Below are 229,173 nucleotides of genomic sequence, written 5' to 3' on the forward strand. Positions count from 1 at the left end.
GATTTTTCAATGGGGAAGAGAGATTGTATTCAATTTCATCTCCAGCATGACCATGTGGAGATTTGTAACCAAGGAGCATGGTTGAGGTCAGTGGAAGGAAAATCACTAAGAGGAAACATCAAGAAAAAGGATATCTAGAAATAAGATGTTGGTTCAAGAGTTTGGAGAGAAAGTTAGTTTCATTTGGCTAAGTCCAAAATCATCAGAATGTCTGGATTTCTGGCTAAACTGGCTTGACGGTATTATTACCGAAGGCAGACCAGGGTGGGCAGTTTCCAAGGATGGGAGATGGTCACTAAACTGACTTGGCAGGATTCTTGCTCGTACCAGATTCTACAGGGACAGGCAGGAAAGCCCAAGTTTAGATCTAGGCAAGTAGAGGACTCAGAGAAGCCTGACTCAAATTTTGGTCAAAGAGAGTCTTTGGCAATATTTTAATAAATGCTAAAGATAAATATTAATGTCCTTGATTCATCAATTAATAATATGTTTGCATTTCTGAGCTTTGATGTCATAGTATCCATGCTTTTGCTTATGGTATGGAGACTGAATGTGATCAAGGGATAATTTCACATACCGTATTAGGAAACTTTGATTTAATTGATTTAATTTTCTGTTTGGTGATTTTGATAACACAATCCAATGATGACTCTATGTTTGTGAGTGATCTGGAGTCAGGTGCAAGGGGAGGTGTAACATAGGTGAGGACTGTGCAAATAGAGAAGATGGAGTCATTGGCATCTACCTGCATCTGGTGGTCAGTGTACCTGCCTCATCCCAGAGCATCCACCTCTGGCTGTCCGCCTGTGTGCACCACATTGCTGCAGGACTGCAGGCTGGAGTGGCCACTGCTGCTCTCCCTGGAGGAAATCTGCAATGGAATGTGCCAGTAGTCAGGGAAGTCCTCCTAAGAACAACATGTGACCTTGAGTTCACGGCCAGCCCTGTTCTAAAACCACCGCTACAGTGGACTACAGTGCAGAATCCAGTTTTATTCATCAGCTGTAATGGAGGTTTAGATGTGTGTGTGTGTGTGTGTGTGTGTGTGATTATATTAGGTCTATCAGGTGATTTTGGCCTGATTTGCCTAACAGCAGAACTTCTCCCTTTTTTTCATACTATTAATACAGGTTTCTTTTCCTTTTCCTCCTCCTCCTCCTTCCCTTCCTCCTCCTCCTCCTCCTCTTCTTCTCCTTCCCCTTTCTCCTCCTCCTTTTTTCTGTTTTGCTATTCATTACCTTATAGCTGTGATACTTCTATTAAAATGTTTCATGGTGGTGCACGCCTGCCATCCCAGCTGCTGGGCCGACTGAGACAGGAGGATTGCAAGTTCAAAGCCAGCCCCAGCCCCAGAAACTTAGCAAGGCCCTGAGCAACTTAGTGAAAGACACTGTCTAAAAAAATTGGGGGCTGGGGATGTGGCTCAGTGGTTAAGTGCCCCTGGGTTTGATTCCTGGTACCTGCCCGTCAAAAAAAATATTCTTCAGTTGTCTTTGAAACAATTTGGAAAAGGAAGGTCAATATATAAAGAATAAGTCAGAAAAAAATGTCTTTCTTCTTACCATTTCATTGAATGTTTATGGCTAAGTAGAGAAAGAGTAGGCAGAGACAAAATTCATCCGAAAACTGTGAGTATATTTGTTTTAAATTTTGGCAGCCCAGAAGGACTAAATAGGGAGATTCTTTTTGTTTGTTTTCTTTTCCAGAGCATCTGGGCATATGGAAGGTTGCTGTTCCCGAGGCCTGGAACACCTTCGCTGCCCCTGAAGCTGGCCACCTCCCTCCCAGGCTTCATGGCAGTCCAGGCCCCACTTCGTAGGAAGTCTCTTCCCAAAACCAGCCCTTCCCCCTTCTCCCTTCTCTCCAACACCTCATTTCCATCCAGTGCAGCCCGTAAGCATTGTCTTTCTCAGAAGGTGTCTCTTTTTCTCTTTGTTTGGTTTATGAGCCCAAGGATAAACGCCACATCACACTTCTCTATCCTCTCTAATTACTTGAGCCCGGCACGTGTAAAACAGCTAACCCAATAGTGATGGTTGTCCCATTCTGGAAGAAAAAAGACTCCCCCACAGGAGGTCTCCCATGTGGGTATCCAAAGGCCAGACACGACATGCGTGTCCCCACACGGGCTTTCTCTTGCTCACCTGCCTACCTGCTGGTTCTGTCCTGTTGCTGGGAACCTGGAAAGACTGGAGGGAAGTAAAAATGATCAAGAAGGTTGGCCAGCTGTGTCGACAGTGTGGAGGCTTCCCTGGGGGAAGTGGAGGGTGTTGAAATGGGCCAGAGCATAACCAGGCCTGTTGTGTTAAGGTCTCAGAAATTGACAGGAGAGGTGGGCTGAGAGGGTGAAAATGGAAAGGGGCGGGGGAGGAAGAAAAAAGAGTTCAGTAGCATCTTTCTGTGAAGGGAAATGAGAGAAATTCTCAGTTTCTTGTATTTTAGGGTCAAGGCCTGAGGCTTTGGGTCTTGGATGCCCTAAGACAGGCTTTGTTTTAACGCTTTGTGTTATCAGCCACCATCTCCCCCACTGTTCTAGAACATGAGGGAGATGAAGGGACTGAAGACCATTTGAGTTCTTTTTACCACAAATAACTATTTGTGACTGTAACACTAATATTATATATTACTATATATATTAATATTATATATTACTAATACTGACTGTAACACTAATATTATATATGTATATATAGATTTGTTTCCTTTAAAAATAAATTCAGAACTCTTTCTTAAAAAGATAGGACTTTTGCTAAATCAGAAAAAAATTTAAAGCCATTTAAGATCCTTTAGGAACTCATGGTGAGAATACGAAGTTTGCATATCAAAATGTTTGAATCAATCTCATATAACCCCGGCTTCAGCCAGGTACGGTGGCAGCGCATGCCTAAATTCCAACAGCGGGGCAGGGAAGTGAATGATGAGGCAGAAGGATCAAAATTTTGAGGCGAGCCTGAGCAATTTAGCAAGATCTCGTCTCAAAATAAAATTTAAAATGGCTGGGAGTGCAGCTGAGTGATAGGTAGAGCACTCGTCTGGCACGGACAAGGCCCTGGATTCAATCCTCAGCACTGCAAAAACAAACAAACAAATATAACCCGGGGTTCTTTCAAACCTGAGATCATTTAGGAGGTATCAGATTTACCTGAGGCCTTTTAGAAGCTTCCGTGGTTTATTTCCTTCTCTCCTCTACCCATGCACAAACGTTTTAGTTTAAAATCTGGGTTTTCCTAAAGGACGAATGATCTCGCTGATAAGTGGATGATGACACATAAGGGGGAGGGTGGGAGGAGTTAGTGTTACTGTTAGGGTTAGGGTTAGGGTTAGGGAGGGGGGCAAGAATGGTGGAAGAAAGGACTGTTTAGAGAGAAAAGAAGGGTGGGAGGGGTGGGGGGGAAGGGAAAAAATAATAGAATGAATCAAACAACATTACCATATGTAAATTTATGATTATACAAATGGTATGCCTTTAACCCATGTACAGACAAACAACATGTATCCCATTTGTTTACAATAAAAAAAATAAATAAATATAGCACATGTAAAAAAAATAAAATAAAATAAAATAAAATCTGGGTTTTCCTGTAGCGTTTTCAGGTTTCTTTTCCGGCTCTCTGATAACCAGCTCTATGTTCAGCAAATGACTGACATGGCCCTGCTGAAGGAAGCCATGTCTGCTTTCATTTGGGTGGGTGGGATTTAACCTGCAGCCAATTTTGGAGCTGTCATTTGGCTTATGATGATGAAGGTAGTGATAGTTAATAATAATGCCCTACTATACAGTGCATGTCTTAAGTATGTTCCAGACTCCATACCAGGAATCTTATACAAACTGTATCATATAGCCATCCCAACACAATTATTATCAAGACTGCCCCCAAAGTTGGAGATCTGGGTGAAGAGCACAAATAGAACCCTCCTCTCCCTCCATGGACGACCCTCTTCTTTCCAATTCTCCCAAATCTGAGCTCCATCCACACTCCACATCCCCAACAGCTACCCCTTGGCTACACTTGTCCTCCACAGGATAGGCCTGGTGAAGACTACCTCTGAGGGCTTGGAAGTGAGGCTCAGTCTAAATGAAGGCAATTCTGGAGCTCCAGGTATAAGGAGTATGGCTTTGAAGGAGATACGTGGACACAGCTCCTGGCTCTGGGGAAGAGTTCAGTTGGAGGAGACCAGAATGAAGCTCTCTGAAGCACCCAATCCAGGCCAAGGGGTTTGACTGACCAAGTCTAATTTTAGTGTGATGACCACGGAGAAACCAATCCAGAAAAAATATGCGTAGCTAGTGAGCAGAGGAATTGAGAATTGAACTCATGCTAATGTGCCTCAAGGCCTAAGCTAATTGCCTTTCCATGTACCAGTGACTTGTTTTAGTTGTTGTTTTCAGATGTGTTTATCTCTTAAATTATACATTCCTCATAGCAGGTCCAATGCCATGTTTTGTTTTGTTGTTTTAATTTCCACAAACGCTAGCACCGTAAGAGTCTTCTGTGTCCCTATCAATCCTGAGAATCTTTGGTTCTTACAGGAGTTCTAGTAAATTCCAGTGTATTGGTCAACTGATTGATTCTTCAGCCTCACTCTAATATCTCAGCATTTAACCAACTGTAAAGGGCTGTGTAATTCTTGGTTCATCCATTTGTGTGTAGACTGCTAAGACAGCAGTAATGGGTAACTGTCCAAGGGGACCGAGTATTTCACATTCCCTTAAATTAGAGAAATCGTCTGGAAAATGGCTCATTTACTCTGATGTTTGTCCTTACAACATCCATGTATATGGATATAAGATGTTCCCCAAAAGTTCACATGTGAGACAGTGCAAGAAGGTTTAATGGAAAGTGATTGGGTTGTGAGAGTCTTAACCTAATCAGTGAATTAATCCCTGATGGGATTAACTGAGTGGTAACAGGAGGCAGGTGGAGTGTGGTTGGAGGGCGTGGCTCATTGGGGGTGTGGTTATGGGTGTATATTTTGTATCTGGAGAGTGGAGTCTCGCTCTCCACTTTCTGATTACCATAGTGAGCTGCTTCCCTCTGCCACCCTCTCCCGCCATGTTGTTCAGGTTTACCTCAAACCCCAACGATTGGAGTCAGCCTTCTATGGACTAAGACCTCCGAAACTGTGAACCCCTAAATAAACCTTTTCTCCTCTGTGGTGGTTCTGGTCAGGTTTTTTTAGTTACAGTGGTGAAAAAGCTGACAAAAACAATGTATATAGCACAACCATTACAAAACCGATGGAGTGATGACTCTGACGTACTGAATCTCTACCGCATGCTGGCATTTACAGGGGTATTTCATTTATTCCTCATGGGAATAGGAAAGTAGAAAAACAGGGGCCAGGGAGGATGAATAACTTGCTGAAGTCCATACCCCATCTAAGTGGTCAAGCTAAAAATCAAGTGTGTGGACTTCAGAGCCCACATTGAACCATTGGCATAACTCCCCTCAAAACCAAGTAGAGTCCAAGTGTTGGAATTGGAAGGAAACCTGGAGCTCATCTTGTCCATACTCTGACTTTTGGAGAGGAGGAAATGTGGCCTACTGAACTTTAGCAGATAAAATACAGTTTTCTTAATCTTTCACTCAACAAGATTAAAACAAAACTTGAAGTTAATGAAATTATTTTCAGTGAGACATGGTACCTAGGTTTTCTTTTTTTTTAAATAGAGTTCAGGAACCATTTGATCTATCTGTTATTTCTATAGATCTGCTTGTCCTGAGTATTCATATAAATGGAATCACATAACATATGGTCTTATGTGACTTGCTTCTTTAACTCAGCTTAATGTTTTCCAGGTTCATTCATATTGTAGCATGTATCAGTGCTACATTTCCTTTTCATGACCAAATAACATTCCATTTTATGCGTATATCACATTTTGTTTATCTAACAATCCATTGACATTTGGACATTTGGGTTGTTTCCATCTTTTGGTTATTGTGAATTGTGCTACTGTGAAGACTTATGCCAGAAATTTTTGTTTGAACACCTATTTTCAATTCCGTTGGTTATATTCCCAGGGGTAGGATTGGTGGGTCATAAGGTAACTGTATGTTTAACTTTTTGAGGAACTTCCAGATCATTTTCCACAGAGACTGCACCATTTTACATTCCCACATTCATAATGTATAGTTTCCAATTGTTCTACATTGTCACCAACACTAGTTATTTTCTGTTTCGAGGGTTTAAAATATTATTATGGACATCCTAATAGACATTAAGTGGTATTCCATTGTGGTTTTGATTAGATTTTTTCCCTAATAACTAATGATTTTGAGCATCTTTTCATTTGTCTGTTAGCTATTTGTATATTTTCTTTATATTCAAATACTTGGCCCATTTTTTTAAATTGGGTCATTCTAGTTTTGTTGTGTCGTAAAAGTTCTTTGTATATTCTCAATTTTAGAACATGATTAGATATATGACTTGCGAATATTTCCTCACACTCCATGAGCTCTCTTTTTGCTTTCTTGATTGTATCTTTTGGTGCATATGATTTTTAAAATTTTGATGTTCAGTTTTTTTCTTTCATTGCAAATGGTTTTAGTGTCATGTTTAAGAAATCGTTGCTTAATAAAAGGTCACAAAGATGTATGCATATGTTTTCTTCTAAGAGTTTTATAGTTTGAGTTCTAACACTTAGTTCTTTACTCCCTTTTGAGTTCATTTTTAGTGAGGGATCCAGATTCATTTTTTTCGAGGTAGGATCTAGAGTTGTCCCAGCATCGTTTGTGGAAAAGACTCTTCCTTCCCCAGGAATGGTCTTCACATTTTGGCAAACTCAGTTGAACATGGGTTTACTTCTGGACTCTGAATTCTCTTCCGTTCATCTGTAGTCTACCCTTATGCTAGCACTTCACTGCTTTGATTACCATTGTTTCGTGGTAAGTTTTGAAACTGGGAAATGTGAATACTCTTTTTTTTTTTGTCCTTTCTCAAGGTTATTTTGGCTATTCTGGATCTCTTGAAATTTTATGTGAATTTTAGAATCAGAATTTATCAATTTCTACAAAGAAGTCAGTGGAGATGGAGTATTATTTTTGCTTATATAAATTTAGAAAAGGAACTAACATTCCAGGAGAGTAGCTCCACTGAGCGAAAAGTAATCCGAGTGACATACACAGTAGCACATATTAATACCTTATGCTATACAACTGAGGCTTTGATAACTGAATCTCAATACCAATTCACAGTGGCATCCAAAATGATGGTAACCATAGGGTGATGTTGAATGTGAGGGAACACTAAGGACATATTGATTCCTTACATTACTTATGTGATAGTTTAAATTGTATTCAGAATCATTTTCCGTTCTGGGATTTAGTGAGGTGGGCATTTATTGTCAGTTGGTATTCTTAATAAGGTCAATTAGATACAAAGCAGGTAAGAAATAACTTGCTCAAAGAGATAAGCCAGAAAGTAGGGTAACTAATCACAGTAATCTCCCTGAAACTGAGGGTCCGAAGACCTTTGGAGCTTAAACTGGGAGAGTCCCAGGGAAACTGGGCCAGGTCAGTCATTCTACTAATGGGTAGTAGAGGCTGCACAAGAAATCAGGCTATTTAATTCTTGGCTTAGCACTTTTCCTATTATGATGATCTAATCGAGTAGGCTTGTCCTTCTCTGCTTTGGAAAATTCTACTTAAAACCCTCTCTTCATGCATCTTTTCTTGACTAATCTTGTCTGATAAATCCGTCACCCCCGCCCTCCAGCAATCTCTTGTTTTTGGTGTCCCAGCCACAGTGGATTTTGTATTTTCTCCTCTGTGGGTTCTAATAGTTGTTCCTTATATTCATCTTCCCCCTCTCCTTTAGACTGTAGGAAGATGGAAACAATCTGCCTTCTCCCCAGACGGGAGTAGATACTCCTCCATAAATACTGTTGCCTGACCAACAGGAAGTAAGTGGACATTCAAAACACCTTTCAGGGTCAGGTAAGTTGTCTAGGAGTCACCAAAATGAGCTCAATTATTACTCGAAGCAAGAGCCACTTAGTGCCAGAAAAAGTTTGTTTATTTATTGTTTCTCTGTGTGATCATAAAGAAAAGCACAGTCTAATACAAATCGATGACCCGTCGCAGAGAGCCGACTTTGGCGTCCATGGCACCCCAGTCGTGGTAGCGCCTGTAGTCTCCGGGTCTGAGCAGGTACTGCCGCCCCCGGTAGTTGGGCATCTCGTAGAGGACCCAGCAGCCCTCCAGCACGTGGACGGAGTAGATCTCATTGAGACGGTAGCGATCGTGGATGCAGGAGCAGTCTTCAGTGAGCTCGGACACCAGGCCTCTGTAGTCGTCTCTCTCATACAGCCTTATCCTGTGCGAGCTGGTCTGTTGTGATAATCAACAAAAGAATAAAAATAAACAGCACGCAGGGGTAGTGTCAACAATAGTGACACAATCAGCTTCATGGAATGAGCTTTTCAGACCATCCTGTAAAATGTTTCTCCCTAATCCTACTCCTTGCGTGGTGGTTCTAACAAATTAGGAAGAGTATTAAAATAAAGCTGACCTGACCAGTGAACTGGAGATCTTGCAGGAGGACTAGCACTGAAGCACAGAGAGTAGAAGAGTTTCCTTTGTAACCAGCCACTCTGCACAGCCCTGGTTAATGTGTCTGCAGAGAATTTTAACTCCCATTTGCATTTTGGCTCCATACAACTGAGTCCTATCTAGTTTGTTTTAAAGTTGCATTTTGCATTCATGATGTACTATTTACTCTAGTCTATATGTCTTTTCAAAGGATATTTTGCTGAGTGATTTGTACAATTTGGGTTTCTCCTCACTTTTATCTCTGTGCATCTGAAAATTTTTCTAGCCTAAATTTCATTTATTTATTTGGCAGTTCTGGGGATTGAACCCAGGGCCTCTTTCCATTCTTGAATCTCTTTGCAATGCCCCATGGTTTGGTGCCATTAGAAAGTATAAACATGTTTCATGTGACAAAGAAACGTGAAGCAGCACTTTGATGAGGACCAACTCCCATGAAATCCTAATCATTTATCTATCTGTGTCCCTTTAAGAAACTACTTGAGGACCCCTGGAAAGCCACAGGTGCTGAAACACATCCCAGGTTCTGGATCAGTATGTCATGGAGTGTAGTGAAGAGAATCACCAGCAGAGTCAGAGGCATCCTGCCTCCATGCTCTCGCATGGTCTGTTAACTTTTTATCCTTAAAAAAGAATTATATGTGTGGGTTTTTTTCTTTACTAAACAAGGTATTTTTTTTTAATTAGGGATTGCCTAGATGCTTCCAACTTTACATTTATTTTTAAAGTTTATTTTTAAATTGTCAGATAAATTTGTAATATTTATCATGCTGACATGATGCTTTGAAGCATGTACTATATACATTATGGAACGGGGAAGCTAGCTAATAAAATGTGTATTGACTCATAGTTATCATTTCTTGTGCTGAAAACACTTCACATCCACTGTCTTAGCATTTAAGAATACAGGGTATAGTTGGGCACGGTGGCACGTGCCTGTAATCCCGGCAACGTGGAAGGCTGAGGCAGGAGGATTGAGAGTTCGAGGCTCTAAGCAACTTAGGGAGACCCTGTCTTCAAAAAAAAAAATATAAATGGCTCTGGATCTACTTCAGTGGTAAAGCACTCCTGGGTTCAATCCCTAGTACAAAAAAATAAATAAATAAAAAATTAAAAATTAAAAAAAATACAACCTATAATCATTAACTGTCGTCATCAACTGTATAATAGCTTTCTGAACTTATTCTTCCTACCTGTGATTATTATGATTATACATCCTTTGAACATTTCCCCAAACCTTCCCTCCTCACCAACTGCCCAGCCTCTAGTACTACCATTCTCCTCTCTATAAGGTCAACATTTTAAGATTCCACTTAGGAGAGATCACTGGCACTTCTTTTTCTGTGTCTGGGTTATTTCAGGTAACATAATGTCCTCCAGGTTCATCCATGTCTTTACCCATCACAGAATTTCCTTCTGTTTATGGATGGATGACATATAACTCTATTCAGCCAACTTTAATTTAAAGGTTATGTTGTAATTTCTTATGCCCCCAAATAACGTTGAGGTCCTTAAAGAAGAAAAAATAAAGATTACTGTTCATATTAAAAAGAAAAAATATCCGAAGGTCGGATCTTGCTGTTTTTACAGTGAACTCTAGTACACTATTGGGAGCAAACGGACTGGAGCTGACCTCTCGCATCGGTCAGGTGCAAGCAAGACTCACATAAGGAATCGCGCGGCAGGAGCGGATGGAGTCGCTGAAGCCCATCCACTTCTGGTAGTCGGGGTAGTCCCCCCGCCGCAGGAAGTACTGGTAGCCCTGGTAGTTGGGGCGCTCATAGAGCATCCAGCAGCCGCTGTCCACGCGGATGGAGTTGCAGCGGCTGAAGTAGGGCTGCAGGTTGGAGTGGTCGCTGCTGCACTCGTAGCAGCGGCCCTGGAAGCCCCGGTCCTCGTAGAAGGTGATCTGTAGTGGAAACAAGGTGACAGCACCTGGTCAGCAGGAAGGTCCACATTCCCACAGAGGAGACACTCGATAGACTTGGTATGGCACCACGATTGGCTCACCTTCCCCATAGTTGTGGACAGCGAATGATCAGCGTCCAGTGTGATGGGGACAAGAGTGGCAGCTGATATATATAGCAGGATGGCTGCTGTGTTGGCAAGAACTACACAAAAGGGACATGGGGGGAATGCGTAAGGGGATTTCTGTGTTCTCTCTTTTTTTCATTTGGGATCATGGGCCAGGGGCTCTCTTTCTCTCTGGCATTTTCGAGTAGTCCTCACGAGCTCCAGTGAGAGGAATTAAAGTCAGCAGAGCCATTATGACCTTGGAGACAAAGGGCGCACTTCTCATCCTATGCAGCTCTCTAGAAATACATTACATGCCCAGCATTTTGCAGTTGGCCTATAGAAACTGCTGAGATGGAGGTTGGTGGCTCCATCCAAGGGAGCTCACGGGCATCATATGCGCTCCGGAAGGACTTGAGATGCAAAGGGCTAACTAAAAATCTTCAACTATCCTCTCATCAAAGGACAGTTGCATTTCTTCATCAGTTATAATATGGTTTTGGTTTTTAAAAACTTTAGCATGTTTAGGATAAAAAGATTAGAACTGTGTATACACTAAAATGTCAATCATGGTTATGGGTGAATGGCAAGATTATAGGTCTTAGTTTTTATGTATTTATTTTTATTTGCTGCTTTCTGTTTCCTTAGCTTCTATTATAAACATACATTGCAATTTCATGGGATAAAAAGAGTCACATTAATTTTTAAATGTATGCATTTGAGTTATTGGTGAAAAGCATTTTTGGAAATAGATATATTTTGTCATGAGAGTAAACACTTCTCAAGCTAAAAATAAAGTCATCTCCCAAGAGTCTGAGACACTCAAAGAGCAGGACAATACTCAGGATCCTTCCCCTCCTGCCACTGCCCTTCTTTTTTTTAATTTATTTTTTATTTTTTTTTTAGTTGTCAATGGACCTTTATTTAATTAATTAATTTATTTATATGCAGTGCTGAGGATCGAACCCAGGGCATGCCAGGCAAGCACTGTACCACTGAGCCACAACTGTAGCCTGCCACCACCCTTCTTATGGGGTTGCCTTTTGTTTTTAAAATTCACATTGTGATGTGCTTGTGTCACTGAGTCCAGGTGACTGCCTGAAGAGCCAGCTACACATTTGAAAGCACCCCTCAAATATGCAGGGATTGAGGACAGTCCAAACCTCAGGTGGTCCTTTGTCATCCCATCCCATGAGCATGTGGTGTGATGAAATCAAACACCTTTGTACTTTAGACCCACGCAGGGACTCCAGAAAGATATCTGACTATGGCTAGAAGCACATTCGCAATGCTATTTGCAAAACCCCTCAGGCAACACTTGCAGTAAGAGTGCAGATGGCAAAAGGAGAGACAGTAACAGCCACAAAGAAAAGATCTTTCTTCATAAGGCGCAGAGCTTGTTAAAACTGTGCAGGACCAGATTGTTGTGGTTCCGTGGGAGAGTGCTCACCTAGTATGTGTGAGCACTGGGTCCTGATCCTCAGCACCAATTAAAAAAAAAAAAAAAAAAAAAAAATATATATATATATATATATGTATGTATATAGAATAAAACTGTACAAAGTCCTATGCTAATCCCCTGGCAGTGTCTGCAGCGACCACTGGTCACTAATTTGTACTTCTTCCTCACTCCTAATGTTGCAAGTCTCCTGGTAAATCTCAGAAACAACTATAATCAAACCCAGTGTACGTACCCTGCTTTGGCCTTCCCAGCCATAAGCCCACATGGAAACATACCACCATTTTCAAAGACCCCACACCCCATCCTATTCTGCAGAAGGATGGCGTACCCAAACCTTGAGAAAGGTATGATCTGTGCTGACGTTCTTTTGATCAAATTGTTATAACAAATCTTGACAGGCTAAACCATGTGCCTAGTTAGCATTTTGAAAAGATACTGAAATAATAGAATGTTTTCTTTTCCTAGAGTCATTATATTCTACTGAGAGAAAGTTTGCATCCATTTTTCTTTTAAAACTATATTGAGGGGCTGGGGTTGTAGCTCAGTGGTAGAATGCTTGCCTACCACGTGTGAGGAACTGGGTTCGATTCTCAGCACCACATATAAACAAATACAGTAAAAAGGTCCATTGACAACTAAAAAACATACATAAAAAAGAACTAGTGACGTTAGGCTGAATGTGGTGGCGCATGCCTGTAATCCTAGTGACTGGGGAGACTGAGGCAGGAGAATTGCAACTTCGAGGCCAGCCTCAAGAACTTAGGCCAGACCATAAGCAACTTAGTGAGACCCTGTCTCAAAATTTAAAGCATCGAAAAGGGTTGGGGATGTAGCTCAGAGGTAAAGTGGCCCTGGGTTCAATCCCCAATACCAAAACAAACAGACAAACAAAAAACTATATTGTTGCAATTTTAAATATTTTTTATCTTAGGACATAGTAAAGTCAATCAATGACAGATTAATTTTATTTTGCATTAAAACTTTGGAAAACTGCCTCCTACTGTACCACCTCGCAATATTCGATGCTGCACATTTGTAAAATGTGCTGCAAAGCCAGCCTGACATAGAAATATTAGGTACTTTCTGAATTCTCCAAGTCTTTTAGTCAAAATGAAGTAGTATAAGATACACACATTTTTGTCTTTTACCAAAATGTAGCTGTGCAATATGCTTCTAAGAGAAGCTTGAAAAAAAATTCAGTGCAGTCAGAATCAAAAGCCAACTGTAAATTAAAATGTGCCAGCAAGAGATGCAATTTTAAGATGATGTTTCTTGTTTGCTTCCAGAGGCTGTATTATGAAGTTCCATGGTACAAGTCCAAGTTTCTAAGTGATCTGCAGAATAAAAGGATGATTTGGGTATCAAGCACGTCAATAGAATATGCACACAAACACAATCAATCTATAGGAAGTTAAGGTCAAATATCAGATACCAACTTACTGACAAAGATGTATTAGCTACATGTAGGTATAAAAGAATTTCCACAGAACTATTCTCATATATTTGGAAATTAGTTATATTTCTCAAAATACAATATGTGATCTCACACTGGATCCTGTACAGAAGGAAAAAAATGCTTAAAAAAGACATATTAGGTCAGTGCACAAAATTGCTATATAGGTTAAAAGTATCAGTGTTAGATATTCTGAAATTGATAATGGCTATGTAAGAGCTTGATCTTGTTCTTAGAAAATACAAACTGATATATTCAGGGGCAAAGTGACAGGGCGTGTATAACTTCTAAGGAAATATTATACATCTGCAACTATTAACATACATGAACTCACACACATACAGAGGTAAGAGAAAATGACAAAGCAAATGAAATAAAGTATTAACAATGGACAATCTAGGTAAAAGGAATGTATGGGTTCCTTGTGTTATTCTTGCAACTTTTATCTAGGCTTGAAATTATTTTCAAGTCAAAAAATAAATAATAAAGTTATACTTCTTTTGACCAACCCTGCCCACAGCAAATCATTTTCAGCCATTATGTATTGTGCTTAGAGTATATTATTTTTAACTTTGTATCTATTGCTTTGAATTTAAACTTAGGTGCCCCTTCTCTGTCTAGTTTCCTTCATGACCATTTCTCCTTCTGGAGATGGCCCACCTTCTCCCTGGAATGTGTATTTCTTACTTCACCCTGAGAGATGTCTTCCTTTTTAGATAACCCACGTTCTCCCTTGAATACATATCTGCTTTCCTAAATAAATCTTTGTCTCTGACTGGCATGTGCTGAAATTCTTTTCTGTTATGTATGCCAAGGACCCCGCTTGTCCTGAGTCGAGGTCTCCACGCCCTGGAAAGCTCTTCTGGTGACAGTTGTAGAAGAAAACATATGGAATGAAACCATATTTTCAAAATAACATGATCCTGGCTTGGTGGTGCACATCTGTAATCCCAGGGACTAGGGAGTCTGGGCGGAGGATCACAAGTTCAAGGCCAGCCTCAGCAACTTGTCGTGTCTGTAAAGGGCTGGGGAAGTGGCTCAGTGGTTAAGCATCCCTGGTTTGATCTCCAGTACCAAAACAAAACAAAGCAAAACAGCACTGAATTAATCTTTCTTACATTCTCATTACACAGGATCTCTATATGATCCAAACAGGTATAGGAATCCATGTTTCAGGGATCTATTTTTGCATGATTAAGTTGTCTGGATTATCAGTCTGTGCTTTTGTACATGTGTGTAGGGTGTTTGTGTGTGCTATTTCTGGAGTTCTCACTGGTTTTTATTTCTTGTCTTGTTTTGCATTCTACAACTAGTTCTCTCCAAAAGCCATGTAAAAAATGACCTCATCTGACTTTTAAAATTCTTCAGAAGCAAAGATATGGTTCTAGAAAACCTGTACTCTCAAATCTCATTATAGCAAATACCTTTAAAACAAAACTCAACACGGTGATGGTTTTTCCATAGAGCAATCACTCTATTTTTATAATAATGCTTATTAAAGCCCCAATGTGGCTAAAGAATTCACGTAGTTCCTAGAGCAATTTCTATGGTAAGATCATGTTTCTAATCAATAGTTTGCCTCCAGAACCTAAAGAAATCCTGATCCCCATGTGGCTCAGTTGATTAGGAGGTTCACATTTAAAAAATTCTCATTATAGCAACCAAACTAAATAAAAATGCATATCGAGTTAAACTTATGCTTCTTAAACAAACCCATTCATATCTCAATGTACAATTTTCAAAATTCCCTTCTCTCTTTCCTACCTTAGAGCCTTAAAATATTCCAGCCTTTCCCACTTCTCTGATTCTCTTCCCATTGTCTTTTGTTATGTTGGCCCTTGATCCCTCTAACTTCTTTTTGAACTTGTGTTCACTGTGCACATTAAAATTTAGGACCCTGAGCTGGAAGAAAAAGAATCTCCTTTTTTCCATTCCAGCCCTGTCCACCTCTGACCATTCTGATTCCACAACACAAAAATGGGGAATCAGATGCCCAGGGCAAGAGCAAGAGAGATGCCAAGCAGGAAAAGATAACATTTTCATAAGGAATATACTAAACCTCCTCAATATAGTTATTTGATTTAAGAGTAACAGCCAATTAACTTGCAAATAATATTTTTATTTTCTTTTGGCACCAGGATTGAACTCCGGAGCGCTTAACCACTGAGTCACATCTTCAGCCATTTTTAAATTTTTATTTTGAATTAGGGTCTTGCTAAGTTGCAAAGGCTGGCTTTGAACTTGCTATCCTCCTGCCTCAGCCTCCCAAGTCTCTGGGATTACAGGAGTGCACCACTGTGCCTTGTACACATAGTACTTTTCAAATGCTGAAAAGATAATCATGGCTAATATTTACTTAGAGTTAACTGCCAAACACTGTTCTAACCTCTTAATATCTAGAATCTTCAGTTAGTTGCCCAACAACCATAAGAGATAGGTACCACTATTCTTCCCATTTTGCAGAGGAGGACACCAACACACCGGGAGATTAAGTAGCCTGCCTGAAATCACAGAACTTGTAAGCGGTGGGCTCTAGATTCAAATCCAGAGCATCTGACTCCAAAGGCTCAAGGGAGTCACAATATAAGCAGAGTCTTCCCCAAACATCCCATCTCGGCTTGATCCAATTGATTGGTTTTAGACCTACTGTGTTCTTCGGTGATGTACATGCAAAACACTTTGATGACTTTCACTCCCTGTCCTTTGCTTCCTTGGTAGAGCTGCTGGTGGCGTTTTTATTCATTGCTCCCCTTCTTAACTTGACACCTGCAGGCACATAGATTACCATATCTGTATATAAAACTTTTTTTAAAAAAAATGTGTCCCTCACAGTTTCAGATCTTTACTTTCTGGACCACTTTGCTCCCATCACCAAAGGGTCTGACAAATAACACATTCTGATTTTGGTAATGTGGGGGAAGGGGATCAGGCCATTAAAAGTTCCTGGTTCTTGGTAGACGGAAACTGAATTACCATGTTGATGTTAACCTTTGCTTGTGAGTCCACGCCCTATTTCATTGAAATGGCTCTAAGAGGATGGAAGTAAACAAACTTACTCTGCTTGCGGGCATATTCTGCTGCTTTGGGTGCCATTAACATGGCAAAAGGGTGCAAGGAGAGGCGGAACAGTGGAGACCGGGAAACCTGCAAGGAAACAGTCCTACTTTTAAAAGCTGCATGAGCTTCAAGTGGTTAACACCTGCTAGTCATAGCTCTTGGTTACACTGTATAACCAACCCAGGGTGCTTAGATGCTAATAAGGTCCCCCAACGAGGCACACAGAACATGGATGAACACGAACTTCTCGCACAGCCTTTGCTCTTGGACTTGGTTCCCGTGGCCTGGAATGCCCCTCACACCCTGACATTCTGCATAGTTCCTTTTCCTGGATAGCCCTTTCTTCCTTTTCTCCCTGGAGGCTCCCACTTTTCTTTGAGAACAATCTCCTTTTCTGAGAAACTTGCCCCAATGTTCCCCCAACCCCAATGCTGAGTGATCTGCTCCCTCATCTCTGAACTTGAAGCATGCAAGCATGTCCCATAGAACAAGGCCAGTGTGTGGAAGTCGGTCATGACCCTGGGGGCCTGCACTCCACTGGAAACGTCTTCAAAGTTAGGACTGGCCCTTCCTATAACATGCGTGCTAGGGGCATCTGCCATGGGCCAGGCATGCTTTAGGAGCTGTGGTTTGTAGGGCAGACAGGACTCCTGCCCTTCTGGAGCTGATTGAGGAAAGCGAGGAGAAACAATAAACTAGTAGACAGCAGGGTAATTACACTACACGTGGGGATGAGCTCAATAAAGGCACTAAACGAGATGATAATCTAGGGAGTTACTGGGAGCCTCCACTTCAAACAGAATGGCCAGAAGGATCTAGGAGGAAGTGGGGTTTCAGCTGAGGCTTACAGGATGGACAGCAGCCTGGCACGGAGGAGCTGGAGAAAGTCAACACGGGCAAAGCGAATGGGAAGTTCTTCTTGAGATAGGCTCATGCTTCCCAGACACAGGAAGGATGACAACCAGGTGGGGAAACTTGGGCGAGGCAGCAGCAGATCATGTAGGTCTCTGTCAGTAAGGTGCAGGGATGGGTGTTGCTACCAATTCCAGCATGCAGTGGGAAGCCAGTGATGTCATTTTAAGCAGTAGTGTGACAAGATCTGATTTAGGTTTATAAAAAGATCACTCTGGGCTGGGCACAGTGGTGCATCCCTGCAATTCCTGCAAATGGAGAGGCTGATGCAGGAAGATGTCAAATTTGAAGCCAGCTCAGCAATTTAGTGAGACTCTGTCTCAAAATAAAATAAATAAATAAAAGGGCTGGGATGTAGCTCAGTGGTGAGGTGCCCCTGGGTTCAATCCCCTGTATGACAAACAAACAAACAAACAAACAAATAAAAAACTCCAGGGATCACTCTGGGCTGCAGGCATGGTTCAGTGGTAGAGCACTTGCTAGCATGTGCCAGAAAAAACAAAATTAAATCAAAGATCTCTTTGGTTGCTATGTGGGGAAGAGACTGGAGGGTGGGAGGAAGGAGGCCACTCAACTTATCCTGTACTTTAGGAAGTGCCTACCACATAGTAGGCCCTCATATATCATTGACTAGTTGAATAATTGCCATTCTAGTCAAGGGACTGGTGGTTATCAGTATGGATTTTAGTGCCCAGCTTGCTGTGTTTGGAAGCAAGCTGCACCTGGGGACCCACTTAACTTTTCTGTGCCTGCTTATTTATGTGACATTAATAACACTGACCTTGTAGGGTTCTGGCAAGGGTTAGAGTTAGCATATATAAAATGCTTAGAAAAGTGTCCGGCACATAGTACAATACTGTATATTAGATTTAATGATGATGATAATAATTATTTATATTTACAATCACCATCATCATCATCATCACCATCTTTTCCTGGCTCAGACATTGTATGGAAGAGCCCAATGCAGTTCTTGGGCCGCCATTTCCTCTTCAGAATCCTACCTTATCTACTGGACAAAGGTTGAGGGAATTGCTGACCTATAACTAAACAGAGGCAGGAAACCTAAACTTTATGTCCCTTTTCTTGCAGAATCAGCAACTTTTTGCTTTCTTATCAATAGAGACTTGGTTTCATATTTACAGGAAGAGCTCTTATTTCTAAGGAGTACAAGATGTTTACACACCTTATCTTTGTGTATGCATTTCAGGAAATGTACCATTTCATTAATAAGACACTCTGAATTTGATTGAGGCAAATGATGACAAGAAAATAAATGTCCATTTTTAGATTTCCAGGCCAGTGTTTTTCTACCTGATCACCCCAAACTTGCAATGATCACGTTGGTAAAGGTCAAGTACCCGTTAAATTGGTGGTATCCCTTCAAAGTAGGTATAAATCTGCATTTCCATAAGAATTGTAGCTACAGATACTTCTGTGGTTTATGTAGTCTAGTGAAAGAGACTATATTTTCATAGTATTTTGCAATTTGCAAAAGAATATCAGGGCTCTTTTTTCCTGCCATTTGTTTTTTTTAATGCATGCACCATACTCCATCTTACAAAAGTACACAATGCATGTAACTGTTTTTCAGTCAATGCACTTTGAGATTTTGTTCAATTGTTTTTATTACAAATAAGTTGCGAGGGAAAGATGCAAACATCTTTCCCCCATATCTAAGCACAAACTAAATTCCTAGATGTAGAATTGTGAGATTTAAGGGCTATGCACTTTTGTTAACTTTTTAAAAATATTTTTTTAGTTGTAGATGAACACAATACCTTTATTTTATTTATTTATTTTTATGTGATGCTGAGGATTGAACCCAGTGCCTCACATGTGCCAGGCAGGCACTCTACCACTGAGCTACAACCGCAACCCCCACTTTCGTTAACTTTTGATGAAAGAAATGAATATATCATAAATATGTAGCTCAATGGATTTTCATTAACAGAACAACTTACGCAGAGAAAACCCAGGTCACAAGCACCCCTAAAGCTCCTCTATTATTCCTTGACATCAATATCTTTCTCTCAAGGAAGAATGTTATCCTTATTTCTAACAACTTAGATTATTTTTGCCTGTTTTGTACTTACTCTCAATGGAGTCATAGAATATTTACCTTCCCCCGACTTCCTCGATACCTGCTATGCCTGCTACTTTTGTTTTTCTTTTTCCAGATTACTTTGGTTATTTTTGGCTAATTGTGTTTCCTAGTGCATTTTATAATCAGCTTGTCAATGTTCGAAAAAAGAAAGCAGTGGGGTAGAAGGGACAAAGGGAATGAGATCCAGCTTCTGGGATGTTGCTTGGGTTGAGTCTCTAGATTTATTTAGGAGTGATTTTTCTTTAGGAGTGTTTTTATTTAGGAGTAATTGAGATTTAAATGATACTGCATGTCTAATCCATGAATATGTTGTATCTCTTCATTCATTTGGGTCTTCTTTAGTATTGGTAACATGCATTTTTTATTAGATTTATTCCTAAGTATATTTGTGACTATGGTCAATGGCATCAACTCTACATTTTGTTTTCTCTTTATTCCTGACACACATACATAAATTAATATTTCATATTGACCTTATATCCTGCAACGTTACTAAATTCACTTATTAATATGTTAGTTTATTGGTTATTTTGGAATTTCACCCCACTATGTCATCTTCGAAGGACTCCCGTCTTCTCTTCTTCTCTCTACTCCTGTCCTGTCCTCCCCTCTTCTCTCCTTTTTTTTTTTTTAACCCTTTCTAGTACTGGTGATTGAACCCAGGGGCACAATACCAGTGAGCTACTTCTCCAGCCCTTTTTATTTTGAAAGAAAGTCTTGCTAAGTTGCAAGGTCTTTGAACTTGCAATGCTCCTGACTTAGCCTCCTGAGTAGCTGGGATCACAGGTGTGTACTGCCGTATCCAGAGATACTTTTATTTATTTCTATTGTCTTTTAATTTTATTTATTTTTTTCTTATTTTTCCCCACAGGCTAAGACCTTTGATGCACTGTTAAAGAGGACAGATGCCTGGTGTGGTGGTGCCTGCCTGTCATCTCAGTGAGTCATGAACAACGTGATGTTTTGAAGTATAGACTGCATACATTATGAGCTGGTTAAGGCTAGCTAATAAATATGTGTATTGCTTCACAGTTATCATTTTTGTGGTGAAAGCACTTAACATTCACTATGCTAGCTTTCAAGAATACCATGAGTAGCCAGGCGAGGTGGTGCACACCTGTAATCCCCGCAGCAGGGGAGACTGAGGCAGGAGGGTCTTGAGTTCGAGACCAGTCTCAGCATTTCATTGAGGACTTGCCTCAAAGAACAAAAAGGCCTGGGATGTGGCTTAGTGGTAAAGTGCCCCTAGGTTCAATCCTTTGTACTGAAAAGAAAAGAAAAAGAAAGAGGAGTCATAGCAAGTTTCTGTTCTCTTCCTCGTCTCAGGGAGAGTATTGTCATTAAGTAGGATATTTGCTGTAGTTTTCAAAATATTTTATTGGATTAAGGAAATTCTTTTGTCTTCTTGGTTTACTAGGTGTTTAGAATTGTGATAAGACACACATAATGTGAAATTCAATCACCTTAGCCATTTATGTTTTTGAAAGATTAATAGCCTTTATTATTAAGAGCAATTTTAGGTTCACAGAAAAACTTAGGGGACTGTCAATTCCCATCTACCTCTGGTCCCTACACATGCACAACTGCCGCTATCAACGTGCTGCTCCTTAGTGGTACCTTACAACCCCTGAAACTACAGGGACACACTGTCACCTAGAGTTCAAACTTGTTGCTTTCTAAAAATAATGAATTGACACTGAATTTTGTCAAAAAAATTTTCAGAATATATGTCTTTTTTTCTGAAAACATTGATTGATTCTTTAGTGTTAACCTCCCCTGTTGTATTTGCAATAACCTTCCTTTAATTACTGGATTTGACTTGCTAATATATTGTTGAGGATTTTTGCATTTATGCTCAGAAGAAATTAATCTGATTTTTTCTTTCTTTTTTGTTTGTCTTTTGATGGTTTTAGCAGGTTCTGAAATAAAGACCATGCTGGTCTCATATAGTGACAACATAATCTCTGGAAAAGTTTGTGTAAGATGGACCACATTTTTTTCTCTCCTGCTACTTCCCATGCTGAGACATGGTGGTTTTTAGATAGTAAAATTCCCGATGGATGGTGAGACAAGATCTGCCTACTCTTGGCACTGCATAATGAATCACTTTAAAGGGTTGAAATTCCTTCAATCTATTGGGAGAAGAATTAGAAAAACAAAACTTTTGTTCACAGAAGACTGATTTAATCTTATGGCTGGGATAGCCTAGGAAATGTGCCAGAGGTTGCGAGCTGCCTCCCAGGGGCCATCTTTCTCCTTCTGATTTTTAGTTAGATGTGCTCTTCCCAGCTAAGGTCTGTATCCTTAATCCTCCCTTCTTGCTAGGTGTGACCATACAGCTAGGTGCTAACCAATGGTATATAGGACCAAGTGTTCTGTGAGATGCATAGCACATTTCCTTAGAAGAAGGGAGTCAATTCTTCTCATGCCTGAAACATAATGTGATGGCTGGAGCTGTAGCAAGCATATTAGACAATGAGGTTGACAACCACACTGTTTAATGACTTTTGCAATACAGAGTCTCAATTTTTGGAAGAACTACTACAGACCTGAAAGGAACCTGTGTTCCTCATGATTTGTGCAAATGTGGTACTAACTCTGATCTGCCCACTTCCCATATGAGAAGTAAACTTTTGTATTTCATTATCACTATGGGTTTTCTGTTATATCATATAGAAAACATAGACTAAACAGAAAGTGAAGTTGTGTTCTTTTTTGTTGACAAAACAGTTTATAACCCCCTTAGCCAGGGCACTGCTAAACTTCACCTTCACATTTTATTGGCAAATAATATGGCAAAAATATTTATTGAGAATTACTTCAGGGGCTGGGGCTATAGCTCAGTTGGTAGAGTGCTTGCCTTACTAGCACAAGGCCCTGGGTTCAATCCCCAGCACTGCCAAAACAAACAAACAAACAAACAAAAGCACTTGAAGTTACTTCACAGCACTGTAAATAATTAACATAAGTGTGAACTCTGACCTCCAACCTCAAGAAGCACATAATCTATTTAAAAAAGATGACCCAAAAACACAGAAATTAAAAAGAAGGCTTTCTATCAATATGGGGCTCTTATGGCTGTGATAACAGCCCTACAGGGTAATGTATGCCAGGTATAAGGAAAAGGAAGTGACTAATAAATCACTATATTTTTTTTGAGACAGGGTCTCACTATGTTATCCAGGTTGGTCTTGAACTAATGGACTCAAGTGATCCTCATGCCTCATCCCAGTAGCTGGGATGGCAGATGTGCACCACCAGACCCAGCTTTCATATGCCTTCTCCAGCAGTTCTTCACTAAGTAGATGTAGGACTGATGTTTTGTATGCTCGAGTTTCCCTGCCCACGAGGGAAAGTAGGATCTGAGAATTTTAAAGGACAATTCCAGCTGAAATCGTCTATGAATCTTTCTGAGTCCTGATAACCTTGTGACTCACACAAAGCCACGAATTTAGCTTCCAGTGCTTCAGAAAAGATTATTTTCAAAGTAGGATGAAATTTAGATCCTAATCTAGAGTTAGTCATATTCTCTTTTTAACTCTAAAGCTGTTGACTAATGTCTCCATTGTCTCAGTGTAGAAGACTTATTATTTCTCAATTCACATACTAATTGAATGCCAAAGCACATTCATCAAACATTTCTTCTAGCTGGAAGGCTGAGAGGAGAAGATGAGGGTGTGTACAGGGATATAGGAACTTGCACAGCGGAGGCCTGGGAAGGGGTGCATCATTTGGGAAGAAGGGCATAGATAGTAATCATCGCCTGCCATTCAGTCTAGACCTGCAACTTTTTAAAACATCATTATGATCATCTCCAGGATGGAAGGTGGAGAGTTTCTGACCCTCAGTGTCAAAGCAATTGGACGTGTGCTTACATCAGTGAGATTTGCCAAAGTAAAAGCAGGCGCGTGATCTGCAAAGATAGCTTGTATGCTCCTAAGAAGTTTTGCAAATGTGATTCGGGTGTCACAAAATTATACTTACTAAACATTTTAATGCTTATGAAGACAAAGGGCAAATTTCAAATGTGGTAAGTATTGGCAAATCTATGACTTGACTGATTCTATCCAATAGTAGTTTTTCCAAAAATTGAAACTTTGTATTGCAAAAGAGAAAGACAAATAACTTTAGAGAAAGATGGACAAAAGACTTTAGCAGGCACTTCACAGAAGAGGAAATGTAAGAACAGCTGTCCATCAGGGATCAGGAGCAGTGAAACATCACATATTTAACAGACTGACAAAACTTTAAGTCTGAAAGCACCAGTGTGCATAACCAATGTTGCTGATCACATGGGAATGATCATTTTGGAAAAAAAATTTGATTTTGTATGGAGTGTTGAAGATGCTCATACCTTACAATTTAGCAATTTCTCAGGCATACACCACACAGAAACTCTTGCCACACAATGGAGATATATAAAAGAAATAACCCAAATGTCTAAGACTGCAAAAATGTGCAAGCACATTGTGACATATTGCTAAGGTAAAATGCAATAAGCAATGATAATAAACTATGGCTACATTAATGACATGGGTAAATTTCTGGAATGCAAGGTAGAGTAAAAAAAGAGCCATAGAGAAACACATTTGCTATTATTCTACTTATAAAAAATTCAGACACTGTGCAAAATTAAACAATATATTGCTTAGAGATTCATCTGTGGTGAAACTACAAAGATGTAAAAGTAAATAATGATTCTCTTGATACTGTTCCATTTCACATGCTTGGTCGGTTTGTTTGCTTTGTCTTTGTACTTTAAACCTATATGATAAGTATGTTAATATTGATGATCTATTGATGATCTACACTACCCATAATTAATATTGAAAGCATATTTTTTAATTCCTCATTAAGATTTGTTAATATTGATCTTTTGTTGAAAACAAAGGTCCCTCTCCTTGTCATGAATTCACTCTCATTTCTGCATGACTCAGTCTGAGCGTTCTTCAGGAGAAGAAGACACTTGGCAGCTTCTGTGTAGAAGACAGGCCTTTGGAGGGCAGAACCAGCCTCCTCAAGAGGAAGGAGGTTGGGGCTGGGGCGGTGGCTCAGTGGTAGAGAGCTTGCCTAGCACATGTGAGGCTTGGGGTTTGATCCTTGGCACCACATTTAAAAAAATAAGCAAAATAAAGCTATTGTGTTCATCTATAATTAAAAATATGAAAAGAAGAGGAAGGAGGTGGCCATGCTAGTGGAGGCAGACATGGAAATATTAGCACTGAGGTTGAAGGCTCCCGGTGCCACCATCCTGTACTTGTAGTTGGTCATTGTTCATGACACCATGTACATCGTGGTCTCAGTTCTCAGGAGCACCTGATGTGGTGGGGTGTCAGCCTGCCTTCTCAGGCATGCTTGTTTAAAACTAGGGAATTGGGGTCAGGTGTGGTGGTGCATACTTGTAATCCCAGCAATTTGGGAGGCTGAAGCAGGAGGATTGCAAGTTTGAGGACGACTTCAGCAACTTAGCGAGACCCTGAGCAACTTATGGAGATCCTGTCTCAAAATAAAAAATAAAAAGGGCTGGGGATGTGGCTCAGTGCTTAAGCACCTGTGAGTTTAGTCCATGTTACCAGAGAGAGAAGAGAGAGAATGAATTGGGGATCAAAGTTGTTAAATAATTTATCGGCGGTCATACAGATATTGGAATGTGGCTTCAGGAAGAGAGAAGAAAGCAGGGTGATGATGGTCTCTAATTCCATGCTCTCATGTACTCACTTTTACTTTCTCTGCTTCCTTTTCTCCCCCTGACCCTTCTCCATCAAATGGAGCTGAAGAATATTTTTAACACTTGTTTTATTTTTTGAAGGAAAATTTATGCCTTTCCTTCAGTTTAAATCAAGTAAAGCACCTTCTATTTATCAGACGCTAGCTGTAAAAAGCCCTGACTTACATAAGGCCCTTTGTTGAACTTTTGCCCAGTCCAGAGTCCTCAGAAGAAAAAAGTTTTTTATCAGCAAAACACAGCTTCCTCTCAGGAAGTCGTGTTGTGCCTGTGATGCCTGTCGGTCACCAGGTGGCAGCAAAGAGCCCTGGAGAAAGGGATCAAACCAAAGTACAGAACCCATATTGTATGTTCTGAGGCCCATTTCAGTTGCAGGAAATTCTACATAATCTGATTAGTATTCAACTGGGTTTTAAACTTAAGCTTGGGAAGGATTTTAGCTGTTGCTTAGGAGACATTTTATCTAAAGGAATCAAAGGTCGTTTAGCTATAGGAAGGAGTTTCTTCTTTTCAACAACTCTTATCTCCTAGTTAAAACAATTAAAAGAAAAAATATATTAAATCCCAAAGGTCTGTTTTAAAACACTCTCACAGTCTCATTTTTGAAATGCTACATTTCCATTCAGAGGCCCTGCTAATTCCTTATTCAAGACATGAAGGATGCCCCTGAGTGGAGTTAATGTGTAGCCACCAGAGGAAGGCCTGAGGTGGCATTTTGGATGCAGGGAAGAGCTTGCGAGGGTCACAGGGATCCATCCTCAGATTCTTATATTAGTTCCTCAAATCATACCCTTTGTTATAATTAGTTTTCCAAAACAGGCAAAGTTCACATTGTGTTAATAATACACATAGATGCTTGATTAGCTATTAATTTTTGTATAGAGTGGTGTTTCTAAACCAGATGTAATTTCATCTCTTAGGGGACATTTGGCATCTGGAAACACTTTTTTTTTTTTTTTTTTTAATGGTCAAATTGGAGAAAATCAACTTTCATTCAATAGCTAGAGTCCGGATACGCTGTTGAACATCCTACAATGTACATAAGAATCCCCAGCTCCAACTTCCTACACACACAACGGAGAATAATGTTAAGAAATCCTGATATAGAGGGACACCAGAGATATGTAATACCCAGGGCTGGGGATGTTGTTCAGTGGTATAGTGCTTTCCTAGCATACCTGAAGCCCTGGGTTCAATTCCCCAGCATAAATAAATAAATAAATAAAAAGAAAGAAAGAACAAAGAAAAAAAGGATCAGATACCCAGCCCAGTCCATGAGTACCAGAACCTTGATCCTAGCTATTATTTAAAGGTTACCATATGTCAAACACTGGGCTTTGTTGGTACTAACTTACTTTGTGTCCACACAAACCTATATTCTTTTCACTGCTTTTACAAATGAAATTGAAGCAGGTAGAGGTTAGGAAATATGTCCAGGGTTATTCTGCTTGTAATTGGCACAGTTGAGGTTCAGAGTCAGACAGCTGAGGCTTTAGAATCTTAGCATTTAACATTTCGACAACTGCATTTCACATATAAATCGATAAATGATCCTATCTCTTAGCAATAAACAAATGCTGGCCTTAGAAAAAAACGTCTCCCACTAGGGAGACATTGTCTGTTTCTATTCTAAACTGATCCTTTTGTAGTGAATGCATACATCTGGGCTTCTGAGCATTGGTCACTGATTGTGAAGATGGGGAGTATGTATTCCTGTACAGAGGATTTTTAACAAGTGAACGAGTGATGAAGTGAATGGGGCATATCAGCTGGTTCACCTCCAGACAGCATGTCTTCCTCTTCTAGCCCCCTGTATGAACCTGATTAACTCAAGCTACTCAAACATCCACATTTGCAACCCTTGATTGATGGCCCAGACAAGACAAGGGGTTCCCAGTGCCATTCCCTCCAGAATGAAACTTTCTATATTTGTCCTCTGGTCATGTGAATTGGAATCAATTTGTCAAATGTGTCTGATGCCTGCTCTAGCTTCCCCAGGCCCAGAAGATGAGGGGAGAAAGAAGAATCAATCAAAAATTTTCAAAATGAAGGAATCAATAAGTCAAATTAAAAATTCATGGGAAAGCGTCACCAACAGACTAAGACCACTTGGAAGACAGAATTTCAGGCAATGAAGACAAAATATATAATCTTGAAAATAAAATTGGTCATGGAGAAAAATGTTAAGACACCATGAACAGAATTTTTAAGAAATAGGGGATAACATTAAAAGGCCAAATCTAATATTCACAGGGGTAGATGAAGGCTCTGAAGTACAAACCTATGAAATGCACAAACTTTTCAATGACATAATAACAGAAAATTTCCCAAATTTTAAGAATGAAATGAAAACTCAAATACAGAAGTTACACAATATTCCAAATATACAAAATTACAAGAGACTCACTCTTGCCTAACACTATGAAAATGCTTCTCATACAGAATAAGGATAGAATTTTAAAAGTAGCTAGAGAAAAACAAATGGTCACATTTAGAGGTAAACCAATCCAGATTGAGCCAATTTTTCAAGCCAGACCCTGGAAGCAAGGAGGTCTTGGAATAATATATACCAAGCTCTGAAAGAAAATGAATGCCAACCAAGAATACTATATCCAGCAAAATTAAGCTTCATATTTGAAGATGAGGAAAAAAATCTTCCATGGTAAATAAAAATTAAAAGAATTCACAACCAGAAAGCCAGCATTACAAAATATACTCAATAAAATATTTCATTAAGAAGAAATGGAGACTACAAATGAAAATCATCCAAAGGTGAAACTACAATGGAAAAATTGAATATCAAAAGAGAATCCAATTCAACTTAAAAACTAGAAATAAATCAAAATTTCAGGAAATAAAGCATCTCTTAAAAATAACACTGAATGTTAATGTACTCAACTCATTAGTCAAAAGACATAGGTTCAGTAGAAATAATTGGATCTAACTTTCCTGTTCATATATGAATATACCATTAAAATGAAACTCCACATCATGTACAACCACAAGAATGGGATCCTAGTTAGAATAAGTTATACTACATGTATGCAAAATATGTCAAAATACACTTTACTGTCATGTATTTCTAAAAAGAACAAATACAATTTATAAAAAAGATACAAGCTGGCAGATTGGATTAAAAAACATGATCCAACAATATGCTGTCTTCAAGACTCACCTCATAAGCAAAGATATCCACAGACTGAAAGTGAAAGGATGGGGGAAAACCTGTTGTTTACATGGATCTCACAAACAAGCAGGGGTTTCTATTCTCATATCTGATAAAGTGAACTTCAAGCCAAAGTTAATCAGAAGAGACAAAGAAGTTCATTTCATACTGCTTAAGGGAATTATACATCAATAAGACATATCATAAATATTTATACTCCAAACAATGGAGCATCTACATACATCAAACAAACCCTTCTTGATATCAAGAATCAAGTAAATCACAACATAATAATTCTGGGTTACTTTAACATGCCTCTCTCATCACTAGACAGATCATCCAAACAAAAACTAAATAGAGAAGTTACAGAACTAAAAAATACAATTAATAATTTAGACTTAACAGACATATATAGAATATTTCATCCATCAGTGACTGAATACATTTTCTTCTCAGCTGCACATGGAACATTTTCCAAAATAGACCATATTTTAGGACACAAAGCAACTCTTTACAATACAAAAAAAAAAAAAAAAATAGAGATAATATCCTGCATTATGTCAGGTCATAATGGAGTAAAATTAGAAATCAGAGATCCAAGATAGTGGACTAGAGGGAAGCTGCATTCCTCATCACTCTGTGTCTTGGGATTCAATCAGAGGAAATACTGTTTTTCTTTGAGGCAGTCTATGCTGCCTACCAAAACCCTATAGTTTATCCTCCGTTTATCCGCCATGACTGTCTGCCCTCTGCCTGCCTTTTGAGTGCAGATCACTCACTGATTACCTATAATCTGCCACTTGCCCATTTGCCTGCCTCTTGCCTGCTCATTGACAACTTTTCACCCACCCATCACCCATCACCCAATGTCCACCGGCTAACCATCCATCATTAGCTTGCAGACCGCCAACAGACCACCAGTGGATCGCCTGCTGCCCACTGTTGCCTGGAAGCTCATTGCCACAGTATCTGCAGGTTTGGTTACACGTGGCTGATGCCATCTTAGGACACTGGCCAGGGCCTGCAGGTTTGCCACTGCTACCACTGCCATCTTGGGGCATGGCCACAGGCCATGGTCTCGAGATATATTGGGGTACCTGCAAGTCCGATTACACCTAAGGTCTTCCTGTTGGGGGTGCTAGTGGCTGCCATCTGGCTGCCTTTTTTCAGGGTCCCTCCTTTGTGTGAGCACATCCCTGGTGGACTTTCTGCAAGTTGAAAAGGCATTAAGATCTTGGGACTGTAGCAAAGCAGGACCTGGGGAAGCTGAAACCCAGGTCCGTAAGATTGCAGCTGAGTTTGTGTGGGCCAGTCTGGGACTGGCAACCCTGTACAAAGCCAGAGACTAGGTTGAAGAATCTGTAGAAAACTGGACTCATTCTAGCTCAGTGAGTCCTGAAGAGTGCAGGGACATAAGGGGCCAGCTACGAGGGGTGGGATGACTGGAAGAAGGTGTGACGGCATCTTGCTATTGGCTCACCCACACAACCAATCCAGCACCCACTAAACTGGAGCTAACATCAAACTTCAGAGAACCCAGCCTATTGATGGAAAATGGAAGCTGAGAACATTTTTGAAAGTCAATGGAAGCAATCATTCAATTTTTCCATTGAGAGCCCCCCCCTTTTTTTTCCCACCCTCTCTCACATCTCTACCATCTTTGAATCCAAATATTTTTCATGCATCAATTTATTGAGGAATGGGATATCTGAATAGCATATTACAGTTTTGCTGTGCATTCTTATATTTTTACTTTAAAAAAAATCAATATATATTTTTTCTCTCACCTGTCTACCTTGATTTTCTTTTTCACTTCTCTCATACTAACAGCCTACCTCTATTAATTCCTCCTTCACTCTTACTGTAAATTTTTACCTCTATCTTCTCTCCTTCTCCCTCATAAACATCGTATCTTATGTTACTTCTGTTCCCTCATTGTCTATCATTTGAAATGGTAAACCCATTTAGCAAACTTACTATTTATATTGTAGACAATAATTGAGCACTTCATTTCTATTTATTGTGACAACACTGTAAATACCTTAATAGGAACCATTTGGTTTAAGGAGGTATATTGTTTGCATTGGGTGCTGTTAATATTGGTCTCCCCCTTAAACTTGAGGTATGGGAAGCCTTCAGGGAAACTCTAAGACTACAGGGTAGAAACCATACTGCCTCAGACCCATACCCCTAGATGGGAAGACACACAAACAACATGAAAAAACAAGGGAACACAGCATCTCAAACAAACCACGATGTTCCAACAATAGAATCTATAGACAACACAGTAGAAGAAATGTCAGAGGAATGTAGAAAATACATAGTAAGATTGATCTTTGAAATAAAAGATGGTATCAGAAAGAAAATACAGGAAGTGAGAGATCACTTCAATAAAGAGGCAGAGATCATAAAAAGGAATTAAGCAGAAATCCTTGAAATGAAGGAACCAATAAACCAAATTAAAAATTCAATGGAAAATATCACCAACAGACTAGACCACTGGAAGACAGAACCTCAGACAATGAAGATAAAATAAATACTCTTGAAAATAAAGTTGACCACATAGAAGAGTAAGAAACCATGAAGAGAACTTCCAAGAAATATGGAATGACAAGAAAAGACCAAATTTAAGATTTATCAGAATAGATGAAGGCATGGAGATACAAATCAAAGGATTGCACAGTCTTTTCAATGACATAATATCAGAAAATTTCCCAAATCTAAAGAATGAAATGGAAAATCAACTATAAGATGCTTACAGGACCCCAAATGTACAAAATTACAGTAGACCCACATCAACACACATTATAATAAGAACATACAGAATACAGATAGAATTCTAAAGACTGTGAGAGAAAAAAAAAATCAAATTACATATAGTGGGAAACCAATTCGGATCTCAGTTGGTTTCTCAACCCAGACCCTGAATGCCAGGAGGTCCTGGAATAACATATATCAAGCTCTGAAAGAAAATGAATGCCAACTGAGAATTTTATATCCAGCAAAACTAATAAAAAGCCTTCCATGATAAACAAAATTTAAAAGACTTCACAACTAGAAAGCCTGCATTACAGAACATTCTCAGCAAAGTATTCTATAAGGAGGAAATGAAAAAAGAAACAAAAAACAACAAACAAACAAACAAAAAATGAAAACCAGCAAAGAGAGGAACTACACTAAAGAAAAAGTCAATCAAAGAAGAAACTAAGTCAAGTTGAAAACCAAAAATAAGCCAAAATGACCAGGAATACAAATCATATCTTAATTAAAACACTGAATGTTAATGGCCTACACTCATCAATCAAAAGACCTAGACTGGCAGATTGGATTTAAAAAAAAAAAGACCCAACAAAATGCTGTCTTCAAGAGACTCAACTCCTAGGAAAAGATATCCACAGACTGAAGGTGAAATGTTGGAAAAAAAACATATCACTCACAGGGACTGTGTATACAATCAGGGGTCTCTATCCTCATATCAGAAAAAGTGGACTTCAAACAAAAGTTAGTCAGAAGGGATAAAGAAGGATATTTCACACTGCTTAAGGGAATCATACATCAACAAGACGTAACAAGTGTAAATATATATGTACCAAGCAATGGAGCATCTATGTACATCAAACAGACCCTTCTCAATTTCAAGAATTGAATAGACCACAACACAATAATATTAGGTGACTTTCTCAGCACTGGATAGGTCTTCCAAACAAAAACAAAACAAAGAAACCATAGACTGAATAATATAATCAATGATTTTGACTTAATGGACATATATGGAGTATTTCATCCTTCATCAAGCAAAAATACTTTCTTCTCAGCAGGACATGAATCCTTCTCCAAAATAGACCATATGTTATGCCACAAAGCTACTGTTAGCAAATAAAAAAAAAAAAAAAAAAAAAATAGAAATACTACCCTGCATTCTATCAGATCTAATGGAATGAAACTAGAAATCAATGATTAAATTAAAAATAGAAGCTACTCCAACACCTAGAGACTAAATAGCATGCTATTGAATGACTAATGGATAAAAGAAGAAATCAGGGAGGAAATTAAAAAAATACTTAGAAGTAAATGAGAACACTGATGCAACATATCAAAATCTCTGGGTCACCATGATGGTAATGCTAGGAGGAAAGTTCACTGCATTGAGCTCATACATTAAAAGAATAAAAAGTCAACAAATAAATGACCTAACATTACATCTCAAAGCCCTAGAAAAAGAACAAATCAACACCAAAAGCAGCAGAAGACAGGAAATAATTAAAATCAGAACTGAAATCAATGAAATTGAAATAAAAGAAACAATTGAAAAAATTGACAAAACAAAAAGTTGGTTCTTTTGGGAAAAAAAGAAAAGTGGTAAGTCCTTAGCCACACTAACAAAGAGAAAGAGAGAGAAAATTACTAAAATTTGTGGTGAAAAAAGAAATATCACAATGGACACTACTAAAATACAGAAGATAATTAGAATCTATTTTGAAAATTTATGCTCAAATAAAATAGAAAATCTCAAAGACATTTACAAACTTTCTAGAGACATATGCTGTACCCAAACTAAAGCAGGAGGACATAAACAATTTAAACAGATCAATTTCAAGCAATGAAATAGAAGACGCCTTCAAAAGCCTACAAATCAAAAAAACCCAGAACCAGACAGATTCTCAAGTGATTTCTAAAAGACCTTCAAAGAAGAATTAACAACAATACTCCTCAAATTATTCCATGAAATAGAAAAGGAGGGAACCCTTCCAAATTCATTCCATGAGGCTAGTATCACCCAGATACCAAAACCAGACAAAGACACATCAGTGGAAGACCAATATCCCCAATAAACATGGACACAAAAATTCTCAATGAAATTCTGGCAAATTGCATACAAAAAAATATGAAAAGATTGTGAATCACAATCAAGTGGGGTTCATTCCAGTGATGCAAGTTGGGTTCAATACACAAAAATCAATAAACAGAACACATTACATCAATAGACTTAATGACAAGAATAATAAGATCATCTCAATAGATGCAGAAAAAAACATTTGATAAAATACAGTGTCTTTCCATGTTCAAAACACTAGAAAAAACTAAGATGGAAGGAATCTACCTCAACATTGTAAAAGTCACATATGCTAAACCCAAGGCCAACATCATTATAATAGAGAAAAGCATTCCCTCTAAAAACTGGAACAAGATGGGATGCCTTCTTTCACCACTTCTATTCAACATAGTCCTTGAAACTCTATCCAGAGCAATCAGACAGATGAAAGAAATTAAAGGGATGTGAATAGGAAAAGAAGAACTCAAACTATCACTATTTATTGATGATATAATTCTATATTTAGAAGATCCAAAAAATTCCATCAACTTCTGGAACTCATAAATGAATTCAGCAAAGTATAGGATATATAATCAATACCCATAAATCGAATGCATTTCTGTGCATAAGCAATGAATCCACTATAAGAGAAATTAGGAAAACTACCCCATTCACAATAGCCTCGGGGGGGAAAAAAAAAAAAAAAGACCTCTACAATGAAAATTACAGAACACTAAAGAAAAAAATTAAACAAAACCTTAGAAGATGGAAAGATCTCCCTTATTCTTGGATAGGCAGAATTAATATTGTCAAAATGGCCATACTACAAAAGTAATATACAGATTCAATGCAATTCTTATTAAAATTCCAATGACATTCTTCATAGAACTAGAAAAAGCAATCATGAAATTCATTTGGAAAAATAAAAGTCCCAGAATAGCCAAAGCAATCCTTAGCAGGAAGAGTGAAGCAGGAGGCATCACAATACCAGACCTTTAACTATACATAAAGCAATAGCAACAAAAATGGCATGGTATTGGCACCAAAATAGACATGAAGATCCATGGTACAAAATAGAAGACACAGAGACAAACCCGCATAAATACAGTTATCTCATACCAGACAAAGATGCCAAAAACATACATTGGAGAAAAGATAGCCTATTCAAAAAATGGTGCTAGAAAAATCCATATATAACAAAATGAAATTATACCCCTATCTCTCAGCCTGCACAAAACTCAACGCAAAGTGGATCAAAGACTTAGGCACTAGACCAGACATCCTGCTCCTAATAGAAGAAAAAGTTGGCCCAAATCTTCATCATGTCAGCTTAGGACCTGACTTTCTTAACAAGACTCCTAAAGCACAAAAAGTAAAATTAAGAATCAATAAATGGGATGGATTCAAACTAAAAAGCTTCTTCTCAGCAAAGGAAACAATCAATAACATGAAGAGAGAACCTACAGAATGGGAAAAAATTCTTACCACACGCACCTCAGAGCAGTAATCTCCAGGATATATAAAAAAACTCAAAAAAACTTAACACCAATAAAACAAATAACCCAATCAAGAAATGGGCTAAGGAACTGAACAGACACTTCACAGAAGAAGAAACACAGTCAATCAACAAACATATGAAAAAATGTTCATCATCTCTTGCAATTAGAGAAATGCAAATCAAAACTACTCTAAGATTTCATTTCAGTCCAGTCAGAATGGCAATTAACAAGAATACAAGCAACAATAAGTTTTAGTGAAGATGCGGGGGAAAAGGTACACTCACACATTGTTGGTGGGACTGCAGATTGATGCAACCACTTTGGAAAGCAGTATGGAGATTTCTCAGAAAACTTGGAATGGACCCACCATTTGACCCAGTTATCCCACTCCTCGGTTTATACCCAAAGGACTTAAAATCAACATATTACAGTGACACAGTCACATCAATATTTATAGGAGTTCAATTCACAATAGCTAAACTATGGAACCATCTAGGTGCCCTTCAACAGATGAATGGATAAAGAAAATGTGGTATATATACAAAATGAAATATTACTCACCCTTATAGAAGAATGATATTATGGCATTTGCCAGTAAATGGATGAAACTAGAGAATATCATGTTAAGTGAAATAAGCCAATCCCAAAAAACTGAAGGCCGAATGTTTTCTCTGATAAGTGGATGCTGATCCATAGTGGGGGGTTGGTAGGGAAGACGAAGGAACTTTGGGTTGTGCAGAGGGGCGTGAGAGGAGGGATGGGGTGGTGGGGATGGGAAGGACAGTAGAATGAGACAGACATTATTACCTATATACATATATGATTACACTACTGATGTGACTCAGCACCATGCATAGCCAGAGGAATGAGATGTTGTGCTCCATTTGTGTATAATGTGTCAAAATGCATTCTACTGTCTGTGTAACTAATTAGAACAAGTTAAAAATTTTTAAAAATGCAAAAATTGTTTATAAATGAAACAACAAAAAAGAAATTAGAAATCAATAAGATAAAAAATAGAAATTACTTTAACATCTGGAGACTAAATAATTCACTATTAAACAATGAATGGCTAGCAGAAGAAATCCAGGTTGAAATAAAAAAAATACTTAGAGGCTAATGAAAATAATGGTACAACATATCAAAATCTCTGGGTCAGTAGGAAGGCATTTCTAAGAGGAAAATTCATATTATTGAGCTCATACATTAACAGTATAGAAAGATACCAAATAAGTAGTCTATCAGTACATCACAAGGCCCTAGAAAAACAAGAACAAATCAACACCAAAATCAGCAGAATACAGGAAATTATTAAAACCAGAGCTTAAATCAACAAAATTGAAATTTTAAAATGATTTAAAAATCAATGAATCAAAATTTGTTCTTTGAAAAAAAATAAAATTGATAAACCCTTAACCAAGCTAACCAAGAAAAAGAGAGAGAAAAATGCAAATTACTAATATCTATGATGAAAATGGAAATATCACCACAGATACTACTGAACTATGATAATCAGAAGCTGTTTTGAAAACCTATACTCCAATAAACTAGAAAATCTTGAAGACATCAATAAATTCCTAGAGACATATGACCTACTCAAATTGAACTATGAGGATATAGAAATTTAAACAGATCAGTTTCAAGTAATGAGATTGAAGAAATTATCAAGTGCCAACAAACAAAGAAAAGCCCAGGACCAAATGGATTCTCAGTCGAGTTCTACCAAACCTTTAAAGAAGGACTAATATCAATCCTCTTCAAAGTATTTCTTGAAATAGAAAAGGAGGGAACTCTTCCAAACACATTCTGTGAAGTCAATATCACCCTGATACCAAAACCAGATAAAGACACATTAAGGAAAGAAAACTTCAGATCAATATCCCTGATGAACACAGACGTAAAAATTCTCAATAAAATAATGGCAAATTACATACAAAAACATTAAAAATATAGTGCACCATGATCAAGTGGGGTTTATTCCAGGGATGCAAGGTTGGTTCACCATATTTCATCATATCAATAGACTTAAAGACAAGAATCACATAATAGCTCAGTACAGAAAAGGCATTTGACAAAACACAACATCCATTCATGATTAAAATACTAGAAAAAATAGGACTAAAAGGATCATATCCCAACATTGTTAAAGCTATATACGACAAACACAAGGCCAACATTATCCTAAATGGAGAGAAACTAAAAGCATTCCCTCTAAAAACAGTTCTATTCAATGTAGTCCTCAAATCTCTAGCCAGAGCAATTGGGCAAAAGAATGAAATAAAAGGGATAAAAATAGGAAAAGAAGAGCTAAAACTAGCTCTGTTTGCCAATGACATGATTCTATAGTTAGAAGACTCAAAAAAAAAAAAAAAAAACACCAGAAAACTTCTAGTACTCATAAATGAATTCAGCAAAATAGCAGGATACAAAATTAACACTTATAAATCAATTGCATTCCTCTACTCCAATGACGAATCTACTGAAAGAGAAATTAGGAAAACCATCTCATTCATAATAGCATCAAAAAAATAAAATACACAGGAATCAGTGTAACAAAAGAGGTGAAAGACCTCTACGACGAAAATTACAAAACACTAAAGAAAAGAATTGAGAAAAATCTTAGAAGATGGAAAGACCTCCCACATTCTTGGATAGGGAGAATTAATGATGTTAAAATACCATACTACCAAAAATGCTATAGAGATTCAGTGCAATTCCCATCAAAATTCCAATGATGTTATTCATGGAAATAGAAAAAGTCAATATGCAATTCGTTTGGAAAAACAAGAGGCCCAGAATAGCTGAAGCAATCCTTAGAAAGAAAAGCGAAGCAGGCGGCATCACAATACCAGACCTAAAATTATACTACAAAGCTGTAGTAACAAAACCAGCATGATATTGGCACCAACACAGACATGTGGACCAATGGGACAGAATAGTAGGCACAGAATTAAACCCACGTAAATATAGTTACCTCATACTAGACGAAGGTATCAATATAACATATATGTTGGAGAAAATATGGCCTCTTCAACAAATGGTACTGGGAACACTGGAGAGCCACATGTAGTAGACTAAAATTTAACCCCTGGTTTCTCACCCTGCACAAAACTCAACTCAAAGTAGATCAAGGACCTAAGTATGAAACCAGAAACCCTGTACATACCAGAAGAAGAAAGTAGGCCCAACACTATGGCATATTAGTACAGGAACTGACTTCCTTAATAAGACCCCTAAAGTGCAAGAATAAAAATCTATAATCAATAAGTGGGATGGCCTCAAACTAAAAAGCTTCTTCATAGCAAAGGTATCAATATAACATGAAGAGAGAGATCATGAAGAGAGAGCCTTCAGAGTGGGAGAAAATATTTGCCACTTGTACCTTAGACAAAGCATTCATTTCCAGGATATATGAAGAACTCAAAAAACTAACATGATGATGATGAGGATAATGATGATAATAATAATAATAATAACAACAACAACCAAATCAATAAATAGACAAAGGAACTGAACAGACATTTCACAAAAGAAAAAATATGAATGGTCAACAAATATATTTTTAAAAAGTTCAAGGGCTGGGGCTGTAGCTCAGTAGTACAGCACTTTGCCTAGCATATGTGAGGCATGGAATTTGATCCTCAGCACCACATAAAAATAAGTAACTAAAATAAAGGTATTGTGTCCATCTACAATTAAAAACATTTTTTTAAAAAGTTCAACACCTCTAGCAATTCGAGAAATGTAAATTAAAACTACACAGTGAAATTCCATCTCACACCAGTCAGAATAATAATTATCAAGAATATAAGTAACAATAAATGTTGGTAAGAATGTGGGGGGAAAGCTACATTCATAAGCTGCTGGTAGGACTGCAGATTGGTGCAACCACTCAGGAAATCAGTGTGGGGAGTCCTCAAAGACTAGAAATAGAACCACCATTTGATCCAGTTATCCTGCTCCTCAGTACATACCCAAAGGACTTAAAATCACATACTACAGTGATGCAACCACATCAATGTTTATAGCAGCTCAATTCACAATAGCTAAGCTATGGAACCAACCTAGGTGCCCTTTAATAGATGAATAGATAAAGAAATGTGATATATAAATATATATATATATATATTTATGGCTGAGTAATACTTCATTATATATTACTCAGTCATAAAGAAGAATGACTTTATGACATTTACGGACAAACAGATGGGTTTGGAGACTATTGTGCTAAGTGAAATAAGCCAATTCCAAAAAAACAAAAGTCAAATGTTTTCTCTGATAGGTGGGAGCTTACCCACAGTAAGGGGGCATGAGGGGAAGAATAGAAGTGCACTAGCTTAGACAATGGGGAATGGAGGGAAGTGGGGGATAAGCAAAGGAAAGACAGTAGAACGAATCTGACATAGTTTTCCTGTTACATATATGAAAACAACACAGTGAATCCTACGACTGTGTACATCCATAAGAATAGGACTCTTTTCATAAAAATTTTATTGGTTCTTTTTAATTATATATGACAGCAGAATCCATTTTTATATCATTATACAAGCATGGACTATATCTTATTGTAATTAGGACCCCAGTCTCGTGGATGTACAGTGGTGAGATTCACCATAGTGTAGTCATAAATATACAAAAGTTATGTCAGATTCATTTACACTGTTTTTCCTTTTCCTATCCTTCCCTCCTGCTTCCCTCCTCCTGCAGGCTCACCACCTGCCTTCCATTTCCTCTTCTTTCCTTCAGAGGTGTCTAGAGCTAAAGCAAATTCTAGCTCACCTCTAATAGCAGTCAGCTGCTAAATTCTTACTGAATATTCATTCATACATTCATACCTAGCAACTAGCAACCACTGAACTGACCTAAGGATCATTTAGAACACTATCTCTTTTTCTTAAGATCAGTATATGGTGGCCCAAAGAGGGAAAGGGGCCTATCCTGGGCTCTGCAGGAACAGAGTCAGAGCTCAGACCCAGTCTCTGGATTCCCCGTACTTTTCTGGTGCTGGTACTACTGATGACTTCCAAGGAATCTCAGGAGTCTCAAGGGAAAGGGACAGGTGATGGCAGTAAATGAGCTTCTGTGTCTGGAGAGACACAGAATGAGACTTGGAGATGGAGTCCTAGTCCCAGCTTACACAGCTCATCACAGTGTGGCTTAGCAGATCTACATTACAAAAGGCAGGAGGAGAAATTAGGCAGAAAGAGCCGCTTCTGGACTCCAAGTCTGGTGCTCTATTTGCTGCCCTATCAGGCCTTACACGAAATACACTCATTAGAACTAGATAATCTGCTGTTCAAAAGCACTTTACAAACACGTTACTCAAATGAATGTGATTTTGTGCATTTTGATATAAAACTGTTATTTCATAACTAATACCTGAAAATACATAATTATAAACGTATAAGCTAAATAATCTCTCTTTCAAAATCCCTTCAAAATCTCTTTCAAAATCCCAAGTTACTCTTACCTTGGTAATACCAGCATTGGCAGAAGAATCAGCCCCGTAAATTTTAAAGACTTCCTCAATTGGGATACTGTTCTATTAAATAAAAACAGCAATATCAATGTATTGTTATGTCTTAGCTTTTATTTTATTATAAAACAAAGCTTTATAGCTCATTTGTCTAGTGCTATGTTTGGTAGCATAGGCACTAAATAAATAACTTTCTGAATAAATGAATAAGTTCATCTTCCAGATACCAATTAGTTACCAATTATGTCCCTCATTTTTTTGTTTCTTAAATAAATGTACTTGCAATACAGTAAAGAAGCCAAAATCTTTTTTTATTATGTCATTAAAAAGGAAACATAAAATATGCAATGGAGAAAAGATAGCCTCTTCAACAAATGGTGCTGGGAAAACTAGAAAACCATATGCAACAGAATGAAATTAAACCCCTATCTCTCACCCTGCACAAAACTCAACTCACAATGGATCAAGGACCTCGGAATCAGACCAGAGACCCTGCATCTTATGGAAGAAAAAGTAGGTTCAAACCTTCAACTTGTTGGCTTAGGAGCAGACTTCCTTAACAGGACTCCCATAGCACAAGAAATAAAAGCAAGAATCAACAACTGGGATAGATTCAAACTAAAAAGCTTTCTCTCAGCAAAGGAAACTATCAGTAATGTGAAGAGAGAGCCTACAGAGTGGGAGAATATCTTTGCCACTCATACTTCAGATAGAGCGCTAATATCCAGAATCTATAAAGAACTCAAAAAACTCTACACCAAGAATACAAATAATCCAATCAACAAATGGGCTAAGGAAATGAACAGACACTTCACAGAAGAAGATGTACAAGCAATCAACAGATATATGAAAAAATGTTCAACATCTCTAGTAATAAGAGAAATGCAAATCAAAACTACCCTAAGATTTCATCTCACCCCAATTAGAATGGCGATTATCAAGAACACAAGCAACAATAGGTGTTGGCGAGGATATGGGGAAAAAGGTACACTCATACATTGCTGGTGGGGTTGCAAACTAGTAGAGCCACTCTGGAAAGCAGTATGGAGATTCCTCAGAAAGCTTGGAATGGAACCACCATTTGACCCAGCTATCCCACTCCTTGGCCTATACCCAAAGGACTTAAAATCAGCATACTACAGAGATACAGCCACATCAATGTTCATAGCTGCTCAATTCACTATAGCCAGATTGTGGAACCAACCCAGATGCCCTTCAGTTGATGAATGGATAAAGAAACTGTGGCATATATATACAATGGAATATTACTCTGCCATGAGGAATGACAAAATTATGGCATTCGCAGGCAAATGGATGAAATTGGAGGATATCATGCTAAGTGAGATAAGCCAATCTCAAAAAACTAAAGGACGAATGATCTCGCTGATAAGCGGATGAGGACATATGGGGGGGGGTAAGAGGGGTTAGTGTTAGGGTTAGGGTTAGGTTTAGGGTTAGGGATAAGGAGGGTGGTAAGAATGGAGGAAGAAAGGAATGTATAGAGGGAAAAGAGGGGTTGGAGGGGAGGGGGGAAGGGAAAAAATAACAAAATGAATCAAACAACATTGCCCTATGTAAATTAATGATTTTTAATTAAAATAAAAAAAGGAAACATATACTATTAGTGGATCCTAAATATTTATAAACATTTGTCAAAAAATAACATACATGCACATTAACATATAAATGCACATAATAGATAAGAAATATTCATACATGCAAACTGTTCCTTACCATTAAGATTCCAGCATAAGATGATAAAATCATGGCTTCTCGTTCTCTGTGGTTTGGGTATCTGGGCCGTCCATGAAGTGGCATTTTCCTAAGGGGGAATATGAATAAATAAGACACTAAGTCTGTGGTAATAATCCATAAATAATATGCACTGGCCGTGTGCTACCCACTTATTGATAAAAATCAATGTGATTAACCCTCCATCAGTGAAATCCACTTTGAATTTTTAATCTTCCAAAGCTGGCGATGAATTTGCCCTCTTAATCCGTGTGTTCATAGCTATCAAACACTGGCAAACTGGCTACAGTGGTAGATATTTGGGGTTTTCTACCCAGTATCCTTTCTCCTGCTTGTGGCAATTTGCATGGGGTAAACTGCCTGACCCCACTGTAAACCTATGTGCTTCTAGGGAAAAACACCCCTAGACTCCAAGCTAGTCAGTATGTCCCCTGCCCCATCCACCCAGAGCAAATGGGGACAAGAGGCAGGTCCCAGGGACAACAATTGAGTTTTGAATGAAACTCTGCCAAACATAGACTTGTTTACAGATCTTTGATAGAGGCAACTTTCTTCCCTCTTAAGTTTGTTCAAATTGAATTTTCTGATTATTACAACCAAATTGCTACATTTCCATTCAGGACCAGATAGTCCAAGACCATGGGACAGAAAAAATAACTGGCCTCTGGAATGGACTATTTGATCCTGACCTTGATAGTTCCCTCTCTTATCATCTGAGTATCTGTGTGATGCTACATGTGGAAGAAAACGCTTATAATCCTGGAAAGAAAATTGTTTCACAATTCAAACAGCTTGGCTCAGGTACATATCCGCTTAAATTCTCCAGAGATTGTGTTTGACAGTCCTTAGGAAAATATTGCAGGCTCCACCCCTGAATTGATCATCTTCAAAATCGAAGCATGGACACAATAAAGCATGGTCATGTTTCTCAGGTGGGATGTTTATGCAAAAAAGTTTATTTTTTAATCCAACAGAAACCAATTGGTAGAAATGCAAAATATGTAAACACATCTCTGACTTTATTAAGTTGGCAACTATGGGGTTTCTTCAGGTTTCTAGTTGAGGGAGGACAGTTATCCTGAAGTGTATTCAAATCAGAGTGCCTAATGGTAGAAGAGGCCAGATAGGGCAGGAACTTCCTGCACCATTAATTCAAGACATATGTTAAAAAGAAAAACAACAAACGCATTTCAACTTACACTTCTTCCCACTTCAGCCAAGTTAAGTCTTCTGAGTGATCCAGCCATTGCAAAGCAACACTGATGGCCAAGTCATAGTGTGCCTGGAAGAGGGAAGCACAGACAAGAAGGGGGAGGGCTGAGGCATTGCCCACAGGACTCCCTGGGCCCAATGATAGTGGCACTGCTAAGCCTGCTCTATTTTGTCATGTTCAAAAGGGGAAGGATCATTAACTAAGTCTCATAACCTGATGCTCGGCTAGAAATTCTTCAGGCATTAAATTCATCTCCCACTAGAGCAATTATTTGATTTGTGTGGTTCAGAAAAGAAAGAATAGATTAGTGGAAAGAATATTAACTCAGGAATCAGAGAATCTGAGTTCAAATCTAGGTATTGCCAAAAACTCAGCATATCCTTGGAGTGAGTGATCGATGCTCTCTAGGCCTCGTTTCCTTAAGTTTTAAAATAGAAAAAGGTAAGGGTGAGGGAAGAGGGCCACGGAGAACATCTGATTCTCTGTGATGTCAGAAATGTGCTTTCGAGGTGTAGGGGAAGTGTTGTGGGAACTTGGAGGGAGGACCCTTGTGTCTACCTGGGCAGGTGGTGCAATCTTGGGAGGCTTCAGAGAGGAGGCATTCTCAAAGTTGGAGCTTGAAGGATGAGGACAGTTCCTACAGATAGAGAGGGACATTCCAGTGGAGGGACCAACATGAGCAAAGGATAGGAGGAGGACCTGATTAAGTGACACACAGGGCCTCACATACCGCATAAAGCTGAGGGACAAATTTGAATGCTCATTTCTTTCATAACCATGACCTTTCCCTGGTAATTTCTAAGAGTTTTTCTGTTTAGTAAGTATATTTGCTATTTATCTCTCCTCTCCATCCCCACAGAAAAGGGAAGGTTGGTTTTGATTTTGTTTATTTTAGATGGATTCTAAAGTTCTAACAATTCTCCAAACAACAGAATTATTTCTTCCAGGCACTGAGCCAAACTGAAACGTGAACCTAAATAAATAAAAAGGGAAAATTGGATGGTGCTCGGTTTTGCAACCTAACCCATGGTCTGATGCCTGGATCAGCAGGATTGGATTGCTTTTATACTCATCAGAAATGCAAATTCTCAGCCTGACCCAGGCCTCCCAAATCAAAACAGCATTGCAACAAGACCTCATTAAAGTTTGAGAAGCACAGTTCTAATCTGTTTAATTTCTCTGCTCAATGTGTGTCCAAAGAGAATCAGACTGAACCCCAAACTTGGCTCCAAGGAGGGTTTGAAAAGACAGGGAGCTTTGCTTTAATCAGAGTTGGAGGAAGAGGGGTGGGGGAAGAGGGAGAGATCCTTTCTTCCCTCTTAGTGCAAAGGTAGCAAATGGGCAGCAGGAAAAGCAGAGGGAATACGAATTTCTCTTGCATTAGTGCTTTCTACTAATTTCTCTTGGATTAAATCTTCCTAATTTCTGTGACATGAACTTTCAGAACCTAACCTGAATCTGGGTTTCAACTTGAATAACAAAGGATTCCAGGATTATACATTGCTTTGGTTTACCACTCCCACATCATGCAAATGATAATGAGTCTGTTTGAGAACTGCATGGTAGCTAATTTTGTCAAGAAGTTTTTAACATCTTGAATGCAACATTTTACTTGGCACTATTTGCTTTTTCATCCTTTCTCCCCTAATAGGACTTTTATTTTCTCATTCTGTGTTTGCTTTCAGCTTAGTGGGTCAAAACGACCATACAGACAATGTCAGGATGAGGAAAAGGATGTGTGTTTGCGCGCGCACGCCTGGTTCACTGTGTAACCTCAATCCTGCTTCTGCCCCCTTAATACACATAGAACACGAATGTGAGTCACGTCAGCATGCCTTTCTTTACCATATCATCTAGAAAGGTGGGTTGCCTTCTTCCTTTTGGGTCAAATTCATTTTCCCGAAGTCTGATGCCAATATAATCTCTCCTTAAAAGCAAGAAAGCAGCGTTGATTGAACCATTGTGGGTGACATGGGACTCAGTCTGCAGAAGGAGGCTTCTTCCCAAACCCTCCCTCCCAGACTGAGATGCAGCAGCAGTCAATAATGACCTGGTGGCTGACTTAATATTCAGTTTCGATTTACACAGTAATCTTGCAGTGGTGCAGGTTTAAGAGGTCTAACCATAATTAACTTCAATCACATTTATCTAAAAATTAAACTCATTGGAACAGAATTTACAAGAAAGCAGAAGTATACCAAATATCCACACCCAGAAAAGCTTTCTTGAGAGAGTAGAGTTGAGGCCCATTATTTAATATAAAGATTCCTTTGCTGTCCATGCTAAATACACAGAACATCCAAAGCTGGTAGATTCCAGACATATAAAATGTTATAAAGATATATTCTTCTACACTAGGTCTTTTCTCACTGGAATCCAAATGCCCTTAGGAGGAGTTATGCATAAAATTTTTTTAGTAATTCCATATTAGTGTATTCTTACCACATTCTTTTCTAACCATGACTTTTAATAAAAGGAGGTAAACTAAGCACCATGGGGAAAAAATAGAAATGGGTACTACTGTGGGAAAGTTGGAGAGAGGAATTGGATTCAGGAAATTCTTGAATAATTTTTGCTGTGATATTCCAAGTTACCTTTCAAGTAGCCTAAATCTATTCTTTGAATTTAAAATTATATCTATGTTAGTTTTGAAATTCCAATTATTTGAATGATATATGGAGAGGAGTTGGCATTCTTGATTGTGGCTTGTTTTTTTATTATTGTATTAACCTTCAAACGCATACAAGTAAATGTATGTAAATTCATATATGGCTTGTTCCAGCATTTCTGAAGGACTTAGTAAAAGACAGTTAACTTAGAAGGCAGGGAAAGGACATTTGAGGGGATCTGGGACAAGATCTGATGAAAAGTGATTTTTATTGTTGTGCCTCTAATACATATGAAATAGAACATAATATTTTCCCAGCTTCTTACGTGGTCTCTGATTTTCCACCAACATTTGTTAAGTACCAAGTTAAAAAAAAAAAAAATCTACAGAAGAGGGAAAAAATTTCATGGCAGACTTGAGTTTTCTGTGGTCGTTTTTAAAAAACATCAGTTGTCAAGAAAAAGGAAATGAATTATTTGGTTGATAAGGCTGGCAATAAATACTGCAGAGGCTGCAATTTAAATGCTGGGTCCTGGGATGCTTTTTCCAGTAATCTTTCCTATGTCTTTTACCAGCAGGGCCAGCCCCTTTCAATGGTGCATACCGTCACCATAGGCGGATAAGGCTGTTACTCGGCTCTCGGGCTTTAGAATGGGGACGCCTCTGATTTGCATGCTGCCAGCAGAAACATTCTCCCGAGAGATTCAGCATCCTGCTTGCATCACATGTGAGGTCTCTCTGGCAGAAGACAGGCCAGATCATCTTTTGGCTTTCTCCTATAGTGCAGGAATAGAGTCTTCCTAAGCTTTTTACCCACCTGCCAATACCCAGACCTTCTATGACAGCCCATCAAATGCCAAGTGTCATAAAAGTTATTCTCAGTCATACTTACAGTAGCTTTTTCATTTCCTTTTTTACAAGCCTTCTTTCCATGATTAAAGGCTTATCCAGCTGAGCGAGTACCTGCAGCTTACACTGCACCTGATGTCTTTTGGGAAGATCCGCCTCTCAGAGCCTAGAAACTACAGCAGCAAATCAGAGAATTTGAATTAGGAATGCTGTCTCTCCAAATACCAGTCATGGAGTCCTAGGTTCAGGAATGGATAGCAGAGTGTGCTGAGTTTAGACCTCTTGTCCAGGAGGCTTCGGGTCAGAAAGCTGTCTGAAGGCAAGTGCACTGTATCTTGTATTTATCGGACAACTTCTATTCCTTCCAAGATTTTCTTATGCTTATCATGTACTTTCCTTACAATTAGCCAGCAAGTGAAACTGGAATGGCTATTTTGCCAGAACCATGCAAACCTGGATGGCTTGTGATCTGAATATGTTGGAGGTTTTCTCTGTGTGTCAACATAATGACTTCAGGGTGTTCACCCTGGTGGGGTGGCTCCTAATGGCGTTTTCTTAAACCCGTTCATAACCACCTACGGCAAGGAGGTCCTTGAAAGGCCATGTGGTTGTGGTAAAGGTATTTTCAGTTCCCAGCCTGACTGAACCAGAAATTAAAAGTCAGTAGATGGGGTCAAAATGGGTCTGAAGTCACAAAAAGGAGTTTCTACAAACTCATCACTATTGAATGGGGTACTAAGGGAGAGTTATAAATGGGAATCAACTTTGTTGTTAAATAATAATGAAGTTTAGGGCTGGGGATATGGCTCAGTTGGTAGAGTGCCTGCCTCGCAAGCACAAGGCCCTGGGTTCAATCCCCAGCACTGCAAAAAAAAAAAGTTTATCTTGATTCCCAAGTCTTTAAAAAGATTCGAAGTACATTGTGGTGGTGCATTTTATGTTTCAACCTGGTTGGGCCACTCTGCCCAAATATTTGGTCACACATTATTCTAGATGTTTCAGTGAAAGTAGTTATTTTTTTTGGGGGGGGAGGTGGTGAGATTAACATTTAAATTGATGGACTTTGAGAAAAGCATTACCCTTTATAATGTAAGTCGACCTTACCTCCCTCATCAAGTGAAGGCTTGAGAGACTAAAAGACTAAGATTGATAGCCCACCCACCTCAGCAAGAAGGAATTCTGCTAGCAGGTGGTCTTTCTGTGCTAACCACAGCTCTTTCCAGGGCTCCAGCAGGCTCATCTCCCCAGCAGATTGTGAACTGACCAGGCCTCCACCATCCTGTGAGCCAATACCTTAAAATAAATCACTCTCTCTTTCTCTCTCTCTCTGTACACACACACACGCGCACACACACACACACACACACACACGTTCATAGGATATTATTTGTCCTATCTCAATTCCTCCACAGGAAAGGGGCTTAATTAACTTTAAAGCTTAAAATGTGAAAGATTAAGCATTTAAATTTCCTTTGAATTTCAGAATTATAAATGATAAAATTTGCATCTCTGGGTTGTTGTTCGAACCCCTCCCTCCGTTGAAGGTGGCATAATATACAAAGTCTTAAGTATTAAAAATATGAGCCTCTCCCACTCCCAAACCCTAGGCTGGAGGTCAGGAGAACCTGTTAGGCCACCAACTAGCCTCACAGTCAACTAACTTGGACAGGTGAATGTACCTCCCTGTTTATTTAGATGTCTTCCTCTGTAAAACATTGAACGATGGGAAATTTCCTTCTAACTATAGAATTTAGTGCTTTACATGCATTTAGCAGCCAAGCCTGGTTGAGAGAGGGACATGTGCAAAGATTATTCAGTTAGATTTGGATTTTGTCCATCACCCCTCTTTTCTGTTTATGGAATTTCAAGGAAAACAAGACCACCAGCTGGAAACACACACAAAAGAGGAACTGGAAAGATGTCAGCTGCCTCAGGCTTTAGTTCTTTCCTAGGAACCAAACCCCCAGAAGTCACAGCCCCATATTCTATCGGGCTACAGGCACTGAGGAGTGTATGTACATGCCAGCCCTCCCTGCACTGTGCAGCTGTGATCCAGCTCTCCTGCTGGGCTCTGTCTTAACCAATTCCCCTTCAAGAATCTCTCACCAACTGGAGCTGACTGCAGTGCTTTTGTCCTTTCTCTGCTTCTGGAGGCATATGTGAGCATCGGCAACACTGCAGCGTGGGCTGGTGCTCACCGACAAATCAGGAAAACAGATGATTTTTCCTGGTTGCTAGGAAACTGTGACTGAGTGCAACTTATGGCTTTAAACCGCCCCCCTGCACCCCCTACACCCTGAAAGTGGGGGAGGTATTCATATATTGGAGACAGGATTGTGATCCTGACTTGAAGTTCAAGTATCTTTTTACCTGAGTAGGCTTATGTGTCCCATCTAAATGATTAATCAGAAAAGCGAGCTGACTCGAGAAGATGCGAGGAGTCTGCTTCCCCCAGGGGTTTTATAGCATCTGGCTGCAGACATAGGAGTCAACTGACCGAGCAAAGATTACTGGGGAGGTCAGTGAAATAAATACTGGTTCTCAATACATACAGGGCTCCCAAAGAAGCACAAAGGGTGAGTCTATTCAGTGACTCCAGACAGAAAGCCGTTGACAGTCCTTAGAAGCCATCACTCAGGTCCAGCCTCCCCTCCCCTCTTGCTAAGTAGACACCCTCTTCCCACAGTTGCCTCCTTATCTTAAACCTTTGCCCCTTGCATAGAGTCTGCAGAGGGCTTCCCATTCCATTTAGAACAAAATCCTAGTTCCTGACTGTGAGCTGTAAGTGTCTCTTCTACATTGCGGGACAGAGGCTGAGCTTGTTGCTGTGGCTGACCTGGGCTGGGTGTCTGATATCAACGGTGCTTACTCCTCATTTTTACTTCTCTCCATGTAGGAGAGGAGAGGAAAAAAATGTCCTTTCCTCCATCTCTAGGTTCGTGGCTGAGAACTCTCTAACAATAGACAGTCTGACCGAAAACAAATTCAAATTTATTCAATCTAAGTTTTACATGACATGGGGGCCTTCAGAAAGAAACAAAGACCTGAAGAAACAAGCTACCTTGTCTACCTTTTTTAATCTTTAGTTTTGATAAAGGGTAGGCTGTCATTGTAAATTAGGAGCCCCAGGACGTATGAACTCATGATAATAAACTGTGGGAAACTTAAAAGACCTGTTTGTTCAGATGCTTCTCTGTGTCTCTGTGTCTTTGGCTCCTGTCTTCCAGGTGAGGGAAGTTACCTCTCACATGGGTGTCCCTGGGTCTGCTTTAGGGGAAGGTTAGAAAATCCTGCTAGGTCTCACGGCCTTCGTCAGGGGAGAAGAGGGAGGAAAGGTCAGAGTAAGGATCTTATTTCTATTGCTCTCTCAAATGCCAAGGAGCCAATTTCTTCATTTCCTTATGAACGCTCGCATGTCATGTAAAACTTGAATTAAATAAATTTGTATGCCATCCCCTATTTACCCTTGTTAGAAGGGCTTCAGCCTTGAACCCAGGATTGATGCAGAAAAGACAGTCACCTTCCTAGAGCCAGCTGGTAGTATTTTTGGTATTTGTATTTGGTAGGGGGCAGGCTTCATGCATAGACAGTAAAAAATAAAGTAACCCATGTGGGCATAGTATTCTTGCATTAAAAAAAAAAAAAAAAAAAAAAAAAAAACAGATGTGATTTAGTTAAACTTCTCTGTGAACACAAGACACTAGGCATTCTAGGGTAACAAGGTTAAGACTATGCTCACTCTCAGATATACACGTCTGGGCACACCTGGGCAAGTCAGGGCTGTGGGATTATCAGGATCATATTTGCATTGGTGGTTCTCAACATTGGCTGTGCTTTAGAATCACCCCAGGAACTTTAAAAACTCCCCAGAACAGTTAGTTAAGAATCTCTGAGAGTAAAACAGAACCATCCTTATTCCTTAAGAAATTTCTCCAGCGGTTCTAGTATGAAAATAAGGTTGATAACCAGGGATGGTCAGAGAAACACCCTAAGTGATGCTCCATTATTGCAGCTGCTCTAATCTTTAGCTTGGGAGAAAGTTTTCTTCACTTATTAAAATAGACATGAGAAAAAGATGGCCCACTCTTTTTCTCTGGTCGTTATCATACTAGATATGGTACCCAGCAATTGATAGTCAACTAATTGCCAGCCTGAGGATAAAACTACTATGTGGATGAGGGGGGAGTCAAAGAACTTCCAGGTATGTGTTTTTATGTTTAAGCTTCTTTTGTTTAAAAAATAAATTTATTTTTAAAGCCAGTTCTAGTTAGAGATTGACAGTAATTTTAGCCAAAGTTGTCCTAAGTGACATATTCTTCCAAATTCAACCTTGAAATTCATGGCAGGGTCCTCAGTAGAAGGACACGAATAAAATAAAATAGTGAATAAAAACAAAGTGTTTTCTTTTTTTTCCTCCTGTGATTGTAAAATCAAAACTTTTGAGATAGAGGGATCTCTGACATAGTTTATTGAGTCTTTACAGATGCTAGTGAGGAAAGGGTCAGGTCCTAGAACAAGTGCCTGCAAATTCCATCAGCAAAGCTAAGTAATAGTTGGAAAATGTCCACCAGACCTGTAAGTCAAGAACATTTTTATAATGAAAATCTGGAGAAGGGAGGCAGAAATTTTTGCACTGAACCTTCATTGGCTATAGATAAAAGGGGCAGGAACACTAGCAGACAAAGCATGGGGATAGAAGGACAGTCATTATGGGGAAGGACTTGTTGCTTTTGGGTTGGTCACAGCTGAAGCTGGCTGCCCCAGTACCTTGTGGCTCAGCTGCCTGCAGTTTTTTAAATCAGGGTTTGAAACACTCACCCAGGAATGTGGTGTTGTTTTGTTGGGATTGCTCTTGTTGGTTGGGCCTGAAGCTGTTAACTGATTTATTTTCCTTATGTTTTTTCCCACAAGTATTCTTTTTTTAAAATATATATTCTGGATATTGATAGACCTTTATTTTACTCATTTATTTATATGTGGTGCTGAGAATCAAACCCAGTGCCTCACACATGCTAGGCATGCGCTCTACCCCTGAGCACAGCTCCAACCCCACCCTTCGATATTCTTGAGGGACAAATTGGCAGCAACAATGGCACCACAGCTTCTGTCATGTTGGGAGACAATGTCACCAGCTATGTCAGTACAAGAAGAAGGCCCTCTTAACTTCCAACAGCAATGTCTTGGACTCAGCATCACCAGCAGGGGGGTGCAGACCAGGAGAGGTGCTGTGAGAGCTACAGGGGTGCTCTCTTTGGTGGGCATAAGCTGTCCTCTTCTCTTGGGACAGAGTCACTATTTTAGGCTCAGACAGCAACAAGAGACATCATTTTAGGACACATGGTTGCAGGTAGTAGAAACCCCACCTGAGCTAACTTACATACAAAGAGAGTTTATGGTAAGGACACTGAGAAATCTCAGGAACATAGCTGGCTAGTTGTGAGGACTGAAGCTGGGTGTGTAGTACTGGGGCGGATCCGGAAGTCCTTGCTCCTTTTTGCTCTTCTCTGGAAGTCTGTTTCACTCCTCCTGCTCTTAGTCTCTGTGTTGGAGTTCTTCTTTTTCCCAGCTTCCAAGCCAGAAAATGTCTGCTTGACAGCTCCCGGGTTTGCATGCTCCACCCAGATACACGGACACATTGCTCCCTCTTTCTCACTCTTTGACTCTGTTCCAGTTCTGAAAGTTGTCCAGAAGATACCGTGCAGATTGCTTTGGACCTGCTGCTGGCCCCATCAATTTCTGGAGAACAGGGTGTTCCTTTGGGAATACTGAAGCCCATTGCAGCCAAATAGAGAAAAACAGGAAGGTCACTCCTAGACAAGGTGCTCTGGCTGGAGTACACTCCAGCCCCACCCTGCCAAGGAGCTGCTACAGGAAAAGAAACCGGTGACCCATGCTGGGTAACCTAGAGACTGGATTTAGAGATCATACATGTGACATCTGCTAGCAACTCCCAAAACCACGTGAAAGGAGTTCGAAGGATCCTAAAGCTGCAATGAGACTTACACAGTAAGAGCCTGAGAAATATGAACATGGACCGATCCAGCCACTTAATTCTTACCCTGTGACTAGCATGCCCAGGAAATCTGTGCCACAGCTAGAAGCATCTGTCACATTCCACCTACTATCCTTACCACTGGTTAGAAGCAATTCCTTTCACCCTTCACCTTGAGACCCGTGATGGAGCAGGGATCAGCAACAGACTGCCACAGCACAATTTCCTCGAACATCGGGCTCTTCAGACCATCTGGACACACTTGGGGAACACTGGAAAGGCAGCATATCTGGTGCCCCACATATTCATTATTTTTTTAGAAAAACTTCTGTGAAATGATTTTAGAGTTACAGAAAAAATACAACAGGGATTCCCTGTTTACCCCTCAACCCAACTTAACCTCTTAAATGACTGCAGTAAAACTATCAAAATCAGAGAATTAACACTGGGACAATATGATCAACTTAACTAGGGGCTGGGTTTGAATTTCAACGGATTTTCCACCAATAACATTTTTCTCTCCAGGACCCTGTTTAGGATCCCACATGGCATTTACTTTTTTCTCCTTAAACTCCAATGTGTAAAAGTCTCTGTCCCCCCTCTCCCCCGCCCCTTTTTTTTGGAAAACCGGCTCTTTGGAAGAGCAGACTGTGACTCAATTTTGATTCGTCTGATCAAACCTATGATTTTGGAAAAAAATATCACTGAGATATTGTGTCATTCTCAGTGCACTGGACAGTAGGGTTTGGGGTGTTCCCAAGTCTTTTGTTGGTGACATTAATGGGACCTAGTGAAGGCAGGATTGTCCTCCACTGTAAAATCATTTTTCAGAGTAATCATTTTTCACACAGTAATGTTGTGTTCAATAAATCTATTGGGAGAGATATTTTCAAAAGATTCAAATCTTGTTCTTTCTCAAACTTTTGCCCTGTACTTTTAATATCCATCAGCAGATCCAGGGCAACCATCATTACTATAGCATTTAACTAACGGTGATTCTCTATTTCCCTCTTCTCCTCTGTTTTTGTCAATTGGAATTCTACCGTAAGGAAGAGCTGTCCTGTTCTGTTTCCCTTGTTTACTAATTGATTATTTATATCAGTATGGATTCATGAATTTCGATCTTTCTATGGGTTATAATCTTGTACTATTGTTATTTTTAAAGAAAAAAAAAATTTACTTACACTGTTATAGTTTGACCATTAGGAGCTCCTTTGGGAAGGTTTCTGAATCAGAAAAAAATTTCCTTTGGACTGGGGGTACAGCTCAGCAGTAGAGCACTTGCCTAGTATAAACAAGGCTTTGGGTTCAGTTCCCAGCCTGTAAAATACATAAATAATCTTGTTTTGCACTGAAGCCTTACCATTTGCTGGCTGTGGCATTAAGCAACACGTGATGCATTTCTACATAATCATTGGCAGGTTGGTAATAACAGGTATGTGAAGGGTGAGGATCAACTTAGGCAATGAGCATAGTGTTTGCAACAAAATCTTCACTTAAGTGGCTTGAATCCAGTCAATCCAATAAACACCCATGTGTGAAATGTGTTTCCTGTAAAGAAAGAGTTCTCAGAAGAAAGCAAGGGTCTTGAGGACAAAGGTAAAATCTGTGACTTCCTGGAGTGTTCCAAGGTAAAACTTGCAGTATTTGCACTTAAAGACACCTTCCTGTCCTGGAAGGTGCTGCTAGATGCTGGGAAGTGCACTGTCTGTGAAATATCTGAATTAGGGATGTCCTCTGCCCTAATGCTTATACTAAGTTCTTGAGGGTGGAATTCCCCTTTTATTTTTATAGTAATACTTGTTCTGAGATAAGAAAGAAATGGTAACTTATGTAGCACGGTCTTTCATTCCATCCAACAGGATTAGTAAATTATTTTCTAAGTCATTTTGTTGCTGTCGTTGTTTTATGGAAGATATTTGCAAGGGTAACATTTCAGGATGACTTGTCCCCCTTAGTTTGTTGAGAAATAAGAGGACTGGTTTAGTCCAACCACTACCATATATCTAAAATATGACTTGGAAATAAAACACAGGTGGCGATAATAGCTGTTTTTACTTTGCTGTGTGCTTCCTAGAGGCAGAATCCTTGCCTTATGGATTTTTATTTATTTTTTTCCTGCAATGCTGGGGATCAAACCCAAGGCCTCACACATGCTAGGCAAGTGTTCTACCATGAGCTACACACCAGCCCACCTTATTGGTTTCTATATCCTTTATGAGAACAGTGAATAGATGCTGTAAGCATCTTTCAGGCTGAAGCTAAGAATCTCCACCTTTACAGACTTGCAATATAATAAAAAAGAAAAAGAAAGAAAGAAAAAAAGTCAAAATTGGCTTATAAAACCTGCAGAATATTTTAAATGTTGAAATGAAATACTGAAAATACTTGAATTTTTAGCCAGGGACGGTGGCACATGCCTGTAATTCCAACAGCTTGGGAGGCTGAGGCGGGAGAATCGCAAGTTCAAAGCCAGCTTCAGCAACTTGGTGAGACCCTGAACAACTTATCGAGACCCTGTCTGAAAATAGAAAAAGATATGAATCCATGATGATCTATAAATAAGATATGTATATAGACTAGTGAAGACTTTTTGATTGTTGGTTTTAACTCTGAGTGTTGATAAAATGAGAAGTGACGTCAATGTGGGGTGAATGGAGTGGAGCCAAATGGGCCCCACCCTGTTCCTCTAGTCCCATCTCCCATTGAAGATAGATCTAAATTATTGGATGCTGGGGTCCAGCCCTAGCAGTGGTTGGGGGTCCTAGGTGGATGGGAGGCGTGGGCGCAGTGGAGAAACAGCACACACAGACACCAAGTGTTCTGAGGTTGAATCTGAATCTTTATTGTTCACATAATCTTTTTGTATGTTTTTTCTTTGGTATTGATTACATCATTTCATGGTTAATACAAGGAAATGTTAAGTGAAAAATCTTTAAGAATATAATTAATGATCTTACTCAAGAAACATGTTCTTACTGCATGACAGCTTAAATAAAAAGAAAAACAGTTCCAGCAAGGTACCATGCTCCATTTAATTTCCCTAAAAGAATATGTCATTAAGTTTTTATAGAAGTTACCCTTTCCGAGAACTCTAATGTTAGTTATTAACAGTGGAAAGTTTTTGTTATTACTAACAGAGAATAGAGGAATCAGCTTATAGTTAATATTTATTCTATTTCATGTACTCGGCAAACTAAAACTCTATTTTGATCTTTAAAGAACTAGACATAGGAAGAATACAAATTGTACTTATGATTAACCTATTTATTTTTTATTAAGTGGGAAAAATATCCTTAAACTTAATCATAATCACTAAGAAAGCAATGAAGACCAAACACCACATCAAAGCTCAGAGGAATACATTCTCGTATATCTTTATATAACTTTTAGAGAATTAGTATACTAAAAGAAATCACAGGCTCCCTACAAATTTGAGCAAATCCTAATTGCTTATTTATAATTTCATCTAAGTATTAATATTAAACTTCATTGTATGTTATTTTGTGTCCCAGCACCATGCAATCTCCCCAGTATTCTCTATAATCTGAATCTAAGGATATATTGATTATTAGTATTAAAAGCAACTGCACATGGAGACCTGCTATGCCTATGGCCCCCAAGAGGGAGGATGATCTTTCAACAGAACCGGGTCAAGGGTTGGAGTGGTAGGAAACAGATGCCATAGTTGAATACACATACTATTAAAATTTTTAAGATAGAAATTGTATGTTATGGAAATTGTATGCTTAAAATATTGCCTGTTAGGTATAAACATGAGTATCTATGTTGTCAACACAATGTGTAAAACTAGACTGATCTTATCGATACAACTTAAAACTGTGGCTGTCTTTGTACCATCTGCTTTGGCTGTTGAGGGAACCCACTGACAGAGGAGAATTTGGACTGTGTAGGCAGACAAGTAGTCACGGTATCTTGAGTTAGAATCATGGAATCATAGGCTACAAGAATCAGAAGGAATTTGAATTTATTCGCTAAACTTTTCTCTGACTCAGGAGATAAAAAATGTCCTTAAGGCCACAGATAAGACAAAGTCAGAAGCGAGGCCTCCTGAGAGCCCAAGAGGCCTTGTTTATACAAACAGGCTTTAGAAAGCTTAACATGAAGCCGATGCTCCAGAATCTGCTTATTAATGAAGCAGAATAATCAAATAGTGCTTCCTCATGCATTTCCCTTCTTGGAATAAATTATAGCTAACTTTGCCATTTGTCCTAGATATTTGACACCATGAAAGGCATGCCTTGGTGACGCTGAAGAGAAGTGAAATGTCTGTGTTAATCTTGTGAAACATTTCATTCTGTACTCATAAATTCTCAAAAGCAAATTTATGTCAAAAGTCCACTTATGTGTCTATCAAAAGGTATAAATGCATTCTGCTGTCATGGACAATAAGAAAAAAAATTAAAATAAAAAATAATTAAAAAAAAGCTACTAGGTAAGCTATATGTAGGTCAGGATGAATTCTGTTAACGGGGAGGGTGGAGTGAGTCAGCATATAGAACACACAGGACCTAATTCATATATATAAAGTACAAAAAAGTAAAAGTGACATAGTCTGTTAGAAGTCAAGGTTCTGGTTACCAAATCTTTGTGACCAGGGTAGTAAATGGAAGCAGGCACAAATGGGGGTTGCCAGAGTCTTGCTCTCGGGCAGCTTAGAGGGTATGCATAGTCGATCAAGGTCTATGCTTATAGCATGTGTTTTTTGGTATTCTGATAAACAGTTTCACAAAAGGAGGGAGGTAATAATGGGTCCACTGTAATGTGCCCAGAATGAGCAACATTCAGAAACAGGGCTATTTATCATCTGTTCTTCTATAGACCCCATCTCTAGAGTCACATCTAGAAGCATAAAATCTACTTACTTAACTTTCTTTACTGCAAGAATAAAATGGCTCATTTTAAATAAATTATTTGGTGCAATCTCAAAGAGTCCTTCTTATAATTGTGGTTGGAGAGAAGAAATTTCCATTGTTCTTCCTGCTCCCCAAATGAGTTGGTTTGTGAGTTACAGAAATTTGTGCTATCAGCTATTACAAGATCTGCAAAAATGGGAACGTAGGAGAGAAGACGAAGGAAGGGTGGGTAATAAATGACCTGTGGAATCTCTGCAGTGAATTCTCATATGTCCATTCACTCTGGACACAATATACCTAGCCTATTCATTCTTTCTTTTAATTTGTTCTAATTAGTTATACGTGACAGTAGAATGCATTTTGACCCATCATACATAGATGGAGTATAACTTCTCATTTGTCTGGTTGTGCATGATGTAGTTACACAGGTCATGTAATTATATATGCACCTAGTTACCCTAATGGCTGATTAATTCTACTATCATTCCAACCCCAAACTCCCTCCTCTCCCTTTACTCCCCTCTGTCTAGTCTGAAATACCTCTATTCTTCCCCCACCCTGCCTTATTGTGAATTAACATCCACATATCAGAAAGAAAACATTCAGTCTTTGGTTCTTTGGGATTGGCTTATTTTGCTTAGCATAATATTCTCCAGTTCCATCCATTTACTGGCAAATGCCATTTCATTCTTCTTTAAGGCTGAGTAATATTCCATTGTGTATATATACCACAATTTCTTTATCCATTCATCTGTTGAAGGGCACCTAGGTTGGTTCTATAGCCTAGCTATTGTGAATTGAGCTGCTATAAACATGATGTGGCCGTGTCACTGTAGTATGCTGATTTTAAGTCCTTTGGGTAATATACCTAGGAATGGGATAACTGGGTCAAATGGTGGTTCCATTCCAAGTTTTCGAGGAGTCTCCATACTACTTTCCATAATGTTTGCACCAATTTGCAGTCCTACCAGCAATGTATGAGTGTACCTTTTCCCCCACATCCTTACCAACATTATTGTTGCTTGTATTCTTGATAATTGCCATTCTGACTGGAGTGAGATGGAATCTCAGTGTCTAACTGATTCATTCTAATGACAACTGTCAGAGAACTATTTAAGCATCTGGCTTGAGTCACATTCCGATTTAAGATCCTTTTTTCCTTTCAAAAATGGATTGTCATTCAAACCCATCTTCTTGAGATATATTACTATTCTTGGATGCTAACACAACATGATTATAATCCCTTTTATTTAATGCCTCTATTTAATGTATTCATCCAGTACAGTCACTTAGTGATTCTCGTGGACATCTCTGTGCACCTATGTGTGAATGTTGTGAGAGTGCATCCCCCACTGGACTACCTGATGGGTAAGTTTGGAAATACCTTGTGTGGCTCCTCCATGACAGGTTCAAGCCCCACTGGGGAGGCCCGTGGTACACAGCACTGCCACGGCTGGGTGGTGAGCAGGCCTCAGTAAGAGTCAAGTATTAGCATATCTACATGGCTGGAAATCCAAGCCATTCCTTTAATGTCAATTTTATTAGTAATCAAACTGACATTTTCTCTGCCTGGTGTCTATGCTGCCTCATAATGGTTCTGAATTTGGGCAAAGAGGAAAAAGTGGATTTTATTTATTAGCCCTTTGAAAGTCTGACTCTATACAGAGTGTGGAGATGGGCTAATGAAACCCTACTCTGGCTGTTTATGGCTGCATGAGTTGCATTTTCTGTGCCTCATTTTCTTATTGAGAAAGCAAAAATCATTTTTTTTTTTTTTGGTACCGGGGATTGAACTCAGGGTCACTTCACACTGAGCCACATCCCTAGCCCTTTTTTGTATTTTAGAGACAGGGTCTCACTCAGTGTTTTAGTCAGCTATTTCACTGCTGTGACTAAATGATCTGACCAGAACAATTTTAAAGGAGCAAAAGTTTATTAGAGGGCTCATTGTTTCAGAGGTCTTAGTCCATAGAAGGCTGGCTCCATTCCTTGGGGCTTGAGGTGAGATTGAATATACAGGCAGGAGTGTGTGTCAGAGGGAAGCCCCTCAGTGAGATCAGGAAGCAGAGAGAGAGACTCTACTCTCCAGATACAAAATATATAACCCATAGACATACCCACAATGAACCACTCCCTCCAGCCACACCCCACCTGCCTCCATTTACCATCAGTTAAGCCCATCAGGGGATTAAATCACTGATTAGGTTAATATCATCACAAACCAATCATTTCTCCTCTGAACCTTCCTGCATTTTCTGACACGTGAACTTTTGGGGGATACCTCACATCCAAACCATAACACTGAGTTGCTTAGTGCCTCACTAAGTTGCTGAGGCTGGCTTTGAACTTGGGATCCTCCTGCCTCAGCCTCTGAAGCCGCTGGGATTACAGGCATGTGCCACCACACCTGGCTGAAAGGAAAATCTTAATGATATGGACTTCAAAAAGCTGTTACAAGAATTAAACAGTTTCATTCATCTATTCGGCTTTAAAAAGTATTCATTAAATGGATATGATTTATATTATTTTAACCAAAATCTCTATCATGCTATTCCTTTGTTTCAGTCAACCACACAGCATGGATGCCTTTCCCTGTCCATAATGCACTTCTACATGATTGTGACTAGTGGCTGCCACATAATTCATCTGATAAAGGTTCTACAACTGGTCTACTAATCCCTCACTGACCCTTCTTTAAACACATAGCTTGAAATTTTGAGGAAAAGGGTGGAATAAATTTCAGCTATTAAACCTCTTCCAAATATTAACCAAAATGAACTAAAGATAAAAATTAAAATAGAGAAGTTTTCATTAGCCATAAAACCAGGAAATGGTACCAATGTCATTTCATAAATGTTGAATATTTTCTAGATACAGTACAGCTTGACCCAGATTAAAGAAAACATCTATAATCAACTTTAGCATACTGTTCTGAGTATTTGACAAAAATTAATGAAGGTTATCCAAAGATCTGAGAGATAAAATAAGCAAGGTTGAGCTTCGTGTTCTCATAATTTTTAGACCATCCCCCATTCCAGTAAATTCAACCATCCCATCTTCCTTAAATATTTGTATTCTAAAAACAAGGTTTTTGCAATATTCCCCCAAGTAAAGTGACAGTGTGACATAGAATGTGCTTTTGTCAAACAATATACCTCAGCTCTCTCCCTGCATCTCCTTTCTCCTTATCCTTTACCTCAGTTGAAAATCCCCAGTGTGATTAATAATTATATATCGAACCCTGAAAGCAGAGGATACACCTCCTTCTCCAGCTCCATGGAACATTAAATGAAATTATTATGAAAATTATAGAGTCAAGAAGGGAAAGAATTTAAATTTTCTTCTTTATTTTGGTTCAGTCCCCAGCCATTGGTCACTTCCCTTTCCCCTTCCTGCTCAGGCTCCAGTTTAAGTATTAGTTAAATGGATTGAAGATTTCAGAAATGTACTATGACTTCTAGGATGGGCTTGGTTTTTAAATATAACTTGGGTTTCCACAGGCATATCAAGCTAAGGGCAGAGTTCATAGTAGTGTTTTGATAATAATAACAAGCAATATTCATATCCTGGTTCTTTTCATTTGTATTGTAAAATTGTTAAATGATTTGATCATCAATAAAATTATTTCCATCATGAGTGGTGTTTTGTTTATATGAGCACTCTATAGACCTTTGGGTCTGTCTAATGTAGGAAGTTCATTGTTTAGCCTGGAATCCCAGAGGCTCAGGAAGCTGAGCAAGTTCAAAGCCAACCTCATCAACTTAGCAAAGGCCCTAAGCAATTTAGTAAGACCTTATCTCAAAATTTAAAAAGCAAAAGAGCTAGGGGTGCCGCTCCATGGTTAAGCACCCCTGGGTTCAATTCCCAGTAACAAAAAACAGAAAAATCAAAAGGAAAAAGAAAGGTCATTGTTTTTGTTGGTGTTAGAACTATTGACCTATTACTTATTCTCAGCATATTTTTGTGCAAAGTAAATATAAAATTTATGTACTGTCCAAATTATTAAAACTTACAGTATTTTTTCTCCATGCAACTCCCAATTTCAGCTGTTTTTTTTTTTTTTTTATTTTTCTAGTGGAACTTTATTTTATTTTATCTATTTTATCTAGCTCTATCGAGGTGATTAACAAATAAAAATTTTATGTATATAAGGTATGTGCAAGATATTTTGGTACACACATATGTATGTGGTGAGATGACCACAAACTAATTAACATATCCATCACCTTATAAAGGTAATTTTGTGTTTTAGAACATTTAAGATCTCTTGGCAAACTTCTGTTACACAATACCATATCATTAACTATAGTCACCAAGTGATACATTGGCTCTCCAGAATGTATTCATCTGTGTAACTGAAACTATGTGCCCTTTTTTTTAAAAAAATTTTTTTTAGATGTTGATAGACCTTTATTTTATTCATTTATTTATATGATGTGCTGAGACTCCAACACAGTGCCTCATACATGCTAGGCAAGCGCTCTACCATTGAGCCACAACCCCAGCCCAACTATGTCCTTTAAGCCAGGCTTCCCTACTGCCCCCAGACCTGGTAACCACCCTTCTACTCTTTGCTTATGTGAGTTCAACTCTGTAAGATTCCACATATAAGTGATCATGGTGCATGATCTCCGTTAGTGTGCTGTTGAATTCAATTTACTAGTGTTTTGTGGAGAATTTTTGCCAATATGTTCATGAAGAATATTGGTCTATAATTTTCTTTTCTTATAAACTCCCTGTCTAGCTTTGGTATCAGAGTGATACTGTCTTCACAGAAGGCATTTGAAAGTGTTCCCTCCCTCTCAATTTTTAGGAAGAGTTTGAAAAGAATTGGCATTAATTTTTCTTTAAGTATTTGGTAGAATTCAAAAATGAAGCATCAGATCCTGGGCTTTCTTTGTTGAGATATTTTTGATTACTGATTCAATCTCCTTACCCATTTTTGGTCTGTTAACATATTCTATTTCTTCATGATCCAGTCTTGGTAGGTTGTACAGTTTTAGGAATTTATCCATTTTTGCCAGGTAATCTAATTTGTTGGTTTATAACTATTCAGAGTAGCCTTTTAAGATTCTTCACATTTCTGTGGTGCTTGTTGTAAAGTCTTCTTTCATCTATAATTTTCTTTATTTGAATCGTTCTTTTTTTCTTAGCTGGTTTAGCTAAAAGTTTGTCAGTTTTGTCTTTTCAAAAAAGCAACTCTTAGTTTCCTTGATCTTTTCTATTGTATTTTTAGTCTTTGTTTCTCCTATTTCTTTTCTTATGTCCTTCCTTCTGCTAACTTTGGGTTTATTCTTCTCTCTGTAGTTTCTTGAAATACAAGATTAGGTTGCTTATGTGAGGTCATTCTTTTTCCTTCATGCAAATTTTATCACTATAAACTTTCGTCTTAGAGCTGATTTTTCTGCATACTCTAAATTTGGGTATAATACTGATACCACAGAGTTGAGTAAGGCTTCCCACAAGGCCCCCTCTAGAAGCTCACAGTATTCCATGTATTCCTCCCAGCCATCTTGAATAGTTTGGTTCTCCCACTTCTGAGGTTACCCTCATGCTCCCCAGCCCTGCACCCTTCACGGCCAACCATTCCATCCCCACACCATCAATCTGTGTGGCTTGGAACTCAGGCCACTCTCAGCTTCTTGGGACTATATTCTAACCTCAACCCCATCCCATGACCCAGTCTTCTGCAGTCAGCCCTCTCAGGTGTGAAGAACCCACCTCCACTCAGATTCATTCATCTTTACAGCCTATAATGCTCTGCAGTTGCTGCCCTTGGTGGCTCACCCATCCTAATGATTTAGGTTTTGTTCTTTGGCTTGTGTTTTAAACAACCTTCTCTCTCACCTTTGGACTGCACTGTACTCACCAATCATCCAGCTCTCCTTTGTGTTGGTTCTGCAGGGTGCTGGAACCAAGCTTAACCAGTTTTGCTTGTCCCATGGTGTGAATTCTTTCTGGGATTCTCCTCCATTCCTGAAGCAGCTAGATCCCAGAATCCTGAGTATATATGCTTAGGAAAGCCTGGACATCTGAATTTGCATCAGGCATGTAATTTAGATTTTCTCTCTGAAATCCCTGCTTTATAAAGGAGGGCTTTGTAGATAAGCAAACAAGATTTCAGGAGAATATTCAAAGTAGTTAGTTTAGTTCTTTTTAACAGTAATTAATGAAAATGATATAAATAATGCCCAAGTACATGCTTTTTAAAAACTCAGATGGTGTTGCAGTAATATTGAGTAGCCTCTCTCTATATTCCTCAGCTCTATATTCTAAGTAGTATTAGCATCAAGTATGTATCACTCAGAATGTGACACTAAACTTTTACATATACATGTGAATGTGAAGCTCTCAAAGAGTTTTGTTTTGCTTTTTGCAGTGCTGGGGCTCAAAACTAGGGCCTCATGCATGTGAAGCAAGTACTCTACCACTGAGCTACACCCCAACTGTTTTAATGTAAAGGGATGATAGTAATGTTCTGTACAGTTCTCCTGTCCTTAAAAATATGTCTTAGAGAGTTCTCTTTATTGGAGCTGGGCACGCCTGTAATTCTAGCAGCTTGGGAGGTTGAAACAAGAGTATTACAAATTCAAAGTCAGCTTCAGCAAAAGGGAGTTGCTAAGCAACTCAGTGATACCCTGTCTCTAAAATACAAAAAATAGGACTGGGGATGTGGGTCTGTGGTTGAGGGCCCCTGAGTTCAATCCCCGGTAGCCCCATTCCAAAAAAAAAAAAAAAAAAGGAAACTTCTCTTTATTGGAACATAAATCTACCTCATTCTTTTTAACTTCAGTGAATATTTCTTAGTTTGAGCATACCATAATATATTTAACTATTTCTTCATCAAGAGACATTAAGGTTGTTTACAGTAGTTTGCTACAATAAGCAATTCTACAATGACTTTTTTGTAAATGTATATTTGTTTTGTGCAGAAGTCAAAGATGTTCTTAAGGTAGATTTCTTGTAGCCAAATTGCTGAATCAAGGGATGAGTGCATTTAAATATTGATAGAAGCTGTGAGACAGGCTGTATTGATGTCTCTCTCTCAACAGTGCAGTTGTTAGAGGTTATTAAGTGATTCTCCCTGTACAACTGGGGACTCACCAGCATATGCATGAGCAGCCAAGGAATGGTTTTGGCCTAATTTATTTTTAGAGTACGTACATTGGACTCTTCTGTAATTGAAAACAGACCTTTGATTCCTGAGTTGCAGATTCTGACCAGAACGAGAATGAATTGCACTCCATGTGCACCTGTGGTTCCTGAGGTAAGCATTTTCTTTCACGTCTGTGGGGCGTCTTTCATAATGCAGTTTCATTAATAATAATTTTTGTGTTTTTTTTTTTTTTGCAGTACTGGTGATTTTTTAAAAAATTTTTTAGTTGTAGGTGAACACAATGCCTTTATTTTATTTTTGTGTGGTGCTGAGGCTCGAACCCAGGGCTTCACACATGCAAGTTGAGCATACTACCACTGAGCCACAACCCCAGCCCAGTACTGGTGATTGAACACAGGGCCTTGTGCATGCTAGGCAAGCCATCGACCCCTGATCTACACTCCCAGCACTTTTTGTTTTATTTTGAGTCTTACTAATTTGCCCAGGCTATTCTTGAACTTGCAATCCTCCTGCCTCAGCTTCCCAAGTAACTGGGATTACAGGTGTGTGCCAGTGAGACTGGCTATTATTAGCGCTTTCAAAGCACATTTTCTAACTCAGCAGGAGTTTGTGTGTGATTATAGTGTGGTTACAGTTGTTGGTAGCTCAGCTGTAACTACCTGACCTGTATGGTACTGAGAAAACCTTTTCCCTCCTCATTAAAGACTAAAGAGAAACTAAACCATGTTAAAAAGAAAAACAAAAACAAAACCTCAAAATCACTTTTTGGCTTTCTCAAAGGAAATAACATAGGAAAAGAGACTTATTAAACTTGTAGCTTATCTCCAGTGAATAGCTTAATTATTGTTCAGTTTTTAAAGGATAAATCCATAGTTCATATTCAGCTCCTGCTAAACTGCTCTAATTATACTCTCCTATCTTGTCCCAAGGATAACCCTAGCGCTCAATTTTGCAGGACTCCCCATGGCTTTCTTGAACTGGGGAATTAAAATGCCATAGTCTTTAGGACATGTTAGGGCAATTCGTAATAATAAACTATCTTAAGTAGGGAAAAATCTGTGAAAATGAGCATTTGGTCTCTATATTATGTACAGTTGAGTGGTACCTTGGTCTGAATGTTGGTCCCTCCAAAATTCATACATCAAAATCTAGTCACCGATGTGATGGTGTTAGGTGGTGAAGCCTTTGGAAGATGATTAGGTTGCAAGGACAGAAACTTTTTAAAATAGTCCCCAGAAAGCTGCTTTCCCCTTCCAACATGTTAGGACACAGCTAGCAGGTGCCATCTGTGAATCAGGAAATAAATCTGCTAACACCTTGATTTTGGATTTCCAAGTCTAAAAGTGTAAGAAATCAATGTCTCTTGTCTGTTAGCTATACAGTTCGGGTATTTTGTTATAATAGCTTAAACAGACTAAGACAAGTGGTGATAGGGATGGAGAAGGCAGCTAAACAAATATTTGGAACTTTAGATATATTTTAGATTTAGAAGCAAAGAGTAAAGGAGCAAACATGCCAACAATTTAAGAGAATTAAGTAGAGGACATCATCGTGTTGAGCTCTTGCTAATTGCCTTATGCATGTATTTATTTCTAAGCCCCATGACAAACCTATGCAGGAACACTATTTCTTTATTTTAAGATGTGGAGACCGAAACTCAAAAAGGCTATCTTGCATGTCCAGACCCTTGTGACTAGTGAGTAGGTAAAGATTCAAACCTGTTTGTCTTTTTATAAAAATTTTAAAATTTGTTATTTTTAGATATACCAGCGAGTAGAGTGTATTTTGACAAATACAAACTGTTGGTCTTGTTTCAAAATCTTTGCTTTTCTCATGGTAGAGTACTTTGTACCAGTGAAATTTGAACTTCACATGAATAACAATTCAATTTTTTTTCAGTGTTAAGTGTGTCCCAAATATTCCAAGGGTACCTACTTATACAAAAAACTATTGATCATTTCTCAGAAATTCAAATTTTATTGATGTCTTATATTTTTTGTTAAGTCTGGCAACTCAAGACTCCCTAGCCTGTTAGAACCAAGAATAGGGTTGAGGCAGGAAAAAGACTGGAAATCTCCCTCCCTAATCTCCATTGTTCTTTTCTTTCTCTCTGTTCTTCCTTTGCATCTCTTCCCCTGTATTCCTCAGTGAGCATGGCCCATAGCTGGTGATATTTTCACCTACATCCTGGGTATTCTTTGAGCATATGTAATGCTGGGGATCTAACCCAGAGTCTCATTCATGTTAGGCAAGCACTCTACCCCTGACCTATATTCCAAACCCTACACCCTAGATTTTGATAACAGCGTTTAAAGAGAATGTGTCTAAATCAATCTGCCTAGTGAAGGCTCATTGAATCCACTCCTATTTTCACTTAAACACCCATGTTAAAGATTACCAGTCTCTGTTTTAGATAATACAGAAGAGATGTCACTCAGGATCAGTTGTCAGATTTTAACTTAGAAGATACCAAAGCTATCCTGAGGAGAAGATAAGGGAGGAGGACAATTGTTCCCAACCTGATTAGATCCAGAGCTGTTCTGCCAGGACAGCAAATCAACCAGTTCCTGTGACCACGTGGCAGCACTGTCTGGTTCTCTGCAGGATACAAAGATATTGTCCTCCTCTTGAGACATTTATAACATAAGATACAGCTGCCAAAAGATAGAGAAACGTGTGGAAATGCTGCCTTTATGAAGTTTGAGAACGTTTGTGGACGCCAAGCTGAATGCTCTGACACACCAAGACTGGGACATCTTTCAATTGCAGCTCTGGATGTACAAGAAATGATGAAGTGATGTGACAAACCCATGTAGTCAGTCCACAAACATAATACAATTGTCAAAGTTGTGGAAGTCGTTTCTGTTTGGCGTTACTCACCTTTGTGATTACCTGGACAGGTTTGCATCTGGCTGCTCTTAGCTTCGTCGCAGTCAAGCCCTGCAAGGTCCAAGAACTGTGTTATCTACTTACTGTGCCTTTTCAGTAACAAGGGGTGTTATTGTAACTCTGGGGTGTTACTGTAACTCTGGCACAGTGGACCAAAGGACTTGGCATCCAGCCAGTACTGAGAGCCAACCTTCAGGAAACTCGTGAAACAGGAACTTGTTCTTTGACATTGTCTTTTTCTCATGCTTGTCCTCTCTCTCTCCAAGTGTCCAGAATAGCTGTAACATCTCTATCTACTCCCTTCAGACACCGAGCTAAGTGAGAGCTTGTCACAGAAGGCAATGGCTTTCTATCCTCTAACATAGGACTCTCAGGAGTCTGTGCAACCCACAGGGAGGCCTTTTTAATGGTGGAATTTTCAATTCCCATGATGCCAATGTTGGCAACCTGTGTGCCATCCTTTAACTCACTTCTGCTGATACTGAACACAGCAGAAGTCCTAGGTGCCTGGGTTGCAGCTGTGTTCCACAAAGACACTTTTGTCCTTCTTTCAATATTCCTGCCAGAGCTGGCAATGATGTGTCCAGCAATGTCAGTGGTATTAAAATCTGCCATGGCGTCATCTTGGATGTGCTTAAAGAGTTCCAAAAGTCTTTAGAAGGTGAATAACTCTAATAAGTTAACCTCCTTAATTTTTTGAGTCTGTATATCTTTGCTGCCTGAAAAACTATCAGTAGAGGCAATATTTCTGGAGTTATGATACAAGTGAACTGGTGAATGAACTTTGGTACATGGTATGGTTATTAAAGGAGTCTTGAAATGACATGAAAAATGATTTGACAATCTTGGGTAGTTGATAATAGCAAGATATTTGGGGTAGTCTAGCTTTAATTTATTTTCTAGTGATAGAATTAATGTATATTCACTAGAACACAGAAATTCCTAAGAAAAGTTATATCAATGAAAACTTTTTGTTCTTTAAAACCTTTGTTTGGAAGCATAGAACAACCATCCAAATGCCTTCCATACCTGTATACTTAACCTAGTTAATAGTATAGAACAAATAAAAAAAGAAAGCAATATATGTAAATGCTGGAATAATCTTCTAGATAAAAGGAGAGTTTGGTTCCTTTTTTTCTTTAATGGTGAGTAAATTTTGATAAATAAAACACTCTTATCATTTGAATAGAGGAGAATGTTGTATTTGAATCACAACATCTGTAAAAATGAAATTTAGAATTTATGATTGGCATGTGATGAAACTTCGACCACTGACCTCCAAAGACAATTGTTTTCTTCAAACTAACAACCTTGGCACTAATAATAACCTCATCACCAGTAAACCTGTACTTTGAAAGTACTAGTTCAAGAAATAACGATGGGACTAAATTTCAAATTATTTCAGTCATCTCTTTGAAAATGCTATGCCAACTCCATCAACAGACCACAAAGGAAATTATACAAGATTTATCGGAATGTGTGTGTAATAATGGCAGTGTTAAAAATAAGTTCACAGTTTCTCTAGGCGATTATTTGAATAAGTCCTGCAATGTACTCTTTCAGGTATTTTTGTTGTTTTTAATTACTCTATTAACCAGTTTTGCACCACTATAACAAAATGCCCCACACAGAAAAATTATAAAGTAAAGGAGGCTTATTTAGCTCACAGTTTTGGAGGTTTAAAGTCCAGGACTGGGTGGGGGGGAGGAGCCAGTGGTTTAGCCTGTGGTGAGGGCTGTGCTAATGGGAGTGTGCGTGTGTAAGTCAGAGAGAGATACGTGGGTCCCACAGTGGTCTCTGCGGGCATGCCACGAAGACCTAAGGACCTCCCACTAGCCTGCCACCCCAAGTTTCTACCTCCTTTTAGCAATGCCATTCTGGGACCAAGACTTGAATCATGATGGGCAATTGGGGGTCCCTAAGACCATACCCAAACCATAACAATCACATTACTTAATTTTCTACATAAAGCTGCTTTATTTTATTTTTGAATTATTTTTCTGATTAAAACATGCAGAACATTCTATCTTGTCAAATGCCATCTCCTGGAACATCCTGGTGTGGCCCTTGACCACGATTCTTGCAGGATTCTGTTGGGGTTTTTCTGAGCAGCTGATCTGAAAGGTCCACCACAGCCTCTCCCTGCATCTTTTCCCCTGATAGATTGAAAGTAACTTTGATCTGTCAGAGTTATGACCAACTGATTTTTGTTATCAATATCTGGGTCTTTTGTTGGAATATATGCCCATGAGCAGGGGGACCCTTTTGCTCTCGTTCTGTACTGCTTCTGTGAGACCTGGAACAGCCTGACACATGCTAAATTCTCAATGAATGAATTTCCCTGTTTCACACCAGTACCTCATTGTTTGTTGACTAATTAACAACTGCTGGTTCTTCTTCTTCCACCAAATTTTCTTGACTGCTCTTTAGGGGTGCCAGTCTAGGTCAGGTGCAGGTAAGGGCCACAGAGTCAAGACCCCCAGACTCTGGGAGTTGGGTGGAAGCAGGCTTGTGGCAATCAGCCTGAAAACTCATTTATTGCAAGAACAGGCATACATTTTATAAGTTTCTTGCCCAATCACAATGTGCCACGGGGGATCAGATCACCAGGCTCCTATACAGGTTCTCTTGGTAACACTAGGTCAACTTGGGGCAGTTGTTTACATTCCTAGGTGGCCAGAGCAGAATACTCCTCTCTGCAAGTTTACACACTTGAGACATTAACTACTTCGAGCCAAGAACTAGGATTTCTCCCAACACTGCCATTCCATGTTCTTTTACCAAACAGATTTTAACTGTTTTTTTTTTATATAATTTCCCCTCAATCCCATTTGAATTTTGACTGAAAATGCACTACACTTTTAAATTTGTGAACAGTTGGCATACTTTTAATAGTGATTCCACATCTGCATACTCTGCTGCTGTATCTCTCTGTTTGATTAAAAAAAAAAAAAAAACTTTTCCTTAGAGCTCTGAGCTAAAAAAAAAAAAAAAGATTCTAATTTGTCATTGTAAAATGATTGGCACTAAAATGACTTGAAGTAATTTTAATCTATAAGAGACTAATACATTCAGGATTGGAAGTCTGGAGTCTTCGGTACTGGTTCCAGTTGAACTGCAGCTTGTGCGGCTTTAGGATTCTGTCCAAGGGTGATCAAAATCCAAATTACCTAGCTTATTACTAGGGGTTGGGAAGATGGGATGGTAAAAGTGGAGTCGGGTGTGTCTACAATATCCAGACAAGTTCTAGGCGACCATTATCTTCTTCAAAAACAGATGAAATACTACCTACAGGTGTACAATTCCTCTTCAGCAGTTTTAAAATCTGAAAAGTTACTAAAGGCTGAAATTATTTTCTTTCTCGTTATAACCTGATCTACACTGACACAAGGCTGTAGTCCTTACGTGTTCCATTCAGTGAGAAGATTCATCTTTGGCTGTGAAAATATCCATGTGTTCAAATACAGGGAAATGTTCCTGCTCCAGATCCTTCTGAAAGGGGTTGTAATGTGTAGAAAGTTCCATTGCTTCCTTTCACCCTTCTGAAATCTGACTCAGGTTTCACTTAGAGATTGTCAAACCCATGCATTACTAGATGGCCATGTCTTAAATCCTAGGATTTTGTTTTTTAAAAACACTATTTCTGGGCTGTTTAGATAGCTCAGTCAGTAGAGTGCTTGCCTTGCAAGCACAAAGCCCTGGGTTTGATCCCGAGCACCGCCAAAAAAAAAAAAAAAAAAAAAAAGCACAATTTCTGGGAATAGCTGTTGCTTGGCTGTAAAATGAAAGATTTTATTAAATGAATGAATGTCCTTCAATGTGGAGTTTGTTGGAGTCAATGAACTAAGTATTTTTCTGAACACAGGCTCTAATTTTTAGTGCTGATAACTGCTGAAATTTGTCTTTTTATATAAAATAAACATAACACCAGTCTATTCATGCCTCCACAGTTTCTCTTAGAATTTATTCTGCATTCTGAACCATATACTGCATGGGACAGACCTTTTGAAAATGTATAAAGAACTTTATTCAGAAAGAGATGATAAATACTATAAATCTCTTCATCACAGAATTTAGAATAAAGGAACTCAGTATTTTAACCAGTATAACATAGTACTACTATGCAGATTAATCTGAGGAAAATTCAAGGAGGTTAGTGAAAGACTTTTTTCCTTGTCATTTCCCTTTCTTTAAGTTTCTAATGAAATAGTCTTTAATTTATCATTACTTGATTTGTTTTTGTTTTTGTTTCTGTTTACCCAGGGTGTTTTAAAGTGAGCTATATTTCCAACCCTTTTTTATTTTCTGTTTGAGACAGGGAGGGTCTTACTAATTTCCCAGTCTGGTCTTGAACTTAAGATTCTCCTGCACAGCCTTCTGCACCGCTGGGAAGCTGGGATTACAGGTGTGCGCCATTGCTCTTGGCTAAATTGAACTTTTTATTACCACTTTTGAACAGGGCTTAGTCTCATTCTTAACCAAGTTCTAACTTGGTGAAAGAATGGGGTTGGGGGTGGGAGTTGTAGGTTATTTTAAGAGTACTTGGCCTTTTGTAGAGAGAAACTGATGCAGCTCAGTGATGGGCACAAACCCTGAAGGAACAGTCTTGGATTCTCATTCTAGGTCTGCCTTTTAGCACCCGATGGAGAAAAGAGGGAGCGCAACCACGAGTCTATTCAAAGCCCTGACGTGTCTGTTGGGGAAAGAGTCCACTGTTTCCAGCTAGCATCTTGATACTGTCAGACAGGCAAGGGGCCTGTCCTCCCTATTTCTTTATCTGTACATCATGGGTAATAGATGAAGTTAGTCTTGCCTAACCTGTCAGGGTCTACTTTCAGTTTTTCTTAGATATGATCAAACATGCTGGGTTTTAAGAAAATGCTAGCAAACCTAGCTTTGTCTGCATGGAAAAACTGGTTTGAAAGAGATCATTCTGATGAGCTACTTGTGCATAAAAATTTTTATCTGCACAGACCCTGTGGCAATTTCTTTGCAGCTTTTAACATTTCTCAGTTCTGAGAAAACACTGTCAGAAGCTTATGAAGATAAATAAACACTAGAGAAACAAGTGAAAGTGCAGGTTTAAAAGTGTCAGATTATAAACTCTCACTCTTGAAGAGCATGAAACTGCCAATTTTTCATTTTTGTTTGTCTTGGGATAGTAACATGATATCCGAGGAATTTAGTTATTTTTCACACTGGACCTCCCAATTTATGTGGCTCAGAAGAAGCTCCACTTTGATATTTCCTCAGGCACTTCACTTTAAATGAAGCCCAAGCTGAAATCATCATCACCCCCTAAAATTCATTGTGTGTGTGTGTGTGTGTGTGTGTGTGTGTGTGTGTGTGTGTTCAGTGTGTGGCATCAAAGTTTATTCAGTTGCTCAAGCCTGGAGATGTGGGGTCTTCTTTGATTCCTGCTCTATCTCAACTCCCCCGTCGAGTTCCAAAGCATCTTGCGAGCTTTGCTTTGTTTTCCATTCACCCCACAGCCACAAATGTCATTTTGGATCTCCTTCCCTCCTTCTATTTTTGCAAGTCTCCTCATTGGACTTGCTGACCCTAATACGGCCCATTCATCTCTTACCCACCTGCACCTACTCTTTGTTAAATTAAAAATTTTTCCAACAATACTTGTTAAAGCATGGTCAGGAAGGCTTTAATCCAGAACCACCTCAACAGATATAGGGATCACTGCAACCAGGTCTAGCAGTGAGGGAGGAAGACTGGGCTCAACCCCAAATACAGCATGGGCAACTGGGAATTTATAGCCAAGGAGAAGAGTGGGGCCAGTGGATGGATGTTGGGGGCTATGCCATGCGGACTACGCCAAGATGGCGCCCGGCAGCCAGCCAGAAGTTGTTTTGGTCACATCAGCGGTGAGGAGGTCGGTTAACATAAACACACTCAGGTGCTTTACTATTGGCCGTGTTCAAATAAGTCCACGCACACAACGCGTGCACAGGTGTTCCCAAGTGCTCCTGCTCGGGCCTGCTCATTTTGACCTTGCCGTGATTGGGCAGCTGGCTCTTCGCCTGATCTTCGCTTAACTGACGTGGCCCTGCCCTCCACCTCCTGGAGGGAATATAAGCGGTCAGTAGGCGAAGGCAAGAGGCAGCAGGCAGCAGGCAGCAGGCAGCAGGCAGCAGGCAGCAGGCAGCAGGCAGCAGGCAGCAGGCAGCAGGCAGCAGGCAGCAGGCAGCAGGCAGCAGGCAGCAGGCAGCAGGCAGATCACAGAGCAGAGAACTAAGAACATACCTCTATGTTGCAGATCACAGATTGCAGTACGCGGGACGCATCACTAAGAAGCACCTTAGATAGACAGCACCTTTAGCACGCACTCTAGTATGCACCTTTAGTTCACAGGATGTAGGACGCACCTCTAAGAAGAAGCAGCAGAACTCTAAGAAGAAACAGATCTCTGATAAGTGTAGAAGCCTGTCTTTCTCTAAAACTTCCTTTATAAGCAAGCCTATCTTCCTCTCAAAGCCTCTCTTCCTCTAAAATCAAGTAAGCCTCTTTTCCTCTATAAGCTAGAGAATAAGCAAGCAAGCAACGAAGCAGCACAGGAATAGAAGTAGTTTATTTCCAGTCCACCTCCGATAAATACCCACACAATTGTTGCTGCAGGCGGTAACAAATATCTGCAGGATTGTTGCTGCAGGCGGCGACAGATGGAGAAATTATTAAAAGGAAACATCAGAGGTAAGGGGATTGTGGCTCAACTGACCTAAGAGGATTCTTGCTGAAGGCAGACAACCCCTGGGGGAAGACGGAGGATGAGGAATCTGATCGTATATTGAGGATGAAGACATATTGAGGTTGGGGGATTCTAGCTAAATTGACTTATCAGAGTTCTTGCTAAAACTGTTTTTTACAAGGACAGGCACATATGGGTCTAGCAGAAGATTCAGAAAGGCGATTAATGGTTCATCAAGGAGAGAATCTTTGTCACCTTGTCAACAATTTGTTCTCCAGACTGCTGTTAAAGTAAAATTTCCAGAATGATCAATCAGATCAAATTCCTCTAGAACGCATATTTCCTTAATGGTTTAGATTTGTTGTAGAAAAAGACTCAGTACCCTTAGCAGGACCAGGCCTGCTGTGCTGCTTGTATGAACTGTGCCCTGCTCTGGGCCCAGCCAAACTGAGGGGCTTCATCTGCTGAGGGGATTATAGTGGATTGTATTGAGTCTCCCCAAAGACATGTCCAAACTATAACCTCTGGTATCTGCAAATGTGGTTTATTTGGCCACATGATCTTTGCAGATGAAAGTAAGTAGAGGGCCTCTAAATGAGACCATTCTAGATTAATGGAGGAAGGGCCACACAGCTTTTACCTGTCCTTTTGGGATGCTGGCTTTTAGAGCCTAGCACCAATGCTATGGGGAAGTTCAGGTCACATTGACTGTACGCCAGGTTCTGAATGAAAGCCCATCTGAGGTCCCAGCCATAGCCACCATCTAACTTCAATTCCACGGAAGACCCTAAGTGAGAATTGCCTCACTGAGCCCAGTCAATCTCCAGAACCGGTGGAGGTAACAAGAAGGTGATTATTGTTGTAAGCCACTACATTTTGAGATAATTTATTTTGCTATAAAGGATGATCAGAATATCATAAATGTCACCTGGGCCTCTCTGTACCTCAATTTTTTAATTTATGAAATGAAGTGCCACACAAGTTTACTACAAGCCTGAAACAAGTAATCAAGTAAATAACCTAAGGAGTGATTAATATGATTAATAAATGATATAATAGATTATTAATTAATAAATGTCATTATCATAGTGTATTCAAAGTATTAAAAAAGGGCAGGGAAAATATGGAATAGCTCACATAACTCTGAGTCAATTCCAAAATGACACTGAATGACTTTTTGCCTCTTGTCTCCACAGATTGAAACTAAGCCACAAGAACTTGGCAATAGAATGGATTCTATCTTGGGCACATCCTTAGATGACCTCTATCTCTTGGTCTGCCTACGGGGTAAACATGCATCCTAAATATAAATGATGGTCCTATTAAGATGTCCCCTACTCCTCAACCCCAGAGGTAGTAACCTTTTTTTTTTTTTTTTTCTTTATGGGTAAAGGCCTTTAGGGTCAAAAGCACACACAGGTGCTAATATGCCCCTGGAGTCAAAGGACATTCTTTCATAGGAAATATCTATTACTTTTGCTATTTTGGAAGCCCATTATTGTAATACACAGCATTATAAAAGGTCTTAATTCTCTTTTTCCAAGGTAGCACTATGTGCTAAATCAAGATACTTTTAAGGGTCCCTTTTTACTACACCATTTATGGAAAAAAAAATATGATTACCATACAATTTCCATTATGCTTTTACTTCCTGGAATCATAGTTATTGTCAGTGCCTCTATCAGTAAGATCAGCAGAAAGCCTTTGGAAGGAATAATAGGCAGAAGGGAAGGCAGAATTAATTAGGACCCTGGGGTCCAGAGACCACCCTCAGGGATTCTGCATTTCTCTCAAGGGCTAATGCCTGGTCAGAAATCAAGGATGACTTATTGTACCTAAAGATGCTGACTGCAGCTGCCTGGAAGGGCAGGCACGCACATTTGCAACAGAAGACTTCAGGCAGCATTTGGAAAAGTACCTAAAACTCTGGAAAATGCCGAATCATTCATCCTTAGATTCTGGTCTATGCCCCTCATCTGTTATGTTTTTTGGTGGTTGACTAGGAATCTAGATTCACCATGACTGACTCAGCCCAAACCAATCTTGTTGGTAATATTTAATCTCTAGATAGAAACATAGAGAAAATTGGTAACTGGTGTGTGGGACGGGGGCAAGTTAAAGAGGGACCTAAGGAAGGCAGAGGTCTAAACACACACACACACACACACACACACACACACACACACACACCTGCAAGATAGAATATCAATTTAAACCCTTTATCTGAAACTTTAGACAACAAACCGGGCACAGTAGAGCTTCCTGCTGCAGGGGGACAACATTGTTGTATTTCCTGGTTCATTTGTGGTTAATGGCCTTCATGATTTTCACATTCAAAGTGGCTTTAACTATGAATAAGCATTTTACCCAAAAGATCCTAAGGAAGATGTCACAGACCTGCCTGAAGACTACAGCAAATATCTTGGCAGCTATGGAACCAAAACCTCTTGATTTAACAAATGATTCTGGTTTACAAAGGGTCATAGCAAGTTCTGCCACTCTCCTGAACTCACTAGCGGAATTCTTAAAGGAACAACATTGACACCAAACCCAGTTTAACCAATTGAGGTTCTGAAATGGAAGGAAAGCAGTTGAAAGCAGTGACTTAGAATAGCAAGCCTCAGAGAAAGTCTTCTATACACAAAAAGTCGCTGATGGTAGCAAGGAATAAATAAATGATACAGTTTATTGTCCTGCCTTAAATTGCATGCAATGGAGAGTCCTGCAGTTCCTTATCATCATTGTGTTAGTCTGCTTCACTGTGACCAAAATACCTGACAAGAACAACTTACAGGAGGGAAAGTTTACTTTGGGCTCGCAGTTTCAGAGGTTTAAGTCCATGGTCCTTGATCCCACTGTTCTGGGCCTGAAGGTTAAGCAGAACATGCTGGTGGAAGTGCATGGCAGGGGAATCCTGCTCAGCTCAGGGCAGCAGGGAAACAGAGAGCTTAGGGTGCCAGGGACAAGCTATATAATCCCCAAGGCAGGCCTCCAGTGATCTACTTCCTCCTGTCACACCCCACCTGCCTACAGTCACCACCCATAATCCATTCAAATTATTAGTCCGTCGAATGGATTAATCCAAGGACTGGGTTACAGCCCTCAAAATCTAATCATTTACCTCTTAACAGTCCTCCATTTTCTCAGACATGAACCTACTGGGGGACACCTCATATTCCAGTCATAATAATCATCCTCTTTAAAATGGCTGATATTAGCCCATTAGGACTTTGTGGAAATTTACTCCATTTGGTAGCTTCACCTTTCATGGTTCTCAAACTTTAGCTTTCCTAGAAATCACCTGGGGATCTGATTAAACTGGTGATTCCTGGAGGTCTGACTTCAGAATGATTCAGTAAGTGGAATTACGGAATCTGCATTTGAAAATGCAATTGGAGGTTTCCAATCGAGTTCTCTAATTGAGTGCTCTGCTTATCTATGGTAAATCTCCTGTAGGTAGCCTTGTTCAGATTTTGGAAAGATTTATCTAAGACACATTGAGAAAACAGTAGCTTGACCTCTGTTTTGCTGCTTGGCTGATCCTGAGTAAGTCATTTCTATTTTCTGGGCCTGTTTCCTCCTGGGTAAACTGTAGTGATGGACTGTGGTGGAAATTAAGTGAAAGTACCTGTGAAGAACTACCTATCCAAACATGGGTTCCCTCAACCTTTACTCTACTTAGAAACTGAAGACTTACTACATTGCTTTTCTAAGAAATTATGTATTAGTGTATAACTGGAGTCTCTGAATTTGGAAAAAGTTTTACCTGTATAAGGCTAACCTTATTTACAGATCTTTTGTCCCCAAACCAATTTACTTTCTAATGCTATAGACTGTCTGCACAAATGCTAAGGTCCATAATTTTACAGCACTCAAGCCTGTACTCTTCCATAACTCTAATTTACTTAGTATAAGCCCAGTTGTATATCCCAACCACTCCAATCTATGTCCAGAGTTTGTCATCCTCGCTCCATCTCAGGACTCTGCAGGCATTTATTCTTCCCTTTTATTCCTGTTTCTCATCTAGTTCACCCTCCCCAGACAGAATGTTATTAGCTAATTTATTTCCATGAGATTTAAACAGATCAGATTAAGAAAACAGTACACAGGACATTGATGGTCCCTCAAGATTTATACACAGCAGATGAATAAAATAATTTTTAAGATATTACCATTTGAGACTAAAATTTTTAAAATTCCTACACACTTTACATCTGGATAGACAACAAAACTGGGTCTCTTGGGAATAATTGATATGATTGTTGAAGTAGTGGATTTCTGTTGGGAGAAATCCTATTTCTTGGCTCGCAGCAGTTAATGTCTCAAGTGTGTAAACTTGCAGAGAGGAGCATTCCACTGAACACCTAGGAATGTAAACAACTGCCCCAAGTTGACCTAGTGTTACAAAGGGAAACTGTATAGGAGCCTGGTGGTTTGATACCCCATGGCACATTGTGATTGGGCAAAAAGTTTATAAAATGTATGGTTTTTCCTGCAATAAACCAGTTTGCAGGCTGCTCGCCCAACTCCCAGGCTCTGGGCCCTGACTCCGTGGCTCTTACCTGTGCCTGAGCTAGCCTGGCACCCCTGCAGATTTCCACTTGATTTACCAATGTTGCCTATATAATTTGTGTACAAGGCCCCTAAATGCTGATCCAGAATGACTATAACCTCGCCAGTCTGCTTCTCTTTTTGGTAGTATGTAAAAGGTGTAGTATTAAACTTTGCCGGGCAGAAGCCAAGACTGATTCACCACAATGTGCCAATTGGCTAGCCACTGCCTAGCACACATGGATCACCCTCATTCCCAAATTTTTTTAAAATATTTTTTTTAATTGTTGATGGACCTTTATTTTATTTATTTATATGTGGTGCTGAGAATCGAACCCAGTGCCTTGCACACGATAGGCAAGTGCTCTGCCACAGGGCCATGAATCCAGCCCCATCATCCCAAATATTTGTTGAATAAATGCATACATAGGTTTGGCGTTTCCGTAGGAGACAAATTTCTCTTAGAAGCTTAATCAATTGTCTACTTGATATCCTGTATTTTGGTTTTTCACTGATAATTATTTTATTGCCTTTGTTTGAGGTGATTCCTAATCAGGGGGTGAAGAGGATCAGTCCAGGAGATGGGAATGTGATAAGCTTCATATAAATGTGTCAAACATTTATTTAAAAAACTTAGGATTTTCATACGGGCTGCAGTGTCTCCTGCCACAGTTCTCCAGTGTCTGAGTAGTGTGTTCCACCTAGTCCTTCTTTCTTCCATCGTGTCATTTTTGATCACTGCCTCTTGGCTGCTTACAGTCACCATGGAGCAGGGCTGGCCCATTGGAATGGTCTCCCGGCAAAGGTGTACTCTTCCTTTTATTCTGATCATAAACACTGAAATCTTACTTCTGGGTAGACAATATGGAAGCTAATATACTGTCATTCTAAGACATCCTGATTCTTAAAACTCTCCCCTGCGTCTTGAAGAGAGTCTGTGAGGAGCCACATCTGACTGACACTTCCAGTAACTGTCTGAAGAAACTAAGTGCTTAATGATGATGCACCTACACTACTGAACTTTACCAGTTAATCAAGAATGGAAGCATTTGTAGTGCTGAAAAAGGTGTTGCTTAGCCTGCTTGAGGACGTTTGAAGAAGGTGTTCATGGAAAAAATAGACCCACATTAACTCCAAATATATTCTGAAAGGCATTCCCACTCTAAAAATAATCATACTAAAGTGCAACAATGAACACGATGACTCAGAATCCATACTGTTTGGAACTTGGCACTGGTTCAACTTGAGTACCTGGTATGGTCTGACCTGAAAGGGAAACACCCTCTGGTAGAGACTGTAGGTTCTAGGGGGCACTGATTTCCCCTGAGAGTGTCAGGGTGAGAGGACATACTCAAACCCATTTGTGGGATGATTTGGGTTCAAAAATATAAGAAAGGAAAAACCCTCTCCCATAAAGATGGAAAAAAACAAACTCAAAAGTTTGGTTGAGATCCAAGTTATAAGTCTTCATGGAATAGTACAAGGATAGGGCAACTAATTTGCAGGAATAAAGTCACCAAAGTCCAGGCTATTTCAAACAATAAAAATTGAAATATGATCAAAGGAAACATGAACTCACTGAGTAATTCTAGTAAAAAGAGTTGCAACTGGAAACCATGGAAATTTTTAAATAGACAAGAACTGCTGTAGGAGATCAGAACAAAAATACAGATGATCAGTTTCCATCATACAGTTTAAACATTTTGGAATTCATAGCATCAAAACCATGTAAGTACTCAAAAATTCTTATAGTAGGAGAAAAGCAGGAGAAAAATTTGAAATCTGTAAAAATTTCATGACTTGAAAAACAGGAATATTCAATTCAGTTAGAATAAGTCTTGAAGCTTAATCTCTGAACATATAAATAATGTGCAAGACATTTTTTTCCAGACAAAACAAAGCAAGTTCAACCAGGAAAATAATTATTCTTGTGCAGAAATCAAGTGAAAACTTTAACCCCAAATGCTCCTAACAAGAAAGCATCGTAGCTTCACCAATAGGGAATGAAGGTCCATAAAATCAACCCCCAGAGGTCCCTATAAATAATACTTAGTGTATAGTCCAGTCAAAATTAAGGGAATATTCCAGTTGGAGGGCAGAGCATTTTCTTAGAAACAATTTTCTGGTTTATGTTTGGAAAGATTAAGGATGATGGGACTGGAATTGTGTCACTCTCTCAAAAGCAAAGCAAAGGTTTGTCAGGAAGGTAAACCAACCCTGGGGAGAATGTTCTGGCCTTTGTCCCACCAGAACATAGTTGTGTGCCAGGAGCTCAAAGGGATTCAGAATAGGTTTCCTAGTACATTTTAAAAAACTTTTCATCTAGAAGAAAGAGATACAGTAAACCACACAAAATAAAGGTATAGCTTAATAAATTATTACAAAGCACTCTGGTAATCATGACCCTTGTCAAGAACTAGAACTCTGCCAACTGCCCTGAAGCCCTCCAGGGCCTGTCCCAATCCTACTCTGCTCTGCTCCATGGATTATTACCTAACCATGCAGTCCACAGATGCTAATTCAGTCTTACTGATAGAACTCTAAAACAGATTCCACATCTCTCCAAAGGTTCGGGAACTGGTGGCCCCAACACCCTAGTACCCTCATATGTTTCTAATCCAGGCCTGCCTTTTAATGCTACCTTTAAGTTTTTAAATAAGTCTCTAGTCTGGAGGTCCAGTCTTGAAAATGGCAATCTCCCAACAACAATTTCTGCTGAGCCACTGGGGTGGGGCTAGTGGAAAGGTCAGATCTAGAAGGAAGGCAAGGACAAAGACATTTTACCGGTAAAAGAGAAGATCATGCATGAAAGTCCCTTTCAGAAGAAGCCTCAATTAAGAAAAGTGGGTGGTGATGTGAGGTGCCCTAACATAAACAGACCATTTTTCTCTTGTCAAATTAACTGCTTGCAAAACACTTAATGTTACAGTGCTGACAGGACCCTACTTGATGGGATTTGCACTGGCCAACTCTGAGGCAATTTAAGCATCAAAATATTTAATGATGGCGATGGATTGCAGTTCATGGAATAGCATGGGAATCTGTGAGTACACACTAATGTCAATGAATGAATAAATGGATGAATAGAGGGAAGAAAAATCTGTTCATTACAATAGAATATAAACACCAAATATAATTATATCATGTAAAGCTATGGGTGAAGTCTGATGGTGCATGCATGGCATCTCTGCCTACTACTTATGTTTACAAGGGGAAACAGTAAGTTCACAGTGGAGAATCAACGATTACCTCAACCAGTGGAGCAAAGGTAACTTCACCAGTATTGGTGCAAACCAATACCATGCACCCTTCTCCCTTTCTCCCCACCATTACACACTAAGGGTGCAATATTGCTTCAGTGCACTCTGAAAGTTCCTTTATCTACCTGACCCGATCATCCAAAAGAAAAGCACAATAATTGTCTTTAGTCTTTTTACTGAAATATCATTAACCGGAGAAAATTAAACTCATATGGTGGGTGTAAAGTCTGTCAACACTTTTGAGCAGAATTTTGTCACACACCATTGTCCTCTACTTTGGACCCACAGAGAGTCATTTACAATCCATTGTCTCTTCTGCAGGCTGAAGGGACTATGTCCCAGGTCACTGCATGTTCTCCAAGCCCATGGACTTTGTGTCCCTAAAAACAGTTCACTATTGCCCTGCCATTCTTTACCTCCATCCCTATAAGAAAAGAGGATATAGGTTTCTGAATAATGTTGGCCTAGTGGATTATCTCATTCCTGTGATTTTTCTCCTTTTGCACATTGACAAATTTGCTTGCCTTTTCTCCTATTTAATCTATCTTTTTCAGTTTATTCATGTGAAACTTCCAAGAGCAGATGGGAAATTTTCCTTCACCTTACACTAGCCTATATTATTTAAAAAATGTTAAGGTCTAGAAAGACAAAGAAAGACTGAGAACCTGTTTTAGACAAGCAGAAATCAATACTGACAGCTTTTGAAAATGAAGTGGAGGGAGGGCTAGTGTTGTAGCTTAGTGGTAGAGCTTGCCTAGCAGAGAAGACCTGGGCTTGATCCCCAGTACTGCAAAACACACGCGCGCGCACACACACACACACACACACACACACACGAGGATGGCATTAAGAAGGCAGGACTTGTGCATCTCCAGTTGCTGCCTGAGAACCTGGGAATGTGAACTTTGGTCACCTCCACCCTTTGATTGCAGGCATATGGAATGACCAGAGGTTTTAGTCAGCTTTTTCAATGCTGTGACTAAAGGATCTGATCAGAACAATTTTAGGGGGAGAAAGTTTATTTAAGAGTCCACGGTTTCAGAGGTTGGCTCCATTCCTCGGGGCTTGAGGTGAGGCAGACATTGTGTAGGAAGTGTGGCAGAGAGAAGCAGCTCACATTGCGATCAGGAAGCAGAGACTTTGCTTTCCAGATATAAATATTTATCCTAAAGCCACGCCTCCAATGTCCCACCTCCTCCAGTCACACTTAACCAGCCTTCAGTTACCACTCAGTTAAACCCTATGAGGGAATCAATTCACTAATTGGGCTAAGGCTCTCACAACCCAATCATTTCTTCTCTGAACCTTCTTGCATTGTCTCACGTGAGCTTTTGGGGGACACCTCACATCCAAACTGTAACACCAGATAATTATATCATGTCCAGAGACTCAAGATGCATGTCAGGAGGTTACTGGCCTTGTGTTTCATGGATGTTTTTTCTTTTTCTTTTTAAAATTTTCTTTTTAGTTGTTGATGGACCTTTATTTTATTTATTTATATGTGGTGCTGAGAATCGAACCCAGTGCCTTATGCATGCTCTGCAAGCACTCTACCACTGAGCCACCACCCCCTCCACATGGATATTTTCACTACACATACATTCTTTTCTCTACCTTCTACCCATGCAGCCCTTGTTCTTTCCAATATCCAACAGAAGTTTCCTGTGTAAGGTTTTTTTGCCATTTTGCAATAACTCAGCCCTGCTTGCCCAGGGAGGCTCCTTGCTTCTTCTTCTTTGAAACCCTGATTTAGAGATATCTGAATCTGTTTACCAAGTTGCATTTCCTAAGACCCCATAAAGTATTTTTTACAGTTTCTGGTTTTGAACTGATCAGTTAGAAGCATGATAATTACATGCAATGTGTGATCCTGGAGGCAAACAGGGGAAGCTGGAAAGATTATTGGAGTAGTTGTTGAGATTTTAATAGAAACTGTAGTGCATTGTATTAATGTTAGAGTTCCCAGTTTGGATAATTTTACTGTGTTTGTATAAGAGGATATCCTCGTGTTTTTAAGAAAATACACACTGATGTCTTTAGGGGCAAAGGACTAAAACATCTTCAAATTAAAGAAGCTCAGGGAATAAGAAATTAATAAAATAATAAAGTAAGAAAGAGAGAGAGAGTGAGAGAGTATGTGTATGTTTGTGTGCATGGGGCAGAAGAGAGAATATGATATATCAAATGGTGGAATAGAAATTTTCTCATATATTGGAATTTTTCTGTAAGTTTAGAATAGCATCGAAACTAAAAGTTATAAACAATTCTACAATGTCTGCAAATTTATCCTCCTGCAGAGCCTGAGATATCATTGAAATTCAGTTGTTTCTTTTTTCCAGAGAAATTAGCAATTCAGAAGCTTTTCTCCTTAATATTAAAAAAAAAAAAAAAAATAGGGACTATGGGAAAAAACTCCAAAAACAAATATTGAGAGAAGTGATAGAGCTACAGCAATTTTACTGTAGTGTTGATATAAATATCAAGCCTTCATTATTATCTTTAGATTAGTTTCTAATCCTATCTCTTTAATAGAAAGAACTAAGACCCTTAGTTTCAGGTTAATTTTTATTATGTAAATGTTCAAGTGGGAGACAGAAAGTCATTAGTTGGTGTCTTAGGAGGTTTTCATATAACAGACGAGAACACAGGGGATAGCTGTAATTCTAATTTAAGATTAACACTTAAATATGTTCAGTCAAAAATTCCTCTTAAGGAAGAATCTCTGCAAAAATTTAGAGAATTCCAAAGTCTGGAACATTTTTCCTTTCTTTCCCTGGATCCTCCTACTATCAATGTTTTGCTTAAGAGCACATTTTCCGGGTCAATAATTCTGACCCTCCAGTTATTACAAAATAAACCATTAGCCTGAGGATGTATTGGTTCGCATCTACTCATCTGATTATTTTAGAATATTAAGTGGTTCTTGGAAGATGCTGATCCTGGTGGACGTTGGAGCAGCACTCATCAACTCCCAGGATCTGTGAGTGCTGGAGGGACTTAAAGACCATCCAATCCCATGCTGTCCTTTGCTGGCAAAAGAAAATATTCCATATTTTCTTCTTCCACCCAAACCTGAAACAAGCAGATAGTGGAAAGAGCCCAACTTCAATTAACAGGATTCCTGAGCACTGGTCCAAAATGGCTATCAATGTATTTTGCAATCTGGACCAAAGGAAGGCCCCAATTACCTTCCCCATTAAGCACTGAACAAAACATAGGCTGCTGTGTAGAGCAAAGGGATAATAGAAACACCACTATTTTGTGGTGCTGGGGATCAAACCCAAGGCCTCATGCAAGCTGGGCAACCATTCTACCCTAAGCTACTTCCTCCCCAGTCCTGCTTTTTTAATTAGTTCAAATCCTACCAAGGGGAGGGGAAATGGGCTTCTAATAGTTATGGAGGTTTTACCACTAAAAAATCTGAACAGAGGGTGATAAGTTTAGATGAGAGGAGGAGAGTGCAAATATGTTTTATTTGACAACTTTTTTAGATGTAAATTTAGATGTTAAAATAATTTGAATTCTATGAAAGGTCAAAGGTTCAATAATCTGAAGGAACACTAAGTTTCACCAGCTTGTTGGACATCTAGGGACTTTAAGGAAATATCAGCTCCAACTCTAAGTTAATTGGTCTATTTTCTGGCTTCTCATTAAAAATCCATTGCACACAGTCTCTTAAGACTTCAGTGAGAATTAAATGCAAGTATGGAATTACAAAAAAGAACTGATGTTCCTTGACCTTCTAATCCCAATCTGTCTTATTTAAAAATATTTAAAAGCATTAACGCTACAATGAATTATTGGCATATCTTTTTATTGGGACAAATACTAGTCAAAAAATAACAGCTCACAAAGCCAAACAAAATATCATGACATGCTTATTCTAAATTTTGCAGAATTTTTTCATAACTATAGATACAGATGAGTTAAAAAAGTTTTTTTTAATTTTTTTTTTTAATAAAATATCTTAAAATCTGTATAGGAGTTGAAAACATTTATTGCTTTTTTGAATAGTTTTATCTGGATGCAATGCTTTTTTACCTATTGCCTGAGTGACCTGGTTGATCTTATGAGATGAATGGATACCCCATTCCCCCATCCCTCAGGAGAGCTCATGTGCTTGCTTTCTAACTTCAGTTTGGTTGGGGATAAATTGCCTAAGCCACAGGGCCTCATCTGCTTCATGGTGTTATTCTGGTAAGAGGGCTGTTCAAGGCTCATGAGCTTAGATTGAGGGTGGCAGTGAGGAAACTGGGCCAAATATACATCTTGAGTTAGCTCTACCCCATAGGATTCTGAAAAACTCCATGTTTTATTGGGCCTACAAGGGGGTGTGCTAAGGAAGTATCTGTGGCCTGACTCCAAACTTACCAGGAAATAGCCAAGATATCCACCCCTACTCACTGAATTCTGAGACATGAGAGTGCAAAAACTCATAGGGCCTCCCTATCAAAGATGCTGGGATGTGGACAGCCTTTCTCTAAGTGTGGTACCAGAAGCTTGGGAAGCCTCCTTGTTCTCCTCCCTCAGCCCTCATGTACCTGGCCAGTACATATTCATCCACTCAGCATATCTCAGGGATCCATCTAGTTCTCAGTGCGAATGCTCCAGCTGGGTCTTCCCTATTTCCTACCTGCAGTAATCCAGCAGTCTCCTCGCTGGTCTTCCTCTCTTTATTGTGCCCACCATTCTACCCCTCACCACCCATTCTTTTTAAAGAGCTGTCCTAAGTGTTACTTTTTAAAATGAGAATGTGTCCCTTCCTTCTTAAAAGTTTTCACTGGTTCCCTAATAACCTTCAAGATAATGCCTTAACTCCTCCACATGTGCATGGACAGAACCTATTGTCTAATTACTCTTTCAGTAATGACCTTTAGTCATCCTCATTCCTTTCGCTGTAGGATCCACCTCTCGCTGTTTACCTATCCGTTTCCCCCACAGTAAATTCTTGAGGGCAGAGATTTTTTTTTTTTTCAGATTAAATTCCTATGGCTAGGGGGCAGAATGTGCTTGGCATAAGCAATAAGTACAAACACAGAAAACAGTCATTAGCACGTGATTTTAATTAAAATTAACAGTTCAGATGAAGTCTGGACTAGGATAGTGTTTAATACCAATCTCTGGGAAATCACATTTATATAAAACAAATGAAACAGGCCAGCAGAAGTCCAAAAAAGGTGCAGCTTATGTTATTGCACATGGATGAAATGCTATTTAGGGTAACAAAATCCTCAGGCCAGATGAGGAGGAGGAAGAGACAAACACAGAGGACAAACCTCCAAGAAGTATTTATTTTGCATTCTGAACTCTCCAGTGGCCTCAAAAACATTTAGTATTTTGGACACTTTCAATACTCTCTTAAAAAAAAAAAAAAAAAAAGACTGCAGTATTTTTCAATGTGTTTTAGTTACACTTACACCTTTTGTTTTAGTCATGTGCAATTCAATGTATAGCTACCTCATATACTGCGACATCTGTAACACCAGAATTCCCAGTGCCCACAGTCACGGGCAACAAGGGAAAGGAGTAAAGTACTATTTTATACCTATTTTAGGGAACAATACTGTGGCTATTGTTAACCCTTTTGAGCACTCTTGATTTTGGTCATTTATATTGGAACATAAGAAAGAATAACAGTGAATATGAATGAATACTAAAGTAACTCATAGACTGCTTCTAGAAAATAAAATACAATTTAAAAAGAGTTCCCTGCCACACTCATGGAAGGTGGCAATTACTGTATATATAAGAAAAAGGCTGTAAACTTATAGAAAAGATCAACTCTGGTTTTTAAACAAATTACAAAATTGATTTTGTTTTAACCTGCAAGTGTAATATAAAAAAATGTAAACCTGTAGACCTAGTTACCAAGACCATTTATCTTCCTAAGCCCAGGCATGAAATTAAAGTTTGGCTTGAGCTAGTTTTATCTTCAAGTTTTCTCCAAGTTTGTCCATGAACTCAAATGTATTCAAGTAGTCAGAACGTTGTACACTAGAAGAGGAGGAAAAAGAAAAGGAGGAAATTTAGTTTCTAATGTGGTAGAAGGTAAAGAAAAAAAATCCTAGAAATGCTACTTAATAGTATTCTGTTTCTAGAAGTCAGCTGATGAATGTTACAAAGCTATAAGTCTACAGACAATGACTATGTTCCCAGTTCATAGGGCTGACCCAGACTTGGGGCATCCCATGGTGGAGGCTCATGTACAAACATTCACAGTAGGTTCCATGTCATGTAGCACTGAGGCTGAAACTATCAAGAGTTTTGGTTTAGGGCTGGGATATAGCTCAGTTGGTAGCGTGCTTGCCTCATAAGCACAAGGCCCTGGGTTCGATCCCCAGTACTGCAAAAAAAAAAAAAAAGTGTTTTGGTTTAGACTAATCCGGTAAGACTCGTCCCCTTTCTTCATTCTTAGAAATAACAAAACCTATTGAGGGTATAGTCATGCCTTTACTTCCTTCTCACTTATAGTTACATGTTCTTAAAAAAGCTTTACTGTTCTTATTTTCATCAGTGTTCTACTTAAGAAAAACAAAAGCAATGGACTAACACAATCCTTCTATTTCGTGCCCATCAAGTAGGCTGCAAAGATCCTATAGATACTACATGTACTATGCAGATAAGAACATTTCAAACATTGTATTCTTGATGGAAATCCAAGTTAAGAAATTTGCAGTGATTGAGTATATCCACTTTATTGGGGTATACTGAAATCTCTGAGGATATACCAGTTGGGACATGGCATTAGTGTTAAATTTTTCTAGAATTTCTTGTGATGAGTCCTGGTAATTAACTCTTTGAGAGAGGTGTCTTATTACCAGCTAATGCAGCTAGGATACTGGTTACCATGTCCTCAGAAAAGTCCAAAGCAATGCACATGACTTTGAACACTGCACTGAAGGTTACTGACACTTAAGGAAGGGACTGTAATCAACTGGACATCTTATACTATACTACTTGTTTTTCTCATTTGTAAATTAAAGAAAACAATGGGGTGGAATTAACTAGGCTATCCCTTTTTTCTAACAGACTGTCATTTTCTTCTTAAAATAAAACAGAACCTTTTCATTCAATTATTGTTAACTAGATCAGAGGTCAGCAAAGTATAGCCCAGTCCATAGACCAAATTTAGCCTGCAGCCTGGTTTTGTACATGAAAGTATGATTGGCAAGCTGCTGTGGCCATGCATTTCTGTATTAGTTATGACCACTTTCCTGCCACAACAACAGATGCAAAGTTCAGTATTTGCATAGTTCCCAAAAGACTGTATGTCCCACAAAAACTAATATGCAGTTGGGTTTGGTGGCATATGCCTGTAAGCCCAGCTAATCAGAAGGTTAAGGCAGGAGGATCACAAGTAAAAGGCAGCCTGGCAACTTAGCAAGACCCTGCCTCAAAATAAAAACATAAACACAGGTTGGGGATATAGCTCAATGGTAGACCATCCCTGGGTTCAGTCCCCAGCACCACACACACACACAGTCTGAAATGTTCACTGTCTGACACTATGTAGATAATGTCTACACTGACCTCTGAAAAGAATGGTGACTATCAATTCAGAAAATTACAAAAAGCACTGGTGTTTTGAGCCAAGTGAGGATGAATGGAAATCTGACCAGAGTTCGTTCTTACTTGGGTAGGCCTTTAATGCAAGCAGCCAAGTCCTTGGTCATGAAGCCAGCCTCGATGGTCTCAATGCAGACTTCTTCCAAAGCCTTTGCAAAGAAGCCAAGGTCATTATTGTTATCCAGCTTTGCTCTGTGGGCTAACCCTCTGGTCCAGGCAAAAATGGAAGCTAAAAAAGAGAAACAGTCATTCCAGCTCTAGGAATTCACAGTTCCCCCAAACAGATCATTTTTAAAAATTTAGGTTGTGGTTTTCATTAGATGATATCCACATAGGCTAGAAGTTTTAGGAAAGCGGGATGTACTTTACCAAATAGAAACTAAAAAACCAAATAAACCCAGCCCCCCAAACCCCAAAACCCCAGAGGAAAGGGACCAGAGGGTGGTGGGAGGAAAGGGGGGGATGTGCTATGGAGTGATATTAGCCAAATTATGTTATTGTATTTTGTGCATGTACAAATATGTAACAACAAATTCTACTATTATATACAACTATAATATACCAATAAAAAATATGGGAAAAAATTAAAACCCTACATTTTTATGGTGTGGTACTAGTGCTTGAGGCTTAAGGCATTTATTATCTTAGAAAAAGTCTCTCTTATCTTTTGTCTACGTGGGTTTCCTCGTTCCAGACTGCAATCTCTTTTTACAATGCTGTCCTTGACACCTTGTGGGGATTGATCCATGTCACTTTTAGATGTGTAGCATCCAATGACATTTCACTGCCCCAGGGACAGTTAGATACATTTATTGATAATATTCCTTTCTGTAATGTATATTCTTTCCACAAAAATAGAAAAATGCATTTTGAGTATATTATTGAGCATATTAAAATAGCTTCTATTAGTAGAACGCATCAGCTACTGGCTGATGATTTTGCACACAAAACACTGAGTAGCCTGAGGAACATGTCTGAGTTCCTTTGGAGAGCTCCTTTGGAGAACACTCTCTGGTCAGAAATCAATGCAGAAGTAGACACCATCTTACCAATAGGATTGGTGGACGTCTCCTGTCCTTTCTGGTACATGCGGTAGTGGCGTGTTACTGTCCCATGGGCAGCCTCTGCTTCTACTGTCTTGCCGTCAGGACAAACCAGCACACTGGTCATCATGCCAAGGGAGCCATAACCTGTAGGTGGCAGAGCCTTAAGTACTGGTTCATTTGAGAGAAGAGGACTGGTCTCTCAGCTTTGAGAGCAAAGACTCAATCTTGTCAGGTCTTGGTAAACAAAGCATGAGCACAAGGAGTCATCAGTAGTTCTTCTGCCTTTCAGAAAAGGAGGTATCCAGGTCTCAAACAATTCTCTTCCAGAGATCTCTATGCAAACATTCACCTGGGGAGACCCAAGTTTCTACAGCTACCACAAGTAACTGAAACTGAGCAGCAACTTGGTGCTGAGGAAAACAGGGCAAGGACAATTTCTGTTGATTTGGCCAATTACCCTGGCATGAAGTACCTGGTTCCTGGAATTTCTGTCAAAGGATTTGGAAAAGCTGTACTGTTTCTCACTTATCTCAGGGTACCTGCTTCATCATGGCGGATTCAGGATCTGACTGCCTGTATCTCACCCTATTCTGTGGCTTCACAGCTGCCATGACTCAGTTTTCCTACCTGTAAAATGAAAATAATAAAAGGACCTACTTCACTGTGTTATTGTGGGATTAGATGAATATACATATAATTTGTGAATACATATTCATATTTCTCAGAATAATACCTGCCACAGAGTAAGATTAAAGAGTTGTCTCCTGCCCTCAAGCTACTTATAAACTCATGGGGATGGGGAAAAGGCTGGTAAATACAGGATGGGTTGGATCCAGGAACATTCCAAGTGTTCTTCCTTGTTCTCTGTAATACCCTCAACAAAACAGTTCTCTTCCACGGTTTCCTATTCAGAGAACCATATTCCAGCAGTTAAAATCCATGCACTTGATTTTTTTTTTTTTAATGCACTCTCTTTCACTTGAATTCCAGGAACCTTTTCTCTATTTCTGCCACCTCCATGAGCTCCTGTGAAGTCAATAATGTAAACTTACAATAAATAAACAAATGGCTACTTTTGTGTGAGAGGAGACCAAGTGGTTCTACTCTAATTTCATTTTAGTTTTTGGTCATCTTCAAGCCCAGTTAAGAAATTTCTGTGTGGAATTAATAGCTCCTTCCATATAACTGCATTTCTCTGAGGTTTCATAGATACTCAAATATTGATTGATTAGAGAATTCAGGGCCATATCATGTGAGTTTGTCTACTTATTAATATTAGGATATTAGCTTGTGCTATTGTCAAAACTGAGGACATAAATAAAATAGCCTGAGTCCAAAGTAGTTCATATCTCTAGATAAGAATGAACGAAAGGACAGCTGGGCTGCTTTTCAACTGGTTTAGCTGAGATCACCTTATCTACAGGTTCTGGTCTTGAGTAGGTTTCTTATCAGGGCCCATTGTACTTCAGATCTCTCACTTCACAGTCCTTTAAACTTCTTTAACTGGACATTTACATCTGGAATGTTTCTCCAGGTACACTCTTGTTTCCAGGAGAACATTTAAGAACAGAATGACTTTGGGCCCCTCTCCCAGAACTCTGATGACAAGGAATAGCTCACCTTGTCCCCCATGGAGTCACCACAAAGCAGTGCACCTTTCTGCATGCACTCGGTACCAACCACCAAGGATCTGGAGACAGATGGAGTGGGGTGGTGGTGGTAAAGAGTTGTATAATTCAGTTATCTGACACTGAAGTAATCTCTGGGCTGGTATACTGATTTTCAAACTGATTAGAGATGTTTAACTTTCAAAGAGAAAAAAGTACTTCCTGGGGGAAAATAAACATAATTAAAGCATATGCAAACATTCATCTGGGGAGACTCAAGTTTCTACAGCTAACTGAAACTGAGCAGCAACTTGGTGCTGAGGAAAACAGGGCAAGGACAATTTCTCTTGATTTGGCCAATTACCCTGGCACGAAGTACCTGGTTCCTGGAATTTCTGTGAAAGGCCCTGGACTTCTTTGCTCAATATTTCTTTGTACAATTCCCTTTGAGTTGAAAGCTAAGCAGTAAACTTTAAAAAAAAGAAAAGGAAAAGAAAGAAAGAAAGAAAGAAAGGAAGAAAGAAAGAAAGATGTATGTGTGTGTGTGTGTGTGTATGTGTGTATGTGTGTGTGTGTGTGTGTGTGTGTGTGTGTGTGTGTGTGTGTGTGTGTATCTCAAGGCTGGCAGTAGGAGCATGATCAGGACCTATCACCAGATGAATAAGCTCCTGGAGATATCACCCTTGGTTGTCAGACAACCCAGGGGCCACTCACTCTATTGCTCCTGCTTGCCTGATTACCCTTGGGTCTCACAATCTCACCAGAGGGAAAATGAATTCAGGAAAAGGTGGTGATATTTGGACCAGGTAGTTAGCTTCCTGTTGGAAGTTTTAAAACTTCATGTAGGGAAAAAGGATGAGATGAGTTTAACATAAGGCTGGAGCCAGCAGTGTCAACCCCTACTTATTTCCTCTGTGACCTCAAACGATTCACTTCTCCAGTCTGAGCTGGGGATGAAATGATGGGCCTGGATGCTTTATAGCACTAGCATCTCATGGTTCTCTAACTAAGGACTATGAAATCCCTCTTCCCAAACTAGAGATCTACCATGGAATGACCTCAGGGCTAGCAGCCAGGCTCCACCTCCACCCGCTGCTCTGGCTCCTTACCTTGGGCCACGGAGTCTGACTGCACATCACCATCATAGTTTTTACAGGCCCAGATGAAGCCTCCCTCTGATTTCATAGCTTGAGCCACCATGTCATCGATGAGCCTATGCTCATACCAGATCTTTTGGGCTTCAAATTGGGATTTGTACTGCCTAAGAAACAAGAGAAAAATGAGAACAATCAAAAAGGAAGTTGGCTTTTCAGGGATGTCATCTGCTTCTCCCAAAGGTTTGGAAGGCGGTAGGGAGCAAGTAGCCTTTTCAGTAGACATGGCACAAACTTGGGAACACAACACAGGCTAAATCTCTGCCCAATAATTTTCTGGCTATGAAACCCCAATTTGGCCATCTGTCACAACTTGTAGGGAAGGTATGATACAGTAGATTGTCCCAACTATTGCTTTAATTTCTAATTTTCAATATAGTACTGATCAGATTCTTGAGACTCGGATTCTTTTAAGAATGTAGCAAAGGAAGCTGGGTGTGGTGGCCTATTCCTGTAATCCCAGCAACTAGGGAGGCTCATGCAGGAGGATTGTAAGTACTCAGCAATTTAGCAAGATTCTCAGCAATTTAACAGGACCTTGTCTTAAAATGAGAAATAAAAAGGGCTGGGGATATAGGTCACTGGTAAGGCACCCCCAGTGCTGAAAAGAAAAAAGAATGTAACAAAGGAAAAAATAAGATATTCCAGTGGCTTGATATCATTCAGGAAACCAGACATACTACTGGACAGTTTCTAGGCTTAGTACAGATGGATAATTGGAAGAGGGAATCAAAATGCCTTCAGAAAGATTTTTCTGAATCTGCACCTGACAGGACATGATGCCAACTGAAGAGGTAACACAGGCTCCCTTCAGGGGTTGTTGGTCCCAAGGTTGTTATAAACTTAGACTTAAGTTCAAAAACCCATGTAAAGTAGAGTTTTCAATCCTAATAATGGTTTTCAGAAAGAAGAAAATGGGCCTGACTCATAAACTCAGATATTTGACAAATCGGAACTTTATATTACTAACAGGGTACTTTATTCAAATACTATACAATCCTGGCTCTGCACAAAATTAATGATGGACTCTTTTTAAAGAACACGTTTACTTTCTGAAAGCAACTCCGAGTGGTTTTGTTTCACTCCTGCTAAATCTTAGTTTTGTTCTTATCTAATTTAAGTATTAGTGAAGATTTTCACTTGATTTGTCACAGAATCAAAGGGCTAAGGAAATGCAAATTCTATACCATAAATGCCAGCCTACTTGAAAACAAAAGAAAGAAAAAGGAATAAAGAACTGCAGTTACTTGTCATATATCTCCTGAAAGATATCTTTAAAGCGCCCATCATATTTCTTCAGAATAGTGTTTTTGGTGCTCAGATACAAAGGCCAACCCTTCGATAGAGCCATCTGGAAGGAACTGTGTGCAAAATCTTCAACTGACTTGTCTTCATTGTACATTCCCATAGCAACTCCACCGCCCACTGCAGAGAGCGATGAGAGAAGAAAGAAAGTAAACATGGGATAGCTGGAACAAGGTTAAAGTCATCCACCACAACCAAAGGACCAATTCTTGGCTCCCCTGGCTGAGCCTAGACTTCAAAAGTCCTTGGCAGCCTTTCAAACTGAATAGTTCAGGAGTTTTTGAGGGACAGGATAGGATAAAAGTCAGTTCTAGATAAGGATATTCTAACTTGTTTTGGAAGAGCCATGTTAATAAGGTCTTGAGGATCCCAAAGATACTGAAATACCAAAAACTACTAATATGAACCAGAAATACACTCAAGAATGGGCAAATAATTTTGAATCTGTTTTTTATGTACTTTAACAATTTCCAACATGTATTTTAAACTTAAGAGTGTATTTAGTCCTTAATTATTGAGAAAGATTTGCATTTTAAATACTAAATGAAAATTCTTATAATTTCCTGAAGGATACTAAGCATGCCTACTGTAATTGGTGGAAATAATTACACTACATGTAATCACTGGTGTTTCACAACTTTTATTAGTTGAACTCTGTTATTACTGAAAGTCAGAACTTGAACCCATGCCAACTCTTAGGATTAACTTGGACTCAGAAAGTGAGAAGGGCTGAAACTCACAGAACTAGATTCTATTAAGATAACATTAAGGGATATGGGGAAAGGAATGAAAGTAGAGTAAAACAGACATTATTACCTCATGTACCTATATGACTGCATGACCAATGTCATCCTACAATATGTATCTATCAAAATGTATAAATGCATTTACCTGTCATGCACAACTAATTAGAATAAATAACATAAAGAAATCTTAAAAAAAATAAAAAAAGAAAAAGAAAAGATATGTAGATATTATCTTTTTTGTTTGTTTAAATGAGTGCTTTCAACAACTTTTCGGTGAGATTTGCCCTAATGAAACTTTGAAGCTGTGAGGGTAGAAAAGACAAAAAGTAAATGTTTCACTGTCACAGGATAAATTCCCAGAAAGGCAAGGAGAAAATTTTAGCAAATAATGCAACCATTTCCAAATACGAACCCCACCAGAGGAAAGGGCAGGATTGCTTGACAGGTGATTTGGGGCTACTAATGTTTGATTTATACCATTTGTACAATAGATTCCTGCCAACCTTCCCTCCATATTTTAAGACAAATGCATAAATGTCTCTTTGTTTTTGCCTATATGCATTTCCAGTTAAGTGACTAAATGCTTCATGCTTTATCCATGCCATTGGAGAGCATGGAACCAATTACTTTTTTAGGTTAGATTTTGGGTTCTGTAGAAGTTACAATTAGGATATATTTTTAGGCAGGCATATAACTAACCTAAAAAAAAAAAAAAAAAAAAACAGTAATAATGTTTTCTAAATCATTTGTTAAAAAAAAAAAAACATAGCTTATGATGGATTCATACATACCTTCAAAGTTATGTACCAGGTATGTCATCTTCTGGGTTCCATCACTTGGTGTGTAGGTTATCTCTACTTTTCCAGGTCCAGGAACAACAAAATCAGTTGCTCTATACTGTGTAGGTGAGAAAAAGGTATCAAAAAAATAAAAATACGCCAATAGGAATTATACAGAAATATATATTTGTATATATATCTGTGAGGGAGAGAGAGAGAAGGGAACACACACACGTGAGAGCAAGAAGACACCTATACAAACAGGAGAGTATAGCCTGACCTTTTTTTTTTTTGGTACTGGGGATTGAACTCAGGGATGTATAACCATTGAGCCACATTCCCAGTCTTTTTTATTTTACTTTTTATTACTTTGAGACAGGGTCTCCCAAGTTGCTGAGGCTGGCCTCGAACTTGTGATTCTCTTCCACCTCCTGAGTTGCTAGAATAACAGGCATGTGCTACTACACCTGGTAGATCTTTTGTTTGAAGAGACAGGGATGAAGAGGATAGTCCAGAGAGTTCCTCTAGTTAGTGGTAGTGACTAAAAAGTCAATCAGTATTTATTAGATGGCTACCATGTATGGGACAGTTTTATGGACACTGATACAGAAAGCACAGATACTTTCCTTTAGGAAGCTTAACAGCCTAAAAAGACAAGCCTAAGTGAGACAGACAGACAGAAGAGGGTTCAAATGTTGGAAAAGGCATAAACCAATAAATCAATAAAAATGCTGCATGGTGATGGAGAGATATGACCTGGACTAGGGGCTGGGGAAGCTCTCCTGCAGGGAGGATTATAATCCTAGTTGTGCTGAAAACGATGATGGAGTTGATGCTTCGTCTTTACTACATGCCAGATGATGATTTCATTTGATTCTTACATCAATCTAATAAAGATATCACTGTGTTAAAATGGAAATAATGCATCCCAAGTCCAGAGGCTTGGGATCTGGTCCTTATTTAGATTCTCAGGGCTCCACAGTTATCCCTGTTCGTAACACCAGGCCCAGGACTTGTCCACATGAAACAATCATCTGGAAGCAACTTGACAAGTTGATGACTTCCCCCCAAAAAAATCCAATTCAAAAACAACCACCTCCCTCATGAGCCTAAGCCACTCCACTGGAGAAATGTGCCTGGTACACATGTGGCATTCACAAGTCATTGGTGCACAGAAACTTACTCAGTGACTTGGGTTAAATGGGTCACTTGGAGTTAGGAATTGGCAAGTGCCAGTCATACCTATTGGTTTAGAGTAATACTAACAGTAGGTAAAAGAGCAGTCAGATAACAAAAGATTCAATATCTACTCTACAAAGAACACTTCTGACATATAAAGTCCTTTACTATGGGTTGCTAATTTGTTCTCATTTCTCAAAAGGAAGAACTGAGGCATTAAGGTACTGTGAATTATTTATATAGAGTTTATGCACATTAAAACAGTGAATCGACCTGGCATTTAAAAATTATAATCTTGAATTTAAACATCAGAATGTCCATTCTTCCAAATGACTGATGCCACAAATATTAAAAAAAAAAAAAAAAAAAAGACAGAATTGCTAAGAACTTAGGGTGGTGGTCCCAGGTGTAGGGAGTTTGTACTCTTGCCCTCCTTCCTTGCTTGGGTCTCTGGAAGGTACCTGTGAAGGGCCTGGTCAGGATGAAGGGACAGCATGAGCCACAGGATGGAACAAAGTTAACTGACTCCTCATGGACTGAGCAGGCAACCTTGTCCCCAGAAACAGAGATATTTTCTCAGGCCACACTGTTTTTAGGGATGACTACACAGAAGTGTGGATTTTGGATTTTAGCATTAGGGAGTCCTGTTTTTAAGTATTTTTTTTTTTTTTTTTTTTTTTTTAAAGACATAAGCTACTTTCTGTGAAAATCTGAAACCTGTCTCAACACACAATTTAGAATTTGTTTAATTGGTAGTTTTTTCTGCTTAGTTTGGCAATGAGTCTATTTGTACAGAAATATAGAAGCCATTTTTGTTTTTCAAGCAGGAAGAAAATGTTCTAACTAGACTGCTTTTGACTACTGAGCCAGTTATCATTTTTAATATGTTTGGTGGTTCTCAACCCTATCTGCACATTAGAATCACCTGGGAAACTTTAAAAAGCCTGAGTTCAGATTTCAACTGGTGTAGGTGGGACTCAGATATCGGAATTAAAACAAAGACACAAACCAAGAAAGTAAAGTCAAACCAAACCAAACCAATGAATGATTTATAAGTGAATCTTACTGTGCTGCCAGCATTGAAAACCACTTATCTGGATGGATCATAGGAAATTACCAAAAGAAAAATGGCCACATTATATGGTATAAATAGTAAAAGGATTAAAAAAAACATGTTTGGAAAGGTGTTGAGATGTCTACCTACTGTAAGTTCATCTTTATTTACCTCTATCTAAATGTGGGCAAACATATAGCTATACATATCAGAATTTCTCAATTTTGCACTTTGCTTAATGGGAATAGACACCAAAAGATAAGGTTAAAACATATATAAATTGAAACAGCTGGGTTGTGTAAAACTACATGGAAAATTAAATTATGCCAAAATGACTTACTTGGTCCCCATAAGCATGACGGCCTATGATGATGGGTTTTATCCATCCACTCACAAGTCGTGGGATATTTTTGCAGATAATTGCTTCCCTGAAGACAGTGCCACCCAGAATATTTCGAATGGTGCCATTTGGTGATTTCCACATTTGCTTCAATTTGAACTCCTCAACCCTCTTCTCATCAGGGGTGATAGTAGCACACTTGATGCCAACGTTGTATTTCTTTATAGCTTCTGCAGCATCCCTGGTGACCTGGTCATTGGTGGCATCACGATTCTCTATGCCTAAGTCATAGCTAGGGAGGGAAAAAAGTATCAGTACAACTTTTCAGAAAAATGGATAGGTTATAACCCATGACCCTAGTGATGGCAGACAGAGGTTGCTGTGCAGAAGGTGAAGGCCTCAAAGACACCTAAATCTCTCAAGTTTTAGTACTGATGTACCCTAAACACAGAAGAGGGCTGACAAGTCAAGAAGGAAGTAAGAGAGTTTAAAGGACTGGGCTAGTGGGCAGCTGTCTATCAGGAAACTGAATGGAAACCAACGAACTCTGCCAAATTGCCTCCTGTTTTTCACCATCTAGAGGCAATAACAACACATGAGCAACCCTTTGGCCTGGTTTCCCTCCATATGATTAGCATACAAGTTAAACCTAACCACCACCTTATTTTTCCCTTAGTAAATATTGTGCCTGAAACATAAAGGGGTAGAAGGCTTAACGGATGTTTTGTATTTTGACATTAAAGTGGTAGAAGATAGATATGACTGTCATGCCAAAAATGCTAATAACTTCTTCATTTATGCCAGTTAGTCATAAGGTAAACCTTCCCCTAATTCTTGGGCAAGTCTCTTTGTTCTGGAAACACGCCTGCAGTTTATTGGATAAGTAGTGGAATCCATCAACGGTTTTGTATATACCACAGAGTTTTAGCTTAATGTACACCAACACCCAGACTGCAGGTCATTCAGAGGTGAATGAATGTTGGTTATTCATGGAACATAAAAACAAGATTGCAAAGCTTTATTTCAAGTATGCAATAGTTTGTGGAAAGAAGTAAAAACAAAATAATAGAATAATTTATTTTGTTCTCTAAGAATTTAAAATTTTTCAGATCTCAAATATTGCTAAACCAATAAATCTCTAGATTTCTGTTCTTAGTTTTTGGATCTTCCTTTCCTTAGATATCCCAACTGCTGATGCAAACACAGAAATAGCAATTTTGATTGATTTGCAAATAAAAAAATTACTAACGCTTCAACCTTAGATAATTCATATAAACCTAACAAAGCCATAAACTTTCTTATCTTCCTACCCAGGAAATGCTGAATATAGATAAATATCTAATCCCAGCTCCACAAGGATGGCCAACAGTTTTCATGTTCCTAGAAACCATTCTCATCAGAAGAATCTACCAGAAAATTAGTGGATTTTCTGCTTCCCTTAACATTTCTAAGAGAAAAGAAGAAATAAATAGCCAGGACTATTACTGAGCCTCCACAAAACAAAACCAATCAATCACTACATTCCTCTCAAAAAGAAGCAATCAGAAATAATAGCAATTTTGGAACAACTTAAAACTTCTTTGAACTTCCAGGAATTTTTTAGTCCATAGCCACTGACTCTTTTTCTGTCTAGGCATAAAGACGCCTCTTTAAAAGGACTTATGCGTCTCAACTAAAGAGGCTAGCATTATTATTTTGGACCCTGTAAAACCCTGCAAGTTCACATATTGTCTTGCAAAGTTCTGAAACAGGAGAGAGTTTGTGAAAAGCTTCAACTGACTTAGAAGCTGTTTTTATGCTTTGTTCCCTGTATGTTTGGTGGACTTCTGCAAGCAGTCTTTACACCACATGGTGGTTGCAATACAGACATTATTGGCAGCTTAATTTTAGAACAATTAAAAAGGGTGTCTAATGACACCATGAGAACTGAAAGCCTAAACCAAAGCAAGTTAACAGGTCCTCAGGACACGTTCTGAATAATTCTGGATGGAGGCAAACACTTAACAGTTGCCAACAATTTGTCTGAATGTGTTGCTCAATATCATACCACTCCAGGCGTCAGTCATTTCACCCTTTTAAAAATTCTGCCTCTCCCTAGTTTGAATGTATAAAAAGTAAGAGCTGCTTATAAAAAACATAGGAAAACAAATGAGAGAATTATGAATATATTTTCACATCTCCCCCCAAACACTACAAAGTCAGGGTAAAGGGACCACAGATGATCTAAGGGAACTGGGACTTGAAGGTAGGTCTCAGTAACTACAAGGGTTCTTTCTATACAGCAACTGTATGAAAAGGGCAAAAGGCCAAGAAAGAAAAGGGAAAATACCCACTGACTGATTAAGGAGAGTGACAGAAAATTGGGCTTGAAAGGACAAAATTGTGTTCAATACTTTTAGCCTTCTGTTTCTTACATCCTCTAATTTTTTCACTTCCACAAATAATACATTGTACTACTCTTGGGCACTGATTTATTACAAATAAAACTATCACTGAGTTGGTCCGCAGGTGGTGGGTTATTGTTAAGTTCTTTAACAAACAAAACTATCACTGGACACAGGGTTAGAAAGCCCTCAAAATTTGTTCCCCTTATAATTCTTGAGTTCTAGATAATGATGAATCCAGTTTTTTTAGTAGTACACTAAAATTAAACTAAAAGGTTTATCTGAATATATTTAAATCTTGTTCACAAAACAGGGCTATATTTATTTTTAAAAGCCAACTGCACCCTGAAATAACTTAGATTAAGCTTTCTGAGTCTGCTAGTTTCATTGAGGAATAATTCATTTACCTATGCAGATCCAATTCCACATAGGGAAAAATGAGTTTTTCTTTAATCAGTTCCCAAATGATCCGTGTCATTTCATCTCCTTTCATCTCTACCACAGACCCGCCATGGATTTTTTTGGACATTTTTACTTAAATAAATCTAAAAAGAAAAACAGATCAGATATATGCCTCATTATTATTTCATTATAAAGTAGAAATATAAGCAATCTGGTGACTACTAAAAGAATAGCTCATAACAGTAGTTAAATGCAAAGCGAATAACAATTATATTTACCATCAGAATTGAGCACATTCTCTGTATAAACCATTGTGTTGCATGCTTTACAAGTGGTTTGAGTCAGTCCTATCAGACATTCCTATAAGATGGAAATTGTTTTACCATTTTACCTGCAGAGAAAACTAGCTTTGCCAAGGCCACCTTGCTAAAGGGTAGGAGTATCTGCCTTGTACATGCCCTTAATAATGCAATCACTATTCTCAACTATTGGTTTGGCTTATGAAATGAGATTATTTTCACAATATCATGCTATTTGAACACTTCTGTCCAATTCCAAATTTAACTGGGCCCACAAGATGAGCAGAACGGCAAGTGCTACTATTTCTCCTAAGAGGCTGTTTTGGTTAAAATAACTACCATGGAGGAGATTCAACAGGTTCTTGTGACCCATATTCTGGTTAACTTTAAAAGTACAAGACAAAGAATTCCTGGTGGACCTCTGCTTTCCTAGAGACAATACAGGCTTCAGAGATGTGCAGCTATATACAAAATGACTTCTCAATTAGAGAAATCTGAATACGAAAAGTCCCTTGCCCAGGACCCAAGCATGTCCCAGTCTTGTTCCTCAGTATCCTATATGGTTCCTCTGGCTGTTCATAGGCAAGGGAAAGCTGCTAATGAGTGGGACAGGGAAGCAGCATTATTTTAGAGAGACATGGCACTTTAAAAAGTGGAGTGTGGGGGTAGAAAATACCAATTAATCTGACTTCCGTAAAGGACAAAGTTGGATCCTTTGGAAGAAATGAAACTGTGAGCCTTCAAAGAAGACCATGGTTTCTGCTGTTTCCCAAGAGAAAGAGGCCTTGAGCCTGCTAAAAGAATCTGTTCCTTATCATGACACTTTAATAGAAACTTTTCCCCCAGCAACACAACTGCAAATTGCTTTTAACCTCTTAAGTTAGAGCTGAGGACTGGAAAAGTCAGGAGAAATGAATTGAAAAAACAACAACAAAAGGTTAGATAAGAAGCTGAAAAACAGTCTCTCATGAACAGTTGAGCTAAAGCATTCTGGTCTTTAAATACAAAATTATAACATTGAGTAGGTTGTAAACTTCAGTTTCTTGTGATAAATGAGGATATAATCCCAACCCTCAGGCCCACTTTTACTTCCCAAATTTGCAATTCTAAAATCCTGCTTTACTAGTGTTCAGGAGATTTCCTAGAACAAACCGGGGAACATAGAACTCAACCAGAATAACTTGTGGATGGGTTAATTACTTCTATCAGTAATTTCAAGAACATTTTATAGTATAGCTTAAAGTGTATAATACAGTCATGCTTAATCCTATTTTCATATTTGTCTTTGCTTTAAAACAAAACAAGAGACGCAGCAAGCTTATCTTGGTTTTGATACTACATTTTCATAGCCATGTTCTTACATAGTATTATGCAACAGTTATGACTTGGCTATTTTTCCTTGATGGTAAATACAGTTAATGGATCAGACTCTGTACTTAAAATGTCAAAACTAAGGGATAGTTTTTTTTTTTTTTTTAGTTCATTATTTCCTTCTCAGTGAACGCAAATATAGTCTTCAATAATTTTTCTACATGTTATAATGCATTACTGAATATTTTAAGTTTTCCCCATGTTCTTTATGTATTAAATTTTTACCACCTTTTAACAACAACAAAAAAGCTTTTTTGTTACTACACTATAAGGCATTAGTGTGTTTCTTCTGAATTTGATTTTAATATCCTAGTCTTTAGGTCTCACTGGATTCACTGCATTCTTGAGCCTCTGATTTTGTCTCCACCCAACCCCAACTTCTGAAAGAAGGGCTGTTCCAAGCCCAATAAATGAATAGCAACCAGTTCATTTATTTAATCTGAAGGTAGCTGAATTCCAATCTCCTGACATAGTAGTGCAATTCCAGAAAATGAACTTGGAATAATAACACAGGGTAGCTTAAGCAAAAAGAGTCACTTGCTCTTTTCACTTAATTTTATTTCTGTTAACCTCAAATTTTTAGCCAATTTTTAAAGGCTGTGTTTAAGAACTACAATAATTGCTGGCCAAAAATAGTCTCTTGCAGATCAGAGAAGACACTAGGCTAAAAGAAACAAAGCGGTTGCAATTTATCACTGGAAATATTTTTGACTTGCTCCATTGCTCGCCCCCAAGACCAATTAAAGGCAGTATGGCCACATCAACGAAAGTACAGAAGAGGAGGAATTAGGAATTCTCACCTTTATAGTGAATCAACTTCTAGTCACCCCAACTCCTCTCAATCTTGCAGCCTCAATTGCAATTTATCTCCTAAAACAAAACAAAACCGAGAATAGAAAGTCTTAACACACACACACACCCCCGTCAGGAGGATTTAGTTGTTTTTAATACCAGTCAGAAAGCCCGGTTTATCTGGTATAAAGTACAGTGCTGAATACCCAGAGGAGCAAAGGGCAGCTCTGGGTCCACAGGCACCTTCCAAATAAAGGTCAAGGGAGTACAAATATTTCTGCGTGCACACATCTGAGGGTGCGTCCGAGGGAGTGTCCCCGGTCTGCAGTCTGTCAGCGGGTCTAGGGGTTTGTACGTCCTCGGGTGACGCTGTGAGCTTTCAGATGTCCCTTTGGTCGTTGTGCAAGAAGGCTCCAACGGAAGCTGGCCGCGTTCCTCTTTCCAGATTTCCACTCCTGCTGTTCCCTATCTGGTGCCGGGACCTTTAATCCCCAGACACTCGGAGGGGGCCGGGTAACGCCCCTCGTAGAACTCGAAATCCAGGCCGAAGGGGGAGTGCTTTCCCAACCCCCACCGCCTCCCCGGGGTAGCTTAGGGAACAGTTCTCCCACCCAAGCCAGAGCTCCGCCCCCTCAGGCCCCCAAGCGGACGCATTAGTGTGCCACAGCCAGTCCCCGCCGCCTGAGTTCGCTGTCCACGCCCAAGTCCTTAGCTTACACTTCTTTGCACCCAGTTCCCCACTGTCGCATGTTTTCTTCATACTACATCAAAGACGGTCTTCTGTGCATCTTTGAAACCTCCTATAGCAAGATTTTCCTTTCTGTGTGCAGATCTGGTCTTCCACCTGTCACTGCATCCAACTTCCTCGGCGCCCAATTTCGTCCTCCCATGCCCAGGAGCAGGTTTCCATACATACATGCACCCTCTTCCTCCTATTTTCCCTTTCCCACGCCCAACACCTGGATTTGTCCCTCCTGGAACTCAGGCCTTGCCGCTAAGTTCCTTCCTCCATACCCAAGATCTGAGCTTCCTTTCTTTTCCACATTCCAGCCTTTCATGAATTGAAGCCTCCCACAACAGCCAGGGACCTGGGCCGCCCCTCGAGGCCTGAGTTTACCTGCAGGGGAAGGTACGTTGGCGAGCAGCCGGAGGCGCCACAGCTATTCACACGCTCAAACTCACACGCACACACAGGCAAGCCTGACTGGGCCCCGGCTGTTTCAGCTTCTGACACCACCTCCGTACAGCTCCAGGGACCAGTGGGCGGGTCAGGGCTTTTCCTCTTCCCGGCTTTTGTCCCCTCCCAAGCCCCACCCCCTCAGCCCACCTCCCGGAGCCCCGCCCCAGCCTCCAATGGCCGCCTGCCGACTCCCCGGGTTGGGCGGGGCCAGAGCCTAGGGGCGGGCCCAGGGGAGTTGGGCTTAGTCCTTAGAGCAACCTCCGCGCGCTCCAGGTGGGGGAAGGGGCCTTCGTGCCCCTGGAATTCCGCTCCTCGCAGAATGCCACCTGCAGGCCGGCGAGCTGGGCAAGCTGGGGCTGCGGCACCCAGGGCCAAGTAACAATCTTGGGCGCTATGAAGCGTGTTTTCAGGTCGACAGTAAAGGCAACCGGGGGCAGAGCACCCAGCCTGGCACCCCGGCGGGTCCCCTTCCCGCCGCTGCCGCATGTTCTGTAGACTGGAATGTGCCTTTGGAAGGAGAGTGTTCCAGCCAAGCGTGGGGTTGTTTTGGGGGACTCTCGGCGCTGCCAGAATGCAAAGGATGCAACAGATACACAAGCAGCCTTGCCACAGTAAATTAATTCCCACCACCACCAGTAAGGTCTTCAGGGTTTGTGCACCTATAATTCCAGTTTCTACCACATACTAATAAATAAACTCCATTTACAATTTGCACTGAAACGTAATGAAAGAGATCATTATCCCGGTTTCAAGGAAGCTGGACTAAATATATGAAGTCTTAGAAAACAGTGAATTTTTAAAAATCCCATTTCTTCCAGATATTTATTTTGCGTGTGTATTTCTTAGCCTCGAACACATGGGGAAAAAAAGGTATTTTATGTTGCTATTTGTAGGATAGTAGCATGATCAAGATTCAATGTTCGAAATTTTATTTTTTAAAATAGTCTCTCTCATTGGATTATAATTGAAGAATTAACATGCAGGGCAAAATGCTCAAGGTGCATTTTGGACGCTAGAGGGCACTGACATTTTTCCCACGAGAAAAGGGAGCAGAAAGCAGAAACCAAGCCAACTTTTTAGTTTTTAATACGGATTAATGGATATTAGCATCCGCATCCACTTGTTCCTGAAGAAATGATTACAGAAGCGTGTGAGGGTGCATTTGCATCTCAAATCTCAGGTTCTTAGTCACCTTAGACTATAAATCTTATTCCATATCACAATGGGTTCACATTGTCTATTACCCCTTGCTGATTGTTAAAAGTAAGTATTCATACCCATTCTTGTTCTAGAAAGGCTATAGGGCAGCCTTCAAGATACCTAAAATATAGCTCCATAAACACTGTTAATTACACATGAGGAAAATGAGGTAAAAATAAAATAAACATAATATATAAAACCAAGATGAGTTTAATCATAAAAATATTCCATTAAATCCTAAAAATTTGCTAAAGGGCTGCAAATTTGCCTCAAAATCAATGTGATAGGAAAGATGACACTTACGAGAATCTCATAAAACAGTGTTTCCTAAGCCAGTAATATATGAACTGTTTTTTCACTGAAAAAAATTTTCTTGTAGATTTCAGGAATTGAATTACTTTAAAATATTATTAAATATATATTGCAAAAAACAGTATAATGCACCTTATGCCGATAGTTCCTACACAACTTTAAAATAATAAATTTATAGATAAAGTGGATAGCAATAAAACTACAAAATAATAAATTATCATTAATACCATCAATTAAATTTAACAATGGATATTTTACTGAAATTAAATTGCTGCTTGAAATGTGAATACGAAGCTCCCTGCTAACATGAAGGCTCTTTTGAATTCAGCTGGCCTATTCTACTGGATGCCACATGGTGATTAATTTAGTCCACTGCTTTTCCCAGTTCGGTTAATACTGCACACCTTGGCATCATTTGCCCTTCATTTGGCCAATAAAAGAATCAATATTTTAATAACATCTGATCCCAAATAATGTTATGAAAACAAATGGAAATCTAGGTCATGAAATCTGTTAGCATATGGTTATGATATAATCATCAAGATAGGTATTCTAAAGCTCTCATAAACATTCTAAAGCTGTTATATTTTCATTTTACTGATCTTAGAGAATGTGAATATGAATGGGGCTTGATCACTGCTTATCTGTGATTATGGGAGAGACAGCAGTGAAGGTGACTTCCTGGATTTAGAGTTTGGGTGATAGGATACCCTTCAACAAAGAAGAGATAAAGATAGAGTTATAGATTTGGCAACAAATATAATGAGTTTAAAGTTTGTTAAATTTGAAATGCCTGTGGGACAGCAAGATGTTGATGTTTAGGAGGCAGTCAGCTGTATCTGGAGTTCAGGAGGGATGCCTAAGCTGGAGAAGGAAACCTGGGAATCTTTAGCATGTACTGATAATAGTTGAAGACAGTATATGAGATCATCCAGGAGTACAAAATCAGTAGAAAACCTGTCTCTGTGAGAACTCAGAGGAAAACTTATATCTTTAAGGGCCAGAGAGAAGAAAAGGGGTTCCCAAAGAGAATGAGAAGGGAAATCTGGGGGGGGGGGCAGTAAGAGAATCAGCAGAGTCCCATGTCATGGAAAGTTTTCAAAAAGCAGGAAGTACCATAAACAGATAAGAAAAGACAGTCTGAGAATAATTTTGGTAAGTGAGACTGTTAGAAATCATAACATTTAGTAGAATGATTCTAGGGCAGTGATTCTGATAGAAATCATACTAAAGGAGATTGAAATATGAATGGGAGGTATAAAAATGGATACATAAAAAACTTTTCAAGGAAGCTGTGAAGAAAAATGCTTTATAAAGCTTTAGTAAACATAATTTTCTTTTACACATATCACATATCATTCATCTTAGAAGAGATTACATTAATTTCACGTTATTTATGTTGATTTGTGTTGCTTCCTTTTATTTCTTCAGTTTATTGTTTAAATTACTATGAAAAACAACTTTAACTTACCTTTTTAAAAACAGTTGAATCATTTCTTTAGGCTACATTGCTAGAATTGGAATGAATGGATCAAGGAATTTTTAAGGCTTGTTAGATCCACCAGATCATTTTGTAGAAGGGATATAACAATTTATATAGTTACATGCAGGGTAAAAGGGAGCTAATTTTATTGTGTCCTGGCCAGAAATGAATTTCATAATTTAAAAAAAAATCTTTGCAGCCAGGTGCTATAGTGCACGCCTGTAATCCCAGTGACTTGGGAGGTTGAGGCAGGAGGATCCCAAGTTGCAGATCAGTCTCTGCAATTTAGTGAGATGCTGTCTCAAAATTTAAAAAAATAAAAAGAGCTGAGGAGGTAACTCAGGGATGTAGTGACAGAGCACTTCTCTAGTATGCACTAGGGTTAGGGTTCAACCCTCAGTACTGCAAAGAAACAAAAAAATCTTTGCATTACATATTGAAGTGAACTAGAGCTCCTTAGAGAACTGATTGACTTCAGGTCATTGGACAGGGTCAATTCAAGATGAACTTGCTAGGTCAGAAAACAAGGAAGTGCTTTCAACAATAAGTATTGTCTGCCATCATACTCAACAATGAAAAGTTCAAAGCTTTTCCTCTAAGATCAGGCAAGGATGTTTACTCTTGCCACTTCTATTCAACAAACTATGGAGCAATTAGGAAAGAAAAAGGAAAAAAGGCACCTAAATTGGAAGAAAGGCTTAAATTGATCTTCTTTGCAGATGACTTTATCTTACATAGAGAAAACCTTAAAGATGTCACCAAAAAACTGTTAGAAATCATAAACAAATTTGACAATATTGTAGGACACTACATCATCATGTAATGATCATTAGCATTTCTACTCTAACAAAAAATGCTCCTAAAAAGAAAATTTAAATAATCTCATTTATAACAGTTACAAAAAATTAAATACTTAGGAATATATTTACTTAAAAAGATGAAAGACCTGCACACTGAAAACTATAAAACACTAATGAAAGTAATTAAAGAAGATACAAATAAATGGAAAGACATTCGAGTTCATGGATTGGAAGATTTTAATATTGTTAAAATGTGCATGTTACTCAGAGCAATATACAGAGTTACTGCAATCACTATAAAAATTCTGACTTTAAAAACCAAAAATAGGGGGGGAAAAAAAAAAAGGCAGTCCTAAAATTTGTATGGAACATGGGTCTGTAAAAGACCCTGAACAGCCAAAGTCATCTTGAGCAAAAAGGACAAACCTGACTTCAAAATACACTACAAAGTTATAGTAATAAAAACAGCATGAAGTCAAAATACACTACAAAGTTATAGTAATAAAAACAGCATGAAGTCTAGACCAATGGAATAGAATAAAGAGACCAGAAATACATCCATCCATTTATGGTAAATTGATTATTCAGAAAGTTGCCAAGAACACACAATGGGGAAAGGACAGTATCTTCAATAAATGGTATTGGGAAAACTGAATGTCCACATGCATAAGAGTGAAATTAGGCCAAGTGGATTAGTGGATTAAATATCCAAATATAAGATCTGAAAATGTAAAACTACAAGAAGTAAATGTATGGGAAAAGGTCCATGACATTGGTCTGGGCAATAATTTTTTTTGGTTATGAACCAAAAGTTTAGGCAACAAAAGCAAAATAGACAAATGAGATTATATCAAACCAAAATGTTTCTGCAAAGCTGGGCAAAAAAGCAACCTATGAACAAGAGGCTATTTGCAACCTTGCATCTGATAAGGTGCTATTATCTAAAATATACAAGGAACTTAACCAATTCAATAATAAGAAAATGAAAAAGAAATTATAAAATGGGGAAAGGATGTGAATAGAGTTGTCAAAAGATAGCATACAAATGACCCATAGGTATGAAAAATGCTCAGTATCACTATCAGAAAAAGTACAAATTATAACCACAGTGAGAGATACTACCTCACACTTGTTAGAATGGCTATTATCAAAAGATAACAAGCATTGGACAGATGTGTAGAAAAGGGAAACTTGCTTATTATTAATGTGAATGAAAATTGGTACAAGCATTATGGAAAACAGTATGGAAGCACCTCCAAAAATTTAACATATAGCTACTATACGATTCAGCAATTCCACTTTAGGGTATATATTCAAAAGAAATGAAATCAGTATGTCAAAGAGATATCCGCACGCCTATGTTCACTGCAGCGTGACTTACAATAGTTCAAACTGAAATCTACCCAAGTGTTCATTGAGGAAGGAATGGTAAAGAAAAAATCTGGTAAATAGACTCAATGGAATACCAATGAGCCATAAGAAAGAAAGAAATCTTTATGACAACAAAGATGAACCTGGAGGACATTATGTTAAGTGGAATGAATCAGGCACAGAAAATTGATAAGCATCCATATTGATACTAATCAATATAAAGAAAGAAGGAAAAGCTCTTTTCAGCAAAGTGCAACTAATACATGGGAGGAATATAAGTATAGTACTAGCACTAATCAATTTAGCAAGAATCATAAATGGATACTAAGATGAAAGTTTTCTGGGAGGATATTTACACAAATCATCTCTCTACGGATAAAATTCATCTGGAATTACTTTGGATGTTCAGTATGAGGTAAGAATCTAAACTGATTTCTCCACCAACCACCAAATAGTAGCCAGTTTTTCACTTTTTTCCCGCAGAAATTAAACTGTGAGTGAATACAGATTTTAAACTGCAAAACTTCTTGAAGACATGGACTAAAGTCATTTCATAGCTTTATCCCTATCATAGAGCCTACCTAACACACACATTGCTGATGACTCAAAAAATGTTTGTTACAGGACCTGGTGGCACTTGTCTGGAACCCTGGGTATTTGGGAGGCTGAGGTGGGAGGATGAAAAATGAGTCCCGCCTGGGTAACTTAGTGAAATCCTGTCTCAAAACAAAAAATTAAAAGGTCTGGGAATGTAGCTCAGTGGTAAAGCACCCCTGGGTTCAATCCCCAGTACTGGGAAAAAAAATATTTTGTTGAATAGGTGTTCCTTTTACCATACAAGGAATTTCTATATACATTAAGGTCTTCTTGGCTGGAATGACTATTCTGTTCATATGATCTCTGGGTTTGTTTTGTATTTTATTGTAGGTTTATGAAATATTAATACCTGGTGGACTGATTTAAGAAAGGGTTTTTTTTCCTAGAAGGTAGAGACTTGAACATGCTCATAGGCTCAGGAGGAAGAGTCACTGGGAAAAGATTGGTTGAAGATAACAGTGCAAGATACCAGGGACAGGCGAGTAGATTGGGTGCCACCTGGACTGAACTGGGAAAGAGCAGAGGGGTCTAGGCAGGCCAGGGTAGATGTGGGTATGTGGATGCAGGAAAAAGTTGTGATGGGGGTGGTTAGGTTGTTAAGGGTTGTACCCAAAGTAACCTTGGCTTTTTCACTTGTGCGGATCAGATTCTCTGTTGAGAACACTAGTCAAGGTAATGTGTGTGTGGTGGTTTTGGCATAGCAGTAATGAAGAATGAGAAGGGGAAGTTGAATACAGACTCTAGAATGATTGCTGAAAGGCCCAGTCGAGAGTAGTGACCAGGATTTGTACTAGTACAGGTTTCTGTGCTATTCTCTAAGAGCTGAAAAGAACAACTCAAAGAAAACTTGAATGGGCATTTGCAAAAACTCTTGCGGAAAAGAATCCCAGAATTGAATTTAAATAGAACCTCCCTTTATATTTATACTTTTCTTTCCGAGCTCCTCTGCCCCACAATTTCAGTCAGCAGGTTTTGCTATGTTTTCTACAATTAAGTGCACAGCACTCTTAGGATAATAGCTGGCCAGGCTGAGAAAGTTAGGGCGTGGTAACTTTATTGACCTTAGCATTTGCGACTCGAAACCTGAATGAAAAGATTATAGAGCCAACATCACCAACTGTGGGTCAGGCACTATGCCAATTGCTTTTCATGAACTGTTTTACGTAACCTAAAAAAAAAAAAAAAAAAAGTATGTGAAGTGGGTACTATTAACTCCATTTTACACACCAGAGGTCTGACGCCTACAGAAGTCAGCAATCTGTCCAAGGGAATTCGCCAGTTTTTGTCGGAGTCCTGCAAGTCTGATCCCCGCGTCTCCGCTCTTACCCCCGGATCCGCGCTACACAAGTGAATGCCCTGTCACAAGAACGCCGAGCGCGGTAAACAGTAAGAGTGCTCACGGTGTCGAACACATACGGTAACTGCGGCCTAGCCAGCACCCGTCCGGTGCCCAGGGCACCAAGCACGCATCCGGTGACCCGCACGCGTGACGCTCACGCGCGCTGTGGTCCTGGCTTCCTCAAGAAAGGCTGAGGCGGCATAGCCAAGGCCAAGTTGTGGAAAACGACGCTCTCTGGGCTGGACTCTTTCTGCCTGAGCGTCCGATCCGAACGTCGTGCGGGCTGGGAGGAGGGGGCGGGGTCGGCCTTCGGGCACGATTGCGGATTGGTGGAAGGAGGAACGGAGGGCGGAGCCTTGGGGGGAAGCGAGACGCCGCCTCAATCGTGTAAGCAGCTTCGCTTCCTGCCGCAACAGCCGGCGGCTCGAGTACCCCTTCGCTGCGCTCCGGGGCGGGCTCCCTGCACCTGAGCGGGGTGAAGCTGGGGCTGGGGAGGAGCGGGGCCGGCGGGGCCGGGGCCGGGGCGGGAGGAGCAGGTAAAGGAGAGGCCTAGGGTGTGGCCAGCTAGGGCTGAGAGTGGGAAGAAGGCCGGCTTGGGGAACTGCGGACCAGAGTGGTGGGGGAAAGCTGAGGTGAGGGCGAGAGATGGGGCTCCTTCACCGGGCTGCGGCAGAGGCTGGGCAAGAAGGGCAGAGAAACTGCCCCAAGCATTAGCGGGTCTTCTGAGTCCTCTTGTCTGGCGAACGGGAGCCGCGTAGGGCACTCCTTGAAGAGGGTTCCTTGAAACATTTGAAGTTCCCTTGCCCCTCTTTGCCCCTTCATGCCCGAACTCCATCACCTCTTCCCTTTGATGGAGTCCGTGTGTCAGAGGTGTATCCTTAGGCTGGAAAAGAAAGTTCATGAGCTACAGACCTTGGGCTTCAAGTACACACGTAGCTCCTTAAAAGCTTGTTTCTGCCATTGGAGGCGATTTCATTTCAACTCCTTTCAGAGTGTTTTGGGGAGACTTGATTTCCTAATTAGTATTTCCCTTCTTAATGTTTTCTTAACAAAAGGGTGAGAATGAAATGGGTGAATACTTTTAGGAATATGGGGTTTTCTGCCGACTTTAGAGTTTGTTATTCTTAAGGCATTCAAGAATGAAGAGAAACGTTAGAATTCTGTATAAAGCGGGTTATTTCTGTGTACCTAATGTGTGTAATACGTTAAATTATCAAGGTGTTGATTCAGTACATTCTGCTTGTAAAATTAGTACAATGACAAGAGGTAGTTTCTCGGCATATTTGCCCTGTTTTATTTCTGATACTTTTGAATCTCGTTTTCTGCCTCTCCAAAACTTCTACTCCGTCATTATTCTTACAAAAAATATTCTGTTGCTTGAGTTTGGGCTTGTGACAAGATTGGGCAGGTTGACCTCTGAGGCAGGACTAATTTCCTGCCTCTTTCTTTCTGGGAAGAGTAATATGGATCATGTTTGGTATTCTTTTAGTATTTCTGTTGATGGATTTGTCAAAAATTGAACAACAAAAAACCCTTTCTGATGGAAGCCAACACTACTAGTAGTCAACTGTCCTGCATTAGTAGATAAAATTTGATATTAGATAGAATTTGAGTATTTTTTAAAATCTACTTAGAGATGACTAGGCTGATACTTGGATGTTCTTCCTAAAATTTTGATATTGGCTGGTAGATCTTGTCTACATTTGATATTGATATTGTCTACATTTTAATAACCACATTAGCCTAATGAATGGCTTCACTAACAAGATTATGTGTAGTAGGTCTTCATATGTTGCACTAGCCTGGAAAGGAAAGAGGTAGAGTGTTGGTGATACATGAGAGGTCTTTGAATAAGTTGATAAATACTTCTAATTACCTGTCAGGAAAGAGTCCTAGTTTATATAATAAGCAGTTATTAAGTTGCTAAAAAATAAGAGTTGTAGTGCAGTTTTTTCAGGATCCTGGTGTCATGTAATTATGATAATTCCCTATGATTGTATTTATGTTGTAGAGACTACACTTGCTATATATTAGCACTGTAATTTTTATCTTCATGTTTCCAAAACCTAATAAAATATTTGTGTTTAGATGACCTTTACAAGTAATTCAAAGTAGTTCTAAGACTAAGTAATTCTAAGACTCTTTAAGCAAATTTTTAACTCTGCTTCTGATATTTTGTGGAAGTAGAATATAGGCTGTTTTCTGAGGCCTGAGGTTGCTGTTATCATCACATCCTCTCCAGTGCTCTTAAACAAACAAACAAAAACCCAAAAAACAAAAGCTTGAGTTTGTACTTGATCAGTCACCATCTTATTTTCCAAGCCTCGATGCCGAAATGTGGATTGCCATGATACTTTGGAAGGTTTATTGACTACTTTCCCCAATAGAAGATGATATTAGAGACCTTTTCCTTTTTCCTTCCTCCTCTTCTTCCCTATTTTACTCCCCCCACTTCTAATATATTGCCAAAATTCTGTTTAAGTTAGTGGTTTCATTTCTGCTGTAATTTATAAGTCAATTAAATTAATCAAGCAAAGTCTTGAGTAGCTAGAGAATGCTTATAGGCTAGACTTGGAGATCTGGGAAGAGCTACAAAAATAATTTCAATCTAAAGAATTTTGTGGTGAGATTAGATACAGGTTCCCTAATTATCTCTCTGAACCCTCAAGAAAGTGATTTTAGGTTCAGAGTACCTTGGTTGCCTTGAAGGTAAAAATGTAATGAGGACTGCTTTACATACCTTCCAGGATTGTTGTAAAAATAAAATGAGATGATGCATGTGATTTCAGAAAAGTGTTTTACAAGAGTGTAATGTCCTCTTTTTAAAAGTGTAGATTATATTAGAAACTATAGCATTTTAATAACTAAAATGACTAGATCTCAATTATTCTGGTTAAAATATAAGTCTAAATGGCAAAAAATAAATCAGTGCTTTTTCGTAACCTCTGTCTTGTGACGCGGTTAGATTTACTGCTTTGGCTGAACTATGATTTTTGGTAATTTAGGGGAAAAAGCCCTTTAGGAATATCTTTATCTTAGTATTTATATAGAGGTTAGGCTTTAAGGGGTGGGGGGAACCAGATTCACATGTCTGGGAGGAAACATGATAGCAGCTTGTTGATTTGAATAATTGTCACAGGCAATAAGGTGTAACTTGAGCTAATTATTGAAATTATATAGAAATGTCATTAGAGGATGACATTTCTTTTCTTTGGATATGTATAATTTTTTTAAAAGGGAAAAGTTGAACTAAATACATAAGATGAAGGAATTTATGTGTTGGTGTAAAATCAGTTTCCCCCTATAATTTTGAAAAGTTATTAAGTACCCTTTTTTCCAAAAAAATTCCTACAGATACAAAAATATTTTTCCTCTTTGCCTACTCACATTTATGCCTTACCTGCAGATTTTTAATTTTTAATTTTTAAAATGATATTAATAGTTTAATAATATTTGAAATTAGATTGACTATCAGTTTTAGGCATTGAGACTTCCTCTTGATCTAGGTAGCAGTGTTTCTAAGCCTTAATTTGAGTATGCTAAACTAAATTTACTTACTCTTTGGTTTTCATAGCTAACTTTCACAGAATAGGATCTTCCAGATGTATGCATGTTGTTTGGAATTAACTTTTGACTTCTGAAACACTTGTTTTTTTTTTTTTTTTTGCAGACTCATGAAATGGCCACAGATGATAAGACTTCCCCAACACTGGACTCTGCTAATGATTTGCCTCGACCTCCTACCAGTCCTTCTCATCTTACACACTTTAAACCTTTGACTCCTGATCAGGATGAACCTCCTTTTAAATCAGCATATAGTTCTTTTGTAAATCTTTTTCGATTTAACAAAGGTAAGACTTAAGCATCAGAAAACTACAGTTTTGATTCTTTGCAATTCCTTATTCAGCTTTCATGCTGTGTCTTTGAGAGAGAGTGAAATATTAACAAGGTAATAGCTTTACTCATAGGTCACCAGAGTTTTCTGCCTAAGAAGAAAAAGCTAAGTTGGGTATAGTGATGCATGCCTATAATTCCCAGCCGCTCAGGAGACTGGGGCAGGAGGATATCAAGTTCAAAGCCAGCCTCAGCAAAAGTGAGGTGCTAAGCAACTCAGTGAGACCCTGTCTCTAAATAAAATACAAAATAGGGTTGGGGATGTGGCTCAGGGGTTCAGTACCCCCTGGGTTCAATCCTCAGTACCCGCCTCCAAAAAAATAAAAAGAAAGAAAGAAAAAGCTAGAATTTTTTTTTTTTTTTTTTTTTGTACTGGGGATTTAACCCAGTGGTGCTTAAATCCTGAGCTACATCCCCAGCCCTTTTTATATTTTATTCAGAGACAGGGTCTCCCTGAGTTTCTAAGTGCCTCATCAAGTTGCTGAGACTGGCTTTGAACTTGTGATCTTCCTGCCTCAACCTCCCTGAGCTGCTGGGATTAAAGATGTGTGCCACCACACCCGGCCTCGGTAGAAATTTTGATAGTACTAATTAAATTTTATTAATGGTTGACTTTAAAGTGCTATAAAAACTTTGTACATTTTTAAGATAATAATTAAAAAAAATAAACTTCCATTTTTTTAACAGTTTAGATTTATAGAAAAATTGGGAAAATAGTACAGAATATTCCCATGTACCCCTGCATTTAGTTTCTGCTAGTATTAACATCTTACATTAGTATTACTGTGGTATCAGTATTACTGTACTGATGTAAGATTTTATAATTGATGAATTATTGATATATTTTCATTAACTACTATATGTATCTTATTCAGAGTTTTTAAAATTTAACCTAATGTTCTTTTCCTGTTGTAGGATCCCATCTAAGATATTACACTGCATATACTCACCATAAGATAGTGCTCTTTTTATTTATACAGCAAATGTTTATTGAGCACCTGTTATGCTGGACACTGTTTCAATAGTGTAAGGGATCTTTCTCATGAAAAGACCAAAAATTCTGGGCCTTTGTGTCAAGCTTGTATTCTGCTTCCTCAAATTTCAAATGAAAAGGAAAACAGAAAATCACATATACCAGTGGTATGATTATTGTCCTGTAATTTGCTCTATTCTTTGAATTTCTTTCTTTAAAGAAAACCAGAAGCCTAATTTTAAATTATGCATATAATACTTTTACATATACATACATAAATATACACACACACACACAAACACATTTATGTCTGAAAAATTTCATATACTGCCTTCTCTTTGCTGAAATTTGGAGTTTCAGTTTTTCAAATAATGCCAACCTTTCCTTTCCTACAGAGAGAGGAGAAGGGGGCCAAGGAGAGCAGCAGTCTCCGAGTGGAAGTTGGTCCAGCCCTCAGCTCCCTTCAAGGGCACAATCTGTGAGGTCACCTGTTCCTTATAAAAAACAGCTTAACGAGGAACTTCAGCGACGCTCTTCTGTGTTAGGTAAAACTGTTCTTACTCTTTTAAGATTTTTCCAGTCATTGTGTTCCCCAGGTTGTTTATTGACTTAAGTTTCTTGTTGTTTGAAATGGTCAGGTACTCTCCAGAATAAATAAAACTGTTAACCTGGGTAGTGAAAGAATTTGTTGATACCTGAAAAAAAGTTCTTAAACATGTTACTAAAGTTTGATTTAGGCAAGCAACAGACCTCTTGGCTGCTTTTTGATTAATTACTTGCTTGAGTTTCAGCAGAGAACAGTTTGCAGCATCCCCAGGAGAACACAGGTTGGTTTTAGCCTTGTGAATGAATTCTGCATCTGTATCTGGGTGCTAGTGAAATGTGATGTGCATGCCTGTGGCTTCAAAATACTTCAACTCCATTGCTGGGCTGCCACTTGCTTTTGGCCTGTGTCCTTTGTGGAGTGCAAACTGTCAGTGTGGCTGGATAAGCTAAGCTCTTCTTGCCTGTTTATTCTCCATCCTGGTCTACTACACAGTCATCTCCTTCATTTTCATGCTCTTCTGATGAGTGCGTGCTAGAGATCAGTGTCTGAAGTGAATAAAGTAGAGAGAGTAGATATTTTATGTTTTATTTCTGTTAAATTGGTAAATTAGTGGAATGGTTTGCTCAACTCAAGGTGATAGAAAAAGGGCAGTGGGAAGTGGTGTAGTAGAGGCAAAGATTCATCAGTGAGAATCAAGTGTCCTTGAACACCAGATCCTGTCTGGTCTGGACAGTCTTCCCCATGAGGCCCTAGAGTGAAAAATAGGTGTAAGTAATGGTGTTTAGCAGAAGGATATTTTCTTGCTAGTTTAGATTTGGTCTATAGGAAGAGACGAGAGAAACTAAGCCAGAGGAACTACTACTGAAGAACGGGGCCAGAGCTGGCTATGTCACTCTATAGGTCTTCTTGGGCAGTGAGCTTTAGCCCAGGTTAAGAAGAATTGGAAGATGGGCAGAGGGAGAGAAGAAAGGAGCTCTCCTTTTATTCTAAATCATCTCCACTTTAATCTTTAACATCAATAATCTCTCCTTAGGTCTTATGCCTGACCCATGGCTTATAGTCTGTTTTTGTTGAGGGAGCTCTTATTAAATCCTGTATTGAATTAAGACACTGTCGTCTGAAAATTTCAATTACTGCCTTCTCTTTGCTGAATTCTTGTTCTTTTTCTGATATTTTTGAGTAGTAGATGGACACCATATCCTTATTTATTTATTTTTATGTGGTGCTCAGGCCTGCCTCACATGTCCGAGGCAAGCGCTCTACCACTAAGGTACAACTCCAGCCCCTTTGCTGAATTTTTGAGTCTTAGTTTTTCAAAAATACCAAACTTTGCTTAGCTACAGAAAGAAGAAAAGGAGACCAAGGAGAAGGAGAGCGGCATAGGATTTCTTCACTTGTTCAACTGAGGAGGAATAGAAGCTCATCTTTTAGTGGTGACAGATTGGTAGTCTCCATAACTTTGCCTTTGGTGTTATGATAGAACTGAATTTAAATATTTCTAGGTGGAGTTTCTTATGTCTCATTTGTTACAGTGTCCACCTTTTCTTACTGCCTTTATTCTTGGATTCTACCTTGTATGTGTTTGAACTTCAGAAGCCTGGGACTCTTTGACCAAATAAGTTTCTTTCTCCGCTAAAGGATTGTAATTATTTACTGACTTCCTGAACTTAGGAAAATAATTTAATTTTCTAGCATCTGTTTTGTGAGAGAAGCAGCTAAGATTATTTGCCTAAGGGCAAAGAGCTAGACCAGATTTTTCTCAGTGTCTTTCATTGTTATTCGAGGGCACTAGTGCTCATGGTTCCAGGAACGCCTCACTCATCCTTTTCCAGTGAATGACGCTATTAATACTCTCTTATATTCCCAAGTACTTAATGCAAGGGGCTTCACAGTTTGTTACTGCCTATACATGGAGCATTGCCACTATAATTCTGATGCTAAAGTTAAGATCTAACTATTTACAGAAAGATTAAAGTTTTCAAAGTTTTTAAAAATAAAGTACAGTTTAGATATAGTGATTATTTCATTAATTAAATTGTCTTAGGGGATTCTTCATAAATTTGGATTTAGTTATCAACCTCTCAATTCTTTGTAATCTTTTCTTTCCCACCCAACTAAAATAAAGAATACCTGATGCAAATCTGGCAAATAGTTTGAGGCAGATTCGGGGTGGGATATTTTCCATTTCATAGTAGTTTCCCTTATCTGCAGAGATATTCTTTAAACCTCCCCCTCTTCCCCGCCCCAGTAGAGGCTTGAAACCACCAGACCCTGTGTTTTTTCCCTATATATACACACACCTATAATAAAGTTTAACTTGTAAATTAGGCATAGAAAGAGATTAACAAAATAACTATAACAATATGTTAAAAGTTGCGTGAGGGGCTGGGGTTGTGGCTCAGTGGAAAAGCACTCACCTAGCGTGTGTGAGGCCCTGGGATTAATCCTCAGCACCACAGAAAAAATAAAATAAAGGCATTAAAAAAAAAAAAAAAGTTGTATGAATGTGGTCTCTTTCTCTTGAAAGAATCAAGACAGATGTTAATATTTTTAGACTGCAGTTTACTGTGGGTACCTGAAACTTTGGAAAGTAAACTCCAGACTATTTAGGTTAGTGGGGTCTCCGTGGGTTATTAGACTGATGTGTTTAAGCTAATTGGGTATTCATCTTTTTTGTCAAACTACCTCCTTTTCACCCTTAGGTTTTGAAACAGCTGGAGTGTCTTAACTTTTTGTCATTGTGACCAAAATACCTGATAGGAACAACTTGTAAAAAAAGTTTATTTTGGGTTCACAGTTTCAGAGGTTTCAGTCCATGGTCAGCCAACTCCATTGCTATGGGCCTGAGGCAAGGCAGAATGTAATGATATAAGGAAACAGTAGAGGAAAGCTGCTCAGCTTTTGATAGTTAGGAAGCAGAGGGAGCAAGTAGCCAGGGACAAAATATAAACCCTTAGGGTACACCCCTAGTGACCTACTCTTCCAACCATGCCACAGCTGCCTATAGTGACCAACCAATAATCCATTCAGTCTATTAATCCAGTAAGTGGATTAATTTCTTGATAAGATTATAGCTCTCATAGTTTAAACATTTCACCTCTGAACATTCCTGCATCAACTAACACATGACCTTTTCAGGGACACCTCATATCAAAACCATAACACTGAGCCAGGAATAGAAACTTCAGTTGTTGTTTTGGTTTAAAAGGTACAGTTAGTAGGTGGTACTTTTGGTAGGTATCTGCCATTCTGGCTACAAAACTGGAATCTGGGCTTATTTTATTGTAGATAGATTTGTGTTCAGTTTTGTTGTCAGTTCCAGTGACCCTTTCAGTTTGGAGCTGCAGGGTTGGGGTAGGGGTAATAGGGAAGGATAGGACTGGAGTTTTAGTATATTTTGGCAGTTATAATATTCTTGGACATTGGTCAGATTTTACCATGGCCAAATCTACCATCCTGGATGTTTTGAAATCTGTCAGAATCTTCAGGGTTGAGTTATTTCTTTCTGATGATGACTCCAAAACTGAGCCATTTCATCCTAGTGCTTACCAGTTTGACTTTAGAGACTAAGCTAGGTTAACCTTCTGGAGTTGCTTTTTCTTCTGTTAAATAACTAGCATGTATTTATTATAGGTTGGGACCAAAGGGCAAAAGAAACCATTTTTTAATTCAGGCCGTGTAAATGATGCTGCTGTTCTAGGCCCATAAAACCATCAATCATCTCAAATAGTTCTTGTCTTAGCTTTTACTTGCTTGCAAAACAGTGTTGTACATGGCAATAAGAAATACTTTCAACAGTTTCTTACCCGTATAAAGACTACCCTTAACTCTCAATCCATATCACTGGGTGGGAGAACACAAGTAATAAAAGCACTTCACATCACATAGATGCAGTGTTTTATATAGACATGAAAAACCATTAACAAGATTGCCTTTGTTTTTTTTTTTTCATTATGACTCAGATACAAGAAGGAAAACAGAACCTGCCTTTGGAGGTCATGATCCTCGTACAGCTGTTCAACTTCGAAGCCTCAGCACAGTATTAAAACGTCTCAAAGAAATCATGGAGGGGAAAAGCCAGGTAATATTTAGAGGCTTTGGGAGATTTCTTATTACACACTTTTGGGGATCGTACTATTTTATGAACAATGACATAATGTGACTTGAAAGAAAATTTATTTATTAAGCTGGATGCGGTGGTGCATGCCTGTAATACCAGGGACCCAGGAGGCTGAGGCAGGAGGATCCTAAGTTTAAACCAGCCTCAGCAACTTAGTGATACCCTGTCTTAAAAAAAATATAAGAAAGAGCTGCAGATGTAGCTCAGTGGTTAAATGCCTGTGGGTTCAATCCCCGGTAGCAGAAAAAAAAGAAAGTTTATTTATTACATGTTCCAGCTTTGAAAGCCACATTTCTTTTGTACATAAGTTCTTAACTTTAATGTGGTTATTAGGTTTTTTTTCTCCTTTTTTTTTTTTTTTCTCCTTTTATATCTGGTATTTTTGAAATAGTTTTGTTTAAGTGTAAGACCAGAGTCTGTAGATATACCCCATGATTCTTTTTAAGAAGCTTTATTATTTGTATGAATAAATATGGTCAAACTTCCTTTTATCCTTATGTATATTCGGATATAATGGACATGAGAATAGCACCTTAGTTTTTGAAAAGACCATCTGTCATCTGTTGTACTGTAAATCTCATTATAAAAGTTCATGTACATATCAGTGTATGATAAGCTGCTCTTTGCTGTTCCGTATCTCCATTTTTTTATCCTTGCACCAATACTGTCTAAAATTATGTAGCTTTAGAACAAACCTTGATGGATGGTAATACAAGTCCTATTTTATTTTTCAGGATTATTCTTGGTCATCTTGATCTTTTGAATTTCATATGAATTTTAAAATTCTGATTTCTGCAGAAAAAACCTTCTAGGATTTCATTTGCCATTACAATGTAAAAATTGGTATTTTTCATGAAGCCTTCATACATTTTTATTGTTATAGGATAGTGACCTGAAGCAATACTGGATGCCAGATAGCCAGTGTAAAGAATGCTATGACTGTAGTGAAAAATTCACAACCTTTAGGCGCAGACACCATTGTCGACTGTGTGGGCAGATTTTCTGCAGTCGTTGCTGTAATCAAGAAATCCCTGGAAAATTTATGGGCTATACAGGTAAATGCATTTTATTGACAGTATTACAATGTTAAAGGTCATAAGTATAAAATAGTTATAATACAGGACCAACATTAAGACAATTTTTAGTTTGGGCATTAGGTGTAAGGCATGGGGATGCAACAGTGAGGGTGACAGCTCATCACAGTCAAATGATAAAGTAGATGGAAAAGTAAAAAAACTAGAATAAAAGACAGTGTATCAAAGATACTAGCAAAAACTCTAGGGACATTAAAAGTTATCAAATGATGGTTAAAGTAGATTTCTACTTTATATTATTATGAGAGTTTTTATTTCTAAAGAAAAGATTTTTCTTAAATGATATCATGTTTTTGCAAATTGTATCCTACTCTTATTCTTCCTTAAGAAACATAGTCAAATTTTAGGAATACTGAAAATTCAAATTATTTGTTGAAACAGAAAAAGCTGACAATGGTTTGTGGATTTACATAATGATTAGGGAGTGAAAGGTGAATTGAAATTACTCAAGAAAATGCTCTTGACATCTCTCATGTTATTTTTGTTATTGTACAGATTTTCCCTTTGCTTTCATTCACTTGAAGAAAAAGAACCTAAACTGCGACAGAGTCAGGGTCCCATTATCTTTCACCCAGATTATGACTACAGCTTTTTTTTTCTTTTTAAATTAAAAATCATAAATTTACATAGGGCAATGTTGTTTGATTCATTCTTTTTTTTTCCCTCCCCTCCCACCCCTCCCACCCCTCTTTTCCCTCTATACAGTCCTTCCTTCCTTCCATTCTTACCATCCTCCTTATCCCTAACCCTAAACCTAACCCTAACCCTAACGCCAACCCCTCCTACCCCCCATTATATGTCCTTATCCGCTTATCTGACTACAGCTTTTAAAAGACTTTCTTACCCCTAGTTTTTCCCTATCTTGAATTCATTTTTCATATTCAAGTCAGTTTTCTTTGTAGAATGCTAATTGATCATGTCAGGTTATTTCCCTGCTTAGTACTCTTAGGATAAATACCTTTTCAGAGCTACCATTACCCTTAGGATAAAATCTCTCTCATAACATTGGTGTATTGATTTCTTTCTTTTTTACTGGGGTACTTTACCACTGAGCTGTATCCCCAGTCCCCCCCGCCCCCCCGCCTTATTTTTCATTTTGAAATAGGGCCTTGCAAAGTTGCTGAGGCTAGGCTATCCTTGATCCTCTTGCCTCAGCCTCCTGAGTTGCTAGGATTTTAGATATGTGGTTCCATGCCTGGCTGGCATGTTATTCTCTTAGGGCTACTATAACAAAGTACCATAGGGTGAGTGGCTTAGAACAATAGAAATTTATTGTCTTACAGTTCTGGAAGCCAGAAGTACCATAATAGAGGTTAGGGAACCAATGTATGGATTTTGCCAGTTGCTGAATATGTCTAAATCAATTATATATTCCAGAACTGAGGAAATAACCTCAGCATGGGCTTTGGGAACCCACTAACCTCACTGTCAAATGTACCTGAGCTTAAGTTCCATCAATTGCCACACCTCCCTAAGCCTCTACTGTGACTGGTGAACCACAGTGATGTTTGAGTCCCTGGAATTACTGTTAGTTTATAGAGTTAGTGCAAGTAATCCATGAAAAAGTTGACTGTTCCCTTGCTTTCATTGTGTAGTCACCTTAGTAAAAGGCCATAAATCCCTTTGGTCCCTGACACCTCTGGTTCCAGTTTTCCCAATTGCATTTGATTTTCCTGATTTAGTGGCAGCAGTCCCTGCTGTAATTTCTGACCTGCAAAGAACAGCAACCACAATAGTAGTCAGAACTCTTCAGCGATTCTGGGGCTCAGCTCACATTTATTTTTCATGGTTGTGCTGAATGGTACATCCTTCTGGGTAGGCAAGCAGGTCTTATATGGCAAATCCATTCTCTTTACTTTTTATGTATGCCCAAGTAAGATTTATTATGGACAAATTATAGAAAAAGGTTACTAATATCCATAGATAAATTCCTTAAGTCATTTATAAAGATCATTTTTAAAAGTTTAGTTTTCTGTTGAATCAAACACTACTATCACTTATAACTGGATTTTTTTTATTCTTTACAAATGTTAGCACAGCTAGCATTGCCTTATCAATAGTCAAATCATAAACAATGTCCCAGTGGTTGTGTCCCTATCCAGATTATTCAGGTGATCAGGAAGAAAGTCTTCTATTTGTTTGCTTTAGCTTTTAGTTCCTGGTGATAGCTCCAAATACAACAGATATGAGAGGCTTCTGCTGCCATAAATATAAATGAGTATCTTGACCAAGTAAACCCTGTAGCTATTAAGCAGTGGATTGAGCTGTACTGAGTTCCTCCCCAGGTCTGGCTGTTAGCCAATCCAGTACACACCAATTCCCATTTCATAATTGGCATCCAGATAAAAAACTGTTTGGGTTGATTATGGAGGTACAAGGACTAGGGTCCTCTTCTGGTGATGTCTTTCTTGCTAGCAGAGCCCAAAGATCATGCAGAGCATCACCTAACAAGAGATAGGGAGTGTGGGTATTGTATGTGCAAAATCAACTTTGAACATTCCTGCTTCCTTGAGCTTTTGTATTCTTTGTTCTGTAGTATATCAGGGCAGTTCAGGCATTTTAGCTTCATTTAACATAAGCTGCCTTTTAAAGGTTCATATTTTAACCAGTCAACTAAATAGACTTGGATCTCCTTTTAATCTCTCGAGATGCAAGATTAAATCTGGAATCTCTGCTTAGCAGACCCATATTGGTAAATTCAACTTGAGCCAATTTTCTTTCCACTGTCCTCAGTATCCATTCCAATTATTCCCTGAGTGTTCGTCTGTATTAATTGGAAAAGTCATGTGGTTCTTCTGCAATGTAGTGTACATCCTCATGGGTCATACTTTGTACCTTACCTTCAAGACCTGGTGGACCTTGCCATGGGATGGAGGTACTAGGAACAGATCCTGAGGGGAATTAGAAGTGTCTTGCAAGGTAGCTAACTAAGGGGAGGTCATTACAGATTCCTTAAGCAGAGTTAATCTCAGATGGCATAGAAAGGCTACTTCTGACAAGAGGCTCAGGTTTTGAGGGATCTTTATCTGTAGCTTCACTTGGCTTTTTCCATATATCTTCATTCTAATTTTCAGGATCCCATTTCTTTGCAATCAGTGCCCTTGCTTTAATAGCAGACATACTGCAAGGTTGGCAATTAAAGTTATTTTATTTTATAAAGCTTGGAATCTAAGTGTGAACAGGGTTGCTTCCTTCTGGAAGTTCCAAGAAAGAATTTACCCCAGGCTTCTCTCCTAGTTTCTGGTGGTTGCTGGCAATCCTTCATGTTCTTTGGCTTGTGAACAGATCCATCACTCCTGTTTCTGTCTTTGTTGTCATGTGGTGTTTTCCTCTCCTAGTTTGTGTTTTAATTAGGCCCCTTGTATTTTGTATATTGGTTAGATTTTCAGCAATCTTAGCACTGAGGCCGTAGGAGCTAAGGGATTCTTTTAGGAAAGACAGAAAATTTGAAGTAATTAGTACAGTTTTGACCTGGGAATTTGAATCCTAAGGTCATCCTTTTCTTTCTCCACTTTCTGTAGTACAATTAGGAACAGTAAGTTTATCTTAAAATATTTATTAGTTTGACAAAAATGTTCTAAGATATTAAATACATAGTGATGAACAACCTGGCTTCTTAAAGTATTTGGTTAGGAGTATTCATAGGTGATATTTTGCATGTTTGTATTGCCAAGCACACCATAGACTATCATTATTCTCTTTGCTGTTAGAAATAAAATCATTGGTGCCTTTCAATCTAGTCAGTTAGAGAACCAATCCCAGAAATATGAAAGCCAATTTGGAAAAGTTGTCCTTAAAATTCTTTTCCTCTAGTACTGTTCTTTATACCACTTTTAGTCATTTTTGTGTGGCTGTGACCAAAATACCTGACAAAAACAACATGGAAGAGGGAAAGTTTATTTTTCACTCTTGGTTCCAGAGGTTTAATCCATGGTCAATTGAGTTCACTGCTCTGGGCCCAAGATGAGATAGAGCATCATGGCATAAGGGAGTGGTAGAGGAAAGCTGCTCAGCTCATGGTGGGTCAGGAAGCAGAAAAAGGAAGGACATGCCCCTTGAGACCTACCTCCTTCAGCCACATACAACTTACTTACAGTTACCACCAGTCTATTTAAACTATGGTGGACTGGTTAGGTTACAGCTCTCACAATCCAATCATTTAACCTCATTACTGCATTAACACAGGAACTTTTGAGGGACAGCTTACATTCAAGCATAACAGTACCAAAATCTATATTAGTGAGGATTCTCCAGAGAAACAGAATGTATGGAGTACAGACACACACTGAGAAAACGAGTTAGAGAAGTTTACCTGTATTTTAAGGAATTGGCTTAAGTAATTTAATGATTGTGTGGGCTGGCAGTCTGAAAACGCCTACATAAATTTTGCTTTGCAGTATTGAGACAGTACTCCTTTTTTCTTCTGAAAACTTTAGTCTTACCTCTTCAGACCTTTATCTGATTGAATGAGACTCACGTGCATTATGGAGGGTAATTTGCTTTACATCAGTGTTTGTAAATGTTAATCTACTCCCTGCCCCTCCGCCAAACCCAGATAACTCTGTTTAGATTATATGACCAAACTGCTGCCTAGCCACATTGACCTAAAATTGACTATCACAAATGGGATAATATGTTTAGTGCACAATTATACATCAAGACCCTGAATAAATGTAAAATACCTGGAACAATGTCTGATACATATTAAAGGATCAGTGACTATTAAGCAATTATTGTGGTGGCAGTAGAAGTAATATCATTCATCATGTGCATTTTAAATTATATACGTCTATCACTTCCAGTGAACTATGAGTTCTGTGATGACAGGGCTGTGCTCATCGGCCTTTATTTTCCCATCATATAATACAGTCATATGCTTAGTGGGCCTTTGCTAATGAATGCTCTTCATGAAATGAAAGTTTTCTGATCAGGCTTGGCTCTCTTTTTTTTGATTCAACAGTTTTAGTTCTGAGAGTTGACTGGTTCAGGGAGATTTCCTTTTCTAGTGTAAGAAATGAACCAAGCCTTTGTTATGGTAACTGTAAGTCTTTCAGGAAGGAAGTAAAGGAAGTAATTTTACTTCCTCACTGTAATTCTACCCTGGTCAGTTGATGGTAGTTATCCTAGTGGTTTGATTTATCCTAGACTGGAGTTCACTTTGTTGTTACTGTTTTCTGGGTCCTCATTGAAGTGAATATAGATATATTTTTTCTTCACAGTTTTAATAGACTTTATCTTTTAAATTGTGGTGACAGAAATTAGTAAGACAACAAGCGACGTTTTATTTAAGTGATGTTTTGATTAAGAAAACGTATAGTTTAATAAAACTTATATAATAGTAGTCTTAAAACAGGCAATTATACTTGGTAGAAATTATGGCAAAAGCAATACAGTGAACTTTTAGAACTCTTCTGTCGCTTCAGATTTTTAGTAGGAATGGTAAAAAATAGTAAGGGAGAATTGTTAATTTACATGTAAAGTTAAATACAATCTTGTGTTGCTTACTGATTGGTAAGTTGTGAGGTATGCATTACTTAGGTGATTTTGTCCTTGTGTGAACATCATGGAATATACTTACACAAACCTGGATGATACTGGTTAATCACCCAATATGGCCCTTTTTTGGTGGGGTGGATTGGGCTCTTGGGGTCTTCTAGTTGCCCAGGCTGGTTTTGAACTTGTGGCCTCAGGTGTTCCACCTGCCTGAGCCTTCTGAGTGTCAACATGGCCTTTTGAGCAATTGAGAGACCAAATAGGAGATCTGTGAGGCTACTACTTATATAACATGATATAGTATTTTATAGTAATTTTTTTATAAGTAGAAAGTAGTATATTCTAAAATAATGGTAAAGTGTAGAATCATAAAGACATAAGTCAGTGACAGTCATTTGTCATCATTATCAAGTATTATGTACTGTACATAATTATATGTGCTATGCTTTTATAAGACCCGCAAAGTAGTAGGTTTATTTATATCAGCATCACCACAAACATGAGAAATGTGTTGCCCAACAATATTATGATGGCTACAACATCAGCAGGTGATAAGAATTTTTCAAGGGCTGGAGTCACAGATCAGGGGTAGAGTTCTCGCCTTAGAAGTGTGAGGCCCTGGGTTTGATACACAGCACTGCAGGTGGGGGGAACAAAATGGAGTTTTTTTGGCCCCATTATACTCTTATGTGACTATTATTGTATTATGTGGTCTATTGTTAACCAAAACATTATGTGACACTTGACTGTGTTTTACCTTTATCCCCCGCCACCCTCCCCCCGCCCCAGGCCAATTTTTATTTGTAATCTCCTGATCCAGCTAGGACAGGAATACAGAGAACCATACCTCCATTTTTAATACATTAAATTGTTATGGAATCACATAAAACAATGTTCTAGAAAAACAGGGTAGAAATTAAAACTTATTTTTGGGCAGGACTACATCCTAAAAAAAAAATAACAGTTAGTAGTAATAAGTAACCTTGTTTCTTCTCCCAAGAACATTTTTATTTTAACTTTCGCTGATAGAATTTCAGCAAAGTTTATCTCAACATCTCATATTGTATTTAAGGCCACTTAATTAGTTTTCAAAATTGCTCCTTCTGTAGGCCACTCTTCAGGGCTTCATAATAGAAACTAATTTCCTCACTTGATGCATAGGGAAAATGTGTTGTTTACATTTGCATTGGTATTCAAATTTTTTCTCTTTGAAATTCCTGTCTCATACATCCCTTGCTTCATTTTTACAACTTTGTAAAGATGGTCTTTTAAGCAGAGTTTTCTAGTATTATTGGGTCAAATTTTCTTACCTTGTTACAAGTATTTGAAGTAACTTGGACACCTGGATGAATTTATTATAGTGATGATCTTAAAATATTTAACAGAGCCAGCTAAAGTATTTCACTTCTTTAAAAAAAATTTTTTTTGGGGGGGGTAGTCTTTAATTAAGACTTGAAGAAATTTCCCTATTATTAGATTATATATTAACACAAGGATTTAGAATATTTTAAGTAATATATTATTGCTACTTTTGACTTTTTTTTCTTCTTTTTTCTTTTTTCTCCTAGGGGACCTCCGAGCTTGCACCTATTGTAGAAAAATAGCCTTAAGTTATGCTCATTCCACAGACAGTAATTCCATTGGGGAAGACTTGAATGCTCTTTCAGATTCTGCTTGCTCTGTGTCTGTGCTTGATCCCAGTGAACCCCGAACACCTGTTGGAAGTAGAAAAGCCAGCCGTAACATTTTCTTAGAGGATGATTTGGCCTGGCAAAGGTACTATCACTTGAATATAATTTTATTTAAACTTGAGAAGTACTAAGTTTCCTGACTTATAAGTGCTTTTGGTTGACATTTATTCTTTGACTTGTTTCCTTCAAATTTTCTGTTTTCTCTTTCTCCTTGGCTTACCTCCAGAAGAATTACAGATGTTTATGGGTACATGATAATTGAGTATAATCTCCATAAGATGAGAGACTTTATACTTTTTTGTTCATTCACTGTTTTACTGTTAGTATTAAGAATAGCACATGGCATGCATATGGTCTTCATGATATTTGCTAAATAGGCAACAGAAGTCACTGAGATTAATAATTCCTAATGTAGTCTTTTTTAAGGAGAATACTCATGCGATTTGTATTAATATTTCTAAATGAAATTAGATTTTTTTTCCTTCCAAAGATAAATTTCATCTTTTTGCAGGACTAAATATGCTGGTAGTGGAGAATGTTCTTAACTCTTTCTTGGAAGTTACTTAGAATTGTTTGAATTAGTGTCTTAGGTTCATCAGTTTCTGATTGCTTAAGCATAATACCAAATCTGGCCATGTCAGCAGGCTTAGAGTTTTAACCAACATTTTTCTGAAGGAGGTATTTTCTCAGTTACATCTTAAGGAAGTGAGGAATTACAATACATTGTATTTAAACAAATAAAAATAAACTAATTACAACTACAGTTCAACATGTATGAATCTCAGGGACATATATGAAATAGAATGTGTCACATAATCATACATCCACTAACCTTTCATTTATATAAACTTCAGGAATACATGAAATAAATACAGATACCTGGGGATACCAATGTGGTAAAACTTAAAGGAAGACAACGATAAACATAAAATTTGTGACAATGATGTCATTGAAGGAGGGGAAAAGAATGGAATCAGGTTGGGAACTCAAACACTTCAAAATTAGTGGTAGTGTTCTTTTTTCTTAAATTACTTGACGAGTCCTTCGATGTTTATAGTATCTTGATTATATCTTACATACCTTTTATAAATCTAAAAAATTGATTCTATATTTAATAATACAATACAAAGTGTAGAGATTCTTCAATTCTTGCTTACTTTAATTAGTAATACCTTTTAATTATGTACAGTCTGACTATATAAGCCTAAAATTGGCAGGTGTGATTTAATAAAACAAACCAGGTATGACAGCTTTCTGAGAGATATTTGATAGATGTCAAAGGTAGAATAAAAGTTTTAGGCTTTGTGCTAATTATTTAATATTCATTCTCTTTTAGTCATTATACCTCGTTGGTAGGCCCGGTTTTCTTCTTCTGACAGTTGTAAAAGCTGAGGTTCAAAAAGATTAAATAATAAGCTCAGGGTCACACAGCTAGTAAGAGGTAGAGCCTGCTCTTAGACCTAGGTTTGCCTCTTATTTTGCTATTCCAGTGGGCTCTGGGGACAGAAAATAAAGTTTTAGAACTCATATTTCCCAAATCACTTCCATCTTATATATGTGATATGGAAAGTTATTCTGTAAGTCACCAATCCAACCAATTTTATTATTTTATTGGTGTCTTTAATGTTCAGTATACTTAAAAAATCTATCATTCTTTTGATATTTGATATGGTAACCATGCACAGTTTTCACCTTCACTAAAGGAAGAGCAAAAGTGGCCCATAATTTCATTATTGCAGGGGAAAAGATTTAATTTGCTTTTAAATGTTAAAGCACCTCAATGAAATTGGATTTGCCTTTTACTCTTCCAAGTGATCTCAGTATTTTCCTGTTTTCTTTATAGTTTGATTCATCCAGATTCCTCAAATACTGCTCTTTCAACAAGACTTGTATCTGTTCAGGAGGATGCTGGGAAATCCCCTGCTCGAAATAGGTAAACTGCTATATGAAAACACCGTATTCTGTGTCTGCTTTTTCTTTCTTGTCATAGTAATAACAGCAAACATTTAAAAAGGTGATTACTTGTTATAATTTCTTAGCTCTAAAGCTGAATTAAACTGTGATTTCCTTTTTGCTGGTCAGCTCTTACTTTCATTCTTTGAGTGACTCTTTCTAGTATTCTCCAGTGGCTTTAGATATTGGGACCTACACCATCCTGTGTCTTCCAGTTTAGTAAAAAGACCTGAAGGATGTAAGAGAATGAATCAGGTGGACATTTTGTATACCATTGAGCGTATACCAAGAAAACAAGAATGGCAAGTTCCTAGCAAAGAATAACAGTCTTGTGAGCCTGAAGTAGATCAGTTTTATAGTTAATTGTCAGGTCATTTACATTAATTGTCATTTACTCTGAGTGAGATGGGAAGAGTGTTTTTTCTTGAATTTTTAATTCTTTTGAAAGAACTTCCAAACATGCAGAAGATCTGCAAGAATAGGAAAATAAGTGTTCATATATTCTTAAGATTTATTTATTTATGTTTTTGCCTGTTTCTTTTGTCTTTATATATATATTTATATATACACACACATACATTTTCTCTGAACCATTTGAGAGTGTGTTTCAGACATTGTTATCTTTTTTTTTTCAGTTCATTGAATTTATTTTTTATAGAAGTTTTAGGCTGACAACAAAATTGAGAAAGTAGAGAGGCCTTTTTTCTTTGTTGTGTGTATGCTCAACCCTTCACTACTATGAATATCTGAGACCACAGTCAATGAACCTACATTGACACATTATCATCCAAAGTCTGTAGTTTACATTAGGGTCTACTCTTGGTATTGTACATTGTATGGATTTAGACAAATGCAAATGATAATGTATCTACCATTGTAGTATCATAAAGAATAATTTTACTGCCTTAAAAATCTGTTCTTTCTGTTCATCCCTCCCTTCCCCTAATCCATTGTAATCATTGATTTTTTTTTTTTTTATTGTCTTCATAGTTTTCCTTTTTTCCAGAATCACATATGCAGAATGTATGTAGATTTTTAAGATTGACTTCTTTCACTTGGTAATGTGCATTAAAGTTTTCACTAAGTCTTTTATTACGTGATGGCTTATTTATTTTTAGTGTAGAATAATGTTCCATTTTCAGTTGTACCATAATTTATCTATTTACCTTCTGAAGGGCATTTTGATTGCTTCCAAATTTTAGCAGTTAAAAGAGTAAGATTGGTATAAATACCTGTGTACAAGTAATTTTCAGTTCATTTGGGTAAGTACCAAGAAGCATGATTGCTGGATCATATGGTAAGAACATAATTAATTTTTGTAAGACATTTTCAAACTGTCTCCCAAAGTGTCTTTATCATTTTGCATTCCTGCCAGGAATGAATGAGAGTTTCTCTGGCTCCATGTGATACCAGTATTGGTGTTGCCAGTGTTTTAGGTTTGGGCCAATGTTATAGGTGTGTGGTGGTATCTCATTATTGTTTTAATTTGCCATTTTTAATGACATATGTTGAATATCTTTTTATATGCCTTCTTGCTGTTTGTATATCTTCTTTGGTGAGGTATCAAAATCTTTTGCCCATTTTGTAATTAGTTTGTTTATTTTCTTATTGTTCACTTTTAAAAAATTGGAAGCAATTTGTTTTATTTTAGAATACAGCAAAAACATTTTGTTTTTTAATTCTTAATATTAATTTAAAAAAACCTTTTTTTTTTGCATTACTGGGAATTGAACATCAAACCCAGGTGCTTTACTGTTGAGCTACATCATCAGCCCTACTGCCCATTTCTTTTTATTTTTTATTTTGAGGCAGTCAACATGCTGAAGCTGGCCTCTACTTGTGATCCTCCTTCCTCAGCCTCCTGAGTTGGTGGAATTAGAGGCATGTACTACCACACCTAGCATATTGTTGCGTTTTTAGAGTTCTTTGTGTTTTGGATAATAGTCCTTTATCCAGATGTGTCTTTGGCAAATATTCTCTCCCATTGTACAGCTTGTCTTTTCATTTTCTTGACATTGTCTTTTGCAGAGCAGAAGAATTTAATGAAATTTACCATATCCAGGATCATCTAGGTTTTCTCTTGTGTTATTTTCCAGGAGTTTTGCATTTTACATTTAGGTCTATGATCCATTTTAAGTTAATTTGTGAAGGGTTTCAGGTCCTTTTCTAGATTTATTTTTTTTATATTTGGGAGGATAGTTGAGTTTTCAGATTCAAAACTTGTTGAAAAGATTATTTTTGCTCCTTTGTATTACTTTCGTTCCTTTGTCAAAGATCAGTTGACTATTTATGTGAGTCTATTCTTGGGCTCTTTTATGTTTTGTTGATCTATTTGACTATTCTTTTACCAATACTATTGTCTTGATTATCGTGACTTTATATAGTAAGTTCCTAAAGTCAGATTGTATCATGTTTCCAACTTTCTCCTTTTATATTGTGTTGACTATTTTGGATGTTTTGCCTCTTCCTTATAATCTTTAGAATTACTTTTTCAGTGTCTGCAAAGTCACTTGCTGGGATTTTGATTGGTATTGTACTGAATCTATAGAGCCAAATTTGGAGAAACTGACATGTTGACAATATTGAGTTTTCCTATTCATGAAATATCTTTCCATCTATTCATTAATTTCTTTTATTCATGTTTTATAGTTTTCCTCATTTAGTTCTCATGCAAGTGTTGTTAAACATTCTTGCACTGATAATTCCAACACTTGTGCCATATCTGATATTTTTCTCATATTTGTTCCATATCTCCAAACTGGTTTCTTGCCTTTTAGTATGCCTTGTGGGTTGATAGCTGGACATGATGTACTAGATAAAAGAAACTGTAGTAAGTAGACCTTTCTTTAGTCTTGTAATAATAAGGCATGAGGTGAAGGGAAGTATCTTTATACTTTATACTTTCTTGATTGTCTCAGTCTTTCGGTGAGCTTGTGCCCTGGGACTGTAAACTTTGTAAGCACTTCTCCATCCCTGTCCCTCCATCCTTGTATCCCCTCCTTTGCCCTCCTTAGGTGGAAAAGGGTGGTTGGAGGAGTCTAGAGTTGTGTATTTCTCTTCGTCTACATGGAAGATTTAGAGGGGACTGGAATTGGGTATTTCTCTTCCCCTGGGGTGGGGGTTAAGCTCTGAAATTTTACTAGGTTAGGCTCTAATAAAATAGTTTCTCCTCAAGGTAGGCATTATTAAAAAGATCTGGCACATGTAAAAATTGTTATTTTTTCCCTGCTCGGGGGAAACTGGAGGACTTTTTCTTTGACATTCACCATGAGGACCTGGTAGAACTCCTGAAAGTGAAACTCACAAATGCATGCCCCATTCCCTAATACTTGGCTCGCCTAGAGTTTTCAAGTTTTCAGGCTTGTTCACACTGAGCTGCCTGGAATTTGTCAGTTATAGTTCAGGTTTTTCTACCTAAACAGTGTTCTTTTTCAGGAAAGTTTCTACTTGTGAGTTTCTGCTCCAGTAAATTGTGATTCTGTGTATGTACCTGTCTGTCTCATGATTGGAGCAGCAGTTTGTCATGTGATCTCATTTGTCTGACAGATCTATGAAGGGTTGCTGACTTCTCAGTTTGTTTAGCTTATTGGTTATTAGGACAGAGTAAAGATTTCTAAGATTCTTACATGTCAGACAAGAAAGAGGAAGTCTCATTCTTTATTAATATTTAAGTGTGTTTCCTTAGAACAATTAAGGTCCCTTACATAATCATGTATAACTTCAGAACATTGTAATGGTAAGAAATTTCTGTTATCTAATATCTTGTATGTATCCCGTGTTTTTGCCAGTAGTCCTAGTAATGACCTTTGTACTAATTTCCCTCAGTCCGTGATATAGTCCAGGATCATGCATTGCATTTAATTGTCATGTCTTGATCTTCTTTACTGTAACAGTTTGCTTTCTTTATTTTTCATAGTGTCAAAAAATAAAAGGCCCATCTGTTTGGATTTGTCACATGTTTCCTCATGATAAGATAATAGGTTTGTGTGTGTGTTTGGCAATTGAACCCAGGGGCTATTGGCCACTGAGACACATCTCCATCCATTTTTGCATTTTTATTTAGTGACAGGATCTTGCCAGTTTGCTTACAGCCTCTCTAAGTTGCTGAAGCTAGCTTCAAACTTGTTCCTGCCTTAGCTTCCCAGGCCACTGTGCTTACAGGCATGTGCCACACCACCTGGCTAGGCTATGCATTTTTGGGAAAGCATAGAAATACTGTGTAAGTGGTGTGCCCTAAGTCTTGCATGTTAGAAAGGATAATGTCACTGGTGATGTTGACTTGATTTCTTGGCTAAAGTTGTATCCTAAGTTTTTTCACTATAAAGTAGTTACCATCTTTTCACTTGTAATTAATAGGTGATATGTGGGGAGCTACTTTGAGACTGTATAAGTAGTCTGCTTTTTACATGTCCTTCATTCATTATTTTAGCATCCATTTATGGTTCTTGCTCAAATTACATGTTACTCTGATCTTTACAAAATGATGACTTTCTAGTTCCATCATTTCGTCTACAATTATTAGTTGACCATCTACTTTATAAGAGTAGAATGAATGGAGAGTTTTTTGAATGGGAAGATGGGAGGATGACACGATCTTAACTATTTTGCAAGGAGCATTCTGGCTGCTCTGTTGAGTAGGTTGTAGGACATAAGAGTAGAAGCAGGTAGACCACTTGGAAAGCTTGTAGAAAGAAAATTGATTTAGATAAGTATAGGAGTGGGGGAGGGGGATACATGAGAAATAGATTCTAGATACATTTTGATTGTAGACATAACTACATTTGCTGTTCAGTTGAATGTAGACTACAACAGAAAGAGAATTCAAAGATGACTCAGATTTTTTACTTGAGCAGTTGGAATTGCTATCTATTGAGATAGAGGAAGACTGGGAGTAACAGTTTGATTTTATTTATTTTGGTACTGGGAATTGAACTCAGGGGTGCTTTACCACTGAGCTACATTCCTGGCCCTTTTTATTTTTTATTTTGAGGAATGGTCTCACTGAGTTGCTGAGGCTGACCTCAGACTTGTGATCCTTTTGCCTTAGACTCTGGAATTGCCAGCATTATAGGCGTGTGGCCCAATACCAAACAGTTTGGTTTTAGACATACTGAATTTGACAGACCTTCTAGAGATCCAAGAGAGCTGTCAAATAGACAGTTGGATATATGAATCCAAAATTTAGGGAAGAGATACAGGCTGGAGATATAAATCTAGGTGTCATCATTATGTGAATGGTATTTAAGATTGTGAACCTGGATGGGGATCATCAGTAAAGTGAGTGTGAAAAGAGAGGAAATAGGACCAGGGACTAAGAATTGGGAAGTGAAGACGACCAAGAAAAGGAGAAGGAGATGGTGAGGCCATTGAGGTGAGCGGAGAACTAGGTCAGTGAGTGGTGTTTGTGCTAGTAGACAAGTGAAGAAAGGTTTTCAAGGAGGGAAGAGTTCAATTGCTGAAATGTTAAGTACGATGAGTTTAAAGCATAATAGTTAATTTCAGTGGGTTGGTTGGTGTTTAAAATAGGATGGAAAAATAATTGGAATTGGGAGTTTTGCTATAAAGAGAAGGAAGGAAATACAGCAGAGGGATGTGGAGAGTTTTAAAAAGATAATATAAATTACAGTATTCCTGTGGGCATGTACACAGTCAAAGAGATAGTTGTGTAATTTACAATATATTTTCATGTGTTTTGAAGTAGTACTAAGATTAATGAAGGTCTTTTGGAGAGATGTAATTTATTCAATGAATGGCAGCCCTTATGCTTATAATTTTCATCAGTGTTCTTGCCACTAGCATATTAATTAGAGCTTTTGACAGCAAAATTAACCAATTTGCTTTTATTCTTACTGCCACTGTAATAGATTATGTGTTTAGAATGTTAGACAAAGGCAGAATGCATGAACCAGTGCCACCATTGGAAAAGAGATTTAAATCGAATACGACATAATGATAATCTTTGACCTAAAAGAATATACTAATAAGTGAATACCTGATTATTTTAAAAAAAATGCTTAAAGGTTATTTGATATAGTTGTTTCCCATTGACAATTAATGACTTTCTGCTAAATCTCTGAATAATTTCTTAAGTTATTAAAAAATATTTTTATCTTTATACTGAAAAGAAGATGGTTTGTCTTTTGAGACCTAGTTTTGAATGGCAGTTCTTATGCTTATTAGCTGAGTTACCCTAAAATTGACTAAAGGTCTGAATCTGGATTTCATTATCTATAAAATGGAACTATAAATATCTACTCTATACAATATCGTGAGGATTAAATAAACCCATTCATTGCCTTAACAAATGGGTTACATAGTCTCTAACACACAGATGCTTCTGCCTTTTATCCTTTATTTGTAAGCTAAATTTAAAAAAAAAATTTCTAGATAGAAGCTAAGTAAATTTTAGCTACATATTTTTTTTAAATAAAAAACTTGCTTGATTCTGTTGATAATCCACTTATAAGTCATTTGTCTGGTAACTGCCCAGAGGCAAAATTAAGGATGAAAGTCATGAGCAGAAACAAATATTCACTAGTTTTTTTTTTTTTAACTGATGAAATGAAAATATAATAATAACTGGGGCACTATTTTAAATATAGGTTTGCTAGTGAGAAAAGAGGAATTCTTTATTTGAACATAGCATATCACCTGGGGTTCAGAATTGTTGTTCTCTATGCTGTACAAAAACAGGAGGCAGGGTGAATTTGATCTCTGAACTCTAGTTTTTTGACCGTGATTTGTAATATTATTTCTACATTTAGTTCTCATTCTTTATGTATCTCTATAACCCCCCCAGTTTCTAACATTTTTAACAAGAAGCACTTACATCCACTTCCTTTGAAATATTACTGATATGTGAACTATATAATTATTTTCCTGTAATCTTTCCATAATTACTTTCTACTCTCTTTTACTTTCAAGTGATTTTAGATTCACATAGAAGTTGCACAGATAGTACAGTTTGAGTATCCTTTTCCTATTTTTCCCAGTGGTGATGTTGTACATAATCATCATATCTACTTTTAAAAGTGCCTTTGAAAACTTATTTGGAGGTTCTAGGAGGGCAGTGCAGCTACTAGTGTACCCTTTACTGAAGAATTGCCCTCCTCTGTTGGGGAAGGACATCTTCTTTGATTGATGACACAATGGAAAGGACACACCAAGAGTGGTGAGGGAGTAAGGGGGCACCCACCTAGACAGCCAGATCAGCTGAATCAACCCTGGTGATCAGTAGGGAGACAGATGTTGCATTTAGATTGCCCTTAAATCCATAAATGGGATGGCATCGAACTAAAAAGCTGCTTCTTAGCAAAGGAAATAATCAAGAGTGTGAAGAGAGAGTCTATAGAATGGGAGAAAATCTTTGCCATCTGCACCTCATTTAGGGTGTTAATTTCCAGGATATACAAAGAACTCAAAAAACTTAACAGCACAAAAACCAAATAACCCAATCAATAAATGGACAAAGGAATGAACAGATATTTCACAAAAGAAGAAATATGGTCAACGATATATTAAAAAGTGTTCATGGGGCTGGGGAAATAGCTCAGTTGGTAGAGTGCTTGCTTTGTAAGCACAAGGCCCTGGGTTCGATCCTCAGCACCCAACAACAACAACAAAAAAGTGTTCATATCTAGCAGTTAGAGAAATAGAAATTAAAACTACACTGAGATTTCATCTCACTCCAGGTAGTTATCAAGAATACAAGTAACAATAAATGCTGGCATGGATGTGGGAGGAAAGGTACACTCATACGTTGCTGGTGGGACTAAAAATTGGTGCAACCACTCTGGAAAGCAGTACGGAGATTCCTTCAGAAAACTTGGAATGAATCCACTATTTGACCCCATTATGCTACTCCTTGGTTTATGCCCAGAGGACTTAAAATCAGCATACTACAGTGATGCAGCTACATTAATGTTCATAGCAGCACAATTCACAATAGCTAAGCTGTGTAGTCAACCTGTATGCCCTTCAACAGATGAATGGATAAAGAAAATATGGTATATATACACAATGGAATATTACTGAGCTATAAAGAAGAATGACTGTGACATTTGCCAGTAAATGGGTTCATCTGGAGATTATCATGCTAAATGAAATAGGCTAATTTCCCAAAACCAGAGGTCTTTGATATGTGGAAACTAACCCACAATAGGAGGGTAGAAGGGGAGGAATAGAAGTTCATTGGATTAGACAAAGGGGAATGATAGGAAGGGAAGAAGGATAAGAAAAAGACAGACAGTGGAATGAATCTGACATAAATTTCTTATATACATACATGAATACACCATAGTGAATCTCACCATCATGTACATCCTTAAGACTAGGGTCCTAATTTGAATAAACTACATTCCATGCTTGTATAATTATATCAAAATGGATTCTACTGTCATGTATAACTAAATAGAATCAATAAAAAAATAATATTGCACTTAACATTGGCAGGTAAGCATTTAAGTATGAATATTCACTGCAATCCTATTTATAGATGAAGAATTTACAACTGTTATTTTACTTTTTATTTTTGTTTCCAGATCAGCCAGCATTACTAACCTGTCATTGGATCGATCTGGTTCTCCTATGGTACCTTCATTTGAGACCTCTGTCAGTCCCCAGGCTAACCGAACATATGTGAGGACAGAGACCACTGAAGATGAACGAAAAATTCTTCTGGTACCAGTACACTGTCTTTGACCCATTGCTAGTTTTCATCATAAAGGATGTTTACCTCTCTGAAATTTTTAAAGAAACATATAAATGAAATAGAATATCAATTAGACAGAAATAATTACTTTAAATTTTTACTCAAATCACCTGAGAAACTGGTGCAAGGATTCTTTCTCACTTACTGCATTAATATGTTCTTTATGCCTTTCTTCTGGCAAGATCAGAATTCAGTTTCTTATATAATAAGAGAGCTTAGCTCTTAGATTCCAGCTTGCTGTTTAAACTTTGAAACATGTTTCTTATACACGTGGGAAGCCCTTCAGACATTTAATTCTATGTTTATGTAGGATAATAATTAGTTTCTTCCATTTGCTTATCTATAAAATCCTGTGTTCAGTTCTCAGAGTGATTCAAAGAAATAGAAGATATGATTTCTGTCCTCAATTTTTAATTGAGGAGGTAGAAATCAGATCAATGGGAAGGTTTTTAATGGTAAAATAAATAGATGTATATCTTAATACTAAAAAAAAGTGTCATGAATGATACGGCTATATGTTTTATAAAATTTTAAAAATTGGTCATTAATTAGTGAGGGTGTAAGAAAAGGTATTGAGCTGGATGATTTGAAGGATGGAATGGGTTTGGAAAAAAAGAAAGTGAATCTTATTTTAAAGGTGTAAGGAAAGGTATAGAAGTAAGAATAAGCATGGCATTTTCTGTGGACTAAATAAAGTAGGATTTATTAACTGGGAGAGAGTTTAAGTTGGAGGCTGTGGATAGTGAGAATGGAGTTGTTTGGGACTACCCAGTGAAAGGCAATGAATTCCATCACTGAGGTTTAGATTTGAACCTATAGTTGCTGAGAAATGTTGATAAAGTTTTTATTGAGTAGGAAGTAATTCACTGAAGGCCTTTCTTTAGGAAAATTTACCTAGCAGTTGGATAGAACAGAGAAGTATGGAATGAATCTGGTGGAAGGAAGGCTACTGGGAATGGTTATCCTCGGTTATTGTGATTTGCCTGTTGTCATCATCCACCCTTATCCCATTTCCAAAAAAGAAGAGTATATTTTGTACTTAACTAAGAGATGGATAATGTGTGCCATTGATCCAAAAAAGTGGTACTTGGTTTTTAAGAGAAAAAGTTATGCTTGGAATTAGATGAACTGAACTCAAGCTGTTGCCCATGTATGCATCATTTATATTAAATCATACCAGTTAGCTGCTTTAAAGAAATCCAAATCAAAGTTCCTTTTATGAATATGAAAATCACAGGAAAGCATCTGAAAAGGTAGATAGTATCTTTCTCAGGAGTAACACTTGCTCTTAATGAATTGCAGGACAGTGTTCAGTTAAAGGACCTGTGGAAAAAAATCTGTCATCATAGTAGTGGAATGGAGTTTCAGGATCACCGGTACTGGCTGAGAACCCATCCCAATTGCATTGTAGGAAAGGAATTGGTTAACTGGCTAATCCGAAATGGACACATTGCTACCAGGTATTGTGCTCTTAAGAAAGAGGTTTTGATATTATTTGTTAATTTATTTTGAATGAGAACACATATTTGAAGATAGAGATAACACATTTCTTTGTGAATAAGATTTCCTTTTTTTTTTTTTTTTTTTTTTAAATGTATTTGACTTTTGACTTTTTTTTAATGTATTAACTTTCCTTCCAGTAGAAAATAGTTGCAGGGGGCGGGGGGATGTCAGTTTATCTTATTAAAAATAGGAGCATGCAGTAATTCCCCAAACATAGATCTCTTTAGTAAAGCAAGATTGGAGAATGTAGCTAGATTCTAAGGTCAAAAGAATTTTCTGTTACTGTTCTGTAATCTAGACATTACAACCTGTATTGAGAATTGGATTTATAAGCCAAGCCTGGAATAACACAAATCAAAAGAATAACAGAAAGGACATATAGCCTTTCAGATTAACATATTCCCCTAGGTTTTACAACTTGCTCAGATTAGCTGCTTCTCCTCTTATAAGAAACAAATGTCTAAATTAGTAAAGAGAGAAATAGCTTTAAACAGTGTGAAGCATTGGATTCTAATTCTTGGTGTATCTCTGTAGCTTTGTGCCTTTAATTAAATTATTCAATCTTTTTGTGACTTTGACCCTTTAGTTCCAACATGGGAAAAATATCTTGGTCCTGTGAATAAACTGGGGGAGAAATAAAATAATGTTGACTAAGTGCTTTATAAACTGAAATGCCACATAATAAAATGTGTTGATTGTGTTTCTTTCATATACACACACATATTTTTAATCTATATTTGTAATATTTAGTGTTTTCTCATACAGACTATAAGTTCTTTACAGGAGTCATGCTGTTTTTAGCATGTTTTTACTCTTCCATTAAGGAGAGGGGTGTGTATGCATTTAATTACTTGACTGTAATTAAAATTAGGCTTTTCTAGGACTGCGTTGCCATAGGTGCTTATCCTTTACTATGGTATCTTGAGGAATTTTTTAATTTGCCTACAGTCTCTTGTTTTATCCTTTACCTATCCAAGGACAATTTGAAATTCCAACTCTGATTGAACTTAAAAAAAAAAAAAAAAGGATTGTGTCTTGTTCTGTAAAATTATTCTGACTGACTTTTAAAATATTTCATTTTTGTTGCTGTTGATTCAGGGCACAAGCTATAGCAATTGGACAAGCAATGGTTGATGGACGTTGGCTAGATTGTGTTAGTCATCATGACCAGCTTTTCAGGGATGAGTATGCGCTCTACAGACCACTGCAGGTAACTTTCATTGTTTACTGCTAATGAGAATGTAACAAGCTTGTTTTGTAGTCTTTCTTCATCAGTGAGAATAAAAAGTAATTGAATTAACCAAAGAAACTTTTTTTTCTAATAGATTTTCCCTGCTGTTTAAGGAAAGTTACAACTTTTTTTGTACTGAGCTATACGAGTAGCTGTTTTTTCCTTTTTATATATCCTTTTTTTTTAAGTGGGTAATAGTGATGAAAACCCACTATTAGGATTGAATACTTTATTTGGTGTGGCTTTGCTTAACTTGGCTTTGTAGTATTATAGTTAACTTGTCATTTAATGGCTTTCAACTATACTGTTTGTGTTTTTAGAACTAAGAGGGAGTGGCATGTATGTAACAAAATGATTGAAAAATTGAAAGTTAATAGAAATAGATTTTGACTCTTAGCACTATTAAATTGTGTGCTAATGGTAAAATAATATATTTTTGTAATTCAAGGGAAATGAAAATTACTTAAAGATAGAAATTTTAAAAAATACTTTATTCTTTATTTATATAGCTATATATGTGTATTTACATATATAAAGTACATACACATACACTAAATGTATTTGTTGTGTGTGTGTATATGAAATAAATAACTTTTTCTTTCTTTTCTTTGAATTTTTTTGAGGTATTAGGGATTAAACCCATGTCCTTACCCCTGCCAGGCAAGTGGTCTACCACTGAGACACACTTCTAGCACCTAAAATTGGCAACTCAGTAGTTAGAAATGACCCTTAAGACTGGTGTGTAATTTATTAAAGTGTGACAGTTATTTTTCAGGATCTGTTCCAGAGCTTGCCCAGGGTTAGACTAGATGCTAGGCAGTCTTCACTCCGAGAACTAAAGGATGATATAAAACCCTGTAAAATCTATATCAAAGTAATATTTTGTTTATGACATACTACCTAAGACTTCTAATTAACAAAAATTACAATTTTAACAGTGGAATTACCAGTATAATATTTCATAGCTTATTTTTTATTTTTTAAGATGAATTTATTCAGTTGTTAGGTTTATAAAAGTATTGGGTACAATTTATCTGTTATGTGATACCCCCCAACATCATTACCATTGAGGATCAGTTGCTTGGATCCTGTCTTGATGTTTTCAGAGTACAGAATTTTCTGAGACACCTTCTCCAGACAGTGACTCGGTGAACTCTGTGGAGGGACACTCTGAGCCATCCTGGTTTAAAGACATAAAGTTTGATGACAGCGACACAGAACAGATAGCTGAAGAAGGTGACGATAATTTGGCTAGTGAGTTTGACTTTCTAACATTTTAGTTTTTATGGATCATTATGTGTGTATGATAAAATGTGTGTCTTGTTTATTCTGTTAAAAAAAATTCTACTTTAAAAATTTATGGCTTCAATCAGATGTAAGCATCTAGTAGCAATCCTTGTCTTAGATACAGTATTTTCTTGAGATACTAACTTGTTAGGCAACTGATGTTTTCAGATTTTACTGTAGTCTTTAGTTTGCAGCAGCTTAAAAATAACTCTGAGCAAATAATATCGCAGCAGACAACTTTCTCACCTCTTCCCTATGATATCAGACTTTCTTTCTGCAGAACCTCCAAAACTCATTCATTTTAAAAATTGATTTTGTATTTAATTTGTTCAAATTTTATAAGTCTACACAGAAGTACATGAAAATACTGTATCCATTTTGGTATTGCACATTGGGCTTGTATATTAAAAAAACATTTTTCTCCTTTCCTCCAATACCCTGATAAAACCCATTTTTACTCCCCTCCTCTCCCTATATTTCTTTCCCCTCCCCAACACTAAAAGATTCTGCCAGTCCTAGCAAGCGCACCTCAGTCAGCAGTTTCCAGTCCACAGTGGACAGTGACTCAGCTGCATCTATCAGCCTGAACGTGGAGCTGGACAACGTGAACTTCCATATCAAGAAGCCCTCCAAGTACCCACATGTGCCCCCTCACCCTGCTGACCAAAAAGGTAGGAGGTAGTCACCATCTGGAATCCAAACAGGCTGGAGAGCTGGGCCATAGGATCTCATGCCAGCTTGTCCTTCTGGCTTCCTCTGTCCCAGTATGGCTGAGGGGATTTGATGTGGGTTTTGTTTCACCCTTTCTCATTTTCCCCACACCTCCTCCCTACACCTTTTTGGTTCTTTTTGTTTCTTGTTTTTTCCCTCAGTACCACCATGCCCAGTTTAAAGCTTGTAGTCTTTAAAAGTCTACATCTGACTGCTCTTCCCATAATGTGCAACTTCCAAGGTGGCATTTCTTTGCATTTATAACATGGATGTTCTGCTCTATTCTTTTTTCTTTCTTCATTTAACATTTTAAAGCCTATTTGCCTATGCTATTTTGTAATAACATAGTATGTCTCTAAACCCGTTTAGATGATTGAACTAGATTGGGGGAAATTATTCACACATTTAAAACATCTTTCTACTACAGTTTAAAAGGCCTAATATACATATGGTATATTTATTTGAAAAATCTAATAAAAAATGAATTCATTTGTTATTTTTAGCTATCTTATTTGATGTTTTAGTCTGTTGATTTAAAAACAATAATGGCCATATTCTAAAGACATTTGATATAAAAGGAAAAATAAGATGAACTATTTCTAAAATCTAAGATAGCAGCACATAAGAAATAAAATGCCTTTTTAAAAATGCCTTTTAAAAAAATGGTGAGGTTTACATTATTGGATATAATTTAAAGCAATCTAAATTATAGCCCTAACATGGCATTATGTAAAAGTAAATAAATGAAAAAAAGTAACTGTGGGAGTTTATCATGTCATAATAACTGAAAAGTCATTATTATAAAGATAAAATACGTTATTCCACGATTTTACCTGAATTTGAATTTTAAACATTTAGTTCTCTAAGGTTGAATTGTCTCTGAACTGCTTGCTTAATTCTTTGCTCCTCTCTGTTTTGAACTTAAAAAAATACCAGAAATGGGAATTTCTGAACTTAAACCACCTATATTAAAATAATTTGAAACAAATTACATTTCTAAAACACTTTTCTCTTGTCAAGATGTGGTAAATTGTCTTTAAGAATTACCATAATAAGATGTATCTTATTTAAAAATAAGAAATTTAGGCAGTGGGAAAGATTTGCCTAGCAATGAGCATAAGTAAGGAATACATCTTTATGGAAATCCTCAAAACAGAAATTGGAGAAAAGATGGAGAAAATTTGGGTGAGTATGAAAGAACAGCAAAGCAGACATGACAGTTGTTTGAGAATTAACTGTCACTTGGAGGATATTAAGATGCTTTTGAATATTAATTTACAGATGTGGGTTAGAGGCAGAATATTCCAGTTTCATTACACTAAAAGAATATAAAATATATTTGAGATTTGCTGATGCTTTCACCTCTTGGAAAGTTAAAGAAGTTTTGAAAATCTTGAAGAAAGTGATCTATCATCATAGAATTCATAATGGCAAAGGACATAGTGCTGAGCACAGTCACACATGTACTTTAGGAAACCTAACTTCAGAGTGGTGAGCGGGGAATGGAACAGGAGGTTCCAATAATGACTTTTTAATAGTACAACCTCACATTTTCCAGGGAAAATAAAAGGACACACCTGCAGTTGAGGTCATTATACTCCTATGAAACTTCTTTGATCTCAAACCTTTAAAAAGATTGTCTGCAAAAGTTGTGAGTGGCAACATTACTATGATGATGAATCTGAAAGAGGGACCAAGCACTCTTAAAAAAAATGACAGGATAGCAGTCCAGATGGCACTAACAGCTGGAGAAAATGCCTGGGATATCTGAGAAAATATGTACTGCCGTAGCAAGAAAGAAAAATTAAGCAGATTATTTAGGGAAATCAACATAATATTGATGACTGAAAGAAGCTTTTCTTTTTCTTTCAAGATTTGTCATGGTAGGAAATAATACATGGTTAAGGGGAAAGTAAAGCCCAAGAGAGAAAAGAGATAGAGAATGTCCTACTATTTTCAGTTGAGTCTGTTGCCAAGTGTAGGCAGACTACATGTCAGATTATTGAAAGAATTTGGGTCTGTGATCATGGTGCCAGAGATTATTATTTTGTATGGTAAGAAAGAGTCTAGATGACTCCATTGATAGATGAGTTACATTTTTTAAAAATGTAGTTTCTTGATGTGGTATTGGAAGTTGGAAAAATTGTAGGACAGTTTAGTGAATTGTGTGTACTGTGGTGTTTTGAAAAGGATTGGTGGTAAAGGGTAGCTGCATTGGTTCACTAAAATAAATCATTTTGAAAACAACCCCATTTTCATCTTATGTTAATATGAGGTCGTAGATGAGGAGAATATCATAGATACTGTTTTATATGATGTTAGGCATTTGATGGTTCTCAATAGCTTTGTAGACAACAATGACAGTTTTGCACTTGAAATGTATTAAAGAAGTAGTTGAAGGCAGTGATCATATTTACTCATTTAAAGTACTGGTTTTGGAACTTTTCAAACTTGTGAATTGACAAATTATAATTGTATGTGTTTATGGGGTACAGAGAGATTTATAACATGTACACAGTGCAATGATTAAATCAAATTAATTAACATATCCATCAACTCATTTCCTTATCATTTTTTTGTGGTGTAAACCTTTAAAATTTACTATCTTATCAATTTTGAAATACACAATGCACCATTATTGACTGTAGTCATCATCCTGTGTAATAGATCTCAAAAAACTTATTCCGCTGTTTAACTGAAACTTTATATTCTTTGACCACCATCTCCTTCACCCCCTAGCACCTCACATTCACCATTGGACAATGGACTTTTTGTATGAGAAACACACAAAAAGCATAGTATGTTTGGGGAATGTAGGAGCTCAGCAAGGCCATTATTAATATTAGCACATTAATTTATAGCTTATTTTAATGGTGTGCAAATGTTAAAAGGATATTAGCAGCAGGAAGAGGATGCTCCTAAGTTATACTGTAGGGCTTTGTCTATTTGTAGTTACTTTTGTTCAACACTTTCAAGTTTACACTCTGCTGGAATTGCAGATGTGTGCCCCTGTGCCCTGCTTTTCTTAACTAGCTTTTAGCATACTAACAAGAATTATTTTTCCATTTGCTTTATGAAGTTGAAATGTTACAAAATATTTTGCTCTTTGTTGTTAAAATGAGTCTATCAGAAAGTAAAGATTTCTAAAATGAGCTGGTCATGATAGTGCAATTGTAATCCCAGGTACTGAGAAGACTGAGGTAGGAGAATCTGAAGTTCAAGGCCAGCCTGGGCAACTTAGTGAGACCTTATATAAAAATAAAATAAAAAGAGATAGAGATATAACTCAGTGGTAGATGACTTACCTAGCATGTGTAAGGCCCTGGGTTCAATACCCAGTGTGTGTGTGGAGGGGGGGGAATAAAAGGGTGTGAAAGATTAGAATTCTTCTGCCTGTTTTCATTCCCTTTAAATAAATACAAATGGGATTGACTACTTTTTATCTTTTTCATTGGAATTAAAGGCAGTGCTTATTAAATCTTTATCAATTATCCTCTGTCTTTTATGACTGAAGAAATTGGATTTATAAAATATGTTGAAATAGCTACAGTTAAGCTATGATCTTGATTTGATTAATTTTTCACTATTGGTTTTAGAGAGTTGTACAATTGAAATGTGTTTTATTATGTGTTGCAAGCAGAATTCTGAACCACGCTTGGAAAGTTATCCTAAGTACGACCTAGAGAGAAAAGTGAAAATGATGGCTCCCTTGAGCCTCCAGATATAATTTCCCATGTGTAGGAAAACATGGAGCAGTGAAGCAGGTTAAACATGAGGAACAGTTGTTCAGATCCACTTGTGGAATATTGCACAGAGACAGTTGGCCTGGGTTGCTTAAAAATTCTTTATCATGGAAAGGAATAAAAGTAGGAGATATGTTCTAGATTAAAAGAGAATGAATAAGCTTAGCAGCCAAATGCTGTGCATGAACTTTTTTGGTTCCATGTTTGAGGACATTTGGGGGGACAGTTGAGTAAATTTCAGTATAGACCAGGTCTTTGATATTGAAGTATTGTCAGGGAGTGGGCATATAGTTCAGTGGCAGAGCCTAGCATGCATAAGGCCCTGGATTTGATCCTCTGTGCCATAAAAACAAGATATTACCAGTTTTCTTAAGTCTGTAAATGGTGGTGTGGCTACAAAGAAGAATGCCCTTATTTCTAAAAGGTGCATGTTGAAGTATTGGTAAAATCTGATATGTGTGATTTTAAATGGTTAAGGAAAAAAGCATATGTATATGTAAAGAGAAAGCAGATATGGCAGGTCCTTAGCAATTGTTGAATGTAGGTGGGTAGTATGCAATATTTTCTGTATACTTAAATTGTTTCATAATAAATTGTTGGGGAAAATCCATCATTTCTGGAATCTCCTCTGTATTTAAACTTTAGAGTGAAAAGTAAGACCTGTAAAGAACAATACATTAGTTGAACTAACAGGATTTAGTATTATTCATTTCTGCAAGGAAAGTATAGAAATAAAGCATAGCATTGTCTTATTTATTGTATTTGGCATGGTGCACTTGAATTTTCTAAATAAAATGCTTTCTCTGCTTACTGGTTGGGAAGGCAGTCATATTGGCTTATAAACAGTTCCTCTTAAAGCCCATTTGTGTATAAATGAACTTGGAAATAATTTTGTGTAAACTTTCACCTTAAAGGCGTTAAACTGTGTTGTGACTTACTTTGCATAGTAGAAGGAACCTCACTTGAGCTATGCTTGGTCACCTACCTTAGAGGAAAGTTCAAAGGGAAGTAAAGAGAAATAAGTTTCACTTATAAATGGTTTCAATAAAAAGTTTGATATTTTTAAATGCACTCAGAGCCTGTTCAGGAGTTACCTTCTGGCAAATGGCAGTGTTGGGTTAGAATTTTTGAAAAACAAAATCTAATTCAAGAATAATTAAAAACCTAATGAGTTATATCTTTATTCTTTGCCAATGTCACTTTCATATTAATTTGTTTTATAGCTTATATTCTGCAATTTAAAAAAATCTTACATTGTTTTCTAACGTGGCTTCTCTGGGAACTACCTTGTGTACAGTCATTATTATAATGTATTAAAATACAGTTGTATATGAGAAATCAGTGTAATATTTTAGGTTTATTATGCAAATTACTAAAGATTCCAGTTTTCATAAACTTTCAGTTTTGGTATCTGAATATTTACCATTGGAAAAATGATGTTAAAGATGATTTTATATTTGAATGAAGGTGAACTGTTTCATGGTTCTATTGAGTTATGAAGTTTATTAAGTTTGGTACAAAGTGCATAGATAAGTATAAAAAAGCATTTTAGCCTGAAGCTTTCTTGAATTTGCAGGGCAGTGATGAGTTTAGTATGAGTAATACATTGTTGCGTGTGGGTGTGTTCTCTGTATAATTATACTGGCCCATAATAGTCATATGTCTTTCTTTTCCTTCCTCCTCTCTGTTCTCTCCTTGGTATGCAGAGTATTTGATTTCTGACCCTGGAGGACAACAGCTCTCAATAAGTGACGCTTTCATCAAAGGTAATTTTATCAATAGCTATCTATGGGATGGTGTTTCCTTTGCTCAGGAAGGAATCCTTGGGGTTTAGCACATTGATTGACAGAGAAGTGCTGAAAATATGTTTGATCAGTTTAGTATCATGAACACGGTTTTTAATGTGTATAATGACTTTGAAAATGTTGAAAGACAAATGTAAACTTAAATTTGGTTTGAGAGAAGGATCTGAAAAATAATTGTTTAAAAACTTTAAAAATTTTTGAATTTTATTCTTTTAAAGGCATTGGAAGCTTATACTTTCCTACCTCATGAATGCAGTATTAAATATTAAGTAATATCATCACTAATTGTCAACTTTATCAAAAAGCCCATTGGCAGATCTCATCCACTTGAGGATGCTGCTTTTGCATGTAGAGTTGGGAAAAGAAATAGGCAAAAGAGGCTAAAGAACTAACTGTGCTGATCAATTTCTTGGGGAGAAAAAGAATATAGAAGAATATAAGCCTTTTCTTACCCCTTCCTTATTTAGCTTACTGTAGAGTAAGAACATACCCAGTTAGCCCACAACAATCTGTGATTTAGATCTTGGTTGATGGAAGAAGTTCCCTTTCCAGAGTTCTGGATAAAAGAGAATTCTGGTAGGGCAAGTTAGTACTAGGGAACTGATCTCATCACTTGGCAGTCCTTCTAAATTCACTTCCAAGCATCTGGTTCAACTGGAAGTTCATAGACTGGCTGTTTACATAATTGAAATGTGCAGGTCCTGTACCTCCCACATCATGAACAGATGCTTTTATGTGTTGACTGCTGTACTGCTCGGTGAAAGTTTTTTGTTAGATTGGTATGCTTTAAAAGGGAAAGGATTAGAGGATTTTTGTAAGCATTACCTGTCTCCTTGCTTTCCATTTATTTAGTCACTTCAGTTATTTAGAGTGAGCATCTTTTCTGTAAAGCATTTATTATCTGTTGAATTTCTCTCAATTCATTTTCACTCTTTAAAAATTTTAGTGATTTTATAAATTTCGTGTAAATAGTTATATATCATGTTTTAATATTTCTTTGTAGTTTATTTTCAGGTCTCTCTTGTTAAAAAGTTTGTTAAAAAGTCTCTGTCAGTATTGAAAAAGAAACACCCCGAAGGATTGTCTGTATAGATTTCTACATTGTCACCTGCTGTTTTGGGATATCTGAGTTGAGCTTCTTTCTTGAAAGTTTAGTGCCCACACTATTATATATTGCTCTGCCAGTATTCGGATTTCAGTTGAATGCAGTCAGTTTATAATTCTGTAGGGGAAATTAACATACACAACTAACACACACTCACACACACACACACACACACACACACACACTCTCTATCTCTCTCTCTCTCTTTCTCTTTCTCTCTTTCTTTTGTGGTGCTAGGAATCAAACCCAGGGTCTTACGCATGCTAGACAAGTGCTCTACCACAAGCTATGCTCTTGAATTCCTGCTTCTATATTTTTAATATATTTATATATGTACATAAATATTTATTATTACATATTTTATGTAATTTTTGTATTTATTATATATCTTTGCCCTTTATACCTTTATTTTATATTGGCTAACTTAAAAAATTTCCAAAAAAGAGTTGGTAATTTCTATATATGGGAATAGATGGTATAAAACATGTCAATGAAATAATAATTTCATATTTTATACTTTACTTAGAATCCTTATTTAATCGTCGGGTAGAGGAAAAATCCAAAGAGCTACCTTTCACACCTTTGGGCTGGCATCATAACAACCTGGAGCTTCTGAGGGAGGAGAATGGGGAAAAACAAGCCATGGAGAGATTGCTGTAAGAGCTTTTAAATTTTAAATGTCCGTTTTTACATTCAGTAACTTAGGCATATGTGTAGTTCCTCTTCCTTATAAAGCAAAAAATACAAAGATTACTGAGAAGATAAAGCCTATTCTGATTTCTAATGAAATATCTTATTAAAAGGGACTTATCAGTTTGCATTTTAATTTATTAAAATTTCATTTCAGCAAATTAATGGGGATGTGTTAATTGGACATATTCACAGGTTTTATATATGTACAAAATCATTAAGGTATAGCTACATTGAGAAAATAAAATTGATGTAGGTCTATCTGTGAGCTGTAATTAAAATGCTTTCTTTGTAGACTGCTTTTGTGTCTTCAGAATTATGTATCTGGTAGTATTAACTATAAAAATGTGTCTGACATTTTTGTAGTTCAGCTAATCATAACCACATGATGGCACTACTCCAGCAGTTACTCCATAGTGACTCATTGTCACCATCTTGGAGGGACATCATTGTGTCACTGGTCTGCCAGGTCGTTCAGACAGTCCGACCTGATGTCAAAAACCAGGATGATGACATGGATATTCGTCAGTTTGTACACATTAAAAAGGTGAGCTCTGCTAATACTCTGCCAATCCTAGTAGTGAGGCAGGTCTGGTAGCGTTTGTGTCTTAATGTAAAAAGTCATTACCCTGAGGGTTGCTGGGTGATTTAGTGGGAGGTTTGGTGTCTACTCTGTTAGCAGTGTACTTAGGGGTCATGAAAGCCACTCAGAGGAAGTGAGAGGTGGACTGAAGGTGTGAGTTAGGTGAATAACCCCCAAAATAGTTTCTTTCTTTCTTGCTTCCTCTTCTTAAGAAAGGAATCAGTTATGAGGAAAGCCTTGTCTCAGATTATTGTCACTGTTGTGAGGAAAAGCAGTGGGTAATTAGTTTAATTAGGTAGTAATGGAAAACTGTGCACTTTTCACTATGCTATTTAAAATAATAGTTTTAATTGTCAAAGCAACCAATTTATTCAGTGAGAATGCTAGAGTTCCAACACTATATTAGAAAGTAGGGAATAGGATAATAGATAATCATGCTGAGGTGCCATTCATCATTAGTTGAAAGGAAGATTTATATCCTGGAACAACTTGTCCTCCATATATATTTGGATATATATGTAGTTAAAGTAAAAAATGTACAGAAATATTAGCATCCATCTGGCTGGATACTAACAATTCATCACTGAATTTTATTTTGTGTTTTTAAATTATTCCATTAGATCCCAGGTGGAAAGAAATTTGATTCTGTGGTTGTCAATGGCTTTGTTTGTACCAAGAACATTGCACATAAAAAGGTAATGTGACATAGTTCACCAGTGAAGTTCAGCAAACTATGGCTCTGTGCTCAGCTAACAAGTCTTTCTGAAGCATAGAAGAAAAGAAGAACGAATAGACATTGAGGGGCAACTAGTAGTGTTTGCCGTAGGGGTGAAAGTTCAGAGGTTTCTTGGAAGGTCCCCAGAGCTGATGATGAATGGATTGGAATTTGGATAATGGGCATTTTACCAGTTGGAAGGAGGCTCACTCAGGCTTCCATACCAGCAGAGTGATATGATACTGGTATCATTTCTTCCCAGGCCTTGCCACATCTCTGGTTCCCCCAGGGATACTAAAATCTGAGGATACTCAAACCCCTTATTTAAAATGGCGTAGTATTTGCATTTGACTTATCTCTAGATTACTTATAATAATCAGTACAATGTAAACACTAGGTTAATAGTTGCCGTACTATATATTTTAGGGAATAATGATAAGAAAAAAAAATCTGTGCATGTTTAGTATAAGCACAGTCCTCCTACCCATGAATATTTTCTGTCTGTGACTGGTTGAATCCATGGAGAGGAAACTCATAAAGAGGGCCAATCAACCATAAGGCATTTCACGTACAGAAAATTGTTACTGATCAAAGATAAGTAAAAGTTGCTTGAATTCAGTATTATTTCATAACAATGATCCAAAGTTAATATTTCCATATAGACTCTTACTAAAACTTACCTTTTAAAGAAGTGTTTTAAATCAAATTAAGCGGGGGGTTTTTGGTTGTTGTTATTGAATTAAGAGGTCAGTATGTCATGCTGTTTTCAGGAACTGAAAAAAACCGTGTGTAGGTGTGATAGAAACATGTGAGCGAGTGACCAACTTGTCCAACTGACCATATTTAGCGAATCTTTAATTTGCTGTTGCTAAAAGAACCTTGAATATAGTTCCCCAGCTAGTGAGTCACTGTTCTCAGAAGTGTTTGCTAGTTTGGGGTGTGTAAGCTTGGTCAGTCTGAAACCTTGATTAGAAGACTCAGTCCCTTCTGCCTGTAACTTTAGTTGCATGGTTAGCCAGACTGTGTTAGGACATGCTTGAAGACTTTTTCTGTTTACTTCATGTTTCCCAGTTCAGTTTGCCAACTTATGATTATTTAGATATTTATTCCATTATAAGTATTTTCAGGAGGCATTTTAATTCTTTTCTTCCTTTTCGACCTCTCTAGAATTTTATAAAGACTGAAATATGCTTTCAAATTTGCTGATCTCTTTGAGTTTGTCAGATAGCCTGTCTGTAAGACCCATTCCCGCTCAGTGCAAGATATCTCTTCTTAGAATATTAGGGGAAAAAAAGTTAAGAGTATAGAGGAATGGATTCAATTAGTATTACAAAAGAGTAAATTTTTGAAGAATTTGCATTGATCAGAACAGATTACTTGTTTTGAAAAAAATACAAAAGAATAACACAGAAGAATTAAATTAATACTGATATAATGAGATATTTTAAATTAGTAGGAATTAGGAACCATGTGAACTTGTGAAGTTGTGGTTAAAGAAGGTCTATAGAGTACAAACCTTTAACATCTTTAACAGTCTACTTACTTTTTCTAGATGAATTCTTGTATTAAAAACCCCAAGATTCTTCTCTTAAAGTGTTCCATCGAGTATCTCTACAGAGAAGAAACTAAGTTTACCTGCATTGATCCTATTGTGCTTCAGGTAAGCACTTATTACTGAAAGTGGTAATTTGGAGGAATCTCAGTTATTTTGAAAGGAAACTTGTTGCTCTTGATGTATTTAAAATTTATTTATAGAAGATACTTTTATGTATTAAACTTTACAACTAGCTTACCAATCTGTACTCATTATTTTTAGTTTCAAAGTGTTAAAGGGAACACATGACTGGGAGTATCTGGAAGAAAAAGTGAAATCTAAGTATAGCTTTTCCACTTGGACCTTTGGGAGAGTCTCACTGACTTTTCAGATTTCTAATATAGTCACTTTTACTAAAACATGTTTCTAGAACATTGGTTAGCTTGTATGTAGTTAGAAATCTGGGGAATAGTGTCAGATGGAAGCTGTGCTGGTTCTGTGGCTGTTCCTAAGTATGGGGCCCCAGAATAGCTGAGTAAGATTATAACTCTCATCTTGGCTGCCACACAAGCAAGAGGCCTCTCAGCTTTATTTTAAGAAATTAAAAGTGAACATCTGCTGCCAAGACTGTAGAGAGGTGCATCCCCTAGCCCTGGATGGCTGTTGGTAGCTCTGCTGCTCAGAGCTCCATTTCTGATTGTACTGCTACAGTTTTTGTGCATTTAAAATTTCCCTTTTCCTTTTGTGCATTTAAAATTTCCTAAGATTATAACTCTCATCTTGGCTGCCACACAAGCAAGAGGCCTCTCAGCTCTATTTTAAGAAATTAAAAGTGAGCATCTGCCGGCAAGACTGTAGAGAGGTGCATCCCCTAGCCCTGGATGGCTGTTGGTAGCTCTGCTGCTCAGAGCTCCAATTCTGTTTGTACTGCTACAGTTTTTGTGCATTTAAAATTTCTCTTGAGGCAGCCTTTAACCATGCTGAACTATGCACCTGGCTGTTCAATTAGTAATTTTGTATTGCTGTGGATATGAAGTTGCATGGGTTTTAAGTTTTCTGCCCCAACTCTTTTCTCCCATGAATGCTATAAATTTAGTTGGTGGTCATTCAAAATGGAAAGTTTTCACCAATGTAAATACAGTGTTACAGGGAAAACACTTATACCCAGTTCAAGAAACACTTTGGAAAAGCATTTCTTAAAAATTCGTAGATAATCACATTTTTTTCCAAGAGCGATAGGAACAATTATTTTTATACTGAATTCATAGGTATCACAGCAAAAGTGAGAAAGTGAGTTGTGGTCAAAGGCACAGTGCTTTTATTTTATTTTGTTCTGTTTTGTTGTTTTGTTTTGTTTTGTTTTTTGTTGATTGAACCCAGGGACTCTCAACCACTGAGCCACATCCCCAGCCCTTTTTAATATTTTATTTATTTAGAGACAGGGCCTCACTAAGTTGCTAAGGCTGACTTTAAACTTGCAACCCTCCTGCCTCAGCCTCCCAAGCTGCTGGGATTATAGGTGTGTGCCACCGCACCGAGCACATAGTGCTTTTGAAACTTTACTCTTTTACTTAATAAAGTTTGTTATCTGGAACTCTGTCAACATTGGAATTTAGCTTTGTTTTCAGTAAAAATAAGGAGTTTTGACTACATTTATACCAGTCTTTCTAGCTCTGATTTACTGTGACTTTTGAGAACTTAAAGGAAAAACACAATTATTATTGTTTGTGTAATCCAAGACGCTTTGATGTTGGGTTTTGGGTGTTTTTTTTTTTTTTTTTTTTTTGGTGGTGGGTGTAGGATGGTGGAGTGTGCAGAGGATTAAACTCCAGGCCTCACATTTGCTCACCACATCCTCTACCACCAACCTATACCCCCAGCTACTGCCCTGGGGGTTATGTTGGTGTCACAGAAGATGCCAGCTGACTTTCACAGGATCTGATCACAGCTGCATTGATTATAAGATGTATCCTGTTTGTGGAGGTGTTTAGATGTGTGGAATTGTATGACTTGGATTGATGAACTAGTATAATTGAAATCTACAGATATTGTTTATAAAAATTTTATACTTTATCTAATTTTTATAATTACAAAAATTATACTAATTTTTGTTAGTATTTCATTCTTTCACATTAACTAAAGTCATCATGTTAGAGAGGTATGCTCTGGGCAGATAATGTAGTTAAGAAACATGGGTTAATTCAGATAACTCTAGAAAGTATCTTATCTTGCTTATCAGTGCTTTCAAACATAGTTTGTGATACTTCTAACATTTTAGTTTTGAATTGATGGAAAGAAAGTATTAGTTGATACAATTTTTTTCCTCTTCCTTCTTCCCTCCCAATTCAATAATGGAATTGCTAATCAGAGAAGCTGAAAGGTAGATAGTCAGAAAAAGGAACATACAAAGGTGAGAAGATAATTAGGCTGTGATTTTATACTATCTTTACAAGGCCAGACCCACCAGATCTGATGGTTTGCCACACTCCATTCTGTGTTTACCTCTTCTTACTCCTTTCTGGCTGAACTTGGGGCAGACCCCCTTTTTAAATGGTGCTTCATGTACATTTATTGTAGTTTGAACTTGGATGAATAGGAAATTTATTTGCCATTCCTGTAGAGAGGCAAAAACTTAAAAGATCTATTTATTTTAATTATGCTTTATTCTAGCTTTATAAATAAAATAAGTTTAAATGCTATTAAATTATAATTTAGTAATCAGAGTAGAAAATTAGCACATTTCATGAAAAAATATTTCATTTTGTTAATAATGGGAGAATTTGAAAATATATAAGACAATGGACTTTCTCCTGAATTCTTTTCAGCATAATCTTTCAAAGTAAAATTAGTTGGAGAATGCCATTTCTCCTAAAATTTTTTTCAGCACAAGTAATAGTTCAGAATGATTAATGAAATTCTTGGTTGTGTTTGAATTAATTTGGTTATAGATTTATTTGTGGAAGAAAAATATTTAGGCTGAAATCAATATTGTCAAATTATCCTGATATTTTAATATGTCCAGGTCTTGAATTTTAACAGGTGTAATATTTCTGATTTATTTTACTTAGGAAAGGGAATTCTTGAAGAATTATGTTCAGCGAATAGTTGATGTTCGACCTACGTTGGTTCTGGTTGAGAAAACAGTGTCTCGGATTGCCCAGGACATGTTACTGGAACATGGCATTACTTTGGTCATTAATGTAAAGTCAGTGAGTTCTTATTTTTTTATTTAAATGTCTCTTAAGTCCACAGCTTTTGCTTTATATGTGTGCATGGTAGGTGTATGGTTATCTTTATTTCTCTCCTGCACCATATATATTGAAAGTGAAACAAGAAGACTGGTTACTATTTCATTATTAAAACTGTAGAATCTCAGATTGGAAGAAAATGTGATTGATTATATATAACACTTACTAAATGTGTCTATAAGACCAAAGGTAGAATGCATATTAGGTAATTAGTAAGTATTGGTTGGTCCTTCATTTTGAGTGGGGAATTGTACAAGCAGTAAATGTTCTCTCCCTTGAAAAGATTACCCTCTGCAGAATAGAGGCCAATTCTAAGAAATTTTTCGTTTTTCCTTTCCTCCACAGTAGCTTGTGATAATGCATGTTGCTCAAATACATTTTGATAATATTATTAGTATAGGTATGGTATTTTAGTGGGCATATTCTAATTACTTAGCAACCAAGTGTAGACCTAACTCTGATTATTGCTTGTAATATTCATTTGCTTTGAAATATAGAATAAAAAATTGACATTAAAATTAAGAAACTTTGCTATGAGGGTAAGATTTTTATTTTCTTCTAATTTTGTAATACAGTGTTTTTTTGTCGTAGCAAGTTTTAGAAAGAATCAGTCGGATGACCCAAGGTGATTTAGTGATGTCAATGGATCAGCTTCTTACAAAACCACACCTGGGCACTTGTCACAAATTTTATATGCAGATATTTCAGTTGCCTAATGGTGAGTGATCTTTGGCATAGTTTACTTGAGATTGGGGTTTTCAGAAATTGAATTAACTCCTCAGTACTGCAATATTTACTTAGTAGGAAATATCAATTAGTGGTTAAGTGAATGTAGGTAACTATAGTCTTATTCCTGGAAGGGTTTTTCTTTTGTAGACATTAAGGCAGTGAATTAATTCTGTCAGGACTTCTGGATTATTGCCTAAGCCTTCTTTTTTTTTTGTTTATTTGTAGAACAAACCAAAACACTGATGTTTTTTGAAGGCTGTCCGCAGCACCTAGGCTGTACAATCAAGCTCAGAGGAGGCTCTGATTATGAGCTGGCTCGAGTTAAGGAGATCCTAATATTTATGATCTGTGTAGCCTATCATTCTCAACTAGAAATCTCCTTCCTTATGGATGAATTTGCTATGCCTCCCACATTAATGCAAAGTCCTTCATTCCATTCTCTGATTGAGGGACAGGGGGAGGAGGGGGCTGTGCAGCAGCAGTACAGCAGAAGCTCCCTCCCCCGGGATCCTGACTGCCCTCCTGAGTTTCTGCCCTCTGATGATAGTACTTTGCTGGAATCCAGGATTGTGTTTGAGAAGGGTGAGCAGGAAAATAAAAGTGTTCCACAGACTGTTGCCTCTTTGAAGCATCAAGAGTATGCCACCTCTGCTTGCCCAGCTGGTGTCCCCTGTGCTCTTTTCCATTTGGTACCAGAATCATTGTTGCCAATTCATGTGGATCAACAGGATGCTGTCAGCACTGAACAGCCAGAGATTTTGCAGCAAATAGATGAGCAACAGGATCCCAAAAGCCAGATGAGAACCTTTAGAGACCCTCTACAGGATGACACTGGATTGTATGTTACTGAGGAAGTCACCCCCTCTGAAGATAAACGAAAGACATATTCTTTGGCCTTTAAACAGGAGTTAAAAGATGTGATCCTCTGTATCTCCCCAGTAATTACATTCCGGGAACCTTTCCTTTTAACTGAAAAGGGGATGAGGTGCTCTACTCGAGATTATTTTCCAGAACAGATTTACTGGTCTCCTCTTCTCAATAAAGAGTTCAAAGAAATGGAGAGCAGGAGGAAGAAACAGCTGCTCAGGGATCTGTCTGGGCTTCAGGGCATAAATGGAAGTATTCAGGCCAAGTCAATTCAAGTCTTGCCCTCGCATGAGTTAGTGAGCACTAGGATTGCTGAGCATCTGGGTGATAGCCAGAGCTTGGGTAGAATGCTAGCTGATTATCGAGCCAGAGGAGGAAGAATTCAGTCAAAACATTCAGACCCTTTTGCTCACTCAAAGGATGCATCAGGTACTGCAAGTGGCAAATCAGGAAGCAAAACTGAGGGTGATGAAGAGAGAGGGCTGATTCCAGGTGATGCAGTGTGGTCAACAAAGGTAAGCCAGGGCACTAGCTTTAAACTTTGCATTGTTATTTAGATATGAAAGTGACCTTTTCCTTTTGTCTTCTAGATAGAAATTAAAGATGATTTGTTTGTGGGCATATGACTAATAATGGTAGTAATTAATGAAGAAATACACTTTTAGATGAGAAAATGCGGTTGCTTAATAAAATAAACCGACATTCAGCTTCATTCATTATCAATGAATAAATAATATTGGCAATGCTAAATAATAGTGGCATTAAATAATTTTTTATTTGTGGCAAAAGATCCATGATTAATGAGGGTGTGAAAATTTATAGAAATTTATAGAAAGTGATAGGGAGGTATCTTAAAGTATGAGTACATTTATATGCCTTTGACCCAGCCCTCCTACTCTTTATAATCTGTTGCTGAAGAACCAATTAAATGTTTGTGTAAGGATGCTTGCTTTTGGTAAGAATATATGTACTAGGATATTTATTAAAGCATTGTGTTCAGTTGTTTGTAGTGAAAACAATGATTTGGATCTCATTTAATGACCTGGATAGAATCTGTGATACACTTTTGTATTTGTGTGTGTGTGTGTGTGTGGTGGGGTGGTGGTAATGGTGATTGAACCCAGGGATTCTCTATTACCAAGCTAATCCTCATCCCCCACCTTTTAAAAAAATTTTTGAGACATGGTCTAGCTAAATTGTTGAAACTAACTTTGAACTTAACAATCTTCCTGACTCAACTTCTTGAGTCGCTGAGACTAGGCATGCATTACCACATCTAGCTTCATGATATATTGTTATGTGTTAACAAGAAAGTTGTGTTTTAACATATGTAGTCTCATTCCATTTTTATAAAACAAAATCACCTGTGTGTACATACCTATGTGGGTATTTGTGTGTGTGTGTTTGAGAGAGCTTGCAAAAAAGAATGGACACATGTTTTTAAACTACAAGCTACTCAGCTCGAGGGGTGGGGTAGCAGACTTCTTCTCAGAGAAGCAGTGGCTTCATGTATTTCATGAACTTCTTTTTGGCCTCTATAGTGTTTGAATTTTAATAGGTAGCAGGTGCTACCTGGTAGAGATCAAAAACAGGCATAAAGTACAGGTGAGAAATAACCTTAGAATTCTGGGTATCTCTGATTATTGTTATATTCAGTTATCAAATCAGACTTTCATATGGACATTTCAGTTTTATTTTTTCCCAAAATAATGTAGTTCTGAAAGAGTATTTAAGAAAACAAACTATTTAGATACCTTTTTGTATTTTAAGTTTAGTTTAGACTTTTTAGGTTGTCTTCCTCAAAAATCAACTGCTCTCTTTCCTTCAGTGTAGTTTCTTGTAGTTTTAAATCCTCAGAAAAATCCTTACAGTGATGATAGGAGATTTTACCAATAGAGGGGAATGTATTGAGTGTTAGAAGCTGGTGTTGGAGTTAGTGTATTCTGACTCTAGTGGCTCCTGTGTTCCTTCTCCTTCAGGTGGACTGTCTGAATCCTGCTAACCATCAAAGACTGTGCGTGCTCTTTAGCAGCTCGTCTGCCCAGTCCAGCAATGCTCCCAGTGCCTGTGTCAGTCCTTGGTAGGATTCTTCTCCCTGTATACTATTGCTCTGAAGAACAAATTCTAGCAACTAGAAAAAAAATAATATTGCCATTAGGAACCGTTTTTATGTATATGGCACATTGCTGGTCATATCTGAATTGATAGAACTTTGGAACTTGTAAATATGTAATTTGTTAATGGGTAGAAATAAACGAGAGTACCTGAGCTGAGAATGAAAAAAAAATATGTGGGGGATAGAAGAGAAATTTGAACTTAGAGAAGAGAGAAGTTGACACACAAAAGCTCAAATATAAAAATTTTGATGATAACATGTCCAAGTTAGGCAGGTTTTCCTTCAGGTATCATTTTTATAAAAGCAGTCAGCCTTTTGCCTTATAGTTTTTATTTTTGGTGCTGGGGATTGAACCTAAGGGCTTTGAACATACTAAACATGTGCTCTATCATTGAGCTATACCCACAGCCCATCCTTTTGCCTTATTAGTGGCTTTTATTCTGAAACTTAATTCTATGTGGATTGACAGAAACATTTTTTAATGTGTAAATTATCATTTCGAATCATAGTCACATGAACCTCACATAGACTACATAGTTTTACTTGACATAATTTACCTTCAGTTTAACATGTACCTTGTAGCTTAGTGGTAGAGTGTGTGTTTATCATGTATAAGTCCCTGGGTTCCATCCCCAGTGCCACACACACACAAAACAAAGTACTATAAGAATATAATTACACTTCCTACAGTATTATTTCCATGACAGAACACTCATTTCCAGAAGTGATATTCTGAAAGCGGTATAGCTCTAGCAGACGGTTTGGGACTGGGAAAGCCCACAGGAATTTTCTCTGGGAGAAAAGGGACTCCTTAGGTCAAAACTTGAATAAGACATGGGTTTTTACAGGCATCTAACTAAACTCTCTTGTTTGTGGGCATTTGTGAATAAGATAAAAGTTAGCAGTTGACTCCTTAACAAGAAGAGCTGCTATTAGGAAAGGTATGGAATAGAGAGCAGAAGTCCCTTTTTATGTTAACAAGGCTTAAGGTTTTGTAAAGGAAACTTTTACCTCTTCTTAACTCAAGTCAGTTTCACTCAATATTACTGTTTATGTATCCTCATTAAATAATTTCATGAGATACTATGATACTGTGGACTGGGAGTGGGAAATTGGTATAGTGTGGTTATTCCAAACTTGTTTTACAAGATGATGTAAAACCTGTTCTATGACAATGTCAGATGTTACCATCTTTAATACTTCATTATAAGCACATTTAATAATCGGAATGTGTGGTCTCATGAAGTGTATTTGCTTTGTGGTAGTTAATGTTTTTAAGAAGTAATCTCTTCTTTTAGGATTGTAACAATGGAATTTTATGGAAAGAATGATCTTACATTAGGAATATTTTTAGAGAGATACTGTTTCAGGTAAGAGCTAATTTCCTTGTGTTCCATTGTGCCTTTATGAAGACTAGAATTTCAACCTAAAACAAACATGAGTTAGGTGTCAGGTGTTATGTGTTCCTTTAATACCATATAAACTATGCCATGCAAAGAAGTAATCTTCATATTCAAATTGGGATATCTTATATAGCATGTTCCTCATATATTTGCCCATCTAATAACCCTGCCGTCCCTAGGACTTTTTCAGATGTCTTGACTACACTGTGCTTCAAATGAGAGGCAAGAGAGGTTTTGGAGTCAGCTAGACAGCACTAAACCTCAGTGCTGTCATTCCTACTTACATGACACAGGGCAAGTAATTTAATTTCTACCATCCCCTTTTAAAGGGAATACCAGTCCCCTTGGATAAAATGAATAATCTTAAAATTGTTTGGCAAGTAGAAGCAACTTAAATGGAACCTGTTACCACATAGTAGTTGAAGACAGGGGTTCAGTTACAGCTCAGAGCAGCAGGAGTGCCTATACATATTGTTCACTGGTCATCATTCCTTGAGCAAGAATGCTGCTCTTCCTTGACAGTGGTTCTGAGTAACCAGTATTCATTATTCTGGGCTTCTATGTTTCATGCTTAATATGAGAAGGGCTCTTTTGTTTGTCAAAGGCCTTCTTATCAGTGTCCTAGCATGTTCTGCGATACCCCCATGGTGCATCACATTCGGCGTTTTGTCCATGGGCAAGGCTGTGTGCAGATAATCCTTAAAGAGTTGGATTCTCCAGTACCTGGATATCAACATACAATTCTCACATATTCCTGGTGCAGAATCTGCAAACAGGTAAATACACCTTGGTACTATAATATATCATATGACATTTATGTGTTTATTTGTATAGTGCTTTTGGGAGGTGGGTAATATTATTATTTTGAAACTGGTCATAATTGGGCTCTTATTTTACCCTTCTTTGCTGTATGTTCAATATATTGTTTATTTTTTGAAGACTTCACTTCAGGAATATATTAGTCATTAAGTAAAATTCAAGGGCTTTGTTCAGGAAATATATTGAGACCATATCTTGACAATTATCAATTATTTTGTTTATTCATTCAGCAAACATTTATCTAGTACCATCCATATGTCAGGAGTACTATACTAGGTCCTAGGAATGAACAAAGAATACAGAGACCTTTAAGGGGATGAGGCAGATTTACAAAGTAATTTTTGCAGTATATCAGGATGTTTGCACAATAAATTTGAGCCTATATGAATATTTCTGTCTGAAGAGGTATAAATGACACTAAGTTGAAAGTGATCCCTACTACTTTTCACATACATTCTTGAGAAAGACATGAGTTTTATTTTTTTTTTCTTTCTTTACTTTTCTAACTGGGACAAATTTTTGGCAGCATTATCATGTTTTTAATACGTATTTTTTTTCCAAATTGCAGTGACTATGTATCCAGTTTAACTTCATTGTTACCATGGCTTATTTTGGAGTTTATTTTTTGGAAGGAATATATGAGAATTACAGAGAAAATAATAGTTTGACCTATGTTAATGTCTGCTATCAAAAGCTAGTTCCTTCTGCAGCAGTAAATATACCAGCCTGAAACCCAATTATCAGTCTTACTTTCATACTTGTTCTTTAGTTCCCATTATTATTTAGTTCCGATAACTGGTAATATTTTTATGAACTCTGTAGATTGATCATTGCCTTAAATGAATAACTTGAATTTAAACTTTATATTTTTCATGCTTGGATATATGTACTTTATTTAAAAGACAAAACTTTCTGCTTTGGGAATTCTGATTAAAAGATAGTTTTGTTACACAATAAGTTACAACTTGAACAAATATATTTAATATTAAATTTGTATAAACCATGGCATTAGAAAAAATAGGCAAAGGACATGACATAGCAGTTTAATACAAATGGGCAGTAAATGTGCATATAAATTTTACTCATTAGTAAAATTTCAAAATAGCAGTGAAACCAGTTAGAAATTAAATAAAATGACTTGTTTTTAAAAAGAAATGGCATTTCAAAGATTTATAATTTCTAGCATTGGTAAGAAAGAGATTGGCATTCTTAAATACTGTTGATAACTGGAGTTTTTGTAAGCTAGTACACCTGTTTTGTAAGACAGCGTGGCAAAAAATATCAAAGACCATATAAATATTCATGCCCTTTGATATTTTATTAGTTTATTCCAAGGATATAACTATGGATATTTCTATGTATGTACAAGGATGTTCAACACAGCATCATTCAAATAAGGTGAAAATAAAAATATGCACATAAGTAGGAATTGGGTTTAATATGCTTATGTAATAGGATACTCTGCACACATTTAAACAGTTGTAAAGATTATCTTATGAAAATATTCATGATTTATTGTTCAGTAAAGAATAAATGTTATAAAAATTATAGGAAAGTTTTTACAAGTAACACTGGCTATGTAAATATGTATTCATATATAGAAAGTAAACATGCAGGTGTATTGCTGTTGGTGATGTGATTATCAGTTATGTTGCTCTCCCTCACAACCCCAGCTCCACCCACTTATAATCTTTTTGTTCTTCTCCCAGTTTTCTGCATTCAGAATATATTAGGAAATACATTTAAAAAACGAGATTCTCATTGTATGATTAGATAAATTATTTTTGTTGAATTCTAGGTGACACCAGTTGTTGCTCTTTCCAATGAATCCTGGTCTATGTCATTTGCAAAGTACCTTGAACTTAGGTTTTATGGGCACCAATACACACGTAGAGCCAATGCTGAGCCATGTGGTCACTCTATCCATCATGATTATCACCAGTATTTTTCCTATAACCAGATGGTGGCGTCTTTCAGGTAAGGAGTCAAAGGTATCTTGTGCATTATCACATTCCCTGAAGGTTTTGTAACATTTCTACCTTTACTACATTTAATTAAATTGTATGTGTCATTCCCCACTTCCACCCTTGCAAATGCACAGAACCACACTCTGCTAAGAGCTATTAGTTTAACTTAATCTGCTGAAGAACTAGGTATTAATATCCTTACTCACAGAGTTCATAGACCTTATAAGTGAGAATAATAATTGTGTTCATTTATAGAACTAACAAGTCCTTTGTTGTGATTTGAACCCTGGTTGACCTTCTACTATGGGTTTCACTCTATTTTGTAAAAAAGTTTTTTATAGTTATAGGTGGACAGAATGCCTTTATTTTGTTTATTTTTATGCAGTGCTAAGGATTGAACCTAGTGACTCACCAGTGCTAGGCAAGCACTCTGCTACTGAGCTATAGCCCCAGCCCCTCAATTTTACTCTTACATCATTCTTTTGGCATCTGAGAAAGTCTGTCAGAAGTTTTGCTAAGATATTAACTACCATAAAGATAATTGAATGCTTGTGATAAAACTAAAATTCCAAATTCAAAGAGTAAATAGTCACCACTGTGATATTAAATGATTTGAAGAAGGCTTCAGGCTCTGGCTTCAGAATGTATCCAGGATCTGAACTGTTCATTACCCTCAGTACCTCAGTAGCCTCAGACAATTTCCTTGTGGACCTTTTCCCACAGCCTGTGCTCAGTGTGATCCTGTTAAAGGAAAAATCAGCTCAGGTCATTTCTCTACTCTAGATGCTACAAAGGGTTCCTGTTTCACCCCGAGTGAAGGTCAGAGTTCATTTACTGGTCTAAAAGCCCTCAAGCTCTATCTGCCTGAGGTCTACCACTGTCCCCTCACACACCTGCTATAGCCTTGCTAGCTCTGGGTATCACCTGTGTCAGGTAGATTCCTGCCTGGGAGCCTTGTGCTGGTTCTTCTTTCTCTGAGCTACTCATTCCACAGATATCTGCCTGCTGTTTACTTAATTTGTATGAGTCTCTGTTCCAGTTTTCCCTGCTCTTATACCCTCTCATGCGTGGTATTCCCCTGCTTCTCTTTCTTGCTTTGTATTTCTCTATGACACTTAGCACTTGATATATGTGTTTTAAATATTTATTTGTTCTGTTTATTTCCTGAATCTTGTTTTTCCTGAATCATGAGGAAGTATCTTCAGTACCTAAAATGGTATTTGAGACATTTTAGACTCTCAGGAAACATTTTTAATTGGAACTTATTTCTTTTCTTAAGCAAGAGCTTTAACCATGAATATAATGTGTAAGTGGGGCATAGCATTGACTAGGCAGTACCTCAGTTGGAAAGGAAATAAAGACTTATGAAGACTCCTCAGGAGTGAAAAGGTAAAGTATATCTATATCTACACTAATTATAGGAAGGAGTCTCTTTCATCACTCACAGATAATGTTTATATCAAAATAATTTTTGTTTTTAAAACAAATGAGGATAACTTCAAAAGGCTACATGATGGCATCACAGTGCAGTGATGAAACAATCTACAATTGGGAAAGATTTATGATTGATATTATCTTTATTAACTTTATGATTTTTTAAAAATACTATTTTATAGAAACTTTATTTTCTTTTATGCCTTATTAGGATTTAATCGACCGTCTGGATATTATATTAATCTCTGCTCAAGGTACTAAAATATTTACTTGTATTTTCTTCTCAGTTATTCTCCCATTCGGCTTCTTGAAGTATGTGTTCCACTTCCCAAAATATTCATTAAGCGCCAGGCCCCATTAAAAGTGTCCCTTCTTCAGGACCTTAAGGACTTCTTTCAGAAGTAAGTTTCAGTTTTGATGATCATCCTTTTTTTTTTTTAATGTCTGTGGTGTATAGGTGTTCTGAAATATCAAGATTTGTTCATTTAACTTTCTTTGAAAATGTAGAAAAGTTTTTTGAATTATATGTTACAGATGCTCTGTGGAAAAAAATGTAGATAATAAGGGAAAGCATTTTTAAAAAAGTCAAACTGACAAAGCAAACAACTGTAAAAATTTTGAGGTATATCCTTTCAGGCCCTTTTTGCTTTGCCAAATTATGATTTTTAATTAGATAATACTTTTTTCATTTATGGTTTTGTGTCTAGTGTCTTCTTTTTTCCTATTTATGTGAAGTGGAAAATTTGATTCCACCTTCTCTAAAGTGTGCACTGTTGTCTGTTTTTAGAGTTTCACAGGTATATCTAGCTGTTGATGAAAGACTTGCATCTCTGAAAACGGATACATTTAGCAAAACAAGAGAGGAAAAAATGGAAGATATCTTTGCACAAAAAGAGGTAGTTCATTTTTTTTAATAGAAAATCAAAAGGTCAATTGTTAACTTGCTAGAAATTTTTTTTGGGGGAAGGGTTATCTATATAGTGCCTGTTTACTGAAATCTTATCTGTTATTTGCTAGATGGAAGAAGGCGAGTTCAAGAACTGGATTGAGAAGATGCAAGCAAGGCTCATGTCTTCCTCTGTAGACACTCCTCAGCAACTGCAGTCAGTCTTTGAGTCACTCATTGCCAAGAAACAAAGTCTCTGTGAAGTTCTGCAAGCTTGGAATAACAGGTATAATTTTGCAGTTTGGTTAATATTATTGCCAAATTGACTCTGTCCATGACATTTGAAAAATGTAAAGACCTCATTAATTATAAACATTTATTTTGTTCTTAAGTTATAAAGAAGCTTTTTTTTTTCTTTCTCTCCTTTCCCTGTTTTTAGCCTTTAAAATGTATGGTCTCACCTTTAGATTGCTTGTGAGAATATAAAAACAAAGAAGGGAACAACCTTCAGTGTTGTTTCAAATATGTATACTCCTGAATGAAATTGGACAGAATTAGTGTGCCATGAGTAATAATTGACTTAGGGGTATTTTAGTCAGCTTTTTTGCTGCTGTGATCAAAAGACTGACAAGAACAATTAGAGAAGGAAAAGTTTATTTGTTGCTCATGGTTTCAGAGGTCTTAGCCATGGATGGCTGACTATTGCTGTGGACCAGACGTGAGGTAGAATATCACAGCAATATGGCAGAGCAAAACACCTGAGCACATATATCCAGGAAGCAGAGAGAGACACTTCTCTAACAAAGGACAAAATATATACCCCCAAATGCATACCCTCAGTAACCCACCTCCTCGAGCCACACTGTACTGGCCTACAGTTACCACCAAGTTAATACCTATCAGGGGATTAATGCTGGATTAGGTTAAGGCTCTCATAATCCAATCATTTTACTGAACTTTCTTGCATTGTCTCACATGTAAGTTTTTGGGAGATACCTCAAATGTAAACTATAACAGGGGGCAAGAAATTAAAAAATATTGTATTTATCTTATATCATTATTTAAACATTTATTTTTAGAAATATTTTTCTTTATACTAATTTGCTATTCTTTTGTATTTATAGTCATATCATGAAGTGCTCTTGGTTAGTTCGTTAGATATGACAAAAATTTAGCCCTAAATATGTACAACTTTAAAGTCTATTACAGTCCAAACAGGAAACTTTAATTTTTGTGATTTCAGAGTTATAAAGAGAAAATTTGTAAATATTCAAGGTTCTAAAAAACAAACCATATTCTTTGGCTGTAGGTTGCAGGACCTTTTCCAGCAGGAAAAAGGTAGAAAGCGACCTTCAGTTCCTCCAAGTCCTGGAAGACTGAGACAAGGGGAAGAAAGCAAGGTAAAAAAATAAAGTCTTGTCTTTGGTCCTTCACTGATAGAGATGTAATTGATTCCATTTATGACACTTAGAAGTGGTAGTTAAATACATATAATTGATTAAAATTGAATAGATTTTCCATCTTGAAGTTGTGAGGTTTCAAGGAGATATAGGACGTGGAGTACTTTTAAGCCCTAGCCTGAAATAAATGATCTGTTCTGATTCATTTATTGGAAATATTTATCATAAATCTATTCTACATTGGAGTCACTGAGATGCTATCATGGTGACAGCAAGTGCTACAAAAGAAAAGATGTGGGTGCTCAGAGTGTATAATAAAGTCCTTGTTTGTTTTACTGTGCAGTTTTGAGTATTTTATCTGTGCTCAAAATGAGAAGGTCTTCTTAAGGTGTCTGAACTGGGTAAGTTCTACACCTTAATTTAATTGACTTTTTCTAACTGAATTAGTTTTCTTCTGCTGGGGAACAAATTGTAGATTTAGTGTCCAAAAATACAAATATATTATTTCACAGTTTCTGTGAGCCAGAGATCTGGAATGCATGTCTTGGTTCTCTGCACAGAATCTCACATAGCTGAAATGAAGACTGGCCAGTGCTTCTATCTTACTTGATGCTCAGGATCTTCTTTCAAGCTCATTCAGGTTACTGGAAGAATTCATTTCCTGGTGGTAATAAGACTGAGCTTCCCTTCTGTTGGTGGCTGTTAACTAGAGGCCATTCCTAACTCCTAGAGACTGCCTGTATTCCTTGACAATGCAGTCTCATCCTTGTTCAAACCCTGCAACAATAGTTAAATCACTCTTGTGTTTCAGATCACTTACTTCCTCTATTAGTTTTAGTGACTCATGTGATTATATCAGGCCTACCTGGAATTTGAGATTTTGAGGTCAACTGACTTGGGATTTTAATTACATCTGCAAAATTTCTTCACAGCAGTACCTAACTCAGTGTTTGTGTAATTAAAGTATACACCAGGGACTGGGAACCATTTTAGAATTCTCCTATCATGCTACCCGAATTTCACATGAATTTGTGTCAGTATATTGTAAGGGCCTCATGCTTTGATATCACAACAGCTTTTGAGACTATGTTTTCTTTTTATGTAGTGTTTAATATTTGTAGAGGAATACTTTCATGCAGTGATGGATTCAAGTACTTGAAATAATTTTGCTGTTTAGTAATATATAATGATTTTTCCCTTTTGTTTCTTAAAAAATCATGTAGGAATTCTGCTCCCTAAAGTTTAGGTGAGAGTTAGAAAAAGGTAACTAAAGATGATTTAAATGTTAGTATTTGCCAGCTAGTTCAGGGCTGTTAATAAGCACAGACCCCTGGTGATCTTTCCATTTGCCCACTGAACACATTGCAGAGGTAATGGTGTAAAACCTTGAGATTATAGCATGTTGATACAGAGTTGAAAATATAACATTGTTCAACAGAAGGTCATCATTTTGAAAGATTAAAAATTGATTTGAAATTCTGTTGCACTGCCTTTTTTTTTTTTTTATTGTAAACAAATGGGATACATGTTGTTTCTCTGTTTGTACATGGCGTAAAGGCATACCATTTGTGTAATCATAAATTTACATAGAGCAATGTTGTTTGATTCATTCTGTTAGTTTTTCCCTTCCCCCCACCCCTCCCACCCCTCTTTACCCTCTATACAGTAGTTCCTTCCTCCATACTTGCCCCCCTCCCTAACCCTAACTCTAACCCTTCCCTCCCCCCCATTATGTGTCATCCTCCACTTATCAGCGATATCATTCGTCCTTTGGCTTTTTGAGATCGGCCTATCTCACTTAGCATGATATTCTCCAATTTCATCCATTTGCCTGCAAATGTCATAATTTTATCATTCTTTATGGCTGAGTAATATTCCATTGTATATATATACCACAGTTTCTTTATCCACTCATCAATTGAAGGGCATCTAGGTTGGTTCCACAGTCTGGCTATTGTGAATTGAGCAGCTATGAACATTGATGTGGCTGTATTTCTGTAGTATGCAGATTTTAAGTCCTTTGGGTATAGGCCAAGGAGTGGGATAGCTGGGTCAAATGGTGGTTCCATTCCAAGTTTTCTAAGGAATCTCCACACTGCTTTCCATAGTGGCTGCACTAATTTGCAGCCCCACCAGCAGTGTATGAGTGTACCTTTCTCCCCACATCCTCGCCAACACCTGTTGTTGCTCGTATTCTTGATAATCGCCATTCTAATTGGGGTGAGATGGAATCTTAGGGTGGTTTTGATTTGCATTTCTCTTATTACTAGAGATGTTGAACATTTTTCCATATGTTTGTTGATTGCTTGTAGATCTTCTTCTGTGAAGTGTCTATTCATTTCCTTAGCCCATTTGTTGACCGGACTATTTGAATTCTTGGAGTAGAGTTTTTTGAGTTCTTTATAGATTCTGGAGATTATGTTGCACTGCCTTTATATTTAATTATTTGATAAATAGTTCTCAAGTGCTCATGATGTGCTGGGAACTTTTCTAGGTTATAGTGCATGCGATTGTGAACAAAGTCCGTAGTTACTGTACTCATGAAACATTTTTCTAATGAGGAAGAGACTGATAGTACACATGTGAACCCATAAATATTTTAACAAATATAAAATGGCTCTGAAGGAAGAAAGATGGGAGATAGTTTTGCTGAGATAGTAGGTTATTTTATGTAGGGTACCCAAGGAGGTCTCTCTGATATGGTGATCTTTGATCAGTGACCTTAGAAATGACTTTATGGAAATCATATGTGTGACTGATAGTCATTCTAAATATATATTATACACAGATAATTAGGACTTGAGAAGGTTCAGTGAATAATAAAAGTTTACTAGCTTAATGATAATCTTAAGTATTCCTAGATTCCTTAATGCCAAGAAGTAAGTTCCTATTTAGCACAATATTCTCAAAGTGTGGTTCAGGAACTACTGAGGACCCAAGACCTTCACAAGGCTTCTGTAACTTTCTCTTTATTAACCACATGTCTGTGTGAAGCCAGAACTTTAATCATAACAGTGTATTCAGTAGATTAAATGCAGAAGCCAAATAGGAATCTAGCTAGCTAGATACTAAAGATATTTGTGAAAATGTAAAACAGTGTCACTCTTTTACCAGTTGCTTTTTAATTTTGGAAAATAGGTATTTTTGATTTAATCAATGTTATTGTACTCATGCTAATATTGTAATGGGCTTATTATCATATTATTATTTTGGGGTGGTAGAGATTGAACCCAGGAGTGCTTAACCACTAAACCAACAAGCCCTTTTAATTTTTTATTTTGAGACAAGTTCTTGCTAAGTTGCTTAGGGCCTCTCTAAGTTGCTGTAGCTGTCCTTAAATTTGCGATCCTTCTGCCTCAGCCTTCCAAGTCACTGGGGTTACAGGCATGTGCCACCAAGCCCAGCTTAGGCTTATTATTTTTAAATGAATTAATAAATGAGTATTGTAAAATGTTCTCAGGTTTAATTTCTAATAAGGAAAAAGCTATTTTAAATTATTAAGGTGGTTCTTAGTTATTTTTAGTATAAACAGGTCCTGACACGAAAAAGTTCAAGATTCATTTGGTTAGACAGTTTTAAAAGTGTGTTGTTAATATTTTCTTAAGAATAAAGTATTTATTTCTTTACAGATAAGTGCAATGGATGCATCTCCACGGAATATTTCCCCAGGACTTCAAAATGGGGAAAAAGGTTGGTACTTGAGTCTAGTGACCACTTGCCAGTAGAAAGTTGGCATAATTTGTTGTTTTATAACTGTATAAATTGATTTTAACCACTAATTTTAGCATTTTTTCCTAATACAATTGTTCAGAGACTGTAACCACCTAATTATAGGTCATTTGTAAATCATCTTAAGCTTATCATATAATACACTGTAAGTAGACAAGTTCGGATACAGAGATACATGCAATATAGAGAGCACTGCTGTTGGAGAAAGAAGTAACAGAGAACAGGAAATTGAATTTCTGTTTTGCTTCTTTCTGAATCCCCAGGTTTCACTACAAAAATCTTGTAACATTTAATTTAAATTTTTAATGTCACTAAAATATTTTCTAGACTTATGGTATCTTTCCCAGTATGTTATTGGATAACTTAGTGTTATTGTAGAAACTTTGTGGGAAAATTTACATAGACTATTTTTGATGGTCAAGAACTTAACTCATTGTTCTTGGTATTTTTCTATAATAATTATGATCTAATACCTTTTCTCCCCCAAAATGAGCATCTGATTTTTCCCATAGTGTCCTAATTTCATTCTTTATTAAGCTGAATTGTTTAGGTAGACATTGTGTTATAGTGGAAAGAGTATTGTGTTAGATAGGAGTCAGATTTGGTTGATGATTATTGGCCCTTGAGATTTGATTGTGGTCAAGTCATATATGGAATTTTGTGTCCACTCTATGACATGAGCTACATGACCTTGATAATTTTGAAAAAGCTAAAATTCTGTGTTTTAGTAATTAAAAATATGAATTGGCATTTAAAGACATTAATATTAGATAGAAATATACTTAATATTTTTAAAATGACTCTTGGGACTACATTTTTCTTTAGAGGATCGCTTCTTGACAACATTGTCCAGCCAGAGTTCTACCAATTCTACCCATCTCCAGTTACCTACTTCACCTGAAGTCATGACTGAGCAGTCAGTGGGAGGGCCTGAACTAGATACAGCCAGTGGTTCTGAAGGTACAGTTTAAGTCACTTTTGTTGTATTTCATTGACTCTAAGGCTAATGGTCTCTTTGGCTTATATGGTTTTCTGAGAAAAAAAAAACATTGCTAATTCTTTGACATAATGCTATCTTATCACTTCGAATATTTAGTTTATATTTAAAGTGATTTTTAAAATAGAGCTTTTCATTATATCACTTCTTTGTTTAGTTTCACTACTTGACATGTAAGTACCTTGTGGGGCTCTTACTTTCTCAAGTTCGTTCCATAAAGTACAGGGTTGCTGCTTTGTTAAAAAATAAGAAAATTGCTGCCATTTCTCCCAACAAAAATATTTGCTTCCTAATAATAAATTAATGCCTGGCTCCTTTCTTTCCTTGCTTTCTGTTTAAGTAGTAAACTGCTCAATATAAACTTTGGAATTACTTTACAATTGCTACTAATGTCAGGTGTAATAGCCACAGTGCCCATACTGAGTTGAATCTGAACTTTATCACATGAATAGCTATAATGAAGTTCGTGCACACTCAGGCAGTAATACCCTTATGGCTGCTCCCTGGCTCCTGCAGTGGAAACCATTGGTGTTAGAATAATCTCAATTTCAGAGGTACTAAAATGTAAAGAAGAAAACCCATCCCTAGAGTCAATAATCTGTATGTTTCACTGTGCTTTCTCTTTCATTCCATAAGAGTAATTTTTTTCTAGATCAGAATTTTAAACCACTTCTGATAATTATGATGTTGTATTCCCCAAGGGAAAAGAAATAAAGTTGACACTTTAATTTTGTATTCTTCCTGAATGTTAGTATGTAAGTGGAATATTCTTCATCCTAGATGTGTTTGATGGACATTTGCTGGGATCCACAGACAGCCAGGTGAAGGAGAAGTCAACCATGAAAGCCATCTTTGCAAATTTGCTTCCAGGAAATAGCTATAATCCTATTCCATTTCCTTTGTAAGTATTATACAAGCTTGCATCTTTACTCCACTCTAAACTCTACCGTGTCTGTTTTTTTCACCATTGTTAATTTCTCACTTATATAAAATGCTTAATAATTGTTTTCCTTAATATCGTACCCTTGCACATTAGGGGCTCAGTAAATAGTACCTAAATAAAATGAATGAATGTGCCTTAACAGTGCCTAGAGGAGTTAGAGTCTAAGTGAGGGGAGCAAAATTAGGTTGAGAGGGAATCAACAGTGAGTTTCCATGTGATAACAGTAGAGTGGCTGGGTTATTTTTTATTGGACTAGTAGTATGTCTTCTCCATAGTTTCTAGAAGACTTTTCTCTCAAGCTTATATTGGAACAAAGTATTTTAAACTTTTTCTGTTCTTTGGAAATTCTTTTTGTGATTAATATGACCGAAGTTTTGGTGTTATAGAAAGTTTTTTTGGAGTGACTATTTTGTAATCCTGTGATTTGAAACCTAATTCTGATAATTTTCCAATTGCCTTTAAAATTTTTTTCTTGATTTTTTTTTTTTTTTGTTTCTTTTTTGACTTGAGTTTGTATCATCTGCATACATTGTGGCTTAATTAATTATATTCTGATTGTGCAGTATTTAATTAAAATTGTCCTGAGATTTACTTGGAGTGTGTTAATGGATTTTTTATTTGATTTTCTGCTAATTTTATTCTCATTTATTTAATGCATCTAAAAAACTTAAACAGTGATCCAGATAAACACTACTTAATGTATGAACATGAACGGGTGCCCATTGCAGTCTGTGAGAAGGAACCCAGCTCCATCATTGCTTTTGCTCTCAGGTACTGTTCATGGAACTTTTCCCCCTATGGTTGTATCTATGTATTTTATATATGTCTATTAATCCTATTTGTGGAATTGTTCACATAAAGCAAAACAAAATGATTAAAAAATATTTTGTTTCAGCATGGTAGTCTGTTCTCTTTGTACCTGAAAACCTTTTTGTCCAAATAATGGAATGTAGCATGACTCTTAAGTAAGTTCCTAATAACTGACCTGACTAGACAGTTTATCTACTCCTCCTTGAATCCTCTAACTGTTCTGTTTTAATTTGTACCCCGTATCCTTTACTTTGTTTTACTTATTAAAACATAATACATAGAACATATTTTCCTAATAATAGGTGAATCTTTTTTTTTTTTTTTGTATTCTGCACTCATTTCTTTCCTGCTTCCTATACACACTAAGTAAATTTTCCTACCTTGAGAATGCTATTCCCATGCCTTACCTCATAGATACGTTTGACTTTCTGATGTAGTTATCATGTGTCTTAAAGAGGCAACCCACTTTAAAAATATCAATGTCTAAAAACCTCATCTTTTTAATCATAAAAGTATCTTGGTAGTGGTTCAACTTAGTTTAAATAGAATCTAAGGTGTTGAATTACTTTTTTTTTTCCTATTGTAAGGCTTTAAACTTTTCCTTTTGGATATTTGTTAAAAGTTGTCCATTTATTCAACAAATGTTTGGCATTGTATATACAGGGGTAAACAAGCTTTTTTTTTTTTTTTTGGGTACCAGGAATTGAAACCAGATGCACTTAACCACTGGATTATATGCCCAGCCCTTTTTATTTTTTATTTAGAGACAGGGTCTTGCTAAGTTGCTTAGGGCTTTGCTACATTGCTGATGCTGGCTTTGAACTTGGGATCCTCCTGCCTCACCCTCCTGAGCCACTGGGATAACAGGCATGCATCACAACGCCTGGCAAGATTAACATGTTTCTGCCTTTGTGGTATTTAGCATTTACTGTTAGGCTAATAAGATTTTTTAAAAAGATTTTATATGATAATTTAAAAAATCTGCCTTTTAGCCTTTGTGAAGACAGTATTTTATTCTCAATTTATTGATTAATCATAATACATCAGTAGATAAGAAAGGTGCCAAAATGAAAATTTATTTTGTACTATTAGGAAGAACATATTCTAGTTAAAGACATTTTCTTTCAATATCTTTAAAAAGCAATATACCCTAACATGCCTTTCTTATTCTATGACATTTGATTAGTCTAAAGCATGACTCCCAGACTGCTAGTCCAAGAGTCTGATTTTTTTGAGCTAATGGAACATTTAGAAAGTTGGGGTTTTTTTTCTTCAAATTTAGTACCTTTAAATAGAAAAATACTCTTAAGTCCCTTTATTTTCTATTAATGAAATCCTGAGGATTTATTCTTTTAAATTACCTGTTTAGTACCTGAATTAATTTGATTTAAATTTTGGTAACTAGGTTCTTTTGATCATTGCTAAGGTTCTTGGTACTAATTAGGGGTCAGTGGGTCCTTATTTATATTGTTCTTTATAAAGACCATCGACCTTCCTCATGAAACTTCTACTTTGATCACTTTATTAATTAACTTAAGTGCATTTGATTAATCATGGATACTTAATAATGGTTGTGTTTCTATAATGCAAAACTTATTCTAAGCTTATGATTTATTTTTAAAGAAGAGCTTAACGTTTAACATTTTTTTAACCTATTTCTACCCTAAGTTGTAAAGAATACCGAAATGCCTTAGAGGAATTGTCTAAAGCAACTCTGTGGAACAGTGCTGAAGAAGGGCTTCCAACAAATAGGTGATTCATGATTGAGTAAACTGTATTTTAATTTAGTTATGTTGTCACTTCTGTATCCTTGTACTGCAGTTCTATTGTAGCATATTGTCGGAATAAAAATTTTTAGAATCCAGATAATGGCATTCATTTTAGCCAGTAATTGAGGCAACAAAATTCAAGTACAACAAAAGGCCTTAAACAGTCCCTTAGAATATAGTTTTCTATCAGTTGCCACAATATTCAGTGTGTTACAGATACACACTTCCCAACCTTTTTTTAAAAAAAATGAAAAAAACTACTGTTTTTTCTTAAAAATGGTAACTTGTAAAAAGTATACCACTGCTTGACTTTGTAATTTTAAGTGTTTGTGAATTTTATGTACCTAACAGTTAAAAACAAAACAAAAAAATAACCAACAAAACCCCAAACCAGTTCTTTTCGCATGTTCATTATTTTACACATTTAAATAGAAATTGTCATAGGCTCATTACTGAAATAGGTTTTCCAACTTTACTAATCTGGTAAAATTTGCTTGAATTATCACTTTTGTGAGTAGAATGAGACAAATGAAATTGTTATTTTCTGTAATTGGTGATAGATGCAAATCTTGCTCTAATGAACTTAAGGAAAAATTTTATAAAAGTCTGTGACTTTTGTACATTTTCCATACATTTTTATAGTTAAAGGATTTTACTTTCTTTAGTAGATATTTCAAGACTTTTCGTTCAATGTTCTAACCTTTGTTTATAAAAATTATTGATCAGATTTCTGATTTTGTGGGTGGGCTTAAGTGTACAGTAGTTTAGTGTAGGAATCAGAATACTCTGTGTTCTGAATAGTTTAAATTAATTTTTCCTTTGTCTTTCTTTTTAGTATTTTTGACAACAGGCCGAAGAGTAGCAGTCCTATTAGATTACCTGAAATTAGTGGAGGACAGACCAACCGCACAGCAGAAGCAGAACCACAACCAAGTACGATCACAAATGGAGAAGTATTTATATTTGTTTTATTTGTGATTATGATTTGAAGAAGAAAACACAAAAATGCCATTTGGCCAAGGATTTACTACTTCTAGTATTTGAAATATAATATGGATTTAACATTTTTTAATATCCTCTTTTATAGATGTGATTCTTAGATGTAAGTTCAAGTTATTGAATTTTAAATTCTTGAAAACTCCGGTCTATGCAGAAAGAAGGAGGATCTGCTTTCCTGGAGCTTTTAATTTAAAATGTACAATCTACAATAAAATGTGAACTTAAAATTTTTTTGATTTTACTGTATTAATTGGCACTATGAAAATTTTATGTTGTTTCCTTTAATCTTCACAATAAGCTTATAAAGTTATTTGACATCCCTATTTTCAGAAAGGAAGTTATGGTTTAGATTAAGTAAGTTATTCAGACAGTGGTGGAAATGGGATTTGAACTTGGGTTTCATTGACTTTATCAGTTAGGAATGCATTCAGCTACAATAACAGAAAATTCAGTTCTCTAAGGGCTTAAACATACCTATTTTTCTAAAATAGCTTAGCTTGGAGGTGGGCAGTTGCTGGCATTGGTTGAGCTGCTCAGCATTGTTATGATAATTGAGGGATAGTTTGTCTTGGATACTCTTTAGTTTTCCTCATGTTCAAGAATATTCCATTTTGTTTGTCTTTGAGACAGAAAGAAGGGTGGTGGAAGCTGCAGTTATTCTCTTATTCAGGAAGCAGAGGCACCCCCTTCAGTCTCATTGGTCAGAACTGAGTTTAGGGCCACCTCTAACTGCTGAAAAAAGTAGGGGGAGCATTGTACTGGGACTGCATACATGACTGCCTCCCCCCTCCAATTTTAAGTTCTGTTAGCAAGGAACTGGGTAGTAGTGGTTATTAAGGAAGCAATAATAGTGTCTACCACTTTAAGTGAGCACTTTCATGATTGACATTTTTTGTTGATTTTGTAAATGGTAATTTTTTTTTGTAAATAATAAATTTACAGTATTAGAATCATACATATTTGTGATATAATGAATGAAGCTCAAACCAGAATAAAAGAACAAGCTTTAGTAAATTCTTGGCTATCCTATGGTATTTATTTTTTGCAAGATACTGCAAAACAACTTGTCTATTTTCCCATTTTTAAATTTTGCAACACAAAAGATGAAAAGATGTTACCTTTAACTCTGAATTCTTTTAGCTTGTGGAGTTATTGTTTTAGTTTAATTGACTATATTATAAGAACTTAGCTATAATTTAATCTTTTAGCTTAAGATATGACGATATAATTGCTTTTGAAAGTCAGTTTTGAAAGACCATCTAGAGAATGTCTCACATTTTGACAGTCAGTTAGCTGACCATTGCTTTCCTTCTGTGTTTCTGATAGCAAGGATGATTGACTACTCAAAAACAATGACAATATCTTATAGAATAATAATCTGTGCAAATGAAAGTATCTGTTACTCAGATTTATTAGCCTTAAAAATGGTTACTGCTAACAAAGGAATAAGTTGAAGATTTTTATTTTCCACTTGCAGTGACCTGTAATTAAAATTAATATGTTACCTCTTATTTTTAGCTAAAAAGGCTTCTGGAATGTTGTCCTTCTTCAGAGGGACAGCAGGCAAAAGCCCTGATCTCTCTTCCCAGAAGAGAGAGACCTTACGTGGAGCAGATAGTGCTTACTACCAGGTTGGGCAGACGGGCAAGGAGGGGACGGAGAATCAAGGCAGTGAGCCTCAAGGTGTGTTAAGTAGACCAAATGTGCTTGTTCCAGGCTTTTATTTATTTATTTTGTTTTTTTACGTTTCTTATGGTGTTACATAGGTAGTTCTTGTTACTAAAACCAAGGCATATCCTCTATTCTCACTCCTCAGCATGGTAGTAGAAAAAACATGGCATTTGAGGAGTCCAGCTGGTTTCAGATTTTGTTGTTATCATTTATTGATACAATCAGAAATCTTTAGTTGCCATACCCATGAAGTGGTTTACTGAGGACTTAGTGACATTACACATGTAAAGCATCTATCCCACTGTGTTAACTCAAATACTCATGTTTTCATTCCACTGCCCCTGTCACTAAGATGTTTTCTTTCTTTTCTAATTACAGTAAAATTGTGCCTATTTTTGTTCATCTATATTTTGGTATTTTAAAACCATGTCTATCTGATTGTTTGTATATGGGTTTATAACAGTATTTGACAGATATGTTCATCTGTTTTTTATAAGGTTTTTCTGGAACATAGTCAAATCCATTAGTTTACTCTTGTCTGCTTGCTTGCATTAATAAGTTGAATAGTTGCAACTGTCCCTTTTACTATCTGTCCCTTTAAAGAAATTGCTGGGTGACCCCTAGGTTAGATCATGAGTTAGTAGTTAAAATATAACAATCACTGTAACAAATTTTGGTTAGCAATTAAGAGATCTATTTAGTACTCTGTAGGCTGCAGTTGGGCTGCAGATGTTTATAATGTGTTCCTTGGAGAGTCTGAATGCTTTGGAAAATGATTTTGAAATGTGAAAACTTAGGGGATAATTTGTTCTTCTTGATACTAATATGTATTTCACGTATACAGTAAACAGTGGATCTTGTAGTAGGTTTACCAGAAACATCAGTCAAAAGAAATTCTGAATTAGATACTAATATATGGGAAAGTATTATTTTACACACGTGGAAAACTGGTCATTAACTGATAAAGAAGCCATGGAAGTTCTTTGTGTAAGAACTGAGTTTGTTGTAATAGGAGAGACAAGTAAGAAAAATTATTCCAACTGAATTCTGTATTTTTTTATATATTGAAATTTCAGAATAACACTTTATTGTAATTGTTTACAGAGTTTATTCATCAATCTAACGCTTGCTTTGTAGTGATTTTACTAGGTTATTTTTCTTGTTGATGTACTCATTTTTGTTGTTATATCAGGAAAAAAGGTAAAATGAATGGATAACTATTTAAAAACTTTGCCTTTACTAATGATATTAAACCTTTTAGATGAGGCAGATGGAGGAGATTCACAGAAGAAACAATTCACAAATCCTCATGTTGAACTTCGTAAGTATAAAATAATATGTTGTCTGCCTAGGGACAGAGACCATAATTAAGCAAACTCTGTTACTTGGGAATTCTAGCTTTATACTAGTTAAATTTTCTGTTTCTTGAGATGAATATTAAGTCTGCCGACATGAGGTTTATTTATGTGTAATTTAGTTTCTAAAATATATATTGTTCAATTTATAATTTAATTTATAAATTTAATTCTAAAATTTCATAAATTTATAAATTATACTTTAGTTTCTAATATTTAAATATTTTCCTACTATATAATGGAGCTTGACAAGCATTTAGAATTGTGTATATGGGTACTAGAAACTTACTGTTCAGAACAGTATCATATACAATAAATTTTGTGATGTTTATAAAGAAATTCTGTAAAAGTACAATGATTAAAATACAGTAACCAGTGTAAAGGTAGAACTGGTTCTATTTATTTTTATTTTGTTTTAAATATGTAATAGTGATCATATGAATATTTTCTTATCTCCCCTGAAGATAATATTGACTGCATTCTGATAAACAGGCATTTCAATTTAACATGAGAGATGCTTTTGTGGAGGAACCTACATGGTTGCATTTAATGGTGGGGAAGGGAGGGAAAAGATATTTCTTGATTCATAAAAGCTTTTTTTAAAAACTTTTGTTGTAGAATTTTCTGATGCTAATGCCAAATTTTACTGTCGACTGTACTACGCGGGGGAGTTTCATAAGATGCGCGAAGTGATTCTGGGCAGCAGTGAGGAAGATTTCATTCGTTCCCTTTCCCACTCATCGCCCTGGCAGGCCCGAGGAGGCAAATCAGGAGCTGCCTTTTATGCAACCGAAGGTAAGACTTTTTAATCATTTACTGGTTGAGTAGTCTTCATCTTTTCCCCTAAAACGATTTATAATACTTGAACTGAGGTAGTACAATATTGGCTATTGGCAAATGATGTTTTCTTTCATTTTATCTTAAGAGGATTTAATAAAATATTTAAAAGAATATACCTCTATGTGTTTGTAATGAGACTGAGACTCAGGCATTGATCAAGTCCTTACCTTAGTAAACTCTATAGTTCTGAGCTTTCCAAAGGTAACAGAAAGAATACTTCTAGAAAGCTCAAAAGGGTGTCTCAGAACTGATAAAAATGAAAATAGAAATATTTAACCTGAAAGTAGAAAGACCAAGTTCTTAACCTAAAAAGCTTGCAGAATATGTGACCTTGTGTTTTAGATTCTATTTGTTTTACTGAAAGCAAAATTATTTAAGAGAATACAGCTGCTGTTTGATAAGAACTTTCATAACTGTGACAATGCATCATGAACAATGGAGTTTTTATAACTTTATTTGATAGTTCTAAAAATTAGATCACCTAGCAATGAATTTAGTTGTGGTACTATCAGAGTAGAGAACTAGTGACTACATAAATCCTCAGGATCTCTTCCAGCCCTTCAATTACTTGGAAATTGTGTTCTGATCAAAATTTTCATGGTAACATTAGAAAATATCTCTTGAAAGCATAAAATAAGGATGATTTGGGATCTCTGGAATGATTTACTATAGAAGACAGTAGATATTGTGATTGAATAAATACTTGAAATTTCTTCTTTTTAGATGATAGATTCATTTTGAAGCAGATGCCTCGCCTGGAAGTCCAGTCTTTCCTTGACTTTGCACCACACTACTTCAATTATATTACAAATGCTGTTCAACAAAAGGTAGAAATTCCAAATCTTCAGTCTTGGTCAACGTTCAGTTTATTGGGCTTTCTCCTATCCTGAGGGTTAGTACTAATGATAGTTCTCCCTGTGGCAAGATCTGAACAGGACTTGACTGGATGCTTTTGAGGTCTGGTGGAATGCAGGATTTCACACTGTAGTTTTCTTATCTCTGCCTGTGAGGAATCAAGTGATCTTGAGTAGGGTGTTTTTAATTAGTATGTATGTGAAAGTCAACTTAAGTTTAACACTGATAAAATTAGCTTCACATCGAGTAATTTGTAATTTTGTTGAGACAGAAATTTGAAACATGTTGAGAAATCAGGTGATGTCTCCTTTAGCTAGAAAAGCAGGAAGCCATTGGCCCAGGTTTGCATACTGATCATGAGCAATGCCTACACTCCTTCCCCCCACCTCCATAAAATTATGAAGAGTTTTAGTGCTTTTTTAAAGTTATAGTTCATTGTGTGTTTTTAGAAGAAACTAGATGTCATAATAAAGTACTTGAATTTGAACAACTGTGAAGGATTTCCCTTTGGAGATGCTAAGTGTCTAATATTTTCATTGGCTTCATTACCACACTTACTTCTGAAGATTCAAGGATTTGGGTTTCTTTTCAGGGACCTTTGGCTGGGTATATCAGCAGTAAATCATGTTTTTACAACATGTGGATATCTACAGAATATAAAAATTGGTAATAAAGTCACAAATAATCCCTTTTATAATAGTTTGCTTTTATCCTTTCTTGATTAGAGGCCCACTGCCTTAGCCAAAATTCTTGGAGTTTATAGAATTGGTTATAAGAACTCTCAGAACAACACTGAGAAGAAGTTAGATCTCCTTGTCATGGAAAATCTTTTCTATGGAAGAAAGATGGCACAGGTAAGGCATTGAACTATGTGAAGCATTTAGCTATTGGAACTCTTTGTACTTTTAGTTCTTGAATATCATGAATCCAAATAACATCTTATTTTATAGTAAATATTTAACTTTGGTTACTAGATAAAATTGGGACTTTTTTTTTTTTTTTTTTTTTTTTTTTTTTTGCAGTGCTGGGGTTTAAACCCCGGGCTTTGTGCTTACAGTGCAAGCACTCTACCAACTGAGCTATAGCCCCAGCCTGAAATTGGACTTTTTCCACCATCTCACTTTTTAAAAATAAATTTGTTGAGGCCCATAGAAGTTGAGTAACTTAGTTATTTTGAGATCTTAGGTTGGTCTAAATTCTAGAAAAGTGCTCTTCAAAGTTCTGGTTCTTAAATTATTTCCAGTCTTCAAAGTGTTAAGGAGCTTATGCCAAACTGTGATTCAGGGTACTGCTTTCTTCATGGACAAAAATCTTCATCTGAGAAACATGTTAACTGAACTAAACTGTGTGCTTAATGATCTAATGATTTACATTCTGTCACCGGCTCCTTAGCATCATCATGAGCCAGGAGCAACTGACCAGCACTGGTGTATAAACTACACTCCAGGTCATACTGGTTCTAGCATTCAGGTTCTCTGACCTTTGAGTGCACTGCTTTCCCTACTACCCAGTTATTCCTAAAATTTTGCTGTTTCTTCTCCATTGCCATAGGTAATTGTATGGTTTCAATATCAAGACTAAGTTTCCTAAGAAAGATGATTTGCATCTCTTTTTATACTGCTTTATGATCCAGTAATATATTTTTGGAGTTATCTGTTCATGTACCATAAAGTTGGTTAAACTGATCTGAGTATTTCTGAAATGTTTTAGTAATTGAGTACCTAGATATTAGTTTCATATGATATATTTATATCACCAGGGTTAGGTATTGTACACTTATTTCACTATGAATGACTGCTATAAATGTTATGATTGAATTTTAAAATTAAACTTCAAAGTATGTAATTGTAGCCACTACAAAGAGTCTATTTGTCTGCCCTTTTAATTTAATTTCATTAATTAACCATTGTAGCAACTCATACATAAATGACAAATAATTTTTCTTTCTACCAGGTATTTGATTTGAAGGGTTCACTTAGGAATCGAAATGTAAAAACTGACACTGGGAAAGAGAGTTGTGATGTGGTCCTGCTGGATGAAAACCTCTTGAAGATGGTTCGAGACAACCCTCTGTATATTCGTTCTCATTCCAAAGCTGTGCTGAGAACCTCCATCCATAGCGACTCCCATTTCCTTTCTAGCCACCTCATTATAGATTATTCTTTGCTGGTTGGGCGAGATGATACTAACAATGAGTTGGTAGTTGGAATTATAGGTAAGTTAATAAGTATATCCTACTTATAGTTCATGATTGAAAGAGAAAAAAATTATAAAATTCTTTTGAACCTCATCAGGTTTATTGAATATTTTAACAAACTTTCATTTGAAATTTTAAAAATAATAGTTTTTTCATTCTAGTTCCTCCTGTCCAGTTTCCTCATCTCCTTTTTCATTATTTTTTATCAAAAATACATAATTTCAGGCTGAGTTTGGTGGTGCCTCCCTGTAATCACAGTGACTTTAGTGGTTGAGACAGGAAGGTCACAAGTTCAAGCCTAGCCTCAGCAACTTAGCAAGATCTTGTCTCAAGATAAAAAATAAAAAGGGCTGGGAATGTAGCCTAATGGTAGAGTGCTTCTGGAGATAGATGTGTATGTACAGGTACACACACACACACACACACACATACACACACACATATACACATATACATATACATCTACATCCATATACACACAAAACTATATATTCAAGTCATTTGCAAATTAGGCCCTGTGTCATTGTTTTAAGGATTAAGCAAATTAATTTGGAGAAAACCTTTAGAAAGCACATGGTATATTGAATTCTTTCAATAAATGTTAAGTATTATAGAAATAGTAGTAGTAGTTATTTACTATTGTCATTTGCTTATATTTATTAACATACCTTGATAGTTAATTTCACCTGCCTCTTTCAACCACCAGATTATATTCGAACATTTACATGGGACAAAAAGCTTGAAATGGTTGTGAAATCAACAGGAATTTTAGGAGGACAAGGTGAGCAGAATTTTTGTTCTGTTTACTCTTTAAGTTGTTCTCATATATTCCTTATCATTTAAAATTTAAGAACTATTAAAAAATTTATGAGCTATTAAAATTGTAAAAAAAAAAAAAAAAGTGGGGTTATCTCTGACTTCATTTTCAGAATGGCCAGATATTAAGGGAAATTGTGTAGGTAGGAAATGCTGGGTTTAAATTTGTGTTAAAATGCCAAAAATTCTCAAAATAAGAGTTCAAAAGGAAGAAAAAGCTAGTGGTTCTGAATAAGAGGTTTTCTCTAAATAAACACTTGATATTTTCTAGTTCTTTGGGCACCCCAGTCTCATTTGTCCCTCTAGCCATCTCTCATCTCTTGGAAAGAAATTGTCTTTAGAATAAAAGCTTCTACTAGGAAGGAATCCTGTTGCATGGCAGGTGGCACAGTTGGTAACCCTACCTCCTCACTTAGACTGCTCTGCTATATGTGTCTTTATGGAAGTTTATATGAAAAAACATATTTGGTTGAAAACTGATAATCAATTATATGTATAAAATGATTTTTTTCCCTTTTCTCTTTCATAATTTTAGGTAAAATGCCAACTGTGGTCTCTCCAGAGTTGTATAGGACTAGATTTTGTGAAGCAATGGACAAATATTTCCTAATGGTACCAGACCACTGGACAGGATTGGACCTGAATTGTTGAAATCAAGCACATTTTTTTGAAATGGACTGTGAAGGAAACAGTCAGGAACAAGAGACCAAAAATAATTGACATGTTTTATTTCTTCATCACATTCACCTGTGTGCAGAAGGCTTTCGGTTCCTTGGTTCTTTAGATCGTCCATGTCTGAAGGATAAAAACTTTTGCACTTCGGGTTTTGATACCTGTGAATTAGAAGTCTGGGCTGGGGATTGGGAAGTTGCATGAACATTTCTTTATTTAAGCTAAAATACAGATATATGAGGTATGAGAAACTGAGTTATCGTATTTGTTAACTTAATTGAAGAAGAAAAAACCATGTCTTATAGATTGTGAGTTATCTTGGCCTTAGAGTTGCACATTGTTTACTTAAAAAGCATTTTTAGTGCTGTTGAATTTATTTGTGTCTCCTATATAATAATTTAATGTTACCTATAGTCAGGATTTCTGAAACCATGAGAAAAATTTTAATTTCATTAGTGGCCAGACAAGCAGGTTTGCATTTATTTTAATTGCATTTATTTTAATTTAAATCAGGAATCCTGCCATATTCTGTATCTTCCTAATTTACTTTGTTTTCAGGTGTTCAGTTTTATAATTCTGCCTTCTCTGTTGGTGACAAGAGGATGCAACCATTAACTTTAAGCATTTTTTAGAATACTTCTTAAGCTTGTTTAAAACTTTTGAGTAATCATTATGTTAAACTACACTCATCTGTTTACGTTTAGGTTTTAGGTACTCCATTTTCATTATTAGTAAGTTAGTCTACAATCACGGAATTTCTAAAGGAAGAATTATTAACAAAGAATTTTTAAGTGTAAAAAATAAATTAGATCCAATCCAAGAAATTGGATGAGGAGGAAACACTTGGTTGTTTTTTATAGGGGTGAAGTGTTTCAATATAACCAGCAAGTTAGGCGGCATATATTTCCAGTGTAGACATTCCCATTTTACACTTTGCTATACTCTGACCAGTTCTGCTCCTGAGACATACTAAGAGATAAAGTAATCTTACCAAGGCGCTTCTTTTTTAATGAGCAGCAATTTTAAAAGGTGTTTTAAAAGGTGATTAAGAGTATTCAACTTTGATGAAATTCTGATCCCAGAATGTTTCTTGTTAGCTTCTTTCTATTGTCCTCCATCAGGGGACAATTTGGGGATTTGTAAAATTTTTAGAATTTCATTCTTTTTCAGACTTCCTTTAAAAGCACATTAATTTTCACATTAAAAAAAAAAGGAAGATGCATTCAGTTACAGACTGTATAGTAAGTACACAAATAGGAACATTTTGGAAAGCTTGCTTTAAAGAATGAAAGCATTGGTTTGTATTTGGTGCTTATTAAAAATATAGTTAATTTTGAACTGGAAGCAAGTTGACCAGGAACTTAAGACTTAACTGATGTTAAGCTTCCTCCCCTACTTACGTATGTATATGTGCCTTTTGAAGATACAGAAAATATTGATGATTTTAGTTTTGATATAGACGACTAGTAAAGGAGATGTGCAGAGGAGGAAGATGTGTGGAACATCATTAAATTTTTAGGTGTCCAGGGAAAAAGAGATTTTGTGTCTGATTTGAAATACCAGTACTGTTTTGTCTCTGTTCATTTTTTCTGTCAGGATACACAGTGTTATTTATCCTGTCAATTTCCTATAGAAATAGAAGATGTCCCCCAGTAGCTATAATCAGGTTGTTTCTTTCTTTTTAGTTTCAATACCATGTACACAACTGGAATACTCCATGGGAATAACTCCCGACAATAATGTGGCATATTGATTTTTCTTTACCCTTGCCCATGACTTTAAAAATTATTTTTTTAAAAGCACTTTTTAAAAAGCATTTTTTAAAAAAATATTTTTTAAAGTACTCCTGCCTCTTGGGTAATTTAGTGGTTAAACATTCTGAAACAGGAGTTGCTGCTTTGTAAGGACACTTTGTCCTTATAAAATTAATGTCTGGGCTCTGTTAATGAAGGGAAAGTACACAATTTAACTGTTTGGTTTGAGTGGTACAGATAAATGCCTAGTCCCTTTAGGCCACTATCAGAGATATAAGTTGCTTCAGAATACTGTGCTGCTCAGTTTAAGCATTGAATGACTATTTTCCTTTCTTGAATTTCCTTTCAAAACCTAGAGTATACTAATTCTGGAAAGTTAGAAATTAGGAAGAAATCTTAGTATTTCCTTCCTGAGAATGCAGTATGAATCCTGAAAATAATTAATAGTAACATGAGAAAACTATGTCAACATGTTGCTCTGTATAAAAATCTTATTTATAAATGTGAAACTTTTTGATTCCATCAAAACATAATTGAAAAATAGAAAGGATTTACTTTATTTCTTATCTCAGCCTAAGAAAAATAAGCGGAATAGCTAGTACAAGTCCTTTTGTAGTCTGTTGAGTACCTTAAATTTTTAGATATTCAAAATTTCCTACAGAATGTCTTACGATTTTTTCCTTGATTCAGCAGTGGGTGGGTTTCTAGCTTTGGCTTTTATTGGGTATTGTAAATAGTAGGGCATCAGCTTTTGTGATGGTTTTGTGGCCATCAGATTTTGGCATTTTGCCCATTAGCAGTGGACTTGAATGAAACTTCCAAGGAGAATAAATCTACCTGTAGAAAACTGGCTCAGTTTGGAGGTGAATGAGCCTGGTGGAGAATCGGATCAGGCCGTGCATTATCCCTCAAGGGTTAACACATTGACTTTGCAGTATTCATACCATCTAGTGCAATGCCTTTCTTTTCTTTTCTTTTCTTTGATAACATAGGTGCAGTGTATTATAGAAAAAATAAAATTACAATCATGAACAGTTTTATTAATACTGCTGTGTCAGTTTTGTAAAAAAATGTACATTAAGTCTTTTGACAGGTTGAATTTTAAACTAGAGAAATAATGTAAATAATAATAGCCTCTTTTAATTTAATATGAAAAACTCATTTAACAATATTGAAAGTACTTAATGTATTATAATGTATATATTTCTCTACTTTGGTTCCAGCTGTTTTGTATGATTGATATGTTATTTAAAAGATAACTGCCTTGTCCTTTTAGAGACTTGTACTGTAAATAACGAAGACTTACAATAAACTGGAATCTACTTACCCAGTTTTGAATCTGCTTACTTACTCTTGAATCCCCTTGAGGAAATTACAAAAGTAAAGGGTGTTTGATGTTCAGGCCTTCTTTGCTGGCCTGCTGGTGTTGTCTTCTGTTCACTCTTTGTCTTTTATGTTTTCAGTGGAAGAATTAAATTCTTTTGCTGAAATCTGCAGTTAATTCTGACCAGTAAGGGGCATGGCTATATTGATTTTCCCATTCTTATATTTTAGCTTTCTTGATAGGGCACTCAAAGAAGTCAAGCTCTTTACTATGTGGGATTGACTGAATTTGCAGGTGGGTGGGGATTTCTCAACTATAAATTTCTTGCATGGCGTGGAGTCAAATCCCATGCTATCTGAATTGCATCCATCTTGTGAGCATAAAACCATAAGACCCATCTTTCACCTGGATTCATGGTGAGAGTGGCTAGACAGAGGCTGCCTCTGAGTGTGCCCAGAAGTTGCTGGGCTATGTAGGAAAATGGGTGCCTGGCACAGATTGGCAAGGGTCTTGCCTCTGGCTCACTTACCTCTTTGTTTTTCTCTTGCAGGATGGAAGAAGTGGATGGTAGGGGAGAGGCACAGTGAGTTCTCTAGTCCCTATTAACCTATAAATCTCTTGTGTTGGAAATTAATCATCTTATAAAATTCCTGAATTAATAAAACTAAGAGTTTTTTTTAAATGAAATTTTACTGTAGTTAAAAAAATGTATAACAAGATTTAGCACATTAACCATTTTCAAGTGTATAATTCAGTTGTGTTAATTATATTCACATTGTCCTAAATAAGATCTTCAGAACATTTTCATCTCACAGAACACCTGCCATCCCTTCAAGTCCCAGGTAACCACAATTCTGTTTATCTTAATTAATTTGACTACTTAAGATAGTTCATCATATCATAAGGTGTTGTATTTTTTGTTTTGTTTTTTTTTTTTGCGGTGCTGGGGGTCGAACCCAGGGCCTTGTGCTTGCAAGGCGAGCACTCTACGGACTGAGCTATATCCCCAGCCCTTTGCCCTTTTTTTTTTGCATTTTAAAAAATTTGTTCTGTTTAGTTGTACGTGACAGCAGAATACTTTTCGATTCATTTTACACAATTGGAGTACAACTTTTCATTTCTCTGGTTGTATACAATGAAGAGTCATATCATTCAGGCAGTCATACATGTACATACAGTAATGATGTCTGTCTCATTCCACCATCTTTTCCACCCGACCCTCTCCCCTCCCCTTATTACCCTCTGCACAATCCAAAGTTCCTCCATTCTTCCCTCACCACCACTGCCCCCCCCACCCCCCGTTATGTATCAGTATCCACTTATCAGATAAAACATTTGGCCTTGGTTTTTTGGGATTGGTTTATCTCCCTTACCACGATATTCTCCAACTCCATCTATTTACTTACAGATACCATAATTTTATTCTTTAAGGCTGAGAAATATTTCATTGTATATATATATCCATTCTCTTTATCCATTCATCTATTGAAGGGCATCTAGGTTGGTTCCACAATTTAGCTGTTGTAAATTGAGCTGCTATAAACATTGATGTGGCTGTGTCACTGTAGGATGCTTATCTTAAGTCCTTTGGCTATAGGCCAAGGAGTGGGATAGCTGGGTCAAATGGTGGTTCCATTCCAAGTTTTCTAAGCAATCACCATACTGCTTTCCAGAGTGGTTGCACCAATTTGCAATCCCACCAGTAATGTAGTGTGTACCTTTTTCCCCATATCCTCACCAACATTTATTGTTGCTTGTGTTCTTGATAATACCCATTCTAATTGGAGTGAGATGAAATCTTAGAGTAGTTTTGATTTGCATATCTCTTATTACAGGAGGTGATGAACATTTTTTCATATGTTTGTTGATCGATTGTGTATCTTCTATAAAGTGTCTGCTTGGTTCCTTGGCCTATTTTGATTGTATTATTTGGGGTTTTTTGGTATTAAGTGTTTTGAGTTCTTTATAAATTCTGAAGATTAGTACTCTATCTGAAGTGCATGTGGTAAAGATTTTCTCCCATTTTGTAGGCTCTCTCTTCACGTTATTATTTCCTTTGCTGAGAAAAAGAGTTTGAATCTATCCCACTTATTGATTCTTGTTTTTATTTCTCGCACTTTGGGAGTCTGGTTAAGGAAGTCTGGTCCTAAGCCAACATGATGATTTGGGCCTACCTTTTCTTCTATTTGGTATAGGGTCCCTGGTCTAATTCCTAAGTTCTTGATCCATTTAGAGTTGAGTTTTGTACAGGGTAAGAGATAGGGATTTGATTTCATTTTGCTGCATATGGATTTCCATTTTTCCCAGCACCATTTGTTGAATAGGCTATCTTTTCTCCATTGCATGTTTTTGGCACCTTTGTCTAGTATGAGATAACTATTTATGTGGGTTTGTCTCCGTGTTTTCTGTGACATTGGTCTGTGTGTCTGTTTTGGTGCCAATACCCTGCTGTTTTTATTATAGTAGCTCTGTAGTATATAGTTTGAGGTCTGGTATTACGATGCCTCCTGCTTCACTTTTCTTGCTAAGGATTGCTTTGGCTATTCTGAGTCTCTTATTTTTCCAAATGAATTTCATGATCGCTTTTCCTAGTTCTATGAAGAAAGTAATTGGGATTTTAATAGGAATTGCATTAAATGTATATAATGCTTTTAATAGTATGACCATTTTAACAGTATATTAATTCTGCCTATCCAGGAGCACTGGAGGTCTTTCCATCTTCTAAGGTCTTCTTCAATTTCTTTCTTTAGTGTTCTGTAGTTTTGACTGTAGAGGTCTTTCACATCTTTTGTTAGATCAATTCCCAGGAATTTTATTTTATTTATTTATTTTTTTGAGGCTCTTGTAAATGGGGAAGTTTTCCTAATTTCTTTTGCAGTGGATTAATCACTTACATATAGAAATGCATTTTATCTATGGGTATTGTTTTTTTATCCTACTACTTTGCTGAATTCATTTATTAGTTCTGGAAGTTGTCTGGTGGAATTTTTGGATCTTCTAAATATAGAATCATGTCATCAGCAAATACTGATAGTTTGAGTTTTCCTTTACCTATTTGTTGTTGGGGGCTGTGCCATGTTGGCGGCGCCAGGATGGCGCCTGATCACATCGGCAACGAGGAGGTTGATTGACATAAGCACACTCAGGTGATTTTCTCGTCCACGCACACAATGTATGCGCATGTGTTCTCGATCACTAATTGCCTGCACTAATTAGCGTCTCTCCTAATCTTTGCGTAAGAGGCGTGGCCCTGCTCTCCGCATCCTGGAGGTGATATAAGCATAGGCAGCCCGAGACAGAGATATAGCAGCCATTAGAAGCAGCCAGAGGGAAAAACACAGCAGCGAATAGGGGCAGCTGCAGAAGGCAGATTGTGGAACAGAGAACTGAGACGCATTACTAGGGCACCTTAGGTAGACACACCCTTAGTTCACAGGATGCAGGACTTTAAGGCGTGGCAGGCCTCTCTCCTTCTAAGCTCTAAGAAAAGCCTGTCTTTCTTTCAAAGTTTCTCTCTTAAGCAAAGTTTCTTTCTCTCTGATAAGCGGGGTCTCTCTCTCTCTCCTCTCAAAGCAAGTAACAAGCAAGAAACAAAGTCTCTCTCTCTCTCCTCTCAAAGCAAGTAAACCTCATTTCCTCTATCCTCTGTAAACAAGCAAGAAAGCAGTGCACCAAAGAGAAAGATAGAAGTGCCTCAGTTTCCACTCCACCACCCATAAGACCCGTGCAAGTTGTTGCTGCAGGCGGTGACAAATATCCATGGATTTTGGAACCACAAAGAGCCAGCGACAATTTGTATACCTTTAATTTCTTTTTTCTGTCTAATTGCTCTGGCTAGAGTTCCAAGGACAGTGTTGAATAAAAATTGTCAGAGGGCATCCTCGTCTTACTCCAGTTTTAAGAGGGAATGTTGAGATACGTTCCTAATATCATTACTTTTTCTAATTCATCCTTTACGTTGCAGATCATTTTATGTACATTCTGAACTCCTTTTCTGACATTTCTTCTACCTTACTATCAGTGGATTCTATTAATGTAGAATCTTGGTTTGTTTGGCTCATTTCTTCCCTTGTTTTTTCATGTTGTTCATATGTCTTCCCCTCTAGCAGTGTGGATCTGAGATATTACAATTTCCATCCTATAGCTTTGTAGTGTCCCTGCAGGTTTCCAATACCTCATCTTTAAGGGGGAGATCAATGTTAACAGCACCCAATGCAAACAATATGCAGCCTTAAACCAAATAGCCCCTATGAAGACATTAGCAGTTTTGTTGCAATAATGGAGGTGATGTGTTAGGTTATTATCTACAACATAAACTGTAGGTTTGCAATAAGGTCTACAATTATTAATGGTGGACACAGAGAATGGGGGAAGTATAGAGGATATGATGTTAATGAGGTAAGAGGTGAGAATAGAGAGGTACTAGATCATAGGAAGAGTGAAAGAGGAATCCAAAGAATTTGGTTGTTAGCAGGAGAAAAGAGAGAAAAAGACTCTGAAAAAACAGATAAATAAGAGGAAAACAGAATGAGTAATAAAAAAAAAGAAAGAAAAAAAGATGTAAAATAAATAAGGAATCTACAACAAATTGAATATACTCTTCAAACCTCCCAGTCCTCGGTAGACTGATGCATGAAAAGTATTTGATTTTAAAAATGTTGGGAATATGAGAGCAGGGAAAGAAAAGAGTCTTAAAGGTAAATTGAACAATTGTTTCTGTTGAAGTTAAATATCTTCTCTACTTCCCTTCTCTTATGATAGGTGGGGTTGTCCGGAGTTTGCTGGTAACTCCACCCTCAGGATGGTGAAAGTTTCTACCGTGGGAGGATTACACTTGGAGGCTGGACTCCTGGAGCAGGGTACACCAATTGCCAGTCCCACTGGAAGACTATACCCTGGAACTCTTCCTTGGGGTCCACTCATGTGACACAGGAGTCTGGTCTTAGCCCCTTACCTCCCTTGTGGACTCCACAGTTCCTGGTCTCTAATTTAGTCTCTAAATTGTATCTCTCCTGCCTCCACCCTTCGACTTCCCAATCAGGAACCTCCCTCCCCTGAGGTCTAGAGGACTGAAGGGATCTGTGTGCCTGTTGTGAGAAAACTGTTCTGTACTGGGCAGACCAGGACCAGTTGTTGAGAGCTGTGAGCCAGCCATGTAGCTGCAAGTCCTGGGCCATGTTGGTAGCTAGGGGGTGGTTGGGAGACCGGGGATTGAGGAGCTGGAGGGCCCTGTTGATTGCCAAATTGGCAGGAGTAGGTAATGGTGGATGCTATTCTGGGGGGGGGACTTGTGGACCAGGTTGATGTTGGGTATCAGTATATGCTGCCCAAGTTGTCTCTGAGATCCTGGTGGGTGCTGGGCTGGTTGGCTGGACGAGCTGGGATCAAGATGCCCTCACACCCTTTTCCCACTTCACGACCCCTTGCAAGTCTCTCTCCTGCCTCTGTAGGAAGATGGTGGCTATTCGCACACCTAGCAGGGATACCTCAGATGTAACCAAGCCTGCAGAGACCTTGGTGATGTTCTTTCAGGTCTTGGCTGTTATCCCTAGATGGAAATGGTCATGTCCCTAGTTGGTGGTGGCAGTAGCAGCTAACCTATAGGTACCTTGATATTTTGCTTCTAGTCTCCAGCAGGTGTCCCAAGATAGAAGCTGCCCCAACTAAAGGTGGCGCAGTGGAGGTAACCCAAGATAGTGGTGGAGGTGTCCCAAGATGGAGGCTGCTATGCGTTGGTAGAAGGGGAGTCTCAACAAAATGCTGAGCTGGCATGCAGCAGGCAGCCCAGCTGGATCCGTCGGGGTGGGTGTTGTATTTTTGTGACTTTCTTCTTCATTTAGCATAACTCTTTGAAGTTCATCTGTGTTGTAGCATATGACAGGATTTTCTTTTAAAGACTGAATGGCATTCCACTGTATGTACCATATTTTGTGTATCTATTAATCCTTCCACAGATACTTAGGTTGTGTGATGCTTAATTTTATGTGTCAACTTAACTGAACTAAGGATGGCCAGATACCTGATTTCCTGGTCAGACATTATTTCTGGGTGTATCAGGGTGTTTCCAGAAGAGATTAGCATTTTTTTTTCAATTTCAGATTTTCTTTTTTAAATATTTAAAAAATTTTTTTTCAGTATATATGACAGTAGAGCATATTTTGACATACATACATGGAGTATAACTTATTTTAATTAGGATCCCAATTTTGCCATTGTATACAATGTAGTGTTACACTGGTGGTGTATTCATACATGAACATAGGAAAGTTATGTCTGAATCATTCTACTGTCTTTCCTGTTCCCTTCCCGTCATCACCCTTTGTCTAATCCACTGAACTTCAAGTCTTCCCTCCTGCCTCCTTATTGTGTGTTAGCATCCACATATCAGAGAAAACATTTGGCCTTTGGTGTTTTGGGATTGACTTATTTCTTATCACTGAATAATGTTCCATTGTGTATAAGTACCATATCTATTGAAGGGCACCTAGATTGGTTTTGTAGTTTGGCTATTATGAATTGCACTGTTGTAAACATTGATGTGGTTGCATCACTGTAATATGCTGATTTTAAGTTCTTTGGGTATAGGCCAAGGAGTAGGATAGCTGGGTCAAATGGTGGTTCCATTCTAAGTTTTCTTAAGAATCTCCACACTGCTTTCCAAAGTGATTGCACCAATCTGCAGTCTCACCAGTAATGTATGAGCGTAACTTTTTCCCCCACATCCTCACCAACATTTATTGTTGCTTACATTCTTGATAATTGCCATTCTGACTGGAGTGAGATGGAATCTCAGTGTGATTTTAATTTGCATTTCTCTAATTGCTGGAGATGTTGAACATTTTTTCATGTATTTGTTGCCCAGTAATATTTCTTCTGTGAAGTGTCTGTTAAGTTCCTTTGACCATTTATTGATTGGGTTGTTTTTTTTGGTGCTCAGTTTTTGAGTTTTTTATATATCCTGGAGATTAATGCTGTGAGATACAGGTGGCAAAGATTTTCTCCCATTCTGTAGGCTCTCTCTTCTTGTTGTTTTGTTTTTTGAGGGCTGGGTGGGTACCGGGGATTGAACTCAGGGGCACTCAACCACTGAGCCATTTCCCCAGCCCTATTTTGCATTTTATTTAGAGACAGGGTCTCACTGAGTTGCTTAACTAGTGCCTTGCTTTTGCTGAGGCTGGCTTTGAGCTCATGATCCTCCTGCCTCAGCCTCCTGAGCCTTTGGAGTTATAGGAGTGTGCTACCTCAAGAGCTCTTCACATTCTTGATTAGGAATTAGCATTTGAATTGGTAGACTGAGTAGTAAGACCTTCCCTCACCAGTGTGGATGAACTAGAACAGAACAAAAAAGTAGTGGAAGGACAAATATTCTCTCTCTCCTTGAGCTGGAACATATATCTTCTGCCCTTGAACAGCACAGCCCTGAGATCTTGGGCCCTTGGATTCTAGGAGTTGCACCATTGGCCTCCATGGTCCTCAGGCCTTCAGATTCAGACTGGGAGTTACACATAGGGGTAGTTCTCAGACCTTCAGACTTGAACCGAATTAAGCACCAGCTTTCCTGGTTCTCCACTTGCAGAGGGCATACCGTGGGACTTCTTGACCTGTATAAGCATATGAGTCAGTTCTCATGATACATCATCTCTTATCTTTCTTTGGAGAACCCTGACTGATCAGGATTGCTTCCATTACGTAGTTATTGTGAATAATATTTCTGTGAATATGAGTAGGCAATACCTATTCAACATTTCACTTTCAATTCCTTTGGATAAATATCCATAAGTTGGATTGCTGGGTCATATGGTAGTTCTAGTTTTAGTTTTTTTGAGGAGCCTCCATACTGTTTTCCATAGTGGTTATACCATTTTATAATCCTACAACAGTGCCTGAGAATTAAAATTTATTATTTTATTTGTTTTTGATAACAGCCTTTCTAATGGATGTGAAGTAACATCTCAGTGTGGTTTTCACTTGTGTGCATTTAATTTTTGGTGATTTTGAGCATCTCATGTTTGATCATCATTTGAGGAAATGTCTGTTCAAGACCTTTGCCCATTTTTTAAACCAGGTTATTTGATTTTTTTATTATTGAATTATGGAAGTTCCTTATATATTGCAGATATTAACTCCTTAGCAAGTATATGATTTGAAAATATTCTTTGCCTTTTTTTTTTTTTTTTTAGTACTGGGGATTGAACTCAGGGGCACTTTACCACTGAGCTTAAGTCCCCAACCCTTTTTATTTTGCATTTAGATAGTGCCTCACTAAGTTGCTTAGGGCCTCACTAAGTTGCTGAGGCTGGCCTTAAACTTGGGATCCTCCTGCTTCAGCCTCCTGAGTTGCTGAGATTATAAGCGTGCATCACTGTGTTCTTGTGTTCTTTGATGCATAGAAGTTTTTGATATAGTTCTTTTTGTCTATTTTTGTTATTTTTGCCTGTGATTTTGGTGCCATACCCAATAAATTAATACCAGTTCCAATGCTTTACAGCTTTTTTTCTGTTTTCTTTTTGGAGTTCAGTTGATCATATGTGCATGGGTTTATTTCTGAAATCTCAGTTCTATTGGTTTATATGTCTATTTTGATTTTTATAGCTTTGTAATGTTTTTGAAATCAGGAAATGTGAGTCCTCTAATTTTATTCTTTTTTGAAATTTTTTGATTCTTCAGGGTCTTTTGAAATTCCCTTTGGATTATAGGATGAATTTTTCTATTTATACATTAAATGCCCTTATAATTTTGATGGGGATTATATGAAATCTGTAGATCACTTTGAGTAGTATTGTTATCTTAACAATATCCAGTCTTCCAAACTATGAATATGGGATATGTTTCTACTTATTTGTGTATTCTTTAATTTCTTTCAGCAGTTTTATGTAGTTTTTATCTCCTTAGTTAATTATTATTTTTAATGCTATTATAAATAGAATTGATTTCTTTTTAAATTGTTTGTTAGTTCATGGAAATACAACTGATAGGTGTGTTGATCTTATATCTGATAATTTATAGACTTCATTTATTAGTTATAGTTTTTTTAAAACTTTTTTGTGTGTGGAGTCTTTAGAGTTTTCTGCAGATAAGATCAGAGCATCTGCAAACAGAGATAATTTTATTTTTTTCTTTTCAATTTGGATGCTTCTTATTTTCTTTTCTTGTCCAATTGATCTGGATAGTACTTCTGAAGTGGCCAGAAAAGATATTCTTGCCTTGTTCCTAATATCAGGGGAAAAATTCAGTTTTTTATCATTGAGTATGATTTTAGCTGTGGTATGTTGAGATAATTTTCTTTTATTCCTTTTCTTTTTTCTTTTTTAATTATGAACAAGTATTGGGTATCACCAAATGCTATTTTTTGCATCAATGGAGATGATTAAGTGAGTTTTGTCCTTCATTCTGTTACTTGATTTTTCTATCTTAAATCATCCTAACACTCCAAGAATAAATCCCACTTGATTGTGGCATCTTTTTAATATACTGCCCTTTAATATAGTGTTCTTTTAATATGCTGTTTAATTTTGTAGCTAGTATTTTGTCAGTGATTTTCATCAGTATTCATCAAAGAATATTGGTCTGTAGTTTTCTTATAGTGTCTTTGTCTAGCTTTGGTATAAGGATAATAATACTGTGAGAGAATGAATTTGGAAGCATTCCCTTCCTTTTCAATTTCTTGGAAGGGTGTTTTGAGGATTGTTATTCTTCAAGTGTTTAGCGGAATGCTGTAGTGTTCTCTGGTCCTAGGCTTTTCTTTGTTGAGATGGTTTTTCTTTTTTCATGATTCAGTCTTGGCAGGTTATGTGTTTCTTGGAATTTACCCATTTCTTCTGGTCTGTTCAGTGTGTTGGCATACAGCTGTTCATAGTATTTTCTTACAATCCTTTCCCATTTGTAGCCTAGTACTTCCTCATGCAGAAGGCAGAACTGAACCTGTAACAGGTTCGCTTTTGCAACAGTGTCCTTATCTTCACCTCTTCACCTTGTAGCACCCCTGTCTCGCTGGTAAAGAAAGAGGAACATTTGATTCAGGAGGAAATCAGTTCTGTTTGATTTATGCAAGACTGAGTTTCCATGAACTCCTTTGTGACTTCTCAGCAGCCTGTATTTCTTCACCTAGTGGCCATCCTTATCTTAATCCTGCTGGCACAGGCTGGTTTACAATAGTTGATCTCTGCTCAACTCTTCTTGAAACTATTACAATTGATCCACAACTACTCTTCACATTTAAATTTAAGGAGAGACAACTGACACAGACTTGACTATATCAAAGATATTGTGAGACCCCTCTATATTTTTCCAGGTTCTCAAAGCCAATATGTTGTATTGTAAGGCCCCCAAAAAGGAAACCCCAACTCTGTCCCATGGATGGATGGCAACCCCAATCAACCGCAGGAGGCGTCACTTGATGCAAACCGCAAGAGGTGTTTATTCCAGCGCGCTGGGACCCAACTCCAGGAGTCGAGTCCCTAGCAGAAAATCTTGTAGGTTTATAAAGGCAGAAACCACACATCGGGAGGGGTCACACATGAAAGGGGGAAAAGGGGGAACAAAGCTGCCAGGAAATTTCAAAGGGGGTCTGGGTTTGCTGACAACATGTTTCACAATGTTTTACAACAGGCTGTAGATTCTGGTCAATAGTTTCTGGTAATCCTACTGTTTGAGCACTATCTGGCTATCAGGCTCAATTTACTCTTTTACTCTCTGTTTGGGAACAGAGAACAGCTTTAAGGGCTTTGTTCCCATTACTGGGAGGGAAACCTTAGGGAGTTGAGATAAAACAGACAACTTAAAAAAATGTCCATTCTTTCAGTATAAGTTGTATAATATATTTTTATCAAGATTCCACTCCTGTCCATAGTGTTGATGACCTTCTACTTTGTAAACTAGCAGAGTGCCCTTCTGGATTCTCTAGATTCCTGAAGGCACTGGTTGACTAAGGTTATAAAACCTCCAGTTCCAAACTCCAATGGGTACAAATAATTATTTCCCCTATTTAGGCCATAAAATATCTCAGTGCACTCAAAAAAAAAAAACCACTAAAAAGCCTTGAATCAATTTTTCCCAAAGACAAAAACACATGATGTGAGTTTTTAGGGGCAGCTGACTTTCCTCCGAGTTTTGCTGCCCTTACCTAACTTTATATGACCTCTCAGACACAACCACAGAACACTTTGCTCTTTGAAGCACTGACTTCCTTGGAAGTATTGTCCTCATCCCCAACCTTTGAGCTAACCAGTTTTGACAACCATTTTCATTTATATTGCCATAAAAACAATAGGATCGCTGTACATATTTTAGGAGTCTTTTTTGTCCCATAGCATATTTCTCATGTCAATCCAGATAGGTCTCACAGTGTATTTTCCATGTCAGTTGGGCTCTGTATCATCAAGCATGACAAATGCCTATGCACAGTAGCCTCAGTTGCCATCCTAATTGACATGGTCAGTACCCTTACAGTGAGCATGCATCAATGCTTTTAGAAGAAAACACAGGGCTGGGGAGATAGCTCAATTGGTAGAGTGTGTGCCTTGCAAGCATAAGGCCCTGGGTTCTATCCCCAGCACCACAAAAGATTAGAAGAAAACACATCCTGTCAACTTATTGAAAGAGGTCCTACAAAAGTACTTCTAACCACCTACACTAGTCATCATAGTAAAAGCCCACCTGAAAGCCCACATTGTCTGGACCCTGATCATAACCACCATGACAATTAGGAGGTCCAGAAATAGATAATGTAACTGAAAGCTCTGTCCTTTTCCCCGATGCCAATTCAATAACAAGGACACAGTTTTGAGAAAAAGGAAAAAGAAAGTTTATTGCTTTGCAAGCAAAGGAGAAACATAGGTGACTCCTGTCCCAGAGACCGTGATTCTGTGATTCTGTGATTCTGTGGTTGAGGTGGAAGGGGGATGGATTTTAAAGGAGCACTTCAAAGGCTACATTCCAGGTATGCACTGAAAGGGGGTCCCAGCGCACCCTGATGGTGTGTTAACATTCACTTTATAATTGGGGAGATATTCAAGTCCTAGATCCTCTGGCAGGTAACTCCTTCCTCTGGGGCACAGATAGCTCAGGGTAATCTTGTTCCCTGCCCCCAGGTTAGGGAGGGGGAGAGGGAAAAGAGGAAAACTTGTCCCCTTTAAAAATAAGCCTCAAAGCCATATTCAGAAGGTGAAGTGGACCACTGTTACAATAACGCCATGAAGTAGACAGCTTGACTCAAGGTCTCAGATGTAGAACTTTGTCTCCATCTATCATTTCTCAAAAATTGAAAATTTTTTGATTTTTTTCTACCATTTTAAACAAAAGTCATTCCTTTTCATTTATAGGAAGACTGGCTGTAGATTGCTTGTCTTAGCCTATTTTATTCTCTCTCATAATCTATTTTATTCTCCTCTCTCTGTGATGATGTCCCTTTTTAAATGGGTTTTGTTTCAGCTAATTCATACTCTTTTCCACAGTTCTATCACATGGCTGGGATTAAGGTGGACTCAAACGAGACTGCAGTGGTGAACACTGGCCACTAGGGGGCCATAAAGTACTTGATTCTGTGATTTGCTGATTTTGAACCTTAGAGCAAACAAAGCACTAGGGTAGGGACTACTGGGAAACCCACTCCCAGCCCTAAAAGTCTTCCAGATAATTCTTTAACTATGTTTTATTACAGCTGAGAAATTTTAGTTTTCAGGTAGATACTTTAAGAAATACTAGTTTATATTCTCTTCAGAAAAAAATTTTTTTTTCAAATGAAAACACTAAAAGCTTTTTATTTGGAAGTACCACATGGTTTATATACTGGTAGTACCGACAGTTATCAGTAATGAGCTCAGCTTCCTCCAATGTTGAAGTTTGAACATTAGAGAAGTATATAAAGCAGGTTTTATTTAAAAAGTAGTAAAACAGACTTCTGGTAGGCCATGACTGGTGTCCTGATATCCCAAGAAGTGAGAGCGCCCTGCCCCTTTTATACATTTTAGACTTCTTTTGTTCTCCTGACCACTTCCCCCTTACCTCTCTCCTTCCTGCACCCAGGAGATGCCCATGGAATGGCCAAAAGGTGAGAAGCAGGTGGCCAGGGGCAAGGCAAATGGAGTGATCCAGGCAGGTAACAGCCCAGGAGGCATTAATTAACAACTTCTATTTTTTAATTTAATTTTATTTTATTTTTTGCGGTGCTGGAACCCAGAGCCTTGTGCTTGCAAGGCAAGCACTCTACCGACTGAGCTATCTCCCCAGCCCTAACAACTTTTACAACTCCCTGCAAGAAGGGACAATTCCTGGGACAGGTTACCTTAGCAACATGTTGGAGCAGAGGCTGATGGGTAAGGGTGGAGGAGGGGTCTGGAGGCATTAACATTTCAATCTCCCAGAGGCTGCCTTCAACTTCCCAGACCCAAACCAACTTCCATCTACACTGACTGCCTGTCTTTAATTTTTGCTTCACTGCTGTTTCTGGTGGTTCTTTCCCTGGTTTGGGGTAGTTTTCTCATTTTTGTGGTCACTTCTGAGTTGGGTCCTTGGGAAGATCTCTGGAGTTCTCTGTGCAACTCTTATCTGGCTGGTACTCTCTCCTATGAATTTGAGCTGCCTTGACCTCCCCAAATCTCAGTCCTGTCTCAACCTAGGGAGTAGAATAAGCTTTTCTCAACTGCTCCCCTCTATGCCTCACACAGAACCTTCCCAGGTATAATCTGGGACAAACAGGGCTCAGTCTTATCAGATGTGGGTGGAAAAAAAAATCAGCGAGGCCTGAGAAAAGGGAATGGAAAAGAAAGCCATACATTGATAACTTTCTCAGTACATTCCTTCCCAATGACAGAACAATCCCTAGAAAGGAAGCCAAAGCATTGATTCTTCCCCAAATAAATCATTTCCCAGTGACAGTATAAGAGGACCTGCAGAGAAAGTGATAAACTCTGAATGCTGACCCAAGACCTTCCATTCTTGTCCAAGTAAAAATATTGCCCAGTAAGAACAGATTTTTAAATTCTCACTGTAAGGTTGGATGCAGGTGGCCAAAAGAGTCAGACCAAATAGCCGAACAAAGTTTTATTGTGGTTGACTCTTGGGCAAGATCCACCAGTCCTCCAGGGAGAAGGCCAGGATAGAGGGCTGGGGAATCCGCACCATGGCCCCATGAGGCAGTGTTTTGTAGTCTGGGATAGGTGGGGGAAGGTTGAGGGATTAGCCAACCTCATCCTGGGGTTGGCTGGGGACTCCGTTGATTGACGGACAGTTGCAAGAGGCCACTAGGGTTTATCTGATTGCTTGTTCTTTGGTGTGCACAGGCTGCCTGCTGCCCCGCCCCCATACAGCTGCTCAGACCTCCCTAACATTTTGTTCTTTTTGATGATATAGGGCGCCAGAGTCCATCTGGCTACTTCCTGCTTATTAGGGGGCATTGTGGGGAGAAGGCTGTGATGTGGGTTCAGTAGAGAGGCAGCTGTGAGGGTGCAAGAGCATTTGGTTGTATGTTACTCTGGCTGTAAGAACCCAGAAACCCCTCCAGACCCGGGAACTCACATAAGAGAATTTATTAAGCAAACAGGCAGAGTGTCTCCCTGCAGGGTAAGAGAGAAAGTGAGAGGAAAAGAGAGAGAGAGAAAGCGCGCAAGAGAGAGAGAGAGAGTGAAATGGAGGAGAGAATATGAAAGCGAGGAGGAGAGGGAGAGAAAAATATTCTTATGCAGTCGAATTCCGCGGCTAACAAGGGACCAATAATGGAGAAGGATACTTGCAAGCTGACTGATGAACCAATAGCTAGCTAGGATGCTCACAGACTGACAAGCTAGGTTGTAAGTTGGGAGGCGGGGGAAACGACTGCAGCATAAAGGGCGGGGGAGCAGCTTTATATTATACTGGTGACCTCGCTCATGTGTTTCTGGATGAACCTGAGAAGACAGGGAGCAATCATTAGCAGAAATTCTACCACTAATATGGGAGTAAGGATAGGGGTCAGCCAGGTGACAAGAGTGGAGCTTAGCCATCCTGGCCAAGGATCATTTGATCGTTGTTGCTTCAGCCTTTCACTCAAGACATCTGAGAATTTCGACATTTTTTCCATCAGACTGGTTTCATTGATGTAAACATTCTTCTCTTAGGAAGAGGCATGTTTCTCCTTTGTCTGTCATCAGGAGATCTAGTGCTTGACAGTTCTGCAAGGAAACTTGGGCAATAGATGTTATTTGTCTTCATAAGGATGCTAGGGAGGTAGCAGATGCCTCTACTGCCTTCTGGGGTTGCTGTTCTAGCTTTTGAGTGGCAGTGATTTCATAACCAAGTCCTTCTGCCCCCAACCTGGAGACCACAAGTGAGGAGGCTAGGGAGAGTCCAATCACCACTAGTAGGAAAGTAGCCCCTTGTAAAGTCATCTGGGGTGGGTGCTTCTGTGAGAGAAACAAAGACATGAATACTGAAATGAGATTAGTACAGAATAAATGTTGCAGCATCTGGAACATGTCAGTGAATATCATGAAGATGACAGAAGTCAATCTCTCACCAAGAGGTAGAATTGAATTATTCCCATAATAAGGCCTAACAAAGGTTGAAGAGGACAAGGCCTTTATTTGGGAACTTTAACATTGTCAGAGTTATCAGGAATGTAAAAACAACATTTAATTCTTAATGTCATTGATGTCCCCAGAAAATATAGTTAAGTCACTTAATTTCATCTGAGTTCTGTAAAATGCCCTTTTATTGGTATAACCTGTGTTTAGTAGAGATCTCTATATTTCTGTTACTTAGGGCTAGATAATCATACTAGCAAACATAGATTAAGCCTAACTGTGTAGCTTAGGAAGGTCTGTAGGCCTTAAACTGACTAAAAATTTCTGACTCTGGCAGTTTCTCTGGATAGTTATCAGGCATATCTGCCAAAGAATCTCTTTTGTAGCTCCCAGTCTTTATATATGATACTAGGGGGTTAACACAAGTGTACATCTTAAGTTACATTTAACTATTGTTTCTTTTAAATGACCAAGAATGGCTGTGTTTTGGTTTTAATTATTTTGCTAGGTGTTTAAGACCAAGCTGGTCAAATTGACCTGTTTCTGTCTGTTATGAATCAGCTGACTAGGTAGGGTCTCCTTGATGAGGTAGGTGGCTTCCCTTGGAAACGTCAGGGATGTCTCCCTTTTTCAATGCCCCTCCCTTTTTCAATAGCAGGTGTACTGATTGACTTTTCATCCTCTAGTGGTCTCATCCATCTCCCTGATCGGGAGGTCATGTAGCCCAGAGTTGCAGAGCTTCTTAGAGAAGCTCTCTTATTCCCTGCATTCAGGCTGACTCTGAGGGCAAGAGGCCAATACTGGTTTTTCTTGGCCCCTTTGTTTTAACCTCAATCTCTAAGTTTGATCTTAAACATCTGGCAAGCCAGTCTCACCAGTCATAAAGTAAGAGTACTGGGTTTTAACTTTAATGTTTATGATTTTACAGCTATTTACTCCCTTTTATTTAATTGGGGTCTATATTATCTGTCCTATAGGTGATGGCTTATTATTTCAAATTATAATTTAGGTTTTTAAAAATTTTTCTAGATGTTGATAGACCTTATTGTTTATTTATATGTGATGCCGAGAATTGAACCCAGTGCCTCATACATAGTAGGTAAGCGCTCTGCCACTGAGCCACACCCCCAGCCCAAGGTTGTTTGTTTTTGAAGTAGTACCTCTGCAAAATATTAATCAGACAACAGTTATAGAGTTTATGAGGAAAGTACAAAATGGAATCAACTACGATGAAACATTTAGTTGAATTTTGGTTGAGCTATGTATTATATCCCCTGTTTGAGATCACAGTAATTTTTACAACAAACATCAAACTTTTGAACATAGAGTTAAAGTCTGGCTTATTTTGGAGCCATTCTAGCATGTGGCAGGATAGGAGACAGAGCCTTATCTCAGGTAAGGCGGGGCTCTTCACAAATCTTAGGTAAAGTGTTCTAATTCTGAAGCTGATTTTTGCCCCTTTTGCCACGACCAGCATGATCAAACTCTCAGGTCCAATGAGGGGCAAAGGAGGATTAGAAAATAAAGATTTATAAACACAGATTTTGAAGATTAAGCTGGGATCAGATGGAGCTCTGTTCTTTGCTGGAGATGCAGATCTGAAGAGTTATGCTAGCAATCTTTATATATGTATGTCTTATTAGGTTAAAGATTATGTAAGCATTATTCTTTGTATTCAGGAAAGTTATAGAGACTAGGACATCTATGTAACTTTTTCACAGCTGCAAAGTACAATGTTGGGAGTTCTGTGTAGCTCTCAAGAAAGTTCACTATCCAAAGTTACTGTAAGGTGGGCAGGAACCAGAGAAGGGAGCTGGTGAAACATTGTGGTTGTCTAGCAAAATAATTCCTTCCTGCCCAGGAGCTGTGTGCCTGAGCCTCCCCAAACAGGGCACCGCCACAGCAGCCAGGCATCTTGTGCCCCTGCACAGGAACACTCCCAGGCATTGGGCATGCCACAGCTATGAGGTCATCAGAGAACCCCCCCAATCTCAATCACCATTGTCCCATCCTCTGCTAATCACCCTTCACATTCTTTCTTAAATGTCATTTTACAAAGTGCATATTTTGCTTTCAGAGTCTATATAAACTAGTTAATATAACATTAGGTCTAAAATATAAATTAAAGAAAGGCTGAACTTTTAACTTCCCTTTTGTGTGGGAAAATGGCAAAATGTTTCCATGTTTCACATTAACCTTTAAATAAATCAGGTTCTCATCTTTCTTTCCTTCTTTCCTTCCTTCCTTCCTTCCTTCCTGTGCTGGGGATCAAACCCAGGTCCTTGGGCTTGCAAGGCAAGCACTCTACCGACTGAGCTATCTCCCCAGCCCAAGGTTCTCATATTTCTTTAAAAATACACTTTAAATTTTTATCTCAGTGTAAAAAGACACCATATACCTTATTGATAACAGGTCCTGTCATAGAACATTAAATGATACAAATAAGTTTCCAATAAAATTTGCTATTCATATAAGTTTAAAATCACCATCACAGATAAGCTTAGCGTGGAGAATAGCAGCCTGACACATTTTCTGCTTTAAAGACTTGTGTACCTGGAAGATATGAACATATTTAATATAACACTGTAAATTAATCAGATGTCTCCAAGAAATACACAAGTAATCCCACACATCAAATCCAATTTACTTATTTTACTGTAAAAACCAAGGTATTGAAGAGTATTTGCTGTCTCTTTTCTATTGAAGAAAAGTCCTAGAAACAATTAATGTGAATTAACATTTTATTAATTTGACCATCTGGAGACTCGTGAGGTAAGTCATGATATCATGTACATGATTTCCGGACACACAATAGATAGACAACACTATATAAACATAACACAAAAGCAAAAGCCTTGTACCTGTTTATAGGTGAATCGCTATTGCTATGTAACAGGTGTTTAAAAAAAAAAAGTTGAATAAAAATAGGACTGATCAAAAAAATTAATGTTATCAGCTCAAAAATTATAGAATTTAAAGGAAAAAAAAATTCCTGGAAAAATAACATGGCCATTAACTATTACTTTTGCTGGAATTCAGGTAAAAGACTCGTTGCACCTGTGGGGAGAGTTATGTCTGTTAGGCAGACATGGTCAGCATGATTTTGTGCTACCTACTGGATGCGGGGGTCGTTTGGGGTGAGAGTTGAAGAAAGACATAAATGTCATGCCATGTGAGAGTATAAGTCTGGGAAAGACTTATACTCTCTAAATTCCTTAATATAAGTAGAGGAGTCAGCAGAGACAGATCCTAGCCACTTTTGGATCTGGGAAAGATCCTGAAGTGAGAACAGGACGTGAACTTGCACCTTGCCCTCTGCAGCAGCCACCTCCCGGAGAGGACAAAGGAGTTCCGAGTTGAGTGGGGGCGGGGCCGATGAGATCAGGTGTGAGTGCTAACAGGAGAGGAAAGAGGTGGGGAGGAGGAAGGGCCTTCTGAGGAAGGAGGAAGAAGAGGAGGAGGAGAAAGTCTGGCCTGAGTAAGGAGCGGGAGGGTGGAGCTGAAAACGTGGATGAAGAAGTGGGAGAACAATGGGGGAGAGGGACCGTCTCTGGAGAGGAAAACTTGGGCAGTAGAGCAGGTAGAACAAAAGGAGGGGACGAGAGCCAGTCCCCTCAAAAAAACCTGAATAAAAGGTGATTCCGACCATTTCTCTTTCTGGTGATTGCCCAAATCAGTGAGGATTTGAAAATCAAAGGTTCCCTCTAGTGGCCATTTTAAAAATGTACCAGGGCCAGGCCTTAATCGTGTAAAAGACCAGCAGCTTACAGCGTAAGTCTTGGGTGAGTCCTAATTTAGTGAAATTAAGGTACAGACAGCCCAAAGGAGTCTTGGGGTCTAGGGAGGACCCAGTGTTTCCCATGGCCTTTCAGCATTACGCGGGGGTGAACAAGAGCAGAAAGAGGCGTCCCAAATTCTGATCATGTTCACCCGAGGAAGGGAAAGTGGGGACGTTGGAGGCCGAGACATCCATCTCTGCAGACTTCGGGGGCCCAGAATGGAAGGTGGGGCTAGCCAGAGCCTGGAACATCTTCACAATCTGCTGGTGCCAAAACAGATCGGGCAGGGTTCTGTGGCGCGAGCGCAACTTACGGTCAGACAGAGACCCATAGCGGAGGGGGCAAAGGCCAAGGGCAACGTAAAGGATGGAACTTACCCCACTTTTGTCGGCCAGGTGAAGAGAAAAGGATGATGCAGGAGTTTCCTGATTTTTTTGAGGGAGAGGGTGGACCTCAGCCCCAATGGGGGAGGTCTGAAGACCCTCCCAGATTTTGGCACCAAATGTAAGGTCAGATGCGGGTGGCCAAAAGTGTCAGACCAAAAGCAGCAGAACAAAGCTTTATTGAGGTTGGCTATCGAGCAAGATTCACCAGTCCTCCAGGGTGAAGGCCAGGATAGAGGGCTGGGGAATCTGCACTGCAACCCGGATGGTCCAGGATAGGTGGGGGAAGGCTTGACGGATTAGTGTCCCCCTGGAGTTGGCTGGGGACTCCGTTGATTGACGGGTGGTTGCAAGAGGCCACTAGGGTTTATCTGCTGGTATCTGATTTGTTGTTTGGCGTGTGCGGGCTCCCTGATGCCCCGCACCCATACAGCTGCTCAGACCTCCCAAATACTCACAAACCTGTTTCCTGAGTGCCCAAACTGATATGCTCACTAGACCACCCCTCAAAAATAGCCTGTATAAACCCAGTCCCTTTCTTTGTTCAGTGGCTCATTTTCTACCAGGAAAGTGGGTTCACTGAAACCATTTCATCCCTGCATCCCAGTTTCTGAATAAACAGCTGAGATGGCTCGTGAGGTTTGCGTCCTGCCTGGCCTTTTTGTGCTAACAACATTGTTTCCTATCTCTCAAGGATTACTGTCCTTTCTGGGATGATATATAACTGCTTTTATTTATATTGCCTGGTTTTCTTGGTTGTTTCAGGAGGAGGGAGGTAAAATCTTCTGTTATCCTGACTTGCTCAGAAGCAGAAACCTGCTTGGTAAAAGAATTTTAGAAAGATTGGGTCTAAATGTTGTAATGAATATTTGATATATTTGATACATTTTCTCTGTCGGATAAAGATAATTCATAACTATTTTAAAAATCATTTAAAAATTTATTCTCTTCTAACTGAAGTCCTATTTCATGCAACAAATCAGAACAGACAGTAACAAGAGAGAGAAAATTTAGTCAATATACAAAAATATGCCTGAGGTGCAGTCAAGATAGTCAGCACTGTGAACACGGATGCATGTCATACACTCAACAGAGCATGCTCCTGGGTGTGGAGACCCTGGAGTTGCTGCCAGCCTTGCATTTCAGCTTCTTGTCTGGGAAGTGCTGCTGAACTTAAGTTTTCAAGAATATCCAGGTATAATTAGTTGGCCTTTGGCTTATTGGTAGCAGGGCTTGGTCCATACATCTAGATTTTTTCACATAGAATTTGATGGACATTTCTGCTGCAAACATGCTGCATCATCTGGGTGAAACTTCTTGGCAGTTCCAGCCACACAGGATCTGCCTGTCATCATGCCTTCTAGAACATCACTTACACATGGCACTCCTGAGAAGTTGGGCACAGACAGTCTGCCTCGTGTTCTGGGTGATTCTTCTAAGCAACATTTGTTTGCCTGGCCACACCACTGCTGTTTAGGGACCCTGGTTTATCTTTACTGCACTCATTTCTAAGTGCCCATAGATGGAAGTTTCATGTATTAGCCTCATTTCAGAGGATTGCTCTTTTCTTCTGTTCATTGGATGTGAGTGCAATTGTAGATGGCACTGAACAAACTGGAAAAGACATCTCTGAGAAATCCAAACTCTTTGGCGATGATGGGAGTGAACACTCATTGTCTTAATGGTTAATCCAGGCATGGGAGCTGCTTTGACACACTCTGTCTGCCATAGGAGTAGGAACTTTATCGTCTACTTGTCATATGTGGTGTGTGCTCTTCATAATGCTATTTCAGCAATACGTTTGTCCTGTACTGTCAGTGAAGACCCCTTAGTGGATAGAAATCCCTTAGAATAGATCCACCCATGACTATTTTGCTTCATGTCATATTAGTACAAAGTTCTCTCTCTCTCTCTTTTCTAATTGCTGTGTGTGTGTGTGTGGGGGGGGGATATGTGATTCACTGGAAAAATTATCAACATAGGATAATTCTAAAATACTTCTTCTTTTATCTTCGTTTTGCTTCTAACCAAGTTTACTTAACTGAGAAAACCTGTGTTGTGTATAATGAAAGCTATTTTTGATCAAGAATGTGTTAATTCATGTAGCAATATAAATAAGTTGATGATTCATGCTGAAATTATAGATGAAATTTACAAGCTTTAATTTTGGTAATTATATTTGCTAAAGCATTGAGTGATTTTAAATATTGTAGTGTAAGAATTGACAGTTCCTACCATTGTTCCAGAAATATATACATATATTATATATATACATATATTATATTATATATAATATATATGTAGATATATTAGTATATATATTATATATGTGTGTGTGTGTGTGTGTGTGAAGAATGTTCTTGTTTTCAGGGCAGCAATAAAATATTTTTAGGTGAAATTTTTAATGTCTCCTCAGATTACTCATAATAGTAAAAGAAGTAGTTTATTCATATTTGTGTAATATTTTGAATCTACTGTGGGAACTGGATGGATTTATTTTCACTTCATTTGTATTCCTGGTAAATATATTGCCGGTTATGGGTGACAAGTTCTGCTTCCTCAAATGTTGAAGTTTGAACATTAGAGCACAGCCCAGGCAAGCATAGAAAGTAGGCTTTATTTAAAGGTAGTAACACAGACTTCTTCCAAGAGGGAGATGGGGGCCATGGCTAGTGTTAGCACAAAAAGACCAGGTAGGATGCAAACCTCATGCATCATCTCAGCCCTTTATTCAGGGGGATGAAATGGTGCCCGTGGACCCACTCTCCTGGTGGAAAAGAGCCACTGAACGAAGAAAGGGACTGGGTTTATATAGGTTCTTTCAAGGTGGTCTAGTGGACATATGTCAGTTTTCCTTAGTCAAGAATGTGAGCCTTTTGGTCAAGGTCTGTGGACAGTGCCTAAAAAGGATTTGGCTTTGGAGGAGATAACGCCTCCTATAGACTGTTTTCTTCTGAGGATGATGAAACATCCTCTTTGCCTGCAGCCAGCATCTGAAAACATTTGTCTTGGGAGATGAAAGCTGTCTCTGCATGGCCTTCATTTTTACTCCTTATTCTTTTTCTCAGGCCTCATTATTTTTGGGATTTCTTATTCTCCATATCCATGAGCTGGTATCCTGGTAGCCCCAGAAGTGAGAGCACCCTGCCCCTTTTATAGACTAAAGTTTCCTTTGTTCTCCTGCTCCCCCCCGCCCCCCCCCCCCCCCCCCACTTTCTCCTTCCTGCCTAAGTGACTAGACCCAGCAGGTGCTGGTGGGGTGGCCAAAAGGTAGGAAGAAGATGGGCAGGGGGCAGGGCCAAATGGAGTGATCCAGGCAGGTAGCAGCCCAGGGTCCTTAATTAACAACTCCCTGTCTGCAACTTTTGGTGAGGGGTAGTAGAGGCAGATAATTTTGATAATCAAAGTGCTCTGGAGACATTAATATTCCAATCTCCCCAGGGGCAGTCTTCAACTTCCTACATCCAAAATGTCCTTCATTTTCTCTATTAAACTGATCATATATCTACACTAACTGCCTGTCTTTCATTCTGGCTTCAATTCCATCTTGAAGGAGGAAGAGTTCCTTTTGTCCAGGGTTAACAACTCTCCTCTTCTGCTTTTGATCCCTTACTCTTCTGTCTTATTGACTCTTCCCAAAAAGTGGCCCTTATTCTCCCCATGCCTTTTATTTCTATGTCACTGTCCATTATAGAACTTTGAGAAAGCACATGCCATATGCACTGCTACTTCATACCAATCCCTCACTCATTGCCTTCTACCAACTACCGATTGCTCCTTTGAAGGTTATTTTTTATTTAACACACTTGTGAAATGTAATTGAAAAGACATTTTTTAAAAAGCAACTAAATCCGGGCAATGCTTTCACTATTCAATCAACAAACTTGGCTATAAACTCTTGGCTCAGTACTAGGGCTGCAGAAATGAAAGATGCTACTCCTTGTCTCAAGGCGCTTACAGAAGGTGGTGGCAATAACTATGAAATAATCATATGAATGAGATAAAGACTGATAAAAGTCTGTTTTGTTGATGGCAGTAAACATTCTCAGAGGGTGTTAGTTCAGTTTTCAACATGACAAATTTGTTGACTTTAAGTTCTCTGGGGCTGGGGTTATAGCTCAGTGGTAGAACGCTTGCCTGGCATGTGTGAGGCACTGGGTTCGATTCTTAGCACCACATATCAATCGATCAATCAATCAATCCATCAAATAAAGGTCCATTGACAACTAAAAAAATTATGAACTTAAAAAAGGAAGTTATCGGTAAATGAATTTAGAGTTTGTTTTCACTTTTTTAATTTCAGAGAATTATGTTATTCAAATCTTTGATTTTTTTAACAGATGTAAACTTTACACAGCTACTTTTTAAAGTGATGGAACCCCCATCACTTCTTCAAGGAGAAGAAGAAAATTTATTTAACTTGAACACCTAATTTCAAGCATCTCTCATGGAACCTGCTGTTTGGCTCAGGGAGTTTCTATAGAAGGATAATGCAAAACCCTTGTGAAGACATCTACCTGTAATCTTGCTGAAAGCAGCTCAGAACTGTTCTATGAAGGCGGGGACCTTTCTTTACTCATTTTTTCATCTTCCATTTCTTTCTTCCTACAGTTGAACTGCAGGCCAGTTGACTAGGCCACTGACCGTTAGGACTTTCCATGGCTGTTTTCCTTTTAGAATAAAGTGACCATAAGCGATTTCTTTGAATAACTTACGCTGTTTTTTTAATCATGTTTCCTGATTATCATGACCATTACTGATGGATCCAACCCTTCCCTAAGCCCAAATCAACTCTGCACAGGCTAGATGTACTGGAGACCAGCAGCCTGTGAGGTCATCCAGTTTGAGGACACTGTCCAATAAAAATATTGGATGATGCCTGTGAATCCAATCAAATTCACTTTCTTGGATATTTTGATTTCCAGAGAACGTGATGGAAGCAGTGTGTATAAGCTGAGATGGTACCGACAGAAGCTGAGAGTCAAAAGTACAGTGGGCTCAGTAGAGAGTAGGACAGAGCCAGCTCTTGAGGGATGACCTGGTCCCAGCACTTTTGTGGGTTGCCCAGATACCCTTCTCTCATGAATGGCACTGAGCTTTCTAGCTCTTGACACAGCCTAGATAGGTCCAGGGTTTCCTGTCTCCCCACATACAAACAATAAATGCCCATCAAGTAACTGAGGCATGGCTGCTTCTTACAGCCCAGTAAGCATCTCTGCTGCATTTAGGTGCTGTTAACTCTAAAAGGAGTGAATGACTGCTTCCCTGTCATTTCACACACTGAAGCAGCCGGCCAGCTTACAGGCCATCAATGATCAGCCTTATGTTGTTAGTTGCTAATGGCTGAGTTTGCTAAGATAATATAGTATTAAACAGTATTGACTGAAATCTAGGCTTTTTAAAAATATAAACCAGTACTTTAAAAAATATTACAAAGAAAATCAACCAGGTAAGCTTGAGAAGGAATTTTATTATCCACATTCATTTAGAATTGTTCTAATTTAAATTAAAGTGCCTGCTGTTATATTTTAATGTGTTTTACACATATAAATAAAATCTGGCCAGCAAATATGTGATTTTTATCAACAGGATTTGTTTGAAGATTGTTTTTGTGAAAACTTTTTTGAAGTTAAAATTTTGATCAATGGTTCATTTATAATATATAAATTTTTAAGAGTACTAACATAGCTTATTATTATTTTTTAATTTGCTCTTCAGCCTACACAGGCAATTAAGTAGTAAGAGTATGAAAAAAAGAAAGTCCTACTCCGAATCATCTATTAAAATCTAACTTTCACTCAATAGTAATGTCATTTTATTTCTTGTTCTCATAATAGTGAGCCTTGGTCTTATTCCTACATATGGCCTCTGTTCTCTGCAGTCAGCCCCTGTCCTTAAATATGTGCTCCCCCTTGTACCCTCTTTAGTGGAAAGGCCTCTTTCAAATAGCTCAGGTAGGATTGATAGGTGTTTGCCTTCAGCAGTACCCACCCCACCTAGGCCATATGTTGAAATCTTAACCCCAAATGTGATGGTGTTGGGAAGCAGGCCGTTTGGAAGGTAATTAGGTCATGAAGGTCAAGCTCTCACAAATGAGATTAATGCCCTTATAAAAGGAACCCCAGAGAGCTCTCTTGTCCTCTTTGGCCATGTGAGGATACTAAGAGAAGACAATATCTGTGAAATAGGAAGCAGGCCCTCAACAGGCACCAAATGGCTAGCAACTGGATCTTGGCCTTCCTAGCCTCCAGAACTGTGGGGAATAACATTTTTGTTAAGTCATTCAGTCCATAATGATTTGTTTGGTTTTTTTTCCCTCATGGCTGCCTGAATGGACTAAGACAATAGAGGGAAGGGAGTCATGCTTCTGAGGAGCCTCAGTTTGCTTGGGGCTTGGAGCTAACAATAGCTGCCTTTCCAGGTGGTTGAGAGGATTAGAGAAAGTGCACATGCACTGGCCAGCACCTGGTGTCCGTGTTTGGGGAGGTAGTTGGAGGCCAAAGACAACCAGGAAACACTCTCCAGACACATCATGTGGTTTCTTGGGCAGCTTCCAAATTTCTACTCTACAGTTCTACCACCCCTATCACCAAGTCTCTAACACTTTACCATGTTTGATCCCAGTCTGGGTACTAAGCTTCTTATTCATACAGCAAGAAAAATGTATATTAATAAAGTACAGAGGTAATATTCTTTGTTGAAGTGTGTGTATTGTGGAGCAAAAAGGAAAAGTTGGGTTAAATGTACATGTACACAATTGGGGGCCAGAGTCTTAGAGTTATTTAGTTAATAATTCATGAAGGAAGATTTCTGAAGTAAGTGAACTATTTAGTAACTAGTTCAGCCTTTGTTCTTCATAGGTTAACTTCAGTAAGTTACATTCTGCTCATTGAAAAGATATTTGCTATGCTGAAAGTTGTCAAAGCAGCAAAGCAATGAAGTTTAACACATTAGGAGTTTAATAATGAAAAAATGGACTTTAAATTGTACATAAAGAGACCCTTGGTAAGGATTATTCTCCACAAAACATTCTAGACCCAGTTCACAGCATTGGAAAAATTCATCCCAAACCAATTTCCCATTGGCATTGCCTGATACCATCCACGTGATCTGTATGAACATGTGCAAGTTATATGACCACAGAATTCTGTAATGCCTTACTTATAGGACAGTTTGTGAGGGTTCAATGAACAGCGTGTGTCAAAGTTTCCCAGACAGAGAATAACTTCCCAGTCAATGTTATTTTCCTTAGCATGTTCCCATTCATTATGAGAATTTATGTTAATTTATGTTAATATTTATGAAGATGCCTCAGGGAGACACATAGCAGAAGAAGCAGCTCAAGAAGATAGGACTTGGGCTGGGGTTGTGACTCAGTGGTAGAGCACTCGCCTAGCTTGTGTGAGGCACTGGGTTTGATCCTCAGCACCACATATAAATTAGTTAATTAAATAAAGGTCCGTTGACAACTAAAAAAATATTAAAAAAAGAGAGATGATAGGACATAAACTTTGGGGGGGCTTTACTGGGGATTGAATTCAGGGGCACTTGGCACTGAGGCATATCCCCAGCCCTATTTTGTATTTTATTTAGAAACAGGGTCTTGCTGAGTTGCTTAGCGCCTCGCTTTTGCTGAGACTGACTGAACTTGTGTTCCTCCTGTCTTAGCCTCCCAAACTGCTGGGATTACAGGCTTGCACCACTGTGCCCAGCTAGGACATAAACTTTAAATTCACAAGATGCTTGTATGTGAATTATGATAATGTCTGATATAAGTAATGATAAATATAATTTAGTCATTCCTTTTTCTTCTCTTGTCTTGAGCTTTATAAAAATCCTGTCTGTAAGTCAATGTTATGTGTTGCTACTGCATTGTGACTGCTCTTCCAACTCAAAGTCTTTTCCTAAATACCTCTGGCCTTTTGCCTTGATCTTCTTGATGTCCTTGGAGATAAAAGTGAGTTACTGGGTTGGTAGGTACAGCCACTGGTCAAATTTCACAAGTGTGGAACTGGTCTAATAAAAACTCACACATACAGTTAGGTGTCTCTGCTCTCTTCATCCAGAGCATGTGAAGTGTGCCTGTTCTAGAGAATCCTCTTGTCCTGGTATAGAATGACCCAAACCTTCTTCATCAGACAGGGGTTTTTGTCTGGTGATCTGAAGTCACCTCGCAACACTTTATCAGTAGTAAAGGTAATACTGATCTCCCATCTACTAAATTAATGTGTATATGTCTTGATTGGGAGGAAAAGAAAGATGCTACTTTTCTTCTTGAACCCCAGCACATCTCATGAAAATCAAGGTTAAAAAAAAAATTGAGAATATGACCCAGGTTCATTTAGTAAACCAGAATCTTTGGACACACAATCCTGTACTCTTTGCAAAGTAGCACATGATCTATTTATCTCATTTCCCTTTTTTTTGCATGTGTTTATTTTAAAACTGTTATATGTTGGGCCACCACTTAACAGCTCTGTGATATGGGGGAAGTTGTTTAGCCCCTTGAAGCCCTAGCCTAACCTGTTAATAATATTCATCTTGCTGGGTTCTTATGAGAATTAACAAAATATATTATAAAGTACCTATTTCGATGTCTGAATTATTTCCCTTTATCCCCCAAATATATTAAATCCAGTGACTCCACAGCATTTTTTTATTTCCTATTTTTAACACTTACTTGAATTTGGCATAATCGATATTAATAAAATAAACAATTTCATTAACTTTAGAATTTTTACAATACAAAATAAATATTCTACACTTAAATTTTGAATAAATCGCACTCATGAATTAACATGTGAAAGAGCAGTATGGGAATGGAGGGCTCATCATTTGTGGAGGTAGAATTCTGCAGTGACATCCGGTGGCCTAAACCCTTGTCCATCCCAATGGCTTCCCATTGAGTCACTTGCCCTAATCAGTTGACTTTGAGCTACTAAGAAGGGAGGTTATTCTGGGTGGAACTAACTGAATTCCAACAAGAAAACGGACTTCAGTCCTACAACCAGACTGTCAGGTGAAGGGACTCTTCCCTGCATAGGGTGTGTCAGTTGATTCTTAGACCTAGGGCAGGAGCGTGCTGAAGAGCTTGAGTGTGAGTGAATGTGGCATGAGGGTGAACACAGCATCTGTTCAACTGCTAATGCACAGCAAGGTGGAGACTTACAGGAGTGGCACACAGCAAGGGGAAATAATATGTAGCCTTTTTTTGTGTGTGTAGGGCTGGGGGTACAAGGATTGAACCCAGGGTGCTTATCCACTGAACCACATCCCCAGTCCTTTTTGTGTTTTTAATTTTAAGACGAGGCCTTGCTAAGTTGTGTAGGGCCTGGCCTAAGTTGCTGAGACGGGCTTTGAACTTGTGATCCTTCTGCCCCAGCCTCCCAAGTTGCTGGGATTACAGGCGTGCATGTGCCCGACTGTTCATAGTGCTTTTGAGGTTCATCCACATTGTTGCATATGGCAATAGCTTGTTTTTCTTTTTATTGCTGAGTAGTATTACATTGAAGGAATATTCTTATATTACTTTATAGATATTCATGTGTTTATTCATATAGTTATGGACATTTAGGCATTCCCAGTTTTTAGCTGTTCTGGATGAAATTTTTATAAAACATTTACTTAACATCCCTGCATGGAAGTAGATTTTCCTTTCTCTTGGATAAATATACAGGAGTGGAATTGCTACGACATATGGGAAGTATATATGTTTAAAATGATAAAAAACACTGTCATATTGTTTTCCAAAATGGTTCTATCATACTCTGTCTTTAAAAACTTTAATACTATTTAGCTCCAAACTAAGAGAATCTAATAATAACTTTCCAGCCTGTCAATGTAGGAATGGCCTGCATAATATGTGAAAGGCATGGATGGAGCCAGGTACACAGTGACTTGGCTTGGAAAGTTTTGCTTCAACTTCCCCATCCCACCTCATTCCAGAGTCTCAGCTCTCCTAACCCTTGAAAGTAGATTGTAGATTGTTCTGCTGGGCCCTTTTCTGTTATGGTGAAGGAGCTATTCCAGGGAAGTTCTGCTGTCCCTCTGTCCTTAGGGATCCCTGGATGGCAATACCTGTCACCCCAGTTACCAACTCAATTTGGGGTTTCTTAGCCCACTTTGACCAGCACACTGCATTATTCTCCAAGGTTCACTTCATGCTGCTAGTGTGCCCTGGTTCATAAAGCTAGACCTGCAGCATTGATCCACCTTTTAGTTCTGAGCTCTGCCTTCCTATTGCTGCTCTGTTGGGGATCTGGCTTAGCATTTTCATTATTATTCATCTGTTCTAAGAACTGTACCTGTGCACTAACCAGTTCAGTCTGTCTTACCCCAAGGGGGATATAGGCCTGACCCAACCCCTTAATACAAGTTCTTTTGATAGTAAAACCATTATGTTATTGAGAAATTCATCAGTGAATTATGACTTTAAGGTAATTAGTCAGAGGTTGTATTCAATGTTTTTTAAGTCTAATTTGGATCTGAAGGTGATTTCCCTTTTATTATTCATACAGCATATAAAAACTGATTCTCAGATCCTGGGCAGAAATTTGTTAAAAGACATGGATGTAAAATAAGTGTTTCTGACATCTCTTCTCAGTGGCTCATGTGAAGACACAGGCATAAGTTTAGGGAAGTGGTGTACATAGCCAAGCAGAACAAATATTGTCACGGATCTGGAGTCACATGAGCAGACGTAAGGAATTCCTTAAATTTTCTGGAAGAATTGTTGCAAAAGATAGAAATGCATAAATGTTTAAGTTGCTCACAAAACTCATATAATGTTCATTTACAACTCCAAAAAAAAAAAATCTTTTCTGGTTGTATAGTGCAACAAAGAAAAACTTGGCTACTTTTAGCCTCTTTATCTAAACATTTTGGGGCCTGTAAATGACTCCTGGAAATAGCCAAGAAAGAACATTTCAGTGAAGTAATGTGCAAGATACGCACCAATTGTTGATAGTTGAACTTAACGTCTGACATTGAGGGGGCCTGGCATTGGTAATCCACAAAGAGCACAATTTCACATCACTTCTCTGTTGAGATTCAGAGTATAATCCTCATACACAACAAGTGTCAGTGGGACTCTACATGCTCAGGTTGAGACAGATCTCTCTGCTAAGTGTCTGCTTGACATGATGAAGACCACATGGGAGGAGCAGGTGAGGGACTGGGAGGTGCGGGAGGTCAGGCTTTTTCCTCTGGATACAACCTTCCATGTAGAAGCAGGGGTAAGGGGCCAGTGCTTCCACCTCAAATATAATTTGGAAGAGTGGATATTCACTTGCAAAACAGCTCAACACTCAAATGAGAGAGCACGTGTCCATTGTAATAGCATTTAGTCAAATGGGAGCTCAGGGGAGACTGAATTGGTTCGGACAGGTTTCTTGGTGACAGTGGGGATTGACCAGGACCTTAAGAATTTGGATTGACTGGAGAGGGAATGGATAGACATTTCATGTCAAAAAGAGGCTGTGCCAGTGGATTTGAGGAGATGTGAGCATTTGTGTCAGCAGGACCAATAGGAGTGGGGCATGATCATATCGAGAAATGAGGGAGTTTTCAGAAGATGATGATCCAGTTGGAGGAGTGTGACCTAGTGGTTCTGGAAATTTGGGAGAAACATAATGAGAGCTCTTCTTAGTCTGGTGTTGGTATTCAGGCTGTGTCAACCCCAAACCCTAACCACTCTGTGCCCTCTCCCACAGGAATGAAGCCCTGGGTAACAACTAGGTGTGAAAAAACATTGTCAATTTAGTGCTATGGCTAACTGCTAGTGTCTTTAGACATAAATATGTGTGCACACATTTTTCTTATGAGAATTTTTCTATTAGATGAATGTGATGAAAAATTACATGATCCCATAAAACAAACATTTAGGCGATAACTCCAAAAGGAGAAATGGTTGTTTATGCATGTATCACTAACCAATGCTGTTTTAATGCTTAGAATTGGAATTTGAAAAAGCATAGACAAAAATAACACCAGCATTTCTTTTAAAAAATTTTTTTCATACATGTATGTAGGGTGATAGTGTTTGTCTCATTCTACTGTCCTTCCCATCCCCACAGTTCCACCCCTCCCCTCATTCCTCTCCGCATAATCCAAAGTTCCTTCATTCTTCCTTACCCACCCCCTGATACTTATCAGCATCCACTTATCAGAGAAAACATTTGGCCTTTGATTTTTTGGGTTTGGCTTATTTCACTTAGCAGGATATTCTCTAGTTTCAACCATTTACTTGCAGATGCCATGATTTTGTTTTTCTTTAAGACTGAGTAATATTCTATTGCGTATATCTACCACCTTTTCTTTAGCCATTCATCTGTCGAAGGGTATCTAGGTTGGTTCCATAGCTTGGCTATTATGAATTGAGCTGCTATAAATATGATGTGGCTGTGTCACTGTAATGTGCTGATTTTAAGTTCTCTGGCTATAGGCCAAGGAATGGGATAGCTGAGTCAAATGGTGATTCCATTCCAAGTTTTCTTGGGACTCTCCATATTGCTTTCCAAAGCGCTTGCACCAATCTGCAGTTCCACCAGTAATGTATAAGTGCACTCCCCCCCCCCCCCCCCCCCCCCCCCCCGCATCCTCGCCAACATTGTTGCTTGTAGTCTTGATAATTGCCATTCTGACTGGAGTGAGATGGAATTTCAGTGTAATTTTAATTTGCATTTCTCTAATTGCTGGAGATGTTGAACATTTTTTCATGTATTTGTTGCCCAGTAGTATTTCTTCTTTGAAGTGTCTGTTAAGTTCCTTAGCCCATTTATTGATTGGGTTATTTGTATTTTTGGTGTTAAGTTTTTTGAGTTCTTTATAAATTCTGGAGATTAGTGCTCTATCTGAGGTGTATGTGGTAACAATTTTCTGTAGGCTCTCTCTTCATGTTATTGATTGTTTCCTTTGCTGAAAATAAGCTTTTTAGTTTGAATCCATCACATTTATTGATTCTTAATTTTACTTCTTGTGCTTTGGGAGTCTTGTTAAGGAAGTCAGGTCCTAAGCTGACATGATAAAGATTTGGGTCTACTTTTTCTTTTATTTGGTGTAGGGTCTCTGATCTAGTTCCTAGGTCCTTGATCCATTTTGTGTTGAGTTTTGTGCAGGGTGAGGGAGGTTTAATTTCATTTTGTTACTTATAGATTTCCAGTTTTCCCAGCACTATTGGTTGAACAAGCTATCTTTTCTCCAATGTATATTTTTGGCACCTTTGTCCAGTATGAGATAGCCGTATTTATGTGGCTTTGTCTCTGTGTCTTCTATTTTGTACCATTGGTCTGCCTGTCTGTTTTGGTGCCAATACCATACCACTTTTGTTACTATAGCTTTGTAGTGTAGTTCAAGGTCTAGAGTGTGATGCTTCCTGCTTCACTCTTCTTACTAAGGATTGCCTTGACTATTTTGGGTCTCTTATTCTTCCAAATGAATTTCATGATTACTTTTTCTAATTCTATGAAGAATGTCATTGGGATTTTAATAGGAATTGCATTGAATCTATTAACACTTTTGGTAGTATGACCATTTTAACAATATTAATTCTGCCTATCCAGGAGCATGGGAGATCTTTCCATCTTCTTAGGTCTTCTTCAACTTCTTCTTTAGAGTACTGTAGTTTTTATTGTAGATATGTTTCACCTCTTTTATTAGATTGATTCCCAAGTATTTTATTTTTAAGGCTATTGTAGCACAAACATTTCAAAATCACTTATCTCCCTTCCACCACTCCTTTCTTAGAAACAAAATGAAACCTTGTTTGTGCTTTTTTAAAAGTGGAGGAATTTTATTTGTACTTGTTATTTCCAAGCATTCACCACCCGATAGTGTTAATACCTTGTGTACCATCTTGCTTCTTTAAAATATACTGGGAAACAATCTGTTCCAAGAAACGGTGTCCTTTAACTTAATTGTAGGTGTGCTATGATTATTTAAAAAATGGCCTTTTGAATAAAGAATATGAACAGGTCATTTAAGAAGTAAGCAGTAAGTGGCTAATAAACATATTTTGAAAAGCTTCCCTCACTAATATTCAAAGAAATGCAAATTAAAATAATGAGATACCCTTCTTGCCTCTCAAATTAATACTTTAAAAATTGTTATGTAAATTTTATGGTTAGGACTGCAAATCAACACCTTTCCTGGCAATTGATGTGCATAACATTAAGTCTGAAGATGTCCTTGTGCTTTGACAGCATAAATGGTCTTACAGACTTTGCTGCATGAAGATGTGTGGTACCCTGGAGGAGGCAGAATCCTGAGGTTTCAGGGCAGTCTTAAGCCAGGGAGGTGCTGCTTAAGACTGTCCTGGGTGCTTCCCCCGCCAGCCCCCAGTGGTTCACTCCCTAATTTTAAACCAAATATCACTGATCAATTTCCTAAGTCAACTTTATTTGTAGGACTCTGTATTTGAAATGGAATCAGACTTCCAGTCTTGATGTGGCCTCTCCCAAATTCATGGTAAAAACCTGTGAAGATTTAACCCCCAAATAAAACACAGAAGAACACAAAAGCAAAAGCCCAAGAGAGAACCTATTGCCCAAATTACTAACTACTAGGTCAACCAAAGAAAAACCTCAACGAAGTATTATCAAATGAGGCAGCCCTGCCCCCGGAAACAGTGTGAAGGAACCGCCTGTCTGCCCCATGCAGAAACCCTGGAATCTGGGCATTCGTCTTCACTCTGTTCTCTGGGAATTATTTTAAGCAGCTAGATTACTGTTCCCCACTCTCCATTTTCTGTCTTTTTACATATAGAAATTTCCAGAAAACATTTGAATCATCAAATCTTTAATTCCTTATTTCTACTTGAAAAATTATCCCCATGTTCTTAATTCAGGAGAAAGTCAGCTTTAGACTTATGCTCATCATCACATTCAGGTTCTTTATATCGTTTTAAACCCTGAATAGATGAGCTCACGTAACTCCCATCAGTGTGTGTATACATATGTCACATCTTGTTTGTGTTGTGCTACATGGGTTTAGATGTATGTGCACATACATGATACAGATGGCTGTAGATAGAGTACAGTTGTGTAATTGCATCTGTGTATCATGTACATCTGGACTGTACCTGTGTTAAGACTTTATTGATTGTAAGGTATAAATAAATTAAAGCATGTGAAGCTCTTAGCACAACACCTGGCACACTGCAGTCAATCTGTAATAACTGTGTGTGTGTGTGGTGGGGGACATAGACTTGGAGCTAGGAAGTTCAAGATCAGCAGATTAGGTTCCTGGTGAGAGCCCTCTTCCTATTTTGCAGAACTTAGTGGTTTTCACATCGCAGATTTCTTACTGTTTTCTCCTATAGGGTGGGTAGGTAGGGAGAGAGAGCTTGTGTAAGCCCTTTCTTCACATTCAGGCCTTCAGCCCTTCATGAGGGCTACACTCTCATGCCCCAATCACCTCTGGAAGTCTCAGCCTCCAAATACCATCACATCGAAGGGTAGGGCTTCAACATGGATTTTTTTTTAATTAATTTTTATTGTAAACAAATGGGATACGTGTTGTTTCAGTTTGTACATGGAGTAACAGCACACCATTTGCATATTCATATGTTTACATAGAGTAATGATGTTTGATTCATTCCGTTATTTTTTTCCTTCCCCCCCACCTCTCCCACATCTCTTTTCCCTCTATACAGTCCCAATCCCACCCCCCATTAAGTGTCATCATCCGCTTATCAGTGAGATCATTCCTCTTTTGGATTTTTGAGATTGGCTTATCTCACTTAACATGATATTCTCCAATTTCATCCATTTGCATGCAAATGCCATAATTTTATTATTCTTTATAGCTGGGTAATATTCCACAGTTTCTTTATCCATTCATCAATTGAAGGGCATCTAGGTTGGTTCCATAGTCTGGCTATTGTGAATTGAGCCGCTATGAACATTGATGTGGCTGTATCTCTGTAGTGTGCTGATTTTAAGTCCTTTGGGTATAGGCCAAGGAGTGGGATAGCTGGGTCAAATGGTGGTTCCATTCCAAGCTTTCTGAGGAATCTCCACATGCTTTCCAGAGTGGCTGCACTAATTTGCAGTCCCACCAGCAATGTATGAGTGTACCTTTTTCCCCACATCCTCTCCAACACCTATTGTTGCTTGTATTTTTGATAATCGCCATTCTAATTGGGGTGAGATGGAATCTTAGTGTAGTTTTGATTTGCATTTCTCTTATACTAAAGATGTTGAACATTTTTTCATATATCTGTTGATTGCTTGTACATCTTCTTCTGTGAAGTGTCTGTTCATTTCCTTAGCCCATTTGTTGATTGGGTTATTTGTATTCTTGGTGTAGAGTTTTTTGAGTTCTTTATAGATTCTGGAAATTAGTGCTTTATCTGAAGTATGAGTGGCAAAGATATTCTCCCACTCTGTAGGCTCTCTCTTTGCATTGCTGATAGTTTCCTTTGCTGAGAGAAAGCTTTTTAGTTTGAATCTATCCCAGTTATTGATTCTTGCTTTTATTTCTTGTGCTATGGGAGTCCTGTTAAGGAAGTCTGATCCTAAGCCAACAAGGTAAAGATTTGGACCTACTTTTTCTTCTATAAGATGCAGGGTCTCTGGTCTGATTTCAAGGTCCTTGATCCATTGTGAGTTGAGTTTTGTGCAGGGTGAGAGATAGGGGTATAGTTTCATTCTGTTGCATATGGATTTCCAGTTTTCCCAGCACCCATTGTTGAAGAGGCTATCTTTTCTCCATTGCATATTTTTGGCCCCTTTGTCTAGTATTAGAAAATTGTATTTATTTGGGTTTGTGTCCGTGTCCTCTATTCTGTACCATTGATCTACCTGTCTATTTTGGTGCCAATACCATGCTGTTTTTGTTACTATTGCTTTGTAGTATAGTTGAAGATCTGGAATTGTGATACCCCCTGTTTCATTCTTCCTGCTAAGAATTGCTTTAGCTATACTGGGTTTCTTATTCTTCCAGATGAATTTCATGATTGCTTGCTCTATTTCTGTGAGGTACATCATTGGGATTTTAATTGGAATTGCATTGAATCTGTATAGCACTTTTGGTAGTATGGCCATTTTGACAATATTAATTCTGCCTATCCAAGAACATGGGAGATCTTTCCATCTTCTAAGGTCTTCCTTAATTTCTTTCTTCAGTGTTTTGTAGTTTTCATTGTAGAGATCTTTTACCTCTTTGGTTAGATTGATACCCAAGTATTTTATTTTTTTTGAGGCTATTGCAAATGGAGTTGTTTTCCTCATTTCCCTTTCAGCTGTTTCATCGCTTGCATATAAAAATGCTTTAGATTTATGCTGTTGATTTTATAGCCTGCTATTTTGCTGAATTCATTGATGAGCTCTAGAAGTTTTCTGGAGGAGGTTTTTGGATCCTCTAAATATAGAATCATGTCATCTGCAAATAGTGACAGCTTAAGTTCCTCTTTTCCTATTCGTATCCCTTTAATTTCTTTAGTCTGCCTAATTGCTCTGGCTAGAGTTTTGAGGACAATGTTGAATAGAAGTGGTGAAAGAGGACATCCCTGTCTTGTTCCTGTTTTTAAAGGGAATGGTTTCAGTTTTTCTCCATTAAGAATGATGTTGGCCATGGGCTTAGCATAAATAGCCTTTACAATGTTCAGGTATGTTCCTACTATCCCTATTTTTTCTAGTGTTTTCAGCATGAAGGGGTGTTGTATTTTGTCAAATGCTTTTTCTGCATCAATTGAAATAACCATATGATTCTTATCCTTAAGTCTATTGATATGATGGATTACATTTATTGATTTACGAATGTTGAACCATCCTTGCATTCCAGGAATGAACCCCACTTGATCGTGGTGCACAATTTTCTTAATATGTTTTTGGATACGGTTTGCCAATATTTTGTTAAGAATCTTTGCATCTATATTCATCAAGGATATTGGTCTAAAATTTTCTTTCCTTGATGTGTCTTTTCCTGGTTTGGGTATGAGGGTGATATTAGCTTCATAGAATGAGTTTGGTAGGTTACCCTCCTTTTCTATTTCCTGGAATACTTTGAGAAGTATTGGAATGAGTTCTTCTTTGAAGGTCTTGTAGAACTCAGCTGAGAATCCGTCTGGTCCTGGGCTTTTCTTGGATGGTAGATTTTTAATGACTTCTTCTATTTCATTGCTTGATATTGTTCTGTTTAAATCGTGTATGTCCTCCTGGCTCAGTTTGGGAGGAGCACATGTCT

At 37.8% G+C, this 229,173-nt stretch overlaps 3 protein-coding genes and 1 long non-coding RNA gene across 13 annotated transcripts; 2 read left to right on the forward strand and 2 right to left on the reverse strand.

The window, feature by feature from the left end:
* Positions 1-8,008: 8,008 nt before the first annotated feature.
* Positions 8,009-54,875, reverse strand: LOC306656706 (gamma-crystallin A). 4 transcript variants are annotated; one of them, XM_079132222.1, is made up of 9 exons: positions 53,834-54,875; positions 49,899-49,964; positions 46,701-46,830; positions 43,759-43,837; positions 43,187-43,269; positions 41,970-42,057; positions 40,230-40,301; positions 10,219-10,461; positions 8,009-8,333 (listed from the first exon to the last, which is right to left on the reverse strand). In XM_079132222.1, exons 3-9 carry the CDS (start codon positions 46,739-46,741, stop codon positions 8,061-8,063), a joined length of 879 nt encoding a protein of 292 aa, XP_078988348.1. In that variant the 5' UTR covers positions 46,742-46,830; positions 49,899-49,964; positions 53,834-54,875; the 3' UTR covers positions 8,009-8,060. The 4 variants fall into 4 exon arrangements, with proteins under 4 accessions (XP_078988348.1, XP_078988350.1, XP_078988349.1 ...); XM_079132224.1 differs by lacking the exons at positions 43,759-43,837; positions 46,701-46,830; positions 49,899-49,964; positions 53,834-54,875 and adding an exon at positions 49,831-49,869; XM_079132223.1 differs by lacking the exons at positions 43,759-43,837; positions 46,701-46,830; positions 49,899-49,964; positions 53,834-54,875 and adding an exon at positions 48,764-48,932.
* Positions 54,876-64,555: 9,680 nt separating this feature from the next.
* Positions 64,556-189,436, forward strand: PIKFYVE (phosphoinositide kinase, FYVE-type zinc finger containing). Of its 6 annotated transcripts, none has more exons than XM_079133159.1 (43): positions 64,556-64,793; positions 116,020-116,200; positions 117,612-117,761; positions 118,008-118,043; positions 121,726-121,844; positions 122,767-122,938; positions 130,039-130,246; positions 132,005-132,094; positions 140,655-140,793; positions 142,127-142,284; positions 143,426-143,537; positions 144,665-144,812; positions 145,349-145,516; positions 151,006-151,065; positions 152,736-152,865; positions 153,266-153,446; positions 154,103-154,177; positions 155,750-155,857; positions 158,800-158,940; positions 159,571-159,697; positions 159,934-161,090; positions 162,555-162,655; positions 163,990-164,061; positions 164,699-164,870; positions 166,712-166,890; positions 168,602-168,715; positions 169,102-169,210; positions 169,332-169,486; positions 170,510-170,600; positions 174,230-174,290; positions 175,155-175,289; positions 176,107-176,227; positions 176,945-177,040; positions 178,748-178,831; positions 179,684-179,781; positions 181,366-181,530; positions 182,780-182,839; positions 183,492-183,668; positions 184,437-184,540; positions 185,294-185,422; positions 186,522-186,783; positions 187,472-187,546; positions 188,117-189,436. In XM_079133159.1, the coding sequence occupies exons 1-43, from the start codon at positions 64,758-64,760 to the stop codon at positions 188,230-188,232; spliced, it is 6,372 nt and encodes a 2,123-aa protein (XP_078989285.1). In that variant the 5' UTR covers positions 64,556-64,757; the 3' UTR covers positions 188,233-189,436. The 6 variants fall into 6 exon arrangements, with proteins under 6 accessions (XP_078989285.1, XP_078989286.1, XP_078989288.1 ...); XM_079133162.1 differs by lacking the exon at positions 64,556-64,793 and adding an exon at positions 112,242-112,736; XM_079133161.1 differs by lacking the exon at positions 64,556-64,793 and adding an exon at positions 112,729-112,824.
* LOC306657297 lies at positions 81,139-92,759 on the forward strand. The gene is made up of 2 exons (XR_013762749.1): positions 81,139-81,826; positions 90,985-92,759. It is a non-coding gene; the product is annotated as an uncharacterized lncRNA (long non-coding RNA).
* Positions 87,089-105,342, reverse strand: IDH1 (isocitrate dehydrogenase (NADP(+)) 1). 2 transcript variants are annotated; one of them, XM_079133165.1, is made up of 10 exons: positions 105,185-105,342; positions 104,076-104,145; positions 101,611-101,748; positions 98,820-99,111; positions 96,259-96,364; positions 94,664-94,841; positions 93,372-93,523; positions 90,659-90,799; positions 89,676-89,838; positions 87,089-88,037 (listed from the first exon to the last, which is right to left on the reverse strand). In XM_079133165.1, the coding sequence occupies exons 3-10, from the start codon at positions 101,730-101,732 to the stop codon at positions 87,947-87,949; spliced, it is 1,245 nt and encodes a 414-aa protein (XP_078989291.1). In that variant the 5' UTR covers positions 101,733-101,748; positions 104,076-104,145; positions 105,185-105,342; the 3' UTR covers positions 87,089-87,946. The 2 variants fall into 2 exon arrangements, with proteins under 2 accessions (XP_078989291.1, XP_078989292.1); XM_079133166.1 differs by lacking the exon at positions 105,185-105,342 and adding an exon at positions 104,357-104,629.
* Positions 189,437-229,173: the final 39,737 nt, after the last annotated feature.

This window comes from Sciurus vulgaris (genome assembly GCF_902686455.1).
Source record: "Sciurus vulgaris genome assembly, chromosome: 3".
In the NCBI taxonomy this organism is placed as follows: Eukaryota; Metazoa; Chordata; class Mammalia; order Rodentia; family Sciuridae; genus Sciurus; species Sciurus vulgaris.

What these genes read in the sequence shown, in the direction of transcription:
- LOC306656706 (XM_079132222.1), bottom strand. Translation starts at nt 46,741, where the DNA reads ATGGAAAGAAGGCTTGTAAAAAAGGAAATGAAAAAGCTACT. An exon ending in AAGGAAATGAAAAAGCTACT is followed by an intron (nt 43,838 to 46,700) that starts GTAAGTATGACT and finishes CTCTATCTGTAG; the next exon opens with GAACTGTCCTCATCCTTCAA. An exon ending in CTTATGCTGGAATCTTAATG is followed by an intron (nt 40,302 to 41,969) that starts GTAAGGAACAGT and finishes TTTATTTAATAG; the next exon opens with AACAGTATCCCAATTGAGGA.
- PIKFYVE (XM_079133159.1), top strand. Translation starts at nt 64,758, where the DNA reads ATGAATTGCACTCCATGTGCACCTGTGGTTCCTGAG. An exon ending in GCGACGCTCTTCTGTGTTAG is followed by an intron (nt 117,762 to 118,007) that starts GTAAAACTGTTC and finishes CTTGAGTTTCAG; the next exon opens with CAGAGAACAGTTTGCAGCAT. An exon ending in TACAGCCAGTGGTTCTGAAG is followed by an intron (nt 175,290 to 176,106) that starts GTACAGTTTAAG and finishes TCTTCATCCTAG; the next exon opens with ATGTGTTTGATGGACATTTG.
- IDH1 (XM_079133165.1), bottom strand. Translation starts at nt 101,732, where the DNA reads ATGTCCAAAAAAATCCATGGCGGGTCTGTGGTAGAGATGAAAGGAGAT. An exon ending in GTGGAATTGGATCTGCATAG is followed by an intron (nt 99,112 to 101,610) that starts GTAAATGAATTA and finishes TTCCCTCCCTAG; the next exon opens with CTATGACTTAGGCATAGAGA. An exon ending in TGCATTAAAGGCCTACCCAA is followed by an intron (nt 88,038 to 89,675) that starts GTAAGAACGAAC and finishes CTCCTCTTCTAG; the next exon opens with TGTACAACGTTCTGACTACT.